A 228,088-nucleotide genomic window follows, 5' to 3' on the forward strand; every position below is an offset into this window, starting at 1 on the left:
TCATCCTTGGGAGCTATTTCCAAATGCAAAATGGCTTAAGGACAACAAAGTCAAGGTATTGGAGTGGCCATCACAAAGCCCTGATCTCAATCCTATAGAAAATGTCTGGGCAGAACTGAAAAAGCATGTGCGAACAAGGAGGCCTACAAACCTAACTCAGTTACACCAGCTCTGTCAGGAGGAAAGGGCCAAAATTCACCCAACTTATTGTGGGAAGCTTGTGGAAGGCTACCTGAAACGTTTGACCCAAGTTAAACAATTCAAAGGCAATGCTACCAAATACTAATTGAGTGTATGTAAACTTCTGGGAATGTGATGAAATAAATAAAAGCTGAAATAAATAATTCTCTCTACTATTATTCTGACATTTCACATTCTTAAAATAAAGTGGTGATCCTAACTGACCTAAGACAGGGAATGTTTACTAGGATTAAATATCAAGAATTGTGATAAACTGAGTTTAAATGTATTTGGCTACGGTGTATGTAAACTTACGACTTCAACTGTATGTATACATGGGCGGAGAAGCACAGGGCAGTTATCTTTCCAAGGAAATGTACTTCCTAAATAGGCCTATGATTAGGCTATAGTTTACTACATTGCCTAGAAATAGGCCTAAATATTGATCACCCATATTTCTCAGTGTGAAAATCTTCCCACTCCTAAAAGTTAGGCTATAAAAATCGCTCAAGAGAAAGTGCAAGTCCCTCCAACTCTGCTCTCTTCAAACTACATCTAGCATTTTGGTATACCCCAGTAATACAATGTAAGGGCAATGTGAGAATCTCTGGTAATTTAAGTTATTTTTGCACATTTGATATTGCCTTTAGGGCGCAAAATTGCTGGGACCATGGCTGGCAAGTGAGCTGCATCACATACACCTAAAATAACATTGCAGGACTGCGGTTTGGTTTGGGACCAGTTCTTGCGAGAGTGGTCAACCAGTTCACTGCTTCCAAGTGATGGTTCCGTTTCCCTTCCGAATCTGTACTCCATCATGTCTGTTGATTGATAGAATAGAAAGGTTTAGCTGTAAAGTATGGCAATTCAACATCCTGCAGAAGCTACAGGTAGTAAGTAGTTCATTCATATCGTTTCTCATCGGCTCTAAATCACAGATTCAATTCGTCATTGGGACTGTAGCTAGGTTGTATTAGGAGCAATTACAACTAGCTGGCTGTAATTTCAAGAAGCAATAACAGTAGTCAGACAAAAGTATATTTTCTTTTACATCTTGACCAAACTGGATTTTCAACAGGTTTCCACCTACAGAAGGAAGCACAACACTTTAGTTGTAGTTTGGCTTAGAAGAGAGAATGAGTCCATGTTGTTTGATCAGCGCTTTGGTGACAAGTTTGGCAATAAATCGCCACTTAGTTCCTCATTTGAAACAACGACTTAGCTAGCTACAAAGCCAAAGGCTGTGTCTGTACCTGTACTGGATAATGTTAGCTGGCACATTTGATTCTGTTTTCAGTCACGTCAGTATATTCTATTCGCTTTCACCCAAAGCATGGTAGGGCACAACTGGTAACTAATGTTAGTTTGAGGGGCTAACGAAATCCCCTAATAATCATAACTAACGTTAATCCCGTTTAGCTAGTTTTTGCTCGCTAAAATTAGCTAGCTAATGTTAGCTATTAACGGTACTATAACATTACATCCACCCAAATTGATTTGAAACACTTTCTTTGATTAGTTTATAACTAATTATCCCACATCTGTATTTACAGTGGAATACAATATAATGGTATACATGCGCTACTACAATGTTATTATTAGCTATAATTTTATGAGCACTGTGAGTGAAGCTAACTAGCTAATTAGCCAACACAGCTAACGTTAGCTAGCATGACTCACAGGAAAATTCCACTCACCAATAGCTCGACAAAAACAAGTTAAAGAATGAACCCCCAGTGGACAAAATCCTCCTCGCCCTCGTCATATTTAAGTAAAAAGTTAACCATGTAGAATTTTTAAAAATACATAAATAATGATCTATTAGGGTTAGTTAAGGGTTAGTTAAAATTTTAAGCTCAGCGATGGAGAAAGAGATGTTATGTATGTGCGTAGGAATATGAGAGGATGTCATCGTACTGTTAATTAATAACCCTTGTAGCAGTCAGGTATGTCACCGGTACACCCGATTAGACCCCATTAAAAGGTGGAAAAATCTTACCAATCAAATCATTCATATGGTGAATGTGGTATCCCACACGCCACATGTGAGGTACGGGTTACCTTTGAATACTGATTTTTATAGTTTGATAGTCTCCGAGCTTGCTCATATTGTATCACCAAAGGAATGTTAGCTAGAAGAAGATTAGCTAGCTATCCTCATCATGTTGTAGCTACATATCATTTCGTTGTCCCATTCTAGTCTGTTCCCGCTCAATGATGACTTCTCCCATCACTCAAGGTATGTTCAACCAATTCCCTTCAATGTTTGTCTCAAAATAATAAGTTGATAAGATAATTATCTAATAAAGGTAAATGAATCAATAAACCATGATGAATTATTAGTCATACAGCATGGTTAATGAATAATCAATGTAATGATCAATGTAGTGATCGATTGGTCTGATTAGTTCCAGAAAGTCCAGGAACCACTGGAGAGGGAAAGAAATGTGTGTATATGCAATTAGTATAGAGAGCTACAGAAACAGATGGTAAAGGGAGTAAAACTTGCCTAATTATTTTAACCCATTGTCTTACAAACCTTGGGCATTAGTCAAGGCGAATTGATTATTGATTATTATCATCAAGATATAAAATTCCTTTAACATAAGTAAAACACTTCAACAGGTGAAATATTTAGTCAGATTAGCTAGCTACTTGTCATTAGGCTTTTAAAGGGGAAATCAGCAGTTTATACATCCATCTTTGGATTTGAAAATTAATTATATGTACCCATTGATTCTTGAAGATATAATTTATAAATGCCTTATAAGCATAGTTCAACTGTCATACCCCACCAGAACCCCAAATAAAAGCTCGTTTTACTCCAATGTTTGTAAACAAAGTAAAGGTAAACAAACACTGTATAGCCTCAAGCAATATCAAGGATGGTCAGTCCTTGCATCCATAGCTCTGGCTATGAATTTGTGAGTGGTAACATTTCTCCAGCCCCGTCCCATAGCTTTTTACCCAAACAAGAACATGGAAGATGCTTTATTGTTACTACTGCTGATTGCCACGTTAAGTGCTTTTCATTTGTTTCATATTGTAACCTGCAGTAGGCTCTCTATGTGAGTGCAGTATAATGAAAGACTGGCTCCTACTACAATGACCAAGGGCTTTTGGTCTTGCTGGCAACGGCTAATTACCTTTCAGTTAGACCAAAAGGCCTGAAGGCTCTTGTTCACAGACTAGGAAACACTTACATACACCCATGTTACAATTTCATATTTCATATATCTTTGTTGTTGTTGTTGTAGGAAGACACCTCATAATGGCTAACATCAGGGGTACCCTTGTATCGGGGTATGAAAAGGAGGTCTTCGTCCCTGGTGACGGAGGCTGCTGCTGCTACAGGACTACCTGTGTCTGTAGTTAAGGTATGAAATTGAGGGAAAGGGTGGTTTGGGGGTGAGAAGGAGGTGGAATTAGGGACATGTGACTACAGGGTTGGTGTATTTTGAGGGGTTAGTGGCAAGAGGGATTGGGGGGGCAAATTGATTTTGGGGAAAGTGGGAGAAGAAATAGGCTGTGTTCTGATACCCTGCATCCAGAAGTGTTCACATTTTCATTTCACCTCATGCATTTAAAAGCATTGGATTGGTGCAGGCATAATGGGGAGACATTCCACCACAGCACAAGACCACTGAACGACCCCAGGCCAAGTGTTTGCTTTCCTAACCCCCTGTATTATTAGAATATTGTGAAATAAAGAATAAACAATCCACCACCTAAAACACTGCGGATTAGGCAGGATCAGGCAACAGTGTAAAATCATGTTTAAATACAGTACTGCTTAACTGCATTTTATCAACACAGAAGTTATACAGTGTTATGCTTGAATGTTTTTGGTTGAGTTACATCTAACAACAATGCTTTCCTTTCAAATGACAGAACTGGATTGGACATTCACTTAATACCTCCTGAAACCTCCTACAAGGAGACCAGCAGAGGAGGAGCGGGCATAGACTGGAGACCATCAGAGGTAGATGGGTGCCAGTTTGTGGAGGACTTTGTAGGTGAGGAGGATTTTAAAGTTAATACAAGATTGCACAGGGAGCCAGGATTGGTTTGATGTGTTCAGTTGATCGGTTGATGAGATTGGTGGGCATTTGGTGATGAGAGTGTTACAGTAGTCTAGTCAGGAAGTAACCAAGGCATGGATAAAGGTTTCGGTGCTGGAGTGTGACAGTAAGGGAGATATTGCGGAGGTGGAAGAACGCTGTCCGGGTGTTGGTTTTTATGTGGGTTCAATAGAGCGGGAACTATCCAGGGAGACACCAATGCTTTTGACTTCTGTTTACAGAGGGACGGGGAAACCATCAGTGGTGATGCTTGTAGAGACCTCTGTCTTGTTGCTGTTGACTTTGAGGAGGTTCATGCTCATCCGGCTCTGGATGTCGTGAAGGCAGCCGATGAGGGGAGGGAGTGGTGGGTTTGGTGGAGAGGTAGAGTTGGGTGTCAACACCATAGCAGTGGAAGTGAACTTTATGATGGTGCATGATCTCGCCCAGGGGTAGGAGGAATATGGATTCTTCTGACAAGAAGTATTCATGGTTGAGGAAGGTTTTTGCACATGAATGATTGATTTACAGGAATGAGGTCCATGGTTTGAATCATAAGTGAAATGTATTCAGAAATCTATTACTTATTATTATTATTATTATGTGGTTCACTACAAATCAGTTATCAATCCATAATCATTCAGCAGTTGTGAGATGAATGCCCATGTAAGTAGTAATGACAGTGTATTTAGTCACACTGCATCAAGCTGCCCTCAAACCTATATAACTAGTACACAGTAATAAATGCAGCATCAACATTGTTCTGAAACATGTTGGCTGGAGATATGCTGTTATCTAATAACCAATACCGCTAGACTGTAATTACATAGCAGTTATTATGGAAGTACAAAGTGATGCCATGTTTCCTCATTTGTTTCCAAGTGAACAGTAAGACAGCATTTTTATCCAGCCTGGCACTATCACACCTGAATTGACTGGCCAATGAAACACAAAGCCCTTGATACGCCTAATGCAATTAGTTGTATCTGCCTGAGATAGATTTCAAATAGACAGCAGATTTATTTTCTGAACCAGCCAATATATTTCAGCACCAATATTAGAGAGTCACATCTCTATAATCACCATTGGAGCGCTCCGCAATAATCACACAATCTTCAGCGCTTACGCTCATACAATGATCCTAGCACCAATATATACTTATTAGCTTTCACTTTAAATTAGAAACAGCAATATATACAAAGGTCATAGGTTTAGGGAAATGTGCCCAGGGAGAAGGAGAGCTGATCCTGGCTGAAGGTCATACTTTTGCCATACTTACGATTCGACTACCTGTCACGCCCTGATCTGTTTCACCTGTCTTTGTGATTGTCTCCACCCACCACCAGGTGTCACCTGTTTTACCCATTAGTCCCTGGGTATTTATTCCGGTGTTCCCTGTTTGTCTGTTGCCAGTTCGTCTTGTCCTGTCAAGTCAACCAGCGTGGTTTACCGTGCTCCTGCATTTTCCTTATCTCTCTTTTGCTAGTCCTACCGGTTTTGACCCTTGCCTGCCTTGACTCTGAACCCGCCTGCCTGACCATACTGCCTACCACTCTGTACCTCCTGGACTCTGACCTTGTTTATGATCTTTTGCCTGTCCACAACCATTCTCTTGCCTGCCACTTGGATTTTAATAAATATCAGAGACTCAAACCATCTGCATCTGGGTCTCACCTTGTGCCCTTATACTACCAAGCTGCCATTACTGGAAGTTTGGTGTAAGTCACCTTCACTTCTCTTGTCCTCTCAAGGCAGGCCAACCTTTACATATAATGGGAATCTTCTGGCCACTGGGAAACACTGGAAATGTATTGGGAAAACCCCACCTACCAATAACGAGACACACCTGCGCGCAATCACAGTTAGGTGACGCATGTCACACCAATAAAACAGTCGACATGGGTATTCCGTAATGTTTAATTAGAGAATAATTTAAAAGTGATTTGTTTTATTACACATGTACTCTTCGTTACATAAAGCAATTTGTTTTCCAACATATTTAGAAAGAGGTTAAGCTATGCATAACTAAGTTGCGTGACTAAGTCGCTTAAAAGTGTCTGCTTAATGGCATATATTATTTGACAATCTTATATGTGGACTATAATATCTTTAGAATATTGATACGGTCAAGGGTCACGTGCGTTATTGTGTTTATAACCTACTGTATCTGACCTGTTAGTCAGTTGAATATCTGGTTAAATATGAAGTGATAACCTACTGTATCTGACCTGTTAGTCAGTAGAATATCTGGTTAAATAGTGAAACAACATGGTGTGTTATTGTGTGTTTATAACCTACTGTATCTGACCTGTTAGTCAGTAGAATATCTGGTTAAATAGTGAAACAACATGGTGTGTTATTGTGTGTTTATAACCTACTGTATCTGACCTTAGTCAGTAGAATATCTGGTTAAATAGTGAAACAACATGGTGTGTTATTGTGTGTTTATAACCTACTGTATCTGACCTGTTAGTCAGTTGAATATCTGGTTAAATAGTGAAACAACATGTTGTGCTCACCTTAGCTCTGTCACGGTAGAACTGTGGCGCTGGAGCAAGAGCGTCCATTGTCTTTTACCACCGCATCTGTACAATAAACTGGAGATTTGTGCCAGTTTTGATACATTTTTGTGTGCTATTTTGGGGTGTTGCACTGCTAAAAGCAACCTCTCCTATGGAGCGGAGCCTGGTGCAAGGAATCATGAGGAGGCCATTGTTAGAGGAGTACAGTGAGCAGGTGGGAACGTAGGGGTGCAGAAGGTCAGTAAGGTATGAGGGCACCAGTCCATTGAGTGATTTGTAGGGGAGCATGAGTAGTTTGAAGGTGATCCTGTATTGTTCCAGGAAGCCAATATGATAAGCCAAATCAGCCAAATGAAGTGTACAAAAATCAAGGTGTCTTCTCTTGTGTTTTTTTGTGGGGTAGGGTCTGCATGTTTTTCCTGGACCACCCGGGCACACAGATCCTGCAGTTGCTGGGTCAGAAGGACCCATAACTGCCACTCTTGCCCACACCATGCTGGTGTCAGATGTGAGTCCTAAAAATGTGGCTGTTTGCTTTGTTTTTAATGGTGGAAATTGAGTCACACAAATATGTTGAAATGAAGTGTCCAGTATTTAGAAATTAAATGCTTCCATCTTGTGAGGATAAGTCTGCTGTTTTTGTGAGACAGAAAGATGAAAGTCAAATTAATTGTTTTGTTTATGTTTTATGCATGTGATAGTATTTAACTGCATGGCAGTACATGTTAGTATTTAGTCAATTTCATATAATGAGTCCTAATACATACATTTGTGTTACAGATGACCCCAGACACCCTGGTTATGAACATTTCAAATAGAACAAATCTTCCTGTTTGTATTTTGTTATTTTGGTGGTTAAAACTTCTTCGGGATTGGTGTCCCGTCCACAGGACAGTTGAGCTAACGTAGGCTAATGTGATTAGCATGAGGTTGTAAGTAACAAGAACATTTCCCAGGACATAGACATATCTGTTATTGACCGAAAGCTTAAATTCTTGTTAATCTAACTGCACTGTCCAATTTACAGTAGCTATTACAGTGAAAGAATACCATGCTATTGTTTGAGGAGAGTACACACTTTTGAACATGAAAATGTATTAATAAACAAATTAGGCACATTTGGGCAGTGTTGATACAAGATTTTGAACAGAAATACAATGGTTAATTGGATCAGTCTAAAACGTTGCACATTCACTGATGCCATCTAGTGGCCAAAATCTAAATTGCACCTGGGCTGGAATAATACATTATGGCCTTTCTCTTGCATTTCAAAGATGATGGTACAAAAAATACAAAAGAATGGTTGGTTTTTTCTTTGTATTATCTTTTACCAGATCTACTATGTTATATTCTACTACATTCCTTTCACATTTCCATAAACTTCAAACTGTTTCCTTTCAAATGGCACCAAGAATATGCATACCCTTACTTCAGGGCCTGAGCTACAGGCAGTTAGATTTGGGTATGTCTTTTTAACCAAAAATTTACAAAAAGGGGCTAATCCTTATTAATATAGGGCATACAGAAAAATTCTCTACTTTCTCCCCGTTTCACTTGTCTCCTTTTTTGCAGTGATACTGCATTTACTTGGTTGCATGTATGTATACATCCTATTCAGAATATTGTTAATAAAGATAATAAAATGTTTAAACAACTGGCTGTGGTTTTATTTTTCTGAGCAACAAATTTATTCAATTTTTTTCTTTCTTTACATTTTCATAGTTGGGTATAAAAGACTGTTAAAACACCAGGAAATGATCTCCAAGTGATTTTAATGTAAGAAATCTGTTCCCAAGATTTCCCACACATAATAGACACGTGATCGTATACAAATGTAAGCAAGGTTTGAAATGATTATGTTTTAGTCAAACATATCTTTTTGGGCTTCTTGCAGTCAATATGCAGTCTACAAATTATTTGTAATTATAAATTGGGTGGTTCAAGCTCTGAATGCTGATTGGCTGACAGCCGTGGTATATCAGTCCATATACCACAGGTATGACAACATTTATTTTTACTGCTCTAATTAGTTTGGCTAACAAATTCTATCACTTAAACGGGTTAAATCTGCAGTTACACAAGGAAGAGGGAAAAACAGTCGTGGACATGATGAAAAAACTTGAGGCCTTTGCTAGGAAGCTTGAGTTGTTCGATTTTTGACTTGTCATCTGGACGCCTACTACTCTTCAGCACACTGAAGAACGACAGGCAGAGGGACCAGACAACTTCTCCTCCAGATTTGAAGACTACAGCATGCCCAAGGATATCATTGCGTTTTTATGTGATCCTCTCACAGTCCACCCAGGTGAATAATTCTCCCTTGCTATGAAAACGGTACCCTCGCTGGATAAGGCCGCATTTCAAACTGAGCTGATTGAATTCCATCGAGCCATGTGTTCTGTCGTTAAAGGATCAGGCTATCCCGTTACAGACATTCAGATACAGACGTCGCCTTTTTTTCTTTAAATGATTGTTTTATGTAGGATACTACATTTCTGGACAGATTCAATTATAATAGGCCTAATTAAAAAAAATCCCCCTGTTAAGCCTCAGCCTACTTGAGCCAGTTAAGTTATTTTATATAGGCCTAGGCTCTGAAGAAACAGACTCCAATTAAGCCCTCATGTTATTTGTAAAGTCACATTAAAATGAAGATTATTGTTCAAATGATTTACTCGACTGGTGTAGGTTTTCTCCATCTGTTGCTGTGCAGCACTTTCATAACAAGTTAGCTATATTTTCAGCACAATGCTCCTATTGATTGCGCTGCGGTTTCAGCGCCACAAAATGGTCCGCTGCCTGCTTTATTAGTCTCCTGCATTCTCCTCATGAATGAAGTTAAAATGTACAGTAAGTAAGCAACGTCAAAAAAGGATGATAAAGACAAATGATCGGCCTAACATCCCAAAAATTCAGCTACACTACAGTACGAACCACTGATAATCAAGCCACTTTCCATTGTATTAGTTTACTGGAGAAACTGTAATCTACTTAAGGCCAATATGTTTAATTGATTCGTAACAGGGAACAACAGTTGATGTTATTTTTTGGCCAACCTTCCTTCAAATAGCCTACGCAATAGCAAACTCCACTTAGATGTGCTTATTATCGCATAATAAGCACATCTAAGTGGAGTTTAATATAGGCGAAAGGATGCGACAGGTGCATCTATCTGCTTGGGCTCTATAGGCTACTACTTGACATTGACCTAAGTCTATATGTCAACATTGTCTATATTAAAACCATGCAAATAAGTGTATGGTCTAACGTGTATGGTGGTAGGCTGCTTGCATCATATGGCGCTGCAGCATTTTTTACATTTTTTAATTTTACCTTTATTTAACTAGGCAAGCCAGTTAAGAACAAATTATTATTTTCAATGATGGCCTACCGGGGAACAGTGGGTTAACTGCCTTGTTCAGGGGCCATAGGCAATATATCCAGGTGGAGAACATGAGTCCATCTGCCTGAGCTCTACTTGTCCTTGGCAAACATCATCAAAAGTGAAAACACAGATCATAGTCCTCCCATCTGCATGATAATTCATTCATCATTGTCAAGCAATATCCTAAATAGACGTAGGGCCTATGATAATGCGCCTGTATAGGATATAGGGGTTTAATGGCCACACATATGATATGGCCATTTTGTTTTAGATATAATGATGTTTGTTGAGGCTCTAATGTCAATATAATTTCGGTTTTATATCTACATTTACATACTTGTTTGATCTATTTTTCAGCTTTTGACGCCCTATGTGTTTATCGAGCCAGATCTGGTCACTTGTGCAAAAATTGACTTTCTTGTCTTTTGTAGCTCCGACTTGGGGTTTGGACAAATACATTTTTGGGATGATTCAGAGATAATTTCCTACCCCAGAAGCCTGGTGCACATTGGGGGCTCAGTGGCGCCGCCCAAATGTAAATTCTAACCACACTTTCATGATTTGTAAATCCTGAATAGATTGACATATCATAACGTAGCTGCACATGAAGGTTCACTAAGGGACACGTATAAAATAATGACAGCCCCACATTTCAAGCTTGAATTGTAATGACCGAAAAACACATTCAAAAAAGTGCACCACTTAAAACATTGAAATTGCATGTTCAAATGTAGTACAGCTTTATTTAGGTATTAATGAATTTACATGTCATGATACACGTCAATTGTAATGATATTGGTGAAGATATTGATGAAGATCAACCGAGCTAGAGTTAGTGTTAGGAAGAAAACTAAAAAATGGCGCCATATTTCTAGTCTCTTCTGGTTTCTGTAATAATGTCCGTTAGCCTATTTGTTACGTAGATTATTTAAACCATTCCGACGTTATATACGAAAACGTAGCTGTGATTCAAACGAAAGAACGATGGAGCAACAATAATTGATTAATCAGAAAATTCCAAAAGATTCTCAGCTGAGACATAGGCGATAGAAATGTGAAGGTAATTTCAGACTAAGCCGACATATGCAGCATATATCGTGAATGCAGTCTCGCGACAGCGGGAACATTTCCTTTACGTTTCAACAACTTGTAGGCCTTTCTATGCTGTATATGAATATGTGTAGCCTGACCTATATGATGAGTAACGTTATATTCAACCCTCACCCATGTAGTGATTCAGTTGTTCAGCTAGTGAAAACTGATGCGTTTTAAGCTCTTGCCCAAAACCTGTTGGCATATACTGAGGAGTATATTCAACCCTAGCTAAAAGCCTATACCTACTTCATAAAAATAAAGTTCACCACTGTAAGAGTCCTGAATTGTAGTGAGAACATTGTTTAATATGTTAAAGGGGTGTTTCATGATTGTGACTCCAAAACAAAAACGGAAAAAATGTTCCAGTGCTTAGGACCAGTAATCGTTCGAAAACACCTGCGCTTTCTGTGAAGAACTACAACTCCCTGTTTCACGTTGCATCGCGTCCAGTGGCGGTGACCGGAAATGGCGCTGAAATTGTAGTTCTAACCCTTTTGTGGTTTGTTAAGAAAAATGATTTATTAAATGTGCTAGTTCGACCACACCATGGCCTCGAGTCTCCCTCTCCAGGAAAGTCAATTTATCAGAAATGACGAGTCTACAAGGCTTGATCTCTAAATGGGTTTTTCCTGTAGGCTACATAGGTAACCCTTAAAGCTAGAATCCTTAGTTGCTAAACCCATTTTTGGACCGTTAAAATGTTGCGGGAATCAGGCAGGATCAGGTGCAGAAGTAATTTTATTTAAAGATGACAATGGTGATCTAGATATTCAAAATGACAATATTTACAAAAGAATCTAAATTGATATTTACAAACTCCACAACAGGTCAATAAAAAGACAATACTTTGTAGGAAGCAAACTGAACTAGTCCATTAGACTCAGGATGGGGTATACCAGGCTCACCTCAGGTTCTTCTCACCATTGCATGAATAGTAAATGACATGCAACAATGGCCTGTATCACATCTAACAATTAAATAGAAATGTGCTTCTTTTAACCCCAAAAGAGCAATAAAACATACAATTGTAAACAAAGGGCAGGAATTTATTTTAGTTTTACTTAACTAGGCAAGTCAGTTAAGAACAAATTCTTATTTTCAATGACGGCCTAGGAACAGTGGGTTAACTGCCTTGTTCAGGGGCAGAACGACAGAGTTTTACCTTGTCAGCTCGGGGATTCAATCTTGCAACCTTTCTGTTACTAGTCCATTGCTCTAACCACTAGGCTACATGCCGAATACAATGACATAAATTAAAACATAATGAACACCGCAACCCTCAGCCTCATTAATCTATTCCTCAATTAATATCACTATTACTGTCGTCGTCATCACCATCATCGTCATCATCATAATAGTCATCATCCTCATCCACTTCCTCAATGTCCTCCACTTCAAAGTTTCGGCCACTGCCCTCAATAAAAGCCCCTCTGAACGATTCACATTGTCCTTCTGCCTGCTGGAGCTCATCAAGCTTTCCAGCAAGGACAGCTCTTGCCCCAAGACAAAATCGATCGTGCTCTGGCCTCCACAATCAGTTCCTGCTCATGTGAGTAGAACTTCTTGGCAGTGAAGACATCATCCTCATTGTACCGCTTCTCTTCCCACGCCTGCTCTCTGAGGGAATGGAGCACAAAGAGCCTTTGCTTGAGGTGAAACTCCTCATCATCCTCTGCTCCTCCTGCTCTCCAGGACCAAACAGTGCTGTCCACCTGCACTGCATCCTCATACACGAGGGCCTGTGGGATCTGTGAGGACAAACCTTGTCTCCTCAGGTCGTAGTCCTTCACATTTATTTTGTGCTACTAACGACCGTGGCAAGCCTTTTGGACAGGCGGTTGGCAATACCTTGACCATCTATTGATAACAGATAAAACAGACACATTAAAAAAAAAATGTAATCCAATCAAAACAAAAAAAACATTAAAAATTGACAAAAGCTGCTATACAATAACTCTTCTAACATCCAACAAAAATATATATATATATATATATATATAACCTGCATATTTTCTCATCAGGCCACAGAGGAACCGCCGTTCTAGTACCAGACTGAATGTTCTCAATCTGTTCCTCTGCAGTCTGTGGAGTGCAGTCCGGAAGAGACTGCTGGAGGGGGACCATCGAGGGAGGATGCTGTTCTTCCTCTCCATCATCTTCAGCTTCCTGTAATCAGAAAGGTTCTAAATACTTTGACCAGGGAGATCAATTATATTCATTGAGCTAACAATTGCACTGTTAAAAACTGAGGAAGTACCTCTCGATCTGCACAAGCTGACAAACAGCTGTTTCATCTCCACTTTCCTGCTGTGGCCTGGAAATAAAAAAATGTATTAAAGAGGGCATACAATAATGCATGCCGAAAAATAACAACTTTGTTTAGTAATTTGAAATTAATGACATACATTGCAATTGTATGTTGCTGGAGCATTGCAACATATTGCAGCACAGCACAGATGAGGTTTTTGCCTCTCAAGGGTGACACTGGCATTTCTGCCCCAATCCCTAATGGTGTCCAGTGTGGTTCCTAAAACATAACAACAGTGACAGATGTGACAACATTTCTAATCAATACTGAAATTCTATGCTTAGATTATTGATACAATGATTTACCTGGAAGAGGCCATTTCTGCCATTTCCCTTTCTGCCTCTGTTGCAACTTCTGTTGCAAACCTCTGTGGCAGAGAGTGCACTAAAACCCAAAAAAACAGGAAATGTTAGGAAGATCACTAGAGTCAACCAGCATCAAGTAAATTAATAACAATTCCAAGTGTACTAACGTTGCCTCTGGCGTATCTTTTTCCCACGTTGGAGAAGTGCATCAGTCAGGAGGTCAATACGATGGGACGGCGTCATTTCTTTGGTGACCTTCCCAAAGTGCCTCAGATACGACCACAGCCTCTCCATCTGCTCCCCATCTGCCAGTCCAGCACCTTCGACATATCGGCTGTTGAATTTCATCTAGAAATATAAAATCATGTCAAATCATGGTAAAAGGGTTATTTGGTGTAACCTTATAAAATATAGATAAATACCTACTGACAATATCAATGATCATGTTCAAGTACCTGACATGGCAAGTCATATCCATAAGCATGGAAAACTGGCACAACGAATTTGGTCTCATGCGTCAATTCAGGGAAGTTTCTGTAAAAAATGATGGACAAAATGTTCATGTGAATTTTTTGGGGAGAAAACTATTCAAATGTTAAAGTCAATGAGATCTTGAATAAAAAAGGTTAATTACTTGCACATGTGGCTGCATCTTGCATGCAATGTCATACATGAAGATGAGATTGATGTTCTTGCCTCTCATCCCCTCCTTCATCTCTCGCAGCAGGTACACTGCATTATTTGCAAACTGAATTAATCAAACACTGAAAATAAATACTGAAAAAGAAAATGAAAAAAAAAAACACATTTTTGTGCATCCCACCTTTCACCCTTTTTCATGTTCAAGAAGTGAAGCGGGTGCTCATGCTTGCAGTACAGTACAGGTATAAGGTACTGAGCTGTTGCCTGAAACAGATCACAGTGGTATCAGGTTAATATTACATTCAACATACACAATACAAACATATCGTTTCCAACCATAAGACCACTGAGTCAAACAGATGAAGTGGAGAGACAACTGCATCATTTAAATATGAATTAGTGGCAAGGTTTGATATCATGATTTCAAATAATTTTAGATTTTGTTCACATTCCCTTCCAGTTGTGTATAAGGTAACAATGGAAGGTATCCTTAAAATGCAGTGCATATTACATTCAGGCAATACCCCACTTGGTGATATGGGCTTACAAATGAATTGATCCACATCAGCTCAGTTTGCAAAGTACCTTTCCCCATGTTTTGGTGGCTCATAACTTGATCCAGACTACTTTTTCTAGGCAAACCACCACTGCTCCATTGTCCTGTAAAGAGATGTCAAATATAATTGGATACAACTTTATCGTTTTTGGACCCTAGGAAGAGTAGCTGCTGCTTTGTAACAGATCATGGGGATCCCAATAAACATATACAATTAAAGACTAGAAGTCTTACTTTTTATTTAACCAGGTAAGTTGACTGAGAACACATTCCCATTTACAACAACAACCTGGGGAATAGTTACAGGGGAGATGAATGAGCCAATTGGAAGCTGGGGATGATTAGGTGACCATGATGGTATGAGGGCCAGATTGGGAATTTAGCCAGGACACCGACGTTAACACCCCTACTCTTACAATAAGTACCATGGAATCTTTAGTGACCACAGAGAGTCAGGACACCCATTTAACATCCCAGCTGAAAGACAGCACTCTGCACAGGCCAATGTCCCCAATCACTATCCTGCAGCATTGGGACATTTCTTTAGACCAGAGGAAAGATTGCCTCCTACTGGCCCTCCAACAGCATCTGGTCTCCAATCTAGAGACCGACCAGGACAAACCCTGCTTAACCTCAGAAGCAAGCAAGCAGTGGGATGCAGGGTGGTATGCTGCTGTCTGTACAATTGTTTGACAAAAATGGAACAGATGTTTCTAATAGATCATTTGTGTTTATAAAATAGGGAGACATTACAATTTATATCTTATGCTTTGACGTGTTTTTGGGGGGTGATAAAACATTTAATAGGCCAAAAAAATGCAACAAACCTTGGGACAGAGCGGGCACTTGGTTCCATTGGCAGTTTCTTGGGCCAGACAGCGAAACATATCAAGTTCCGACACAGCGTGTCAGAACTCCTCATAGGCCTCATTTGTCAAGGCAGTATACAAGTCTCTTCCCTGAAATGAATGAACTTAATTCTTAGGGCTAGGCGTCCCGTCAGCGGGACACCTGTCGACAACTTCCGGTGAAATTGGAGGGTGCGCAATTCAAATAAATAATCATAAAACTGATGGATATTAAACATCTAGGTACATACAAGTGAATTTATATCGGTTAAAAGCTTAAATTCTTGTTAATCTAACTGCATTGTCCGATTTACAATAGGCTTTACAGCGAAAGCATGCCATGCGATTGCTTGAGGACGGCACCCCACATCAAAATATTTTTCAACCAGCACAGGCTTCATAAAATCACAAACAGCAATTAAATATTCACTTACCTTTTGAAAATCTTCCTCTGATTTGCAATTCCAAGGGTCCCAGCTACAACATGCATGGTCGTTTTGTTAGATAAAATCCTTCTTTATATCCCAAAAAGTCAGTTTAGTTGGTGCCATCGATAAGAGTAATCCACTCATTCAACATGCAGAGAAAGGAATCCAAAAAGCTACCACTAAACTTTGTTAAAACAAGGCAAAATACGTTTCTATTTAATCCTCAGGTACCCTAAAATGTAATTAAACTATAATATTTAATACGGAAAGAAGTATGTTCAATATAAAAGTCATGTGCACAGACTGATTTCCAACTCTGACTCCCTGTACCAAAACTCCAAATTCTTCCTCATTTGGGAAGAAACAAGCCTGAAACCTTGAACAAAGACTGTTGACATCTAGTGGAAGCCATAGGAATTGCTATCTGGGAGCTGGAATTGCATAGGAACCATAGCTTTCCATTGAAAGAGCATGGGCTCTCAAAAAAAGAATGTTCCGGTTGGTTTTTCTTTGGATTTTCTCCTACCATAACAATGGTGTTATAGTCTCATACATTATTTTAACATTTCTACAAACTTCAAATTGTTTTCTATCCAATGGTACCAATTACCAATCTGGGCCTGAGTAACAGGCAGTTTACTTTGGACACGGCAGTCAGACAGGAAGTGGAGAAAAATAGACCCTAACCCAGGCATTACTGCATTCCATCAGAGTAGGAAATCAACACATACAGCAAATGCATCTTCACATACAAGTACCACATGGTTTCTATAACAGATCTGTTTATCAAAACAGGAATTTGGTTATGAACTTTTGCAGACAAAGTAGACATAGTATAGAATCAGATTATATAAGTGATGACTTACTGTCCTATGAGTAACATTTCATGACAGGCATATGGCCCTCAGTGAAACACCACTCTCAAGCTGCAGGCTGGTTATCCACTTGAGTAGTGAGTGAGCAGACCACTGCAAGGCCAGAGCAAATACCTGACCAATGACACTGCTTCCGGCTCACACTGGCAGAGCTCTACTCGCACATCATGCACTCGACCTGAAAGAAGAAAAACAGTAATGAAAAGCTACATTAAAAAGAATGGAGCAAAAACAACACATTTTCCAATGCAAATATAAATTGTTTTCTTTGACATATCTGTGATGTGTAATGGCACAATCCGCAGTCAGGAATTCAGTTTCACCATCATTCGGGGTCAACAATGTAGAACACTTTGCATTTCACATAGTAAACACAACCAACAAGCTTAAGAAGTTTAGGTTTGGTAAAAGATTCATGTAAAATAACGTTATAATTATAATTAGCCTTGTCCCAGCCATAACAGCCCATAGGGCAGAAGCCTATCTCCTGTTTCAGTAGTGTGAGGCTACTTGATATACAAGTACACCCCTTGGACAGGATGCTAGTCTATCACAATGCCTTACCCCAAATCCATCTACTTAATGCGGAGTGCCAAGCAGAGATGCATTAGGTCACGCTTTTTAGAGTCTTTGGTATGACTGAACTGGGGTTCGAACTCAACCTTCCAATCTCAGGGCCGACACTAACCCCAAGGCCACTGAGTTGATGGGAGCATTCTGCTTTAAATAAACAACATCCGCTGCAGATTGTCAGCTGCTGTAACTCAAACCGGAGGTTTTAGGTTCTCCTTCAATGATATAGAGGGCAATCACTTACCGAAACTGTCTTGTTCACTTTTATCTGCAAAACCATGTCTTCCAAGTTGTAAATGGGTGGCCAGCCACAATTAGTTATATGTCTCCCATGACAACAACAACTATCCCATTGACTATATCCAGTAATAGTTTCTTATTGTTCTATTTATGATATCATAACACAGTTACGCTACTACAATTAAGGCACAAGCCATAATCAAGGGGTATTCACTGAGTAAACCAAACATTAGGAACAAGTTACATCAATAAGGGATCATATATTTCACCTGGATTCACCCAGTCAGTCTATGTCATGGAAAGAGCAGGTATTCTTAATGTTTTGTATACTCAGTATATATAATTTGAAAATGCAAACAAAATTGCCTTGACCTACTCGCGTGATAACATTTTCAAAAAAACGAAAAAGGTTATGCAGAGATGAAGTTGAAAATGTTTTGTTTACTGTAAGATATTACTAACAAATGCCTTGAGGAGGTTCTGAACCGGAGGTGCAGCACTGAGGGACAATGTGCCTCTTTTACCTCAGAGCTTTGCCTCTCAATGGAATTTCCTTTCCCTGAATAAAGATTTTTGTTTTCCCAAATTTGGGCATTGTTGCACAATTCTGAAACAAAGACAGTTATGAAGAATCAGATAAAATACATATAGTTGATCACAAACTCAAGGAAGGCAAGAAGCCAGCAAATTCCTGTCCACTTTCAAAAGGTATTTACCACATCTCTCTGATGTTTCACAAATCATTTGGCAAGGATTATGCAACATTTAGGCTAAGGATGATCAACTAGATTCAGCCGCTGGCCAATTTTTTCTTGAGCAGACAATCGGGGGGCCGGAACATAAAATACATATTTGTAGATTGCAAATTGACTTCAAGAATCCTAAACATATATACTATTTGACAAAAAATAATCATTTCAAACCTTGATTACATTTGGGGACATTGCCCCGTATAGGGTTACCTCTTTCGGATGGACGTTAAAACAGGTGTCCTGACTCTCTGCAGTCATTCAAAATCCCATGGCACTTATTGTATGAGTAGGGGGGGGTTCACCCAGTGTCATGGATAAATTACCAACCTGGCCACATTCAGTCATAGCCACCTAATCATCCACCTCATTCCTAATTGGCACATATCACTCCTCACCTCTCCACCTGATAGCTGATGTGTGGTGAGCTGCAATGGACACCGTGCCTGGACATCGGCGCAGAGGAAGGCTCCCGCCATGGAGCGGGACTGGACACCATGCCTGGACTGGCCACCGGTGCAGGAAGGAACCGTCGCTGGAAGCTCTGGACTGGGAACCGTCGCCGGAAGCTCTGGACTGGGAACCGTCGCCGGAAGCTCTGGACTGTGAACCGTCGCCGGAAGCTCTGGACTGTGAACCGTCGCCGGAAGCTCTGGACTGTGAACCGTCGCCGGAAGCTCTGGACTGTGAATGCGCACTGGAGGCCTAGTGCGTGAAGCCGGTACAGGTGGCACCGGACTGGTGACACGCACTTCAGGGCGAGTGCGGGGAGCAGGCACAGAATGGACTGGGGAGGCGCACTGGAGGCCTGATGCGTGGAGTCGGCACAGGTTGCACCGGACTGGTGACACGCACCTCAGGGCGAGTGCGGGGAGCTGGCACAGGACATACCGGACTGGGAAGGCGCACTGGAGGCCTGGCGCGTGGAGCATGCACAGGTTGCACCGGACTGGTGACACGCACCTCAGGGCGAGTGCGGGGAGCTGGCACAGGACGTACCAGACTGATGACACGCACTTCAGGGAGAGTGCGAGGAGGAGACACAGGATGTACCGGACTGGGGAGGCGCACTGGAGGCCAGATATGTGGAGCTAGCCCAGGTTTCACCGGACTAATGACACGTTCCTCCAAACGCCTGCGTTGCCGCCTACTCCTAGCCAACTCCATTCTCCGGTATCCCTCCTCGCACTGTTCCATCGAATCCCAGGCGGGCTCTGGTACTCTCCTTGGGTCGACCGACCACCTCTCTATCTCCTCCCAGGTGGTATTTTCCCTCTGCTCAGCCGCCAGCTCCATGTGCCCCCCCAAAAGAAATCTTGGGGTTTCTGTGGCCGTGGTCTGACGACACGCTCCTCCAGAGTTTACCATTCGGGCTTTGGCACTCTCCTCGGCTCGACCGGCCACCCCTTGTGCCCCCCCCCCCCCAAAAAAAAAATCTTGGGGTTGACCTTGGGCTTTCTGTAGCCACGAACTCCGGCGTCATCGCCGTCCTCCCTTATCTCCCTGCGTCTGCTTCCAAGGAAGGCTTTCGTGTCCCTCCATGAATTCCTCCCATGTCCAAGATATCTTCTCCTCCTTGATCTCCTCCCAAGCCCAGGATACCTTCTTCTCCTGGGCACGATGCTTGGTCCTGGTTTGGTGGGATATTCTGTCACGTTCGTGTGGAGAGACGGACCAAGGCGCAGCGTGATTAAAGTTCCACATCTTTATTTCGTGCGAACTTCCAAACAAATCAACAAACCATGACATCAGAGGTGCTACATGCACTTAACTCAAAACAATATCCCACAAAACACAGGTGGGAAAAAGGCTACCTAAATATGATCCCCAATTAGAGGCAACGATTACCAGCTGCCTCTAATTGGGAACCATACCAAGCACACCAACATAGAAATAATAAACCTAGAACACCCCCTAGTCACACCCTGACCTACTATACCATAGAGAACCAAGGGCTCTCAGGGCGTGACAATTGCTTTAATAAAGAAATAACATTAGTAAATAATGCATACATATGGATTTTATACATAACATATATATTTATACTTCTGACTTGAATTAAACATTAAATTATTTATTTATCAATGCTACAAACCTGGGACAGCGAATTATTGTATTTCACCTTTATTTAACTAGGCGAGTCAGTTAAGATCAAATTCTTATTTAAAGTGACGGCCTACACCGGCCAAACCTGGACAACGCTGGGCAAATTGTGTACTGCCCTATGGGACTCCCGGTTGTGATACAGCCTGGATCTAGTGAAGAGCACCATATGAACTATTATTACTATCCGAGAGCGCAAGGATTCTTCTGCTTTTCCTTTTTAGGAATTAGACCAGCACAAATAACACACAATGTAAAAACAGCATATCGTGATCTTTGGTGGGTGAGTTACAATTGGAAAAACTGGATGTGTGAGGTAGGTTTAATATAAAAATACTAGGCCATTTACCACTGCATTCAGTCTGAACCCCATCATAAGCAGGAGGAGAGCATTACACAGGTGAACCCAAAGGGTAGCAACAACAGTAGTCTAGATGTTATCAAATCAGGAGAAGAACAAGTGAAGGAAGAAGCATAGGGAAAATGAGTGAAGGTAGGGTGGGGCATAGTGTGGAATAAGGGGTAGCTAGAGGGTTGGCCCTAGAATAAACATAACATTGGGTGCTGGTGTGCTTCTGCATCCCTTTTAAGTCGTCACAAATATCCTTCCCATGTCCAGCACAGGAGGTTGGTGGCACCGTAATTGGGGAGGACGGGCTTGAGTTAGTGGCTGGAGCGGCATCTGTGCAATGGTATCAAATACAAACACACATTTTCCATGTTTTTGATGCCATTCCATTTGCCCCATACCAGCCATTATTATGAACCGTCCTCCCTTCAGCAACCTCCACTGATGTCCAGTCATACTCAGAGTCTCATGCTGCGTTCAAAACAACTTGGAACTCGGAAATCTCAGACTTCTGTGCATTCAAGAGAACTGGGAACAAAAACCCCCAGCTCAGACAGAGAAAATTCATCTTAGTAGAGTTCTGACTTTGTGACCTGAAGATCACTGACGTCATGATTTGACCTGCCTTGACATCATTCCGCCTCAGTTGCAGCATTCAAATCGTGGTCATCATGTGTCTGTGAATCACAACATTAAAGACGATGAGTGATCAACGCATTTCCACAAATTGAGTCAGACACAATACAACATAAGCATTGAGGATAGCATTTTGTTGACAACATGGTGGTTTACACCATGTCTATCTACTGTGTGTGAATGATGGAATCTTACCCAAGCTGTAGGTCCATTTGAGTGTGTGGTCACTTAGGCCTGCACATCAGATTTCAGCACCCAAAGAAAATCTTGCTTTTACAACTACAAGCATACAGTGCCTTCGGAAAGTATTCAGACACCTTGCCTTTTTTCACATTTTGTAATATTACAGCCTTATTCTAAAATGTATTAAATTGTCCCCCCCATCATCAATCTACACCTAATACCCCATAATGACAAAGCAAAAACAGGTTGTTAGAATGTTTTGCTAATTTATTAAAAACAAAAAACTAATATCACATTTACATAAGTATTCAGACCCTTTACTCAGTGCTTTGTTGAAGCACCTTTGGCAGCGATTACAGCCTTGAGTCTTCTTGGGTATGATGCTACAAGCTTGGCACACCTGTATTTGGGGAATTTCTCCCATTCTTCTCTGCAGATCCTCTCAAGCTCTGTCAGGTTGGATGGCGAGCGTCGCTGCACAGCTATTTTCAGGTCTCTCCAGAGATGTTCGATCGGGTTCAAGTCTGGGCTCTGGCTGGGACACAAGGACATTCAGAGACTTGTCCCAAAAACACACCTGCATTGTCTTGGCTGTGTGCTTAGGGTCGTTGTCCTGTTGGAAGGTGAACCTTGCCCCAGTCTAAGGTCCTGAGCGCTCTGGAGGAGGTTTTCCTCAAGGATCTCTCTATTCTTTGCTCCGTTCATCTTTCCCTCGATCCTGACTAGTCCCCAGTCCGTGCCACTGAAAAACAACCCCACAGCATGATACTGCCACCACAATGCTTCACCGTAGGGATGGTGCCAGATTTCCTCCAGACGTGTCGCTTGGCATTCAGGCCAAACTGTTGGTTTCTTGGTTTCATCAGACCAGAGAATCTTGTTTCTCATGGTCTGAGAGTCTTTACGTGCCTTTTGGCAAATTCCAAGTGGACTGTCATGTACCTTTTACTGAGGAGTGGCTTCCGTCTGGCCACTCTACCATATAGGCCTGATTGGTGGAGTTCTGCAGAGATGGTTGTCTTTCTGGAAGGTTCTCCCATCTCCACAGAGGAACTCTGGAGCTCTGTCAGTGGCCAGACGGATTGCTCAGTTTGCCCGGGTGGCCAGCTCTAGGAAGAGTCTTGCTGGTTCCAAACTTCTTCCATTTAAGAATGATGGCCACTGTGTTCTTGAGGACCTTCAAGGCTGCAGACAATTTTTGGTACCCTTCCCCCAGATGTGTGCCTCAACACAATACTGTCTCAGAGCTCTACGGACAATTCCTTCGACCTCACAGCTTGGTTTTTGCTCTGACATGCACTATCAACTGTGGGACCTTATATAGACAGGTGTGTGCCTTTCCAAATCATGTCCAATCAATTGAATTTACCACAGGTGGACTCCAATCAAGTTGTAGTAACATCAAGGATGATCAATGGAAACAGGATGCACCTGAGCTCAATTTCCAGTCTCATAGCAAAAGGTCTGAATACTTAAGTAAATAAGGTATTTCTGTTTTTATTTTTATACATTTGCAAAAATGTCCCTAAAAACTATTTTAGGTTTTGCGATTATGGGGTTGTGTGTGTAGATTGCTGAGGATTTATTTATTTATTTAATCCATTTTAGAATAAGGCTGTAAAGTAACAAAATGTGGGAAAAGTCAAGAGGTCTGAATACTTTCAGAAGGCACTGTACATGTAAGGGAAGACCCCCCTGAAAATGACAAAAATGAATGGGAACATATTGGCACCGTATGAAACATATACACGATGTCCAATACCACTCAAATAGACGGCATTTCATTCAAAGCTTATGGCAAATGCCAAGTGTCACACAGCAAAAATCCAATAGATGGCGAGCGTGCTCCACAGTAAATTTTCATATTGCACATCAAGTCAAGACCCAAGGGTCAAATTTTTTACATTTGAAAAATAAATCCTAAATGTATCACCCTCTAAAAAAGTGCTTTCTGGACCGTTTTTTAAAATTCTTTTAAAAAATTGGTCAATTATACATGTATAAGAACTGTATGAACATACCTTTGTCATACTTTGTACTTGTCCATAAGGAATATGTTTTGTCCATTTGCAATATGATTTCATAGGAAGTCAAAAGTGGAAGTCAAAAGTCAGTGAGCCATTGCCAAATGCCGTAAGAAATGTCCAAATGCAATATGAAAGTATTGATAGTGCCAAATCAGGATGTTATGTCCATTTGCAATATGATATTATAGGAAGTCAAAAGGGGAAGTCAAAAGTCAGTGAACCATTGCCAAATGCCATAAGAAATGTTCAAATGCAATATGAAAGTATTGAAAGTGCCAAATCGAGATGTATTGTCCATTCGCCATGTACGATCATAAATCATAAAAAGTCGGTGAACCATGTCCAAATGGCATTTATACTGCCCAAATGATATATAGCACTATGTTAAGCCATGAATCAACCTAGATGGTCTATTTGTCATGTATGATGAGGGAGAAGTGGGACTCTGTTGTTTTTTAACAATCTTTTGAAAAACGTCCAAAATGACCCCTATTGGATGGGCACGGGTGGGGGGTGGTGCTCCCTACCCAACCATGGACCCCTTGCACCGCCCTAAAGGAATTAAAAAAACATTAAAAAAATGTGCTCCTGGTAACCCGTTCCATTCACCAGGCGCGCGGCTGTCCATTTGCAATATGTTTCAATGGGCATTTACCATCACGAATTTGACATGCTCAAAAATACTGCAGGAATGCGAAATTGACTGGCCTGATGAACTCGGGATGGCCGGGCAGTGATTCTGGTTCCTCTCCATCGCTCATTGGTGTTGATTTCAGAATGTCAATTTGGTGATGGTCTATCACTGTTTAAACATATTGCAAATGGACAAAAGTCAGCCACCAAGTCACCGTCCATCAGTCAATTAGATATCATTCTGAAACCAAACTGATACAAAATGACACCACACCCACTTTTTCCAACTCGTTTAGAAGCCAACTATCATATTTCAGAGCAGGCCCAAAATTCACAGTGCCTTGTTTAAACCATAATAAAAACATAAAACACGTAGTTACATTCTAGCTGTGCGTCCAGTTCTGACATTATGTGTAGGCCTAGTTGAGGTGACCCCGAATCCCAAGTTTCGGCTCAATAGGTCATTTGGAGCCCGAGCAGCGACCTTGAATGAGCTATCGGACAGAAACGTTAGGGTCCGTCTCTATGGGCCGAGGCGGTTTCAATGCACCTAGTCTTGCAACTCTGGGACTTTTCTAAATGTCGTCATTTTCGTGATGGTCAAAATGAATTGAAGTTATTGCAAATGTATGAGGCTGTTTCTCGGTCTGAGAAACTTCTAGAGCCACATAACTCGCCGTGCACTATCAACTTGAGCTTTAAAACAGGTTTCTAAAGTTTCAGAGCTCTAGGTCTGACGGTTCTTTGATAGTTCGAACAAAGGTAACTATTGCAGGCTCTGTGTGTCTGTAAGCCCACACTATGTCACTCCGTCCTTGCTGTGTGTGTGTGTGAGAGCTTTTCTTGGAAATCTGATGGGATAAATGACTGATTTATAGTTCATGAGGGTTACCTAGTCACACATACGAAGTTTTGGAAAGATGTGACTTTTTTAACCCTTCGAAACAGCCCGTGACCCCAATTAAAGAAACTTCCAGTTGGCACAGGAAGTTGAAAGTAAACACATATCCTCATTGGGGTAGGCTTTTACAGAATTCTGCGTTTAAAGTCTGTACACTAAGAACTGAGTGATTTACACAGGGTTGAATGCACTATTTCTCACAAACTGCAGGTTGGGTATGGCAAAACACTTTTAGGGGGATTTTAACCACTTCCGGTTGCTTCAGGAAGCTTAGAATCAACACAGGTAATCCTCATAGTGGCCGGATGGATTGTCATCGAAAACAGTTTGATATGGCATTCATAACCCACATAGGCTTCAGGTTGAATTTAGGGGAGCAGGCAATGTATTCCTATGGGGAGAGATGTCATTGTAATCTGTGAGATGTAAACACCTTTTTAATGTTAAGGGTTAATGCCACACGGTCAAGGTTAGGCTTTCACAGATCGGGAGGACCTCAGGAATGTTCCTGAGGTTGAATTGTGCTTCTCACCCTAACGGTTCTCCCGCTGTCACCCAAAAAGCACTTGAAATTTAGGGCCAGGCTTCATTACGGGCTTCCTTTTTTTCACGGTCGCTGCGGTCAGACCGAGCAAGCTACGGTCAAGCGGGGCATCTCGTTGAACTCGGCATAGCCTAGAGATTATGGTAATGCCATTGCAGGCTCTGTGTGTCTTTAAGCCCCGCACTGTTACTCCATCCTTGCTGTGTGCGTGTGTGTGAGAGTTTTTTCTTTGACATCTGTTGGGAGAAATGACTGATTTACAGTTCATGAGGGTTGCCTAATCACACATATGACGTTTTGGAAAGATGACTTTTTTAACCGTTCGAAAAAGCCCCTATGCCCCCAATTTAAGAGACTTCCGGTTGGCACAGGAAGCTGAAAGTAAACACATATCCTCATTGGGGTAGGCTTTTACAGAATCCTGGTTAAAGTCTTTACGTTAAGAACTGACTGATTTACAGAGGGTTGAATGAGTGTGTGTGATTTCAGAAAAATCACAGAAATCTCACAGAGCTCCGAAACCCACCTTAACGGATTCGTCTGAACACGCCGCAGCTGGATCTGAAACTTTTTGGGAAAAGAAACATTTCTTTGACCATCACCAATTGTACATTATACGATTTCTCGTAAATTACGATAGATAAATGGCTGGTTCTTTTTTTTTACTGACACCGTAGGTTCATGTACTTTGACCTGAAGCGGTCAAATTAGCACCATTTTTGTTTTTGACCTGATGAAAGCCAGAGACTTATATATTGTTTGCACCTGTAGCAGTCTTTGGCTAGGTCCCGGTACTCCTGAGTCCAATTGCCTTCCTCTCTTTGCCTCTTCTTTATGACTACTGATGTTTATGACTAGTTATTTGTGGTCAGTAGTTATGAAGTTGTGGAGACAGAGACAACGAAAGGAAGCCAATGAAGTGTTGGGACAAAATAAAATCTGTGGTCTCTGACAGATGTCATAATATGTGCCTAGTCCACTACCTATTTTACCAAAGATTTGTCCCAAAAAAACAACTCCTGAGCCTAAAGTGTTGTTTGAACTTCTTCCGATTTTAAATTGTAATAACATTTAAGGCTCAACCCAAAATGGTGATCTAAAATATAATTTATTAGACCATGTGCATTACTATGCTTACTGAAACACAGTACTTATGCCCCAGTTGCCAATACTCATGCAGACTGGTTTCTCAGTGTGGCTTTTTATTTGAACATCTAGCTTACCTGTAAAACAGTTACTTTCAGGTTAAGAACTCACAGGACACCCTTCACAAGGACCACTGTTTATTTTTTGTTAAACTGTTCTTTGATTAAGAGCCCTCAAACATTTACTACTTCCACCCACATTGTTTTGGCAGAGGACCATAGGCTGTGTAACATGTTTCAGTGCCCTCCACAAATCTCTACATCTCATTTCGATTGGCTTTGACAGAAATTAACAACTCCAGCTCTTTTTAGTTCTCCCCCTCTGTTCAACCTAAGGAAATGCAAGCATGCTTATTCTTATCTAAACCCCCTGACCTTTGAGATAACCTCATTGGTTCGTTAGAGGAGACAGATCAGGTGGTTTGGAGCCCAAAAATAAAAAGTCAGACAGCAGTCACTGACTGAAGCTCTCCAGGAACCACGATTACATGTCATAGACCTGCGCTATAAACATTTCAATAAGTGCTGAAATAATATACTTCATATTTTTTGGAACAACCTATGAGGGCATCGATCGCTACGGGGAGGAGGGAGAAAGATGGGTGAGTTCCATGCTGCAGAACAAGGCAAACTTCAATGCCTTGGACTGAAGCAATGCAATGAGTATAAGAGAAAGCAAATGGATGCAGTGCATTTGGAAGATATTCAGACTCCTTGACTTTTCCCACATTTTGTTACATTACAGCCTTATTCTAAAATGGATTAAAATTGTTTTCTTCCCCATCAATCTATATACACACAATGCCACATAATGACAAAGCAAAAAAATATTTTTAAAAATAAACACATTTACATAAGTATTCAGACCCTTTACTCAGTACTTTGTTGAAGCACCTTTGGCAGCGATTACAGCCTTGACGCTACAATCTTGGCACACCTGTATTGGGAGAGTTTCTCCCAGTATTCTCTGCAGACCCTCTAAAACTCTGTCAGGATGGATGGGGAGCGTCGCTGCACAGCTATTTTCAGGTCTCCCCAGAGACATTCGATCGGGTTCAAGTCTGGGCCACTCAAGGACATTCAGAGACTTGTCCCAAAGCCACTCCTGTATTGTCTTGGCTGTGTGCTTTGGGTCGTTGTCCTGTTGGAAGGTGAATCTTTGCTCCAGTCTGAGTGCTCTGGAGTAGGTTTTCATCAAGGATCTCCATACTTTGTTCGATCCTGACTAGTCTCCCAGTCCCCATCGCTGAAAAACATCCTTTTACTGAGGAGTGACTTCCATCTGGCCACTCTACCATAAAGGCCTGATAGGTGGAGGGCTGCAGAGATGGTTGTCCTTCTGGAAGGTTCTCACATCTCCACAGAGGAACTCTGAAGCTCTATCAGTGACCATCGGGTTCTTGGTTACCTCCCTCACCTTCTTCCCCAATTGCTCAGTTTGGCTGGACAGCCAGCTCTAGGAAGATTCTTGGTGGTTCCAAACTTCTTCCATTTAAGAATGATGGAGGCCACTGTGTTCTTGTGGACAGTCAGTGGTGCAGAAATGTTTTGGTACCCTTCGACACAATCCTGTCTCGGAGCTCTACGGACAATTCCTTCACCCTCACGGCTTGGTTTTTACTCTGACTTGCACTGTCAACTGTGGGACCTTATATAGACAGGTGTGTGCCTTTCCAAATCATGTCCAATCAATTTAAATTTACCACAGGTGGACTCCAATCAAGTTGTAGAAACATCAAGGATGATCAATAGAAACAGGATGCACCTAAGCTCAATTTCAAGTCTCATAGCAAAGGGTCTGAATACTTATGTAAATATGTATATACATTTGCTAAAATTTCCAAAAACATGTTTCCGCTTTGCCATTATGGGGTAGTGTGTAGACTGATGAGAATATTTCATCCATTTTAGAAGAAGACTAACGTATCAAAATGTGGATAAAGTCAAAGGATCTGAACTCTTTCCAAATGAACTATGTAATCAAAAATGGACAGCAGTATGACAGGCCATAGTTACTGCGGTCAATTACAGGCATCAAGTACAGAAGGGTCATTTTTGGGACGCTGTAGCTAATGTCTTTGCACCTGTAACAATGTCAGTCTACTTCCCCTCTGTCCCACCTATACACAATGGTGTAAGTACATAAACACTATGGTGAAGAAACAGCCCTCCAAGTAAAACAAAACCAAAAAATCCTCAGAATGCTTTAAAAAAAGTCATCTACCAAAGTATTGACTTCAGATTAGAAAAGAGGAGCTTAAATAATGGTTTGCCAATGTTAATAATCAATTAAAAAAGGGTGAGCAAGTCAAACAGTGGATATGAAAGACAGTCGGTGTAACTCAACACTACATTATTGAACTTAGGAGGTTGGTTTCCTTTTAAGTGGTGCGATCCAGGAGGCAGGCAACAGCCCATGAGGCGACCAGAAGGTTTCTCTCCAGAGGACGAGGCAGTTTCTCTTTACACTAAGGCCACTTTTAAATAGTAATTCTGAATGAGGACCCGTGTTCACAGATCTTTGTAGGAGTCCCTTTTTTGAGGAAAACAAAAGTTTCTAAGTGAAAGAGCCTGGTGGTTCTCTCTTCTGCAGGGCTAGTGTTTGCACCACTCACCACCAATAAGAACAAAGTCCCCGCTCAACATGGTCACCACAGCCATGCGACCGAGATAGTCCCCCGCTGGTGTGCCCAAACCATAACTCACGCACACCCCAACAAATACAAACCATGTGCAGTTCGGGTTATAACGATCTCGCAAAAAATACATCCATTCTCAACAGTCCATAAATTCATCTTGCCCAATTTTGTGTCTTCTTTGATCCTCTGTGGCTTTATCAAAGAAAGTTGAAGTCCAGAGAGAAGTTGTACCATACAACTGCTGCTCTGAATACAATCCACAAAAGACAACCTAAAGTTGCCTTTGCTGTTGTTGCTGCTGCAGTGTCATTCATATGGGTGTATCATAAAGATTTGATATTTCAGTTGATCCCTGTTGCCACAGCCCTTTTGGATGTAGTCCTTCAGTTTTGCCAACCAGGTGCTTTGTGTATGTACTGTATATACACGTGAATGTATTGACATAGTGGGAGTGTCTGTGTAGACGTAAAGTGTGTGTCAGTGTATATGGTTGACTGTGTGAGGTGTTTATGTATACTGTATGTATTGTACTGTGTGAGAAGGAGAGAAGGTCCAGTGTGGTGGTGGCAGCAACACCAGTGTTTGTTGTCAGGACTGCGCTGTAGTTAGGTACACAGCTGTAGTTCAGCTCCCTCTGGCAGCTGGGTAAGACCACGCTGGCTGTGCAAGGCACTACTTGTCCCCCAGGATGGCATACTGGTTACCAAGCTCCAACTGCTGCAGGGAAGCGCCACTGCCGCCCTCCTCTCGGCCACGGTTTTTGTGCTTCACAACCTCAAAGGTCTTCTCCATCTCTCTGTCCCTGAAACCCAAGCATTGGACATTGAAAAAGTTTCTATACTGTATGTCAAATCAAATGTTATTTGTCACATACACATGGTTAGCAGATGTTAATGCGAGTGTAGCGAAATGCTTGTGCTTCTAGTTCCGTCCAAGCAGTAATATCTAACGAGTAATCTAACACTTCCACAACAACTACCTACACACACATACACCATGTAAAGGAATGAAGAATATGTACATAAAAATATATGAATGAGTGATGGCCGAACAGCATAGGCAAGATGCAGTAGATGGTATAGAGTACTCATCTCATATGTATATACTGTAATGTAGGGTATGTAAACATTATATAAAGTGGCATTGTTTAAAGTGGCTAATGATACATAATTACATCAATTTTTCCATTATTAAAGTGGCTAGAGTCGAGTCAGTATGTTGGAAGTCTAAAGGCTTCCGCATACATAGGTTTGGTTCACTCCTAGCAGAACTCAGCTAGGTGAAACGACATTGCTTGTATACCCCCTAAAGACCGTCGCTTGAAAAACAAGAAAATAATATTACTGTTGTTTGTCCCTCGAGCCACCGAAGCAACAGCCAGAAACACTTCCTCAAAATTGTCAGAATTAATCCAAGATAAAACAAGACATTTTGGCCAAGGAAGTCTTAGTCGCATAATTTTACATTTAGCTAAGATGTTTGGTGCAGTGAACAACGTTGCATGAAAATTAGTCCTCTCTCGCAGAGACTACACTTCATGTTCCCACTCATACTAAGAGTAGTACTGATGACCAATCACCAACGAAGGGGCGTTGACTTCGGCTATCGAACTTCGATATCGAGAAAAATGTTGAGCGCACTAGGGTTGACCCCAGTTAGTCAACTGGTTGATTGTTAAGCTGTCGGTCGACGGAGATTGTTTTAGTCGATAAGTAACATTCAGAAAGTATTCAGACCCCTTGACTTTTTCCACACTTTGTTACGTTACAGCCTTATTCTAAAATGGATTTGTTTTTTCCACCCCTGATCAATCTACACACAATACCCCAAAATGACAAAGCAAAAACAGGGTTATAGAAATATTTGCAAATGTATTAAGAAAAAAATAAAAATAAAACGGAAACATGTACATACTTTGTTAAAGCACAGTTGGCAGCGATTATAGCCTCAAGTCTTCTTTGGTACAACTTCAACTGTATATAGACAGGTGTGTGCCTCTCCAAATCATGTCCAATCAATTGAATTTACCACAGGTGGACTCCAAACATCAAGGATGATCAATGGAAACAGGATGCATTTGAGCTCAATTTCAAGTGTCATAAAGGTTCTGAATACTTAAGAAAATAAGGCATTTGTGTGTATTTCCCCCCCCAATTCTAAAAACCTGTTTTCACTTTGTCATTATGGGGTAGTGTGTAGATTGATGAGGAAAAATATTCTAAAATGAATTAAATTCATAAGGCTGCAATGTAACAAAATGTGGAAGTAGTCAAGGGGTCTGAATACTTTCCGAATGCATTGTACAAACACCTCATTGAACTAATCCATTGCGGAGACCTAGACTAAAAGCAAATTTATGCTTGATCTGAAAATGTGGTTGGAGACTCCATATGGAGGGTGTGAAGCAATTGCAGAGCCTCCAGAGGCATGCAGAGGCCAAATACAGCTCCGTACTGCATTCCCATGCACCTCCCAAACATTGTAACAATGCAGAGGGCTCTGTACAGCTCCGTATTTACATGATTGGTTGACGGTAGGTTTCCTGTAGGAAACACAAACTCACTTCCTTGACAACAGCTCTGCACTTCTCAACGAAGCGCAAGTATGAACGCCCTGACTTCTGCCGAATCACCGCAAATTCTGCATGGTCAATGCAGACTTCGAATTGACTATGCACCCAGACGTACAATGCACTTCTCTCTACAGAACGCGCCAATTTGTGCACATTCATTGTTTGCGTTAGATTGTTAGTGTATATCAAATCCCCATGACATAACACCAGTAGTATATTTACCGTTAACTCCTAATCTACAATGTTTGTTACTATGGTTACAGTAAATTATATTAATGCATTCAATATTATTATTCCAGTCTTCCTGTTATCATTGTCGGTGGACACATTGTAGCATAAGTTGTGCACTCTGCAAACACTTGTGAGAAACAAGTTTTCGTTCATTTCATTTACAAGTTGTCAATTTAGTCATTGTCTTTTGTTTGGAGCACTCTTGTCAATGTTGAGTAAGCCTATAGGCTACATGGCCTGCGTGCAAATGTAGGCATATAAATGTGCACATTTGGGGATCTGATCGTATTTCTTATTGGCCTTAACGCACCACCACTAATGAGCTTCTCAAAGTAATGTTCTCACTTCAAACAGCAAGCAAATGAAGTCTGTTTTTACATCCATTGAGAATTACAATAGTTCCTCAATGTATTTGAATATCTTTCCAGCCGTCTACCTTTTGATAAGCACTCAGTGTGAAAGGGAAAAATGTAATTCTCTTACCCAGTGGAAAAGTCGTAAAATAGGCCTACCTGATTACTACTTATTAGTGCTTGACTTGGACTGAAATAGGTACTCATTTTGGATGCTGGTACTGTTTATATTTAGGTGCAGGAGCTCCACAATACTTTTGAGCTAATATTCTATAAGAGGAACAGGAGCTCACCAAATTAGAAAATTTGAGGTTCCGGTACTCCGCTCTGGTGAGCTCCTGCCCAAGTCAACCACTGCTTTTTATCCCTTGTGCAAATGGCCTACAGCTGTGTCTGTCCAGAGCTCACTGGCGGAGGAAACTCTGAGGGCAGGCCGGACCCAAGTTAATACAATGTTTCAAGGTTGTTGCAGACAGGCCATGTGTAGCTAATGTGATTTATAGGATAAATATTTTTAAATCAGGATATTTTCTACCTGCAGGCTGCAATGTTTTTATTTGTTGGCTTTATGTAGGCTATTTTTACATAGTTGGCAATGGCAATAGGTGTTACGCGTTTTAGGTTTGTATCTTTTATATTTGGATTGAATTTTTATTAAGCACATGGCAATGATTGAGATATGAAGAGCTTATTATAAATTAAATGAAACTGTTTCACATAACTGCCACGCAGGTAAGATAAATTGGCATTCCACATGAGAAAGGTTGCCGACTCCTCCTATTACCAACAACTTCAGGAGAGTAATGGCAGAACCTGCAAAAGCCAGCAGGAGTGGGAGGAGAAAGGTTTCTCTCTTCTGGATATCTAGGTCTCTTGAGGCATTTGTCTTATTTCATCAAACCGTAACCTTAAAAAGCGTCAGACAAGCTCAATGCATAAAGTTGATTTTATTAAAACACATAGGATGTGTCTATATGGAAAAATATAGACCAATCGATAAAGACTACTTTTGGTCAACCAAGATTAGTTTTAGTTGGGGACAGCCCTAGTGTGCACGAACAGCTGAAAAAACATGCCGAACAGCAAGATGAACAAAAACGTCACAAAATTGTCATAATATATGCGCAAACTTTTCACCTGGGAAGCATGCAACAGGCTTAAGATGAGTGCTATCTGAAGTTGAGGTTCACTCACCTGCGTGTCTCCACATGTTTGGAGCCGGCCCTGAGTGAGGGGAACTGTGTGTCGCTGAAGATCTCAGGGGGCCCCTGGTTGGGGCCACGCTTTGTGGTAGTCAGTCGGGCCCCTGGGGGGCGGTACACCCCAGAAGGCTTGGACTCAGGCACCTCTTCCACTTCTGTAGAAGCAAAAGCAGAGATGAAGCAAACCAGTCAGTGAAAACAAAGGGCAAGGCTCATCATTAGTAATCACCTAAATATCTATTGGAGTAACCCACATACTCTTATTGTAGTGTATATGTACATGTATGTGGAAGTGATACATAGAGTGGAGAGAAGTATACCCACCAACAGAGGCAGCGGCTGGGGGCGGGGCACCAGATTTGTTCCAGGGTCCAGACATTTTGTCTCCACTGACCAGGATGATCTCTCCATCCTCACCGACCTCCTCCTCATACTCCTCTTCCTCCTTCTCATCACTGTCACAATCACCCAATCAACAAAAAAATGTGCCACTAGTACAGATGTTTAACATGTCATTAGGGTAGTGCCTACTGTTTTCTGCCAACTGAATGAATGTGACACTGTCCCCCCTTATGTTCAGTTTTACCTTATCTGCAGAGCCTGCAGTCTGAGTCCACTGTAGTCCACCTCCTTTGCCTCAAACTCCTTCCACTCCTCGTCCTCCTGCAGACAGAGCACACAGTTTATCAGTTACACACCCCACTAACTGACGGTTTAGCAATCCAAGGCTTCATAGTTCATAAATATGCGTTGTCATGATGTCAATCTCAATTTTGCATGTAAAATTTGACCATGCAAAGGAACGCATGTCAAGGGGCCAAATAACTAGAAACTAGGATCTGGATACAGGCCACGCCCTGACTTGGGACAGTCATCACAACATGTCACACTGCCTCTTGAATAAGTGTCACAACCTCTGCACAGAACCACACCAGGGTGACACCCTGATATCAATTAGCTAAGGTATCCCAGAGAGGGGACAGGTTGACAGTTAACGTTAGATCGACACTATCGGCTGCCTAGGCTTGTTGTGCGGTTATCAGAATCATAATAAAATGTGCATTTGGTAACTAGCTAACGTTATCTGCTGCAAATGCTACTTACTAACATTATCACCAGTAAGTTATTTATACTCAGTGCATTTTTCCGCACAAAGAAAGGTTCTGAGTCTAACAGCTGCAGTCCCCATTTCTCAGGCTAACCAGCTGTAAATTCTGAGAAGATTAGAGGCCTAAGCATCTACTATTGCGAATCGTGCCAACTAGCTAGCAACATTACTAAATTCCAAATGTACAGCTTTGTCCAAATGAATTAAGTTAGCTAACGTTAACTAGTAAGCAAGTTATATTCACATTCGTCACGGGCCATAATGTTGCTGGCTATATTCACCAATAGTATTACAAGTCGTCACGAGGTCATGATTACTAACTAACGTTAGTTAGCTAACGTTAGTTAGCCTAGACTAAATCCAATGTGTGACCGTTTTCACCTTTGAAAACATGCTAGCCACTTGTCAGTTAACGTAGTTCTCTAGCTGATTAACGTTGACCAATCGACAAAGTTGACACTGTCGCGGCCTAAAGTTATCTAGACATGTCTGCTCACCGTCTGGAATAAGTATTGAGCTGGCTGGCTTATCTAGCAGCGAACTAAATTATTGGATTGCTGTTTGAGGAACTAGTTAACAAAACGTAAGGTAGCTAACCTTAAATATGTATCTCCAGAAGTCGTATGTTAGGCCAGTATAATAACTAGCCAGCCATGGTTTATTACTAAACAGCCACGAGTCATCACTGTTAGCAGGCAAACTAGCTAGCTAGCAACAGATTGATTTGGCTAGTAGCAGCAGTAAGTGCTAACAGTTACTGGCGCGGCGCTAGCCAACGTTACCTTCTCCGGCTGCGCATCTTGATGTTCATTTTTCGTGCCGGACTTCTCCTTTTCCTTCTTGTTCTTTTTCAATACAATTGGTGTGGGCCCAGATGGGACTTCCTTTCCCTTGCCTCCCTTTTCTTTCTTCTTTTTTTTATCCCTCTTGGCAAAGAAATCATCCAGGCTCTTCTCCGGCGCAGCACCACCAGTCTCTACATCCGCCATTTTCTTTAAGAAATGAATGCTAAGCAATGACAAATGTCAAAACGTCTCTTTAAATCCGTTGATAGGGAGGGTTTAAATTCCTATTCGAGCACAGCAATCAAACAACTCCCCTTCTATCGTGAGCAAGAATATGTACCTACTGCCTGTCTTTCAATGTGCCACATTATTATAGGGGTGTGCGGCTCGCTCGCTGCTATTTGACAGGCGAACCGGATGTGCAGCCAATACTCTCCAAAATGCCCCGGATGAACATGAAGAGAAACATAATGGACATGCTGAAGAACCAATTATATTGCATGTCTTTTTTGATCACCCTATATTATTAGCCCGGTAATAATCTGGTACCACACCATGAGGTCTACTGTGGTAGTCTTCACGGATCAATTTATTGTGTTGATTATTGACTAGTTGATCATGGAACAATAGAGAATCACTTATATTTTATGTATTTATGAGTTTACTTGTCTTCTCAAAGCCAGCATTCCAAGTATTTACAGTACAGGCACTGTGGTAGTCTACACTCTGGATGTGACCTTAGATGAAAACGTAGGTATTTCTGCTCCCCGTTCAATGACAGTTCACACTAAAAATATGTATATTGTGTGTTACTTGTTTCCACTAAAGGAACACATGTGGGATGCCACTATGTGAAACTATGGGCTTAGCATGGGACTGGGCTGCCCATAAAGTGGTTTATTAGGCCTACTATTGGGCTGGGGCACACCAGCATATCTTGTGTGTTGAGGACCTGCAGCAAGGAAGGCCACTCAGCAAGGAAGAAGCCACTGCTCCAAAACTGCCATAAAAAAGCCAGACTAAGGTTTGCAACTGCACATGGGGACAAAGATCATACTTTTTTGAGAAATTTCCTCTGGTCTGATGAAAATAAATATAACCGTTTGTCCATAATGACCATTGTTATGTTTGGAGGAAAAAGGGCGATACTTGCAAGCCGAAGAACACCATCCCAACCGTGAAGCATGGGGGTGGTAGCATCATGTTGTGGGGGTGCTTTGCTGCAGGAGGGACTGGTGCACTTCACAAAATAGATGGCATCATGAGGATGGAAAATTATGTGGATATATTGAAGCAACATCTCAAGACATCAGTCAGGAAGTTAAAGCTTGGTCGCAAATGGGTCTTCCAAATGGACAATGACCCGAAGCATACTTCCAAAGTTGTGGCAAAATAGCTTAAGGACAACAAAGTCATGGTATTGGGGTGGCCATCACAAAGCCCTGACCTCAATCCTATAGAAAATTTGTGGGCAGAACTGAAAAAGCGTGTGTGAGCAAGGAGGCCTACAAACCTGACTCAGTTACACCATCTCTGTCAGGAGGAATGGGCCAAAATTCACCCAACTTATTGTGGGAAGCTTGTGGAAGGCTACCCGAAATGTTTGACCCAAGTTAAACAATTTAAAGGCAATGCTACCAAATACTAATTGAGTGCATGTAAACTTCTGACCACTGGGAATGTGGTAAAATAAATAAAAGCTGAAATAAATCATTCTCTCTACTATTATTCTGACATTTCACATTCTTGAAATAAAGTGGTGATCCTAACTGGCCTAAAACAGGGAATTTTTACTAGGATTAAATGTCAGGAATTGTGAAAAACTGAGTTTAAATGTATTTGGCTAATGTGTATGTAAACTTCAACTGTATATCCCTGTTATATTCCTCAACCTCATTTTGAAGCTGCTGATTCTCCGCCTCGACTCTTTGCAGTTTGCTTTTCAGCTGTTCAAAATCCATTGAAGACTGAAGGTGGATACTTTTTTAAGGACCTGCTTTCAATGTGCCTTTAAATGGTTTGATAGTGGAAAAACACATATTTTATACTTTTGTCTTAGCGCTGTCTTTTCCTTTTTGGGGGGGCTGGGAAGCTGTGCCACTATGCTCCTCCCAGCTGCAGGCAGATTCTCAGGCTTGTTTACTTGCTTTAGCTACACTCTAAATATTAGGGGTTCAACAAGGGTTCTTCTAAGATCCTTAGAGTTCTTAGAAGAACCTTAGGGTTCTTGGCACTGAAAATGCCCCCCAAAAGGTTATTCCAAGAACCACATAGGAGGGTGGGGTTCATTGAGGAACCTCCTTAGTTGGTGGGGGTTCTTGCAGGAACCTAACTGCCCAACTGAAAGGTGCAGGCACTTAACTGACAAATGTAAAGATCTCAATTTAAGGTAAGGTTTGTCCCTTATATGATCTAAATTGATATTGTTTTATGATTATACCATCTATCTTTTCATATTTGTGCAAATCTTTCTAAAACATAAAATGGACACAATTCAATGGATATCAATCAACAAAAAGGTAACAATGTGTAGGCTATAAGAATATGTTCATGGCTAGCTGTATTTGGGTGCAGATGACTGAACTGCTCACTTTTGTGTCTGTAGGTATACAGACAATGAGGCATACAAAGGTATTTCAATTGGTATTGGTATGTTATGCAGATGTCATTTACCATCCTCCTTCCTTACATCTTCAATGAATAGCCCATAGGCCTCTACATTATGGACATGGTAAGTGTATGAAAACTATTATCAAAACAGGTTTTTTCATTCACATTCACTACAAAAACCAAGGTATGAATACTGTTGTGTGCATATTTTGTTAATCATCGGTATAATGACTCTTTTTGGGATTCACAGACTTCACCCTCCCTACACCTCTGATGAATAAAACAGGAAACCTGTTCTATCACCATGCACCGCAAAATTATTCTGGCTATGGATACGGAAAACATTCAACACATTAACAAGCCATAAGATATACCTATTGGACTTTAGGCTCTGCTGGGAGTTCACCTCATATTTAGATTGTTTTATTCTGCTTTGTCACTAAAATCATAGTAAACACTGAGAACTAAAATATTGTGTTATTGTTGTTATGCGTATTAATAATAATAATAATAACAGGGGTGGGGGGTTAGTTCAAAAAATTAACCCCAAAATGTTATTTGAGGATCCATAAAAGAAGGTTCTTTGAAGAACCCTTTTAAAGGGTTATTCGAAGAGCTTATAGTGGTTCCCCCACAGTTTCAATATGAAGAACACCTAAAGGATACTCCAGGAAGCTGAGTGTAGTGTGTATCACTTGCAAATGCTTCACAATTTATTTATATGTAGGCTATAACCTTGAAATAATTGAAATAATAGGCTAATAATAGGCTATAGCCTAAATAATACATTTTCCTTTCTTCTTAGGCTCCCTGTCTGGCTCCTGACCTATTTACAGTGTTTATATGCTGTTTAATACTACATGTAGCCTATTTGAAATGATATCATATATCATATTAGGTATAATATGATCTGTACATCATTATTGAGTTAGCCAGAATTCAACAGGTGCTGTAGCCAAGACATCCATGCTTTAACCTGCACATTTAACTACCGTACCTCCTCGCCCGTCCAAATAAAATATTGAAATATTGATCATTTATTTGACCGAGACACGCGCCGACAATCTCATAAAGCATCCGAGGGAGCGAAACCTCGCCCCTCTGTCTCGGTGTATCTGATGCTGTCTGGAGTGGACAACGGAGTATGGCATGTCATACTTTTTGGGTTACATATACTAAGACAGGAGCGCTGTTTCGCTCGCTAGTTTCAGCGGAGAGGAAGAGGCGAAGCGAGAGGGCTCACTCTTCTCCAAATATCAGTCCTGAATAATCCAAATGCATTTCTATGGGCATAATATGCAGACTTAAGCTTGTTGCCTGCATTTCCGCAACGACTCGCTTTGTTAGGGCAGAGACATGATCATCTCGTCATTATATGCTGGTTTCCCCTAAAGTACATCGATGTTTTGCCAAAATTATATAATTACTCCTGTCTAAATCCAATAATTAAAAATACTTTACCAGAGAGCTTGACTTAGCCACAGAGGATCATTCACTTCATTGTGGCAATAGGCCTAGCTGATTATTGAGTTGCGGTTGTCAATGAAAAGCATCGAAAATGTGTGAAGATAATGTGTCTTGAATATCATTTAAAGTGTTGACAAGAAGGGGAGGGGTGTGTGGCGAAGATGTGGGCGTCTCTCTCCAGAATGCATGCACTCAGCTCTCCAGAATGTGCTCCGCTGTCTCCCGATACATCTTGCACATTCATTGTTTCATTGTGTGAATTGTTTGCCCATGATTGTTTATTTTTTATAAATTCCCCATTACACATGTAACCAGTATGCCTAGTAAATGTACCGTTAATCGCCATCATTTGGTTAAATTAATTTATGTAAATGCATGGATTACAGTAATTTACCATTCTCATTCTCGGAGTGGAAATGTTGTTTGCAGAGTTCACAACCTGCTACACTTGTGAGAAACAAGTTTTGATTCATTTAGGAATTTTGTCACTTTTTTCATTGTCTTTTGTTTGGAGTGTTCCGTGTGAGCAATGAGCATGTGTGTGGTTTCTCTGTCCATGGAGCGCAAGCGCCAGAACATGCCAACCTGCTGAGTTGATACGTTGCACTTCACTAGTGACAGTTCAAGTTGCAAGTCAAGACAGACAGAAAGGGAGGCAGACAGGCGGAGTACAGAGATCAATGCGATTGAAAGAACCAGTATTTTCATCAGGATATTTTCTATTGTTTTTATTTGTCGGCTTTAATGTTATGTGTTTTACTTAGTTGATGGAAGTTATAGGCCTAGGCTACTGCTGCATTAGTCTATAGGGTATATTTTGAGTTCCATACGCTAATTTCTTTAGCCGCCACTGTCCAACTACTTCGTTCTGGCGCCGGCCCTGCTTCATGCTAATTTGATTTGCCTGATGTTAAAATTCACCAGGTTAGCCTATTGGCAGTGGTGGAAAAAGTACCCAAATTCCACTTGAGTAAAAGTAAAGATACTTTAATAGAAAATGACTAAAGTGAAAGTCACCCAGTAATATACTACTTCAGTAAAAGTCAAAAAGTATTTGGTTTTAAATATACTTAAGTATCAAAAGTAAAAGTATAAATTGTTTCAAAATCCATATATTAAGCAAACCAGATGGCACAATGTGTTTTTTTAATTTACAGACACCAACACGCAGACATCATGTATATAGAAACAAAGCATTTGTGTTTAGTGACTGCCAGATCAGAGGCAGTAGAGATGACCAGGGATGTTCTCTTGATAAGGGTGTGAATTGAACCATTTTCCTGTCCTACTAAGCATTCAAAATGTAACGAGTACTTTTGGGTGTCAGGGAAAATATAGAGTAAAAAGTACATTATTTTCTTTAGGAATGTAGTGAAGTAAACGTTGTCAAAAATATAAATAGTGAAGTAAAGTACAGATACACCAAAAAAACTACTTAAGTAGTACTTTACACCACTGACTTCAATACATGTAATTTTGTCCTTGAAACATTTAATTGAAATACTGTAGAATTCCATTCATTTCTATGGAGGACTGCTCCTACTAGGGAGCGCCATTACGGCCAACTGATGGCTTCAAAGCCTCTTAATGGCCAGTACGTAGCATCAGCAATCCAGAGTTTATATATGACATTGGGAGTCTGTGTAGTGATTGGACTTTCTGAGTTGTGAATGGTTCTGGAAAATATATAATGTATAATCGATAGAAACTACTTACCAGACGTAAAGTGAAAAGTGACCCTTGCCATCAAATAAACGTCTGAATCCAACCTTTTTCCGAACCGCACCATATTCCTGCTGTGAAGACAGTGGTACATTTCGTGGTAGGAAGTCTAGCGTGGAGTGTGTGGTCTAATGGCAGCCCACTGTCTAATTCAGCAGGAATATGGTGCTTTTCAGACAAAAATAGGATTCACAACCCTAACCGAAAAACAGGCTTCTGAACATTCTGTATGCTGTAAACTCAGTATGAATATGCAAATTAGATCAGGTTTTTGGTTACTGTCTGTTAAACATTGAAATGTATCTACGTGAACAAAATAATAATTTTAAATTAACTTACTTCAGAGGAAAAACCTAAACATACTAAATGTAGTAAATATATTAACCAACATGTATCCAATGTCTTTAACAGAAAAATAAATCCAATATAAATTGAAATCCTCAGCATTGTACTGAAGAAAATAACAAAGACTGGATATTCCTCTAATAAATTATTTAATATTTTTATGTAGCTACAACATTTACATGACAGACGTAAACAAGTCTGTCATGTAAATGGGGATGTTGACCTTAGGATGTTTATATGAGCCAAGTGATAAACAATATATACTGCTCAAAAAAATAAAGGGAACACTAAAATAACACATCCTAGATCTGAATGAATGAAATAATCTTATTAAATACTTTTTTCTTTACATAGTTGAATGTGCTGACAAGAAAATCACACAAAAATAATCAATGGAAATTCAATTTATCAACCCATGGAGGTCTCGATTTGGAGTCACACTCAAAATTAAAGTGGAAAGACACACTACAGGCTGATCCAACTTTGATGTAATGTCCTTAAAACAAGTCAAAATGAGGCTCAGTAGTGTGTGTTGCCTCCACGTGCCTGTATGACCTCCCTACAACGCCTGGGCATGCTCCTGATGAGGTGGTGGATAGCCCTGAGGGATCTCCTCCCAGACCTGGACTAAAGCATCCACCAACTCCTGGACAGTCTGTGGTGCAACGTGGCGTTGGTGGATGAAGCGAGACATGATGTCCCAGATGTGCTCAATTGGATTCAGGTCTGGGGAACGGGCGGGCCAGTCCATAGCATCAATGCCTTCCTCTTGCAGGAACTGCTGACACACTCCAGCCACATGAGGTCTAGCATTGTCTTGCATTAGGAGGAACCCAGGGCCAACCGCACCAGCATATGGTCTCACAAGGGGTCTGAGGATCTCATCTCGGTACCTAATGGCAGTCAGGCTACCTCTGGCGAGCACATGGAGGGCTGTGCGGCCCCCCAAAGAAATGCCACCCCACACCATGACTGACCCTCCGCCAAACCTGTCATGCTGGAGGATGTTGCAGGCAGTAGAACGTTCTCCACGGCGTCTCCAGACTCTGTCACGTCTGTCACGTGCTCAGTGTGAACCTGCTTTCATCTGTGAAGAGCGCAGGGCGCCAGTGGCGAATTTGCCAATCTTGGTGTTCTCTGGCAAATGCCAAACGTCCTGCACGGTGTTGCGCTGTAAGCACAACCCCCACCTGTGGACGTCGGGCCCTCATACCACCCTCATGGAGTCTGTTTCTGACCATTTGAGCAGACACATGCACATTTGTGGCCTGCTGGAGGTCATTTTGCAGGGCTCTGTCAGTGCTTCTCCTGCTCCTCCTTGCACAAAGGCGGAGGTAGCGGTCCTGCTGCTGGGTTGTTGCCCTCCTACGGCCTCCTCCACGTCTCCTGATGTACTGGCCTGTCTCCTGGTAGCGCCTCCATGCTCTGGACACTACGCTGACAGACACAGCAACCTTCTTGCTACAGCTCGCATTGATGTGCCATCCTGAATGAGCTGCACTACCTGAGCCACTTGTGTGGGTTGTAGACTCCGTCTCATGCTACCACTAGAGTGAAAGCACCGTCAGCATTCAAAAGTGACCAAAACATCAGCCAGGAAGCATAAGAACTGAGAAGTGGTCTGTGGTCACCACCTGCCGAACCATTCCTTTATTGGGGGTGTCTTGCTAATTGCCTATAATTTCCACCTGTTGTCTATTCCATTTGCACAACAGCATGTGAAATGTATTGTCAATCAGTGTTGCTTCCTAAGTGGACAGTTTGATTTCACAGAAGTGTGATTGACTTGGAGTTACATTGTGTTGTTTAAGTGTTCCCTTTATTTTTTTGAGCAGTGTATTAACCAATGGAAGTGTCACACCCTGATCTGTTTCACCTATCTTTGTGATTGTCTCCACCCCCCTCCAAGTGTCGCCCATCTTCCCCATCATCCTGTGTATTTATACCTGTGTTCTCTGTTGCCAGTTTGTCTTGTTTGTCAAGTCAACCAGCGTTTTTGTCTAAGCTCCTGCTTTTCCCTAGTCTCTTTCGCACCTTCCTGGTTATGACCCTTGCCTGTTCTGACTCTGAGTCCACCTGCCTGACCACTCTGCCTGCCCCTGACCCTGAGCCTGCCTGCCGTCCAGTACCGTTGCCCCACCTCTAGTTTACTGATCCCTGTCTGCCTTGACCTGTCTATTGCCTGCCCCTGTTGGATTATTAAACCATTGTTAATTTGACGTTGTCTGCATCTGGGTCTTACCTTCAAACTTAATAGGAAGTTTAAAAGATAATTAACACAATTTTAATAATTAAAACATAAACTAAATCAAACCCAGTTCAGAACTATTGCCTTTTTGAGTGAACTTTGGAGATGGCAGTCCTGTGGAAGTCCTTCATCCAAAGTTTGTTGAATGCATGCACTGAAACAATCAGAAAACACAAATTAGGATACTGAAATCAATTTCTATTATGGCATCTTAAAAGGTATAAATTGAGTTATGCCTAATTTGGCAATTCATATAATTTTTTCAAAATTAATTATTATTACTCTAAAAAGTGCTGGGTTAAAAAGAACCCAATCTGGGTTAATTTCGACAACCCAGTGCTGGGTCAATATTGGACAAACACAGCATTAGGTTAATTCAACCCAGCGGGTTTCGGTTGTGCTTCTAACCCAGCCCCTTGGGTTGAGAGCTTGACCCAACTGCTGGGTAAATTAGAATATATTGCTGGGTTAAAACAGCAACCCAGAATCCCCTGCCAGGAACAGGGATTCTGTTCCTGGCAGCTGATACATCGTGGTCTTTAGGAATTCCCATGCTGGGGCACAGTGAGAAAGTTGATATCAAACACATAATAGGACTTGAAGCACACATACAGTGCCCCAAGCAGTGTACTTTGCTCCAATGCCTGTCCACTAATGACTGTAAACATCAACGCCAACACAAATGGGTAGGGTCTGGTCACCACTACCTGGTGCAGATACTCAACCATGTTGGTCCCAACCTGTTAGAGAAATCATTTGATTTTAGAAGATGAGGACTTGTGCGAAACATGGAGGCACACTGACAATGCCGTCAAACTATTTATTTTGCAGATTTTATAGCCATTTACATCAGTCAACACCCAATCCCTGTTTGATGCCTACATTTTCCATTAATTTGGGGCTGGGGCTCATAGGTTCATCTACACAACACTAATCACGTTTCCAGCCAACCATTTCATGTGGATTAATTTCTGATGTATTAAAAAAGTCACAACCAGGCTGATGGAAACATGAAATGCCAGTACAATTTTATAAATGCCTATGTTCGACATGGTGGGATCTTTTTGTGTTGTTAAAATTAATTATGCTAGAAATGGCAGTGGAAACTCCTTATATCCTGAGCAATCTATAGCAGACAATTACTTTGTGTAATATTTTATATGTTCCCAGAGGGAAAAAAAACTGAGAACCAACCAATCCCCGTTGCACAATTTATTAGCGAATATTGCATTAACAAACAGCCTCCTTTCCAGACCAGTGTGGTCACAGCTCTCCCTACGCTGTGGGTCATGTCAGCCAAGCTAGTTAATCACAGCAAACAGAATCAAATTCATGCAAGAAGCCTTGACCTGTCTGGTGCACACATATTTCTTTATCCTCCATTTTAAGGAAGGCCATAATCTGTATTTTTGCCTTTATGACTGATTGCTTCTAGAAATACAGAAGGAACAACACATGATCAAGATGGGCTCGTGTCACGAGAATTTTCAATCCCAATGATAATAACTAACAATCAATAAGCTTTGACCAATCCCTGAGGTTTGTAAGACCCTGGGTTTAATAATAATTAGGCAAAGACTCAGCTTATGCAAAAGGTTTGTACAGTTTATTCACGAGAACGTTCTAAAGTCCATAATACAAAGACATCCATTTTATAACTCACTCCCTACTTACGCACATACCTCCACACAAACAGTAGATAGCCTACGCACATACATACACACGAACAGCAGGTGGAATGCATCCTTCCCCATGGTTCTCACCACTGTTTATCACTACCAAACTGGCAGTTCCATTCCCCCGAGATTAGAGGAACCTTGACAGGACTCCCTGTCCTTGCCGTAAGTGTCTCAGAGTTCTAGCCAGGTCAGGTCAAACACAGTTTAATTGTTCTCGGTATCTTCTTAGTCACACACACACACACATTTCTACTTGTCTCGACCAAACCTTATTAGACTGAAGTTTACCATTCTAATTCATTATACATGTTACAGAATCGAATGATTACTAATAGTTACGTTTGTCTAATTATTCATTATATATGTTACATAATGTCATAATTACATTTCAGGGTGGAATTTTTTTGTCATTACCTTTAAGCATATACATTCCCTTATCAGCTAGCTGCTAGTTTAAAGCAATGAAATATCTAATTGTTACATTTATGAGAATAATACATGCATTTACTTACCTCATCAATCGTGAAGACAAAACACACAGTTTTTGACATTTTAGTCATTTAGCAGAGCAACTTACAGGAGAATTTAGGGTTAATGCCTTGCTCAATGGCACATCGACAGATTTTTCACCCAATTGGCACAGAGATTCAAACCAGCAACCTTTCGGTTACTGGCCCAACGCTCTTCACCGCTAGACTACCCACAGTGTGTTATGAGTGAGTGCACCACAAACATATCCAGGGCGTTGATGCATCCCCCCCCCCCCCATACCACAGGTAGGGGAAGGGTATCTGGAAAAGTTCATTTTTGCTTTGATGTCAAATCAACTCATATAGCTAGTTACCTTAGCTGTTGTGTTCACTAACCTGCTACTGAACCATGACATTAACATAGTGACATATTGGTATTAAAAGACAGCAACGTATTCACCTCATTGCGCTTGCTAGTTTGATTGTATTGACATTCCCAGCCTTAGTTACATTAGTCCGTAATGTCAATTGTTTTGAGTAATTGAAACTGAAACAGTCCATCCCGAATAGATGGAGGCAGCAAACAATGTACCGGGCCAGCTGTGATTTACAACCTGATAGCAATATTGGTTGGATTACCAAGAAATGTATTGGTGAATTATATTAATTATGCATTGAACTTTATCCATCTATTCTGCCAACAATGCTTTACTCTACGTCATGGAATTTTTAGTCAAATAGAGCCTATTTTTAAAACCTCTTATGAAGTTGGTTTTGTAGCATAAACTGGGAATTAGACATTTTTTATTGACATGATTGTCTGTTTGTATCATATCTGCAAAGTAGTTAAAATGCTGTCAGAACCACTTCACTTTGCATACCGTAAGATGGCGCCGGAGAGGATGGCAGACATTTTATGTGCCCCCAGCTGATTGTGTGTTTTTGTTCGTAACTTATTTTTTTACTTATTTTGTACATAATGTTGCGCCTACCGTCTCTTATGACCGAAAATAACTTCTAGACATCAGGACTGTGATTACTCAACACGGACTAGCAGAATCCTCTTTTTCCTTTCACGACTCTGACGAGCCCGACGCAAAGGATACACTGCTTCCTTGGGAACAGGCCCCGAGTGAAGAGGAGGTGGAGAAAGAGGGGGCGAAGGTCGGGCTGCCTTCTGAGAATTCGTAGGCGATCGAATAAACCCCCACTCCATTCTGCTAGCAAACGTGCAATCTTTGGACAATAAAATTGCCAAGTTATGCAGAAGATTAAACTACCAACAGGACATTAAAAACGGTAAAATCTTATGCTTCACGGAGTCGTGGCTGAACGACGACAAAATCAAAATACAGCTGGCTGGTTAGACGATGTACCGGCAGGATAGAACAGCGGCATCTGGTAAGACAAGGAGCGGCGGTCTATGTATTTTTGTAAACAACAGCTGGTGCACAATATCTAAGGAAGTCTCGAGCTATTGCTCGTGTGAGGTAGAGCATCTCATGATAAGCTATAGACCATACTACCTACCGAGAGAGTTTACATCTGTATTCTTTGTAGCTGTTTACATTCCACCACAATCAGAGGCTGGCACTAAGACAGCATTGAATGAGCTGTATTCCGCCATAAGCAAACAAGAAAACGTTCACCCAGAGGCGGCGTTCCTAGTAGCCAGGGACTTTAATGCAGGGAAACTTAAATCCGTTTTACCAAATTTCTATCATCATGTTAAATTTGCAACCAGAGGAAAAAGAAAAGAACCACCTATACTCGACACACAGAGACGCATACAAAGCTCTCCCTCGCCCTCCATTTGGCAAATCGGACCATAATTCTACCCTCCTGATTCCTGCTTACAAGCAAAAATTAAAGCAGGAAGCACCAGTGACTAGATCAATAAAAAAGTGATCAGATGAAGTAGATGCTAAGCTACAGGACTGTTTTGCTAGCACAGACTGGAATATGTTCCGGGATTCCTCCGATGACATTGAGGAGTACACCACATCAGTCATTGGCTTCATCAATAAGTGCATTGATGACGTTGTCCTCAAGTGACTGTATGAACATATCCCAACCAGAAGCCATGGATTACAGGCAGCATCCGCACTGTGCTAAAGGCTAGAGCTGCCGCTTTCAAGGAGCGAGACTCTAACCCGGAAGCTTGGAAGAAATCCCGCTATGCCTTCTGACGAACCATCAAACAGGCAAAGCGTCAATACAGAATCGTACTACACCGGCTCTGACACTCGTCAGATGTGGCAGGGCTTGCAAACCATTACAGACTACAAAGGGAAGCACAGCTGAGAGCTGCCCAGTGACACGAGCCTACCAGACGAGCTAAACTACTTCTATGCTCACTTCGAGGCAAATAACACTGAAACATACATGAGAGCACCAGCTGTTCCGGAAGACTGTGTGATCACGCTCTCCGCAGCCGATGTGTAAGACCTTTAAACAGGTCAACATTCACAAGGCCCCAGGGCCAGACAGATTACCAGGACGTGTACTGCGAGCATGCGCTGACCAACTGGCAAGTGTCTTCACTGACATTTTCAACCTCTCCATGTCTGAGTCTCTAATACCAAGATGTTTCAAGCAGACCACCGTAGTCCCTGTGCCCAAAAACACTAAGGTAACCTGCCTAAACGACTACCGACCCGTAGCACTCACGTCTGTAGCCATGAGGTGCTTTGAAAGGCTGGTCATGGCTCAGATCAACACCATCATCCCAGAAACCCTAGACCCCCTCCAATTTTCATACCGCCCCAACAGATCCACAGATGATGCAATCTCCATTGCACTCCACACTGCCCTTTCCCACCTGGACAAAAGGAACACCTATGTGAGAATGCTATTCATTGACTACTGCTCAGCGTTCAACACCATAGTGCCCTCAAAGCTCATCAATAAGCTAAGGTCCCTGGGACTAAACACTTCTCTATGCAACTGGATCCTGGACTTCCTGACGGGCCACGCCCAGGTGGTAAGGGTAGGTAACAATACATCCGCCACGCTGATCCTCAACACCGGGGCCCTTCCTGTACTCCCTGTTCATTCATGACTGCACGGCCAGGCACGACTCCAACACCATCATTAAATTTGCCGATGACACAACAGTGGTAGGCCTGATCACCAACAACGATGAGACAGCCTATAGGGAGGAGGTCAGAGACCTGGCCATGTGGTGCCAGGACAACAACCTCTACCTCAACGTGATCAAGACAAAGAAGATGATTGTGGATTACAAGAAAAAGAGGACCGAGCATGCCCCCATTCTCATCGACGTGGCTGTAGTGGAGCAGGTTGAGAGCTTCAAGTTCCTTGGTGTCCACATCACCAACAAACTAACATGGTCCAAGCACACCAAGACAGTCGTGAAAAGGGCACAACAAAACCTATTCCCCTTCAGGAGACTGAAAAGATTTGGCATGGGTCCTCAGATCCTCAAAAGGTTCTACAGCTGCACCATTGAGAGCATCCCGACTGGTTGCATCACTGCCTGGTATGGCAACTGCTCGGCCTCTGACCGCAAGGCACTACAGAGGGTAGTGCGAATGGCCCGGTACATCACAGGGGCCAAGCTTCCTGCCATCCAGGACCTCTATACCAGGCGGTGTCAGAGGATGGCCCTAAAAATTGTCAAAGACTCCAGCCAACCTAGTCATAGACTGTTTTCTCTGCTACTGCACGGCAAGCAGTACCGGAGCACCACGTCTAGGTCCCAGAGGCTTCTAAACAGCTTCTAACCCCAAGCCATAAGACTCCTGAACATCTAGTCAAATGGCTACCCAAACTATTTGCAGTACCCCCTCTCACCCCTTCTTTACACCACTGCTACTCTCTGTTGTCATCTATGCATAGACACTTTAATAACTCTACCTACATGTACATACTACCTCAAATAACCGGTGCCCCCGCACATTGACTCTATCGATACCCCCCCTGTATACAGTCTCGCTATTGTTATTTCACTGCTGTTCTTTAATTACTTGTTACTTTTATCTCTTATTCTTATCTGTATTTTTTAAAACTGCATTGCTGGTTAGGGGCTCGTAAGTAAGCATTTCAGTGTAAGGTCTAACCTGTTGTATTCGGCACACGTGACTAATACAATTTGATTTAATTAATGTTAGCTTGATAGCTTAGGTTCGCTAACATAGCTAGCTAGCTACCTAGGGAATTATTGTTAACTTATAAACAACTGATAAATTTGTCCAATATAGCTAAGTTGACTATTTGCCAATCAAAATACTGAATCCAGGCCACATTTGGCAACGTCCCCTGTTTGCCATTGGGCCAATTTACAAGGAGTTCTGTGGAGGAATCCCTGTCCTCGTTGTTGAATTTTTCTTAATTGTCTTCATAGTCATCTACAAAAGTATTTTTTTCCCTATTTCCACCGTACCCTCCTAATGTTATCTACAATTATAAACTGAGTGGTTTGAGCCCTTAATGCTGATTGTCTGACAGCCGTAGTATATCAGACTGTATACCACGTGTATGACAAAACTTTTATTTTTACTGCTCTAATTACTAAGTTGGTAACCAGTTTATAATAGCAATAAGGCACCTCGGGGGTTTGTGGTATATGGCCAATATACCATGGCTAAGGTCTATATGCAGGCACTCCATGTTGCGTTGTGCTTAAGAACAGCCCTTAGCCGTGGTATATTGGCCATATACTACACACCCCTCGTGCCTTATTTCTTAATTATACAATGGGTGAGTTTAATCCTGAATGCTGATTGGTTAAATCCGCATTCCAGCCGGTGTCTATTCCACAAGTTACCATCGGTTAAATCTATGACATTAAAATGCTAATTTAATCTGTTTCATCTGACTGCGTAATCCACTGTCTCATCAGTCCAGCCAGGCAATTTATAAACTCTACTATAAAAAGCATCTAGACATTATCTCACTGTCTGTCTCTGGCAACCGAACTGATGGAACGAACGACCAGCCGGCTTGTGTAGCAACCCTAGATTTCTGTCGGGACTATATCTTGTGGAAGGATGAAATAGTATGAATAAATTCATCAAAATAACGTTTTTAATCAAAATATGTCAATCATTATTTGAATTTGTTGTATAAAAGTGATAATGCCCGAGAAGCCGGTGTTTGGAGGATATATTGGCACAGTTTGCCAAACACCGGCTTCTCGGGCATTATCACTTAATCATACCAGTACAGGTGACAGCTGACAGTTGGAAACAGACCATTGACAATTGATAGTGTTTATGTTTGCATCTCGCAGCAGTGTAGAATGTCTGGAGCTCTTGACACTCAAGTGGCGCGCTCTTTCTCCCGCTCTTGTGGCTGATGCATAACAATAATGTTAGACTGATCCAGAGGAACCCCGGCAGAAAAGGGGAGATATAACATGTGTATGAGGGATATTGAGGCTCTCATCCCTCACATACCCAGCATAATTGGTCATACTTAAACCTCTTAAGGATCCACCCCTTTTTTTTAAATTTTTGCCTAAAATTATATACCCAAATCTAACTGCCTGTAGCTCAGGCCCTTAAGCAAGGATATGCATATTCTTGAAACCATTTGAAAGGAAACACTTTGAAGTTTGTGGAAATGTGAAAGGAATGTAGGAGAAAATAACACATTAGATCTGGTAAAAAATAATAAAAAGAAAACATCTTTGAAATGCAAATAAAGGCCATAATGTATTATTCAATCCCATTTGCAATGTTGATTTTGGCCACTAGATGGCAGCAGTGTATGGGAAAAGTGTTAGACTGATCCAATGAACCATTGCATTTCTGTTCAAAATGTTGTATCAAGACTGCCCAAATGTGTCTAATTGGTTTATTAATACCTTTTCAAGTTCAAAACTGTGCACTCTCCTCAAACAATAACATGGTATTATTTCACTGTAATAGCTACTGTAAATTGGACAGTGCAGTTAGATTAACAAGAATTTAAGCTTTCTGCCAATATCAGATATGCCTATGTCCTGGGAAATGTTGTTGTTACTTACAACCTCATGCTAATCGTATTAGCCTACATTAGCTCAACTGTCCTGTGGACGGGACACCGATCGTGAAGACGTTTTAAATCCATTGAGACTGCTAGGTATAGCCAATTTGGTGGCTTGTTGGTAACGTTAGCTTAGCTATAGTTAACTAGCTAAAGTTAGTCTTGAATTGAGACATTGGTTCGTGGAATCAGGTATGTGTCTGACTGGTTCGGAATGATGGATAGCTTGGCCCCTAAATGGCCCTTAACACACACTGCTCTGTTGTTGAACATTGTCTTTTGTTTGCTCTGATAGCAGGCCACTGAACTGTCAGTACTTGACCCCAGCAATACCAACAACAACAGAGAGGGAGACAGAGATTCAGGGTAGAGTGGAGTGGACATTCTGAGGTGGTAGGTTGCCAAGTTCTCAATCCAACATATGTTAATTATAATAGAGAAATATGAAAAACAACTATCATCAAGCTGTCTTTACTTTCACCTGATTCCATTAATCAGTCTTTAATTGAGATTGGCTATTTGGTAGAAGTTAGCGGCTGTGGCGCTCATTTGAATACTTTCTCACATAAGTAGTTGTTTTTGTGTTTAATGTCCATGTTTATTTTATTGTATATTTTGGAAGATGATTTTACCAGTAAAAATCTGTTGTTTGCTCTAATAGCAGGACACTGAACTGTCAGAAGACCCCAACAATAATAATGATTGAGAGTAGGACACTGAACTGACAGGGTCAGACAATGACAATGAGAGAGACGGACAGGATGGGGATGACACAGACAAAACTTAACCGAACCAGAAACCGTGGATAGATGTCGGCATTCGCACAAAACTGAAAGCGTGAACCACCACATTTAACCATGGAAAGGTGACTGGGAATATGGCCGAATATAAACAGTGTTGTTATTCCCTCTGCAAGGCAATCAAACAAGCAAAATGTCAGTATAGAGACAAAGTGGAGTCGCAATTCAACAGCTCAGACACGAGACCTTTGTGACAGGGTATACAGACAATCACGGACTACAAAAATAAAACCAGCCATGTCACGGACACCGACGTCTTGCTTCCAGACAAACTAAACACCTTCTTTGCCCGCTTTGAGGATAATACAGTGCCACCGACGCGGACTGTGGGCTCTCCTTCTCAGTGGCCGACGTGAGTAAGACATTTAAATGTGTTAACCCTCGCAAGGCTGCCGGCCCAGACGGCATCCCTAGCCGCGTACTCAGAGCGTGCGCAGACCAGCTGGCTGGTGTGTTTACAGACATATTCAATCTCTCCCTATTCCCAGTCTGCTGTCCTCACATGCTTCAAGATGGCCACCATTGTTCCTGTATCCAAGAAGGCACTGCACACTGCCCATTGCCCTATCCCATCTGGACAAGAGGAATACCTATGTAAGAATGCTGTTCATTGACTACAGCTCAGCATTCAACACCATAGTACCCTCCAAGCTCATCATTAAGCTTGAGGCCCTGGGTCTCAACCTTGCCCTCCACTTCGCGGCTCCTCAACACTGGGACCCCACAAGGGTGCGTGCTCAGCCCCCTCCTGTGCTCCCTGTTCACCTATGACTGCCTCCAACTCAATCATCAAGTTTGCAGACGACACAACAGTAGTAGGCTTGATTACCAACAATGACGAGACAGCCTATAGGGACGAGGTGAGGGCACTCGGAGTGTGGTGTCAGGAAATGAACCTCTCACTCAATGTCAACAAAACAAAGGAGATGTCACAGGAATGTCACAGGAAGGCCAAAAAGATCATCAAGGACAACAACCAACACAGCCACTGCCTGTTCACCCCACTATCATCCAGAAGGCGAGGTCAGTACAGGTGCATCAAAGCTGGGACCGAGAGGCTGAAAAACAGCTTCTATCTCAAGGCCATCAGACCATTAAACATCCATCACTAACATAGAGAGGCTGCTGCCTACATACAGACTTGAAATCATTGGCCACTTTAATAAATGAATCACTAGTCACTTTAATAATGTCACTTTAATAATGTTTACATGTCTTGCATTACTCATCTCATATGTATATACTGTATTTTATACCATCTATTACATCTTGTCTATGTCGCTCTGTCATTGCTCATCCATATATTTATATGTACATATTCTTATTCCATTCCTTTACTTAGATTTGTGTGTATTAGGTAGATGTTGTGGAATTGTTAGATTACTTGTTAGATATTGCCGCACTGTCGGAACTAGAAGCACAAGCATTTCGCTATACTCGCAATAACATCTGCTAACCATGTGTATGTGACCAATAAAATTTGATTTGAATATTGAGGGTCTTATTCTGGTGACCCGATGATTGGTGCTTGGCTGCCGTTTGACCAATAAAAATATTAGCTTTCTTATCCATAATAATCTCATCAGCTCACAGATACAGCCTACCCACACTGTATCTGTGAGCTGTTGGCTGGAGCACATTGGCCAAAACCAGAGTAGGCGCATTAGCTATTTAACGCAACAGTTTTTGTGACAAAACTATCAAATAGGTTTTAAATGCAATGGAAACACATTGAACTTTAGATTTCTATTTGGTACATGAAAATTTAAGCGAAAAAGTATATTTTGTGTGCCCTAGTCATCATGCACCATGCACTGATTTTTATCCACAACAATTCAGTTTGGTGGAAACACATCACTGGTGGGAAAATCTGCATATTTTCTTTATGCGTATTTTAGAATATTTGCACGAAAATCTGTTCCCAATTGGATGGAAATTTAGATATTGTAAATGTTCTCTTTCTCTGCACTCTTCTAAATAGGAATTTAGAAAGTACATTGAAACTCATTATTGGCACAGAAACTATACACTCTGTGGGGGAGACTCATCAAGGCCCGGTGACAGATGGAGTCTATATCACGCGGTGATGGCTCCCTCTACTGAATGTGCCAGGTCTCAACGGGCTCTCCAGCCAGGACTAATTGGGGCTGATTGTGGTTTGTGAGTAATCTAGGGACTGATTGCTCACCAGCTGGATGAGTCCCATAAAGCTGCCAGAAGGGCAGCACACAGGGTTGGGGACTGGGGGAAGAGAGGTTACTACAGTATAGTCGTGTGCAGTACCAGCGATAACGGAGGGAGCTCGGTTTTGTTCCCCACAGGACACCGGAGCCCAGAAGACGGTATCTCAGAGGAGGCCTATTATTTTCCCTTTGTTTGTAAACACCCTTGAAACCGAGCTAATACAATTCTGTCCGTGTCTAATCTGTGTAAACGTCTTGACCAAACCCCCTGGTCTGCCACAACTCTTCGAAAATAAGGTGCTATCTAGAACCTAAAATGGTTCCTCGGCTGTTGAATAACCAATTTTGGTTCCAGCTAGAACCCTTTTGGGTTCCATGACAAACCCACAGAGCGTTCTACATGGAACCCAAAAGTGTTCTACCTGGAACCAAAAGGGGTTCTCCTATGGGGACAGCTGAAGAACCCTTTTGGAACCCTTTTTTCTAAGTGTACTTGATCACTCAGAGTTTCATTTAAAAAAAAATATATTTTGTATGTATTATGGATCCCCATTAGCTGCTGCCAAGGCAGCAGCTACTCTTCCTGGGGTCCAGCAAAATTAAGGCAGTTTATACAATTTTTAAACATTGTAATACATTCATAGATTACACAACACACTGTGTGCTCTCAGGCCTTTACTCCACCACTACCACATCTCTACAGTATTAAATTGTGTGTGTGTATAGTGTGTATGTTATCGTGTGTGTTTATATGCATGTGTCTGTGCCTGTTTGTGTTGCTTCACAGTCTCCGCTGTTCCATAAGGTGTTTTTTTAATCTAATTTTACTGCTTGCATCAGTTACTTGATGTGGAATAGAGTTCCATGTAGTCATGGCTCTATGTAGTACTGTGCACCTCCCATAGTCTTTTCTGGACTTGGGGACTGTGAAGAGACCTCTTGTGGCATGTCTTGTGGGGTATACATGGGTGTCTGAACTGTGTGCCAGTAGTTTAGACAGACAGCTCGTTGCATTCAACATGTCAATACCTCAAGTAGTGATGAAGTCAATCTCTCCTCCACTTTCAGCCAGGAGAGATTGACATGCATATTATTAATATTAGCTCTCTGTGTTCATCCGAGGGCCAGCCGTGCTGCCCTGTTCTGAGCCAATTGCAATTTTCCTAAGTCCTTTTTTGTGGCACCTGACCACACAACTGAACAGTAGTCAAGGTGCGACAAAACTAGGGCCTGTAGGACCTGCCTTGTTGATAGTGTTGTTAAGAAGGCAGAGCAGCGCTTTATAATGGACATTCTTCTCCCCATCTTAGCTACTGTTGTTGTCACGGTTGTTGTTGGGTAAAGATGACCAAAACGCAGCAGGAATGTGGATGCTCATCTTGAATATTTATTAAATAAAGGGAACACCAAGAACGACAAAAGACAGTTTAACAGGCTAAAGTAACAGCAGTGCTAAAGATAACTACTCACAAAATTCCCAGGTGAAAACAAGCATCTAATATATGACTCCCAATCAGGAACAACGACGTACAGCTGTTCCTGATCTGGAGCCACACAAACCACAGAAATAGACAGACTAGAAAACCATAGAAAACCAACACTAGAACATATACTCAAACCCCAGACTACATAAACCAAACACCCCTTTAATAACACACACAACCCCAACCATACAAAACAAATACCCTTCTGCCACGTCCTGACCAAATTATAATACAATTACTCCCTCTGCTGGTCAGGACGTGACAGTTGTATCAATATGTTTTGACCATGACAGTTTACAATCTAGGGTTACTCCAAGCAGTTTAGTCATCTCAACTGGCTCAATTTCCACATTATTTATTACAAGATTTAGTTGAGGTTTAGGGTTTAGTGAATGTTTTGTCCCAAATACAATGCTTTTAGTTTTTGAAATATTTAGGACTAACTTATTCCTTGCCACCCATTCTGAAAATAACTGCAGATCTTTGTTAAGTCACGTGGACTGGGATACGTTCTGCATAGCATTGGACAACAACATTGATGAATATGCTGATTCGGTGAGCGAGTTTATTAGCAAGTGCATCGGTGATGTTGTACCCACAGCAACTATTAAAACCTTCCCCAACCAGAAACCGTGGATTGATGGGAGCATACGTGCAAAACTGAAAGCACGAACCACTGCTTTTAATCAGGGCAAGGTGACCGGTAACATGACCGAATACAAACAGTGTAGCTATTCCCTCCGCAAGGCAATCAAACAAGCTAAGCGTCAGTATAGAGACAAAATAGAGTTGCAATTCAATGGCTCAGACACGAGAGGTATGTGGCAAGGTCTACAGTCAATCACGGACTACAAAAAGAAAACCAGTCCCGTCGCGGACCACGATGTCCTGCTCCCAGACAAACTAAACAACTTCTTTGCTCGATTTGAGGTCAATACAGTGCCAACGACACGGCCCGCTGCCAAAACCTGCGGGCTCTCCTTCACCGCAGCCAACGTGAGTAAAGCATTTAAACGTGTTAACCCTCGCAAGGCTGCCAAGACAGCATCCCTAGCCGCATCCTCAGAGCATGCGCAGACCAGCTGGCTGGTGTGTTTACAGACATATTCAACCAATCCCTATCCCAGTCTGCTGTTCCCACATGCTTCAAGAGGGCCACCATTGTTCCAGTTCCCAAGAAAGCTAAGGTAACTGAGCTAAACGACTATCGCCCCATAGCACTTACTTCCGTCATCATGAAGTGCTTTGAGAGACTAGTCAAGGACCATATCACCTCCACCCTACCTGACACTCTAGACCCACTCCAATTTGCTTACCGCCCCAATAGGTCCACAGACGACGCAATCGCAATCACACTGCACACTGCCCTAACCCACTTGGACAAGAGGAATACCTATGTAAGAATATTGTTCATAGACTACAGCTCAGCATTTAACACCATAGTACCCTCTAAAGTCGTCATTAAGCTCGAGACCCTGGGTCTCGACCCAGCCCTGTGCAACTGGGTCCTGGACTTCCTGACGTGCCGCCTCCAGGTGGTGAGGGTTGGAAACAACATCTCCACCCCGCTGATCCTCAACACTGGGGCCGCACAAGGGTGCGTTCTCAGCCCTCTCCTGTACTCCCTGTTCACCCATGACTGCGTGGCCATGCACGCCTCCAACTCAATCATCAAGTTTGTAGATGACACAACAGTGGTAGGCTTGATTACCAACACTAACGAGGCGGCCTACAGGGAGGAGGTGAGGGCCCTCGGAGTGTGGTGTCAGGAAAATAACCTCACACTCAATGTCAACAAAACAAAGGAGATGATCATGGACTTCAGGAAACAGCAGAGGGTGCACCCCTCTATCCACATTTACGGGACAGTAGTGGAGAAGGTGGAAAGTTTTAAGTTCCTCGGCGTACACATCACGGACAAACTGAAATGGTCCACCCACACAGACAGCGTGGTGAAGAAGGCGCAACAGTGCCTCTTCAACCTCAGGAGGCTGAAGAAATTCGGCTTGTCACCAAAAACACTCACAAACTTTTACAGATGAACAATCGAGAGCATCCTGTCGGGCTGTATCACCGCCTGGTACGGCAACTGCTCCGCCCACAACCGTAAGGCTCTCCAGAGGGTAGTGAGGTCTGCACAACGCATCACCGGGGGCAAACTACCTGCTCTCCAGGACACCTACACCACCCGATGTCACAGGAAGGCCAAAAAGATCATCAAGGACAACAACCAACCGAGCCACTGCCTGTTCACCCCGCTATCATCCAGAAGGCGAGGTCAGTACAGGTGCATCAAAGCTGGGACCAAGAGACTGAAAAACAGCTTTTATCTCAAGTCCATCAGACTGTTAAACAGCCATCACTAACATAGAGAGGCTGCTGCCAACATACTGACTCAATCTCTAGCCACTTTAATAATAACAAATTGGATGTAATAAATGTATCACTAGTCACTTTAAACTATGCCACTTTATATAATGTTTACATACCCTACACTACTCATCTCAAATGTATATACTGTTCTCTATACCATCTACTGCATCTTGCCTATGCCGTTCGGCCATCGCTCATTCATATATATTTTTTTATGTACATATTCTTATTAATTCCTTTACACTTGTGTGTATAAGGTAGTTGTTGTGAAATTGTTAGATTACTTGTTAGCTATTACTGCATCGTCAGAACTAGAAGCACAAGCATTTCGCTACACTCGCATTAACATCTGCTAACCATGTCTATGTGACAAATAACATTTGATTTGAAGTGTTTCCGGGATTTCTCCCTGTAGTAGATGACGTGTATAGTGTTGAGTCATCCGCATACATAAACACACTGGCTTTACTCAAAGCCAGTGGCATATTGTTAGTAAAGATTGAAAAAAGTAAGAGCCCTAGACAGCTGCCCTGGGGAAGCCCTTATTCTACCTGGATTATGTTGGAGAGGCTTCCATTAAAGAACACCCTCTGTGTTCTGTTAGACAGGTAATTCTTTATCCACATTATAGCAGGGGGTGTAAAGCCATAACACATATGTTTTTCCAGCAGCAGACTATGATTGATAATGTCAAAAGCTGCACTGAAGTCTAACAAGATAGCCCCCACAATCATTTTATCATCAATTTCTCTCAGCCAAATCAAATCAAATTATATCAGTCACATGCGCCGAATACAACAGGTGTAGACCTTAGTGAAATGCTTACTTACGAGCCCCTAACCAACAATGCATTTAGAAAAAATACAGATAAGATTAAGAAATAAAAGTAACAAGTAATTAAAGAGCAGCAGTAAAATAACAATAGCGAGACTATATACAGGGGGGTACAGGTACAGAGTCAATGCGCGGGGGCACTGGTTAGTTGAGGTAATATGTACATGTAGGTAGAGTTATTAAAGTGACTATGCATAGATGATAACAACAGAGAGTAGCAGCCATTTGATTAGATGTTCAGGAGTCTTATGGCTTGCGGTTAGAAGCTGTTTAGAAGCCTTTTGGACCTAGACTTGGCGCTCAGGTACTGCTTGCCGTGCGGTAGCAGAGAGAACAGCCTATGACTAGGGTGGCTGTAGTCTTTGACAATTTTTAGGGAAGCCTCTGACACCGCCTGTTATAGAGCTCCTGGATGGCAGGTAGCTTGGCCCCTGTGATGTACTGCGCCGTTCGCACTACTCTCTGTAGTGCTTTGCGGTCGGAGGCCGAGCAGTTGCCTTACCAGGCAGTGATGCAACCAGTCAGGATGCTCTCGATGTTGCAGCTGTAGAACCTTTTGAGGATCTGAGGACCCATGGCAAGTCTTTTCAGTCTCCTGACGGGGAATAGGTTTTGTTGTGCCCTCTTCACGACTGTCTTGGTGTGCTTGGACCATGTTAGTTTGTTGGTGATGTGGACACCAAGGAACTTGAAGCTCTCAACCTGCTCCACTGCAGCCCTGTCGATGAGAATGTGGGTGTGCTCTGTCCTCTTTTTCCTGTAGTCCACAATCATCTCCTCAGTTATTTGTGTAAGTGCTGTGTTTGTTGAGTGTCCTTCCTTATAAGCGTGCTGAAAGTCTGTTGTCAATTTGTTTACTGTGAAATAACATTGTATCTGGTCAAACACTATTTTTTCCAGAAGTTTACTAAGGGTTGGTATTTTAGCCAGTAAAGGGGGCTTTCCTTTTCTTGAGTAGCGGAATAACTTTAGCTTGCCTCCAGGCCTGAGGGCACACACTTTCTAGTAGGCTTAAATTGAAGATGTGGCAAATAGGAGTGGTAATATGTTCTGCTATTATCCTCAGTAAATTTCCATCCAGATTGTCAGACCCCGGTGGCTTGTCATTGTCCGTAGACAACCATAATTTCTTCACCTCTTCCACACTGACTTTACGGAATTCAAAAGTACAATGCTTGTCTTTCATAATTTGGTCCAATGTACTTGGATGTGTAGTGTCAGCATTTGTTGCTGGCATGTCATCCCTAAGTTCGCTTATCTTGCCAATGAAAAAGTCATTAAAGTAGTTGGCAGTATCAGTGGGCTTTGTGATGAATAAGCCATCTGATTCAAATGTCATTTAAGGTGCCACAAAGCTTTTTACTATCATTCTTTATATAATTTAACTTTGTTTCATAGTTTAGTTTATTTTTATTTAGTTTAGTCACATGATTTCTTAATTTGCAGTACGTTTGCCAATCAGTTGGACTGACAGACTTATTTGCCATTCCTTTTGCCTCATCACTCTCAACCATACAATTTTTCAATTCCTCATCAATCCAAGGGGATTTAACAGTTTTTAAGGTCATTTTCTTAATGAGTGCGTGCTTATTAGTAACTGGAATAAGCAATTTCATAAATGTGTCAAGTGCAGCGTCTGGTTGCTCCTCATTACACACCACAGACCAGCAAATATTCTTTACATCATCAACATATGAATCACTACAAAACTTCTTGTATGACCTCTTATACACTATATTAGGTCCAGCCTTCGGAACTTTGGTTTTCCTAGATGTGGCTATTATATTGTGACCACTACATCCTATGGATTTGGATACTGCTTTAACGCAAATATCTGCAGCGTTAGTAAAAATGTTATCAATACATGTTGATGATTTAATTCCTGTGCTGTTTGTAACTACCCTGGTAGGTTGACTGACAACCTGATCCAGGTTGCAGGCACTGGTTACAGTTTGAAGTTGTTCCTGAGTGGGCAGCTTGATTATAGCCAGTCAATATTTAAATCACCCAGAAAATGTACTTCTCTGTTGATATCACATACATTATCAAGCATTTCACACATATTATCCAGATACTGACTGTTAGCACTTGGTGGTCAATAGCAGCTTTCCACAAGAATGGGCTTTAGGTGAGGCAGATGAACCTGTAGCCATATTACTTCAACAGTATTTAACGTTAGATCGTCTCTAAGCTTTACAGGAATGTGGTTCCCGCCCCTGTTGCATTTCTGTCTTTTCGGTAGATGTTATAACCATGTATTGCTACCACTGTATCATCAAAGGTATTATCTAAGTGAGTTTCAGAGATATGAATGTCATCTGTTACAAGCAAGTTATTGACTTCATGGACCTTGTTTCTCAGGCTGCATGTTAATATGGGCTATTTTTAGCACTTTTCTGGGTTGCTTGATTGTTTTAATGCTTTACTCAACTTAAAAACAATTACAAGTGTATTTTGAATTAATGTACTATATTGCAAATGAAGCGTATGAAATGTAAGTACTCTTTTAATAGTGTGCTTAAGTGTAATGATAATGAGCTCCAAAAGTATTGGGATAGTGACACATTTTTTGTTGTTTTGGCTCTGTACTCCAGAACTTTGAAATTATACAATGACTTTGAGGTTAAAGTGCAGACTGTCAGCTTTAATTTGAGGGTATTTCAATCCATATTGGGTTTCGAAATTGCAGCACTTTTTGTGCATAGTGCCCCGGTTTTACGGGACTAAAAGTATTGGGACAAATTCACTTATGTGTATTAAAGTAGTAAAAAGTTAAGTATTTGGTCCCCAATGTTGTAAAGTACTTAAGTAAAGATACTTTAAAGTGCTACTTACGTATTGTAGTTTTTTTGGGTATCTGTACTTTACTATTTATATTTTTGACAACTTTTTATTTCATTTCACTACATTCCTAAAGAAAAGAATGTACTTTTTACCCCATACATTTTTCCTGACACCACAAAGTACTTGTTACATTTTGAATGCTTAGCAGGACAGGAACATGGTCCAATTCACTCACTTATCAAGAGAACATCCCTGGTCATCCCTACTACCTCTGATCTGACAGACTCACTAAACACACATACTTCATTTGTAAATGATGTCTGAGTGTTGGAGTGTGCCCCTGGCTATCTGTAAATACAAATAAATAAATAAATGGTGCCATTTGGATTGCTTAATATAAGGACTTTGAAATGATTTATACTTTTACTTTTAATACTTAAGTATATTTTAGAAATTACATTTACTTTTGATACTTAAGTATATTTAAAACCAAATACTTTTTGACTTTTACTCAAGTAGTATTTTATTGGGTGACTTTCACTTTTACTTGAGTCATTTTCTATTAAGGTAACTTTACTTTTACTCAAGTATGACAGTTGGGTACTTTTTCCACCATTGTTAGTCCCATATTCATAGCACGCAATGACTACATCAAGCTTGTGACTATACATTTGTTGGATGCGTTTGCTGTTTTGGTTGTGTCCAGATTGTTGTTATTGTAATGGTGAAAGGTTAGTATGTCTTGGGGGTATGATATTTGTGCGTCTGTAACTTTCTCACTCATCATTATTCACGATTCATTCAGGATTATCCGTAGTCATGTTAGCATTCACATTAATGTAAGTGTTAAGAAACATATTATATTCTGATTTACAATAAAAGTGACTCCAACATGTCACAATACATTATTTACCATTCATTTTTATGGTGTACAAAATAATCTGAAAGAACCAAAACAAACAGCAAATGCATACAACCTCATAGTCATTGCATCATTTCAAATCCAAAGTGCTGGAGTACAGAGCCGAAACAACAAAACATTTATCACTGTCTCAATACTTGTGGAGCTCACTGTACTATACTAAAACACTGAAAAACAATTAATTTAAAGTACACATTCAATAAATGTGTTTAGGTTAAATGATAGTATATGTATAGCGTACTGAAGCTGTACGTCCCAAACCAGTTCACATAGAAATGTTATCAATCTGTCATTCTCGTTGAAAGCCAGTCTGAGTAGCAGTAGATCTGTTCTATGTGCGCTATTTCTATGCTTCCCATTCTTATGTTTAGTTTTTGCATCTTTTACTTTTAGTTTTGTACACCAGCTTCAAATAGCTGTAAATACAATATTGTTGGTTATGGAAAATATATTTCACAGCAGTTGAGATGGTACAATCTCCACACAATGACTGCTTGTTTTGTCACATGAACTGAAATTATGTGAACTATTACAATTTTAGCAACCAGGAAATGGCGGAGAGATTTCTGCATGTTGCACCTTTTAAGATATACTTTTCTAGTATATCTCGTATTTGAATTTGTAATATATTGAAGTGTTTTTGTTGGGCTTGGGAGGAAAAAGTGACAGCTCATTAATGAACTTCAAGTAGTGAAGCTCTCTAGATAAGCATTAGCAAAGTGTAGGCTTTGTCCAATGACAGTGATGCCATGTGTATAGAATGGCCACTTGCCAGATCCAGCATAGATGAACAGAGAACATTCTAGAACAGTCAATGGTTTAGCTGGGGTCAGCAAGCAGGCGTTCATGGTCAATTCAAATAAAGGTTGACAAAATAAAAGACCAAAAATATGAATTTGTTTTATCCCAGTTTACACTTGGCAGTGGCACAAACAATTTCTCAGGAGGACTACGCAGTTAATATGCAACAATAACAAGCGTCATTACAGTCTTCATTGATGAGTGGAAGGAGTAAAACAAATGTATAGTCAGTAAAACACAGAGAATGTTAAAAGCTTTTCTCTTTTATTGCTCAGCTGTAAAAAGTACAGTGTATGCTACGATACAAAAAATACATGACGGTGGACCATAGATACTGCCCCTCCTCTCCATTCTACATGTAGCAAAATACCCTTTCTCTGGTATGGCACCACATGCCCATTGCAGCGACATACATCCAGTAGATTGACAACATATTCAACAAAAAGATAATTCAACAAAATCTTCAAACACAGGGAAGTATTATTTAACAGGTCAGCGTTTCACAATGTGACAAACAGACGCAGTAACAGAGGCAGCATTTAGCAAATATAAATATGTGACAAAGCAAAAGTAAAGCGTGACAAACTGAAATTGATTTGATAATGAAACAAAATACGTATGTTTGATTAAACTGCCACTATGTGCTCACAGTAAATATTCAGGATAAAATATTATCTCAGTATTTTCATTGGTCATGATTTCTACGGACTTTTTCATTTCTACAACCAGAAATGAAATAAAATATCATTCAATATCTATACATTACAGTAATAAACGTAGTTTACGCTCCTGGACAAATACTGTACTTATGGAGGGAGGTTACAATAAGTTTGGTCTCAAAATATTTAGTAAAGGTTAGACATTAAACAAACCTCATTGAGTGCCAAAACCAGAATCTACTCCATAACACATATATATATATATAGAGAGAGAGAGAGAGAGAGAGAGAGAGAGAGAGAGAGAGAGAGAGGCAAAGAGGCAGAGAGAGAGAGAGGCAAAGAGACAGAGAGAAAGAGAGAGGCAAAGAGGCAGAGAGAGAGAGATATAGGCAAAGAGAGAGAGAGAAAGGGAGAGAGAGAAAGAGAGAGGCAAAGAGAAAGAGAGAGGCAGAGAGAGAGAGAGAGAGAGAGAGAGAGAGAGAGGCAAAGAGAAAGAGAGAGGCAAAGAGAGAGAGAGGCAAAGAGGCAGAGAGAGGCAAAGAGGCAGAGAGATAGGCAAAGAGAGAGAGAGAGAGAGAGAGAGAGAGAGAGAGAGAAAGAGATAGGCAAAGAGAGAGAGACACAGACAGACAGTCCCCCTGCTACAGAGGCAGTTCAAATTATAACACCTCCATTTCTTCTACTAAAACCTGGTCTCACAAACATTGCCCTAAATCTCGTAGGTACAGAATTCAAGTTCAACAGGATTTTCAGTAATTATTTGGGGTTTGATTAAAAAGAAAATGAAACATAACGTTCTTACAGAATATCTTCTCTCTAAAGCAGAATTCAAGTGGCCACATCCACAATGTTCTCACCATTAAGCCACTGTAACAAAATGGAAATCCCACATACTCAGTGCTTTATAAAGACATAAAAACCCTTATCACAATTAAGCATTTGTAGAAAATGTACATCAGAAAAATATGCGGGTGCACCCTCATAGTAAATAGTGTCTGTTATTAGCTCTTCTTTTAGTCTTGTCTATATATTCATAATGTGCAATATAAAGTGGGAGTCTCTGAAGATTTACCACATATATAAAAATGACAGTGTAGGGAGAAAGCCGTGGCGGGGGACTTTAATTTTGAAAGTCAGACTTTTATTTTTGACAGTCTTGTATTGGTGGTTTCAGGACATGGCCACAAGACCAACGTCCCTCCTCTCTAGATGTCGCAGGACTTCTCTCTGTTGATGAACAAGGTCTCCTGGCAGAAAGGGTTAACCAGCACCACCCCGCTGCCTCTGTAGTCCCCGTTAGGGGGTAGACACGTCTCCTGCTCCTGGAACACACACACATGCACGCACACAGACACACAACATATACATTAGCATGACACTACATCACATAAATGGGCATGATTCATGCCAGGTACACGCTATAGATTCAGGGCAGAGTGTTTTGTGACTTGGCAAACACAAACCATTCTCATGAGGACAAAAGATGGCTGAATGATTACGCTAGCAGAGAGAACACACAGAGAGAAAAATAGAGGGAAGGAGAGACGGGAGTTGAACAGACTCCATGACAGAGAAAAGAAAGAAAGAAGGGCAAAGGAGGGTGACTCAGCAGAAAACGCAACACAGCAGAGGGAGAGAGAAAGAGGAGCGAGAAATAGTGGTGGTTGCTCAGCTAAAAGACAGAACATGGGGTGGGGGGTGGCGGAGAAAAAGCTGAAGAAAAAAAAACAACACAGTGATTCAGAAGTACGAGCCCTACAGAAAGAGAGGAGAAAAAGAGAGGTACATTCTAACTGGCAATACCCCAAACCCTAACATAAACAAATTACTATATATAGTACTATATTCTAGGTTGCACTGGAAAAAGGCTATTCAGGAAAAATAAGCAATAGATATTGACTGTAACAGCCATAGAGATAAATCTATTCACAATTCATCCCTATGGTAACGGCAAGCTAGAGGCACTTTAGGAAAGAACAAGAGGGAGGGAGGAAGGGATGAGGCACAGCTTCAGTGAGAGGAGGAATAAAACAGGGACGCAACAAAACACCTGTGTGTCACCACGAGCATCCTAAACATGTTCCAGCCTCGGCATCCACTCCTGCACCACCAGAGGAGAGATGGACAGAGAGAGAAAGCGATGGAGGGAACAAAAAAAGAGGACAAACCAGAAATAGAGGTGTGGTCAGTATGCAGATGAGAAGAGAGCCAATAAGACTTACTGGCTTCATAGCAAGAACAATATGTAAATAGATTGAACTGAAATGTGATGGACTAAATACAGGATAAGCTAAAGGTCTAAAATTACACCAAAATTATTCGTTGAAGTGGAACATTTTAGCGTTTACCATTAATCTTACAGCAGATGGCACTGTAGTCCACATATATACAGCACCAGTCAAACGTTTGGACACACCTACTCATTCAAGGGTTTTTCTTTATTTGTACTATTTTCTACATTGCAGAATAATAGTGAAGAAATCAAAACTATGAAATAACACATATGGAATCATGTAGTAACCAAAAAAGTGTTAAACAAATCAAAATATATTTTATATTTGAGATTCTTCAAAGTAGCCACCCTTTGCCTTGATGACAGCTTTGCACACTCTTGGGCATTATCTTAACCAGCTTCATGAGGAATGCTTTTCCAACAGTCTTGAAGGAGTTCCCACATATGCTGAGCACTTGTTGGCTGCTTTTCCATCACTCTGTGGCCCAACTCATCTCAATTGTGTTGAGGTCGCGTGATTGTGGAGGCCAGGTCATCTGATGCACCACTCCATCACTCTCCTTGGTCAAATAGCCCTTACACAGTCTGGAGGTGTGTTGGGTCATTGTCCTGTTGAAAAACAAATTATAGTCCCACTAAGAGCAAACCAGATGGGATGGAGTACCGCTGCAGAATGCTGTGGTAGCTATGCTGGTTAAGTGTGCCTTGAATTCTAAATAAATCACTGACAGTGTCACCTGCAAAGCACCCCCACACCACCTCCTCCAGGCTTCACGGTGGGAACCACACATGCAGAGATCATCTATTCACCTACTCTGCGTCTCACAAAGAAGTTCATTGCTCATGTTTCTTGGCCCAAGCAAGTCTCTTCTTTATATTGGTGTCCTTTAGTAGTGGTTTCTTTGCAGCAATTTGACCATGAAGGCCTGATGCATGCAGTCTCCCCTGAACAGTTGATGTTGAGATGTGTTTGTTACTTGAACTCTGTGAAGCATTTATTTGGGCTGCAATTTCTGAGGCTGGTAACTCTAATGAACTTATCCTCTGCAGCAGAGGTAACTCTGGGTCTTCCTTTCCTGTGGTGGTCCTCATGAGAGACAGTTTCATCATAGCGCTTGTTGGTTTTTGCGACTGCACTTGAAGAAACTTTCAAAGTTCTTGAAATTTTCTGGATTGATGGACGGTTGTTTCTCTTTGCTTATTTGAGCTGTTCTTGCCATAATATGGACTTGGTCTTTTAATAAATAGGACTATCTTCTGTATACCACCCCTACTTTGTCACAACACAACTGATTGGCTCAAACTCATTAAGAAAGAAAGAAATTCCACAAATTAACTTTTAACAAGGCACACCTGTTAATTGAAATGCATGAAGCTGGTTGAGAGAATGCCAAGAGTGTGCAAAGCTATCATCAAGGCAAAGGGTGGCTACTTTGAAGAATCTCAAATATAAAATATATTTTGATTTGTTTAACCCTTTTTTGGTTACTACATGATTCCATAAGTGTTATTTCATAGTTTTGATGTCTTAACTATTATTCTAAAATGTATAAAATAAAACCCTTGAATGAGTAGGTGTGTGGAAACTTTTGAGTATCAGTCATTCCAGGGTGGAATATAGTCCACTGTAACCACATGCTGACCTCATGTCTACTAAAGTACTCTAGCTACTTGGCAACAATACTTGGCTCGCTGATTTACATTTTCTGTATCATCACTGAATTCATGTCAAGTTGAGGAGCCTAATTTAGAGGAGCCCAACATTGTAATGCCTGTATGAATATAGGTTCCATATTCATCAAATCCCTTGGTATTTCTAAACTCTAATCTATGCCATCACACAGCTTATATCAATTGGACTAAATGTCCATTATACCATGCTGAATCAAGGCTTCACAACAACATTACAAACAGACCCTTTCACTTAAATAAGAAGTCCCCTCTAAAGCAATTGAGTGCCAGACTCGGGGACTGTAACTTAGTAATAACATTATATACAGGCCCTTCCCCTCAAGTGTAACATTTCTCATATCCTACAGGAAGTCCTCTTTGGTCTAATAATAAAAGTGGCAGTCAGTCTCAGGACTGTGTGTACCTCAGCATTGTCAAGGGACGTGATTTCCCGGGGCAGCTCCACCGCATGCCTGTTGAAGTAGTCCATGGTGATGGCATTGTTCCAGTAGCTCAGGTTGTTCTCCTGATTCGAAGACTTCTTCTTCCTCCTCATACAGCACACGGTCAGCAGGACAGCTGAAGGGGGAGAGGAAGGGAGGGAGGGAGGAGGGGAAGGAGGGAGAGGGGGAGGCAAAGTCAGTACAGCCTCTAAAACGATACAACCTCAGTCCAGCTCTTTCATTATGTATCACATTGTCTCAGTGGACAGGTTGGGTGGTATGAACGTGATCTCAGCCTCGTAAAAGTGGTGGTCAGCCTCCTAGTGACTCAAACACAATTTCTCTAACCTCTTTGCCTTTGATATGGTTTTCTCTAAGAGGCTTTGAGTTTATACTTAAATTGTACAATATATATTCATCCCTAATAGAAGGAAATTGACATTTGATATAAAGGGCTTTGTTATCAACAAAAAAAAACATGTTTCGGCATCAAAGCATTCATCAGGTTGCTATTTGATACTCACAGCACGAGGACACAGGCACACTGATGGCCAACACGATCCACACAATGTCTATCTTGCTCAGGCAGATGGTGGCGCTGGACAGCGGTGAGTCCAGAGTGGGGCTGGAGCCATTACCAGGACCCCAGGGGTCTGCAGTGGTGGCGGGGAACAGTCGGTTCAGAAAATTCCCACTGGCTGTGGAGGGGGGCTCCGTAGCGGACGAGCTGTTCCACTGGGAGGAGGGGTCCTCGCCAGGGATGCCCTCCACACTGCCGCTATGAAAAGTGACATTGCCATCTGTTTTGAGCTCCAGGGTGGGGTCCTCGTTGACCAGGGGGTGCACCTCCCGTAGGGTGATGGCGTGGGGTCGGGAAAGCTTGGGCGTGGCTTCAACATGCTCCCTGAGGGTCTGATCTAGAGAAGCATCCTCTGATGAAGAGGAGGAGGAGAGAGAGGAAGGCTGCAGCTCAGTGGTGAAGTCCTGCTGACTGGGGTCTGTGGGCTCCTTGACATTCCCCCCCTGGGGCTCCTGGGTGTGTGTGGGGGCCGGGGGACCACCAAGCTCCGGGCCCAGAGTATCCTCTCTCTCTGTGAGCGGGCTGGGCAAAGAAGAAGCCAGGGCAGACCCAGAGTCTGGAGCCCCCTCCACCGCAGCTGGAGCTACCTCACTCTGTGGGCCAGCAGAGCTGGGAGGGCTAGGAGGGCTGTTGCCCTGGTTAACATTAACAGGATCTGGGCTATGGGCTTGATTGACTGAGTTGGGCAAGAGGCCCTGGTCTGCACTGAGAGAATTGGAGCTGTGGCCTGGGTTAAGAGCACCAGAGCTGGGGGAATGGGCCTGCTTGACTGGACTGGGGCTGACACAGCTAGGGCCAGGGTCTTGGTTTACTCTCACAGAGTTTACAGTGTTAGGACTGAAAGTAACTGCAGCATGAATGAGGCTGTCTTTACTGGGTGTTGTCACAATGTGTGCCAGGCTGGTGTGGTGGGTTAGATGCCAGCCCCAGGAGCTGAGGGCTGTGGTGGGCTTGATGATGCCTGTGGGCAGCGCCCCTCCCTGGGGGGACCAAGGGTCCCCACTGCTGGAGCCCTCCTGCTGCCAGTCTGGGAGAGGCAGGAGTGGGTTAGGGGGGCTGCTGTGGGGCGCTGACATGGAGACAGGGTCCTCGGGGGTCCGGCTGGGGTACAGCTCCTGGGTAGAGGACACCACTCCCACAGCTAGGATCGCTAGAACACCTACAGAGAGAGATAATTATTAGAAAGAATGTGTGTGTGTGGGGTGTGTGTGTGTGTGTGTGTGTGTGTGTGTGTGTGTGTGTGTGCATGTGTGTGTAGGTCGGTCTACCCAAACACTGATCCCCAGAAGCGGCAATAGGTTGTTTATGAGTCCTGTAGGAACCTTACAACCGTGGGCTGGATTCAATCGAGCAGAAAGACAGAGCTTACCCATGATGTTGCACAACCATTTAAGTCAATAAGTAATCGTTTTAGTCAAAGTGTGATATACAGTATTTGGGCTTGAAGTGACAAGTCAGAACTGCCCACTTAGTGCAAATCCGTGTGATCCAAGTTTTATTTGTCTTTTCCTTTGATATGATGTACAAATTATTTTCAGCCTAGGTTTCATTTCAGGGTGGGTTTTATTTGAATGTTACCACCCACCAGCATGGCATTGTTTATTCATCAGAAACAGCTGCAAAGTTATTACTTTTTGCCACTGAGATGAGCCAACCAGCCTTTTTTTTAGATAGTCTGTATTACACACACACACACACACACACACACACACACACACACACACACACACACACACACACACACACACACACACACACACACACACACACACACACACACACACACACACACGGCCAAAAGTATGTGGACACATGCTCGTCGAACATCTCATTCCAAAATCATGGGAATCTTCCGGGAAGGAAGGCCAAAAAGATCATCAAGGACAACAACCACCCGAGCCACTGCCTGTTCACCCCGCTATCATCCAGAAGGCGTGGTCAGTACAGGTGCATCAAAGCAGGGACCGAGAGACTGAAAAACAGCTTCTATCTCAAGGCCATCAGACTGTTAATCAGCCATCACTAACATAGTGTGGCTGCTGCCAACATACAGACTCAACTCTCCTGCCACTTTAATAAATGTAATAAATGGATTTAATAAAGGTATAACTAGTCACTTTAAATAACACCACTTTAATAATGTCTACATATCCTACATTACCCATCTCATATGTATATACTATATTCTACTGCATCTTGCCAATGCCGCACAGCCATCGCTCATTAATATATTTACAGTTGAAGTCGGAAGTTTACATACACTTAGGTCATTAAAACTAGTTTTTCAACCACTCCACACATTTCTTGTTAACAAACTATAGCTTTGGCAAGTCGGTTAGGACATCTACTTTGTCCATGACACAAGTCATTTTTCCAACAATTGTTTACAGACAGAATATTTCACTTATAATTCACTGTATAATAATTCCAGTGGGTCAGAATTTTACATACACTAAGTTGACTGTGCCTTTAAACAGCTTGGAAAATTCCAGAAAATTATGTCATGGCTTTAGAAGCTTCTGATAGGCTAATTGACATAATTTGAGTCAATTGGAGGTGTACCTGTGGATGTATTTCAAGGCCTACCTTCAAATTCAGTGCCTCTTTGCTTGACAGCAAGGGAAAATCAAAAGAAATCAGCCAAGACCTCAGAAAAAAAATTGTAGACCTCCACAAGTCTGGTTCATCCTTGGGAGCAATTTCCAAACGTCTGTAGGGCTCATCTGTACAAACAATAGTACGCAAGTATAAACACCATGGGACCATCATACCACTCAGGAAGGAGATGCGTTCTGTCTCCTAGAGATGAACGAAAAGTGTAAATCAATCCCAGAACAACAGCAAAGGACCTTGTGAAGATGCTGGAGGAAACAGGTACAAAAGTATCTATATCCACAGTAAAATGAGTCCTATATTGACATAACCTGAAAGGCCGCTCAGCAAGGAAGAAGCCACTGCTCCAAAACCACCATAAAAAAAGCCAGACTATGGTTTGCAATTGCACATGGGGACAAAGATCATACTTTTTGGAGAAATGTCCTCTGGTCTGATGAAACAAAAAACAGAACTGTTTGGCCATAATGTCCATACATTATGTTTGGAGAAAAAAGGGGGATGCTTGCAAGCCGAAGAACACCATCCCAACCGTGAAGCATGGGGGTGGCAGCATCATGTTGTGGGGGTGCTTTGCTGCAGGAGGGACTGGTGCACGTCACAAAATGGATGGCATCATGAGGATGGAAAATTATGTGGATATATTGAAGCAACATCTCAAGACATCAGTCAGGAAGTTAAAGCTTGGTCGCAAATGGGTCTTCCAAGTAGACAATGACTCCAAGCATACTTCCAAAGTTGTGGCAAAATGGCTTAAGGACAACAAAGGTATTGTAGTGGCCATCACAAAGCCCTGACCTCAATTCTATAGAACATTTCTGGGCAGAACTGAAAAAGTGTGTGCGAGCAAGGAGGCCTACAAACCTGACTCAGTTACACCAGCTCTGTTAGGAGGAATGGGGCAAAATTCACCCAACTTATTGTGGGAAGCTTGTGGAAGGCTACCTGAAACGTTTGACCCAAGTTAAGCAATTTAAAGGCAATGCTACCAAATACTAATTGAGTGTATGTAAACTTCTGACCTACTGGGAATGTGATGAAAGAAATAAAAGCTGAAATAAATCATTCTCTCTACTATTATTCTGATATGGCTAAGGTGTATGTAAACTTCCGACTTCAACTGTATATGTACATATTCTTATTCATCCTTTTACATTTGTGTGTATAAGGTAGTTGTTGTGAATTTGTTAGATTACTAGTTAGATATTACTGCACTGTCGGAACTAGAAGCACAAGCATTTTGGTACACTCGCATTAACATCTGCTAACCATGTGTATGTGACCAATAAGATTTGATTTGGAAGGCTTTCCACTAGATGTTGGAACATTCCTGTGAGGACTTGCTTCCATTCAGCCACAAGAGCATTAGTGAAGTTAGGCACTGATGTTGGGCGATTTGACCTGGCTCGCAGTCGGCGTTCCAATTCATCACAAAAGTCTTCGATGGGGTTGAGGTCAGGGCTCTGGGCAGGCCAGTCAAGTTCTTCCACACCGATCTCGACAAACCACTTCTGTATGGACCTCGCTTTGTGCACGGGGGCATTGTCATGCTGAAACAGCAAAGGGCCTTCCCCAAAATGTTGCCACAAAGTTGGAAGCACAGAATCGTCTAGAATGTCATTGTATGCAGTAGCGTTAAGATTTCCCTTCACTGGAACTAAGGGGCCTAGCCAGAACCATGAAAAACAGCCCCAGACCATTATTCCTCCTGCACCAAACTTTACAGTTGGCACTATGCATTGGGGCAGGTAGCGTTCTACTGGCATCCGCTAAACCCAGATTCGTCCATTGGACTGCCAGATGGAGAAGCGTGATTCATCACTCCAGAGAACGCGTTTCCACTGCTCCAAAGTCCATTGGTGGCGAGCTTTACACCACTCCAGCTGATGCTTGGCATTACGCATGGTGATCTTAGGCTTGTGTGCGGCTGCTCGGCCATGGAAACCCATTTAATGAAGCTCCCGAAGAACAGTTGCGTCCCGAGACGTTTGGAACTTGGTAGTGAGTGTTGCAACTGAGGACGTTTTAACTTTACAATAACAGCATTACAGTTGACTGGGGCAGCACTAGCAGGGCATACATTTGACGACCTGACTTTTTGGAAAATCCTATGATTTTCCTATGCCACGTTGAAAGTCACTGAGCTCTTCAGTACGGGCCATTCTACTGCCAATGTTTGTCTATGGAGATTGCACGGCGGTGTGCTCGATTTTATACCCCTGTCAGCAATGGGTGTGATTGAAATAGCCAAATTCACTGACTTGAATGGGTGTCCACATACTTTTGGCCATGTAGTGTATATGTACAGATGGAGAAAAGAAAATATAGAAATAAATAAAAGAAGAATGATAAAGAAGAGAGTATAAGGACAAAGAAGGGTAATAAAGAGGGCGAAATTCCACAAAAAACATAGTCACACCAGCACACGTCCACAATCTCAAACACTGTACTGATTACCCATCTTAACTCAGTCATATACCAGTATTCAGCATCACACATTCCTATCCACTCATTTACCCCAGTCCATTAAGGGATCCAATAGGCGTTTAAACACAGCCTTCAACTCATAAATCATATTCCTCCCGATATGTGCGTGTCCTAAATTACATCCTATTCAAAAGTGGTGCACATGGGGAATAGGGTGCCATTTAGGACACAGCTGCTCTGGCTCGCTAGGTACTGTATGAGAGGGTCCTCTCTCCTCTGCTTTCCATTTACCAAGCCTGTCACATCCCTACTCCAGACACTCCAGAGTGACCCATAACTGGGAGACAACACAGACAGAATAGTTTGATTTATGAATGGTGGTCTCAGAGAGATGGTCGTAAAGCAGGGAGACCATATAGTCTCACAGAAATAGTCTGACCCACCCCAGGAATATTTGCCTCATATTTTGGCCCATTGTTGATCTCTGGTGGTGATACGTTGCCCCCCCCGGTCCCCTCAACACATTATTACTGTATTCCATCCTCCAACATGCACAAACATACTAATACATACATACATACATACATACATGTCTCTCAGTCACATATATAGGCTATCTATGGTTCCATCCGCACAGAGTAGAATTGATTACTATATTATGTTGTCCATTGTGGGGGCTGTTAGTAAACCATAGCTACTATGTTACTGCTATAGGCAGTTGTTCCTGAGCATTGTACTTCAGGAGTGTGATAGTGTGCAACACTGTTTGTCATGCAGTAGTCTGGCCTCAATCACACCCTCAATCAGTGTCTAACCCTCGCTATCACAACACTACCTGGCAACTCGGCCCTCGGTCAGCCGGAAAAGCCTGGAAAATACATGAGCTCCGGCTCCGCTGACAACAAAATGGCAACAGAGTTTACATACGTTGTACATACTTACACATGCTCCAGCAGTACACTCCGCAGACACACACACATGCTCCAGCAGTACACTCCGCAGACACACACACATGCTCCAGCAGTACACTCCGCAGACACACACACATGCACGCAACTCTGCACACGCCCATACATGCACCCACGCTCGCGCACACACTGGTCCTCCTCATCTGCAATAAACATACTTATTAATATTCATCTGGGAGACCACTGATCATCATGTTTTATTGAGTAGCTCATAAAATCTTAAAGGAGGCAAAACACCTTTTAAGTTTGGTAGCGTCAAAACATGTTGCATGATGTTCGTTGTCGGTCTGGTGAATAGTCAATATTTTGTAAAGTTATTCATTACTTGTGTGGTAGGCTATGTGTGGTTGAGTAAACCAATTGAAAGTCATCTAATCTCTCTTGAGAAGCACATGCACACGCATGCACTCACACACAAACACAGAGTATATGGTATGATATAGATATGGATACATGCAGATTCTCTACAATAGTCTCTAGAAACTCAAACTCCCACTCTCCCTCCCTCCTCCTTTTCCTATAGCAGTGTGTTCAATTTCCCTTCTCAGACAATAAAGATCTATTGAATTGAGTTTAATTTTGTGTGTGTTCCATACAGTAATGTGAATGTAAGTATGCCTGCTACTGGTGACTACAGACAGTGCGGAGGGTTAGTAAATACTAAGGACAACGAGGAGGCATCTCAAGCTACAGTATATCTCCAGCTCAACTCGTCATTTTCATCAAAGGTTATGTTTCTTTTTTTCTGGCAGTGAGTCACCCACTCCTGGTCTGGCAGTGACATTAGATTAGAGCTACTGCTGCTGCTCATAAGTGTCACGTCTACTCCCGCACCTCCCCTCCGGCATTCGACGTCACCGGTAACCACCGGTCCTGGATCCATCATTACGCACACCTGGCATCAATCATTACGCGCACCTACACGTCATCATGAGGCACACCTGGACTCCATTACCTTACTTATTGCCTCCCCTATATCTGGCACTCTTAGGTTCCTTCCCCAGTCAGTATTGTTTATGTGTTTCATGTCTATACGCTTCTCATGTTTGTTATATTGTTGGATGGTCCGTTTATTATTAGACTCCCAGTGTATACGTTACAATAAGACAGACACTCGCAATGACTCACAGGCTGTCCCAAATGGTACTTTTGACTTAAAGTAGTGCACTATGTAGGGAATGGGATGCAGCCCCAGACACAGGATAGCTCCAGGGGTTCATTTGGGGAATGAGGGAGCCCTTCATCCCCTATAGCCAGTTTCCTGCTCCTAAGCCTCCCTGTAAAGACTCTCACTAAGTGTCCTAACTAAGCAACACTCTTGGCCTCCATTGCCCTCTGAGAGTGTATACAACACTATAATGCTGTTTATGTAATGCAAGGAGGTACCATGAGGCATGAACCTAATAGACACAATACACAGTAGTACAGAATGGAATAAAATAACTCCCCAAACGTGCGTGTGGGTGGGCAGGCAAATATATTGGAACTAGTGGACATATGGAGGCTTAAATATCCTGACCTAGTGAGATATACAGTGCATTCGGAAAGAATTCAGACCGTGACTTTTTCCACATTTTGTTACATTACAGCCTTATTCTAAAATGTTTTAAATGATTTTTTCCCCCTCATCAATCTATACACAATCAATGGTGTAAAGTAGTGAAGTAAAAATATACTGCTCAAAAAAATAAAGGGAACACTTAAACAACACATCCTAGATCTGAATGAAAGAAATAATCTTATGAAATACTTTTTTCTTTACATAGTTGAATGTGCTGACAACAAAATAACACAAAAATAATCAATGGAAATCCAATTTATCAACCCATGGACGTCTGGATTTGGAGTCACACTCAAAATTAAAGTGGAAAACCACACTACAGGCTGATCCAACTTTGATGTAATGTCCTTAAAACAAGTCAAAATGAGGCTCAGTAGTGTGTGTGGCCTCCACGTGCCTGTATGACCTCCCTACAACACCTGGGCATGCTCCTGATGAGGTGGCGGATAGTCTCCTGAGGGATCTCCTCCCAGACCTGGACTAAAGCATCCGCCAACTCCTGGACAGTCTGTGGTGCAACGTGGCGTTGGTGGATGGAGCGAGACATGATGTCCCAGATGTGCTCAATTGGATTCAGGACTGGGGAATGGGCGGGCCAGTCCATAGCATCAATGCCTTCCTCTTGCAGGAACTGCTGACACACTCCAGCCACATGAGGTCTAGCATTGTCTTGCATTAGGAGGAACCCAGGGCCAACCGCACCAGCATATGGTCTCACAAGGGGTCTGAGGATCTCATCTCGGTACCTAATGGCAGTCAGGCTACCTCTGGCGAGCACATGGAGGGCTGTGCGGCCCCCCAAAGAAATGCCACCCCACACCATGACTGACCCACCGCCAAACCGGTCAGGCTGGAGGATGTTGCAGGCAGCAGAACGTTCTCCACGGCGTCTCCAGACTCACATCTGTCACGTGCTCAGTGTGAACCTGCTTTCATCTGTGAAGAGCACAGGGCGCCAGTGGCGAATTTGCCAATCTTGGTGTTCTCTGGCAAATGCCAAACGGCCTGCACGGTGTTGGGCTGTAAGCACAACCCCCACCTGTGGACGTCGGGCCCTCATACCACCCTCATGGAGTCTGTTTCTGACCGTTTGAGCAGACACATGCACATTTGTGGCCTGCTGGAGGTCATTTTGCAGGGCTCCTCCTGCTCCTCCTTGCACAAAGGCGGAGGTAGCGGTCCTGCTGCTGGGTTGTTGCCCTCCTACGGCCTCCTCCACGTCTCCTGATGTACTGGCCTGTCTCCTGGTAGCGCCTCCATGCTCTGGACACTACGCTGACAGACACAGCAAACCTTCTTGCCACAGCTCGCATTGATGTGCCATCCTGGATGAACTGCACTACCTGAGCCACTTGTGTGGGTTGTAGACTCCGTCTCATGCTACCACTAGAGTGAAAGCACCGCCAGCATTCAAAAGTGACCAAAACATCAGCCAGGAAGCATAGGAACTGAGAAGTGGTCTGTGGTCTCCACCTGCAGAACTACTCCTTTATTGGGGGTGTCTTGCTTATTGCCTATAATTTCCACCTGTTGTCTATTCCATTTGCACAACAGCATGTGAAATGTATTGTCAATCAGTGTTGCTTCCTAAGTGGACAGTTTGATTTCACAGAAGTGTGATTGACTTGGAGTTACATTGTGTTGTTTAAGTGTTCCCTTTATTTTTTTGATCAGTGTACTTTAAAATACTACTTAAGTCGTTTTTTTGGGGTATCTGTATGTACTTTACTATTTATATTCATGGAAACTTTAACTTCACTACATTCCTAAAGAAAATAATGTACTTTTTACTCCATACATTTTCCCTGACACCCAAAAGTACTCGTTACATTTTGACAGGAAAATGGTCCAATTCACACACTTATCAAGAGAATATCCCTGGTCATCCCTACTGCCTCTGATCTGGTGGACTCACTAAACACAAATGCTTCATTTGTAAATTATGTCTGAGTGCTCCTAGCTATCCGTAAACAAATTATAAAGAAAATTGTGCCGTCTGGTTTCCTTAACATAAGGAAGTTAAAATGATTTACTTTTACTTTTACTATTGATACTTAAGTACATTTGAGCAATTCCATTTACTTTTGATACTTAAGTATTTAAAAGCAAATACTTTTAGACATTTACTCGAGTAGTACTTGACTGGGTGACTTTCACTTAAGTAATATTCTACTAAGGTATCTTTACTTTCACTCAAATATGACAATTGAGTACTTTTTCCACCACTGCACACAATACCCCAACTGTGGGACCTTATATAGACAGGCAAATACTGTACCTGTCTATATAAGGTTCCATAGTTGACAGTGCATGTCAGAGCAAAAACCAAGCCACGAGATCAAAGGAATTGTCCGTAGAGCTCCGAGACAGGATTGTGTTAAGGCACAGATCTGGGGAAGGGTACCAAAACATTTCTGCAGCATTGAAGGTCCCCAAGAACACAGTGGCCTCCATCATTCTTAAATGGAAGAAGTTTGGAACCACCAAGACCGCTGTGCAAACTGAGCAATCGGGGGAGAAGGGCCTTCGTCAGCGAGGTGACCAAGAACCTGATGATCACTCTGACAGAGCTCCAGAGTTAATCTGTGGAGACGGGAGAACCTTCCAGAAGATCTCTGCAGCACTCCACCAATCAGGACTTTATGGTAGAGTGGCCAGACGGAAGCCAGTCCTCAGTAAAAAGGCACATGACAGCCCGCTTGGAGTTTGCCCCAAGGTCACCTAAAGGACTCTCAGACCATGAGAAACAAGATTCTCTGGTCTGATGAAACCACGATTGAACAGTGTTCGTTGTTTGACGTAACTTCTTTGTTGTTGTAATATTGCAAACGAACATGGCAGTTTCACTACTATGGATTGCAGCTTTAAGGTTGCCAGTACATTTCATTGAAAGGGCTTGTCAACACCAAACCCACTGGGCACAGACGTCAGTTCAACATTTAACTAACGTGAATTCAACAACAAAAAGGTCAACCATGTCATTGGATTTAGGTTAAAAGTTGGGTTTTGCAAATCCAATCAGTTTTCCACGTTGGTTCAACCTGTTAGCTTCGCTCACTGACACCCACCTGATCATACCACTCACTATTCTGGGAGGGAGAAAAACAAGGACGAGGTCAATATTACTGTTAAATTAGGTCCTGATTTATTTCTGTTATATCAGCCAAAAACCTATTTCAATTAACCCAGCCAAGATATTTATAATGGGGAAGGGCAATTTATGCAGTAAACTCACTGAATTAGAGGCTGTTTGGAATGCATAAGAAGCGAGTGACATTCATGTATAAGTGCTCTATTGATGACATGGAGGGGAATGGGATATTAGTAGATCATAGGGCTGGCTGCTGTGTCTTGTGCACTTGATCCAATGACTTTTGCCCCATCTCTCTGTCCCTTTCACATCACTCAGTATTAGAGTCAATGTGAGGGCCATAGAAAGCCAAATTGGCCGCCCAGTGGCATTGAGTTTGAGACCTTGTGAAATTAAAGCATCATAATGGTGAAAATGATCAAATCCTCAACATTCAGCTATAACCTCATAGGTCAGTATTTACTTAAACTACCAATACTACCAACTACTGCAGTGGGGTAATAGTGTGAGATGTAGCCTACACTACTACATCCTATATCCACCACACCAATCATTGCAGAGAATCAACTTAGTGTGTGTAGTAGAGAGCAGCTCTACAACATCTGTAGAGTACGACCCTACCTCACAGAGGAAGCGGGGCAAGTCCTAATCCAGGCACTTGTCCTCTACCGTCTGGACTACTGCGCGTCACTGTTGGCTGGGCTACCCGCTTGTGCCATCAAACCCCTGCAACTTATCCAGAACGCAGCAGCCCGCCTGGTTTTCAACCTTCCCATGTTCTCTCATGTCACCCCGCTCCTCCACACTCCACTGGCTTCACGTCGGAGCTCGCATCCACTACAAGACCACGGTGCTTACCTATGGAACAGCAAGAGGAACTGCCCCTCCCTACCTTTAGGTTATGCTCAAACCCTACACCCCACCCCGAACCCTCCGTTCTGCCACCTCAGGTCTCTTGGCCCTCCCACCCCTACGGGAGGGCAGCACCCGATCAGCCCAGTCCAAGCTCTTCTCTGTCCTGGCACCCCAATGGCGGAGCCAGCTTCCCCCTGAAGCTAGGACAGTAGAGTCCCTGCCCGTTTTACATAAACATCTGCAACTCTACCTTCAAACAGTATCTTAAATAATCCTCCTACCTGCACCACTTGACCCTCCACCCCCCCTTCTAGCTCTGACTCTACTGATGATAGATCCATTATTTGGGAAAAATATACTTTCTATGCCTGTGGTGTGGTTGTCCCACCTAGGTATGCAGAACACTCCTCTAGCTGCTCAGTCTGCATTTCAGGTACCTCCCAGCAAAACACACACTCAGGGGGTAGAAGTTGCCCTTAGGCACAGATCACAGCACAGTTTATCCTCTCTAAATCATCACCTTCACCATTAGTATGTAAAATCACAAAATTGACCTGAGATCAGTGTCTAAGGGGCAACTTCTCCAAGCTTAACACACACATCACTTGCTGTGGTGCCATAGGGACAGATAATTATAGTATCACATCATTAGCGGTTAGCATACAGGCTAAACATGCATGACTGTTACTGTATTGTTAGCAATGTGGGCACTGAAGCATACCAGTTTGCTATTAAGGATGCCCTCACCGTGCAGTCCTCTATGGACTGTGTTAAGGCAGGCAGATGCTAACTCAATGGGATCGTCCACAAATCTACACGGGAGGTGGGAAGGCTGTCTACAGCATCAATCAGAATACCAATAAGCTTCTATCTCAAATTTCACAACACCCAAACAACCCACACACAGACAGACACACAGACAGACATGTGCACACGGTACAGATGTGCTCTGAGATATGAGACAAAGAGAGAATCTATGGTTGTGTCCCAAATCGTACCCTATTCCTTACATAGTTCACTACCTTTGACCAGAGCCATATGGGTCCTAAAAGTCTTGCACTATGTAGGGCAGGGATTGGCAACTTTGCCACACAAAATCTGAACTCATCATGAGGGGTCACAGTGGATAGCGGGTCTGCGTACCCACATCCACAAATGCAGTCAGCCTTTTGGAGGCCTGTCATGCTAAATAGTGTCCACCGGCCAAATAGTGTCCCCCACTACGTCACAATGGGATTCGATGAGTTCTAGCTTCTGTTGCTAGGGCTGTTTCTAGAACTTGCAACATTCTGACCGGATTACGTAATGAACCAAAGCGTCCGTTGCTATGCTAGTTTCCTGGCTCTATTTTACCTCATAGCGGTTGCGAAGGAAGGAGGATGCGGGCAGTTCTGGTTCTATTTCACCGCATAAACGCTCGCTCAGTCCGCACAAAATTATTACCTCATAATTGCTCTCCAAGGACAGTGTTTTTTACTGTGACAACCTGCTGACTACCTACTGCTTCAGAGGACTGGAAAGAAAACACTTTCTTTACCATGTATTTGTCTTAAGTACATATTGTTAAATAGGAATAAATAACTGTTTTTATAGATTGACATTGGTAACTACTATAACGTTACTTATATACCTCAGCCTGCCTAGTCAGCTAGCCATCTAGCGAGACAGTTTTATTTAGCTAAAGTTAGCTAGCTAGCAAGCAAGCTACTGTAACTTTTTTATTTATTTATTTATTTATAATTTTTAAAAATGTATTATGAACACAACAAATACAAAAAAACGTAAATATACAAACAAGAGTACATAAACCTAACAGACAGGTTTATTTTCAATTTGTTAAATACTTTTATGGTGCGTATTGCTTTTTTGTTTTTACATTTCCTGATCATTTCAATATAGAATTGAAATATTATCTTAAATAATGTGAAGAGGGGTTTGTTCTCTGCCCACTTCATTTTATGGATAAAGAATCTTCCATGAAAGATAAACAAATTAACAATGAAAGTTAAATCCGGTTCCATATCATTTGGTTCAAAATAAAACATGATATCAGAGTCTCTCAGATTAACATTGAAAGTCGTTTCTTTTCAAATAAAATCTTCTAACTCACTCCAAAAACTACTGACAGAAGAACAGTCCCAAAATAAATGGTCAAGAGTTTCTGGGTCACAATCACAAAATACACATTTGTTATCAATAGCTATTTTAAATCTGTGTATAATAAAGGTCTTTACAGGGTAGATTGTATGAATGAGTTTGTATGATACTTCTTTTACCTTATTAGATACAATATTTACCAGATAACAACGAAACTTTGTTCCAGTTCATTTGTCCTAGGGCTGCATTCCAGTACATTCTAGCAGAGGGAAAAGTAACATATTGACATAGTTTCCTTATATAGACGTTATTACATTTATAGTTTAAAATGTCAATTCCTTCTAATTGTATTGAGGCTACAAAATCCTCAACAGTTGCACTTGGAGTATTGTTATATTCTCCTAAAAGAAGAATAGCACCTTTAGGGACAGCTCTAACAACAATGTGATACTCCTCAGGAGTGAATGTAACATTGTGTGTTCTCATAAATTGTGGATAATCATATAGTTGTCCATCATTATTCAATAATTGTTTAACCCAAATAATGTTGTTGTCAAACCAGTTCTGGAAAAATAAAGACTTGTTTTTGTATTTATGTCTTTATTATTCCAGATTGTATACCTATGTGGGGACAAATTGTGTTTGTACATGAGGTTCCAAGTTAGAAGTACTTGTTTATGAAAGTTTGCAAGCTTAATAGGGATTTTACCCATATCAAAGTTGCATTTGAGTAAGAATTCTAGACCACCAATCTGTTGGAATATTAAATTAGTATTCCAAATGCAATCCTTATTTCTTACATAGTTTTGTATTCATTTAATCTTAAATATTATATTAGAGGTTTTAAAATCCAGAGCATTCAACCCTCCCTCACTTTGGGTGCTACATATTACCACTTTTCTTAAATAATGAGGTTTATTCCTCCATATGAAGTTAAATAATTTAGTATCAACCATTTTAGTTACTGACATTTTAGTTTCATCCAAGGCAAGGGAGGTATAAACTAATCTGGACAGACCTTCAGATTTTGATAAAAGTATGAGTCCAGATAAAGAAAGATCTCTTAATAACCAGGAGTTAGATCTATTTCCAATTTTCTCTGCAATAGGAGAGAAATTTAAGTTGGCCCTTTCTTTCTGATCTTTGCTAACTGTAATACCAAGATATGTGATCATATCTTTTACAGGGATATTACATACTGAGTTTTAAGTCACATCTTTTCAACGCAAATAATTCACATTTCCTAATATTCAGAGGTAAACCTGATACATGTGAGAAGGCATTAATACACTCAATAGCTTTCCTGACTTCATTATGATCTTTCAAAAAAAATGGTGGTGTCGTCAGCCAATTGGGAACATTTTATCTCTTTGTCTTGTATCTGAATACCCCTAAAACTATCCTTATTTCTATGAAGTGCCATAACTTGTGTGACCAATAAAAATAAGAAAGGAGAAATTTGGCATCCTTGTTAAATTCCACGTCTAATGTGGAATCTCTGTGAAGTTCCATGGGATCATTTAACAGAGCTGTTACTGTTATTCTAAAGTGTCTTAATTACACTTTGAAAATATTGACCAAAATAAAAAAATTAAAAAATAAATTCATTAATGTGATTGGTCTCCAATTTTCTAACACCATAGAATCTTTGTTTGGTTTGGGTATTACAGAAATTAGGCCCTGTGTCATAGAAACAGACAGGACCCCTAAATCAATTGCCTCCTTAAAAACATTAAATATAAATTCAATAATATCCTCCTGAAAATATTTATATAATTCACTGATAATGCCATCATTCCCTGGAGATGTGTTCTCTTTTAACTTGCTGATACATTTTTTTATTTCATTAATAGAAATAATTTCATCACAAGACTTTTGGAAGTCTTCATCTATGGATTTTGCATAGTCTTAGACAGAGTCTAGAAAGGCAGATATGTCACTAGTATGACAGGCATTACTGGTATAAAGGTTACCATAGAATTCTGAAACATATTTTGAAATATCTTTGGGGTTTTCATTTTCTTTGCCATCTATATTAAGCTTATGAATAGATGTAAATTCAGAATTTTTTCTTTCTAAATTGTAAAAGTATTTTGGATTTTTTTCACCTTCCTCCAACCATCTCCTTCTTGATCTTACAAATGCCCCTTTTGCTCTCTCTTCATACATTCGGTCCATTTCTAGTTGTAAAGAGAATAACTGAGCCTTTCCTTCTTCATCAAGGTCCTCCATAGAGACTAGAGAAAGTATTTCCTTAACAAGTTTATCTTCCCTCAATCTTTTAAGTTCAGCAATTTCTTTACCTCTCTTCATGGCTGTTTGTCTTATTTCATCCTTTATTAATTCCCAATATTTCCCATAAGACTTAAATAGTTGGGCTTCCATCTTGAAATGATCATCTTCCAACAGTCTACTATTGACTTTCCAATAACTCCGATTCGGTTTAACTTCAGATCCATTAATATTTAAAGATAAGCTACTGTAATTGTCATTGCCGCTTTCTGTTTGTATGTTGGTTGTCACTTCAATGGCATTCCTCGAGGAGATTTTCTTTTATCTTTCCAACCAGGCAAAGTACTATGAAGACACCACTGATCTCGACCAGAGCCGCAACATTCAGAGAAATTCACAATTCAGGGTAACGTAAAGCAGTTCACTTCAATTAGATGGACGGATTTAGCTATGCACAACCACTTTTCAACAACCATTTTCCATCTAACGTACAGTAGGCTAGTTGCTAACTATACATATAGTTCAGTGGAGGCTGCTGAGGGGAGGATGGCTCATTATAATGTCTTGAATGGAGTAAATGGAACGGTATCAAACATGTGGTTTCCATGTGGTTGATACCATTCCATTGACTCCCTTCCAGCCATTATTATGAGCCGTCCTCCCCTCAGCAGTGTCCACTGATATAGTTGTATGTCTGTCATATTGAGGTGTCTAGCTATACGTTAAACCTGATCAATCAAATCAATAGGTGTAAACTACAGTAGGTGTCTTTGCTAGGCAGACACAGAGAGGGGGGGGGGATGAGAAAAGATGAACATGAGTGAGGGAGAGAGGTGGGAAGAGAGTGTAAGACAGACAGAGAGATGGAAAGAAAAAAACAGAGAGAGAAAGACAGCAATGCAAATATACTTACACTTGAGTATTTCAACAACTCTTCTCTTCCAACTTGTTAGGCAATCATATCTACCTACGGGGGAAGGATGGCCAGCCACACAGGAGTGTGATTTTTACTAAGGAGGAGAAGGAGGCCGTGCTGACTGAGATGAATGCTGGCCATTTCGGAATGAAGCCTACGCTTCTTCTGACGGGGAATTGTCAAGGTGGACAGCTGGGCAAGTGAAATAACCTTTTGTTTATCAATCACATTCTATTATAGCTGAAATTATTATGATTTCAATTAATGTCATATCAGAGAGCACACAATGTTTCAATTTGTGGGTGTAATGACCTTTTGCTTAAAGGTCATTACACCCACGGTTCTCCTGAGGTCATCTTGAGTGACCGAGATCATAAACGCTGCAACAAGGTATGGATGTTACAGGTTATATTCTGTCACCAATGGTTTGTTTTATTTATTTTTTTACAATTTGTTTTTGTTTTTCTATGGTACATAATTAGACATATTTCAATATCTAACATTGTCAATAGATATCTCTTTCTTACCCCCTCCTCCAGGTTTGGTGAATGAACCAACCAGACCCCTCAAGACTGCCGTGGGCAAGTCCCTTGATTGGTAGCAGGAAGGGCGGGAGAACAACCTGAAGGTAATTCTCTTTGCACACAACAGCAGCATCCAGGCCTCCACCGAGTACGGACAGTAGCCGCAGCTGTTGACTGAGGTAAACAACGTCTTTCAAATTTGTGATTGACTTAGTGTTGTTGTTTGTCTATTGTTATTTTTGTATAAGTACTTTCAGATCACTGAAACCCCACCTGATGTGGTGGAAGTTGTAGAACCAGATCAGAACGGCTTCGAGTACTACCTTCAGGCACAGACTGAGAAGGACGGAGATTTTCGACCAGGTAAAAATGATTGCCCGCTGTTAATTTATTTTATAACACTGTGCTAATCCATCAAATTTTCTCACAGTAAAGTGGTACATGTGAGTTTGCTTGTTTACATCTCTGTCTCCTTCCTTTTAACTCTGCTCCTGTTCTCCAGGAGCTAGGAGTTCTGCCCAACACCCAGACGTGGATCCACCTGATGTCCTCCATTACCAACCACCCTCCAACTTTTCATTACATCATCTACAGCTACTGTTGTTGTCATGTTGTCATCATCTGCTAAGAAAGTTTTCTTGGGCACATAATATGTGAGATACACAGATGAACTAAAAACAATAGCACTGCAAACACTCAGAACAAAGAGAGCAGCAGTGCCTGGACTTTGCAGTCTCCCTCTTCAAGTCCCCCTTCTGAGACTGGCTGCCTGTTGAGAACAAGTAACAGGCAGAATTCCACACACCAGAATTCCATATTTTAATCTATGATTGCCATGTGAGCGCACAAAATATCTGTGAAAATAAATGAATGGCACAACTGCACCAAAAACAATCAACGTTTATGTATTCAAAACTTAAATATTGCCAGGTTGGTTTTCACAGCTGTTTCACAAGGTGTAAGTTGTAAGGTTTTCTTTGATGGTATTTATTTCTTCCACATTATTAATTGTTGTATCCTAGTACCTTCAATAGATACATATATGAGCCAAGCGAGATAGAAAAAAATCATAACAGAGGACTAGTGAAATGATATTATTTCAGTGTAGATAAGGGAAGGGCAGGTTAAAATGAAAACATGACAGCCAGACAAGCCAGTGTATGAACCAAACGGATTTGCATATGAATGGAGTGGAAATTAGCTGACTTTGTGATCTGTAAGGTGAGTAACTTTAATGTGTCAAGCAGATCACACGTGTTCTTTGCCATTTCTGAAATGTAGCAATGTTTAATACATGGACTTCATGTTCTAATGTTAACAAGGTACCCACAAGTAGTTCGAATTAATGTTTTCATTTTATTAGCTAAACAAAACTTGTTTAAACAGCGAAATTGTCGCAGAATATCAGCCTTGTTATAACGACACAGAGCGAGGCCCACATGCAGACACAGGAGGCAGATGGTTTGAGTCTGATATTTATTAAAATACAAGGGGCAGGCAATAGGCAGGTTGAGGACAGACAGAAGTTCATTAACCAGGTCAGAGTCCGAAAGGTACAGGGGGGCAGGCAGGCTCGAGGTCAGGGCAGGCAGAACAGGTCGGAAACGGGAGGGCTAGAAAACAGATTTGGAAAAACAAGAGCACGGAAAAACACGCTGGCAGGCTTGACAAGACAAGACGAACTGGCAACAGACAAACATAGCAATGATGAAAATAACGTAATTTAGGCTGTAACGATCTCCAAAATTCTAATACTTAGGTCATCACACCGTTGATATAGCAACGGAAGCTAATAGTTTATCGAATCCCATTGTGACCTAGAGGGGGACACTATTTGGCCAGGGGACATTATTTAGCATGACAGGCCCTAAGTGACATTTTGTTGCGAACAGAACATTTTAGTGGCCCCCCCTCTTGACAACGCAAAGAGAAGAATAGGTCATTTCCTGCAATTCTACACATTTTCCCATGAGACTGTTTTAAAGCAAGTTTGTTGCAATCAATTATTATATATTTATTTAGTTTTTACCCCTTTTTCTTCCCAATTTCGTGATATCCAATTGGTAGCTATAGTCTTGTCCCATTGCTGCAACTCCTGTATGGACTCGGGAGAGGCGAAGGTCGAGAGCCATGCGTCCTCCGAAACAAGATCCTGCCACGCCGCACTGCTTCTTGAAACGCTGCTCGCTTAACCCGGAAGCCAGCCACACCAACGTGTCGGAGGAAACATTGTACAACTGGCGACCGTGTCAGCGTGCATACGCCCGGCCCGCCACAGGAGTCGCTAGAGCGCGATGGGACAAGGACATCCCGGACGGCCAAACCCTACCCTAACAACGCTGGGCCAATTGTGCGCCGCCTCATCGATCTCCCAGTCGCGGCCGGTTGCGATACAGCCCAGGATCGAACCCGGGTCTGTAGTGACGCCTCAAGCACTGCGATGCAGTGCCTTTAGACCACTGCACCACTCGGGAGGCCAAGTTTGCTGCAATTCTACACAATTTGCCAAAGGGCGGAGAGAAGATTTTGACATTTTATAAGGGATTGTAAATTATTTACAATGAGGGATACCTGGAGATAAGGCATTTTTCATTTCATTATTATTTAATTCTAAGTAATAATTGTTTTCAATTAAATTTTATAAAGCCTAAATGCAAAACGTATAGGCATGTTGTTGAAGTACTGTTGTTGATGTGTTGTTGAAATGCTGAGCGCTCCTGCCAGCCTGTAGCGTGTCACGATTGCTTCACAATGTATTTCTTAAATAGCAGGCTATAGCCTTGATATTATAATAATAATATAGCCTAAATAATTCATTTTCATTCCATCCTAGGCTACCTGGCTTGCTCCTGGCTGATTTAGAGTTAGTATGTTGTTTAATAGCCTGTTGAAATGTTGAACGTCAATTGATAGTGACAGAATCACACATTCATTCCCAAGCAAAGTAGATTTTGTGTCTCCTTTGCTATAGAAGGCTGTAGAGCAGCCTCAATGTTATAGAGACAAACCAAAGATATCCCATATGCATCGGAGTCACATCTTTCCCCCGCATTTTACATTTTGTTTCTAGCATAAAGCATTTGCGGACAAAAGTGTTGTTATATATCATTTAAAATAATCATGTCCATAATTTTTTTTTCTAAATCTAAAGATAACAAGTGCTAGGCATATGCTTTTAGTCACGTTCTTTAACAAAAGCCACAATACCGTCACATACCCACTCAATTCGAGCACTGGTTTTAACTTAACACACCAAGCCCTTCACTCACTGACACTGAGACATTTAAGAAGTGCATGGTGAGTGAAGGAATTGGCTGATAAAATCTATGGATAGTAGACTAATTTCGTCTGTCAAACACGTAGGCCTACCTCTTTCTTGAAAAGGAAGAAATTAACTCCAACACAAAGCCCTCTTGTTGTTAGTAGCCTAAAGTTACATTTAAATGAAGACTGTTTAAATGAATCAGGACTTCTTGAATGAGCCTACTTTCAGCACCCATACAATGTCCATATCCACGACTGGTGCTTCATAGTAATATAATATACAGTTGAAGTCGGAAGTTTACATACACTTAGGTTGGAGTCATTAAAAACTCATTTTTCAACCACTCCACACGTTTCTTGTTAAACAAACTATAGTTTTGGCAAGTCGGTTAGGACATCTACTTTGTGCATGACACAAGTAATTTTTCCAACAAGGTTTACAGACAAATTATTTCACTTATAATTAATTCACTGTATCACAATTCCAGTGGGTCAGAAGTTTACATACACTAAGTTGACTGTGTCTTTAAACAGCTTGGAAAATTCCAGAAAATGATGTCATGGCTTTAGAAGCTTCTGATAGGCTAATTGACATCATTTGAGTCAATTGGAGGTGTACCTGTGAATTTATTTCAAGGCCTACCTTCAAAACGCAGTGCCTCTTTGCTTGACATCATAGGAAAATCTAAAGAAATCAGCCAAGACCTCAGAAAAACAATTGTAGACCTTCACAAGTCTGGTTCATCCTTGGGAGCAATTTTCAAACGCCTGAAGGTACCACGTCCATCTGTACAAACAATAGTACGCAAGTATAAATGCCATGGGACCACGCAGCCGTCATACCACTCAGGAAGGAGACGCGTTCTGTCTCCTAGAGATTAACGTACTTTGGTGCGAAAAGTGCAAATCAATCCCAGAACAACAGCAAAGGACCTTGTGAAGATGCTGGTGGAAACAGGTACAAAGGTATCTATATCCACAGTAAAACGAGTCCAATATTGACATAACCTTAAAGGCCGCTCAGCAAGGAAGAGGCCACTGCTCCAAAACCACCATAAAAAGCCAAACTACGGTTTGCAACTGCACATGGGGACAAAGATCGTACTTTTTGGAGAAATGTCCTCTAGTCTGATGAAACAAAAATAGAACTGTTTGGCCATTATGACCATCGTTATGTTTGGAGGAAAAAGGGGGAGGCTTGCAAGCCGAAGATCACCATCCCAACCGTGAAGCACGGGGGTGGCAGCATCATGTTGTGGGGGTGCTTCGCTGCAGGAGGGACTGGCGCACTTCACAAAATAGATGGCATCATGAGGATGGAAAATTATGTGAATATCTTGAAGCAACATCTCAAGACATCAGTCAGGAAGTTAAAGCTTGGTCGCAAATGGGTCTTCCAAATGGACAATGACCTCAAGCATACTTCCAAAGTTGTGGCAAAATGGCTTAAGGACAACAAAGTCAAGGTATTGGAGTGGCCATTACAAAGCCCTGACCTCAATCCTATAGAACATTTCTGGGCAGAACTGAAAAAGCATGTGCGAGCAAGGAGGCCTACAAACCTGACTCAGTTACACCAGCTCTGTCAGGAGGAATGGGCCAAAATTCACCCAAATTATTGTGGGAAGCTTGTGGAAGGCTACCTGAAACGTTTGACCCAAGTTAAACAATTTAAAGGCAATGCTACCAAATTCTAATTGAGTGTATGTAAACTTCTGACCCACTGGGAATGTGATGAAAGAAATAAAAACTGAAAGAAATAATTTTCTCTACTATTATTCTGACAGTTCACATTCTTAAAATAAAGTGGTGATCCTAACTGACCTAAGACAGGGAATTCTTACTAGGATTAAATGTCAGGAATTGTGAAAAACTGAGTTTAAATGTATTTGGCTAAGGTGTATGTAAACCTCCGACTTCAACTGTATGTAAACTCGAATATGGCTTATTGTGAAGTCAATAATTCTGATATATAGCAACGAAACATATTGTTTTTATTCAAGTCAATTATATCAGTAGCAAGCTTACCTCCTTCCTCATCTTCGTGCTCTCCCTTTTAAATGAACAGGACATCAATATGCCTACATCAATAGGCCTGGTCCGTGCACACGGATATCACATTTTTTGGCCAGGGTTCATGACTGGAATAGCCTATCCATTGCAGTGTGTAATGCAGTGTAGCCTAGTTTTCGTCTGGACTTAAGGCGGCGCTACTATCAAACGCCCGTTTGTTTACAATTTTAACATGTTAAAGCCAGCGCTCTGCTATTTTCAAACTGTTGCTCAAAGATGGGTAATTTACCTGTCTTATATCAGCTCACTTGTGCTCAGATGGGAGGGGTGGAAATATTTGAGCTGTGTCCTTAAAAACATGATCCAAAGTGCTAATTTCAGGCAGCACTGATAGGGATATTTAAGACCAACGAAAAGCTGGTTTTCATGGTAATGCGGTTGGATATAAAATATATGGATATATTAATTTTGTAGGCGGAAATGCAGCCTATCCATGTCCATATGCGCATTGAACAAGAGTAATGTGCTTTTTTTTACCTAAATACTTCGTATTTAGAAACATAAAAAGTAAATGTTTTTTCCCATTTAGTTTGATTTGATGTAAAACCAAGCATAGCCTGACCTCTCAATGAAGTCTGTTTTCTTCTTGTCCTGCTCAATGCAATCAAGTGGGTTGGTCAAGACTGTCGATAAAGGGGTTTGTCTCGTCAGACCGCTTGGAAATAAATCTTTAATCACCAAAGCTTTATTAAAAGATCAAGTTTGAGAAAAGCAAAACAGTGAGCTGACATTTCCTTTTTATCTACAGTGCATTTGGAAAGTATTCAGACCCCTCAACTTTTTCCACATCTTGTTACTAAAATTGATTAAAGAAATTATTTTCCTCATCAATCTACACACAATACCCCATAATTGTAATGGTCGTTGTTTGTAGTTGAAGAAGTAGTGGACCAAAACGCAGCGTGGTAAGTGTTCATGATATTTATTTCCAAGAAACACTCAAACAAAATAACAAAAGGGAAAAACGAAAGCGCACAGTTCCGTCAGGCACATAAGCTAAACAGAAAATAACTACCCACAAAACACAGGTGGGAAAAGGCTGCCTAAGTATGATTCCCAATCAGAGACAACGATAGACAGCTGCCTCTGATGGGGAACCCTACTCGGTCACAACAAAGAAATATACAACATAGAATGCCCACCCCACATCACACCCTGACCTAACAAATGGAGGAATAAAACGTCTCTCTAAGGTCAGGGCTTGACAGTACCCCCCCAAAGGTGTGGACTCCCGGCCGCAAACCTGAACCTATAGGGGAGGGTCCGGGTGGGTATCTACCCTTGGTGGCGGCTCCGGTTCGGGGCGTGGCCCCCGCTCCGCCCGCTGATCCCTCCGCTTTTGTGTAACCGTACCATGGATCGTCACCGGAGGAACCGGACCGTGGATCATCGCCAGAGGCTCTGAACTGGGAACCGCCGCTGGAGACTCCGGACTGCAGACCGCCCCGGGAGACTCCGGACTGCAGGCCGTCTCGGGAGGTTCCGGACTGCAGGCCGTCTCGGGAGGTTCCGGACTGCAGGCCGTCTCAAGAGGTTCCGGACTCTAGGCCGTCTCAAGAGGTTCCGGACTGCAGGCCGTCTCAAGAGGTTCCGGACTCTAGGCCGTCTCAAGAGGTTCCGGACTCTAGGCCGTCTCAAGAGGTTCCGGACTCTAGGCCGTCTCAAGAGGTTCCGGACTGTAGGCCGTCTCAGGAGGTTCCGGACTGTGAAACGCCGCCGGAAGCTCTGGACTGGGAACTGTCGCCGCAGGCTCCGTGCCATGGATCATCACTGGAGGCTCCGGGCCATGGATTATCACTGGAGGCTCCGGGCCATGGATCATCACTACAGGCTCTGGGCCATGGATCATCACTACAGGCTCCGGGCCATGGATCATCACTGGAGGCTTCGTGCCATGGATTATCACTGGAGGCTTCGTGCCATGGATTATCACTGGAGGCTCCGGGCCATGGATTATCACTGGAGGCTTCGTGCCATGGATCATCACTGGAGGCTTCGTACGTGGAGCCGGAACAGGTCTCACCGGACTGGGGAGACGCACTGGAGACCGGGTGTGTGGGGCTGGCACAGGATATACTGTGCAGTGGAGGCGCACTGGAGGTCTGGAGTGTAGGGCTGGCACAACCCGTCCTGGCTGGATGCTCATTTTAGCCCGGCAAGTGCGGGGCGCTGGCACAGGACGAACTGGGCTGTGAAGGCGCACTGGCGACACAGTGCGTAGAGCTGGCGCAGGATATACTGGGCCATGGAGGCGCACTGGAGGTCTGGAGCGTAGGGCTGGCACAACCCGTCCTGGCTGGATGCTTACTTTAGCCCGGCAAGTGTGGGGCGCTGGCACAGGACGAACTGGGCTGTGAAGGCGCACTGGCGACACAGTGCGTAGAGTTGGTGCAGGATATCCTGGACCGAGGAGGCGTACTGGAGACCAGGACGCTGAGCCGGCACAATCCGCCCTGGCTGAATGCCCACTCTAGCACGGCAAATGCGGGGCACAGGCACAGAGTGCACCGGGCTATGAATGTGCACTGGAGATATAGTGTGCATCACAGCATAACACGATGTCTGACTGGTCACATGCTCCCCACGGTAAGCACGGGGAGTTGGCTCAGGTCTCAAACTTGACTCCGCCAATCTCCCCGTGTGCCCCCCCCCCCAATTTTTTTTTGTTGGACTGCCTCTCAGGCTTCCGTTGTTGCCATGCTAGTTTCTCATAGCGTCGCCGTTCTGCTCTCGCTGCCTCTATTTCCTCCTTCGGACGGCGATACTCCCCGTCCTGCCTCCAGGGTCCTTTCCCGTGTAGGATTTCCTCCCAGGTCCATTTCTCCTGACCACACTGCTTGGTCCTTTGGTGGTGGGTAGTTCTGTAACGGTCGTCGTTTGTAATTGAAGAAGAAGTGGACCAAAACGCAGCGTGGTAAGTGTTCATGATATTTATTTTCAAGAAACACTCAAACAAAATAACAAAAGGGAAAAACGAAAACGCACAGTTCCGTCAGGCACATAAGCTAAACAGAAAATAACTACCCACAAAACACAGGTGGGAAAAGGCTGCCTAAGTATGATTCCCAATCAGAGACAACGATAGACAGCTGCCTCTGATTGGCAACCCTACTCGGTCACAACAAAGAAATATACAACATAGAATGCCCACCCCACATCACATCCTGACCTAACAAATAGAGGAATAAAACGTCTCTCTAAGGTCAGGGCGTGACAATAATGACAAAGTGAAAACATGTTTTTAGAAATACCTTAATTACTTAAGTATTCAGGCCCTTTTCTATGAGAATCGAAATTGAGCTCAGGTGCATCCTGTTTCCATTGATCATCCTTGAGATGTTTCTACAACTTGATTGGAGTCCACCTGTGGTAAATTCAATTGACTGGAGATTATTTGGAAAGGCACACATCTGTCTATATAAGGTCCCACAGTTGACAGTGCATGTCAGAGCAAAAACCAAGCCATGAGGTCGGCGGAATTGTCCGTAGAGCTCCAAGACAGGATTGTGTCGAGGCACAGATCTGGAGAAGGTTACCAAAAAATGTCTGCAGCATTGCAGGTCCCCAAGAACACAGTGGCCTCCATCATTCTTAAATGGAAGAAGTATGGAACCAACAAGCCCCTTCCTAGAGCTGGCAGCCAAACTGACCAATCGGGGGAGAAGGGCCTTGATCAGGGAGGTGACCAAGAACCCGATGGTCACTCTGACAGAGCTCCAGAGTTCCTTTGTGGAGAGGGGAGAAATTTACATTAGGACAACCATCTCTGCAGCACTCCACCAATCAGGCCTATATGGTAGAAGGCACTGGGAGACTGGTCAGGAACTGAGCAAAGTACAGAGAGATCCTTGATGAAAACCTGCTCCAGAACGCTCACGACCTCAGACTGGGGCGAAGGTTCACCTTCCAATAGGACAACAACCCTAAGCACACAGCCAAGACGATGCAGGAGTGGCTTCGGGGCAAGTCTCTGAATGTCCTTGAGTGGCCCAGCCAGAGCCCGGACTTGAACCCGATCGAACATCTCTGTAGAGACCTGAAAATAGTTGTGCAGCGACGCTTCCCATCCATCCTGACAGAGCTTGAGAGGATCTGCATAGAAGAATGGGAGAAACTGCCCAAGTACAGGTGTGCGAAGCTTGACGCATCGTACCCAAGAAGACTCGAGGCTGTATTCGCTGCCAAAGGTGCTTCAACAAAGTACTGAGTAAAGGGCCTGAATACTTATGTAAATGTGATATTCATTTTTTATTTTTAATACATTTGCAAACATTTCTAAAAAATTGTTTTTGCTTTGTTATTATGGGGTATTGTGTGTAGATTGATGAGGATTATTAGTATTTTTATCCATATTAGAAAAAGGTTTTAATGTAAAGAAATGTAGAAAAAGTCAAGGGGTCTGAATGCTTTCCAAATGCACTGTACTGTATGTATTGTAGGCAAGCCTACTATATTTTAGCCATGCTTTGGAGGTGCGTAAAGTCCCCCACACCATGATGTAGGCTAAGTATGTCCATGCCCATCATGAAACGAGAGATGAGGACCTCTGTGAATTTTCCTGTAGCTATTGCTTGTTTCCCATTTTTAAAACGCAAATCCCTCCATAGGCTACCCTTACCCTAGGCCTACTATAATGAAGGCTGCTTAAACAGCAATGCGTCTTTTTTATCCAGGCAATTTTATATCATTACATTTTACATGTATTTATTAATTGTTGTTGAAAAAAAGTAAGATTGCTTGTTTTTTGTAGAATTTTTATTAAAACCAAACTTATTAGAATGATTAACAATGTCCTGGTTTTATGGTGAGAGTGTCTGTGGCTCGCATACAATGCAACTTCTGGAGCAGTGTGAATGCAATCTGTCAGATGGTTCCAATATGTATACAAAACATATATGGGAGCAGTATAACGGTGAGTGGACATTCTCCCTTTCTCTTTATATTGGCTCTTTGTCCAGCTACTGTGAAAACCTTGGATGCAGGTAAAACCCTCCACAGTCTGCGTTGTTTAATATTATATGCCCACAGGGAGACATTATGGTGCCTGTAAGTGTATTTAGATATCGTTTTTTAGTTTTGTTTAGAATTTGATTCCAATTCTTCGCTCTCTTTTTAGGATTTTATCTTGCTTATTGACAACCTGTGGCATGTCCATGCTCAGTCATATTGCAATTTACAGTAGGACTAGCCCCTATATCAGTGTGAATGCTATGTATACAGTATATTTCCACATTGAAGCCATGCAATTACTTAGAACAATGTGGACTGCAAACAGGTTTAAGTTAACATATTTAGCAAAGATGGGATGGGTCTACATTTTGTTATTTCGTTTCTGTAAGCTGTTTAACAAACTTGACTAACATTGGAATTGGAGTGGATTCCAATAAATAAAAAATCCAATAAAAGGCAGTAAATACACAACTTGAAACAACCACATATTTAACCATGGAACACGCTCTGATTGGCCAGTGAGGGGCCAAGCCTCGACACACCCGCAACTGGTTTATTCATCAAAACCCAACCCTTAAAACAGTTTTGCTTCCGTCCCTCTCCTTGACCCCGCCTGGGCTCGAACCAGGGACCCTCTGCACACATCAACAACTGACACCCACGAAGCATCGTTACCCATCACTCCACAAAAGCTGCGGCCCTTGCAGAGCAAGGGAAACAACTACTTCAAGGTCTCAGAGCGAGTGACGTCACAGATTAAAATGCTACTAGGGCTCACCCCGCTAACTTGCTATCCGATATTGTGACGATAATGTTTGGTTGTGAAAATAGCAAAAATATTTCTGACACACCCCTAAACCTATAGCACTACCGCCAGCGCTCAGATTTACCATTGTGTTAGGTTAGTTAAAATAGAGCCCTTAGATTTACCATTGTGTTAGGTTAGTTAAAATAGAGCCCTTAGATTTACCATTACATTAGGTTTGTTAATTGATTAGAAATTACATGACCCTCCCCTGGAAATAAATGTAATACTAAACCCTCCCCCTGACTGAAATTGAACAAGCATGACTCTCCCCCATTTTCCTCCGGGTAACAATTGTGTACATTTCTACCACTCCCTAACAAATGTCATGCTATTCTTCTCATTGTGCCATGGGCGAAGAGAAAAATGTGTAGCTTTCCAGCAATTCTACTCATATTGCCATTGGGTGGAGAGAAATGTTTGCCGTTTTAAATATGATATCTGAGTGAGTGAGAGTGACTATGAAAATCAATGGGGGCCCCGCAGTCGGTAATTTGACCATGATTACTACAAGCTTAGATAGATGGCTAGACTAACTTATCAATTAAAAAAATGTTAGCTGACATGGGCTAACTGAGTGATTGTCAGTTGTGCTGATGCACAACCAAATGTATACATTTCACCTTGTGTATTCTACTATTCTACTATTCTAACAATATTAAGTTGAGACCGACTGTTTTTGTTGGAAATTGATCCGCGGGCCTATTTGGTATGCATCCTATCACACAGTGGTACGCATCCTATCACACAGTGGTACGCATCCTATCACACAGGGGTACGCATCCTATCACACAGTGGGATAATATCTTCCTGTTTGAATGCTCTGCAATGCTCGTCATATTAGCCTCCTGCCCCACTTTGAACAACACGGACATATTTATCCCAGAACCCATATCCATGGTGTCAGAAATTAATATTGAGAGTTAGAATGAGGAATGAGAGACGAGGAGGAAAGAAAGGGCTTCTGGGATAATGATTTAGCGGGACACTCGTTGCCTGGTTGATTGGGGCTGTGACAACGACTGGGCCGCAGGGCTGGCTCCATTCGGTTCAAACAGGAAGGGCAGACATAAACCAGGAAGTTTTCCGAGCTCTGGGGAGAACACTGAGCCACGAGGGCTGTGAAAAACAATGCCATAAAGTAGACCGCCAGCTCTCTCACTAAATGGATAAGTTATTCACAACATTACAGCGGTGTTATGACGGTCTTACAAGCATAATCTTTTGCCATAATAGACTCCTAAGGAGAGGCGAGAGGAGAGGCGAGAGGCAACTCAGATTAGGGTGATTTCTCATAGCGTGCAATCATTCCCACCTTACACTAAACGCTCTCACAGATAAGCATTTTATGAGATGACTTTACAATGCAATTTGCACTTGAGGCATACTTGAAAGGAATTGGCTTATTTGGAAGGAATTGGATTGAGGAAAGAGGGCAAAACAACATTTTCTTAAAACAAATGAGGAGTCTTCCCTGTAGCATCAGGTGGGCCTGTACAGACAACCATGTTGAGCCAGACAGATATGGAAGGTTAGAGAGAACAGAGAAGAAAAGAGACCAGAAGAAAAAACCATAGGAAAGGAGGAGTGCGACCAAAGGCAATAATGGGAAGAGAAGAGAGAAACTTCCTGTGCTAACGAGTGTTTGATCATATCATGAGATGATATCATCCCTCTCTCTGTGCATTCTCACTGAAACCCCTCTCCACAGCCAAAGCTGTAGATCTACATTAGAGTTGGGGCAACTCATCAGATTGATTGAAATTCATTCCAAGAATCTGTCACACCCTGATCTGTTTCACCTGTCTTTCTGCTCGTCTCCACCCCCTCCAGGTGTCGCCCATTATCCCCAGTGTATTTATACCCGTGTTCTCTATTTGTCTGTTGCCAGTTCGTTTTGTTTTGTCAAGCCTACCAGCATTTTCCCCCGTGCTCCTGTCTTTCTCTAGTTCCTGTTTTCTAGTTTCCCGGTTTTGACCATTCTGCCAACCCTGACCCTGAGCCTGCCTGCCGTTCTGTACCTTTTGGACTCTGCTCTGGATTACTGACCTCTGCCTGCCCTTGAGCTGTCGTTTGCCTGCCCCCTGTTTTTGTAATAAACTTGTGTTACTTCGAAACTGTCTTGCATCTGGGTCTTCTCCTGAGCCTTGACAGAATTGAAAAATTGCCTGTAATCCAGAAACCATGGATTACAGGCAACATCCGCACTGAGCTAAAGGGTAGAGCTGCCACTTTCAAGGAGCGGGACTCTAACCTGAAAGCTTATAAGAAATCCCACAATGCCCTCCGACGAACCATCAAACAGGCAAACCGTCAATACAGGACTAAGATTGAATCGTACTACACCGGCTCAGATGCTCGTCGGATGTGGCAGGGCTTGTAAAGTATTACAGACTACAAAGGGAAGAACAGCCGTGATCTGCCCAGTGACATGAGCCTACCAGACAAGCTAAATGACTTCTATGCTTGCTTCAAAGCAAGTAACACTGAAGCATGCATGAGAGCATCAGCTGTTCCGGATGACTGTGTGATCACGCTCTCCATAGCTGATGTGAGTAAGACCTTTAAATAGGTCAACATTCACAAGGCCGAAGGGCCAGACGGATTACCAGGATGTGCACTCCGAGCATGCGCTGACCAACTGGCAAGTGTCTTCACTGACATTTTCAACCTGTCCCTGACTGAGCTTGTAATACCAACATGTTTCAAGCAAGAACACTAAGTTGACCTGCCTAAATGACTACCGACCCATAGCACTCACATCTGTAGCCATGAAGTGCTTTGAAAGGCTGGTCATGGCTCACATCAACAACATTATCCCAGAAACCCTAGACCCCCTCCAATTTGCATACCACCCCAACAGATCCACAGATGATGCAATCTCTACTGCACTCAACACTGCCCTTTCCCACCCGGACAAAAGGAACAGCTACAGTGACAAAAAAAAGTATGTGAACCCTTTGGAATTACCTGGATTTCTGCATAAATTGGTCATCAAATTTGATCTGATCTTCATCTAAGTTACAACAATAGACAGACATAGTGTGCTTAAACTAATAACACACATTATTGTATTTTTATTGTCTATATGAATACATCATTTAAACATTCACAGTGTAGGTTGAAAAAAGTATGTGAACCTAATGACTTCACCTAAAGCTAATTGGAGTCAGGAGTCAGCAAACCTGGAGTCCAATCAATGAGACGAGATTGGAGATGTTGGTTAGAGCTGCCTTGCCCTATAAAAAACAGTTTGCTATTCACAAGAAGCATTGCCTTATGTGAACCATGCCTCAAACAAAAGAGATATCAGAAGACCTAAGATTAAGAACTGTTGACTTGCATAAAGCTGGAAAGGGTTACAAAAGTATCTCTAAATTCCTTGATGTTCATCAGTCCACGGTAAGACAAATTGTCTATAAATGGAGAAAGTTCAGCACAGTTGCTACTCTCCCTAGGAGTGGCCGTCCTGCAAAGATGATTGCAAGAACACAACGCAGAATGCTCAATGAGGTTGAAAAGAATCCTAGAGTGTCAGCTAAAGACTTACAGAAATCTCTGGAACATGCTAACATCTCTGTTGATGAGTCTACGATACGTAAAACACCAAACAAGAATGGTGCCCATGGGAGGACACCACGGAAGAAGCCACTGCTGTACAAAAAAACATTGCTGCATGTCTGAAGTTTGAAAAAGTGCACCTGGATGTTCCACAGTGCTACTGGTAAAATATTCTGTGGACAGATGAAACTACAATTGAGTTGTTTGGAAGGAACACACAACACTATGTGTGGAGAGAAAAAGGCAGAGCACACCAACATCAAAACCTCAGCCCAACTGTAAAGTATCGTGGAGGGAGCATTATGGTTTGGGGCTGCTTTACTGCCTCAGGGCTTGGACAGCTTGCTGTCATCGACAGAAAAATTAATTCCCAAGTTAATCAAGACATTTTACAGGAGAATGTCAGGCTATCTGTCCTGTTGAAGCTCAACAGAAGTTGCGTGATGCAACAGGACAACGACCCAAAACACAGATTTATCAACAACAAAATGGCTTCAAGAGAATAAAATACGCCTTCTGGAGTGGCCCAGTCAGTCCTAACCTCAACCTGATTGAGATGCTGTGGCATGACCTCGAGAGCAGTTCATACCAGACATCCGAAGAATATTGCTAAACTGAAACAGTTTTGTAAAGGGGAATGGTCCAAAATTCCTCCTGACCGTTGTGCAGGATCCGCAACTACAGAAAACGTTTGGTTGAGGTTATAGCTGCCAAAGGAGGGTCAACCAGTTATTAAATCCAAGGGTTCACATACTTTTCCCACCCTGCTCTGTGAATGTTTACACGGTGTGTTCAATAAAGACATGAAAACTTATAATTGTTTGTGTGTTATTAGTTTAAGCAGACTGTGTTTGTCTATTGTTATAACCAATTTATGCAGAAATCCAGGTATTTCCAAAGGGTTCACATACTTTTTCTTGCCACTGTATGTGAGAATGCCATTCATTGACTACAGCTCAATGTTCAACACCATAGTCCCTCAAAGCTCATCACTAAGCTAAGGATCCTGGGACTGAACACATCCCTCTGCAACTGGATCCTGGACTTCCTGACGGGCCACCCCCTTGGCCTTTTTCCTATTTTGTTGCATTACCTGTAATTTAAATTGATTTTGATTTCATGTTATGGACATACACAAAATAGTCCAAATTCGTGAAGTGAAAAAAAAAAAAAAAAGTGTTTTTTTTTTTAAATAAAAACGGAAATGTGGTGCGAGCATTTGTATTCATAAGATCTGGTGCAACCAATTACCTTCAGAAGTCACATAATTAGCTAGCGGAACACCTGCTCCAATATCCAATGATAGGCGTGGCGCGAATTACAAATTCCTCAAAAATACAAAAACCTCCATTTTTCAAACATATGACTATTTTACAGCATTTTAAAGACAAGACTCTCCTTTATCTAACCACACTGTCCGATTTCAAAAAGGCTTTACAACGAAAGCAAAACATTAGATTATGTCAGCAGAGTACCCAGCCAGAAATAATCAGACACCCATTTTTCAAGCTATCATATAATGTCACAAAAACCAAAATCACAGCTAAATGCAGCACTAACCTTTGATGATCTTCATCAGATGACAACCCTAGGACATTATGTTATACAATACATGCATGTTTTGTTCAATCAAGTTCATATTTATATCAAAAACCAGCTTTTTACATTAGCATGTGATGTTCAGAACTAGCATTCCCACCGAACACTTCCGGTGAATTTACTAAATTACTCACGATAAACGTTCACAAAAAACATAACAATTATTTTAAGAATTATAGATACAGAACTCCTTTGTGCAATCGAGATGTCCGATTTTAAAATAGCTTTTCGGTGAAAGCACATTTTGCAATATTCTGAGTACATAGCCCGGCATCACAGGCCTAGCTATTTAGACACCCAGCAAGTTTAGCCTTCACCAAAGTCAGATTTACTATAAGAAAAATGTTATTACCTTTGGTGTTCTTCGTCAGAATGCACTCCCAGGACTGCTACTTCAATAACAAATGTTGGTTTGGTTCAAAATAATCCATAGTTATATCCAAATAGCGGCGTTTTGTTCGTGCGTTCAAGACACTATCCGAAGTGTAAATAAGGGTCACGCGCACGACGCATTTCGTGACAAAACATTTCTAAATATTCCATTACCGTACTTCGAAGCATGTCAACCGCTGTTTAAAATCAATTTTTATGCCATTTTTCAATAATATTCCGACCGGGAGTGGTGGTTTTCGTTCAAAGAGAGAGAAAATAAACAATGGAGTCGACTCGTGCACGCGCCTGAGTTTCATAGTACTGTGACTGGCCATTATCCAAACGCGCTGTTTTTCAGCCAGAGCCTGCAAAGCCACGATTCAGCTTTTTGCCGCCTTCTGAGAGCCCATGGGAGCCGTAGGAAGTGTCACGTAACAGCAGAGATCCCCTGTATTGGATAGAGATAATCAAGAAGGCAAAGAAATTGTCAGACAGGGCACTTCCTGCATGGAATCTTCTCAGGTTTTGGCCTGCCAAATGAGTTCTGTTATACTCACAGACACCATTCAAACAGTTTTAGAAACTTTGGAGTGTTTTCTATCCAAAGCTAATAATTATATGCATATTCTAGTTTCTGGGCAGGAGTAATAATCAGATTAAATCGGGTACGTTTTTTATCCAGCCGTGAAAATACTGCCCCCTAGCCATAACAGGTTAACTGACTTGCCTAGTTAAATAAAGGAAAAAAAATATATATATATACACACACATACACCTGTTCTGAAAGGCCCCAGAGTCTGCAACACCACTAGGCAAGGGGCACCACCAAGCAAGCAGCACCATGAAGACCAAGGAGCTCTCCAAACAGGTCAGGGACAAAGTTGTGGAGAAGTACAGATCAGGTTTGGGTTATAAAAAAATATCAGAAACTTTGAACATCCCAGGGAGCACCATTAAATTCATTATAAAAAAATTGATAGAGAGGGCCGCCCACCAAAACCCATGGACCAGGCAAGGAGGGCATTAATCAGAGAGGCAACAAAGAGAGCAAAGATAACCCTGAAGGAGCTGCAAAGCTCCACAGCGGAGAGTAGAGTATCTGTCCATAGGACCACTTTAAGCCATACAATCCACAGAGCTGGGCTTTACGGAAGAGTGGCCAGAAAAAAGCCATTGCTTAAAGAAAAAAATAAGCAAACACGTTTGGTGTTTGCCAAAAGACATGTGGGAGACTCCCCAAACATATGGAAGAAGGTACTCTGGACAGATGAGACTAAAATGTAGCTATTTGGCCATCAAGGAAAACGCTATGTCTGCCGCAACCCCAACACCTCTCATCACCCCGCGAACACCATCCCTGCCAATGTTTTTCCATCAGCAGGGACTGGGAAACTGGTTAGAATTGAAGGAATGATGTATGGCGCTAAATACAGGGAAATTCTTGAGGGAAACCTGTTTCAGTCTTCTAGAGATTTGAGACTGGGACGGAGGTTCACCTTCCAGCAGGACAATGACCCTAAGCCTACTGCTAAAGCATCACTAGAGTGGTTTAAGGGGAAACATTTAAATGTCTTGGAATGACCTAATCAAAGCACAGACCTCAATCCAATTGAGAATCTGTGGTATGACTTAAAGATCGCTGTACATCAGCGGAACCCATCCAACTTGAAGGAGCTGGAGCAGTTTTGCCTTGAAGAATGGGCAAAAATCCCAGTGGCTTAAAGTGTGCCAAGTTTAAAGAGACATACACCAAGAGACTTGCAGCTGTAATTGCTGCAAAAGGTGGCTCTCAAGTTTTCTTGTCTTAACTCTTGTTTGTTTCACAATAAAAATATTTTGCATATTCAAAGTGGAAGGCATGTTGTGTAAATCAAAAGATACAACCCCCCCAAAAAATCTATTTTAATTCCAGGTTGTAAGGCAACAAAATAGGAAAAATGCCAAGGGGGGTTAACACTTTCGCAAGCCACTGTAACAACACAGCTGATCCTCAACACGGGGGCCCCTCAGGGGTGCGTGCTCAGTCCCCTCCTGTACTCCCTGTTCACTCATGACTGCATGGTCAGGCACGACTCCAACATCATCATCAAGTTTGCCGATGACACAACAGTGGTAGGCCTGATCACCAAAAACGATGAGACAGCCTATAGGGAGGAGGTCAGAGACCTGGTCGTGTGGTGCCAGGACAACAACCTCTCCCTCAACATGATCAAGACTAAGGAGATGATTGTGGACTACAGGAAAAGGAGGACCGAGCACGCCCCCATTCTCATCGACAGAGCTGCAGTGGAGCAGGTTGAGAGGTTCAAGTTCCTTGGTGTCCACATCACCATCAAACTATAATTTTTTTAATTTTACCTTTATTTAACCAGGTAGGCCAGTTGAGAACACTGCGACCTGGCCAAGATAAAGCAAAGCAAAAACAAAAACACAGAGTTACACATGGTCCAAGCACACTAAGACAGTCGTGAAGAGGGCACGACAAAGCCTATTTCCCCTCAGGAGACTGAAAAGATTTGCCATGGGTCCTCAGCTGCACCATCGAGAGCATCCTGACTGGTTGCATCACTGCCTGGTATGGCAACTGCTCGGCCTCCAACCGCAAGGCACTACAGAGGGTAGTGCGTATGGCCCAGTACATCACTGGGGCCAAGCTTCCTGCCATCCAGGACCTCTATACCAGGCTGTGTCAGAGGAAGGCCCATGGACTGTTCTCTCTACTACTGCACAGGAAGTGGTACCCGAGCGCCAAGTCTAGATCCAAAAGGCTTCTTAACAGCTTCTACCCCCAAGCCGTAAGACTCCTGAACAGCTAATCAAAGGGCTACCCAGACCCCTCTTTTACGCTGCTGCTACTCTGTTTATTATCTATGCATAGTCACTTTAACTCTACCTACATGTACATATTACCTCAATTACCTCGACTAACCGGTGCCCCTGCACATTGACTTTGTACCGGTACCCCCTGTATATAGCCTCACTATTGTTATTTTGCTGCTGCTGTTTAATTATTTGTTACTTTTATTTTCTATTTTTTACTTAACACCTTTCTTTCTTAAAACTTCTTAAAGCATTGTTGGTTTAGGGATTGTAAGCATTTCACTGTCTACACCTGTTGTATTTGGCGCATGTGACAAATACAATTTGATTTGATTTTGTAAGTGTAATTAATTGTTTATGAGGATTGTTCAATTAACTAAATTAATTTCCATTCAGTACATTTTTTATTGGGGATACGATTTCACATATCCTACATTTCTGAGCCACAGAATGATAAGAGTTTCCTTTCTAAAGGTTCCATTATTTCAGTGGCTGTACCCTCTTCTCAGCTGTATTACAGTCAGTGGTTCAGCCTGACCCCATGTTCCACATTCTGTTCTGGACACCTGCCAGACACTCACACCAGCTCCCCCCCTGGCCCCACTAATATGCTTAGAATGTTAAACAGGCTAACAGCATACTGTATGATATGATTATGGAACACAGAGGTAGATATGGATGAGTAACACACTGCAAATACAAAACTGTTCTCTCGCTACCTGGACTCGTCCGAGACTGTGCTTTGTAGCTGTTATCGGCACTGTTATGGTGCTCTCACTTTAGCTGTGTACTCTGTCTTACTGGACTGCAGAGCCCCACCTGTTTCGAGCCCCACCCTTTAATCAAAACATTTTTATAAAATAAAAAAATGAAAATAAAATTGGGGGTTGCCTGTTTTGCATGTTATTTTGCCATTAATACGTGTCACATATCAGTTTGCAAACAATGTAATTTAAAAAATATATATTCTTGAGTTTATAAAGCTGCATATACATTTGGTCACTTTTTCGCTTTCTTGAGTAAGGCAGCTCCAAAATGCAGGTGTTTCAGCCTAGTTCAGTGCATTCTGTGGTGGTGCGGCAGCCAGTGGAAATACAGAGCGTAGGTATTGGTAATGTTCTCTAGTTGCGCCGTGATTGGCTCAGTGTTCTGTCACTCATGGGGACACTACGTCACTGCCAAATCTAAGGGTAGAGAGTCAAATCCCGTTATATCTACAGTAGCTTTGATTGGACTGATACTTTCAAAATCTTAGCTAGCAGTCATCATCATGAATCAAGTCGACAATCTACTGGCATATCCTTTTTAATCCTTGTCATATGAAGAGAAATAATGAAGAGAAATGATAGATAAAACGTATCTGTGTTCATCGGCCATAAATATTACACAGCAAGTTGGAAATCGCAAATTCAACAATGAGTGGTTTGGAAGGAATCAGTGGCTAACTGCAAGCATTGTAAAGCAGTCACTAGCCTGCTATTCAGTGGAGTGGGTGTGTGATCCCAAGTCTGGGTTTAAGGGTCTCTTTTCCAAGCTTAAAAGGATAAATATTTAACATTGGCCATGCTGCCAATCCAGCATGACTATTGCCACGCTCAAAACAACTGGATACTCGGGAACTGGGAAATCGGACTTCAGTGAGTTCAAGACAACTGGAAACTTGGGAAAAAAACGAGTTCCGACTGGGAAAATATGTTTTGAACAGTCATCCAACTTGGAATTGTAAATTGGGAACTCGGGCCTCTTTCTAGAGCTCCGACCTGAAGATCACTGACTTCATGATTCAACCTTGTTGTTCCCAATCTGAAAGCACCATAAATCCAGAGAACACCAGACTTTGATGACAAAATTTGCCCATGAAGGCACCTTCCTGTGGTGAGTCTTAACATGTCTTGTATGCTGCTGCATAAATTATGTAATATGCCAGGGAGATATGTATACTGTAGCTAAGAAAGTAATACTAAGTGTATGTAGTGTAGTAAATTGTTAGTAGCCCATGTGCCTCACCCTAATAATTTGGTCCCTTTTCCCCTTTTAATTTCCCCTACTGTTCTGACTTGGTGGTGCACGTGTAGCCTATAGCCTGTTTAGAGAAATGTAATCATCGAATATTGTAAGCGCTTTCATTGTCTGCTTATATGTCCCCTTCACTTATCCTCTGGTTCTGACTTGGTGTACAGGGAGAATACTGTAAGAACGGCCGATGTTCTGAATTCTGTCGCTGTACATTTAAAAAGTGCTGAACAAATAGTTATATTGACTACATCCATCCTAGCTCGCTCATTAATGTCTTAATCGAAATGATGGATTGCCTCTCATCCACTCCTCGTCCCCTTATGCCATAGTTTGTACATCTCAATTGTCAGTAGAAACCACATTTGTTTAAGCAAGTCAGCCATATCAGCTATGTTTTTTTAAAGGCAGTAAATGAGGCTGAATGAACTGTTTCGCTGCCAGACAAGGCTCCGCTGATAGCCAGGTGTAGCGTTGGTAAGGTGTTGGGACTGCTTTATGTAGGTCCTAACAGTTTGTGGGTACCGGTTGTCACCAGTATAGCGCAATTAACGTATTGTTTAGTGTTGTGTTGTGCATGAATTTGTTTTGTTTGCCCAATCAACATGTACAGTTGAAGTCAGAAATTTACAGACACTTAGGTTGGAGTCATTAAACAGATTTTTCAACAACTCCACAAATTTCTTGTTAACAAACTATAGTTTTGACAAGTCGGTTAGGACATCTACTTTGTGCATGACACAAGTAATTTTTCCAACAATTGTTTAGACAGATTGTTTCACTTATAATTCACTGTATCACAATTCCAGTGGGTCAGAAGTTTACATACACTAAGTTGACTGTGTCTTTAAACAGCTTGGAAAATTCCAGAAAATGATGTCATGGATTTAGAAGCTTCTGATAGCTAATTGACATAATTTGAGTCAATTGGAGGTGTACCTGTGGATGTATTTCAAGGCCTACCTTCAAATGCAGTGCCTCTTTGCTTGACATTATGAGAAAATCAAAAGAAATCAGCCAAGACCTCAGAATTTTTTTTATAAAACTCCACAAGTCTGGTTCATTCTTGGGAGCAATTTCCAAACGCCTGAAGGTACCGCGTTCGTCTGTACAAACAATATTACGCAAGTATAAACACCATGGGACCACGCAGCTGTCATACTGCTCAGGAAAGAGACGCGTTCTGTCTCCTAGAGATAAACGTACTTTGGTGCGAAAAGTGCAAATCAATCCCAGAACAACAGCAAAGGATTTTGTGAAGATGCTGGAGGAAACAGATACAAAAGCATCTATATCCACAGTAAAACGAGTCCTATATCAACATAACCTGAAAGGCCGCTCAGCAAGGAAGAAGCCACTGCTCCAAAACCGCCATAAAAAAGCTAGACTACGGTTTGCAACTGCACATGGGGACAAAAATCGTAGTTTTTGGAGAAATGTCTGGTCTGATGAAACAAAAATAGAACTGTTTGGCCATAATGACCATTGTTATGTTTGGAGGAAAAAGGGGGAGGCTTGCAAGCCGAAGAACACCATCCCAACCATGAAGCACGGTGGTGACAGCATCATGTTGTGGGGGTGCTTTGCTGCAGGAGGGACTGGTGCACTTCACAAAATAGATGACATCATGTGGGAGGAAAATTATGTGGATATATTGAAGCAAGATCTCAAGACATCAGTCAGGAAGTTAAAGCTTGTTCGCAAATGGGTCTTCCAAATGGACAATGACCTCAAGCATACTTCCAAAGTTGTGGCAAAAAGGCTTAAGGACAACAAAGTCAAGGTATTGTAGTGGCCATCACAAAGCCCTGACCTCAATCCTACAGAAAATTTGTGGGCAGAACTGAAAAAGCACGTGCGAGCAAGAAGGCCTACAAACCTGACTCAGTTACACCAGCTCTGTCAGGAGGAATGGACCAAAATTCACCCAATGTATTGTGGGAAGCTTGTGGAAGGCTACCCGAAATGTTTGACCCAAGGTAAACAATTTAAAGGCAATGCTACCAAATACTAATTGAGTGTATGTAAACTTCTAACCAACTGGGAATGTGATGAAAGTAATAAAAGCTGAAATAAATAATTCTCTCTACTATTTTTCTGACTGTTCACATTCTTAAAATAAAGTGGTGATCCTAACTGACCTAAAACAGGGAATTTTTACTAGGATTAAATGTCAGGAATTGTGAAAAATGTAGTTTAAATGTATTTGGCTAAGGTGTATGTAAACTTCCGATTTCAACTGTACATGCTAAAATTGCCACTTAACATATGGAATTGTTCTAAGATGGTCATACCATGGACCATTTAGCTATTTAATTTAGAATGTTTGGACCCATTTAGCTATCAAATTATACTTTTTTTAAATGTGTCCCAAAAAAACTTTTACATTTACTGAGCTTTCTTATACCTCCTAGATATAGGACAGACATTTCAAAACCTTATTCCTTATGTTAACTTTTTTGTTCCATTTATGAATGTTTTATTCAATGCTTTTCTATGGGCTATAGTAGTAAAGGCCAAATTCAATATTTTATCAAATCATTTAAAAAAAACCTGTGCGGCCTCGACATCCAGCGAAAAATCATATCGCCATTAGCATAACAAAATTGTATAATTTTTTTTTAAATTTTTTTTAAAAATTATATCGTTTTATAGATACACCTCTCCTGAATCGAACCACGTTGTCCGATTTCAAAAAGGCTTTACAGCAAAAGCAAAACATTAGATTATGTTAGAGGAGTATATCGTAAAAGTAGCCACATAGCCATTTTCCGACCAACCACATGCATCACAAATAACCAAAAAACAGCTAAATGCAGCACTAACCTTTGACAATCTTCATCAGATGACACACCTAGGACATCATGTTACACAATACATGCATTCTTTTGTTCGATAAAGTTCATATTTATATATAAAAACAGCATTTTACATCGGTGCGTAACGTTGACTAACTATTTTCCCTCAAATGCATCCGATGAAACAGAGCTACAATTTACTAAATTACTATTCGAAAACATTTTTAAAATGTAATATTGTCATTCTAAGATTTATAGATGAATATCTCTTGAAAGCGCCTGTAATGCCAGATTTAAAATTAACTTTACTGGGTAATCATACTTTGCGATGAAAGGGGATGCGATACTCTGAAAAATAGGCTAACGTTACAGGTCAGCGCCATCTTGGAACAATCGCATATCACATCTAGTCTTGTATACTATTGTCAATAATCCCTTACCTTTGGTTGTCTTCATCAGAAAGCACTTCCAGGAATCCCAGGTCCACAACAAATGTATTTTCGTTCGAAAAAATTACTCCTTTATGTTCCAAGAGCTTGTTCTTGTTAGCGCGTCTGAAGGCTTATCCAAATGCTCCGCCGGCCACGGGACAGCCATTTCGAGAAAATGCTTTTTTTTCCCATTTAGGTTCGTTCAAACATGTCAAACGTTGTATAACATAAATCTTCAGGGCGTTTTTCAACAAGAGAGCCAATAAGATTCGAGGGGGACGATTGCATTGTGTTTCAAAACGTTTCGAAAGGGGAGGGTAACCAGGGGCGCCGGCGTCAAAATGGTGATGGCCCTCTCCGTGTGACCACGTTCCACAGCGTCTCATTCATTCAGTTTTAACAGTAGGAGACTCAAACCACTTTGTAAAGACTGGGGACATCTAGTGGAAGCAATAGGAAGTGCTCAATGAACCATAGCTCACGGTGTGATTAATAGGCAACGTGATGAAGTTGAGTTCGCAATTCAGAATTCCACTTCCTGTTTCCATCTGTCTCGGGGTTTTGACTGCCATATGAGTTCTGTTATACTCACAGACACCATTCAAACAGTTTTAGAAACTTTAGGGTGTTTTCTATCCACAAGTATTAATTATATGCATATCCTAGCTTCTGAGTTTGACTAGTAGGCCCTTTAAAATGGGCACGAATTTCTTTCAAAATGCGCTGTGGCGCCCCCTATCCTAGGTGACCGTCAAGAGACCTGTTGAGGCTCGGGGGCAGTATTGAGAAATTTTGAAAAAAATATGTGCCCATTTTTAACTGCCTCCTACACCAACTCAGAAGCTAGGATATGCATATTATTAACACATTCGGATAGAAAACACTCTGAATTTTCTAAAACAGTTTGAATGGTGTCTGTAAGTATAACAAAACTCATATTGCAGGCAAAAACCTGTGAAAAATAGATTTAAAAAAAATTGAATTTTGTGGCTGTACTATTTAGTGTCATTGTTTTATAGATACCATAGTGAGAAAGGATTCATTTCGCAACTCCTACGGCTTCCACTAGATGTCAACGATCTTTATAAAGTTGTTTGAAGCGTCTATGATGAACAGAGACCGGATGGCAATGAAGAGAAGTTGACCTCCCTGGGATGTCGTCACTTCATTATTGGCTGCACCTGCGCAATCATGTGATGCGATACATTTTTCAAAGACGTTTTTCAAGACACAGGAGAGGTCGGGTTGAAACATTACTGATGTTTCACGTTAAAAATGGCTCTAAAGATTGATGCTAAACAACGTTTGACATGTTTGAACAATGTAAATAGATTCTTTTTTTACTTTTCGCCGTGACTTCCCCCCGCGCTACTTTTTAGTAGCCTACCGAAGCGCTAACAACATGGAACAACTTGGAGTTATTTGGACATCAATTATGAACTTTGTCAAAAGAAACCACATTTGTAGTGGACCTGGGATTTCTAGAAGTGCCAATGGATGAAGATAATCAAAGGTAAGGGAATATTGACAATAGTAATTTTGATATTACATGGTTACATATGGTGCTAACCTGTATAGCCTAGCCTATTGTTCTTAGCACAGCACCCGGTTTATTGCAAATTGTGATTTCCCAGTAAAGTTATTTTGAAATCTGGCATTGCAGTAGCATTTACGAAATGTTAAACTATGAATATTTGAATGACAATAATATAATTTACCAATGTTATCGAATAGTAATTTTGTGATTTGTAACGTTGTTCACCGGAAGCATTTGAGAGAAAAAAAAATCTGATTTTCACCGCTTCGGTAAAATGCTGTTTTTGGATATAAATATCAACTTGATGGAACAAAAAATGCATGTATTGTGTAACATAATGTCTTAGGAGTGTCATCTGAGGAAGATTGTCAAAGGTTGGTGTATAATTCTAGCTGGTTATCCGCTTATGGTGACGCCTGTGTTTGAATGGACAAAACATTACACACAGCTATTTTCAATGTACTCTCCTAACATAACCTAACTTTATGCTTTCGCCATAAAGCCTCTTTGAAATCGGACAATGTGGTTGGATTTAGGAGATGTTTATCTTTCAAATTGTGAGAAATAGTTGATTGTTTGAGAAATTGAAATTATTAGATTCTTGCAGTTTTTGAATTTCCCGCCGTGGTCTCTTGACAATGAATCCCGATATCGGGATAAGATCCCCAACAGGGGACCCATTATTTTTGTTGGCACAAAACTACCTCCATACTTCCATTTGTTTGTATGGGTTACCTTCAGACGAGTCCTTTGACACTTGTAAGGGTCGTAGAGCAAAAACGCAGTCTCCCCTTTCCATAGCGGGGACATATTAGTTTGTAGCTCAAACGGTTCGGACACTATAGACAGAATCTGGCACATCAGCGTTACCAACTTCAGACGAGTCCTGTGACACTTGTGGGGGTCGTAGAGCAAAACGGAGAACACCATCATGTTGATTTTTGGGATGTCTCATGGTCTGACCAACACCACTGTAGCTCTGCCACCTTTCACTGCAGAGGCGGAAAGCTGCCATAGGTGGATGCCTATGCTTTAGCCTCTCTAGGGTATGTGGGACGAAATCGTCCCACCTACTCAACAGCCAGTGGAATCCCGTGGCTATTCAAATACCTTAGAAATGCTATTACTTCAATTTCTCAAACATATGACTATTTTACACCATTTTAAAGACAAGACTCTCGTTAATCTAACCACACTGTCTGATTTCAAAAAGGCTTTACAACGAAAGCAAAACATTAGATTATGTCAGCAGAGTACGCAGACGGAAATAATCAGACACCCATTTTTCAAGCTAGCATATAATGTCACATAAACCCAAACCACAGCTAAATGCAGCACTAACCTTTGATGATCTTCATCAGATGACACTCCTAGGACATTATGTTATACAATACATGCATGTTTTGTTCAATGAAGTTTATATTTATATCAAAAAACTGCTTTTTACATTAGCATGTGATGTTCAGAACTAGCATACCCACCGCAAACTTCCGGTGAATTTACTAAATTACTCACGATAAACGTTCACAAAAAACATAACAATTATTTAAAGAATTATAGATACAGAACTCCTTTATGCAATCGCTATGTCCGATTTTAAAATAGCTTTTCGGTGAAAGCACATTTTGCAATATTCTGAGTAGATAGCTCGCCATCACGGGCTAGCTATTTTGACACCCACCAAGTTTGGCACTCACCAAACTCAGATTTACTATAAGAAAAATTGGATTACCTTTGCTGTTCTTCGTCAGAATGCACTCCCAGGACTTCTACTTCAATAACAAATGTTGGTTTGGTTCAAAATAATCCATAGTTCTGTTCAAATATCCTCTGTTTTGTTCGTGCGTTCAAGACACTATCCGAAGGGTGACGCGCCCGACGCGTTTCGTGACAAAAAAATTCTAAATATTCCATTACTGTACTTCGAAGCATGTCAACCGCTGTTTAAAATCAATTTTTATGCGATTTTTCTCATAAAAAAAGCGATAATATTCCGACCGGGAAACCCTGTTTTCGTTCAAAGACAAAAAATCTAAAATGGACTCTTCTCGTGCACGCGCGCCACAGTCTCATTCTCTGATCGACCACTATCCAAATGCGCTACTGTTTTTCAGCAATGGGCTGCAAAGTCATCATTCAACGTTCTGCCGCCTTCTGAGAGCCTATGGGAGCCGTAGGAAGTGTCACGTTACAGCAGAGATCCTCAGTTTTCAATAAAGAGAGTTTAGAAGGCCAAGAAATGGTCAGAGAGGGCACTTCCTGTAAGGAATCTTCTCAGGTTTTTGCCTGCCATATGAGTTCTGTTATACTCACAGACACCATTCAAACAGTTTTAGAAACTTTAGGGTGTTTTCTATCCAAATCAAACAATTATATGCATATTCTAGTTTCTGGGCAGTAGTAATAACCAGATTAAATCGGGTACGTTTTTTATCCGGCCGTGCAAATACTGCCACCTACCCTAGAGAGGTTAACTGACGGATTTTGATGGGGATTTTTTAAATTATGTTACTTAGTTTAACGCACGGGTGTGTCAATAGATTCTTAAGGATTTTAAGGAACAAACTAATGTAGCTAATGTACAGTTCTCCGAGTGTGATTAATGTACGGTACTACGAGTTTGGCTAATGTACAGTACTATGAGTATTAACCCAGTCAAAGCCGGGGGAGGGGGGTACTACTAAGCTATATAGAATTGTTTTAAGAAGGTCATACCAAGGATCATTTTGCTATTAGATTTTAATTTTAAGAACCCTTGAAGAATAAAATATATATATATATATATTAAAACATTATTTGATTTAAAAAAATTGGGCCTTACTGCTATTAGCTCATACAAACCCATTGAATAACAGATTCACTACATGGAACAACACATAGACACTATTTTAGATTTCGTTTTTGGGACAATCATAGAAAGTCAGGAAACATTATTACATATTTTTTTACATGTATTTAACTAAACAGACTCCATATGTACTTCCATAAAAGAAAATTGACCGGTACCGGGGGACATTCAGGCGAGTCTTGTGAGGCCTGTGGGCGTCCTAGAGCAAAACTGATATGTACATGTTCGTGAGAGTCTCATCTTCCCACAGAGGGGTCATAATAGTTTGTAGGCTAAACCGTTCGGACACTACAGATGATTTTGTGAGAAGACTGATTTTGGGGAAGTCTCATGGTCTGACAAACACCGCTATAGTTCTGTTACCTTTCACCGCAGATGCAGAAGTGTTACATAGGCGGATGCGGTGGATTGAGACACTCGTATTGATCTGTATTTATCTCACTGTGCTATGAGTCTCACTAATGTACAGTCAATTTTTTGACTGTATTCTATCTCAGTTAGTATGAGGACCAAGTCTTGTCTACTCACTCAGCAGCTGGCGGCGCAGGACCTGCAGGCTTCTCTTCATGGTATCATGTGGTCCGAGTCCTCCTCCACAGTGCTCATGGTTCTCTGTGGAACACAACCACACCAGAGAGAGAGATTAAGATACTGCAATGTCAGGTAGCACGGTTAGCTCAGGTAACTCAGTCAGATACTGATGTGATGAAGTGAGGACATAGAGGAAAAAGAGTGAGAGAGCGAGAGATTGAGAGGGGGGTGAGAGAGTGAAGATAGAGAAGATGGACAGAGAGACAGACAGAAAGAGACAGACCAACAGACAGATAGGAATAGAGATAAAATACAGTCAGAGAGAGACCAGGGCAGACTAGTCTGTGTTTACAATTGCTAATCAGTTCAGCCAAAAACAGAAAGAACTCAATATGTATTGAAAAAAAAGCCTCCCTCTGACAACAATAATAAAGAAATATTCACAGCGACAGGCATTAATACTTAGCCATGGAAAAGCAACATAAATCAGGGTTGGGTTAGACCTTAAATGTGTGGAGTTGGCTCCTTAACACTGCCTAGGCATTATTTTATATACAGTACCAGTCAGAAGTTTGAACACACATACTCAAAGGTTTTTCTGTATTTTGACTATTTTCTACATTGTAGAATAATAGTGAAGACATCAAAACTATGAAATAACACATATGGAAACATGTAGTAACCAAAAAAGTGTTAAACAAATCAAAATCTATTTTATATTTCGAGATTCTTCAAAGTAGCCATCCTTTGCCTTGATGACAGCTTTGCACACTCTTGGCATTATCTCAACCAGCTTGACCTGGAATGCTTTTCCAACAGTCTTGAAGGAGTTCCCACATATCCTGAGCACTTGTTGGCTCTTTTCCTTCACTCTGCAATCCAACTCATCCCAAACCATCTCAATTGGGTTGAGGTCAGGAGAAAAACCCTTGAATGAGTAAGTGTGTCCAAACTTTTGACTGGTACTGTACATAGACTTGGAATCACTGGTCAATTTAATCATGTTTAAATAATGTTTACATACTGCTTTACTAATCTCATATGTATATACTGTATTCTATTCTACTGTATTTTTGTCAATGCCACTACGACATTGCTCAATCTAATATTTATTAATTCCCTTCTTTTACTTTTAGATGTGTGTGTATTGTTGTGAATCATTTTTAGACACTACTGCACTGTTAGATACTACTACACTGTTGGAGCTAGGAACACAAGCACTATGCTACACCCACAATAACATCTGCTAAATATGTGTATGTGACCATGACAATTTGATTTGAGCTTGGTGTGATGTCATGGTTGTACTTTGATTGCATTATAAGAGTTATGATTTTCTAAGAGTATTCCCTTCAGAGTAGAGAGTTGATCCTCTTGAACCTACTTCTAGATATATCCTCCCACCACTTGGGATATTACTATTTGCAGCTCATCTTCCCAATTGGTTACCGCTTTAATATTCTCATCTTTGAATTCTTTGATAATTCTGTTTAGGTACCCCATTACATTCTTGGCATAGTTTGTTATATTTCTGAAGCTGTACTGTATATCTAATGTATGTTGAGTTTTATTCGGTCCCACTGATTCAGTAAGATAGCTTCTTACTTGGGAATGCAGTACTTTGGGGTCAGCCTCCAAGTTCAATTAATAAACTACAGCTCATCCAAAACAATACTGACACAAACAAAAAAGTCTGCCACACATCACCCCCATCCTTGCTGATCTCCATTGGCTACTTGTTCCTCAAAGAATTTACAATACAATTCTCATCCTCGTCTACAAAGCCCTATATGGCATCGGACCCACCTACACTCCCCCTATGAACTTCCATGTACCCTATGTTCAAGCCACGCCAAACTCCTACATGCCCCTAGGACAAGGCTCCCCCAATTGGGGACCGTGCCTTTTCCTCCCACGCACCACACCTATGGAACTCCCTTCCTAATAATCTCAGGGCTGTTCAGACTGTTGGGGCTTTTAAAGCAGGCTTGAAGACTCATCTCTATCAGCTGACCTACAATTATGTCCCCCCTCCTAGACTTTGATTGTTCCTTTCATGGTATGGTTAGATATTGTCTTGCCCAACTCACGCCTCTCCCTTGTGATTAATGAGCTAGCCTAGGTTACCCCCGCTTTTGGCCTATTACCTACCTGTGTTGCACTTCCAGCCCAGTCCCGATCCCAGCGACCCACTGATACCAACCGCGGTACTGGCTTAGCAGTTGGCGGTCGACAGCTGGGGTGAGAGAAACCTTTACAAAAACCACCCATCGGGACATCCAGCTCAGGGGTAGGGCGACCCGTAGTTCATCAGGCTCTCATAGTGCTAGAATACCAGGGGAACTTGAGTGGTGAATACACTTTCTCTGCTTGGCAATTTGTTATTATTAAATAAATATTTGTTTAACACCCACGAGTGCCAGCCACAAACCCTTCACCCACCTGTGGACCTGGAGTTACTCAACGTAATGGGACCTAGTGACCCATGAGACGAGAGGTATAGTCACCGTGTAAGCCTTCACCTAACATCCTAAGACATTCTATAGACAGCCCAAGCAAAGAGAGGAAGTTCTCTGTTCTATTTCGGTCAGGGGCCCTCAAGAGGAAATCCACTGCCTGTTTTTATTCAAGCAAAAAACCCTTTACAATGAGTCTACTATCCTATGAATACCCTAGCTCCCAACCTTGAGCAATCCCAATCCTGTTCCTCCCAAGGAAATTCCAATAATATGATCTTGCCCCTGTGGGTAAAGAACGGAGGCTTGCCTCTAACTGATGTCTAGAAGAATTCTGAAAAGTAACAGACTCCAACCCCAACAACAATGTTCCAAAAAGTAAAAAAATAGCAAAATGCCCCAAAAAGAGAGAGGTCCAAAAAACAATCTCTCCGCAAAAACAAGCTCCCCACCCCCATCGACCTCCAGCAGTACGTAAAATGAGAGGATTGATGGAAGTTCATGTTGGATGGCTCGTCCTTCAATCTCTGCTACTTCCCGGTGCCCCGTCTCTGGCTCTGCTGATGCTGTTCGGCGGTGAAGGTGCTGATGTTGGTAGTGCGTGGGGCTGGCTTTATGATCCTCTGCTGATGCTGTTCGGCGGTGAAGGTGCTGACGTTGGTAGGGCGTGGGGCTGGCTTTATGATCCTCTGCTGATGCTGTTCGGCGGTGAAGGTGCTGACGTTGGTAGTGCGTGGGGCTGGCTTTCGCGCTGACGCTGTGGGGGGGGGGGGGATCCTCTGCTGATGCTGTTCGGCGGTGAAGGTGCTGACGTTGGTAGTGCGTGGGGCTGGCTTTATGATCCTCTGCTGATGCTGTTCGGCGGTGAAGGTGCTGACGTTGGTAGGGCGTGGGGCTGGCTTTATGATCCTCTGCTGATGCTGTTCGGCGGTGAAGGTGCTGATGTTGGTAGTGCGTGGGGCTGGCTTTATGATCGTCTGCTGGCTGTGGAGTCATTCAGATCTCCCCTTCTGTTCTTCTTCCCCTCAAGTCAAGACTCAGCTTTTCTGGCTTTCTGCTCTCTCTGTCCCAGAATCAGTTGTAGCTCAGCAGGGGTGAGTGTTACATCCATCCCATGGTTCACAACAATATACATATATTTGTTTTGTTTAATTATTATAAAGTATATGTTTTTATTTTATGCACTTTGAGATTATTCTTGTATAATGAAAAGTGCTTTACAAATGTAATTTATTATTATAATAAGTAATTGTAAAACTGAAAGTTCTGGAGGTTATATCTTCTATAGATTCTCAGATGCATCTATCACCTTGTCGGTGAACATCTGGTGGTACCTGGTCAGTCCTTTATCAGCCCATTTGTAAATGTATTATCAATTATACTGTACTTGGTTTAAAGTCGGCGTCCATTACAATTTTTCGCAGGTGGATAATGTCTGTTTGGATAAGTTTTGGTGACCTTTATGGTGTTATTTCTACAGGTATGTTCTATCTGCTTCTGATTTCCCAGTATTTAGTCTGTACCCAGATACAGCATTGTATTGTTTTATTTCATCCATCGTGGCGGGAACTGACTGAGGTATGTTGTTAGATAGAGAATCACGTTGTTTGCTAATTTGGGTTCTTCCTATCCGATCTGTAGACCTTGAATTTTCAGATTGTTTCTTAGAGGATCTCTCTGTCGTGTCCCCTTTAGAAGGTCAAAAGAGCGCAATAACGTACCATTTACTATTATTCTGGCATTTGGTGTTACGTACATCATTTGCAACCTGTTCAAGAAAGTTTCACAAAAGTAAAAAAAAAAAGGCCATGACACCCTTTCAAAGGTTTTCTCTGCATCTAGAGCTAGCATAAGCAGTTTATACACTGCTCAAAAAAATAAAGGGAACACTTTAACAACACAATGTAACTCCAAGTCAATCACACTTCTGTGAAATCAAACTGTCCACTTAGGAAGCAACACTGATTGACAATACATTTCACATGCCGTTGTGCAAATGGAATAGACAACAGGTGGAAATTATAGGCAATTAGCAAGACACCCCCAATAAAGGAGTGGTTCTGCAGGTGGGGACCACAGACCACTTCTCAGTTCCTATGCTTCCTGGCTGATGTTTTGGTCACTTTTGAATGCTGGCGGTGCTTTCACTCTAGTGGTAGCATGAGATGGAGTCTACAACCCACACAAGTGGCTCAGGTAGTGCAGCTCATCCAGGATGGCACATCAATGCGAGCTGTGGCAAGAAGGTTTGCTGTGTCTGTCAGCGTAGTGTCCAGAGCATGGAGGCGCTACCAGGAGACAGGCCAGTACATCAGGAGACGTGGAGGAGGCCGTAGGAGGGCAACAACCCAGCAGCAGGACCGCTACCTCCGCCTTTGTGCAAATAGGAGCAGGAGAAGCACTGCCAGAGCCCTGCAAAATGACCTCCAGCAGGCCACAAATGTGCATGGGTCTGCTCAAACGGTCAGAAACAGACTCCATGAGGGTGGTATGAGGGCTCGACGTCCACAGGTGGGGGTTGTGCTTACAGCCCAACACCGTGCAGGACGTTTGGCATTTGCCAGAGAACACCAAGATTGGCAAATTCGCCACTGGCGCCCTGTGCTCTTCACAGATGAAAGCAGGTTCACACTGAGCACGTGACAGACGTGACAGAGTCTGGAGATGCCGTGGAGAACGTTCTGCTGCCTGGAACATCCTCCAGCATGACCGGTTTGGCGGTGGGTTAGTCATGGTGTGGGGTGGCATTTCTTTGGGGGGCCGCACAGCCCTCCATGTGCTCGCCAGAGGTAGCCTGACTGCCATTAGGTACCGAGATGAGATCCTCAGACCCCTTGTGAGACCGTATGCTGGTGCGGTTGGCCCTGGGTTCCTCCTAATGCAAGAAAATGCTAGACCTCATGTGGCTGGAGTGTGTCAGCAGTTCCTGCAAGAGGAAGGCATTGATGCTATGGACTGGCCCGCCCGTTCCCCAGACCTGAATCCAATTGAGCACATCTGGGACATCATGTCTCGCTCCATCCACCAACGCCACGTTGCACCACAGACTGTCCAGGAGTTGGCGGATGCTTTAGTCCAGGTCTGGGAGGAGATCCCTCAGGAGACCATCCGCCACCTCATCAGGAGCATGCCCAGGTGTTGTAGGGAAGTCATACAGGCACGTGGAGGCCACACACACTACTGAGCCTCATTTTGACTTGTTTTAAGGACATTACATCAAAGTTGGATCAGCCTGTAGTGTGGTTTTCCACTTTAATTTTGAGAGTGACTCCAAATCCAGACGTCCATGGGTTGATAAATTGGATTTCCATTGGTTATTTTTGTGTGATTTTGTTGTCAGCACATTCAACTATGTAAAGAAAAAAGTATTTAATAAGATAATTTCTTTCATTCAGATCTAGGATGTGTTGTTAAAGTGTTCCCTTTATTTTTTTGAGCAGTATATTTTGTCAGCAATCTGCTGGACATTATATTACTTAATATATTTGCAATAATTGATGTAAGCATGTTTTGGTCGTCGTTCAGTAACGATATTGGTCAATACGATGCACATTCTGCTGGATCTTTACCTTCTTTATGGATAACAGTAATAATAGACGAGTTCCAGGTTGGTGCGTACTCTCTATTGTCGAGGGCCCAGTTGAGGGCTTCCAGCTTTACATAAGAAAGGTACTACTTCTTGTTTGAATTCCTTACAGAATTAATTTGTGTATCCGTCACTTCCTGGGCATTTCTCTCTTTTTTAAGTAGCTGTCAGTTCTTCAGTTATTGGTTTGATTAACTTAGCATTTTGTTCATCACTTCAGAGAGATGTATTTTTTCTAAGTATGTTTGTATTTTCTCTATGTTAGATGATTGTGCCGCTGTAGTATAGAGTTAGAATTTGACAAATTCATTAGCTATTTCAGTTCTTTTGGTGAGGATTCTGAGTTGTTATCTTCAATTCCTGGTAGGTTGGTATGAAATTTAGTCCACTGCACTCACTACCTGGGCTGGTCAGTAAAAACAATGATGGGTCTCTAAACATTGAAGAGTAGGTCTGTAGTGTACTGAGCTAGAACCCTATGGGTCCTGGTCAAAAGCAGTGCACTATAAAGGGAATTGGGTGCCACTTGGGACGCAAACAGTGTTTCTTTGTGATCATGCAATGAGAGGGAGAGGGATAAGCAACACAAGCACAACAGCACAGTGGCATTGATCATTTAATAATTTATTGTTCCTTGTAAATATAATCACGTTTATAATAGACTGGATGGAGATATGCACGCTGCAGGCTAGAGGTCTTCAAGGGTCCAAAAAGTTGGACCTGTTTCGAAAGGGACCAGGGGTTTTCCTACCCGGACCCAATATGCAGATCCAGACCAGGTCTAATCCGAGTAACGGAAGCAGCTGTACTAACTTGAGCTGGTAAAGCTTGAGAGGAGGGAGAGAGGTCTCGCTGTAGCTGTGCGACTGACACAGGGAGACCGGAGCGAGAGACAGCAACCAGACAAGTTGACTTGCACTATAGTAGACTAATAGCTGTTATAGCTAGGTTATCTATCATCAAATATGATTACGTAGTACCTGTCTTGACTGCATCAAACCGGGAGAGGCTAGAAAAGTTAGCTAACGTTTGCTAGCTAGGCTAACTGAGGATGCAGTGCATGCACTTTCTAATCCTACAGTTACAACAATACTGAACAAAAATATAAACGCAACATGCAACAATTTTAAAGATTTTATTTTGTTACAGTTCATATGAGGAAATCAGTGAATTGAAATAAATTCATTAGGTCCTAATCTATGGATTTCACCTGACTGGGAATACAGATACGCATCTGTTGGTCAAAGATACCTTATAAAAAATGGACCTCACAATGGGCCTCAGGATCTCGTCACGGTATTTCTGTGCATTCAAATTGCCATCGATAAAATGCAATTGTGTATGTTGTCCATAGCTTATGCCTGCCCCATACCATATCCCCACCACCACCATGGGGCACTCTGTTCACAACGTTGAAATCAGCAAACCGCTTGCCCACACGACGCCATACACGTGGTCGGTTGGACGTACTGCCAAATTCTCTAAAACGACATTGGAGGTGGCTTATGGTAAAGAAATGAACTTTCAATTCTCTGAAAGGAACATTAAATTATCTGACAACAGCTCTGGTGGACATTCCTGCAGTCAGCCTGCCAATTGCACTCCCTCAAAACTTGACACATTGTGGCATTGTGTTGTGTGACAAAACTGCACATTTTATTAGAGTGGCCTTTTATTGAAGACCTCTACTGCAGGCTGCAACTCAACCAACCTACTACCAGTCATATTTGCATTTGGATGTATTTTCCAACCACCTGAAAAGATCAGCTAGCTGAGTGGCTGTGTTTTTGAGACGTACAATTGTGGCATTCCTTTCATTAGAGAAAAACACAGGTGTGTATCATGACTCTAGTCCATAGAGAGAGAAAGAGAGAGTGGAGAGGCTGTGGATTTAACTAGCTGAGACAGAGGAAAGCATCAGGCTGTTCACACATTGGGAGCTGTAATAGAAATAGAATTACTAGCATGGGTAAAGCCCCTCAGACCACTGCACAAATTACAGCTGGACACAGAGTCAGAGAGAGATAATGTGTTATGGCAGGCCGTGTCATGGTCCTTAAAGTCCAGGAGCTGGAAGGAACAATACTCCTAAAACAGAGCATTATGTCAGGGTATGTGTTTGAAATATGTTGCTTAGAAGAAGAATCAAAATACCCACTTCTATAGGATATAATAAGACAGAATATACATCCATCCAAAGATGCAAACATGGGGAATAATTCACAAATCCACACAGAGGTAGATCCACAAAGATCCTATAAATCAATTGGATATGAAATGGTATTGGAATACCCTCCATCTGTGTATTTTCTGTGTCAGAGACAGCTAGCAGCTCCATGACATTCCAGCCTTTTACAGGAGAAAAACAAATCAACAGCTACATGGCAACTGACACACACACACACACACACACACACACACACACACACACACACACACACACACACACACACACACACACACACACACACACAGTGGCCATTGCCATGGCAACTCTAATAGTAGGCCTACATTATATATTCAAATCTCCTTGGTGAGGACAAACTCGGGTCTCCATTAGAGAAAAAAAAAACACAACCCCCAAATTTCTAAAAGAGAAAGACAAAATAAAGCACTCCCCATTGGGACTGAGAGAATAAGACTTTCAGAAACCATCCCCTTCCTCCTAGCAGCTCAGCCTTTGTGTTTGGGCTCATGTTGACAGCCCTTTGGGTCCCCAAAATACCTTTGCTGCTGCTACTTGGAGAATGCAGCACTGAATAGTGAGTCTGGAGGGGGGCACAGAGTTTACGCCCCAGCCAAGGTCGCTCGAGATTGGGTAGTGAAATATAACACTGTCAATCCGTCTCCCCCGGGGTACAAGCCCGCAAGGATAACAATGCCTTTTCATTTTGGACTTCTCTCTATTTTACTTTAGGGGTCTAGCGTCTAAGGGTCTGGCTATATGCTTGCATGAAGCTGCACTTTCCATAACAAGAGAGTAAAGAGAGCGAGGTGGGAGGGAGTGAGGGAGTCACTGAACGAGTGGACAGGGTTGTGCTCTGACAACAACCCACAGATGACCCAAAGCCCTAATCACACGCTTTTATGGAAGCTGTTGAGCTGATATTTTCCTCACTCCAATACATGGATCTCAAGACTAGGTTTATCGGCTTGTTACAGGTGCATTGAATTAACACACTGTGTGTGTGTCTCAAATAGCAACCTATTCTGTTCCCTATATACTGTAGTCCACTACTTTTGACCATTGGGTTCGGTCAAAAGTAGTGCACTATGTAGGGAATAGGCTGCCATTTGGGATTCAGTCGCTGTGTCTATCTGAGGGCGGTCGGTAAATAGAGACAGAGAAATTAGGAGAGACGTGCTTCTGAATTCATTACACAGATTTATGAAGTCAAACCTCAGTCAAAAAGTATTACAGAAACAAATCAGAGAAAATATGGCCGCCGGAGGTGTTACATGGACTTATCACTTTTGTTTCCTTAACTTTCTATCAGATAGCTGAAAAGCAAACATGCGCACATTGTCACGATGTAGGTTGCCCCATGTAGGCTGCCCACATTGGCAGATGCACATTTGTTATTTCATAGGAATTTATTTATTTATAATTTATGACATTTAAATGTAATGCATTAATTGCATAATTTTCTAAACATGTAACACTGTATCAGAAAAAAACAAAAAAAATACACATATTGGGCATCACACAACAGAACAGTAACACTGAACAGTTACACTCTCAATAACTGTTGCATCAAAAGAACTGGGTGCAAACCACACCTCCAAATATTCTAATGAGCCCCGCCACTAGCTGTGCTTGGTATGGCCTAGCCTGTGCTGGGCTTGTTGTTGGCTAGCCCCTGTTGGGCTCGGTGTGGGCTGGCCCGTGTTGGGCTGTGGCGGGCTAGCTTGTGTTGGGCTGGAGTAGGATTGGTGGGGACTAGCCTGTGTTGGGCTTGTTGTGAGCTCGCCCGTGTCGAGCTGGTGTTGGCTTGGTGTGGGCTAGCCCGTGTCGGGCTGGTGTTGGCTAGCCGTGTCGGGCTGGTGTTGGCTTGGTGTGGGCTAGCCGTGTCGGGCTGGTGTTGGCTTGGTGTGGGCTAGCCCGTGTCGGGCTGGTGTTGGCTTGGTGTGGGCTAGCCCGTGTCGGGCTGGTGTGGGCTTGGTGTGGGCTAGCCCGTTTCGGGCTGGTGTTGGCTTGGTGTAAGCTAGCCGCGTCGGGCTGGTGTTGGCTTGGTGTGGGCTAGCCGTGTCGGGCTGGTGTTGGCTTGGTGTGGGCTAGCCGCGTCGGGCTGGTGTTGGCTTGGTGTGGGCTAGCCGTGTCGGGCTGGTGTTGGCTTGGTGTGGGCTAGCCCGTGTCGGGCTGGTGTTGGCTTGGTGTGGGCTAGCCGTGTCGGGCTGGTGTTGGCTTGGTGTGGGCTAGCCCGTTTCGGGCTGGTGTTGGCTTGGTGTGGGCTAGCCGTGTCGGGCTGGTGTTGGCTTGGTGTGGGCTAGCCCGTTTCGGGCTGGTGTTGGCTTGGTGTGGGCTAGCCCGTGATGGTCTGATGTGGGATTGCTGGGCAAACCTGTGCTTGGATAGCACCTTTTGGGCTGGTGTGGGCTTGGTGTGAACATTCTGTGGGCTATCCCATGCCCACCTTGGCCACCGAATACCCACATGGGGCCAATGGGTGTCATGTTTGCTAGGATAGATTTAACAACTTTTGCATAAACCACATTTCTCCATCATTTTAATCCATTTTAATATTCTAATTCTAAATGTAGAAATAGGTCAATTTACAGTAAGTACCAAAAGGCATCCTATTCACTATAAAGTGTGCTCTCTATATAGTGCACTACCCATAGGGTAGAAAAGAAAATAGGTGCCATTTTGGAAAATAAAAGAAAATAGGTGCCATTTTGGAAACAGACCGGTTACATTAGATTAGAAAAGTGGATTTCCAGTGGACCTCATTGACGTGATCTCAAGGGGTTTCATGTGATTGCGACAAGACTCGAATGCCTATCTCCACCCCATTCTCCCAGAGGACCAGCGAAAAGTGATGTTTCTTCCCCCCTTCGATGGGAATCAGTAAACAGTTCCTGATAACATGGCCTCCCTCCTGACGCAAAGGGCCTCATTCTCTCCATGCGTTTCCTGTGCTGCTGTTTGTGGGGAGGATGAGTCTCAGAGGGCCATGACTCAGAAGTGCTGATGTCTCAGGCCCCCCCCCCCCCCTCCCCTTGTGCTCTTAGTGACCTCACAGTAGACCCAGGGCTGGACCACTGCATTTGGGGCCCATTTTGCCATGGAGCTGAGAGAAAAATCACTGAGTAGTTTGGTTATTCGGCCCTGAGCAGACCAAGGGTAGTTGGGCTTTCATAACAGGAATTCACGTAAGACCCTGCTGAGGCTGATCCTCCCCCCCCCCGGCAATAGATGACGGGCCTGATTACAATGAACAATTCCATTATGAAACAAATAACACTTCTTCTTCAAGCATGTGCCACAGCAATAGCTAAGAGCCAGTAAGCAGTGACTCAACCACAGAGTAGCCAATTGGTTGATGGTGCCACTGGAGTGCTGCTGTGATCACTTAATTGGCCAGCCAGCCAGCGAAAACAAATTGAATGTTTACTACAGTATCGATTTGCTCCAATAACGGTCCCTGATGAAATAGCACCAGGTATTTACCACAAGCTCTATAGAAAGGAATGCTTAGTTCTTCAGCATCCCATTCCTCCTCTCCACCACGCCAAATGTGTGTCTGCAGGATGCTATGGTGCTGAGTCACTGGCAGCGCTGTGCTGTGATTGAACGCTGTCAACGTCATTGGCCATGGCCCCGATGGCAGGATGAGTTGCGGTTGCTATGTCATGCAGGCTTGAGGCGGTTGGTGCTGGCTGCACGGGTCATCAATCAGCGCAGCCTGCCCCCACTTCTCCGCCACTCCCCCCGCCAACCAGCTAGTAAATGCCAGGCCATTAAAAGGACATTAGACTCCCAGCATGCCATTCGCCCCGATGCGGCGGGAGGTGGGGACATATCATCACTTCCTATCAACCCTCACTGACTAACTGGTCTGGCTACCTGAGTCTCTTGCCACTTACATAATCATGGAGGATTCTCACATACTGTACTGCCTGCCTGACTCCCTGTCTGTCTGTACATCTCAACAACCAGTCTAAACCCTTTAGAGTAAATGGATAGAAAGGAGTAGCAACAGCTGATTTATAACGTTGCTATAGTCTCCTCGTAAGTGGCTCGTAAGTAGCAATTCTGTTCTATTTGTAAAAGAAGAGTATCGTAACGGACACAGTACACAAAATGCCTCTGCAAGAACATTAATCACCAAAAAGAGACCCACCACTGGCATAAAATACAACCGTTTCTGATAGGATAATTGACATCATTTGAGTCAATTGGAGGTGTACCTGTGGCTGTATTTCAAGGCCTACCTTCAAACTCAGTGCCTCTTTGCTTGACATTATGAGAAAATCAAAAGAAATCAGCCCTCAGAAAAAAAAGACCTCAGAAAAAAAATTACAAAACTCCACAAGTCTGGTTCATTCTTGGGAGCAATTTCCAAACGCCTGAAGGTACCACGTTCATCTGTACAAACAATATTACGCAAGTATAAACACCATGGGACCACGCAGCTGTCATACTGCTCAGGAAAGAGACGCATTCTGTCTCCTAGAGATAAACGTACTTTGGTGCGAAAAGTGCAAATCTATCCCAGAACAACAGCAAAGGACCTTGTGAAGATGCTGGAGGAAACAGGTACAAAAGTATCTATATCCACAGTAAAACGAGTCCTATAATCGACATAACCTGAAAGGCCGCTCAGCAAGGAAGAAGCCACTGCTCCAAAACCGTCATAAAAAAGCCAGACTACGCTTTGCAACTGCACATGGGGACAAAGATCGTACTTTTTGGAGAAATGGCCTCTGGTCTGATGGAACAAAAATAGAACCGCTTCGCCATAATGGCCATCGTTGTGTTTGGAAGAAAAAGGGGGAGGATTGCAAGCCGAAGAACACCATCCCAACCGTGAAGCACTGGGGTGGCAGCATCATGCTGTGGGGGTGCTTCGCTGCAGGAGGGACTGGTGCACTTCACAAAATAGACGTCATGATAATGGAGGAAAATGATGCGGATATATTGAAGAAACATCTCAACACATCAGTCAGGAAGTTAAAACTTGGTCACAAATGGGTCTTCCAAATGGACAATGGCCAAGCATACTTCCAAAGTTGTGGCAAAATGGCTTAAGGACAACAAAGTCAAGGTATTGGAGTGGCCATCACAAAGCCCTGACCTCAATCCTATAGAGAATTTGTGGGCAGAACTGAAAAAGCGTGCGCAAGCAAGGAGGCCTACAATCCTGACTCAGTTACACCAGCTCTGTCAGGAGGAATGTTTCCCACTTATTGTGGGAAGCTTGTGGAAGGCTACCCGAAACATTTGACCCAAGTTAAACAATTTAAAGGCAATGCTACAAATGACTAATTGAGTGTATGTAAACTTCTGACCCACTGGGAATGTGATGAAAGAAATAAAAGCTGAAATAAATCACTCTCTATTATTATTCTGACATTTCACATTATTAAAATAAAGTGGTGATCCTAACTGACCTTAGACAGGTACGTTTTACAAGGATTAAATGTCAGGAATTGTGAAAAACTGAGTTTAAATGTATTATGCTAAGGTTTATGTAAACTTCCGACTTCAACTGTACACCTGCCAATAGCAGTTTGTGTAGGAGTGACATGGAGCGCAGCAGCATAGCAGCGTAGTGAGTGGGCACCTTGTGTGTGTGTGTGTGTGTGCGTCACAGAGTCTGTGTGTGGTCGGCTCCACAGGCTGAGTCTGCCAGCTCAGCTCTCATAACCCCCCCCACACACACACACACACACACCTCAACCGGAATGAATATCTTAGTCATTTACTTGAGTGCCTCCACTCAGTAAAAACCACAGCAGCACCTGCCTGCAGTAGAAAGGAGAGTTACGGGAAGTCCAACAACACCTCCATCGTCCCCATTACTCACTATCCAAGCCTGCCCTCTGACGAAGACCATTCATCAGAGCAGCTGTGACCAAGGTCCTGTGTGTGCATTTGTTTGTGTATGTGTGTGAGCGCGCACATGGGTCTGATTCATTATTGACAAAAGGTACAGCTCGCATAGACTTCAAATAGTATTATGGTCAGCAACAAAGATAACAGACTAACTGACTGCATGCCACAGAATGGAAAACAATCCTTTAACTGTCTGCAGGCAAACTGTCAACACCAATAATGGGACATATAGTTGACGTGGGTTGAAGACAGATCTGGTTGTCTGATGGATAGCTCAAGGGTGCACACACGCATGCACAAAAATCACACAAACACACGCAAACGCACACTCAAAGTGCTAGCCCTATATCAATCTGATATGCCTAACATCTAGCCATTGCATAGCTGTCACACATGCCTTATGTCCCTTTAGATTTATTGGGACGAGCAGTGAAGACAGAGATATTGGGATGCAGCTCGTCTCTCTTTGGCAGCATCCCTGTTGTAAACACTGTATATCTCTCCTCTCTCTCTCCCACTCTCTATATCCACCTTATCTGAGTGGCACAGCGGTCTAAGGCACTGCATCGCAGTGCTGGAGGCCTCACTACAGACCCGGGTTTGATCCCAGGCTGTATCACAACCGGCCGTGATCGGGAGTCCCATAGGGCGGCGCACAATTGGCCCAGTGTCGTCCGGGTTAGGGGAGGGTTTAAATAAAGGTTAAATAAATAAATAAATCTCTGTCCTTGTGTGACCCTGCAGACAGTAATAATATGATTGACTGCTGCCGTGTTGTGTGGTGCTGCTGATTAACAGGAAAGTGAAGCTAGCAGCGCATCACGTCCTGCTACGCCTGTCACAATCACTAAGAAAATAATACAGCCGGAAAATAGAGAGCGTGGGTTGTGATTGACATCTAAATTCACCACACTTTACACAAAGCCTGATGATGATGCCTGTCAGAATTGCCTGGCAAGACAGTGTGCATCCCAAATCCTCCAGGAGAATGCTGGGCTGTGGTTACTGTAAGACCTTTTTTACTGCGTTTTACAGCTTTTCCATTGATCATGTTGTATCTGTCGCCTACTGATGAAGTGAAGAAGTATTGTGTTGATAATTTAATATACTTCATTTCTCCCATCCAAGTGAAAGATGAGAAAGTTCCAGAGAGAAAAGAGGAGAGAAAACAATTCAAATATCTAGAAGAATAACTCAAGGATTAAACATCTCTGTCATTTAACAAATGCATCAACATGAGATTAGAGCAGAATCTGTTTCCTCTTGTCCCTTGTGCAAATTTCTGACGCAAAGGGCAGACGTTTCAGCTCTAGTCAAGTTCAAGACAAGCCCCTTTACATCAACATCGTCTAATCGTTACAGTTTAAAAATTGTTGGCTGGATCTGCCAGATAGACACGTTAACTCAGCCACTCCTGAGTGAAGCACATTGATTATTGGACTAGGCGATCAATGAGACCTTAGTAGCAGATAACGAGCATGTAGCCTTTTACCCTTGATCCATCCGATGCCTTGCTGTCTAGTGGGCGGGGCTACTCAGCTGTGAAAGCTGCTTGATTGGCACTTTGAATTCCTTGATAAAACATTGGTTTGGTTTTGTAGGTGTTGTACTTGGGTGACTTAGTATGCAACCGTTGGCTGACTGTGTTGGGTGCTGTGTTGGGTGTTCAGCTTGCGCTAGTGTTGATATTTGAGGCTTGGTTAACTGCATGAGCAGGTAGTCAGTCGATACAGTGCCGTGTTTCTCAAGCTTGGCTCTTTGCGTAGTGGGTGGGCGGGGATGTGTGTGATGGAGTACCTGCAGTGGACTGCTTCGGTCTGTTGATTGCCTACTGTGGGAGTGGGAGAGGCTGTGATAGCTGTGCCCTCCGATCTCATCTCATAGCCTCAAACACAACTTGACCCGCCCTACTCCCGTCGAACCCTCCTTTATCTCCCATGTCCCCTTGGTCTTCTCCCATTTACTTGCGTCCCTCTCTCTCTCTCCTTTCCCTCTCTCATCTTCCCTTAGACAAGCTTGATCCCTCCATGTCCTAACTCTCTGTTGCATTGACTTCAGAAACGACTTGTATTGATGCTCAGAAACAATCATCAGCTGACATGTACTGACATCATATTAGGACATGCACCACTTCTGGGACATTAACATCACAGCACCAAGCATCTAAAAAATATCCTCTTTGAAATGAGCAGGGACACTGTCTGGCAATACCAAAAGCATGGATTCACAGGGATGTTCTAAAGAGGAAATATATGTATTCTTCTGACCTTTTCAGGCTGAGAGTGTCAGTGTGACTTACGTCAATAGGGGTGGTGTGTGTGTGTGTGTGTGTTTGTGTGTGCGTGTGTGTGTACGTGCATGTGTGTGTAACGGAAAGGGGGATCCTGTAAGACCATGGACGTGTGTGTCTTCGACCGATCTGACAATCAATCTGCAGTGGGGCCTGACACCTGGCCCTCCTCCCTGTCTCCGTCTGCGTGTGACGCTAACCCCTACGGTCACACTGTGTCTGTGCACCGTCTGACAGGCTCTGGGAACAGGCGCTAGTCAGGTAAAGTAATCTCCAACTGCAAGGGAACATTACTGAAGGTCCACACCACAAACAAGCATGCAGGAGGCTAGGAACTACTTTACTGTGATCAAAGTTTTAGTACAAGGTTCAATTGGGAGTTCCATATGGCGGCACACAATTGGCCCAGCGTCGTCCGGGTTTGGCCGGAGTAGGCCGTCATTGTAAATAATAATTTGTTCTTAACTGACTTGCCTAGTTAAATAAAAGGTTAAATAAAAAAATAAAAAGCATGGAATGAGTTTAGCACAATGAAAAGTAAGGAATGTATTGTAAGTAATGGTAAAACTTGCTGGCTCACCATTCAAAATTCACTTTAAAGCAGACGAGGGGTTGAAAGAAAAACAAAATGTCAAACAAATGTTCTGGAGGTCGTATTAATGAGGAAATTAAAACTCTCAGATTCAGCTGTTTTAGATTCAGCTGAGCTCCCATAGTTCCATGCTGTGGGGACAGACAGTGGTTAGTCAGAGAACACCACGGGAGGGACAATGTCCTGTCCAACGAGACCTCACCGTTCAGCCCTTTCTTAACTCTGATTGGTCAGACAACGCAGGGATATTTTTGGCCCCGGAGACACAGCAGTATCAGATGCGTCTCCTCACCAGTGATTTGAAATGGAGACAAACATCCCAGCGTCCCACAGCCCATTCTGTAGTGTAGGATGACACAGCAGCAGCTAGCGCTGCAACGCCAGGGGAGTTGTCAACGACTATCAATCCTCCCAAAACCCAGCAGGCATTGCAGTTACCTGGTGAACCTCCTCCGGTGCACCTTGCCCTGTTGCTGCACACTGTTCTATAGAGCCTGACAGCCGGCCGTGATACATGGGGAGAGGTAGTAGAAGGAAAAACAACGCTTTCCCCAGACAAAATAAAATAAACTGATGCTCGAGAACCGCAGTACAGGCATCTGAAAGCATGTAATTGAGGAGGAAGGTTTGTCAATTGGATGTTTTTATGAGCTACCAATGGTAACCTTTAAGGAAAGTTAGTGCCATGTCGGTCCAATTAAGGCCCTGAGGTCCTATTGCACATCACTCAAGGAGTGGTGAGTCATGTGTGTAGAGGACAGTGGTTAGGGAGTTGGAAAGATTCAAGTTTAAGAGGGACACACAATGAGAATTCCTCTAAGCTTGAGAGAGGACACAGTGGGAGTATCCTGCTGCTTGTCTAAATCATACACGTAATAATAAAGTATCATGCATAACAATTAAAGCAATTTTAGTGGCCCTTAGGGTATCTACCTGCATGAGAGATGAATAATGTAATGGTGTAATATCATAAATTAGGGCTGTATCCTGCGGCCACAGAAGTGAAGTATGTCACGCCTTCTCCTTGCGTTGCGTTTGATGTTTCTCCATAAAACATCTAATGGACACCAATAGAGTGGGCGTAATAACACAAACAGAATTAACCTCTCAGATAAACTGATGACAAAGTGCCATCATATAATTATTATTTTTTAAAGTTGGACCCGTTCCGAAAATATAGAGACCCGTTCCAAACGGACCCGAGGACAACTAGACCCTTTCCGAATAGACCTGGTCAGATCCAGGCCCGGTCCGATCTGATTGATGGAAACTTTATTAAAATCGGCACTGATAAAGCACGTGGGGGGGAAAGAGAGGTGCCGCTCCTGCTGGTGGGGGAGGGGCCGTACTGCGAGCAGGGAGGGAGAGACATCAACCAACCAACAAGCCGACTTGCACTATAGTAGACTAACTTTAGGTAGCTAGGCTACTTGAGGCTGCAATGCAGCTCTTTCTCATCCTACAGTTACAAATAGTAACAGCTCCATTCAGAATATTAAGTAGCAGCCTACCTGTTGGCTCTTGGTCGTTGTAGCCTATCCTTCTCCTTTAACTTTTAATTCCGTAATTTGAATTCCATCTTCCATTGATTAGATATCCCCTAACTTTTGCCACACACAAAGCGAGGCTCTATGACTGTAGCCTATTGCAGCTTTGATGACTTATGATTGGCCAACAACAAGCTACATGCGCCACGCTCCATTTTCATGAAAAGCAAGAGCAGCAGCATAAAAAATAAAATGTCTCTCTCTCTACTGCAGCAGTCATGTTTGGATCTGTACGAGCTCTTCCAGAAAAGTCAGTTAAAATAACAACAACTCAGACCCATGATAATCATATATTATCTGGCCCAGACTCGTGATATTATTTCGAATATTGGATCCGGACCCGCTCATGTCCCAGATCGGGTCTTGGGTATTCCTGTATTGGTGGACCTGTGAAGACCTCTAGTTTAGACATACACATGGCAATTGTCATTATCTCAAAGGGTGTGTCCTCTCAAAACCAGTCTCATGGACTAATGCGCTCTTCACAAGGCATCAGGAGTGGCACACAGCACACACAACATAAAGATTAGGCTCAGTTAAACGCCTCTGTAAAGACATACAGCAACCATGTTTGTTACTAATGTTGTTATACGCCTACATTACTGGTATGAGTGAAAAAACATGGTATCCAAGAAGGTTGGAGAAACAAGAACGATAAACTATGGTATTTACCTTTTTGGAGAGATTTGATCTGGATATGATCTCTATTCTCTAGTTAGGTCTGAAACTTTGACTCACTCCAATGTCCGGTAAAGATAGAGTACAAAACCTTCTGAAAAGTCAAAGTATTTCCATGAGGTAGCCTTAGCAAAGCCGGTCTATGGAGATACACAATAACCTGTATTGCGAGGAAATAACTTCTCTCCAACGCATCTACATTTCCTCTCTCCTCTTTTCTTTCATTAACGGCTGCACGCGCACAACGCACACGTATACAACGTACACGCGCACAGCTCAGTAACGCAAAAATGCAGTCCAGGAAGGTCCATACTCTGCACACACACATCTAATTTTACCTCTTGACGCAGACCAGGCTTGTCATGGTGACAATGGCAGGAAGAGGGTAGTGAGGAAGGATGGGGAGGGAGGGGGGAATGTGCTGGGCTTCCTTTAGTGTCTACACAGGGAGCACTCAGAAACAGCTGTGAGACGAGTGGGAGAACTGGCATCCTTGGGGAGATGCTGTATTGTTCTCCCTCTCCCCCCCTCTCCCATCCCCCCGCTATTAGTAAGACGGATTAAATCCAAGAAAGCGGCTGGGACTGGAAGCGTGTCTGGCTTCGGCGCTGTGCTCAAACACACACATACACACACCACAGGAGGTTGGTGGTGCCTTAATTGGGCCGGACGGGCTTGTGGTAATGGCTGGAGCCAAATTAGGGGAATGGTATCAAATACTTGGTTTCCATGTGTTTTATGCCATTCCATTTGCTCCATTCCAGACGTTATTATGAGCTGTCCTCCCCTCACCAGCCTCCTGTGATACACACACATACACAACGGTGCACTCCAACAAACTCCCACCCACATCCATGGGGAAGCGCAATATTTCAAACATGCACACAACCAGCCACTGTAAGCTTTGTTAATTACACCATCATTAAGACTGACAGTTAAAAGCAGATGCTAGATAGTCTGCGTATGAGAACATGAGAGGATTTTAATGATGACTGAAGATCCCTTACTCATGGAAGCAGTGTCATTGTCTGGTTGGTGGTTGCATTGTACTATATTTACATCCTACTGGTCCTTCATCCTTCTGAAACTTCCCACACAGAGGGGTATAGGTCAGAGTTCTGAGTGGTGTGCTTTGACCAACAGCGGGTGTTCATGATTGACACCCACTGAGAGTAATTCACTAACGCTGGAACTGGCAGGCCTACGAGACTTATATCCCCCACAGCCTTATCTACTGCTGGGTAACTAGAGGTGACCTTTTCCCACAGCCACTCAAGGATACCCATGATTAAAGCAGTGACATGTTGTGGAGAACATGTTGTGGGTGTACAAGTTGATGAAAAAGGAATTGGAACAGGACAGCCAAAGCCATAATGGAGCAAGTAAAAGAGCCAGTCCCTGTGGGTTTGTTGACCTGCACTGACAGACAGCAGATATGAGGACATATAGGGTGTGGACTCTGTCTAGACAGGTTGGTTATTGGAAGAGATGTGGTTCTGACTGGGAGGTCAGTCTAGTATGAGAGTTGTTGGATGGGCTCAGGACAGACATATTAGAAGCTATAACACAGTCCAGAGACAACCCAAGGGTGGAACATGATTATTGGAAAATGAATAATCCCAGTGTGTCACAGAGTGAAACAACACAGTGATTGCTCAATCAGAGCATGCCTAGTAGTGATTGGCCTCACTTGTCTGTCAGTGCCTGAAGCGACACAAAGCGTCTGCAGTGGTGTACTTTAGAAATTCATTACGCCCTTTAGAGCGTATCAGCAGAGATGACTTGGCTGGATCCGACGAGCACTTCCTATCAATTGATACTGCAGATCGTATCTCAACCTCATTGTCCCTCATCTCAACTGCTCCCTGGCCATGTTAAAGAGATTCTCTGGTACTTTTGTATACTTTTTAGCCAGTAGTTCTGAAAGTAGCGTTCACGAGTCAAAAGTGGTCCCGGAAAAGTGAGTAATATGTCACATGTGCAGATATATGCACCACGTCATTGCTCTCTTTCGCTCTGCTGTGTGTGCATCTTGCTAGCTGTCACTCAAATGGCGAGGGGCCGAAGGTCGTTGGCACGAACTCAAATGTCTAGGGGGCTGGCCCACGTGGGGGAAAATGTGGGGAAAATGGCGCAGCACAGCTTCCAGAAAAAAGTTGTTTTCAAACTAGAGATTTCGTGGTTAATTGAGGTAAAACAGTAATTCTGCTCATAGATTATACATGTATGAACTACACATTGACACATCCTGCCCAAAGAGGGAGCGTTAAAAAAATACCTGCTAGTCGCCAAAGTTCCGGATCATCTCTTTAAAGTGAGCATGACTCCATGCTGTTCGGAAGTTTATTTGAGGCTTATTTGCACCAACATGTTGTTTACTGCTCGTTAGTTCCATTATCCATCGTAGAAACTTTCATTTCAAAGTCAAGGAATTACAAGATGTTGTCCAGTGTGTATCATCCGGTTTAGCTAGCTATGGGTAAACACGCCAATTACTTCAGGTGAAGTCCAATACGGGGTCTGAGACATAATGCACCCTTCAAACCCTTTCCTTTCATGCCTCCCAACCAGGTTCCTATCTGAGAATTCTCCTATGCTATAATGGGATTCAGGCTTTAATGGTGATGTTATCATCGCCATGACTGTCGAGTAATTACGCCAAAGCTCTTTGAGAGCCTGCTAATTGAGTTCAGCCATGGTGTAAGCGGACCTGATGGATCCTTCATCAAAGAGACAGGCTAAAGTCCTCAAAAGGCCTCGGTACTGTAGCCTAGCCTATTCGCGGTAAACAACTTTCCACTAGGTGTTCACCAACCCCCTGTTCTCAACAGAGCTGTGTTAATAATAATAACAATAATAAGGGTCTTTAGCATGGATTACTGTCAAACCCAAAACATCAATCAACTGCCTCACACAGACGCTTATCTGGGAAATAATGAAGTAATCAACGCAACCACTCAGCACGCTAATTACCAAACACCAGCCTGCTCTCCCGGGACAAGCCGTTTCTGCCGGCGCCGCGCTCAGAGAGTGCGTGTTTTTGGAGCGGTTTCAAGGCGGAAAACGACCAACAGATGTTTAATTTACCAGAAGATGGAGAGCCGTCCCACTGAGCACACACTGGTTGAATCAACGTTGTTTCCACGCAATTTCAATGAAATTACATTAAACCAACGTGGAATAGACAGTGAATTGACATCTAAGCCCAGTGGGGTGGTTGGCCTGTGCCATCAGTCATGGCTGAATAAATGAATATGTAAACAGTGAAGGAGGTAGCTAGCATAACAGCATGGTTAGTGTAGTGGACGGGAGGATCAGCGGCTCGGGAACAACATGAGTGATCACACACACAGTCAGCACTGTTTATTAACATGGAACGGTCCAGAGCTAGGCTGGAGGTGAAGCTTGGTTGAAGACCTGGAGCGCTTTGTGTAAAATGTATTATTCCCCATCTTTAGCTTATAATGAAGCGACAACATTACCTGTTTAGTGATACGTGATAATTTGCTTGTTGTTCTACTTGGAAGGCCGAGGGAATATTTGAACAAATGGCGATTGTGTCCCATCAGCGCAAGTTCAGCTGTACACTTACTTCATAATATTCACATTGTTAATAAAACCCCTTATATTGAGTGAAGAATAGGTGAATTTCCTCTAATACACCTTCTGTTGGTGAATGATGGGCCCCAACAATGTATGCACTAGAATGTGTCCTGAGCCGTGATGGATCTTGGTTGAGTAGGGTACGGGGGCAAAACACACCCAGCGAGAGACCGTGCCAGACAGAATTAATGTCAATGACAATCCAGGGCCCTGCTTATGGCTTTGGTAGTTAAATGTCAAACGCTTGGCACAGGGATGAGTTTGCAGCTGCAGCACACACACACAGAGAGAAACTCGCAAATCTCGCTCTCTTTTTTTCTTTATTACTCTCTCATGTGAGGTGTTGTGCTGCGGACAATGAGGTGGGGTGATCAGCAGGATCTATTATTAGCGAAAGAGTAAAAAACGGAGTGAGTGGGGTAGGGGATGTTGGAGGAATGGAGCCAAGCCTCCTCAATATTATTTTAAGAGTTGCTGTGGTGACAGTTTCCCTAGGAGATGACTGCAGCACTGCGGACCATAGAGCAGTGTGTGTGTAAAGATGGAAAGAGAAGAAGAGGGAGATAATACCTAATACCATTAGTTTAAAAGTAGCATCACCAACTCCCATCACACACACGCAATTGCATGCTGACAGAAGTATACTGTACACACTCAGCCTATACCACACATACAGTGCCTTCGGAAAGTATTCAGATCCCTTCACTTTTCCCACTTTGTTAGGTTACAGACTTATTCTAAAATTGATGAGAGGAAAAAAACTATCTACACACAATACCCCATAATAACAAAGCAAAAACAGGTTTAGACATTTATGGTAATTTATATATTTTTTAAAATGTGTATGTGTATATATATATATATCACATTTACATAAGTATCCAGACCCTTGACTTAGTACTTTGTTGAAGCACCTTTGCCAGCAAGTCTTCTTTGATATGACGCTACAAGCTTGGCAAACCTGTATTTGGGGAGTTTTCCCATTATTCACTGCAGGCTCTGTCAGGTTGGATGGGGAGTGTTGCTGCACAGCTATTTTAAGGTCTCTCAGGAGATGTTCGATCGGGTTCAAGTCCAGGCTCTGGCTGGGCCACTCAAGGACATTCAGATACTCCTACGTTGTTTTGGCTGTGTGCTTAGTGTCGTTGTCCTGTTGGAAGGCGAACCTTCGACCCAGTCTGAGGTTCTGAGCGCTCTGGAGCAGGTTTTCATCAAGGATCTCTCTGTACTTTGCTCTGTTCACCTTTGCCTCGATCCTGACTAGTCTTCCAATCCCTGCCGCTGAAATACATGCCCACAGCATGATGCTGCCGCCACCATGCTTCACCGTAGGAATGGTGCCAGGTTTGCGCCAGATGTGACGCTTGCCAAAGAGTTCAATCTTGGTTTCATCAGACCAGGTCTGAGAGTCTTTAGGTGCCTTTTGGCAAACTCCAAGTGGGCTGTCATATGCCTTTTGCAGAGCAGTGGCTTCCGTCTGGCCACTCCACCATAAAGGCTTGATTGGTGGAGTGCTGCAGAGATTGTTGTCCTTCTGGAACATTCTCCCATCTCCATAGAGGAACTCTGAAGCTCTGTCAGAGTGACCATCGGGTTCTTGGTCACCTCCCTGACCAAGGCCCTTCTCCCCCGATTGCTCAGTTTGGCCGGGCGGCCAGCTCTAGGAAGAGTCTTGGTGGTTCTAAACTTCTTCCACTTAAGAATGATGGAGGCCACTATGTTCTTTGGGACCTTCAATGCTGCAGAAATATTTTGGTACCCTTCCCCAGACCTGTGCCTCAACACATTCCTGTCTCGGAGCTCTACAGACAATTCCTTCGACCTCCCGGCTTGGTTTTTGCTCTGACATGCACTGTCAACTGTGGGACCTTATATAGACAGGTGTGTGCTTTTCCAAATCATGTCCAATCTGAATACTAACGTAAATTAGGTATCCGTTTTTTATTTTTAATAAATGTGCAAAAAAAAATCAGTTTTTACTTTGCTATTATGGGGCATCGTGTGTAGATTGCTGAAGATTTTCACACAGGGGAATTGGGTGTTGCATAACTTTGTTAAATAAAATAAGTATACATTTTTTGGGTTATTTGTAAACTCTGTTTCCCTTTATCTAATATTAGGTTTTGGTTGAAGATCTGATAACATTTAGTATAACAAATTTGCAAAAATAGAGAAAATCAGAAAGGGGCATATTCTTTTTCACAGCACTGTAAAACAGACAAAGTGGTTGCAGTACAGACTCCGAGCTAACAACAAACGTTCCCCCAACTTTAGCGAATGTTCCCTTAAGAGTCTCATTAGGTAATTACCTAACATTTTCATAGCTATGTTCCAGTGACGTGGAAATATACCATTATCTTGATGTCAAACAGAACTTACCCAGAAGGTGGTTACCATGTTCTCAGAATATTCAATATTAATGTTCTAGACACGTTCTGGGTAGGTCCGCAAGGACGTTTTAGGATGCCGCCTGATGATCCCAAATAAACATTAAAAAAACAAAAGAAAAACATGTTCTGTGTATGTTTGTTGTGATGATGGAATATTCTCCTAACCCTCAGAAAACTGGACAAATGAATGTTCTTACGACAGCTCATGAAATGTATCTAGAACATTAATATTGAATATTCTGAGAACATGTTAACCACGTTCTGGGTATGTTCTGTCTGACATTAAGGGAATGCTCTCCTAACTCTAACAACAGAACATGCTAAATAGGAGGATTTTGCTAACATACATAGAATGTTCCCATAACTAATGGAAAACTGGATACACAAACATCAGGGGAACATTACAAAAACATTCTCACTCGCTAGAATTGTTAGCTGGGCTGTTTTACTGTGGCAGTAAAATCACTGCAGTTCATTGCAGTATAAATCAGACATGCCTCAGATACATTGATGATTTATTCTCTGTGAGTATGAGTACAGTACATTTTTATTTTACCTTTATTTAACTAGGCAAGTCAGTTATGAACAAATTCTTATTTTCAATGACGGCCTAGGAACAGTGGGTTAACTGCCTTGTTCAGGGGCAGAACGACAGATTTGTACCTTGTCAGCTCTGGGATTCGAACTTGCAACCTTTCCGTTACTAGTCCAACGCTCTAACCACTAGGTTACCCTGCCGCCCCATTTACAGTGCCTTCGGAAAGTATTCAGTGCCATTGACTTTTTCCACATTTTGTTATGCTACAGCCTTCACACCCCAAAGCATCACACTACCACCACCATGCTTGACCGTTGGTATGAGGTTTTTACTGTGGAATGCAGTGTTTGGTTTTCATCAAACATAATGGGACCCATCTCGTACAAAAAGTTGACTCAAGTTTGCCAAAAAGCTCCTGGAAGCACCTGGATGATCATCAAGAATCTTGTAAGAATGTTCTATGGACAGATGAGTAAAAAGTAAACTGTACTACATGGGTCCCATTATGCCTGTTGATAACCAAACACTGCTTTTCACAGTAAGAACCTCATACCAACATTCAAGTGATGGTTTGGGGATGATTTGCTGCCTCAGGACCTGCACGATTTGCCTTAATAGAAGGAACCATGAATTCTGCTCTGTATCAGAGAATTCTACAGGAGAATGTCAGACCATCTGTTTGTGAGGTGATGCTGAAGCGCAGCTGGGTCATGCAGGAAGACAATGATCTAAAACACACAATCAAGTCTACATGAAAATGTCTAAAAGAAGTTTTGGAATGGCCTAATCAAAGTCCAAACCTGATCCCAATTGAGATGTTGTGGCAGGACTTGAAACGAGCAGTCCATGCTTGAAAACCCACAAATGTCGCTGAGTTATAGCAGTGCTGCATGCAAGAGTGGACACAAATTCCTCCACAACGATGTGAGAGACTGATCAAGAACTACAGGAAGCATTTGGTTGGAGTCATTGCAGCTAAAGGAGGCACAACCAGTTATTGAGTGTAAGGGGGCAATGACTTTTTCACACAGGGGCATTGGGTGTTGCATAACTTTGTTATGAAATAAGTATGTAATTATTGTGTTATTTATTCACTCAGATTCCCTTTATCTAGTATTAGGTTGGTTGAAGATCTGATAACATTCTGTATATAAAAATATGCAAAAGCAGAGAACATTTGAAAGGGGGCAAATACTTTTTCACAGCACCTTCAGATGAACCTGAAACATCAAGTCATCTCTTCTCCCTCTGGCTCAAGGAGACGGCTAAAGAAGAGGGACTGTCCAGCAGGCAGGCAGCAGCTACTGTAGGGCAATTTCATTTGGCTCAGGGCTGTCATCCAGAACAGAGTCTATCTACCCTAGAATTTGAACACTTAGCTAGGCAATCTGGGAGAGAACACAGAACGGGTTTACAGTTTACTAAGCAGCCATTTCGCAGTACATTCAGTAGACAGCGCCAATGGCTGCCCAGTTCTTCTCTGCCAAACATTCTACCAATGAATTACGGTGTAATTTGTGTTACTGGGAGTAGCTGTGTTTGTCTGACTGGGAGTTTGTTTGGTGTGTTACTGTGTTTTTTATCTACCTGCCCCTCCTGTGTTGTTTCAAAGCTGTGTCCACTTCAGTGTCTTCCCAAAATCCCTTGAATCCACTGTCTCCATGGTGATACGGCTTGTACGGACGCATAGTGAGGCTTTATTCATTATTGTCAGCAGCTCTGTATATGGAAATTAATTTGTGGGGCTGATGCCTCTCTCCATCTTATTCAATATTAATGCCGCCTCAGATTACCAGACAGCTCTACTCCGACCCCCAGGGAGCTGGGATTTCTTTCAAGCAGAGAGGAGAGAGGGAGAGAGAACCATATAAAGTACTCTAATTGACAAAGACAAGCGCCAAAAGTCTCCTATTTGAACAGACATACTTGCAGAGGTGGCTAATTCAGTGATTAAAGTGAAATGTCAGTTACAGTCATACAACGAGAGGAAAAACATAACAGTTAATAATTCTTACTATTTAAACAGAAGACACTGGGTTTTATAAACAGCCTTCTTCTAAAACCAGCCTTCTGAAGACCATCTCTCTCATCCTTTTGCGATCGGTCTCTACTGAAGAGCTTTTTGGCTCAGGACATATAGGCTATACCTGCGAGCACTGTAAAATCTCAGTGCTTTCATTCTCTGCTATCTTCTAATTTACCTCAAGTGACCCTGGCAAAGGATTTGTCCTCCTAGCCAAACATATACAGTGCCTTCGGATATGATTCAGACCCCTTGACCTTTTCCACATTATGTTAGGTTATAGCTTTATTCAAATTGATTAAATTGTTTTTTCCCCTTATCAATCTACACACAATACCCCATAATGACAAAGCAAAAACAGGTTTTTTGAAATTCTTGCTAATTTATATATATATTTTTTTACAGAAACATCACATTTACATAAGTACTCAGGCCCTTTACTCAGTACTTTGTTGAAGCACCTTTGGCAGCGATTATAGGCTAGAGTCTTACAGCCTAGAGTTTTCTTCGGTATGATGCTACAAGCTTGGCACACCTGTATTTGGGGAGTTTCTCCCATTCTTCTCTGCAGATCCACTCAAGCTTTGTCAGGTTGGATGGGGAGTGTTGCTGCACAGCTATTTTCAGATCTCGCCAGAGATGATGTTCCAATTAAGAATGCTGGAGGCCATTGTGTTCTTGGGGACCTTCAATGCTGCAGAAATGTTTTGGTACCCTTCCCCAGATCTGTGCCTCAACACAATCCAGTCTCGGAGCTCTACAGACAATTCCTTCGACCTCATGGCTATGTTTTTGCTCTGACATGCACTGTCAACTGTGGGACCTTATATAGACAGGTGTGTGCCTTTACAAATCATGTTCAATCAATTGAATTTACCACAGGTGGACTCCAAACAAGTTGTAGAAACATCTCAAGGATGATCAATGGAAACAGGATGGACCCGAGCTCAATTTCGAGTCACATAGCAAAGGGTCTGAATACTTTTTTTGTAATACATTTGGCCAAAATTTCGAAAAACCTGTTTTCGCTTTGTCATTATGGGGTATTGTGTGTAGATTACTGAGATTAGATGTATTTAATCAATTTTAGAATAAGGCTGTTACGTAACAAAATGTGGAAAAAGTCAAGAGGCCTGAACACTTTCCGAATGCCATGTTCTCAGAATATACTATATTAAATGTTCTAGACACGTTTCATGAGAAGACGTTGCCTGAGGTTCGTTGCCTGAGGCTCCCCCCGCTAGAGACCTTCATAGGTCCAAAAAGTTTCCGAAACGGACCTGGGGCTTTCCCTCCCAGACCCGATATGCAATCTTTAAATATAGGAGAACTGTTCCGAACAGACATGAGGACAACTAGACCCATTCTGTATAGACCTGGTCAGATCCACACCTAGTCTGGTCCGAGTGAGGGAAGCAGCAGAAAAGTTAAGCTACTTTATTAACCCGAGCTGATACAGCACGAGAGGGAGAAAGAGATGCCACTCTAGTAGGCGGGGGAGGGGCTGTACTGTGAGCTAGTGACACAGGGAGCAGGAATGATGGAGGGAGAGACAGCAACCAACCACGCCGACTCACGCCATCGTAGACTAATAGCTGCCATAGCTAGGTTATTTATCATCAAATATGAATACGTAGTACCTGTCTTGACTACATCAAACCGGGAGAAGCTAGTTAAGCTAACATTAGCTAGCTAGGCTAATTGAGGCTGCAGTGCATGAACTTTCTCATCTTACAGTTACAAATAGCAACAATTCCATTCAGAATATTAAGTAGCAGCCTACCTGTTGGTCATTGTAGCTTATCCTTCCGGACAAGTCAGTTAAAATAACAATACCCCAGACCAGATCCAACCCGTGACATTATTTAGAATACTGCATCCGAACCCACTCGGTCCCGGATCGGGTCTTGGGTATTCGTGTACAGGTGGATCAGTGAAGAACAATAGTTTAGACATACACATGGCAATTGTCATTATCTCAAACGGTGTGTCCTCTCAAAACCAGTCTCATGGACTAATGCCCTCTTTCACAAGGCATCAGGAGTGGCACACAGCACACACAACAAACATTAGGCTCAGTTAAACACCTCTGTAAAGACATACAGCATGAGGCAACCAAAAATTACATATACCAGAGACCATCTTATCAGATCTGACCCAGACCCGTGACATTATTTAGAATTCTGGATCTGGACCCACTCTTGGGTACTCGGGTACAGATGGGACAAGACTAACTACCATTTGGATATTACAAAATTGGGGAGAAAAAGGGTTAAAAAGTACAAACACACACACACACACAGCGTTTTCAACTTACACATTTGATGCACTTATAACATACATGATTACATTATGGTTGTGCAATGGGTAGCCATTTGATAAGCTATTTAGCAGCCTTGTTTAGAGGTCTTATGGCTTGGGGGTAGAAGCTATTCAGGGTCCTGTTTGTTCTATACTTGGTGCATTGGTACCACTTGCTGTGAGGTAGCAGAGAGAACTGTCTGTGGCTTAGGTGGCTGGAGTCTTTGACAATTTTTGGGCCTTCCTTTGACACTGCCTGGCATAGAGCTCCTGGATGGCAGAGAGCTCGACCCCAGTGACGTACTGAGCCGTACGCACTACCCTCTGTAGTGCCTTGCGGTCGGATGCCAAGCAGTTGCCTTACCAAGCGGTGATGCACCCAGTCAAGATGCTGCAGCTGTATAACTTTTTGAGGATCTGATGGCCCATGCCAAATCTTTTCAGCCTCCTGAGGGGGAAGAGGTGTGTGGGTGTGTGTGGACCATCTTAATTCCTTGGTCATGTGGACACTGAGGAAGCTCTCTACCCGCTCCACTACAGCCCTGTCAATTGGAATGGGGGCATGCTCGGTCCTCCGTTTCCTGTAGTCGACGATCAGCTCCTTTGTCTTACTGACGTTAAGGGGGAGGTTGTTGTCCTGGCACCACACTGCCAGGTCTCCGACCTCCTCCCTATATGCTGTCTCGTCATCAGTGATCAGGCCTACCACCATCGTGTTGTCGGCAAACTTAAGGTGTTGGAGTCGTGCACGGCCACACACTCGTGGGTGAACAGGGAGTACAACAGGGGACTAAGCACAGGCCCCTGTGTTGAGGGTCAGCGTGGTGAATGTTGTGCTGGTAACTTTAGTCTCAAATAAACAATGAAACATGTTCAATTTGGTTTAAATAATGCAAAAACACAGTGTTGTAGAAGAAAGTAAAAGTGCAATATGTGCCATGTAAAAAAGCTAACGTTTAAGTTCCTTGCTCAGAACATGAGAACATATGAAAGCTGGTGGTTCAATATTCCCAGTTCTTCAATATTCCCATTAAGAAGTTTTAGGTTGTAGTTATTATAGGAATTATGACGCGTCGACTACCTCTCTATACCATTTGTATATTTCATATACCTTTGACTATTGGATGTTGTTATAGGCACTTTAGTATTTCCAGCCTAATCTCAGGAGTTGATAGGCTTGAAGTCATAAACAGCGCTGTGCATCAAGTATTGCCAAGAGCTGCTGGCAAACGCACTAGAGTGTGGTTTGAATAAATGCTTACGAGCCTGCTGCTGCCTACCACCGCTCAGTCAGACTGCTCTATCAAATATCAAATCATAGACTTAATTATAATAAACACAGAAATACGAGCCTTTGGTCATTAATATGGTCAAATCCGGAAACTGTCATTTCGAAAACAAAACCTTTATTCTTTCAGTGAAATACGGAACCTTTCCGTATTTTATCGAACAGCTGGCAATCCTAAGTCTAAATATTGCTGTTACATTGCACAACCTTAAATGTTATGTCATAATTATGTAAAATTCTGGCAAATTAGTTCACAGTTTGCAACGAGCCAGGCGGCCCAAACTGTTGCATATACCCTGACTCTGCTTGCACTGAACGCAAGAGAAGTGACACAATTTCCCTAGTTAATATTGCCTGCTAACATGAATTACTTTTAACTAAATACGCAGGTTTAAAACAATATATACGTCTGTGTATTGATTTTAAGAAAGGCATTGATGTTTATGGTTACGTACATTTGTGCAAAGATTGTGCTTTTTTTGGCAATGCGCTTTTGTTAAATCATCACCCGTTTGGCGAAGTTGAAGTAGGCTGTGATTCGATGATAAATTAACAGGCACCGCAGGACAAGCTAGTTAACCTAGTAATATCATCAACCATGTGTAGTTAACTAGTGATTATGTGAAGATTGATGGTTTTTTATAAGATAAGTTTAATGCTAGCTAGGAACTTACCTTGGCTCCTTGCAGCCACAAGATCCTTTTGACGCTGCACTCGCGTAACAGGTGGTCAGCCTGCCACACAGTTTCCTCGTGGATTGCAATGTAATCGGCATCCAAAAAGGACGATTACCGATTGTTATGAAAACTTGAAATCGGCCCTAATTAATCGGCCATGCCGATTAATCGGTCAACCTCTAGTTATAACATCTACGGAAAAGACAGAAATGCAATAGGTGTGGTGTTGTGGTCTATATTCAGAACCATATTCCTGTAAAGCTTAGAGACGATCGAATGCTAAATACTGTTTAAGTAATATGGCTACAGGTTCATCTGCCTCACCTAAAGACCATTCTTGTGGGAAGCTGCTATAGACCACCAAGTGCTAACAGTCAGTATCTGGATACTATGTGTGAAATGCTTGATAATGTATGTGATATCAACAGAGAAGTACATTTTCTGGGTGATTTAAATATTGACTGGCTATCATCATGCTGCCCACTCAGGAAAAAACTTCAAACTGTAACCAGTGCCTGCAACCTGGATCAGGTTGTCAGTCAACGTACCAGGGTAGTTACAAACAGCACAGGAATTAAATCATCAACATGTATTGATCACATTTTTACTAACGCTGCAGATATTTGCGTTAAAGCAGTATCCAAATCCATAGGATGTAGTGATCACAATATAATAGCCATATCTAGGAAAACCAAAGTTCCAAAGGCTGGGCCTAATATAGTGTATAAGAGGTCATACAAGAAGTTTTGTAGTGATTCATATGTTGATGATGTAAATAATATTTGCTGGTCTGTGGTGTGTAATGAGGAGCAACCAGACGCTGCACTTGACACATTTATGAAATTGCTGATTCCAGTTACTAATAAGCACACACCCATTAAGAAAATGACCGTAAAAACTGTTAAATCCCCTTGGATTGATGAGGAATTGAAAAATTGTATGGTTGAGAGTGATGAGGCAAAAGGAATGGCAAATAAGTCTGTCAGTCCAACTGATTGGCAAACGTACTGCAAATTAAGAAATCATGTGACTAAACTAAATAAAAATAAACTAAACTATGAAACAAAGTTAAATTATTTAAAGAATGATAGTAAAACGCTTTGGGGCACCTTAAATGAAATTTTTGGGAAAAAAGCCAACTCGGCTCCTTCATTTATTGAATCAGATGGCTCATTCATCACAAAGTCATTCCGCTACCCAAGAATAGTAAAGCCCCCTTTACTGGCTCAAATAGCCGAACAATCATCCTGTTACCAACCCTTAGTAAACTTCTGGCAAAAATTGTGTTTGACCAGATACAACGCTATTTTACAGTAAACAAATTGACAACAGAATTCCAGCATGCTTATAGGGAAGGACACTCAACAAGCACAGCAATTGATGATAAAATGATTGTGGGGGCTGTCTTGATAGACTTCAGTGCAGCTTTTGACATTGTTGATCATAGTCTGCTGCTGGAAAAACGTATGTGTTATGGCTTTACACCCCCTGCTATAATGTGGATAAAGAGTTACTTGTCTAACAGAACACAGAGGGTGTTCTTTAATGGAAGCCTATCAAATAGAATCCAGTTAGAATCAGGAATTCCCCAGGGTAGCAGTTTAGGCCCCTTGCTTTTTTCAATTTTTACTAATGACATGCCACTGACTTTGAGTACAGACAGAGTTTCTATGTATGCGGATGACTCAACACTATACACGTCAGCTACGACTAACACTCAACAAAAAGCTGCAGTTAGTTTCATAGTGAGTGGCAAGGAATAAGGTAGCCCAAATATTTCTAAAACTAAAAGCATTGTATTTGGAACAAAACACTCACTAAACCCTAAACCTCAACTATATCTTGTAATAAATCATGTGGAAATTGAGGAAGTTGAGATGACTAAACTGCTTGGAGTAACACTAAATTGAACTGTCATGGTCAAAACATATTGATGCAGTAGTAGCTAAGATGGGGAGAAGTCTGTCTATACTAAAGCGATGCTCTGCCTTCTTAACAACACTATCAACAAGGTAGGTCCTACAGCCCCAGTTTTGTCGCACCTTGACTACTGTTCAGTCGCCACAAAAAAATGACTTAGGAAAATTGCAATTGGCACAGAACAGGGCAGCACGGCTGGCTCTTGGATGTACACAGAGAGCTAATATTAATAATATGCATGTCAATATCTCCTGGCTGAAAGTGGAGGAGAGATTGACTTCATCACTACTTTTATTTCTGAGAGGTATTGACATGTTGAATGTACAGAGCTGTCTGTCTAAACTAGAAGTCGACCGATTATGATTTTTTTCAATGCCGATACCGGTACCGATTATTGCCGGGCCAAAAAGCCGATGCCGATTAATCGGCCGATTTTTTTTCTTATTTGTAATAATGACAATTACAACAATACTGAATGAACACTTTTATTTTAACTTAATATAATACATCAATCAAATCAATTTAGCCTCAAATAAATAATGAAACATGTTCAATTTGGTTTAAATAATGGAAAAACAACATGGATAAGAAAGTAAAAGTGCAATATGTGCCATGTAAAAAAGCTAACGTTTAAGTTCCTTGCTCAGAACATATGAAAGCTGGTGGTTCCTTTTAACATGAATCTTCAATATTCCCAGGTAAGAAGTTTTAGGTTGAGGTTATCATGGGAATTATAGGACTATTTCTCTCTATACCATTTGTATTTCATATACCGTTGACTATTGGATGTTCTTATAGGCACTTTAGTATTGCCAGTGTAACAGTATAGCTTCCTTCCCTCTCCTCGCCCCTACCTGGGCTTGAACCAGGAACACATCGAAAACAGCCACCCTCGAAGCATCGTTACCCATGCAGAGCAAGGGGAACAGCTACTCCAAGTCTCAGAGCGAGTGACGTTTGAAACGCTATTAGCGCGCACCCCGCTAACTAGCTAGCCATTTCACATCGGTTACACCAGCCTAATCTCGGGAGTTGATAGGCTTGAAGTCATAAACAGAGCTGTGCTTGAAGCATTGCGAAGAGCTGCTGGCAAACGCACAAAAGTTCTGTTTGAATGAATGCTTACGAGCCTGCTGCCGCCTACCACCGCTCAGTCAGACTGCTCTATCAAATATCAAATCATAGACTTAATTATAACATAATAACACACAGAAATACGAGCCTTAGGTCATTAATATGGTCAAATCCGGAAACTATCATTTCGAAAGTAAAACGTTTATTCTTTCAGTGAAATACGGAACCGTTCCGTATTTTATCTAACGGGTGGCATCCCTAAGTCTAAATATTCCTGTTACATTGCACAACCTTCAATGTTATGTCATAATTACGTAAAATTCTGGCAAATTAGTTCGCAACGAGCCAGGCGGCCCAAACTGCTGCATATACCCTGACTCTGCGTACAATGAACGCTAGAGAAGTGACACAATTTCCCTAGTTTAATATTGCCTGCTAACATGAATTTCTTTTAACCTCTAGAGGATAAATCCCGTTAACGGGATTGGTTGGACAACAACCAGTGATATAGCACGGCGCGAAATTCAAAAAAATAATAATCTCTAAATTAAAATTCAAGTATTATATGGCATTTTAAAGATACTCTACTCGTTAATCCAATCACATTGTCCGATTTCAAAAAGGCTTTACGGTGAACGCAAAACATTAGATTATTTTAGCATAGCACATTAGCAAAAAAAAAAAAGCCATTTTCCAAGCACGGATAGCCGTCACAAAACCAGATATACAGCTAAAATTAAGCACTAACCTTTGACAATCTTCATCAGATGACACTCCTAGGACATCATGTTAGACAATACATGCATTTTTTGTTCGATCAAGTTTATATTTATATCCAAAAACCCAATTTTTACATTGGCACGTGACGTTCAGAAAATGTTTTCTCCCCATAACATCCGGTGAATAGGCACATACATTTACAGAAGAACTCATAAACGTTGACAAAATTTATAACAATTATTTAAAGAATTAGAGATAATCTACTCCTTTATGCAACCACTTTGTCAGATTTCAAAATAACTTTACAGAAAAAGTACATTGTTCAATATTCTGAGTACAGAACTTAGCCTTCAATGCTAAGCTATACAGTCTCTAAAAATATGTTCGAAATATTTACTTACCTTTGCTGATCTTCGGCGGAATGCACTCGGATGGGCACCCACTTCCACAAGAAATGTTCATTTGTTCTGCAAAGTCCATAATTTATGTCCAAATACGTCCGTTTTGTTGACCCATCCAGAACACTTTACAATGCCATGTGGTGTGGACGCAAATCCATAGACGAAATGTTCAAAGTTCCATTACCGTTTGTAGAAACACGTCAAACGATATTTACAATCAATCCTTTAGGGTAATAGGAAGCTCCAGCATCTACCTACCCCTCATCCTCATATGTCCTCCTTGTTTTTTTCTCCCCTGGATGGAGAACGATCTGTCTCTCTGTTTCCTCTGCCATTGCTTATTTTTCATTAGCAATACTTTTTTATTTTTGTAATAGGTATTCATCCCAGAAGAAAAATTAAAAACAACGAAGTCACGCGCAAGCGCGTCTTAAGACACCTGTCCTCAGACTGGCCAGTGATTGACTGAGCCATAATTTTCTTCCCGGTAACAGGTGACGGATGAAACCAGTTCCTAAAGATTGTTGACAGCCAATGGAAGAGTTAGGAGGTGCAACGTAAATCCTATGTCACTGTAGTTAAGGGATTCAAAAGAAAAACTACATTTCTAATTTCCCCCACTTCCTGATTCAATTTTTCTCAGGTTTTTTGCCTGCCATATGAGTTCTGTTATACTCACAGACACCATTCAAACAGTTTTAGAAACTTCAGAGTGTTTTCTATCCAAATCTACGAATTATTTGCATTTTCTATTTTCTGGGCCAGAGTAGTAACCTGTTTAAATTGGGTACGTTTTTCATCCGGCCGTGAAAATACTGCCCCCTAGCCCCAACAGGTTATTAACTAAATATGCAGGTTTAAAAAAATATACTTCTGTGTATTGATTTTAAGAAAGGCATTGATGTTTATGGTTAGGTACATTTGTGCAACGATTGTGCTTTTTTCGCAAATGCGCTTTTGTTAAATCATCCCCCGTTTGGCGAAGTTGGCTGTCTTTGTTAGGAAGAAATAGTCTTCACACAGTTCGTAACGAGCCAGGCGGCCCAAACTGCTGCATATACCCTGACTCTGTTGCACAGAACACAATAGAAGTGACACAATTTCCCTAGTTAAAATAAATTCATGTTAGCAGGCAATATTAACTAAATATGCAGGTTTAAAAATATATGCTTGTGTATTGATTTTAAGAAAGACGCTTTTTTCGCGAATGCGCTTGTTAAATCACCCATTTGGCGAAATAGGCTATGATTCAATGATACATTATGATAATGATAAACTAGCAATATCATCAACCATGTGTAGTTAACTAGTGATTATGTTAAGATTGATTGTTTTCTACAAGATAAGTTTAATGCTAGCTAGCACCTTACCTTGGCTTCTTGCTGCACTCGCATAACAGGTAGTCAGCCTGCCACGCAGTCTCCTCATGGAGCGCAATGTAATCGGCCATGATCGGTGTCCAAAAAGCCGATCACCGATTGGTATGAAAACTTGAAAGCGGCCCTAATTAAATCGGCCATTCCGATTAAATCTAGTCTAAACTACTGGCACACAGCTCGGACACCCATGCATACCCCACAAAACATGCCACAAGAGGTTCACAGTCCCCAAGTCCAGAACAGACTATGGGAGGCACACAGTACACAGTACTATATAGAGCCATGACTACATCAAGTAACTGACGCAGCAGTAAAATTAGATACAAAAAAAAAAAAAAAAGATAAACACCTTATGGTACAGCGGTGACTGTGACGCAACACAAACATTGTCACAGACACATGCATATACCCACACAGAACATACGCACTATACATACACATGGATTTAGTACTGTAGATACGTGGTAGTGGTGTAGGGGCCTGAGGGCACACAGTGTGTTGTGAAATCTGTGAATGTATTGTAATGTTTTAAAATTGTATAAACTGCCTTAATTTTGCTGGACCCCAGGAAGAGTAGCTGCTGCTTTGGCAGCAGCTAATGGGGATCCATAATAAATACAAATACCCACCCACCCCACACATGCATGCATAGATGCCATACACACACACTTTCACACTCACCACATACGCTTCTGCTACTCTCTATTATCTATCCTGTTGCCTAGTCACTTTTCCCCTACCTATATGTACAGTACATAGCTACTTCAATTACCTCGTACCCCTGCACATCGACTCAGTACTGATACTCCCTATATATAGCCATGTTCTTTGTACTTGTTATTCACTGTATTTATTCCTCGTGTTACTATTTCTATTTTTTATATCTTATCTTTAACTGCGCATTGTTGGAAAGGGACCTGTAAGTAAGAATTTCACTGTTAATCTACACCTGTTGTCTATGAAACGTGACAAATACCATTTTTTTTTGGTTCAGATGTGTGGCAAACTCATTATGGGTGACAATCTATGCTAGATTCTAAAGAGACTGCCATCATGCGTGTTATTTTGTTTACTTGGTCCCATGGATGTGAAGGGTCTCCACGCCTCTCATTCTTAGTGTTTCCTATGTTTCACTAACCAGTCTCTGAGCTTTACATACATCATGTCAATAGACCCCAAGGAAGCTGTCAGCTACAGATGTCAATGCCCCTTATTGACCCTGCCCCTCCCCACCATTGTACACACAGCAGTGGATGATTGTCCACAGAACAAAGAGAGTGGGGAGTGGGGTTATGTGGAGAACTGAAGACCAACATTCCAATCACAATGCTAAGGGTGTCCAGCAGGTTCATTTAGGCCTGCTACACTTACTCAACCTGGTCTCAGAGCATTTCGTGTTATTCTGTATGTTCAACACTACCTCAATGTAGCTGAGGAAACAAAGCTTCCAGTTGAAAAGAAGGTCTTCAGTGTGAGGGAGAAGGTGACGGTCGCACTTTTTAATAGAGTGACCCTAATTATGCCCTCTGTTCCTGCGGGTCTCAAGAGAGAAAAAAGATATACTTTAATGGACGTAAAACTTCGCTGTCTCTTTGGTTGGTTTCAATGTCCCATCTTTGTTCAGTTTCACATACACAATAGTTCTCATCAATAACACATTCTATAACCAGTCAACTACAACAATGGATGTATTGTGACATGGAAATCGCGGTCATGTGGTAAAACAGTCTGTTTGATGAAGTGTTCATTGTTAGCGGTTAATATGTTTCAGGGTTCAGTAAACATGACCTAGGTTGTCGACACTGTTGTTTTAAACCGTGTCTCATGTTATTCCCTGGTCTCTCACGTCAGTGAGCTGTAATCAATAGCTGAGGAATGGGTTATTAATTGATTAGAGTTGCCCTACTGATAACATTATTAATAAAAAAGGGACAGACTCAGGTGAACCTTCAAGGCTCGCAGACAATCGCACACACAGCGCGCGCGAAAATAAACTGTACCGTGGTAGTAAGAATGTGACAAACGCCAGAGTAGCTACATCTAAACGCTAGGTTAGTGACCCAGTGATGCATAGGCAATTTTAAATCGGTATCGACTCATGAAAGATGCTACAATATGACTACATAGAGCCTAGGTGCCACACAAATTAGTTTGCTTACCTATTACACAAGGTGCGTCGGTACTTCCTTGTACTCCGCGTATCCCAAAAAGCCGCTGTCTCACCACTCCAGTCACACAAGCCGCACGCACATATTGCCAGTTCCGAACCAGAATGTCACATGAATTCCATGTTCAATCCGACATTGCTCAACACTGCTGCCCTGGGGAGCCATACAGTTTGTTCAAGCGAAACACAATAGGAGGACGGCGGGGGCGCATCCCCTCAAATCCTGGGACCACTGACAACGGTAGATGGATAACCACACGGTGGAGGCAACAGGCTTGGCTAGCAGTACGAGCATCATATGTGATTAAGCTACCGCGCGGTCCACAAGATATTCATGAGAGGCGGGTAGAGACTCTGTGCCACCCAAGCACGAAAGGACTTGGGTTTTCGTGGCGGGATTATGGCGGTGCAACAGCAGGCACATCTTTTTTGTTGTTGTCCTTACTCAGATTAGGGGCTGTTTCATTGTATTCATTGTTCCGTTAAGAAAAGAAGTGCAGCCTGCCTGGAGGCCAGTGACAGGGGAGCACTAACAATCTTACAAAGGTCACATTGACAAATGAAACAAGACCCTCTAACCACTAGCGGTTCTGGGGGGGTGGTGGGCCAGTGCCCCTGTGACAACAATTTTAGACCCCCTAAATGTGGAGTATGAAAGAATTTTTACATAACTAATTTTTGCTATGTTCTTTTTTACATCCGTTATTAGACAGTGGCAACACGGAACACTACTTTAACCCACACATTTTCTAGAGGGACAGCTTTAGGCGGAACACAACAGTATCGTACCACATGCAAAACGATATGACAACAATAACGTCTAATATAACTGGCCCTCTAACAGTACAACTGGCCCCAGCTTGCCCCCCCCAGTTGAAATGGTCTAGAACCGCCACTGCCTCTAACACCTGTATCTTGCCCGCCAGGCACTTCAATCCCGCCCGCGAGACATTAAAAAGTGTTTTTTTTTTACCCTTTTTTTCTCCCCAATTTCATGGTATCCAATTGTTAGTTACAGTCCTGTCCCATCGCTGCAACTCCCATACGGACTTGGGAGAGGCGAAGGTCGAGAGCCATGCGTCCTCCAAAACACAACCCAGCCAAGCCGCTGCCCGCTTAACCCGGAAGCCAGCCGCACCAATGTGTCGAAGGAAACACCGTACACCTGGCGACAAGGACATCTCGGCCTGCCAAACCCTCCTAATCAGGACGATGCTGGGCCAATTGTGCGCCGCCTCATGGGTCTCCCTGTTACGGCCAGCTGTGACACAGCCTGGGATCGAGCCCGGGTCTGTATTGACACCTCAAGCACTGCGATGCAGTGCCGAGGCCCCGCAAAAAATGCGGCCCTTTTGAATTTCAAAATCCCGATGTAGCTGGCCCTCGAGACAAAAGTTTGCCCACCCCTGCTCTAATAGAATAAAAAGATTAGGCTCCCCCATTAAATACACATTTTGACAGAAAACATCCAAATTGACTCAATTTAATTACATTATTCTTGATGCTTTATCAAGTTTTATGCAGACACCCCACTTTGGAAGGGGGGGCCATGCATCTCTCTCTCTCTCTCTAGCCTACCAATATTTGGATTAAGTTCACTATGAATGGAGGCTTCTCTTATTGTAATGTTTATTGGGAAAGGAGATGGGCAGTACACATTTACACTGCCTCAGGCTCCCATCATCATCAAGGCAACATGGTATTGTTGTGGGAATGTTGTGCTCTCCCCTGGTCTGACTTTCTCATTAGGTTCCTCAGCCCCAGCAGCATCGGTCTTTGAGTATGATCTGGTCAAAAGTAGTGCACTATGTAGGGAATAGGGTGTCATTTGGGACCACCCGTGGCCAGTGAGGTTGATGAGGGGGAGAGAGCCCTTATCTGTGCCTCCAGAAACAGACCTGGGACAGGGGAATATAATTGGGCTTCCCATTGTGAAAAAAACCCCAATTCTGATGTTTACAGAAAGGGAGACAGCTGTTGCTAGAGCAGTACAATTGCTTGGATAAGTAGTCTAACACATGTAATAGGTTCTGATTTAGGGATGTCTCATTTTGCCATTGGTTTTCTTTGTTCTCCATCACAGTAAGTAGACCTCTGCCTTGGGTAACCTTTGTCAGCTCGTTTTGTGTATACACATTGAGATATATTTGGAATCTAGTATGCGTGAGACCAATGTTCTATCATGTTAAAATGAACAATGATAGCTTAGAGAGGCAATGGCAGCAGTAAGGTGGTAAGTGGATGCCATGAGTAACGAGGCTGGTGCCAGCAGTGATTGTGTCCTAATGACAGTGATAACTGATGTGTGACAGCATGGGTCAGAGACACTGGTGTGACACACCCTGAACCGATGCAATTATCACTGTAGGTAGAATTGATCTCAGAAATGACTCACGTTGTCAATGAAAAAAGGGAGGGGAAAAAAAGTAGGAATGTTACTGCTTTTTCCATCAGTAAACTCAGAGGTGCAAAGCTGAATGGAACAGCATGCGATGCTGTGAAAGGACAATACACTCACTCCAGGTACTATGCAGGAGATTCAATCCGAATGTAGAGTTCCCTCTACAGGACATAAATTGACAGTGCATCTCTGGGTTGAGTGCTTGAGAACATTCGTCTCAGACAAAAGCACCAATCAATCACAACGACACAAACACTTGTCAAATACATTTTATTTTCATACAGCTAATAAAAAAATCTTATTTACAGACATATCATTATGGCTTGCAGGGGCATTTCTAAAATGATGGAATTTACTAGTTGACACCAAAGCTCTAAATGACAATGTTTTTACTTGAGGCGAGTCTTCTTCAACTTTGAGGAATCTCCTGTTGCTTTGCGCTTGTGGGAGGGTGTGGCGCGGATGGCATCTGTGCCCGCTGGCAGACATTGGGCAGCTTCAGGCAGATAGTACATCTCTATTGGTGGAATAGGCTCCTGGACAAAATGACAGACTCATATGAGAGAGGAGTTTTAGTTTCCATTTTATTTCTTCTTAAAGGAGCAACATGTTATATTTAAGCCATCATATCGATTCCTTCATGGTTTTTCAAGGACACTGCATAGAAACCGCTAAAATGGCTTAGTACTGGTTCTTACCTTATCAATCATCTGTTGCAAGGACGTGAAAAACTTGTACACAAAACAACCGGCCTGGCTAGTCACAAAAAAAAGCTAATTTGCAGTGTCACGCAGCGTTCTAATAAGCATGTTTTACCTGGGTGGATTTCTACTCTTTTGCTACTACTGGTATGTAATTGATATTTAGCACTATTTACATGTGGAAATGTTACATGGATAACCTTTAATTCACTGGCCAGGGTGGGTTTTATGGAGAAGGTTGAACACGTGTTGTTAAATGAAGGAAAGTAACCACTTTATGGATCAAACATTAACCAAGGTTTCACTTCAGACTTTCTCAAAATTACTGATATAAACCGCCTTTAAAGTAGTCCGACAACAAAAAATGCCTTCCGCAGTCTCTTTGTGAGGCAGTTCTGCATTTTAGTTACAGTCCCACTAACCTGGATGAGGTAGTCTGCAATGAACTCTGGCTTTAGGCATTTGACCCCCTGGGACATGGCCTCTGGCACGTCCACCCGGAAGTCTCCTGGCTTCAACCGACTGAACTCTGCAAACAGGTGGGTGGTTCCCTTGTACAGAGATGGAGAGGGACTGGGGAGAACCTGGAGAGAGGGTAAGGGAGAGGAAAGAAAGATTGGAAGAAGAGAGATTAGGAGAGGGTGGATGGGATTGACATTCAGAAGTGTACACGTGTCAATATCTACAAAGGCAAGTATGAAAGAGAAAAGCAGTAGCTTCTTAGTAGTTTTACCCATACTAAGACGCAGTAAGCGAAGAAAAGATTGAGGTACATTATGACAGAGTAAGAGCTTTGTTTGAACCTTTGCTCCACCAGACTGCAGGAGTCGTCTGAACCCTGACACTCTGGTCTGGTCGATGTTCAGCATGACGGTCCAACCACTGAATGATCCCTCCTGGTCATTGCGGTACTGCAGGTTCCTTCTCCAGCGCATGGCGGCCAACGACAGCCTCTTCTGCTGGGAGCTGATGGACGGTAGCACATCCAGGATGGAGCTACTGCCCCACTCATACTCATCCTCCTGGAACACACAGTCAAGATATATAAACAATATGTTTTTTTACTGAGTTGTCCTTCTTGGCCAGGTCTCCCTTGTGAAATATGTCTTCTGACCTCATCGGGACTTCCTAGTTAAATTAAGGTTTAATAAAACAAGCTGGGCCTAGAAGCATGTGGAAGAAATATAGGCATGTTGTGGTGGTCTGATGCACTGACGGCCAGATCGTGACCTGGATGAAGTGTCCCACGGAGCGACAGGCCTCCAGGTAGGAGCGGTGCAGGATCCACTTCCCCGCGGCCATGGCTGCCAGGTACTTCTCATTCCTCAGAGGGGTCCCCACAATGATGTGGGAGCAGCTGGGGTCAAAGCACTGCTTGTCCAGCACCACACCACCTATAGGGACCCCAGAGGAACAAAGACATGTAGAGTCAGAAAGACACACACAGAGAAATTGAGGATTGAGACTCACCCAGCTCGTCTATGAGGGCGGTGTAGTCGATCCTCTCCTGGGGGATAAGGGAGGACAGCTGGAATCGAGGAGGCTTCTTCTCCGCCACACTCTCCTCTTCAGTCTGTGGAGAGAACAAAGAAGCTTTTACCATCACTGTCACAATCACTTTACACCACTGCACAGCTGAGTATCGATTCAACACATCAACATTTACTTATATTATCACCTTACAAGAGGGAAGGAGGCTGCGTGTGTGGTTACCTGTGGCTCTGGGGGCACGGGAGAGTTGGCGAGAGGGAATGCAATGCTAGGGGATTTAAGGGTGAGGTCAGGCTTTGGCTCCTCCACTAGCGGGGTCATCACTCTCTGACCCATCTGCTGGTCAGTGACATCACACACCGCTGGATCGAAGGGGTCAAAGGTCAATGAAAGTTTAATATAACGTCTTCATATCTCAAAATCATTGTCATGTGGTTAATTAAAATTCTAATCTAAATGAAAATGATACAAACCATTGCCAACTATGTAAAAATAGTCTACATAAAGACAACAAATAAAACATTGCAGCCTGCAGGTCGAAAATATGATAGGATATTTATTTTATCAAATCACATTGGCTACACATGGCCTGTCTGAAACGAACTTGCAACATTGTATAAAATATTCTTGGCCCTCAGTTTCCTGCCAGTGAGCTCTGGACAGACACAGCTGTAGGCCATTTGCCCAAGGGATAAAAAGCAGTGGTTGACTTGGGCAGGAGCTCACCAGAGCGGAGTACCGGAACCTCAAATTTTCTACTGCTTGAGCTCCTGTTCCTCTTATAGAATATTAGCTCAAACTTATTGTGGAGCTCCTACACCTAAATATAAACAGTACCAGCATCCAAAATGAGTACCTATTTCAGCCCAAGTCAAGCACTAATAAGCCTATTTTAACAACGTTTCTATTGGATCAGAGCATGTCATTTTTCCCTTTCACGTCGAGTGATTATCGAAAAGGAGAGCGCTGGTAAGATTTTTCAGATTCATTGAGGAACGATTGTAATTCTCAATGGATGTAAAAACCTGTTTGAGGTGAAGAAAATATCACTTTGAGAAGCTCCACAGGTGGTGGTGAGTTAAGACAATCAGAAATACTATCAGATCCCCAAATGGGCACATTTATTTGCGCGCAGGCCTGGTAGCCTATAGGCCTACTTCTATGCGCGTCCTTACTCAACATTGACAGAAGTGTTCCAAACAAAAGACAATGACTACATTGACTGAACTAGTAAATGGAATTAAATAAACCAAAACTTGTTTCTCACAAGTGTAGCATAGGTTGCGCACTCTGCCAACAATGTGTCCACTCCAACAATGAAAACAGGACGGACAACTGGAATAATAATATTAAATGCATTTAAAGAAATGACCGTAACCAAATTAACAAACATAGTAGATTAGAAATGATAGGAATTAACGGTAAATGTACTACTGGTGACATACAATGCATGTGGAAAGTATTCAAACCACTCAACTTTTTCCAAATTTTGTTACGTTACAGCCTCATTCTAAAACGAATTAAATACATTTTTCCCCCCTCAATCTACACACAATACCCCATAACGACAAAGCAAAAACAGGTTTTTAAAATGTTTTGCAAATGTATTACAAATAAGTATTCAAACCCTTTGCTATGAGACTCGAAATTGAGCTCAGGTGCATCCTGTTTCCATTGATCATCCTTGAGATGTGTCTGCAAATTGATTGGAATCTACCTGTGGTAAATTAAATTGATTGTAAAAGATTTGGAAAGACACACACCTGTCTATATAAGGTCACACAGTTGACAGTGCATATCAAAGCAATAACCAAGCCATGAGGTCGAAGGAATTGTCTGTAGACGTCCAAGAAAGGATTGTGTCGAGGTACAGATCTGGGGAAGGGTAACAAAAAAAATATCCATCTTTGAAGGTCCCCAAGAACACAGTGGCCTCCATCATTCTTGAATGGAAGAAGTTTGGAACCACAAGATTCTTCCTACAGCTGGCCGCCCGGCCAAACTGAGCAATCGAGGGAGAAGGGCCTTGGTCAGGGAGGTGACCAAGAACCCCATGGTCACTCAGACAGAGCTCCAGGGTTCCTCTGTGGAGATGAGAGAACCTTCCAGCACTCCACCAATCAGGCCTTTATGGTAAAGTGGCCAGACGGAAGCCACTCCTCAGTAAAAGGCGCATGACAGCCCGCTTGGAGTTCGCCAAAAGGAACCTAAAGGACTCTCCGACCATGAGAAACCAGATTATTTGGTCTGATGAAACCAAGATTGAACTCATTGGCCTGAATGCAAAGCATCACGTTTGGAGGAAATCTTACACCATCCCTACGGTGAAGCATCTTGCTGTGGGGATGTTTTTCCAGAGGTAGGGACAGGGAGACTAGTCAGGATCGAGGGAAAGATGAATTGAGCAAAGTACAGACAGATCCTTGATGAAAACCTGACGGTTCACCTTCCAACAGCACAACGACCCTAAGCACACAATATCCTTGAGTGGCCCAGCCAGAGCCCGGACTTGAACCCAATCGAACCTCTCTGAAGAGACCTGAAAATAGCTGTGCAGCGACGTTCCCCATCCAACCTGACAGAGATTGAGAGGATCTGCAGAGAAGACTGGGAGAAACTCCCCAAATACAGATGTGCCAAGCTTGTAGCGTCATACCCAAGAAGACTCGAGGCAGTAATCGCTGCCAAAGGTGCTTCAACAAAGTACTGAGTAACGGTTCTGAGTAGTTATGAAAATGTGATATTTATTATATATATATATTTTTTGTGCAATAATTCCTAAAAACCTGTTATTGCTTTGTCATTATGGGGTATTGTGTGTAGATTGAAGAGGAAATAAACATTTGGTCCATTTTAGAACAAGGCTGTAAACGTAACAAAATGTGGAAAAAGTCAAAGGGTCTGAATACTTCCCGAATGCACTGTATGTTATGGGGAATTGATATACACTGACAATCAAACAATTCACACAATGAAGTTATGAAACAATGAATGTGCACAAATTGGAGGGAGAGCGCGCATTCTGGAGAAAGAAGTGCATTGTGCGCATGGTCAATCTGACGTCTGCATTGGACATGCAGCATTTACGGCGATATGCCCTCAGCAGAAGTCAGAGCATTCATACTTCTTGCGCTTTGCGGAGCAGTGTAGAGCTGTTGTCAAGAAAGTGAGTTTGTGTTTATAGAGAATGTACCACCCCCACCTACCGTCAACCAATTATGTTAATGTGGCGCTATACAGAGCCCTCCGTATTGTTACAAGGAGGCTCATGGCAATGCGTTACAGAGCTCGATTTGGCCTCTGCATGCCTCTGGAAATTGCATCACACCCTCCATATGGAGCCTCAGACCACATTTTCTAATCAAGCATAAATTGGCTTTTAGTCTGAGATGGGTGCAAATATATACAGTACCAGTCAAAAGTTTGGACACACCTACTTATTCAAGGGTTTTTCTTTATTTTCACTATTTTCTACATTGTAGAATAATAGTGAAGACATCAAAACCATGAAATAAACACATATGGAATCATGTTGTAACCAAACAAAAGTGTTAAAACAAATCAAAATATATTTTAGATTCTTCAAAGTAGCCACCCTTTGCCTTGACAGCTTTGCACACTCTTGGCATTCTCTCAACCAGCTTCATGAGGAATGCTTTTCAACAGTCTTGAAGTAGTTCCCACATATGCTGAGCACTTGTTGGCTGCTTTTCCTTCACTCTGCAGTCCAACTCATCCCAAACCATCTCAGTTGGGTTGAGGTCAGGTGATTGTGGAGGCCAGGTCATCTGATGCAGCACTCCATCACTGTCCTTCTTGGTCAAATAGCCCTAACACAGCCTGGAGGGGCATTTGGGTCGGTGTCCTGTTGAAAAACAAATGATAGCAGGGACTAAGCACAAACCAGATGAGATGGCGTATCGCTGTAGAATGCTGGTTAAGTGTGCCTTGAATTCTAAATCACAGACAGTGTCACCAGCATAGCACCCCCACACCATCCCACCACCTCCTCCATGATTTACGGTGGGAACCACACGTGGAGATTATCCGTTCACCTACTCTGCGTCTCACAAAGACATGGCGGCTGGAACCAAAAATCTCACATTTGGACTCATCAGACCAAAGGACAGATTTCCACCGGTCTAATGTCCATTCCTCATTTTTCTTGGCCCAAGCAAGTTTCTTCTTCTTCTTATTGGTGTCCTTTAGTTCTTTGCAGCAATTTGACCATGAAGGCCTGATTCACGCAGTCTCCTCTGAACAGTTGATGTTGAGATGTGTCTGTTGAACTTTGTGAAGCATTTATTTGGGCTTAAATCTGAGGTGCAGTTAACTCTAACTTATCCTCTGCAGCAGAAGTAATTTTGGGTCTTCCTTTCCTGTGGTGGTCCTCATGAGCCAGTTTCATCATAGCGCTTGGTCTTTGCGACTGCACTTGAAGAAACTTTCAAAGTTCTTGACATTTTCCGGATTGACTGACCTTCATGACTTAAAGTAATGATGTCGTTTGTCTTTGCTTATTTGAGCTGTTCTTGCCATAATATGGACTTGTTCTTTTACCAAATAGGCCTATCTTCTGTATACCAACCACCCTTACCTTGTCACAACACAACGATTTGCCATAACCCATTAAGAAAATAAATTACAGAAATTCACTTTTAACAAGGCACACCTGTTAATTGAAATGCATTCCTGTTGACTACCTCATAAAGCTGGTTGAGAGAATGCCAAGAGTGTGCAAAGCTGTCATCAAGGCAAAGGGTAACTACTTTGAAGAAACTCAAATATATTTTGAATTGTTTAACACTTCTTAAGTTACTACATATGTGTTATTTTATAGTTCTGTTGTCTTCGCTATTATTCTACAATGTAGAAAATAGTAAAAATAAAGAAAAACCCTGGAATGAGTAGGTGCCCAAACTTTTGACTGGTACTGTACATTTGTTAATCAATCAAATGTATTTATGAAGCTCTTCTTATATCAGCTGATGTCACAAAGTGCTGTACAGAAAGAAACCCAGCCTAAAATCCCAAACAGCAAGCAATACAGGTGTAGAAGCACGGTGGCTAGGAAAAACTGCTCGACTAAAACAATCTAGGTTAACCAAGAGCCTAACAACCAAAGAATCAAATAATTGGGGTCAGCCCTATTATGTCTCAGTGTGCAGTTTGAAGTTAGTTGCTAACTACCGTTAGCGCAATAAATACCATAGACTTCCAGTCATTGCGCTACCGCTAGTTAGCAATGGCTGGTGAAACTACCTCTAACTTCCTTTATACTGGATGTGATACCATGGACATATAACTACGACATATGATATATGAATGGCAAGGATATACGAGATCGACTTAATTCAGTCAGTTGGACACCTTCTATAAACTAGTCCAGCTTGATGTTCGTCAAGCAAAGCACAGCAAATAGCCTATAGATACCATATACCATATGCCCGGGCATGGTGTAGTTCTTAAATGCATTGGGGTCATGCAGGGTATAGGTTGGCATGCGTTCTCTCTATATTCAGCTAATAACAGGCAACATTTGGTTATTATAATATGTATTGAAAAGCTGTGTAATATCACTTAGCAATGCAAGTCATTACACTATTCTTTAGAATTGCATTGTATTAATTGCATCATTTTTGTTTCTAAAGTATGTAATTTTAAGAAGATTTGAAAATAGGACGCTACCCCTTTAAGAAGAACCTTCCAAAAGAGTCACTGACATCAGTGGTGCCATGTTCACAGTTTTCCTGCCAAATTCGGCAACTTTGAAAACTATTTCACGGGTGAACAGTTATTGGTCGCGGGTTGCAGGTTTTTGAGCTATTTCTATGTTGCACCGCTGCCACCATGGCATTTCTTTTAAAATATATATATACTGCTCAAAAAAATAAAGGGAACACTTAAACAACACAATGTAACTCCAAGTCAATCACACTTCTGTGAAATCAAACTGTCCACTTAGGAAGCAACACTGATTGACAATAAATTTCACATGCTGTTGTGCAAATGGAATAGACAACAGGTGGAAATTATAGGCAATTAGCAAGACACCCCCAATAAAGGAGTGGTTCTGCAGGTGGAGACCACAGACCACTTCTCAGTTCCTATGCTTCCTGGCTGATGTTTTGGTCACTTTTGAATGCTGGCGGTGCTTTCACTCTAGTGGTAGCGTGAGACGGAGTCTGCAACCCACACAAGTGGCTCAGGTAGTGCAGCTCATCCAGGATGGCACATCAATGCGAGCTGTGGCAAGAAGGTTTGCTGTGTCTGTCAGCGTAGTGTCCAGAGCATGGAGGCGCTACCAGGAGACAGGCCAGTACATCAGGAGACGTGGAGGAGGCCGTAGGAGGGCAACAACCCAGCAGCAGGACCGCTACCTCCGCCTTTGTGCAAGGAGGAGCAGGAGGAGCCCTGCCAGAGCCCTGCAAAATGACCTCCAGCAGGCCACAAATGTGCATGGGTCTGCTCAAACGGTCAGAAACAGACTCCATGAGGGTGGTATGAGGGCCCGACGACCACAGGTGGGGGTTGTGCTTACAGCCCAACACCGTGCAGGACGTTTGGCATTTGCCAGAGAACACCAAGATTGGCAAATTCGCCACTGGCGCCCTGTGCTCTTCACAGATGAAAGCAGGTTCACACTGAGCACGTGACAGACGTGACAGAGTCTGGAGACACCGTGGAGAACGTTCTGCTGCCTGCAACATCCTCCAGCATGACCGGTTTGGCGGTGGGTCAGTCATGGTGTGGGGTGGCATTTCTTTGGGGGGCCGCACAGCCCTCCATGTGCTCGCCAGAGGTAGCCTGACTGCCATTAGGTACCGAGATGAGATCCTCAGACCCCTTGTGAGACCATATGCTGGTGCGGTTGGCCCTGGGTTCCTCCTAATGCAAGACAATGCTAGACCTCATGTGGCTGGAGTGTGTCAGCAGTTCCTGCAAGAGGAAGGCATTGATGCTATGGACTGGCCCGCCCGTTCCCCAGACCTGAATCCAATTGAGCACATCTGGGACATCATGTCTCGCTCCATCCACCAACGCCACGTTGAACCACAGACTGTCCAGGAGTTGGCGGATGTTTTAGTCCAGGTCTGGGAGGAGATCCCTCAGGAGACCATCCGCCACCTCATCAGGAGCATGCCCAGGTGTTGTAGGGAGGTCATACAGGCACGTGGAGGCCACACACACTACTGAGCCTCATTTTGACTTGTTTTAAGGACATTACATCAAAGTTGGATCAGCCTGTAGTGTGGTTTTCCACTTTAATTTTGAGTGTGACTCCAAATCCAGACCTCCATGGGTTGATAAATTGGATTTCCATTGATTATTTTTGTGTGATTTTGTTGTCAGCACATTCAACTATGTAAAGAAAAAAGTATTTAATAAGATTATTTCATTCATTCAGATCTAGGATGTGTTGTTTAAGTGTTCCCTTTATTTTTTTGAGCAGTATATATATATATATATTTTATTTATTTCACCTTTATTTAACCAGGTAGGCAAGTTGAGAACAAGTTCTCATTTACAATTGCGACCTGGCCAAGATAAAGCAAAGCAGTTCGACAACATACAAAAACACAGAGTTACACATGGAGTAAAACAACATACAATCAATGATGCAGTAGAAAAAAAAAGAAAGAAAAAAAGACTATATACAATGTGAGCAAATGATGTGAGATAAGGGAGGTAAAGGCAAAAATGCCATGGTGGCAAAGTAAATAAAGTATAGCAAGAAAAACACTGGAATGGTAGATTTGTAGTTTGAAGAAAGTTCAGAGATAAAATATAAATAACATGGTGCAAAGGAGCAAAATAAATAAAATAAATAAATACAGTAGGGGAAGAGGTAGTAGTTTGGGCTAAATTATAGATGGGCTATGTACAGGTGCAGTGATCTGTGAGCTGCTCTGACAGCTGGTGCTTAAAGCTAGTGAGGGAGATAAGTGTTTCCAGTTTCAGAGATTTTTGTAGTTCGTTCCAGTCATTGGCAGCAGAGAACTGGAAGGAGAGACGACCAAAGGAGGAGTTGGCTTTAGGGGTGACCAGAGAGATATACCTGCTGGAGCACGTGCTACAGGTGGGTGCTGCTATGGTGACCAGTGAGCGGAGATAAGGGGGGACTTTACCTAGCAGGGTCTTGTAGATGACCTGGAGCCAATGTGTTTGGCGACGATTATGAAGCGAAGGCCAGCCAACGAGAGCGTACAGGTCGCAGTGGTGGGTAGTATATGGGGCTTTGGTGACAAAACGGATGGCACTGTGATAGACTGCATCCAGCTTGTTGAGTAGGGTATTGGAAGCTATTTTGTAAATGACATCGCCGAAGTCGAGGATTGGTAGGATGGTCAGTTTTACGAGGGTATGTTTGGCAGCATGAGTGAAGGATGCTTTGTTGCGAAATAGGAAGCCAATTCGAGATTTCACTTTGGATTGGAGATGATTGATGTGAGTCTGGAAGGAGAGTTTACAGTCTAACCAGACACCTAGGTATTTGTAGTTGTCCACAAATTCTAAGTTAGAACCGTCCAGAGAAGTGATGCTGGACAGGCGGGCAGGTGCAGGCAGCGATCGGTTGAAGAGCATGCATTTAGTTTTACTTGTGTTTAGGAGCAGTTGGAGACCACGGAAGGAGAGTTGAATGGCATTGAAGCTCGTCTGGAGGGTTGTTAACAGTGTCCAAAGAAGGGCCAGAAGTGTACAGAATGGTGTCATCTGCGTAGAGGTGGATCAGAGATTCACCAGCAGCAAGAGCGACATCATTTATGTATACAGAGAAAAGAGTTGGCCCAAGAATTGAACCCTGTGGTACCCCCATAGAGACTGCCAGAGGTCCAGACAGTAGGCCCTCCGATTTGACACACTGAACTCTGTCAGAGAAGTAGTTGGTGAACCAGGCGACGCAATCGTTTGAGAAACCAAGGCTACTGAGTCTGCCAACCCTGTCTATATATATATATATATTTCACTGTGACCTGCTCCTGACTGTCAGGCAATGAGACAGGCTGTTGCTGAGTGAGTGGTGGGGAGGGACGGAGGGGTGTGTGTGTGTGTGTGTGTGTGTGTGTGTTGAGAGAGCACTAGAGCCACAGATAGAACAATTACAACATCTTTGCTGCAGCTATCTGCTGAGTCACATCGCAAGAGGAGAGGGAGCAGCACGCACAGGTTGTCATTATGGAGACACCTATTTCCAACCCTTTATTCTCTCTAATTCTCTCTCTTTCTTTCTCTCGGAGGACCTGAGCCCTAGGACCATGCCTCAGGACTACCTGGCTTGATGACTCCTTGCTGTCCCCAGTCCACCTGGCCGTGCGGCTATGGAACCCTGACCTGTTCACCGGACGTGCTACCTGTCCCAGACCTGCTGTCCCAGACCTGCTGGAACCCGGACCTGTTGACTGGACGTGCTACCTGTCCCAGACCTGCTGTTTTCAACTCTCTAGAGACAGCAGGAGCGGTAGAGATACTCTCAAAGATCGGCTATGAAAAAGCACTTACTCTTGTGTTACTGACTTGTTGCACCCTCGACAACTACTATGATTATTATTATTTGACCATGCTGGTCATTTATGAACATTTGAACATCTTGGCCATGTGCTGTTATAGTCGCCACCTGGCACAGCCAGAAGAGGACTGGCCACCCCTCATAGCCTGGTTCCTCTCTAGGTTTCTTCCTAGGTTTTGGCCTTTCTAGGGAGTTTTTCCTAGCCACCGTGCTTCTACACCTGCATTGCTTGCTATTTGGGGTTTTAGGCTGGGTTTCTGTACAGCACTTTGAGATATCAGCTGATGTAAGAAGGGCTATATAAATACATTTGATTTGATTTGATATTCTGTAAAACATTAATATGCTAGAACTGATGCACATCAAGAAATAATGGAGACAAAGCACTGGAAAACGACTTTGGGCGCACTAGAGCACATTACATAAATTCGCTAGGTGGTTTAAACTGCATTCTAATGTTGACTTTGCTTAAAGAAACAGTATCAAGTGAAATGTTTTATGCAGGCTCAGTTCTTGGGTCTCGGGGACTGCCCAAGTGGAAATTTGAAATGGAAGTGATGGATCTCGCACAGGTGGTTATTTTTATTGCGGAAAAGTCCTCAATGAAACTGACATTAAATGTGGAGAATGATACATTTGCCTCTGTTGGCGATCAAGTAGCCTATTATTTTATATGCCATTGTAGGCTACCATTTGATACATACATTTGTATGAAATGTATGCATTCACTACTGTAAGTCGCTCTGGATAAGAGCGTCTGCTAAATGACTAAAATGTAAAATGTAATGTAAATGATACAATAAATATTTTGAAATGATATCACTAGAGTAATTGCAAATCAATGTACCACTTGTGTAGGCTACCTGGAGCTGGCAAAATAATTTTATAAATAGCCTATAACTTCAGTTTGTGGTTGTAGCCTTATGTTAATATGCAATTATTATTCATGGTCATGTTAAGTTAATTCAATTGGAAGTTATCAAAGCTCTATCGCAGTTGCTGATCAGTTGATAGAACGCATTAGATTGACCGTAACAGTAGTCAGACTAGGCTACAGGTATTTAACTAATATATATATAAAAAAACAGGCTGCTGTTGACAAGCATAGTCAGTTCATATACATATTATTAATATTTAATTATGTGACTGAAATTACAACCCAATCCTCAGTAGCCTATTCCAGCAGGCTATTGGGAAACAAGCACTTACCTCAAAATCACCTCGCTATTCATGTTGAATAAATGTGTCTTAATTTGAACTAAGCAAACTGCTAAATCGTTCAGTTTACATCTTGGCTACTGTAGACTATATGAAATGAGATGTAGGCTATCACGGGCTATAGGCTACCTGATTTTAGTCTGTAGCCTATGCCTATTGAAATGACAAGTTAATCTCGCAAATAGGCCATTTATAACAGTTTGTAGTCTTAACATATGGCACATAACAGCACAATTACCAGAAAATAGCCTAACATTAGTGTTTTCATGTTCATCTAAGTGTTCCTTGATCAGAGATTTTGAGATCCTCTGGCCAACTTTAATGACTTAAACTCTCCTGTCGGATTTATTTATAGTTACGGACATGCGCAAATGGGATTTATTTACAATTATAAACCTGGTTCAAGCCCTGAATGCTGACTGGCTGAAAGCCGTGGTATATCAGACAATATACCACTGGTATGACAACAAAAAAATACTTTTTACTCTTCAAATTACGTTTGTGACCAGTTTATAATAGCAATAAGACACCCCGGGATTGTGGTCTATGGCCAATATACCACGGCTGCGTCATCCATAAAAACAGCCCTTAGCCATGGTATATTGGCCATATACCATACCCCCTTGTGCCTTATTGCGTAATCATAGCAATCAAACAAGTTAAAATCAACATCCATTAATGGAAAATTATCTGCCGAGTTTAACAAGGGCAAATGATCTTTTCTCTTGCGACATATTCAAAGGCCTTTTGGGTGGGTTTTGAGTAGTAATTGGGCTTGACACATTTTTGCTAGACCTGGCAACCCTGATTGACATGGCTACAGTAGGCTAGCCAATATGAATGCTAGGTGTCTTTTTATAGCTTTCTTTATGCAGACTATCATCAGCAGCCAGCATATTTGCATTGAGCATCCTATGGCACTGAGGAGTACACCACATGCGTCATTGGCTTCATCAATAAGTGCATTGATGACGTCGTCCCCACAGTGACTGTACGTACATACCCCAACCAGAAGCCATGGATTACAGGCAACATCCGCACTGAGCTAAAGGCTAGAGCTGCCGCTTTCAAGGAGCGGGACACTAACCCGGAAGCTTATAAGAAATCCCGCTATGCCCTCCGACGAACCATCAAATAGGGAAAGCTTCAATACAGGGCTAAGATCGAATCGTACTACACCAGCTCTGACACTCTGTAGATGTGGCAGGGCTTGCAAACCATTACAGACAACAAAGGGAAGAACAGCCGAGAGCTGCCCAGTGACACGAGCCAAACTACTTCTATGCTCACTTCGAGGCAAATAACACTGAAACATGCATAAGAGCACCGGCTGTTCCGGAAGACTGTGTGATCACGCTCTCCGCAGCCAATGTGAGTAAGACCTTTAAACACGTCAACATTCACAAGGCCTCTCCCTGTCCAAGTCTGTAATACCAACATGTTTTAAGCAAACCACCATAGTCCTTGTGCCCAAGAACACTTAGGTAACCTGCCTAAATGACGACCGACCCGTAGCACTCACATCTGTAGCCATGAAGTGCTTTGAAAAGGCTGGTCATGGTTCACAACACCATTACCCCAGAAACCCTAACCCACTCCAATTTGCATACCGCCCTAACAGATTCGCAGAAGACGCAATCGCTATTGCACTCCACACTGCTCTTTCCCACCTGGATAAAAGGAACACCTGTGAGAGAATGCTATTCATTGACTACAGCTCAACGTTCAACACCATAGTGCCCTCAAAGCTCATCAATAAGCTAAGGTCCCTGGGACTAAACACTTCCCTTTTGCAACTTGATCCTGGACATCATGACGAGCTGCTGGTAGGTAACAACACATCCACCACGCTGATCCTCAACACAGGGCCCCCCAGGGGTGCGTGCTCAGTCCCCTCCTGTACTCCCTGTTCACTTATTCATATTTTTTTTAAACTGCATTGTTGGTTAGGGGCTTGTAAGTAAGCTTTTCACTCTAAGGTCTACACCTGTTGTTTTTGCCGCATGTGACTAATAAAATTGGATATTGCTAGTATTTTCACTATTGAAGGTTTACATTTGTAAATCACCCTAAAATAAATTAGCTCAGCGAGTAGATTGATGGGTGCTTCATTTTGCTCTGGGTAGCTGGCGTGTGCTGTGTGAAGGCATCAACTCATGCATGTACTGCTTGAGAAGTTGTGACTTGCGGGAGCGTGGTGGTCCCTGAACGAACAACCAAATATATTCTCCCAATACAAATAGCATGACATTTACGCATGTAGTCTTCAATGGTTTTCAATGGTAGACTGTGACAGAGCAGGTAAATGTTGAACTGGAATAAAAAAATGCACTGTCGGGCAAGTGACTTACGAGATCCACTGGCTTGACATATTTTTAATGACACCGGGCCAGCAGGCCATAATTAATGTGGGCGGACCCTGCACGCGAAAGAAAATAAATGAAAATGCCAGAAAACAGACTAACATGCTGACCACACTGCTCACTTTAAAATAAATGTACACATACATGTTATTCAATCATTGCATCCACACTGCTTGCGCGCGTCAACGAGGGTCTGCGAAGCCAGGGGCTAAAATAGAACTTGGTTCTATTTTTGACGCGCTGCAGGTTCTGCCTCTCCCATCCCCTCATTGTTTTTTTAGGAGCATATACCCACGTGGGTGATTGAAAGATGAGCTGAGGTCCACACTCCAGTCCAGTCGGTAGCGGTAATGCACCTTAAAGTTGGTTGCCAACCGCCATATAAAGCCCAAAGAAGAAGAAGCCTGAGAGATTACTAGAAACAACCTCGGTTTACCCTTTTATGTGTGGATGAATTGTCGGAGTAGAGGACCTTGTGCATTTCAGGTAAAATAACAGCCCAATGTTTATATCCCAGGACAAATTAGCTAGCAACAGCAAGCTAGCTAGCTAAATTGCCATGAATGTTTCATGCATTTTGACCTGTACCCAAATGAATATAGTTGGTTCAGAGTTCGTTTTGATATTTCAACCTGCGTGTCCTGTCCGCGCGAGACGGTGCGCACCTGGTCTAGTCAGCATGTAAGTGGATTTCAACTCATCGTTACCACATTATATGGGACATGCAACACACACACACACACACACACACACACACACACACACACACACACACACACACACACACACACACACACACACACACACACACACACACACACACACAGAGAGAGAGAGAGAGAGGCGGGACAGACAGAAGGTTTTCCCTGTCATCGCTCACTTTGTGACTGACAGGCGCCTGTCCTATCAATAGATTGCTAGAAGATGTATGTCTTTCATTCTAGCTGGAGACGGCTCGGCAGACTTTTTTAGCAACTTGACAAGTAGCCTAGTTAATATAAGTGGAAAAAGTACCCGGCTGAAAATGTGTCTGTAATTGGCTGAATAGCCGACAACTGGCGCTAGTGGAAAACATTGCATTCTCTACTGTCACCTCATATGGTCATGGGTGCACCTCAGCCACGCTCAAGGTCCTAAACGATATCTTACCCACTATCGATAAGAAACAGTACTGTGCAGCCGTATTCATTGACCTGGCCAAGGCTTTCGACTCTGTCAATCACCACATCCTCATCGGCAGACTCAACAGCCTTGGTTTCTCAAATGACTGCCTCGACTGGTTCACCAACTAATTCTCCGACAGAGTTCAGTGTGTCAAATCTGAGGGCCTGTTGTCCGGGCCTCTGGCAGACTCTATGGGGGTGCCACAGGGTTCAATTCTTGGGCCGACTCTCTTCTCTGTATACATCAATGATGTCGCTCTTGCTGCTGGTGAGTCTCTGATCCACCTCTACGCAGACGACACCATTCTGTATACTTCTGGCCCTTCTTTGGACACTGTTAACAACCCTCCAGACAAGCTTCAATGCCATACAACTCTCCTTCCGTGGCCTCCAACTGCTCTTAAATACAAGTAAAACTAAATGCATGCTCTTCAACCGATCGCTGCCTGCACCTGCCCGCCCGTCCAGCATCACTCTCCTTTCAGACTCACATAAAACATCTCCAATCCAAAGTAAAATCTAGAATTGGCTTCCTATTTCGCAACAAAGCATCCTTCACTCATGCTGCCAAACATACCCTCGTAAAACTGACCATCTTACTGATCCTCGACTTTGGCGATGTCATTTACAAAATAGCCCCAACACCCTATTCAACAAATTGGATGCAGTCTATCACAGTGCCATCTGTTTTGTCAACCAAAGCCCCATATACTACCCACCACTGCGACATGTACTCTCTCGTTGGCTGGCCCTCGCTTCATACTCGTCGCCAAATCCACTGGCTCCAGGTCATATACAAGACCCTGCTAGGTAAAGTCCCACCTTATCTCTGCTCGCTGGTCACCATAGCTGCACCCACCCATAGCACGCGTTCCAGCAGGTATATCTCACCTCCTGTATTTATTTATTTTTCTCCTTTGCACTCATCTACTGTCAAATCTACCATTCCAGTGTTTTAATTGCTATATTGTATTTACTTCGTCATCATGGCCTATTTATTGCCTTTACCTCCCTTATCTCACCACATTTGCTCACATTGTATATAGACTTATTTTTCTACTGTATTATTGACTGTATGTTTGTTTTACTCCATGTGTAACTCTGTGTTGTTATATGTGTCGAACTGCTTTGCTTTATCTTGGCCAGGTCGCAGTTGTAAATGAGAACTTGTTCTCAACTTGCCTACCTGGTTAAATAAAAGGTGAAAAAAAACACACACAAAAAAAACCATTTGATCTCAAATCCAAAATTCTAAATTATATAGCCACTTTTTAAATGTTATTTTTGTGGTGTTATTTGCATATTGCATTCTGATTGGCCATATGCTAATGAGGGCCTGTGGGAATGTAGGTGTTCATGAGGAAAGAATCTCTCTCTCATGTTAGCAATAAATGTGCCTTCATAAAGATACACCGTTAGTAGTTATTTTACTCATGCACAGACCTGTTTAATTGCAAGACAATTTTCACTGTTCAAATACATATGGAGGGGAGTGTATATAGGGAATAGGGTGCCATTTGGAACGCATGCATACAAACATGCATGTTTCTACCACCACACAGAGTGAGTAACTGATAAGAGAATTATCTAATAAAGGTAAATGAATCAATAATCCATTATTAATTAGTAGTTATGTAGCATGTATAATGAATAGTTAAAGTACTGAAGGTACTGAGTACCTCTAGTAGAGGCTGGAAAGGGAGAGAAATGTGTGTGTGTGTGTGTGTGTGTGTGTGTGTGTGTGTGTGTGTGTGAGTGATTAGTGGGCCTAAGAGAAATGTAGAAATGTGTGTGACCTGAAGAGACTTAGGATAGGAAAACCGGGAGTAGCCTTCAAGGTTCTCCTAATCTCGGGGGAAAGCACAGACAGCGTTGGATAGTGATTAACAGTGGTGGGAAGTCAAGGGAGAGATACTGTTCACCTACTGTTTGTGTGTATGTGTGTGCATAGGTTATCTACTTTTGGGGTGGAGGTGTGTGCGTAAGCGGAGAGAGAGGATAAAATGAACTTGTTTGTTAATGTTGGGCAGAACATTCTCTGAATAAACTGTACAGACCTTTTGCAGAAAGCTGAGTCCTTGCCTAATTATTAACCCATTGTCTTACAAACCTTGGGAATAAGTCAAGGCTTATTGATTGTTAATTATTATCATGGGGATAAAATAATTCCCTTGACAGTAACAAAACTGACAAATGTTTAGCGATAGAAAAGGTGAATGTTTTGCAACTCGAGTGAGAACTTTGAAAGGGATGCTGCACTTGCATAAATCTAGTCCCTTGCAAGCATGTTGTCATAACCAAATTCAAAAGACATTCCATTGCAAAGTTTCACTTGAACTGAGTGTTAATGAAGACAGTTAAAAAAATAAAAATTCTCCTCCTCACCTATTTCCACCAGCTCAGAGTCGGTCATGGAGTCCCTGAGGGTGTGTCCGGCGTGGTGGGAGAGGGGTGCTGCTAGGGGTTCAGAGTGCTGGGAGGAGCTGATGGGCCACTGCAGGTTGTCAGCCAGCTTGGCTCTCTCCTCCCGGGCCGTGGGATCGTCCCACACGATCTGCTCGCTCTGAGGTGGCTCTGTGTTCAGGTCCACGGCTGCCTGACGAGACATCCTGAGTAACACCAGAGGGAGATGCAGAGAGAGTTAAGCCCTATTCACACTCTAAAAGATACAATGTACATGGCAATAGCATTTCCATTGCTAACATCTAATGAACTTACAGCACAAATTCAACTCAAGTAAAATCTGAACATTTGTAGTGTGGAGGAATTTCAAAACAAACAATGGGATGTTTCCCTGGATAGAGATCTGGTCATCGGCATAGGGAGACTAAATGAATAGTGAAGGTTATTTTGACCTTTCCCAGTCCCCTGGTCTGTCTGCGTCTCCTACCTCAGTGCCTCCAGGGCGCGTCGGCCGGTTGCGTTGCGGCCCATGCGGGCCTGCCTGTCGGGGGTATGGGGTTCAGAGTCGGACTCCCCGGAGCACTGGCGGGTGAGGCGGGCCGAGGAGAGCCGGCCAGTAGTCATCTTGGTGGCTGACATGATCTCCTGCAGTTGCCTCTGGAGGTTCTCCCTCATCTTCAGGGTTTCAGACAGGTCTGGGAGACAGAGATGGTCAGAGGATGAGAGGAATGAAAGAAAGTGGAATGTATGTGTGTTTTGGGGAGCTGCACTCACGGGATATTCAGTTGACTCCTGAGAAGGCAAATGTACCTTTGTAATCGACCAACAGCCTCAAATTCTGTATGAACCACGAGGTTCAATACTTACGAACTCTTGCTTAGACCACAGGTTTAAACCGTTTAGAGTAATTACGCTAGCTGTTAGCTTTTCCCATTGGGAAACATGTCACAATTAGCCGACTTGCCACCATGTCACTTGTATTTACGTAAACAAATAACCAATCAACCCATGGGTCAGATGTAAATCACACTTTTTCATGAAAGCGTCCATAAAAAAAAACGTTTTTTTGTTTGTTTGTTTTTTTACCAAATCTAAAATGTTTTATGTAAATGGAATGTTATACAGTAGAACTGTCCGGACACTTTTTTTGCGATTTCACTTGGTTTTGAGAAACATACCTCACCAGCAATAGACTTCCTCATTGCTCGTTCTGCAGTACGGGGACCACGGATAAACATGAACAAAGGCTTCTTTGAGAAATGGCAAAGCATACATTTCCATGTGTGAGCATGCGCACGCTTTTTCCTATCACCACAATGGGAACGAGAAAGCACAAGCATGCGTGCACACAGAAAAGTATCGCTCGAGTCCAACAAAATGGAATAACCTTACGGATAAAGTTCGGAATTACACAATTTCATACGTATAACATCTAAAGACCTGCATCACTATACAGAGCGCATTGTCGTTTCTAAAAGGACGTATTTGGACCTATTGCCAACATGCCTAGCTAAGTTATAAAATAGGATATTACAGTGTTAAGCTTTCACAATGCAATTCAGGGAAACAAATCATTTTGGTCCGCATTGAAAGGAGTCACGAGTGCATTCAGTTGCGTGTGCTGCAACAAATTTTCTTCACAAAAGACAACATAGGCTCATTCTGTTCAGAACAACCCAGGGTATGACCACATTTCATCTTGTAATTGTACATCAAACATGGTGATCATAAACAATGACACTGTATATGACATGAGTTTTATCATATGGACATGTTTAGTGCACATTTGGACTTTGGCTTGTTTGTGTTTGGCTTGCTTGTATGACATCAATGCGGTATTTACTATAATCCTCAACATCTCATTTTCAAAATACATAGAGTCCTCTTATTGTACAGCATTTCCCTCACTCAGACATTTCTTTTCAAAAAGATGCCCAATTAACAGGAGGGATGGGGCAACTTCTTGTGGCGCGAGGTGCTCAAGTTCAGAACGGCTGAAGCGCAGAGCTGACGTCATGTGTAGCATGTTACTGTACCACCACAACCTTCCAATTTAGCCGCTTATCCATGTCCAAATATGCAATTTTCAACCCGAGTATGAGTGTAAAGGGTTAATAATCATATACACAGGTAACTCCAAAAATAATGGAAACACTTGAGTAAAAGAGGGATACAAAGTATATTGAAAGAAGGTGCTTCCACACAGTTGTGGTTCCTGAGTTAATTAAGCAATTAACATCCCATTTTGCTTAAGGTCCTGTATAAAAATGCTGGGCAAGCCATTATTTTGGCTACCATGGCTGTGCCCCCATAGGATGACAATACCCCCATCGACAGGACACGAGTGGTCACTGGTTTGATGATCATGAAAACGATATAAACCATATGCCATGGCTGTCTCAGTCACCAGATCTCAACCCAATTGAACACTTATGGGAGATTCTGGAGCAGCGCCTGATACAGCGTTTTACACCATCAAATTATGGAATTTCTTGTGGATTTTGCATCCCTCCAATAGAGTTCCAGACACTTGTAGAGTCTATGCCAAAGTTCAATGAAGCTGTTCTGGCTCATGGTGGCCCAACGCCCTATTAAGATACTACGTTGGCGTTTCCTTTATTTTGGCAGTTAACATATATATTATATTACATAGAAGTGCACATTTAAATGTACAACATTTTATATGTATTATTATAATGTCCTACGTCGTCACATATGCATTATTTGACTTGAGGACCAGCAGTAGATAGTTTTTTATTTTGTTTTGTCGGGAGGGGGACTCGGACCCACACTTACCTTACGCAAAATATTTACTCATACCACCTCAATGGAGGACGCCATCTGGCAGTGATAGCTGTGGAGGATAAACTACTAAGACCATGAGCCTCTTTTTTTAATACGGTAAACAAATATAAACTTATATTTTGTGTTGGCTGTCAAAGTCGCATACATTTTTTTATTTTTTTTATTTGACGCCATTAACACATTTTCTTAGTTTGACCCCCTGAACCATCCATAGTTCAAATTCAAGCCCTGGCAGCCACTTTAATAGCTAGCTACTTGCATGATTGAATGATGGAGAAAGGGCTTTTAAATGGCCAAATCAATTTCAAATCACTCCCAGATGCGGCTCTGAATAAAACCAAAGTAATTTGCATCTACCGCAAGGCTGAATTTGTTGATCACCGAAGTACATCGAGTCTTTGTTATAATTTACAAGCGAAACATACTGTTGACGCCGGCAATACAAGTAACGTTACTAGTAGCAATGCAGGACATCTTCAGCAGGCTAAGATATAAGTGTGCGCGCAGGAGGCCTATGGACAAGTAAACAAGCAGCAAGCTAACACACGCAATAGCCAAGTGGATAGCTACAACATGCAGGCCAGTCCACATTGTGGATGACAAAGTGGAGGAAGAAGACCCAGCTTCGTCCTCATTACAAGAATACACGCGCTGTATGAAAGCGAGAGGGCTCACGGGAGACCACTGGACTTCGGTCAGTAACCACAACTAACTTCTACTTTGTGGTTACTGCGCACCACATTGATGAAAACTGGAAACTGCATGCACACGCTCTGGCCGTAATGAAGACAGAAAAGAGGCACTATGCTGAAACGTGCGCCGAGTATTTCATGGATCTAGCAAAGCACTGGAACATTGAAAACAAAGTTATCACAGTTTGCACAGACAGTGCACGGAACATGATTGCAGCAGCGAGACATCTGCCTTTTGAACACCTGCCCTGCACTGCGTATTGTCTAAGGTCCATCACAGTGTCCCTACAGAACAGCGGGTTTGACAATGCCCTAGCCAAATGGCCATTTCAAACACAGCCCACCAAACGCTACAGAACTCGGACAGCAAGTTGCAAATGGGCTAAAGGAGGAGTCACTCGCACAAAATGTCAAAACAAGATGGAATTCCACTCTGGAAATAGTAAAGCGTGTCCACGGAAATGAACAACTACTGAGAAATGCTCTAGCCCAACAGAAAACAAACATCACCATGCCAACCACAGCTAAACTGGAGAAAATGCAGAAGCTGGAGGCACTACTGGAGCCTTTACACTAATACTCTCACTATTAGTGTTATAATAAGATGTGTGTGTGTGTGCGAGAGAGAGCGAGTGTGTAAAGTGTGTGTGTGTGAGAGAGAGCGTAAAGTGTGAGAGTGTAAAGTGTGTGAGAGAGAGAGTATGTAAAGTGTGAGTGTGAGAGATAGTGTGTATAACAAGTCTCAAAATTGACTGAAGTGATTTTGAATTATCTTTCCCTGCAGGTACTTCTGAGAGGAGAGAAGTACATTTCCTGCTCAGTGGTGTTGCCTGCTTTGTGTCATCTTCTAGGTGTAATGGAGAGCTCAGATGATAACCCTTCCTACATGGTAAGATTCAAGCTGACATTCACAACAGACCTGGAGAAACGCATGGAAAACACCAACCTCACATGGATGAAAACCTAAAGATCCTTCCCAGACCTGAGAGGGGTGCGGTGTGGGCTTCGGTCAATAACTTTCTGAAGGAAGAGAGGCCTGCACAGCAACAGAGTCAGAGCCACCAAAGAAGGAAGCTACCCTCTTGTTGAGTTCTTCTGAGTCTTACTCTGATGAAGAAGAAGAGTCCATTGAGAAATGTGTGGAGCATTACAAAGCCCAGCATCAACATGGAGGACTGTCCACTACAGTCGTAGTCACAGCATGCAGGTGCACACACCAGGCTGGCCTGCATTGCACGAAGGTACCTGGCAATCCCTGCTACATCAGTGCCTTGTGAGAAGTTGTTTTCAATCTCTGTGCATATCGTACAAAAAGAAAAGAGCAGCTTTACCATCTGAAAATGTCAACAGGCTTGTTTGTCTTTGCAACTGACTCAGTGAAAAGAAATAGGAGGACGACTGAAGTGTATGATCACAGGTTTATGTTCTGTGGAATTGATGACATTGTTGGACAAGTTTATGCTCTTTGCATCCATAGAGCCAGTTAGTTATTTTTTTCTTATAGCCAGCCATCCAATCAGTAATTGGGAGAACAATCATTTGGAATGGCTGAAGCTTTAACTGTGTGAGTGAGTGAGTGAGTGAGAGAGAGAGAGAGAGAGAATAAATGGATGAGGCAGCATTAGTAGGCCGATTTGGGAGCATGAATACGTTCCAGGACTTGTGTATTGTATTAACTTGTTTATGGCGAATAAGCCATTAAAAACATTTCAGTCCTTACATGTCTATAACTCAAGACTGCTTTTTAAATATATATATTTTTTAAATTTGAGCAAATAAAAAAAATACTGATTGATCGTGATTTACTACAGAATTGAATGCGGTTAATCACAATTATTTTAATTGTTTTCACAGCCCTAATTTTGTATAAATGGTCCTAAATCTTTTTCCGTAAAAGCACATGTATTTGCGTGAAACGGATAAGCAAAAACAAAGACTTTTGATAAGATGCAAAAAAACTTTCCCTCCAATTTTGTCCATTAGCTAACAGCTAGCATGGCAAAAGCTAACAGCTAGCATTGTTTTCTAAACTATTTAAACCTGTGGTCTAAGCAAGAGTTTGTAAGTATGGACCTGGAATGTTTTAATTCAATGCACTTGAGCTAAGGCACAGTAGGGCAGATCAGTGACACATCCGTGTATAAGAGCCCACCTCTCCTCTCTGTATTGTCCTGGTCCTGCTCTGTGTCAGTCTCTCCTTCACTGATGCGGTGGGAAGTAGTGGCGTCTTCCACTGCATTGTCTTCAGACAGAGAGAGAGGGTGAGAGGTTGTTTGACCTACAGTTCAAGTCAGAAGTTTACATACACCTTACTCAAATACATTTAAACTCAGTTTTTCACAATTCCTGACATTTAATCCCAGCAAAGATTCCCTGTTTTAGGTCAGTTAGGATCACCACTTAATTTTAAGAATGTGAAATGTCAGAATAATAGTAGAGAGAATGACTTATTTCAGCTTTTATTTCTTTCATCACATTCCCCGTGGGTCAGAAGTTTACATACACTCAATTAGTATGTGGAAGTATTGCCTTTAAATTGTTTAACTTGGGTCAAATGTTTCAGGTAGCCTTCCACAAGCTTCCCACAATAAGTTGGGTGAATGTTGGCCCATTCCTCCTGACATAGCTGGTGTAACTGAGTCAGGTTTGTAGGCCTCATTGCTCGCACACGCTTTTTCAGTTCTGCCCACAAATTTCCTATAGGATTGAGGTCAGGGCTTCGTGATGGCCACTCCAATACCTTGACTTTGTTGTCCGTAAGCCATTTTGCCACAACTTTGGAAGTATGCTTGGGGTCATTTTCCATTTGGAAGACCCATTTGCGACCAAGCTTTAACTTCCTGACTGATGTCTTGAGATGTTGCGTCAATATATTCACATATTTTTCCTCCCTCATGATGCCATCTATTTTGTGAAGTGCACCAGTCCCTGCTGCAGAAAAGCACCCTCACAACATGATGCTGCCACCCCCGTGCTTCACGGTTGGGGTGGTGTTCTTCGGCTTGCAAGCCTCCCCCTTGTTCCTCCAAACATAATGGTCTTTTAAAAAAAAAAAATATTTCACCTTTATTTAACCAGGTAGGCAAGTTGAGAACAAGTTCTCATTTACAATTGCGACCTGGCCAAGATAAAGCAAAGCAGTTCGACACATACAACAACACAGAGTTACACATGGAGTAAAATAAACATACAGTCAATAATACAGTAGAAAAATAAGTCTATATACAATGCGAGCAAATTAGGTGAATTATTATAGGTCATTATGGCCAAACAGTTCTATTTTTGTTTCATCAGACAAGAGGACATTTCTCCAAAAAGTACAATCTTTGGTCTTTCAGGTTATGTCGATATAGGACACGTTTTACTGTGGATATAGATACTTTTGCACCCGTTTCCTCCAGCATCTCCACAACGTCTTTTGCTGTTGTTCTGGGATTGATTTACACCTTTTGCACCAAAGTACGTTCATCTCTAGGAAACAGAACGCGTCTCCTTCCTGAGCAGTATGACGGCTGCGTGGTCCCATGGTGTTTATACTTGCGTACTATTGTTTGTTCAGATGAACGTGGTACCTTCAGGCATTTGGAAATTGCTCCCAAGGATGAACCAGAGGTCTTGGCTGATTTCTTTTGATTTTCCTATGATGTCAAGCAAAGAGATACTGAGTTTGAAGGTAGGCCTTGAAATGCATCCACAGGTACACCTCCAATTAACTCAAATGTTGTCAATTAGCCTATCAGAAGTTTCTGAAGCCATGACATCATTTTCGGGAATTTCCCAAGCTGTTTAAAGGCACAATGCACCATTTTAATTTGAGCAGATCTAGGGATGAACTGTTTATTCTCAGGACAAACATACCTTGTTCTTTTGGGCCTCAGTGAGGTCTCCAAGTTGTGAGGTATGGGTGGCAGGGGTAGACCTCTGGCTACTGTCAGGAGGCACCTGGCTGAGGTTCAGGCTCATTTTGGGGTTGTAGGTGAATGGGTAGAGAGACTCAGACACATGCCTCTGATCCTCAGCACACTGGAGAGACAACAGAAAAGATTCAATATCAGCACACACACTTACACAAACTACCGCAACACTGTTGTGACTGTGTTCAGTCTGATAAGAATGGAGCCTGCCTGTCGTTTACTTTATGTAGTACGTGTGTGTACTGACACATGTACCCTTCTGTACATGTCCCATAACTATGTGTGTGTATGCGTGTACTGGAAACCATCCGTACCGCCTGCAGCCAGTGCTGAGACACCACATGCACCCCTCGCTCCTTCACAGCCCTGTACTCTCGCGTGTTGTCCCCCACACGACCCTGATAGATGTAGTGAGTCACCGTGTCGTCACACGACCACCTAGAACACACACACATAGTATTGGATTATAGAGGGACATGCATCATTAAATGGCAAGTGCTGTTACTGGCATTCGTAACATTCTAGACATAGTTGAGAGCTAGATGTATTGTTGAGTACCTGAAGTCAGCTCCTAGTGAGGCAGCGATGGCGTTGAGCTCTCCCTGCTTCTTGCTCAGTTTCTTACTCACGCAGATCATCACGCCAGCCAGGGGAGCAGCCTCCTGCTCCTCCACCTACAAGCACGCTCACAAACATACATCACTATCAGATAAGAATCTGTTAATGGGCTAGTGAGTGCATGTACTTGGCTGTGAAGGCTGTAGTGTGGGGGTGTGTATTGTACTGTACTCCCAATTGGATTTGTCACATGATTTGTAAACAACAGGTGTAGACCAACAGTGAAATGCTTACTTAAGGGACATTCCCAACAATGCAGAGAGAAAAATAATAACAAGGAATAAATACATAATGAGTAACAATAACTTGGCTATATACACGGGAGACCAGTACTGAATTGATGTGCAGGGGTACATATAGGTAGGGATAAAGTGACTATGCAACAGTATAGAAAAGAACACGGTAACTGTACCTCTCTGTGTGTCTCCTTGCAAAGCTGGGGGCTAGCTGTGAGAGCCTGGAGGTCAGGGGTGTGGCTGTGGGTGCTGTTGGCCAGGGCCACCTTCAGGTTCCTCCCGATGACCTCTGACAGCGGGGTCGTGGCCTGACCGTACTGAGTCCTGCCCCCTGGCGTGTCCAACGCCGCTAACGCATCCTGGAATGTCATATACAAACACATACTTTCAAAGTGTGTTATAATATAATGCTCAAAACTATTCAGTAAATTAGTATTTTTGCACCCCATTTCCTATAAATTGCACTACATTCTCTCGAAATACAGACAAGTGAGTTTAACCTTGACGTTGAAGGTGGGTCTGAAGAGCTGGTCTCGGTAAAGGAAGCGGGAGGGAGTGTCCAACTGCAGCGCTGGAGAGTCTTTCTGCCCCCTTGCTTTCCTGCCCCCCTCCTGGCCTCTCAGGGTGGTACAGTCCTTCTCTGGCAGGCCTTGTTCCAGCACGGAGCGGAACACCTTACTCTGGAAGCGGCCCATGTCCAGGGGGGTGACTGCCGCCCCCCTCTGGGGGCCCAGCAAGGGAATCACTGGGGACTTGATACGGGACAGGGGGGGGAGCATGGAATGCTTCTGGGGGCCCCCCACAAAACTCTCCTCTTCTCTCTCTCTAAGGAAATAAACTGATTCAGATTAAATCTATCACATACAATAGAGCATACTCTGTTTGTACAAAACTCATCCTCTCTCAAACAAAATGTTGAGGTTTCAACAGCCTAACAAAAACTATTGCTTAAATGTTATTCATCCCCCACTGCTGTTGCAAGTTTTGAAAAATGAAAATATGGTTTTCAATTAAATGAATTGCAAGGCAGACTGACCTGGAGAAGGAGGCAAGTCCACCAGGAAGTGCCCCTCCTCTGCCCTCCGGCCCGTCCTGGCAGACTCCAGCACCCAGCGCAGGGTGACGGCAGGCAGCCCCCACTTCTGGGCCGCCTGGTACTTGGTGCCCTCGGGGCTCTGCAGCACTAGGTGGGTACTGGCCAGCATGCCGTTCCTTTGGTTGACCATGCGTACAAAGTAGTCCTGGACACTGTAGGGAGGATGGATAGATGGAAAGGAGCAAAGGTGGTAAGATGAAAGTATGCACAAATACGCCACAGTGCTTTCGGAAAGTATTCAGATCCCTTGACTTTTGACATTTTGTTATATTACAGCCTTATTCTAAAATGTATTAAATAAATTTAAAAAACACAGCAATCTACACACACAAACCCATAATGGCAAAGCAAAAAGAAGTTTTTAGAAATGTATTATACATTTTTTGCAAATGTATTATAAATAAACTCATTCTTTATTTACAGTATTCAGACCCTTCGCTATGAGACTCGAAACTGAGCTCAGGTGAACCCTGTTTCCATTGATCATCATTGAGATGTTTCTACAACTTGATTGTAGAAGTTCTACAGTTCACCTGTGGTAAATTCAATTGATTGGACATGATTTGGAAAGCCACACACCTGTCAATATAAGGTCCCACAGTTGACAGTGCATGTCAGAGCAATAACCAAGCCATGAGGTCGAAGGAATTGTCTGTAGAGGTCTGAGACAGGATTGTGTCAAGGCACAGATCTGGGGAAGGGTACCAAAACATTTCTGCAGTATTGAAGGTCCCCAAGAACACAGTGGCCTCCATCACACTTAAATGGAAGAAGTTTAGAACCACCAAGACTCTTCCTAGAGCTGGCCACCTAGCCAAACTGAGCAACCTGGGGAGAAGGGCTTTGGTCAGGTAGGTGACCAAGAACCCGATGGTAACTCTGACAGAGCTCCGGAGTTCCTCTGTGGAGTTAGGAGAAACTTCCAGAAGGACAACCATCTCTGCAGCACTCCACCAATCAGGCCTTTATGGTAGAGTGGTCAGACGGAAGCCACTGCTCAGTAAAAGGCAGATGACAGCCCGCTTGGAGTTTGAAAAGCTGTCAAGGCAATCGGTGGCTACTTTGAAGAATCTCAATTTGTTTAACACTTTTTGGTTACTACATGATTCCATATGTGGTATTTCATAGTTGTGATGTCTTCACTATTATTCTACAATGTAGAAAATAGTTCAAATTAAGAAAAACCCTTGAATTAGTAGGTGTGTCCAAACTTTTGACTGGTACTATCCATCTATATCTGTGTGTGTGCTTCCCTTTGTGTCACGGCTAAGAAAGTAGCATCCAGCTGTCATGTTGAATATGGATTAATTGGCGCTTGCTGTTGCCATGGTGACAACAATGACCAAGGGCTGACCATTTGCTGGCTAGCTAATCATCTTGGCCAACTGCGGATTGAAACACTCATCTTATTTACTGTTAATTGGCCACTGCAAACCACTTTGTTAGCTAACGCAATGCTGTCTCCAAAACTGCAAGATGTCTCTAGCAATATTTACTTTTTGACGTTCTATGACCTCTCCACTTTCCAAGCGTATTGTGTCATCATGAGCACCTTTTCTACAACAGGGCTTCTTCATTTCCCCAAAAATCAAATGCCTGTACACAGTCACATAAAGTGACTGTACATCTTGTTGCCTCTAAAGCTCATTTGACAGCTAGGTTATTGCGTTATTGAATATTAAGTTTGCCCTGAAAATCCCTAATTGGCCCGATAGCCTGGGAGTACACGGTTACGTGCCATGCCGTCGGGGGTACGCCAAATAAAATGTGATTCACATTTAAAAAAAAATAATATTGTTTTTTTTTTGCACCTGTGTAGCCTCGTTTCACTGCCAAAAATAAAATTAAACAATCTGGTGTTCAGCGAAATAACAACACAATGTCAAATACCGGTAGCCTAGTCAAATAATTAACATCCAATCACATTAACCATTACTCTCTCACGGGAAACCTTCACTCTTGCGCAGACGTTTAGAAACTTGAAAAAAAAAAAGAGCGAGAAAAGACAACTTTCAAGTAGTGAGCCATGTATAAAAGCAACAGATATCATTAATAAGAAGGGGCTAGAAGCGTCTTATATGGTGAGCTATCGAGTGGCTAGGACAGGCAAGCCCCATACTATTGTGGAGGACTTAATTCTTCCTGCTGCCGCGGATATGGCTGGGACAATGCTGGGGGAAAATGCCCAAAAAACTATACAGACAATGCCTTCATCAAACAACACTGTTTCACGACGCATCAGTGACATGGCAGGAGATGTTTTGAAACAATTGCTGCTTCGCATACAAGCCAGTGAATTCTATGCGTTACAGCTGGATGAGTCAACAGACGTGGCGGGCCTGGCACAGCTCCTGGTATATGTCCGTTACGTTTATGGGGGGTCAATTAAGGAAGACATCCTCTTGTGCAAACCACTGGGAACCAGGACAACATGAGAGGATATTTTTAACCTGTTAGGGCTAGGAGGCAGTATTGACACAGCCGGATAAAAAACGTACCCGATTTAATCTGGTTACTACTCCTGCCCAGTAACTAGAATATGTATATAATTATTGGCTTTGGATAGAAAACACCCTAAAGTTTCTAAAACTGTTTGAATGGTGTCTGAGTATAACAGAACTCAAATGGCAGGCCAAAACCTGAGAAGATTACATGCAGGAAGTGGCCTGTCTGAAAAGTTGTGTTTCATCTTGGCTCTTTTTATTGAAGACTGAGGATCTTTGCAATAACGTGACACTTCCTACGGCTCCCATAGGCTCTCAGAGCCCGGGAAAAAGCTGAACGATATCGAGGCAGCCTCTGGCTGAAACACATTATCGCTTTTGGCAAGTGGCCGATCAGAGTACTATGGGCTTAGGCGCGTGCCCGAGTCGACCGAATGCTTTATTTTCTTTCGTCTGTTTACCTAAACGCAGATTCCCGGTCGGAATATTATCGCTTTTTTATGAGAAAAATGGCATAAAAATTGATTTTAAACAGCGGTTGACATGCTTCGAAGTACGGTAATGGAATATTTAGATTTTTTTTGGTCATGAATTGCGCCATGCTCGTCACCCTTATTTACCCTATCGGATAGTGTCTTGAACGCACGAACAAAACGCCGCTGTTTGGATATAACTATGGATTATTTTGAACCAAACCAACATTTGTTATTGAAGTAGAAGTCCTGGGAGTGCATTCTGACGAAGACAGCAAAGGTAATAACATTTTTCTTATAGTAAATCTGATTTTGGTGAGTGCTAAACTTGCTGGGTGTCTAAATAGCTAGCCCTGTGATGCCGGGCTATCTACTGAGAATATTGCAAAATGTGCTTTCACCGAAAAGCTATTTTAAAATCGGACATATCGAGTGCATAGAGGAGTTCTGTATCTATAATTCTTAAAATAATTGTTATGGTTTTTGTGAACGTTTATCGTGAGTAATTTAGTAAATTCACCGGCAGTGTTCGGTGGGAATGCTAGTCACATGCTAGTCACATGCTAATGTAAAAAGTTGTTTTTTGATATAAATATGAACTTGATTGAACAAAACATGCATGTATTGTATAACATAATGTCCTAGGGTTGTCATCTGATGAAGATCATCAAAGGTTAGTGCTGCATTTAGCTGTGGTTTGGGTTTATGTGACATTATATGCTAGCTTGAAAAATGGGTGTCTGATTATTTCTGGCTGGGTACTCTGCTGACATAATCTAATGTTTTGCTTTCGTTGTAAAGCCTTTTTGAAATCGGACAGTGTGGTTAGATTAACGAGAGTCTTGTCTTTAAAATGGTGTAAAATAGACATATGTTTGAAAAATTGAAGTTTTTGCATTTTTGAGGTTTTTGAATAACGCGCCACGGGATTACACTGGCTGTTACGTAGGTGGGACGATTTGGTGCCACCTACCCTAGAGAGGTTAAAGTACTGGACAGCTTTGTGACATCAAATGAACTTTGGTGGTCAAGATGTGTTGGTATCTGTACTGATGACACAAAAGCCATGACAGGGAGACATAGTGGAGTGGTAAAGGGCGTACAAGCAGTTGCTCCCGGCGCCACTTGGGTACACTGCACCATCCACCGAGAGGCTGTTGCTGCTAAGAGAATGCCTGACAGCTTGAAAGACGTTTTGGGACACTACAGTGAAAATTGTTAACTTTGTTAAATCAAGGCCCCTGAACTTTTGGGTATTTTCTGCATTATGCAATGATATGGGCAGCGACCATGTAAAGCTTTTACAACATAACAACATGTGCTGGTTATCAAGGAGCAAAGTATTGACACGTTTTCTTTTTTTTTTTATTGAGAGACGAGCTTAAAGTTCTTTACTGACCATAATTTTTACTTGTCTGACCTCTTGCATGATGATGAGTTTCTCACACGACTGGCCTATCTGGGTGATGTTTTTTCTCACTTGAATGATCTGAATCTAGGATTACAGGGACTCACCTCAACTATATTCAATGTGCGGGACAAAATTGAGGCTATGATTAAGAAGTTGGAGCTCTTCTCTGTCTGCATTAACAAGGACAACACACGTCTTTCCATCATTGTATGATTTTTTGTGTGCAAATTAACTCAAGCTTATGGACAATGTCAAATGTGGTATAGTGAAGCACCTGAGTGCACCTGAGCACGCCATTACGCAGGTACATTCCCGAAAAGGATGGCACAAACAACTGGATTCGTTATCCCTTGCATGCCCTGCCTCCAGTCCACTTACCAATATCTGAACAAGAGAGCCTCATCGAAATTGCAACAAGGGGTTCTGTGAAAATATAATTTAAATCAGAAGCCACTGCCAGATTTCTGGATTGGGCTGCACTCAGAGTTTCCTGATGCCCTTTTCAACCACATACCTATGTGAGATTGGATTCTCGGCCATCACTAGCATGAAAACTAAATAGAGGCACAGACTGTGTGTGGAAAATTATTTAAAATTGAAACTCTCTCCAATACAACCCAACATTGCATCTCCAATACAACCCAACATTGCATCTCCAATACAACCCAACATTGCAGAGTTACAGTCGTATGAAAAAGTTTGGGCACCCCTCTGAGGCTGCATAATAATTTACTCTGTCGTCACAGAAAATGATCACAGTGGCATGCCATTCATTTTCTAATAAAAGCAGAGTACTGGGGTATTGTCCACACAAAGATTTTTAGTGTAGCAATATTAAGTTGTATGAAATTAAATCAGATGTGAAAAATAGGCTATGCAAAAATTTGGGCACCCTTGTCATTCTGTTGATTTGAATACCTGAACACACAATTGGTTTGGTGAGCTCATTAAGCCTTGAACTTCATAGACAAGTGCATCCAATCATGAGAAAAGGTATTTAAGGTGGCCAATTGCAAGTTGTTGTTCTCTTTGACTCTCCTCTGAAGAGTGGCAACATGGGGGCCTCAAAACAACTCTCAAATGACCTGAAAACAAAGATTGTTCAACATTATGGTTTAGAGGAAGGCTACAAAAAGCTATCGCAGAGATGTAAGCTGTCAGTGTCCACTGTGAGGAACATAGTGAGGAAATGGAAGACCACAGGCACAGTTCTTGTTAAGGCCAGAAGTGGCAGGCCAAGTCAAATATCGGAGAGGCAAAGGCGAAGGATGGTGAGAACGGTCAAAAACAGCCCACAGACCACCTCCAAAGACCTACAACATCATCTTGCTGCAGATGGTGTCACTGTGCATCGTTCAACAATTCAGCGCACTTTGCACAAGGAGAAGCTGTATGGGAGAGTGATGCGGAAGAAGCCTTTTCTGCACACACGCCACAAACAGAGTTGCTTGAGGTATGCAAACGCACATTTGGACAAGCCAGCTTCATTTTGGAATAAGGTGCTGTGGACTGATGAAACAAAGATTGAGTTATTTGGTCATAACAAGGGATGTTATGCATGGCGGCAAAAGAACACAGCGTTCCAAGAAAAACACTTGCTACCCACAGTAAAATTTGGTGGTGGTTCCATCATGCTGTGGGGCTGTGTGGCCAGTGCCGGTACTGGGAATCTTGTTAAAGTAGAGGGTCGCATGGATTCCACTCAATATCAGTAGATTCTTGGGAATAATGTTGAAGAATCAGTCACAAAGTTGAAGTTACGCCGGGGCTGGATATTTCAACAAGACAACAACCCAAAACACTGCTCAAAATATACCCGGGCATTTATGCAGAGGAACAAAGTACAATGTTCTGGAATGGCCATCGCAGTCCCCAGACCTGAATATCATTGAGAATCTGTGGGATGATTTGAAGCGGGCTGTCCATGCTCGGCAGCCATCAAACCTAACTGAACTGGAGATGTTTTGTTAGGAGGAATGGTCCAAAATACCTTCATCCAGAATCCAGACACTCAGAGGCTATAGGAAGCGTCTAGAGGCTGTTATTTTAGCAAAAGGAGGCTCTACTAAATATTGATGTGATTTTTCTATTGGGGTGCCCAAATTTATGCACCTGTCTAATTTTGTTTTGATGCATATTGCACATTCTCTGTTAATCCAATAAACCTCATTTCACTACTGAAATATTACTGTGTCCATCAGTTATTTGATAGATCAACATGAAGTTGCTGATCCAAACACCCAATTATTTATAAATGGAAATCATGGAAATTGTCAGGGGTGCCCAAACTTTTTCATACGACTGACTGTATGTGCATCCTTTCAAGCACACCCTTCTCATTAACCTGTGGTGAGTTATTCACAATTTTCAATTAATAAATAAGGTTCTATATGTAAGATGGTTAAATAAAAAGAGCAAAATTATTGATTATTATGATATTATTATTTGTGCCCTGGTCCTATAAGAGCTCTTTGTCACTTCCCACGAGCCGGGTTGTGACAAACTCACACTCATTCTTATGTTTAATAAATGTATCGTATTGTGTGTGGCAGACTTACAATGATGGCCAAAAAACAACATTTGAGAGTGCACTGACCCAGGTGCTAGAGGGCTGCTAGAGGCAGCTAGAGGTTGAATGTTTGAAGAGGTATAAAACGTTTGGAAACCACTGGCCTAGAGTATGCAATAGCCCCTTTTCCACTACAGAGCCAACTGGGCCTGTCGGTGCCAGGGATAACTTTTAACATGTCTGTAAAATTGAGTTGATAGCACCCATTAGTTGATACAGCACCATACCTTAGCTGTCAAATGAGCTCAGATATTCATTTGTCTTAATAAAATCCACTAAACAAATGTCCCCATGAAGGTGTGTTCAGTCCCCCTTTTGATGTATAAACAAGCTTTGTGTGTGTACATGTATGTGAATATGCAAATTAGGTTCTTAGTAAGCATGAATTCTTGCAAAGTCCCCAGTATGGAGGTTGGGGATTTGTGTTCAAGGTCCAATGAAGTCGTTTTTATCTTAATATTGAATCATTTCTGGGTAACAAAATGACCTTACTGTTATTGTTTTCAATAAAAATTGTCAAAAGTAAACAAAAATAGCTTATTAGCAAAGGGCAATTTCTCAAGCAAGAATTTTGCTAGGAGTGTCTGGAAGTGGTCTGAGTTGGGAGAGTGGGGAAAGGAAAACTGAACATTTGCTGTTATTGGCAGAGAGGTTTGGAACTCTTATTGGTCTATTAACACATTTCCTGCATGGTGATGTCATCATGGAGGTCAAAACCATCCCACACAACAGGCTGAAATGTTATTTTAGCTCTTACACTAAAAGGGCATTACCATCATATTCACAATATTATTCCAACCTTATAGTGTGGAAATATACTGTATATGAAACAAGAAAATCACATTTCACTGCACTGGGCCTTTAACAAACCATAGTTGAACATGCCTGATTTTTCCTCAACATTTCTGGGACTTCGGGAAAGTGGCATTCCCGCATGTCCTTGACATGTCCCCATCAAGTCTTTTTTACAAGTGTGTGTGTGTGTGTGTGTGTGTGTGTGTGTGTGTGTGCATGCGGTAGCAAGGTGGTTACCTGGCTCCCAGGTGTTTGGCTAGCTCTACCACGGACTCCCTCTCTGCCCCAGTAAACTGGCTGACTGAGAGGACACAGTCTCTGAGCGGGGAGCAGCCCTCTATCACTGGCACAGGGCTGAAAAGGGCATGGGAGCCCAGCTCTAACATACACTGCTGCTCCACACACATTGCCTACACAAAGACACAATAACACATTGATTAATGCTCACACAATATGGCTTAATGAAGACTCGCACACCTGGCCTAAAGAACCTATTAATACCACACCAGAAACAGACAACCAAAAACATGAAGCCATAATGTTCGTAAAAATCGCCTTTACCAGCCAGGTATCAGTGACCACCTCATCCACAGTGGCCTCCACCTCACAGCCAAACAGGGGCACCACAGCATAGTCAACCACCACCCGCGTGTGCCCCACCAGCACCTTCCCACAGTTCTCCGTCACCAGCATGGAATGCTGGGCCTCCACCTCAGCCCCGAAGCCCAACAGGAGGAAGCGTTTTCCCGCAAACAGGCCCGCCTCGCTGGCCTCCTGCAGGGTGGTGTCAGCACTGGCCCCATCCCCGTCTGCAGTAGTAGACTGGTCTGGGGCTGAGACCCAAGGCTCTGGCGCTGCAGCACTCTGCCTTCTGTGGCTGTTACCGTCAGCTGGAGGAGGCATCTCCACTGGGGTTGGAGGTGAAAAATGGCGTATAGAGAGAGGAAGTTACGAGGAGATTATGGTGGAATATGATACCTGGGGGTGCAGGTTCTGTGACTTTCAGTCAAGCTAACAATATGTAGTGTATGTCAACAAGAGAAATTGTACAGTGATGATACAACATTGGGCAATGTGAATATGTTAATATTCTTTGCAATTGGCTCTAAAACGCCAAAAGAACGCCAATGAGGCGGGAAATGAAGCGGGAAATGTGTGTTACGCGACTTTTGAGTTGTGGTCTTACTGCTACACTGAGTATACACAGAGGAGCTCCTCCCTTACCCACTCTCTGGTCATCATCCATGTACTGAGATAGCATGTCCTCCTTGGCCTTCCTGTGTCGGAGGGTAGCAGGGGGGGCGGCTGAGGAGGTGGAAGAGGGGTGGGAGGCGGAGGTGCGGGGGGCAGGCATGGCCATAGCTGCAGGGGCGGGAGGCAGACAGGCCAGGTGATGGTAGTCCCCCTCAGGGAGCAGGCTGCCTCTGGAGAAGCTGTCCAGCAGCCACTGCACCGTCACCACATGAGGCCTAGAGGAGATATCAGAAAGATGGGATCACACACGGGCACAAGTTAGTCTTCATAAATTATTTTCTAGGTTTACGGATTTCCTAACTACAGGGTTTGGGTCCAATATTGCATTTCTCCATCAATATAAGTACTTGAATGAATAACGGTTTAATGACAAAGCCTAATGACAATTTTTTTAACCGACTTTGAGAGTCTACTTGTAATGAAAAGCGCTATATAAAATAAATATATAATCATAATTATTAACCTAAGCGTAATACACTATGGATATGGCAATGGCTGTATGTGTCTAATAGCAGCCAGTGGTCTTGTAGGTGTGCTGTTGTGACAGCTGTATGGTTCTGACTGACCTGTGTGTGGCTTTGGCCAGGAAGGTTTTAGTGTCTTCGTCTTGGTCTCCCATGACCACGTGGGTGAGGTCCTCGCTGGGCTGATTTAAGAGCAGGCCCCCGGCTATGTTGACCAGCCGACGCAGCTTCTCCAGCCGCTTCCCTGGCAGCCCACACAGGTACAGCTACAGGGGAAGACGGGAAATTCAACTTGTGTTTTCTAAAACCCAAAGACGCTTCACAATAAGCAACCATAAGGAATAAGGAACCATAATGTATATGGCTCTTTATGTCATGTCTGTAAGTGAACTGAACTTCTGGTTAACACATTTCTATAAGAGCAATCATGTGTCTCTCTTGCAACTGAAGGCCTCAGTGAGGAAAGTAGCCTGTAGTAGAGTGGCTCAGAATAAATAGGTTATTTAAGATAATTATTGTATTGTCTAATAGAGAATTATAGCATCTATATCGAGTGGCTCATATTAAGATGAAGTGTTAAGAGGAACTTCTACTGACCTTGCAGCCGTCCAGGAGGTCGTCTGTGGGGCAGACTGTGATGTCCAGAGCATCAATGGGATCTGGAGTGTCCAGACGGCTGACCGTGGCATTGGTCATCGCCGTGTCATCCACGGTCATGCTGGTGTTCACAGAAATCTGACTCAACCCCAACAGAAACTCTGAAGGAAGACAACATCAACAACCTTGATATTTCAACCTGTGTGTCCTGATCGCGTCTGGTATGGGGGGACAAAAATCAACATGCGTGCGATGGCGGACGCACGCGCAGTCTGGTCAGCATGTAAGAGTCATGAACTTCTGAATTAACGCTGAAAACCGTAACAATAAACCTTGAGCCTGGCGCCTCACCCTCTTTCTTCTTGCTGGTGGGGATGGAGGTATAGAGGCTCTCATCCTGGCAGAAGCCCTTCTCGATGCTGTCAAACAGCCAGTGCAGAGATACACAGAAGACATTCCACTTCTGTGCATACTCGTACTTTTGACCTGCAAACACAGACATAGAGAAGGATAAGTGAAAGTGATGGAAACTGGGTGGCAATAAGGGAGATCCAGAAACTCTTTAAGACCTACATTTGTTACATGAAAGGGCATCAGAAGGACAGGGCTGAAGCATATTTTCATGAAAATGTAATAGACTGTCCTTAATTCTTTTTGCATTTTTGATGCATGGCTAAAGCTGGATATATCACTTCTTATTTCTTTTGTATTTGCGGTGTGCGCCGACCTAAGTTGACTGAAAACACATCCTCATTTACAGCAACGACCTGGGGAATAGTTAAGGCGGGGGGAGTGAATGAGCCAATTGGAAGCTGGGGATGATTAGGTGACCATGATGGTATGAGGGACAGATAACTAAGTTGGACAATAAAGGTATGTTAAGTTTGACCAACCAGAGGGCTTGCTGACAATGAGGTGGGTGCACTCGTTCATCTTGAGCTGTCCTGTGTAGCTGGCACCGTGCTGCTGGCAGAGCCTCTGTACCTCCTTACGCTCCACTGTGGAGAGGCCTGTGACACAGACGGTGCAGCCGCGGAGCACAGGGCACACATAGTCCTCTATAGGCAGGTCAGTGTGTCTGAACAGGCTGCGGGGGAAGGAGAGACAGGGATAGAGGGATGAAGAGATGGGTTTCATTCATGGCAGTTAACATGTCTAAAATACAAGTACAGCTTGCTACATGGAGCATCTACACAGAGTGTACAAAATATAAGGAACATGCTCTTTCCAGGACATACCAGGACCAGGTGAAAGCTATGATTCCTAATTGATGTCACCAGTTAAATCCACTTCAATCAGTGTAGAACTTCTGCACAGGCACACTAATAACAGAGTGAGAGCACCGTAATAACAGAAGTATAGGAATAGTTAAAACATGAAGCTATGATCCCTTATGGATGTTAAATCCACTTCAATCAGTGTTTATGAAGGGGAGGAAACGGGGTAAAGAATGATTTTTAATCATCGAGACAATTGAGACATGGATTGTGTATTCGTGCCATTCAGAGGGTGAGTGGGCAAGACAAAAGATTTAAGTGCCTTTGAATAGGGTATGGTAGTAGGAACCAGGCGCACTGGTTTGAGTGTGTCAAGAACTGCAATGCTGCAGCATGGATTCAACAAGGTGTCGAAAGCGTTCCACAAAGATGCTGGCCCATGTTGACTCCAATGCTTGGCTGAATTGGCTGAATGTCCTTTGGGTCGTTGATCATTCATAATACTATGGTGGGGAAAATGACAAACTATGTTATGAACATGCGCTGTATAAGCCTTAAACCTGTACATTTCCATCATGTAAGAAGCTAGTGTTTTTTCACTCTGATCTTTGCGTCACTTAGTGACGTGGCCAAAGACAAAGGGCCGTCTTTAAGAGTGAACATTTTTTTTTTTTTATATATTTTATTTTTGCATTTTCCAATTAAGAACATTCAAAACAAAAGTGAAAATATGTTAGACAACAAAGGACAAAGTGACAGTAACAGACTGTTTTGTTTTGTACACTTTGTACAAAATAATAAAACGCAGAACTACAGGATGTTTCTTAACATAACTCTTTATTAACTAGCTACAACTACATGTTAGCCTATCTCCAACCACGATCAACTGCCCATGACCTAACCGTCTGGGTGGTCTTAACCAATCACCGCACAGTATGATACGGCGGTAAAATGCATCCAATTATAATTCAGTATGTATTCACATATGAATATTACATCCCCCTTCTTTTAAACAAAATACAAATGTTTTACATATTCTAAGCTTTTCTTTTGGATACATGCTCTGTAGTTTGAACTCAAGGTAAGTAACCATTTATATTGCATAATACACCAACTGAATCAACATAGACTCTGAAACAATGATCCAACTTTTCAAACAAGGGATTCTCAGCAACTCAGCTTTCACTGTAGAAATGACATCTTAACATTTCAAACAAATACAATACCAAAGCATGTCAAGTGAACTTTCAATAACAAGTTTACAGTCTGGAACGCTTTTAGGGCAGCGATCCGCCTACACCCTTTGACATTTCACAGGTCGAGGACAGCTCTGGGCTTGACCTCTCTTCCTGACCTTGTGCGATATGATGTTGAGCATGCTTCTGTGTCAGTCAACAGCTCTTGTGGTGTTGCAGGTAAGTGTGGTGTATGTTGTGCTGTGTGTGTGTTTAGTCCATCACGTTCTCTTTCAGGGGAACAGTTCATCTCATCAGTGTGTTGTTCTTTTGTGTTCAGTAAGTGACGACGATTGCGGCGGTACACTGCTCCTTCTGCTGTGCGGACGTGATATGAACGTTCAGTGTCAGCTGGCTGGATGACGACTGCTGGTTTCCAGAGGCCATGCTCCTGGATTCTAACTGACTCTCCGTCGATCAGTGGTCTAGCTGACCTGTCGTAGTATCGCTTTTGTTGTTGTTGTCTCTGTGCACGTTTTTCATGCATTTCCTTGTAGCTGACAACCTCAGGTTGCAGCTGCTGGTTGGTGCTGGGAAGGGTTGAGCGAAGTCTGCGGCTCATCAACAGCTGGGCTGGTGATTTGAAGTTGTCAACTGGAGTGTTGCGGTATTCAAGGAGACTGAGGTAGGGGTCTCTCTTGTCTGCTTTTGCTTTGTCCATGAGTGATTTAGCAATCTGCACAGATTTTTCAGCAAGGCCATTACTTTGAGGGTAATGTGGGCTTGTGGTGACATGTGTGAACTCCCATGCTTTTGTGAAGGATTCAAACTCATTTGATTTGTAACAGGGCCCATTGTCAGATATTAAAGTCTCTACAATGCCATGCCTGGCAAAGGCTGCTTTCAGCTTGTGTATCACAGCTGCAGATGTGGTGCTGTGAAGCTTGTCGAGTTCGAAGTATCTGCTGTAGTAGTCCACTGTTACAATGTAGTCCTCGTTGTTCCAGGTGAACAGATCGGTTGCCACAACCTGCCAGGGTCGGTCTGGGATACAGTGAGGTAACATTGGCTCTTTGGTGTTTGAGGGGCGTCTTTCAAGACAGATGGTGCATCTACCAACAATGTCCTCTATTTGTTTGCACATTCCAGGCCAAAACAAAAAATGTCCCGTGCTCTCTGTTTGCACTTTTCCATGCCCATGTGTCCAGCATGGATCTTTGTCAAAATCTCTTCTCTGAGACTGGTAGGAATAATGATTTTCTCTCCTTTGAAAATGATTCCGTTGATCTGTGATAGTTCATCACGATGGTTCCAGAATTCTGAGACGCTCTGAGGGCATTTTCTCCTCTCCTCAGGCCATCCATCCTGTATGACTTTCCTCAGCTGTGTGAGTTGTGAGTCCTTGTCTGTTTCTGCTTGGATCTCCTTCAGTTTCGTGTCACTAACTGGTAAGTTGCTGTACACAGTGTGCACTTGCATGTCCATGCCCTCACTGAGGCTGCTGTCCTTGTAGGTAAGAAACTTCCTGGAGAGTGTGTCTGCGACAGGGATGTCTTTGCCTGGACGGTGAGTGATTGTGAAGTCGTATTTTTGTAGTTGAAGGATCATTCTCTGTAGCCTTGGCGGGGCTGCAGCTAGTGGTTTCCTCATGATTGACTCAAGGGGCTTGTGGTCGGATTCCACAATGACTTGTCGTCCATATACGTACTGATGGAAATGTTTACATCCGAACAGAATGGCATAGAGCTCCTTTTCGATTTGAGCGTAGTTGATTTCACAGTCTGTGAGAGATTTGGAAGCGTAGCCGATGGGCTTTCCTTCTTGCAGTAGCACTGCACCTAGTCCATACTTCGACGCGTCCACTTGGAGTCTGAGCTCTTTGTTGGGGTCGTAGTAGGCAAGGATTGGTCCTGGTTCTCTCGTGATCAAGTCTTTCACATTCTGGAAAGCAATGTCGTGTTGCTTGTCCCAAAGAAACTCACTGGACTGCTTTAGCAGTTGAAGCAGGGGTGCATTAGCATTGGAGAGGCTGGGTGCGAACTTGGCTAAGTAGTTGACCATGCCAAGCACTGTTTCCAGCTCTGCACGGTTCTTTGGTGGCTCCATTTCTTTTATGGCTGAGATCTTCTGTGGATCTGGCTTGATTCCATTCGCTGTGAGAAGATGTCCGAAGTAGCTGACCTCTGTAGCGCTGACTGTGCTCTTCTCGGGGTTGAGCCGGACTCCTCTCTCGCGGGACCTTTGCAGCATCGCGCGGAGGTTTCGGTCGTGCTCCTCTTTGGTTCGACCATAAACAAGGATGTCGTCCACAATTGCCACAACTCCGTCGAGGCCTTCATATACTTTGTCAATCTTTCGCTGAAACTCGTCTTGGGCTGAGATAATCCCAAAAGGCAGGCGACGGAAACTGTAGCGTCCAAACGGTGTGTTGAATGTTGTGAGCTTAGATGACTCTTCTGTGAGCTTGATAGCCCAGTAGCCTGATCTAGCGTCCATGACACTGAAGTAGTGTGCTCCCGCTAGCTTGTGCGTGATACCATCTAGCGTCGGTAAAGGGTAATGGGGCCGTTTGATAGCCTTGTTCAAGTCTCTTGGGTCGAGGCATACTCGGAGCTTGCCTGTGCGTGGTTTCTCCACCACCACTAACGCGTTTACCCAGTCAGTCGGTTCTGTAACCTTGGTGACTATGTCAGATTGCTCCATGCTCTCCAACTCTTTCTTCAGACGGGCACGGAGAGCAAGGGGAATCTTTCTCGGTGGGTAGACCACAGGGGTTGCGTCTGGGTCAAGGTGAATGGTACATTCTCCTGGGAATAATCCTATTCCTGTAAAGACATCAGCAAACTCCTCCAGTACATTTTCTGTCTCTACTGGTGCTGTTACTGATAAAACTAGCTTGATGAGGTCCATGTCTAAACATACTTTAAGACCTAGCACTGCAGGTGCTCTAGTGTCAACAACGTAAAAGTCCAACATCATGTCACTTTCCTTGTATTTGCATTTGAAAGTGCATATGCCTTTTACTGGGAGCTGTTCACCACCATAACCATTCAGTCTGCGCATGGTGGGCTGTAGCTCGCACTCAGATGTCAAGCTGCGGTACTTATTCAGAGGAATAATGTTTACTTGTGCACCAGTGTCTAGTTTGAACTTTAGTTTTGTGCCTTGTGTTCCTATCTCAATGTCAGCAAAGGCTTGCTCTGTCTCTGATATGTGACTTTTCTGTGTCACTGAATCAATAAACAGTTCATCATCATTTGACTCTTTGATTGACATTTCATCTTCACTCACTGTGTGTACTGTTTTTCCACGGTAAGCTCTGCACACTTTTGCAAAGTGATTCCATTTACCACATTTAGTACACTGTTTGCCTTTAGCTGGGCAATTTCCTTGTTCGCCATGCACTTTGTATCCACAATATCCACATGTTTTGGGGCGTTTTGAGTCTGTGTCGCTCTGTTTTGGAGTTATGTCTCTCTCCGTTCTGAAACGCTCTCTCTGGGCACCGGAGGTGTGCTTTGATGTCTGCCTGACTGCGTGCACTGCTTGTTCACGTGATGCGCTCGTGCTGCGGAGCGAAATGGTTTTCATCTGAGCCTGTGCTAGCTCGTGAGATCTGGCTATGTCGATAGCTTTGTCCAGCGTTAGCTCAGACCCAACATTCAAAAGTTTCTCTCTCACTCGCGGTGAGTGTATTCCAAATACAATACGGTCCCTGACCATCTCATCCTTGTTTGCATAATCACAGTCTTTCACAAGCAGACGCAGCTCAGTCACAAACTGGTCAAAAGACTCGCTAGCTCCCTGTACTTTCTCATGGAATTTGTACCTAGCGAAAATTGTATTAGTCTTCGGCACAACATATGCTTCAAAACGATCGTAGTATGTTTTCAGTACCTTTGATTCAGCCTCGGTAAGTGTCCATGTGTTGTAAATATCTCTCCCTTTTTCACCGATCCAGAGGAGCAGGTAGCTACATTTTTCCTCTTCTCCTCTTTCCTTCAGGGGACCCGTGAACATTAGCTCCACATGCTGTTTGTACTTACGCCATGCATCGGGTAAGTTTGTAGACTCCCAGTCCATTCGAGGTGAAGGAACTCCAGAAAAATCCATCTTTTAAGACCATTTACTCAGACACCATGTTTTGTTTTGTACACTTTGTACAAAATAATAAAACGCAGAACTACAGGATGTTTCTTAACATAACTCTTTATTAACTAGCTACAACTACATGTTAGCCTATCTCCAACCACGATCAACTGCCCATGACCTAACCGTCTGGGTGGTCTTAACCAATCACCGCACAGTATGATACGGCGGTAAAATGCATCCAATTATAATTCAGTATGTATTCACATATGAATATTACACAGACGAGCGTAATAAAAACATTTAAATTATATATACGGACATACATAATACATAAAAAACATACATGATACAAAAGTCATAATAAAGAGTAAAATAAAAAATAATAATAATGAGACATTGAATCATATGGTCACCTGCCGTAAGCTACATATTATACATTACGTGTGAAACATTATATAAGAATTATATAGAGATTCAATCAATGTGATGTGAGGGGAGATTCTCCATATAGTCAATAAAAGGTTGCCAAATTCTGTAAAATGTCTTTAACTTATTCCTCAAGCAGTAAGTGATTTTCTCCAGTGGGATACAACTATTAACTTCCGATAGCCACATTGCAACTGGCAGGAAGGAATCCGATTTCCATTTCAAGGCAATACATTTCTTGGCAATCGCTAGCAATATTTCTGTTAGCTTTATAGTATGACTTTGCCTAAGATTGGTGTTAGTATAGTTACCCAGTAGACAGACCTCCGGGTCTAAAGGGAAAGCAACCCCGTGGATTGAGGATATGGTATCGCATACCCCCTGCCAGAAACCGTGTAGTTTTGAACACTGCCAAGTGGAATGGAGGAATATTCCTTCATCTGAGCCACATCTAAAACATAGGGAGGAGATAACAGGGTTGAACTTGTGCAGTCTAGATGGGGTGATATAGAGCTGATGGAGGAAATTAAACTGGATCAGTCTGTATCTGGAGTTCAATGTGGATGTAACACCATCCCTGCATAGGTCACTCCATAGGCCCTCATCAAGATCAATACCCAGATATTTTTCCCATCTAAGTCGGGGTTTATCTAGCTCAGGCAGTGTTAGTACTGACATAAGAGCATCGTAAACACGGGAAATGGTCTTGAATAGTGGTTGGTCTGCATGGCAGAGTTGTTCAATAGGTGACATCTTAGGTAGATTCCATTGTCCCTTGAGAGTCACCCTGATAAAGTCTCGTAGTTGTAGGTAGCTAAAGAAGTCCCTGTTAGACAAGCGGTATTTCTGTTTCAGCTGTTCAAAAGACATAAGAACTCCCTCCTCATAACAGTGTTCCAGAAGAGTGATCCCCTTATCAGACCATGGTCTAAAGTTACTATTCTGGAAAAACATAGGAATCTATCTATTGTTACATAAAGGGGTTTTAGGGGAAAGAAATCCCTCTCGTCTGAATAGCTCATGCAGTTTGCACCATGCCAGGACAGAATGTATGATTATAGGGTTGTCTGTGATGGTTTTTATAGATTTTCTGTCCCATTTGTAAAACAATTCTGCCCCCGTGTCATCATTCACCTCAAGCTTTTCAATGTTCAACCATGAGGGAGAGGGACCATTGTCAAAGCTCTGAGCCAGAAACCTAGACTGTGCAGCCCAGTAGTACATTCTAAAATTGGGGAGGTTTAAGCCCCCTTGACCGTAATCCAGGGTCAGTTTGTCCAGGCTAACCCTCGGGGTTTTGCCATGCCAGACAAACCGTCTGGTCAGCTTGTTGAGAGAGGAAAAGAATGCTGCGGGCACAGGGATAGATTGAAACAAATATAGAAATCTGGGCAGGATATTCATTTTAATCACATTGATTCTACCCAGTAGAGTGAGAGGCAAGTCCATCCACTTACACAGGTCACCCTCCACCTTTTGCAACAAGCTGGCCAGATTGAGTTTATAGAGGTTGTTCAGGTTACCATCCACCATTATGCCCAAATATGTGAAGCCCAGAGGCGACCATCGAAAAGGAAACTTGTGCTTGATGGTATGATGGTCAAAGACAGACAACGGTAAGATTTCGCTTTTATCAAAGTTAACCTTATATCCAGAGAAAGAACTATAACACTGTAGTAGGATCTGCAAGTGAGAGAGGGAGTGTTCTGGGTTTGTTAGAAATAAGATAAGGTCGTCCGCAAAGAGTGATAATTTATGGGTATGGGGGCCCACCTCAAAGCCATGAATGTCAGATCGTGCCCCAATAGCCTCAGCCAACGGTTCGATGGCGAGGGCAAAGAGGTGGGGGCTAAGTGGGCAACCTTGTCTGTTCCCCCTATAGAGAGGGAAAGAGGAGGAAGTAATCCCATTGGTAGCAATCCTAGCTTTAGGAGATTTGTAGAGTGATTTTATCAAATTTACAAACACAGTACCTAAACCAAACTTTTCCAAGACGCGAAAGAGGCATGGCCATTCAACCCTATCAAAGGCCTTTTCAGCGTCGAGGGAGACTGCGACACTAGGTATTTTGTTTTTGTTAGCAAGGTGAATTATATCAAAGAACCTTCTGAGATTATTGGAGGACAGTCTATTAATTATGAAGCCAGTCTGATCCGGGTTGACCAACAGGAGAAGACAAGACTCAGTCTCTTAGATAGCATCTTGGTGACCAGTTTACAATCTGTGTTAAGGAGAGAGATTGGTCTATAGGAGGCGCACTTTAGCGGGTTTTTCCCTTTCTTGTGAATTACAGTAATTACTGCTTGAGAGAAAGACTCTGGAAAGCAGTTGTCTTCCCCGGCTTTTTTAAGTACCTCCAAAAGGTAGGGGACCAACAGCTCCCTAAATTCTTTATAGAACTCTGGAGGGAAGCCATCCTCCCCAGGAGATTTATTAGAAGGTAAGGATTTAATGGCTTCCAACAATTCAGGAACTGAGAAGTTTTCACTCAGGTGCTCTCTGTCTTCCTCTGACAGGCATGGGAGGTTGAGAGAGGAGAGAAAGGAGTCGATCTCTGATAGATCATCGCTTGATTGGGAAGTGTAGAGGTCTTCATAGTATTTCTTAATTTCGGTAGGGTCGAAAGATATCTCATTAGTAAGAGTTTCTATAGCATTAATTGTCCTCTTACTTTCCTCTGCTTTCAGTTGCCATGCCAGTACTTTGTGAGCTTTCTCTCCAAGCTCGTAATAACACTGTTTTGATTTAGTGATGGCCCTCTCAGCTTGATATGTGTTCAGAATATTATATTTCAGTTTTTTTATTTACCAAAAGCCTGTATAGATCTTTAGTCGGGCCTCTTTGGTAGGTTCTCTCTAGCTCGGAGATTTCAGATTCAAGGACATTCAGTTCCGCACCGTGTTTTCTCTTCAACCCTTTAGTATAGGAAATGATCCGTCCCCTCAGATAGTTTCATTCTTTGGGACACATTGAAAGCCTGTCAGGAGCGGAGGGTTTGTTTGTCAAAGTAAAAATATTGATCTGCTCTTTGATAAATGCACAAAATTCAGGTTGCTTTAGGAGTGTAGAATTTAGTCTCCATCTATATGCTCCATTTACCTTGGTAGGAATAGAGATTGATAATACCAGAGGAGAATGGTCACTAAGCAATCTGGGGAGATACTCGATATCTAACACTCTATGAAACAGTTGGGTCGATAGTAAAAAGTTATCTATGCGTGTGTGTGTTGTGTGGGTGTGAATAAAAAGAGTAGTCCCTATCCTGTGGGTGCAACTGTCTCCAGATGTCTAGTAAATTAAGATCTTTGATGAATGACATGGTGAGCTTGGCGGCTTTGGTAAGAAGGGAGGGTTTATCAGAGGACCTATCAAGAACTGTATCTAAACAAAAATTTAAATCTCCTCCAACCAGTAGCCATCCTGGTGGTGCTTGAGTGACCTGAAGGAAGACATTCTGTATAAACATATGGTCATCGAAGTTAGGAGCATAAATATTCAACAGGGTCCAAGACTCTGAAAACATATGCCCCTGCACCAAAACAAACCTGCCCGAGGGATCAGAGATGGTGTTGTTGACGCAGAAGGGGATGTGTCTACTTATCAAAATTGCAGGTCCTCTTGATTTGGAGTTAAAAGAGGACACGAAAACTTGTCCTACCCATTCCCTCTTCAATTTCTTGTGTTCGCTGGCTGTAAGATGTGTTTCTTGTAGAAACACAATGTCAGCCTTTAATTTCTTAAGGTATGTATAGACTCTTTTCCTCTTAATCGTGCTGTTAAGACCTTTTACGTTGAATGTGACATATTTTAGTGGATTAAGAATAGGTTGGGTTTCAAATATGTAACCGAATGGAAATCTCTCATATGTAAATAGTCAGGAAATGTTTCAACTTTGGTTTGAACACTGAAGTGACCTATGTGTCTCTTTAGGAAGGAAACAACAATAAACATGGAAAAAAAGGGAAAAAAAATCCCACCCACCCCGATTGTCAGACTAAAACAACAATCCCAACAATCAAACATGAATACACTTGTAGAGATACGTTGCTGCTCGCTTTCCACCTTACTCTTACTAGCTAAACCTGGGCGTAAAATAAAACCTAAGAGCTCTCTAAATTGAAAACAAACTTTGTGAATAGACATTTATGGCTGAATATTTACTGCCCACGGTAAGGGCCGCTTGAGTCTCTTTTCGGGAGAGGAGAAACATAAATGGGGGGAAGCGATGGGCCTAAGCCCACTTATTTGCTTCGCCCAGTGGATATTGACTAAACCAAAATATACTCTCCTGTAAATGTAATAGAACTCACCCCGGGGAAAAACGGTTAGTTGAAAATGTACAAATCAATTATAGTGACCGGATAGCGGGGTAAACGGATCCAAATTCCAAGAAGATATCAGCAGTTCAGTCCAGATAAGAGAAAACAAACAAATTGGATCTTATCCCCCAGAGAGACCGTTTTTCAGACGCGGTTCGGTTCTTTGAGAAAAGTGAACACTTCTCCCGGTGTGTTGAAGATATGGCATCGGCCTTTGTACTGAACTTTCATCCGCACAGGGTGGATGAGGTAGCCGGTGATGTTCTTCTCCTTCAGTGCTTTGGCGGCAGGTCTGAACTGCTTGCGACGTCTGGCGAGATCGGCACTCATTTCCGGGAAAAGGCTGACCCTCTTGCCATCGATGGTGATGTCCCCTTTGGCTCTTGCGAGTTGCAGTATCTTCTCTGTCTTGGAAACGGAGGAACCTGACCAGAACGGCACGTGGGGGCTCCTCTGGCCGGGGTTTCGGCGCTGATGTTCTGTGGGCACGTTCGATTTCCAGCGGCTTGGTGAAGTTGATTATGCCTAGGACATCCGGGATCCATTGAGTGAAGAAGCGGACCGGGTCACGGCCCTCGCTGTCCTCTTTCAATCCCACCACACGGATATTACTACCTCTGCTCTGGTTCTCCATCTGGTCTACTTTGTTTTTGAGGTAGGCATTATCCTTCTGCAGTTCTATCAGAACCTGGTCATGTCGAGCGATGGTATCCTCAACTGTGCTAATGCGCATCTCGGCCTCAGTCGTTCTCATAAGGAGATCATTCATGGAGGATTTCAGGTCGTCGATGGAAGAATGGAGTTCAGCCGATTTCTTGTCAATTTTCATAGAAAGACCTTTGTTACCATCCTGAATTTCCCGGAGGAGAGTAGCCAGCATGAGAGCCTGCCGAGAGCAACAGTCTGGAACTGTCGTCTGAGTTATGAGGGCTAATGCTAAAGTTGCTAGCTGTGGCGTTATCGTTGTCTTGGGATTCAACAACGTTTTGGTCGTCCTTCTTGCCTCTCGGTCGGAGGTCCATGGCTCTTTGGGAAGGTAAGTACTTCACAATTTATCAGCCGATGTTAGAATATTGTTTCAACGTTGTTATTTAGGTAATAATAGGATAACTTTGAAGAGCTCGGGTTGTCAACGTCTGTTCAGCTCCGCGGCATCACGTGCTCCCCAAGAGTAACCAGTTTGAGTCCATCCTGTTCTTTTCGTATCTTTCAAGGGCACAGCTGTATGGAGATAAGAGGCTAGCTTGAGCAGCAGCTAGACAGTAACAAAACTGGCGTTATCACTATGTTGTACACTATGTTCCCATCATGATGTCACACACACCTGCTAAACTGCCTCATAGACAAAGGTTATAAAAGCTGAGACCCAACTCTTGTTTGTTGGGCTCTTAACTCCGCACCTTTTGAGTGATTGTTAACCACTCCAGAATTGCAATTCTTATAATAAAAGGTTGTTGTTTGAAGAACCTACAGTCTCTCCTCCTTACTGGTTAGAACTTCCACGACAATACACACAGGAAACTGTTGAACGTGAAAAAAAAAACCTACTGGAACCTACTACCATACCCTTTTCAAAGGCACCTAAATATTTTGTCTTGCCCATTCACCCCATCAATGGCATAAACACACAATCCATGTCTCAATTGTGTCAAGGCTTAGAAATCCTTCTTAACCTGTCTCCTCCCCTTCATCTACACTGATTGAAGTGGATTTAACATCCATAAGGGATCATAGCTTTCACCTGGATTCATTGTTAAGTTCATGTTTTAAGTATCACTATACTTCTGTTATTACAGTGCTCTCACTCTGTTATTAGTGTGCCTGTGCAGAAGTTCCCCTCTCTGTTGGACTGGGCCCGAGTGTAGATTCGACGAAGTAAACCTTGTTATACTGAAACTTACCGTAATTTCCGGACTATTAAGCGCACCTGAATATAAGCCGCAACCACTGAATTTAAAAAATATATATTATTTTGAACATAAATAAGCCGCACATGTCTATAAGCCGCAGGTGCCTACCGGTACATTGAAACAAATGAACTTTACACAGGCTTTAACGAAACACGGCTTGTAACAAAAATAAATAGGCTTTAACGAAACACGGCTTGTAACAAAAAATAAAAAATTAGCAGTAAGCTTTAGTTGTCTTTCAATTCCTCACGCTGCTGTTTCCAACGTCTTATCATCGACTCATTAAGACCAAGCTCCCGTGCAGCAGCTCTATTTCCTTTTCCAACAGCCAGATCAATCGCCTTCAACTTGAAAGCTGCATCATATGCATTTCTCCGTATCTTTGCCATGATGAGGGTGACAAAATGACTACCGTAATCAGAATGATGGGAAGTTTGAGAGCGCTCGATTTAATCTAAACAGTAAACAAAAAAGTTGTTTGACCTTAACCCGCTCGGCAATTTCATTGGTCTAATGAAAGCTTCATGCCGCCAAAAAACTGAGCACGTCACAGAATGTGTTTTTTTGGAAAAAAAAAATTGCAAGCGGGAAAAATCCATATATTAGCCGCGTCATTGTTTAAGCCGCGAGGTTCAAAGCTGGGAAAAAAGTTGCGGCTTATAGTCCGGAATTTACGGTAGTCGTCGTATCATTTGGAGTTAACATTGGTAGCAGAGGATGGCTAATAATTACAATGTGCCACCTCGCGTTGACGAGGTAGTATGAAAGTTGGAAAAATGGACTTGAAATCTGGACACGGGTTACCAATCTGGACGAGAAAACTCAAGCACACTGTTAATGTCGCTCGAAGAGAGGGTGATACAGCACTGTAAATATCTGCGGAGGATTTGAACAGGGCTGACGGTATGGAAACTGATCAGAGCACTGGATTCTGTGTTTGTTAAAGAAGAGAAACACGGTGCCTACAAGGCATATTCAAACTTTGACAGAGTTACTAGAGACATTTTGGTTGCAATGACTGACAACATAGTTGATTTTGAACAGAGGTACAATAGGATGTGCAAGTACGACATGGTTCTCCAGGATGCAGTGTTAGCTTTCAAGTTGTTAGATACTGCCCGTCTGGATGGTATGGTGAAACAGCTGGCATAGACTGCTGGTACTGTGCTGAGTTTTACGTCAATAAAGTGACAAGGTATACTACACTGAGCAGCAGAGAAAATGTGCCAACCAGTCACGTTCTCAAGACAACCAGACAAGGGTGCCATTGCCTGGCACAAATCCACTGGCCAGGTATGGAAGGAGATCAAAATTTGTCAAAGCACTTAACATTGTTTTAATTATGTAAATCTTTAACCCAAACAAGTTAAACTGAGGAAAATGTAGGCACAGCGATAGAGCAGTGTACCATTACACTGTTTTCAAACGAATCTGCTTCCGAGATCTTTATAGTTGGATGCTTAAGATCTGTTCAAATCCAAAAACGAATCAAATTTTATTTGTCACATGCCCCGAATAAATCAGGTGAAGAACCTAATCGTAAAATGCTTACTGACAAGCACTTAACCGAAAATGCAGTTCAAGAAAGAGTTAGGCATTTTATTTTAGTTTAAAAAATAAACATAACAATAATGAGGCTATATACGGGGGTACTGGTACCGAGCCAATGTGCTGGGGTATAGGTTAGTCGAGATAATTTGTAAAGTGGATATGCATAGATAATAAACAGCAGTGTAAAAACAAAAGGGGGGGAGGGACGACAACGACATGGCGCTCCGGTACAGCTTGACGTGCGGTAGCAGAGAGAACAGTCTATGACTTGAGTGACTGGAGTCCGACAATTATTTGGGCCTTCCTGACACCGTCTACTATATAGGTCCTGGATGTCAGGAAGCTTGGCCCCAGTGATGTACTGGGCCGAACGCACTACCCTCTGTAGCGCCTTACGGTCAGATGCCGAGCAGTTGCCATACCAGGCGGTGATGCAACCGGTCAGGATGCTCTCGATGGTGCAGCTGTAGAACTTTGAGGATCTGAGGACCAATGCAACATCTTTTCAGTCTCCTGAGGGGGAGAAGGTGTTGTAGTGCCCTCTTCACAACTGTCTTGGTGTGATTGAACCATGATAGTTCGTTGGTGATGTGGACACCAAGGAACGTGAAACTCTCGACCCACTCCACTTCAGCCCCGTCAATGTTAATGGGGGCGTGTTCGGCCCGCCTTTTCCTGTAGTCCACGATCATCTCATTTGTCTTGCTCACATTGAGGGAGAGATTGCAGTCCTGGCACCACACGGCCAGGTCTCTGACCTCCCAAAAGGCTGTCTCATCGTTGTCAGTGATCAGGCCTACCACTGTTGTGTCGTTAGCAAACAATGATGGTGTTGGAGTTGTGCTTGGCCACACAGTCGTGGGTGAACAGCAAGTACAGCAGGGGACTGAGCACGCATCCCTGAGGGCCCCCCCCCCGTGTTGAGGATCAGCGTGGCAGATGTGTTCTTGCCTACCCTTACCACCTGGGGGCGGCCCGTCAGGAAGCCAAGGATATAGTTGCAGAGGGAGGTGTTTAGTCCAAGGGTCCTTAGCTTAGTGATGAGCTTTGTGGGCACTATGATGTTGAACGCTGACCCTTAGTGAATTAACAGCATTCTCAGATAGGTGTTCCTTTTGTCCAGGTGGGAAAGGGCAGTGTGAAGTATGATTGAGATGGCATCATCTGTGGATCTGGTAAGATTGTGTATTTATGGATCTGATTGATGCTGCGTGTACACGCACAGTGTGTGGTGCAAAAATGGCACAATGGACAATGGAGGAGAATTCAATAATAATTAAACAAGAGAAATGGCAGAGAAATTCAACATGGAAGTAAAGACCTGCTACATACAATCCATGGAGCAATGGGCTTCTGGATAGACATAATCAAACACTCAAAGAGATCACGCTCAAAGTCAAGCAACACAATGAATGTGGCTGGAAAACAGCCCTAGATTGGGCGCGGATGGCAAAGAACTCAATGCACAATGTTCATGGCTACAGCCCATACCAGCTAATGTTTGGGTAGAACCCTAATCTTCCCTCTGTACTTGTTGACGTGCCACCAGCACTAGAAGGGACCAGTGTGAGCGCCTGGGTGGGACAGCACCTTTCAGCACTACATGCAGCGAGAAAAGTGTTCACTGAAGCAGTGTTAAATGAGAATTCGCAGAGCTCTGCGTAAACAGCTTTGTCCCACAGACGAGAAGTTCGAGACAGGAAACAAAGTGTACTACAAACGAGTTGACAGTCAAGAGTGGAAAGGACCGGGAGTCGTCATTGAACACGATGGTTTGGTGACATTTGTGAGGCACCATTGTCCGGGTGCATCACACAAGATTGCGGAAAGTAAATGACCAAAAAGTTGGGAGGGGCTGTTGCTGAGAATCAGCCTCCTACCGAAAATGACAAAAAGGACACATTAACAGACACAAACCTACCAGATGTCGCATCCACTGATATGGACAGTGAAACTGACACAGGAAAACCTTCAACCATGACACAGGTACTGTTGAGTGTTCAAATGAGGAAAATAGCAGCCACTTGTTAAGACAACATGGTTGTTACAATCTGTTAAATACATGGACAGAGGAAGTGGTCTTCTACACACCAGAACTGGTACAACTTGGAGTACTCTGAACCAGCTGCCCTTTCTGGTAAAAAAGGGTCAGTTGACCTATCACTTGTAGATAATCGATGAATTGAACCAATGGACAATAGAGAAAAACAGAATGACATTCAAAAGGACGATGTACTTGAAACAAAGGAAATGTAATTTGACTCAGCTAAACTAGATGAGCTCAGTAATTGGAGGAAAAATTGAGTGTATGAGGAAGTCAAAGACATTGGCCAAAAATGTGTCTCAATAAGGTGGGTGTGTACCTTTAAAAGGATCGGTGTCCCGCTAGCGGTACAACTAAATAATCAGAAATATTATGGATTTTAAACAAGTACATAAGTGTCTTATATCTGCTGAAAGCTTAAATTCTTGTTTTTCTAACTGCACTGTCCGATGTACAGTAGCTATTACAGCGGAAACATGCCATGTGATTGTTTGAGGATGGCGCCCCACATCAAAATATTTTTCCACTGGCACAGGTTTCATACGTTCACATACAACGATTAAATATTCACTTACTTTTTGAAAATCTTCCTCTGATTTGTCATCCAAAAGGGTCCCAGCTATAACATGTAGTGTCGTTTTGTTAGATAAAATCCTTCTTTATATCCCCAAAAGTCCATTTAGTAGGCGCCATCGATTTGAGTAATCCACTCGTTCAACATGCAGAGAAAGGAATCCGAAAATCTACCCCTAAATTTTGTTTCAACAAGTTAAAATACATTTCTATTTACTCCTCAGATACCCTAAAATGTAATCAAACTATAATATTTCTTCAGGAAAAAAGTATGTTCAATAGAAAACTGATTTTAACAGGAGTGTAATGTCTTAATGGTGCGCGCAAGCACAAATTTCCAAGACCGTGTCCTTCTACTAAAACTGTTATTTGTTATTCGTTATTGAAGTTACAAGCCTGAAACCTTGAACAGACTGCTGACACCCTGTGGAAGCCATAGGAACTGCATCCAGGGAGCTAATTTTCAATATGGCCTCTCTCTTTCTCTTGCTTTCTAAGAGGATGTTCTCTCAAAAAGAAATAATTTCCGGTTGGTTTTTCTTTGGATTTTCTCCTACCATATCCATTGTGTTATATTCTCCTACATTATTTTAACATTTATACAAACTGCAAAGTGTTTTCTTTCCAATGGTACCAATTATATGCATATCCTGGCTTCAGGGCCTGAGCTACAGGCAGTTTACTTTGGGCACGTCAGTCAGGCAGGAAGTGAAGAAAAAAAGGGGCCTAGCCCTAAGAAGTTTTAAAGAATCCTTAACTGGAATAGTGCCAAAAGCACATCTAGTGGTTAAGAGGTTTTGAGGTTGAGGAGCTGGCTACTAAAGAAATCCCAAAAGTTTCACCGACATGCGCGTCATAGTCACTCAGATTGCTGCTGACAGTGATCTGCCAGAATTCTTTTTACTTCATTCCATGGACATCAAATCTGCATTTCTGCAGGTTACAGAGCTGTCAAGGGACATTCACATCCAACCTCCGCCTGAAGCTAAGGAACACTGTAGAAGCTAAGAAAGTGTGTATGGCCTCACAGATGCATCACTCTACTGGTACAACAAAGTCAAGGCAACAATGCTGAGTACAGGTGGCAAAATGTCACAAGTGGATCCTGCCGTCTTCTATTGGCTTGATCAAGACTGCAATGTGACTGGAGTACTTGCCTGTCATGTTGATGACTTCATCTTTCTGGCAACTCTGTTCTCAGAGCTTACCACTGTTGAGGCAAAACAGCACATTGTACCTATAATGTGTCACTGACAACTACTCCCTTGTTGATGCTGTCAAGTCAACCAAGACTGTCACAGAGAAAAGACTTCGTCTTGAGGTTAGCAGCATCAAGGAACTTATTCAGGCTCAGAGAATCCAGCGGATTCTGTGGTCGGCCACAAAAGAACCGCAAGCTGACTGACAAAAGAAATTAGCATTCACACTTGTGCTCCTAAAGGCACTCAGTAATGGTGCCATTGTCACATGACCCATTTGTAATGGGGACTTGAATAATACTTGGATATTTAATTATTTGTTGATGTTTTATTTGTCTTTAAAGAAAAGTGGGAGATTGTTAAGTTCATGTTTAAAGTATCCCTATACTTCTGTTATTACGGTGCTCTGTTGGACCGGTCCTGAGAGTAATGGCAACTATCTACCGTGGAAATACGGTGAAGTAAACGTTGTTAATCTGGAACCTAGTCGTTGTGTCATTTGGAGGTAACATTCACCTGGTCAATCTATGTCATGTTCTTAATGTTTTGTATACTCAGTTGCTTTTCATTAAGTGTGTCTGGCAAAATGAGAAAGGCATAAAAAGCCCTATTACCTGTTCTGTGATTTCTCCCAGCAGGTTTTTACCCAGGTGGGCAATACGATGGGCTTCCCCAGGCTGGCAGCCACCAGGTACTTCTTGCTGCCGACCTCCCCGGCGACCAGGTGAGTGACGGACACGTTGAGGTCCCGGTAGACCCTCCCTCCCATCAGCTGCACCAGAGCCATCACATCAGCCTGAAGGTAGACAGAGTCACTAACAGACCTGCTACACTGGACATCTTTTGCCGGGCGTGAGAAGCTCCTGTTTATTTGAATGTAACCTGGGCTTAAGAAGCACGACTCCGAGAGACTCACACTGCTCAGCATAAAATTACACTCTGGTTCTATTTTCAAGAGTTCCCCTGTAAGGCTGTTGATGTGGATCATTGGTATGAAAAACACTTGGCATCATTGTTGCCGAGTCGAGTAGAGTGGACAGCAATTGACTTACCCTAGCCTCCTTGTCCAGACCGGTGCAGGAGATGGTGATATCAGCCATGGCCATGTTGTAGACGGGTTGCTCTGCTTTGGGCACACAGCGCTGGTGCTGCAGGCAGAAGTGCACCACTAGTGGACTCACTACTCGACAGCCCAGCTACACAAAGAGACAAAGGGAGACCAACCAGTTTTCAGTACACTTCATTGCTGAATGCTGACAGTACTGTTAACATGTTGTGACTTATGAGGATTAAGTAGAAGCCAGGTTTGGGAATGTGTGCGTCTTGAGACAGACCTTTTTACAGTGGTGGAAGGCAGGTGTGGAGAAGCTACTGAAGACAAACAGAGACTTGTCATCATGGTCCAGCTGTAACGCCACCTCCTCATCAATGGTCTTCAAGTGCTTCTCTGACTGGAGCTCCATGATGGCCTGTTTCATAGTGAAGAGAAAGCTAATGCATTTCAATAAGGGATGGATCGAAATGTACATAATGCTGTTTCAATTTCAGTCAAGGGGAGGATTTAGTATTTTTTTTAAATCTCGTCCAGGGGAAGGTCATGTCATTTGTAATCGATGACATTTCAATATTTCTGTGTTTTAGAATGAGTTGCTAATTAGGCTATATAATCGATGTGTGTCTGAATCCGCCCCTCATCTCCGATTCTCCACTAAGCGCAATATCAAGTTTGCCTATAAGCTACTTAGTGTGGTCTCAATCAATAATCCATACCAGGGCTGACCCCAATTATTCCACTGGTTGATTGTTTGGTAGATAGGCTGTTGGTAGCCTGAGATTGTTTTTAGTCGAGCAGAAGCAAATATATACTGTAGCAGTCAAAAGTTTGGACACCTACTCATTCAACGGTTTTTCTTTACTTTTACTATTTTCTACATTGTAGAGTAATAGTGAAGACATCAAAACTATGAAATAACAATGGAATCATTTAGCAACCCCAAAAAAGTGTTAATTCCAAATATATTTGAGATTTTTCAAAGTAGACACCCTTTGCACGCTCGACATGCTCTCAACCAGCTTCATGAGGAACGCTTTTCCAACAGTCTTGAAGGAGTTCCCATATATGCTGAGCACTTGTTGGCAGCTTTTCCTTCACTCCGCGGACCAACTCATCCCAAACCATCTCAATTGGGTTGAGGTCAGGTGACTGTGGAGGCCAGGTCATCTGATGCAGCACTCCATCACTCTCCTTCTTGGTCAAATAGCCCTTACACAGCCTGGAGGTGTGTTTTGGGTCATTGTCCTGTTGAAAAACAAATGATAGTGGGACTAAGCGCAAATCAGATGGGATGGCGTATCGCTGCAGAATGCTGTGGTATCCATGCTGGTTAAGTGTGCCTTGAATTCGAAATAAATCACAGACAGTGTCACCAGCAAAGCACCCCCACACTATCACACCTCCTCCTCCTCCTCGTTTCTTCACGGTGGGAACCACACATGCGGAGATAATCCGTTCACCTACTGCCTCTCGCAAAGAAACAGCGGTTGGAAGCAAAAATTTCAAATTTGGACTCATCAGACCAAAGGACAGATTTCCAACGGTCTTATGTCCATTGCTTGTGTTTCTTGGCCCAAGCAAGTATCTTCTTATTGGTGTCCTTTAGTAGTGGTTTCCTTGCAGCAAATCGACCATGAAGGCCTGATCCACGCAGTCTTCTCTGAACAGTTGATGTTAAGATGTGTCTGTTACTTGAACTCTGTGAAGCATTTATTATGGCTGCAATATCTGAGGCTGGTAACTCTAATGAACTTATTCTTCGCAGCAGAGGCAACTCTGGGTCTTCCTATCCTGTGAGAGACAGTTTCATCATAGCGCTTGATGGTTATTGCAATTGCACTTGAAGAAACTTTCAAAGATCTTGACATTTTCCAGACTGATCTTCATGCCTTAAACCTTGTGTGGTGTTCGGGTCTGAGGGACCCATTTTCAATGTTTACTAAAAGAAATTATACAATTCATAATTTTTTCAACCTGAGACTCATTGGGCTTGACTCAATTTCTGTGAAGAAGAACACATTTTCAAATCAAATTTTATTTGTCACATACGCCGAATACAACAGGTGTAGACATTACAGTGAAATGCTTACTTACAAGCCCTTAACCAACAATGCAGTTAAGAAAAACGCCTACAAAAAATAAGAAATAAAAGTAACAAATAATTAAAGAGCAGAAGTAAAATAACAATACCGAGGCTATGTACTGGGGTACCGGTACAAGAGTCAATGTGCAGGGGCAACGGTTCGTCAAGGTAATTGAGGTAATATGTACATGCAGGTAGAGTTATTAAAAGTGACTATGCATTGATAAAAACAAAGTAGCAGCAGTGTAAATGGGGGGGGGCAATGCAAATAGTCTGGGTAGACATTTGATTAGATGTTTATGAGTCTTATGGCTCGGGAGTAGAAACTGTTTAGAAGCTTCTTGGACCTAGACTTGGCGCTCCGGTACTGCTTGCCGTGCAGTAGCAGAGAGAACAGTCTATGACTAAGGTGGCCGGAGACTTATACAAATTTTTAAGGTATTCCTTCCACTGCCTGGTATAGAGGTCCTGGATGGCAGGAAGCTTGGCCCCAGTGATGTACTGGGCCGTACGCACTACCCTCTGTAGTGCCTTGCGGTCGGAGGCCGAGCAGTTGCCATACCAGGCAGTGATGCAACCCGTCAGGATGCTCTCGATGGTGTAGCTGTAGAACCTTTTGAGGATCTGAGGACCAATGCCAAATCTTTTCAGTCTCCTGAGGGGGAATAGATTTTGTCGTGCCTTTTTCACAACTGTCTTGGTGTGCTTGGACGGCCCGTGCTAAGGATCCACAATCATCTCCTTTGTCTTAAACACGTTGAGGGAGAGGTTGTTGTCCTTGCAACACGGTCAGGTCTCTGACCTCCCTATAGAATGTCTCGTCGTTGTCGGTGATCAGGCCTACCACGGTTGTGTAACCGGCAAACTTAATGATGGTGTTGGAGTCGTGCCTGGCCATGCAGTCATGGGTGAACAGGGAGTACAGGAGGGGACTGAGCACGCACCCCTGAGCGGCCCCCGTGTTCAGGATCAGCGTGGTGGATGTGTTGGAACCTACCCTTACAACCTGGGGGTGGCCCGTCAGGAAGTCCAGGATCCAGTTGAAGAGGGAGGTGTTTAGTCCCAGGGTCCTTGGCTTAGTGATGAGCTTTGAGGGCACTACGATGTTGAACGCTGAGCTGTAGTCAAAGCACTCTCATATAGGTGTTCCTTTTGTCCAGGTGGGAAAGGGCAGTGTGGAGTGCAATAGAGATTGCATCATCTGTGGATCTGTAGGGCGGTATGCAAATTGGAGTAGGTCTAGGGTTTCTGGGATAATGGGTTTATGTGAGCCATGACCAGCCTTTCAAAGCACTTCATGGCTACAGACATGAGTGCTATGGGTCGGTAGTCATTTAGGCAGGTCAACTTAGTGTTCTTGCTTGAAACATGTTGGTATTACAAGCTCAGTCAGGGAGAGGTTGAAAATGTCAGTGAAAACACTTGCCAGTTGGTCAGCGCCTGCTCGGAGAACACGTCCTGGTAATCCGTCTGGCCCTGCAGCCTTGTGAATGTTGACCTGTTTAAAGGTCTTACTCGCATCGGCTGCGGAGAGCGTGATCACACAGTCGTCCCGAACAGCTGATGCTCTCATGCATGCTTCAGTGTTACTTGCCGCTCTACCCTTTAGCTCAGTGCGAATGTTGCCTGTAATCCATGGCTTCTGGTTGGGGTATGTGTCATCGGATGTCATTGAATGTCATCGGAAGAATCCCGGAACATGTTCCAGTCTGTGATAGCAAAACAGTCCTGTAGTTTAGCATCTGCTTCATCTGACCACTTTTTTATAGACCGAGTCACTGGTGCTTCCTGCTTTCATTTTTGCTTGTAAGCAGGAATCAGGAGGATAGAGTTGTGATCGGATTTACCAAATGGAGGGCGAGGGAGAGCTTTGTACGCGTCTCTGTGTGTGGAGTACAGGTGATCTAGAATTATTTTCCCTCTGGTTGCATATTTAACATGTTGATAGAGATTTGGTAGAACTGATTTAAGTTTCCCTGCATTAAAGTTTCCGGCCACTAGGAACGCCGCATCTGGGTGAGTGGTTTCCTGTTTGATTATTTCCTTATACAGCTGACTGAGTGCGGTCTTAGTGCCAGCATCTGTTTGTGGTGGTAAATAAACAGCAACGAAAAGTATAGCTGAGAACTCTCTAGGCAAGTAGTGTGGCCTGCAATTTATCACAATATACTCTACTTCAGGCGAGCAAAATCTAAAGACTTCCTTAGATTTCATGCACCAGCTGTTGTTTGCAAATATGCACAGACCCCCCCCCCCCAGTCTTACCGTAGTGTGCTGTTCTATCCTGCCGGTGCAGCATATATCACGCTAGCTGAATATCCATGTTGTCATTCAGCCACGATTCCGTGAAGCATTGTAAAAAATTCTGTATTTCCCTACACTCTACCCCAGCCAGGTGCAAATCGGCGTTGTGCGCCGACGTGTCAAAGATGATGACGAATATCATAAGTAGCCAACGTAAGGTTCTTCTTTTGCAGCTGTAGCCAGTCACCAGCTTGTCTAAATTGTCTACCCCTCCTTTTGTGGCATTGTGATTTCTGATGTTCCTGGCCACAGATTCTCCCACCCCTATGCAGCGTACTTATGAGTACCACATTTTTACCTTTGGCACGTAGGACACTAGGGACGTGAACACAAACTTGGAGGAATTGTTAGGCATGTTTAGTGTATTCAACTGCTGAGGTGGGAGCTCTGGCTTGTTTTTCCGTACTGTTCCTACCGTCAGCTTCCTCTTGAGGAGCTCCTGTCCCAGCTTGTGCGAAGTAAAAAATGTTATTGCATGTGGTGTTGTGGCCACGGAGTGCCTGTGTCACGTCCAGGACAACTCGCATCCCTTGGTTCTTCTCAGGGGCTCCTCCATCTGGCTTCCCTGTATACACTTGCAAGTTCCAAGCACATGATGAAGCAGTATCACAGGCATCCCAGATCTTGATTCCATATTTTGCGGGATTAGACGGTATGTACTGCCTGAAGGTGCAGCGGGCCCTAAATGGCATAAGCTGCTCATCAACAGTAACGTTGGGCCCAGGGTTGTAAAACGGGGTAGGCGGTCCACCCACTTGACACACACCGACCTGATTGCAGCGAGAGGCTGCTGCCCTATATACAGTGGTTCGTCCTTTAAAAGTTGCAGAATTCTATGGCGCTTTATTTAAGTGCCAACCACTGGTACCATTAATGCTAGTTAGCGCTAGTTTGACCACCAGAGGGCATCTTTGAGAAGCATTTGATAGCCTTCAATAGTGGCTGTACTAGAGAAGGTAAAACCTTTTTTGTAAGAACATAGTATATGGGACTGATTAAGAAATGTTGCTTAATTAATATTATGGTGTTTCTATTCCAAGAAAAACAAAAAACCCTCTGAGTTTCCGTTAGGATGGAACGGAAAATATGGCGCTGTACAACGTGACGGTCGGGAGTACATTGTACATTATAGTCATTTAGTGAACGCTCTTATCCAGAGCGACTTACAGTAGTGAATGCATACATTTCATACATTTTTTTTTTCTTCTTCCCCCCGTACTGGCCCCCCGTGGGAATCGAACCCACAACCCTGGCGTTGCAAACACCATTGCAAACACCATGCTCTACCAACTGAGCCACAGGGAGTATGCTACACTACTTGGCTATTTAGCTAAAGAATCCCTGTGTCGTGCGGGCACGCGGGAGACCGGGGTTCAATTCCCCGACGGGGAGGAAGGAGTAGGCTGTCCTTGTAAATAAGAATTTGCTCTTAACCGACTTGCCTAGTTAAATAAAGGTTACACTAAGAGCATAACACTTCTACACCCTAATTGTAGTCTAACCAATATCCAAACAGAGATTCAGTGAAAATAAAAATCTCTATGATTTATCAAGACCAGTCTCCATGCTTTTGTCTCAGAGCAGCGCAAAATGGTGCTAAAATAGTTGTAGGCTTTTGCTTCAAATGCTATTGCTTCTAACTTCAATATGCTCTTTAAATAAATAAGACCTACACCACTTTAACAGCACATTACTCAACACTAGTGAGACTCATGTCGCCTACAGTATATCGAAAAATATGACTTTACTTTCAGTCAATAATTACATATAGAGGATTGGAGGTTTCTAAATTAAAAACCAAAAGCCGCCTCATGGGTGTCCCGGTGGCGGCCGGCACGGGTATCGAACCTGCATCTGTAGCAAAGCATTTTGCACTGCGGTAGAAACCATCCACTCCGGAGCCCCATCCACAAAGTATCAAAATACAGAGAGTTGTTGGCAAAGGTATATTGTCCTGATAGGTCAGGATAACCAAAACATGTATTTATTAAAGACTATCTGAAAGAATATTGGTACTTATTTATTTTGATCCAAAGCCATGAATGAGTGAGTCACCCAGCTTATGTAGGTGCCGGGCTATATGACTGTGCCATCAACTTGATAATATATAACGATATTTTGGCGGTTATTTCGTTTTCAAAAAAACGAAAGTGAGCGATTGTAATCTGAATAAAGGCCCAAATAATATTTGTAGAGGCCAAGATATTTATTTTAGTTTTTAGAGGGAGAGAAACACTGGGCCAATTGTGCGCTGCCCTATGGGACTCCCAATCACGGGCGGATGTGATACATGGGAAAGGTGTGACTAATGCATATGGGGATATCATTGTTTTGTTTCTTTGACATTGAGAGACTGAGCAGCAGCAACCTTCTGTTGGTGAGGAGACCAAAAAAATTGACTTTGCTTGGGAAGTAATCTAATTCTGACACTTTCAATTTGGCCTGGGTCCTGAGATCTGGCATGGGTCCTGAGGCATGGGTTCTGAGATCCTCAAAAGGTTCTACAGCTGCAACATCGAGAGCATCCTGACCAGTTGCATCACTGCCTGGTACGGAAATTGCTCGGCCTCTGACCGCAAGGCACTGCAGAGGGCCCAATACATCACTGGGGCAAAGCTGCCTGCCATCCAGGACCTCTACACCAGGCGGTGTCAGAGGAAGGCCCTAAAAATTGTCAAAGACCCCAGTCATAGACGGTTCTCTCTACTACCGCATGACAAGCAGTACCGGAGTGCCAAGTCTAGGACAAAAAGGCTTCTCAACAGTTTTTAACCCTAAGCCATAAGACTTCTGGACTATTTGCATTGTGTGCCCCCCCAACCCCTCTTTTACGCTGCTGCTACTCTCTGTTTATGTTATATGCATAGTCACTTTAACCATACATCCATGTACATACTACCTCAATTGGCCCGACCAACCAGTGCTCTGTATGTAGCCTTACAACTCTTATTTTCAAATGTCTTTTTACTGTTGTTTTATTTCTTTACTTACCCACACACACACCTTTTTTTTTGCACTATTGATTAGAGCCTGTAAGTAAGCATTTCCCTGTAAGGTCTACACCTGTTGTATTCGGCGCACGTGACAAATAAACTTTGATTTGATTCAATTGATTAACCTATTCACTTTCTGTACAAGGGAAACACTTGTGACCTTCTCTCCTTGGGTTAAGCCATGGAAGAAGAGTAGCCAGCAGTTAAAGCTTAAAATGTTCTGCGTCGTTAGGCCTACTGGGGTGGAAAGGTAGGCCTAACTTTTGAAAGAACCATGCTCAGATTCCTAATGATGTCTCAGATGTAATTATTTTCAAACAGGGACAGTTTCATTGCAAACAAGACACACTGATTTGGCATTGGAGAAATATATTAAGATGAACACATAGAGTAGGCCTCTCTCTCTCTCTGTCCATTCTTAGCCTGTAATTTCAGTACTTTGAAAAAGTTTCTGCTAATATGTAAAATGACGTAGAATTGCATTAAATATTTATAAAGGCTATTTTTTCTTGGCCCTGCAAATAATATGGATAGAATCATGCAATAACTTTCCTATAAAGAAGACCTTTCCACCCCTACTCTTGTCCATGGTGGTCTACGAACCCACAACCTTCTGGCCCGCAGCCCTGTGCAATATCAAAATTCCTGCATTGCCATGTAGCCTAATGCTTACAGGACAAAGAACAGTTTATAAAACTGCGTATCTAAGGCTCTGGTCTGCCCAAGAAGTGAGGGTAAATGGTAGACATGTTCTCTGCTATCCACTTTATGTTTGAATTATTTTGGGTGTAGGGGAGGGCCGTTCACTCCCTGACACAGCTAGACAGACAAGATTCAAGAAGCATGATCACTCACTGTAACGTTACTGTCAAATGTTAGTGGTTAGCCTAGTCATGGACACTACAGTAAGTGTCACTAGCACTATAATAAACATGAAACTCACCTCATAGGCCTTGACAGCAAGGTCCGTCTTTCGTCCATTGACGTCTACAAACTTAACGATGTCTTTCTTCTCCATCTCCTTTTGACATGATACACCTGCAATGTGACAGAAGTGTAACCGCTAGCTATATGGATTTAGGAATAGTCATATGGCTAGCAGGCTCTTCAATAGCTAACGTTAGCTACAGAGAATATAACTAGATGCCATGAGTGTTGACATATTGTTAGTTAGCTTATTTTGCTGTCAGTGACTATGGCGTTAGCTACAACATATTTAGCTACAGTAGGTAGCTAACTGATAAGTCACGATAGCATTGACAGTCACTTTCTGCTCTGAGAACGTGCAAAGCTGTGCTCAAAACGTCTGGGAAGGGGGGGGGGACAGTTCAGCTTAACCACTGTGCTTACCTTGTTAGAAGACCTCCAACATTCGCTTATTCCTTTAGCCAGCAAATAAATAGTTTAGCTAGCTAGCGCGCGTTAGTTAGTTATCTGGAACTAACAAACAGGAGTAAAAGTCATCGAGCTCGCGACCCAAATGGAGTGTGTCAGACTTTAATTACGAACTTGTCATTCACAGAGGTTGATGAACATCACAATAAGATGTGTAAAACCCGAACAAACACATTGTTATCGTAATGAACAGGTAATTTGTCTCGATCACAGTGTACAACAAATCCGAAAATGCAACAGTTCAGTCATCTTGAAGTTAGAAAGTCGCTAGCTGTTGCTTGGTTGTTATTCGCGCGAGGAAATCGTAATAAGATGTAGAAGGGAGATTTTGGGGGTCCTAAGAAAAGTCGATATGAATGTGCGTCGCCTGCTCGTAGGAATGGAAATATACTGCTCAAAAAAATAAATGGGAACACATAAACAACACATCCTATATCTGAATGAAAGAAATAATCTTATTAAATACTTTTTTCTTTACATAGTTGAATGTGCTGACAACAAAATCACACAAAAATAATCAATGGAAATCCAATTTATCAACCCATGGAGGTCTGGATTTGGAGTCACACTCAAAATTAAAGTGGAAAACCACACTACAGGCTGATCCAACTTTGATGTAATGTCCTTAAAACAAGTCAAAATGAGGCTCAGTAGTGTGTGTGGCCTCCACGTGCCTGTATGACCTCCCTACAATGCCTGGGCATGCTCCTGATGAGGTGGCTGATGGTCTCCTGAGGGATCTCCTCCCAGACCTGGACTAAAGCATCAGCCAACTCCTGGACAGTCTGTGGTGCAACGTGTCGTTGGTAGATGGAGCGAGACATGATGTCCCAGATGTGCTCAATTGGATTCAGGTCTGGGGAACGGGCGGGCCAGTCCATAGCATCAATGCCTTCCTCTTGCAGGAACTGCTGACACATTCCAGCCACATGAGGTCTAGCATTGTCTTGCATTAGGAGGAACCCAGGTCCAACCGCACCAGCATATGGTCTCACAAGGGGTCTGAGGATCTCATCTCGGTACCTAATGGCAGTCAGGCTACCTCTGGCGAGCACATGGAGGGCTGTGCGGCCCCCCAAAGAAATGCCACCCCACACCATGACTGACCCACCGCCAAACCGGTCATGCTGGAGGATGTTGCAGGCAGCAGAACGTTCTCCATGGCGTCTCCAGACTCTGTCACGTCTGTCACATGTGCTCAGTGTGAACCTGCTTTCATCTGTGAAGAGCACAGGGCGCCAGTGGCGAATTTGCCAATCTTGGTGTTCTCTGGCAAATGCCAAACGTCCTGCACGGTGTTGGGCTGTAAGCACAACCCCCACCTGTGGACGTCGGGCCCTCATACCACCCTCATGGAGTCGGTTTCTGACCGTTTGAGCAGACACATGCACATTTGTGGCCTGCTGGAGGTCATTTTGCAGGGCTCTGGCAGTGCTTCTCCTGCTCCTCCTTGCACAAAGGCGGAGGTAGCGGTCCTGCTGCTGGGTTGTTGCCCTCCTACGGCCTCCTCCACGTCTCCTGATGTACTGGCCTGTCTCCTGGTAGTGCCTCCATGCTCTGGACACTACGCTGACAGACACAGCAATCCTTCTTGCCACAGCTCGCATTGATGTGCCATCCTGGATGAGCTGCACTACCTGAGCCACTTGTGTGAGTTGTAGACTCAGTCTCATGCTACCACTAGAGTGAAAGCACCGCCAGCATTCAAAAGTGACCAAAACATCAGCCAGGAAGCATAGGAACTGAGAAGTGGTCTGTGGTCCCCACCTGCAGAACCACTCCTTTATTGGGGGTGTCTTGCTAATTGCCTATAATTTCCACCTGTTGTCTATTCCATTTGCACAACAGCATGTGAAATTTGTCAATCATTGTTGCTTCCTAAGTGGACAGTTTGATTTCACAGAAGTGTGACTGACTTGGAGTTACATTGTGTTGTTTAAGTGTTCCCTTTATTTTTTTGAGCAGTGTACATTCAAAACCAACACGATTTTCCACTTATTTCATCGTTTTGTCTTCACTACTACTCTACAATGTAGAAAATAGTGAAAATAAAGAAAAACAGTTGAATGAGTAGGTGTGTCCAAA

The 228,088-nt window shown here is 42.7% G+C and overlaps 3 protein-coding genes across 9 annotated transcripts; all 3 read right to left on the reverse strand.

Annotated features, from left to right (window-relative positions):
- Nucleotides 1–29,050: 29,050 nt before the first annotated feature.
- On the reverse strand, nt 29,051–36,617 carry LOC106578663 (protein CDV3 homolog). Its single transcript, XM_014157714.2, has 5 exons — nt 36,176–36,617; nt 34,872–34,948; nt 34,610–34,740; nt 34,278–34,440; nt 29,051–30,729 (listed from the first exon to the last, which is right to left on the reverse strand). The coding sequence occupies exons 1-5, from the start codon at nt 36,380–36,382 to the stop codon at nt 30,600–30,602; spliced, it is 708 nt and encodes a 235-aa protein (XP_014013189.1). The 5' UTR covers nt 36,383–36,617; the 3' UTR covers nt 29,051–30,599.
- Nucleotides 36,618–66,063: 29,446 nt separating this feature from the next.
- On the reverse strand, nt 66,064–157,537 carry LOC106578662 (transmembrane protein 108). Of its 3 annotated transcripts, XM_014157713.2 has the most exons (6): nt 157,045–157,537; nt 117,361–117,444; nt 70,422–71,636; nt 69,879–70,033; nt 67,601–67,651; nt 66,064–66,872 (listed from the first exon to the last, which is right to left on the reverse strand). In XM_014157713.2, exons 2-5 carry the CDS (start codon nt 117,398–117,400, stop codon nt 67,622–67,624), a joined length of 1,440 nt encoding a protein of 479 aa, XP_014013188.1. In that variant the 5' UTR covers nt 117,401–117,444; nt 157,045–157,537; the 3' UTR covers nt 66,064–66,872; nt 67,601–67,621. The 3 variants fall into 3 exon arrangements, with proteins under 3 accessions (XP_014013188.1, XP_014013186.1, XP_014013187.1); XM_014157711.2 differs by lacking the exon at nt 67,601–67,651 and having other exon boundaries at nt 66,066–66,872; nt 157,045–157,526; XM_014157712.2 differs by lacking the exons at nt 67,601–67,651; nt 157,045–157,537 and adding an exon at nt 136,566–136,936 and having other exon boundaries at nt 66,066–66,872.
- Nucleotides 157,538–159,707: 2,170 nt separating this feature from the next.
- Nucleotides 159,708–226,364, reverse strand: LOC106578660 (DNA topoisomerase 2-binding protein 1-A). 5 transcript variants are annotated; one of them, XM_045702211.1, is made up of 27 exons: nt 225,959–226,361; nt 225,552–225,646; nt 217,509–217,643; nt 217,227–217,370; nt 216,789–216,970; nt 198,562–198,755; nt 198,020–198,154; nt 197,669–197,829; nt 197,174–197,337; nt 196,578–196,822; nt 195,915–196,261; nt 195,591–195,763; nt 187,602–187,813; nt 187,066–187,388; nt 186,742–186,924; nt 186,270–186,385; nt 186,026–186,149; nt 185,656–185,820; nt 183,950–184,046; nt 178,788–178,995; nt 178,283–178,506; nt 161,868–162,007; nt 161,625–161,727; nt 161,385–161,548; nt 160,958–161,176; nt 160,577–160,738; nt 159,708–159,989 (listed from the first exon to the last, which is right to left on the reverse strand). In XM_045702211.1, the coding sequence occupies exons 2-27, from the start codon at nt 225,624–225,626 to the stop codon at nt 159,843–159,845; spliced, it is 4,542 nt and encodes a 1,513-aa protein (XP_045558167.1). In that variant the 5' UTR covers nt 225,627–225,646; nt 225,959–226,361; the 3' UTR covers nt 159,708–159,842. The 5 variants fall into 5 exon arrangements, 4 of the variants coding, with proteins under 4 accessions (XP_045558167.1, XP_045558168.1, XP_045558170.1 ...); XR_006760704.1 differs by lacking the exon at nt 159,708–159,989 and having other exon boundaries at nt 160,576–160,738; nt 161,371–161,548; nt 225,959–226,364; XM_045702212.1 differs by lacking the exons at nt 216,789–216,970; nt 217,227–217,370; nt 217,509–217,643; nt 225,552–225,646; nt 225,959–226,361 and adding exons at nt 204,890–205,029; nt 208,889–210,310.
- Between the last annotated feature and the right edge of the window lie 1,724 nt (nt 226,365–228,088).

The sequence above is a fragment of the Salmo salar genome, chromosome ssa19 (assembly GCF_905237065.1).
Source record: "Salmo salar chromosome ssa19, Ssal_v3.1, whole genome shotgun sequence".
NCBI classification, from domain to species: domain Eukaryota; kingdom Metazoa; phylum Chordata; class Actinopteri; order Salmoniformes; family Salmonidae; genus Salmo; species Salmo salar.

Coding starts and splice junctions, on each gene's coding strand:
- LOC106578663 (XM_014157714.2), bottom strand. CDS start 36,382: ATGGCGGATGTAGAGACTGGTGGTGCTGCGCCGGAGAAGAGCCTGGAT. Junction 34,949..36,175: donor AAGATGCGCAGCCGGAGAAG/GTAACGTTGGCT, acceptor CTCTGTCTGCAG/GAGGACGAGGAGTGGAAGGA. Junction 34,741..34,871: donor CTGCAGGCTCTGCAGATAAG/GTAAAACTGAAC, acceptor TGATTGTGACAG/TGATGAGAAGGAGGAAGAGG.
- LOC106578662 (XM_014157711.2), bottom strand. CDS start 117,400: ATGAAGAGAAGCCTGCAGGTCCTGCGCCGCCAGCTGCTGA. Junction 70,034..70,421: donor TGTGCCTGTGTCCTCGTGCT/GTGAGTATCAAA, acceptor CTCCCCCTTCAG/CTGTCCTGCTGACCGTGTGC. Junction 66,873..69,878: donor CGTCCCTTGACAATGCTGAG/GTACACACAGTC, acceptor TGTGTGTTCCAG/GAGCAGGAGACGTGTCTACC.
- LOC106578660 (XM_045702211.1), bottom strand. CDS start 225,626: ATGGAGAAGAAAGACATCGTTAAGTTTGTAGACGTCAATGGACGAAAG. Junction 197,338..197,668: donor ACCTCCTGGACGGCTGCAAG/GTCAGTAGAAGT, acceptor CTTCCCCTGTAG/CTGTACCTGTGTGGGCTGCC. Junction 159,990..160,576: donor TTGCAGACTACCTCATCCAG/GTTAGTGGGACT, acceptor CATTTTGTCCAG/GAGCCTATTCCACCAATAGA.